At 39.9% G+C, this 252,665-nt stretch overlaps 21 protein-coding genes, 1 non-coding gene and 3 pseudogenes across 22 annotated transcripts; 3 read left to right on the top strand and 22 right to left on the bottom strand.

The window, feature by feature from the left end:
- The first annotated feature begins 17,074 nt into the window (after positions 1-17,074).
- On the top strand, positions 17,075-18,121 carry LOC150067021 (olfactory receptor 10P22-like). Its single transcript, XM_090353592.1, has one exon. The coding sequence runs from the start codon at positions 17,075-17,077 to the stop codon at positions 18,119-18,121; it is 1,047 nt and encodes a 348-aa protein (XP_090209718.1).
- An 8,163-nt stretch (positions 18,122-26,284) lies between these two features.
- On the bottom strand, positions 26,285-27,226 carry Or10p1 (olfactory receptor family 10 subfamily P member 1). The gene has a single exon (XM_090353587.1). The coding sequence runs from the start codon at positions 27,224-27,226 to the stop codon at positions 26,285-26,287; it is 942 nt and encodes a 313-aa protein (XP_090209713.1).
- Positions 27,227-39,806: 12,580 nt separating this feature from the next.
- Positions 39,807-40,838, bottom strand: LOC150067019 (olfactory receptor 10P22-like). The gene has a single exon (XM_090353580.1). The coding sequence runs from the start codon at positions 40,836-40,838 to the stop codon at positions 39,807-39,809; it is 1,032 nt and encodes a 343-aa protein (XP_090209706.1).
- A 10,520-nt stretch (positions 40,839-51,358) lies between these two features.
- On the bottom strand, positions 51,359-52,351 carry LOC150067018 (olfactory receptor 6C4-like). Its single transcript, XM_090353576.1, is given in 1 exon segment — positions 51,359-52,351. A coding segment is annotated over 1 exon segment (993 nt).
- Positions 52,352-61,068: 8,717 nt separating this feature from the next.
- On the bottom strand, positions 61,069-62,010 carry LOC150067017 (olfactory receptor 6C2-like). The gene has a single exon (XM_090356739.1). It carries the CDS (start codon positions 62,008-62,010, stop codon positions 61,069-61,071), a length of 942 nt encoding a protein of 313 aa, XP_090212865.1.
- Positions 62,011-71,946: 9,936 nt separating this feature from the next.
- On the bottom strand, positions 71,947-72,885 carry LOC150067016 (olfactory receptor 6C2-like). The gene has a single exon (XM_090356728.1). The coding sequence runs from the start codon at positions 72,883-72,885 to the stop codon at positions 71,947-71,949; it is 939 nt and encodes a 312-aa protein (XP_090212854.1).
- A 10,356-nt stretch (positions 72,886-83,241) lies between these two features.
- LOC150067015 (small nucleolar RNA U13) lies at positions 83,242-83,346 on the bottom strand. The gene has a single exon (XR_016534673.1). It is a non-coding gene; the product is annotated as a small nucleolar RNA U13 (small nucleolar RNA).
- An 860-nt stretch (positions 83,347-84,206) lies between these two features.
- LOC150067014 (olfactory receptor 6C2-like) lies at positions 84,207-85,142 on the bottom strand. The gene has a single exon (XM_090356715.1). It carries the CDS (start codon positions 85,140-85,142, stop codon positions 84,207-84,209), a length of 936 nt encoding a protein of 311 aa, XP_090212841.1.
- An 8,205-nt stretch (positions 85,143-93,347) lies between these two features.
- Positions 93,348-93,722, bottom strand: LOC150067013 (BPTF-associated chromatin complex component 1-like). Its single transcript, XM_090353568.1, has one exon. It carries the CDS (start codon positions 93,720-93,722, stop codon positions 93,348-93,350), a length of 375 nt encoding a protein of 124 aa, XP_090209694.1.
- A 430-nt stretch (positions 93,723-94,152) lies between these two features.
- On the bottom strand, positions 94,153-94,745 carry LOC150067012 (large ribosomal subunit protein uL5 pseudogene; annotated as a pseudogene).
- Positions 94,746-95,704: 959 nt separating this feature from the next.
- LOC150067011 (olfactory receptor 6C2-like) lies at positions 95,705-96,652 on the bottom strand. Its single transcript, XM_090353551.1, has one exon. It carries the CDS (start codon positions 96,650-96,652, stop codon positions 95,705-95,707), a length of 948 nt encoding a protein of 315 aa, XP_090209677.1.
- Positions 96,653-113,122: 16,470 nt separating this feature from the next.
- LOC150067010 (olfactory receptor 6C2-like) lies at positions 113,123-114,061 on the bottom strand. Its single transcript, XM_090356702.1, has one exon. It carries the CDS (start codon positions 114,059-114,061, stop codon positions 113,123-113,125), a length of 939 nt encoding a protein of 312 aa, XP_090212828.1.
- Positions 114,062-117,233: 3,172 nt separating this feature from the next.
- LOC150067009 (transcriptional enhancer factor TEF-4 pseudogene) lies at positions 117,234-119,018 on the top strand (annotated as a pseudogene).
- A 2,303-nt stretch (positions 119,019-121,321) lies between these two features.
- Positions 121,322-122,260, bottom strand: LOC150067008 (olfactory receptor 6C2-like). Its single transcript, XM_090356688.1, has one exon. The coding sequence runs from the start codon at positions 122,258-122,260 to the stop codon at positions 121,322-121,324; it is 939 nt and encodes a 312-aa protein (XP_090212814.1).
- Positions 122,261-133,476: 11,216 nt separating this feature from the next.
- Positions 133,477-134,433, bottom strand: LOC150067007 (olfactory receptor 6C2-like). Its single transcript, XM_090353540.1, has one exon. It carries the CDS (start codon positions 134,431-134,433, stop codon positions 133,477-133,479), a length of 957 nt encoding a protein of 318 aa, XP_090209666.1.
- An 8,015-nt stretch (positions 134,434-142,448) lies between these two features.
- Positions 142,449-143,384, bottom strand: LOC150067006 (olfactory receptor 6C2-like). Its single transcript, XM_090356676.1, has one exon. The coding sequence runs from the start codon at positions 143,382-143,384 to the stop codon at positions 142,449-142,451; it is 936 nt and encodes a 311-aa protein (XP_090212802.1).
- Positions 143,385-155,730: 12,346 nt separating this feature from the next.
- On the bottom strand, positions 155,731-156,669 carry LOC150067005 (olfactory receptor 6C2-like). The gene has a single exon (XM_090356662.1). It carries the CDS (start codon positions 156,667-156,669, stop codon positions 155,731-155,733), a length of 939 nt encoding a protein of 312 aa, XP_090212788.1.
- Positions 156,670-163,606: 6,937 nt separating this feature from the next.
- LOC150067004 (olfactory receptor 6C2-like) lies at positions 163,607-164,545 on the bottom strand. Its single transcript, XM_090356651.1, has one exon. The coding sequence runs from the start codon at positions 164,543-164,545 to the stop codon at positions 163,607-163,609; it is 939 nt and encodes a 312-aa protein (XP_090212777.1).
- A 7,159-nt stretch (positions 164,546-171,704) lies between these two features.
- LOC150067003 (olfactory receptor 6C2-like) lies at positions 171,705-172,640 on the bottom strand. Its single transcript, XM_090356641.1, has one exon. The coding sequence runs from the start codon at positions 172,638-172,640 to the stop codon at positions 171,705-171,707; it is 936 nt and encodes a 311-aa protein (XP_090212767.1).
- Positions 172,641-179,405: 6,765 nt separating this feature from the next.
- Positions 179,406-180,341, bottom strand: LOC150067002 (olfactory receptor 6C2-like). The gene has a single exon (XM_090356618.1). The coding sequence runs from the start codon at positions 180,339-180,341 to the stop codon at positions 179,406-179,408; it is 936 nt and encodes a 311-aa protein (XP_090212744.1).
- A 6,960-nt stretch (positions 180,342-187,301) lies between these two features.
- LOC150067001 (olfactory receptor 6C2-like) lies at positions 187,302-188,234 on the bottom strand. Its single transcript, XM_090356630.1, has one exon. The coding sequence runs from the start codon at positions 188,232-188,234 to the stop codon at positions 187,302-187,304; it is 933 nt and encodes a 310-aa protein (XP_090212756.1).
- Positions 188,235-225,714: 37,480 nt separating this feature from the next.
- Positions 225,715-226,650, top strand: LOC150067000 (olfactory receptor 2AP1-like). The gene has a single exon (XM_090356608.1). It carries the CDS (start codon positions 225,715-225,717, stop codon positions 226,648-226,650), a length of 936 nt encoding a protein of 311 aa, XP_090212734.1.
- A 9,922-nt stretch (positions 226,651-236,572) lies between these two features.
- Positions 236,573-237,511, bottom strand: LOC150066999 (olfactory receptor 6C68-like). The gene has a single exon (XM_090356602.1). The coding sequence runs from the start codon at positions 237,509-237,511 to the stop codon at positions 236,573-236,575; it is 939 nt and encodes a 312-aa protein (XP_090212728.1).
- Positions 237,512-243,030: 5,519 nt separating this feature from the next.
- On the bottom strand, positions 243,031-244,881 carry LOC150066998 (G1/S-specific cyclin-E2 pseudogene; annotated as a pseudogene).
- Positions 244,882-251,518: 6,637 nt separating this feature from the next.
- On the bottom strand, positions 251,519-252,454 carry LOC150066997 (olfactory receptor 6C76). Its single transcript, XM_090356597.1, has one exon. The coding sequence runs from the start codon at positions 252,440-252,442 to the stop codon at positions 251,519-251,521; it is 924 nt and encodes a 307-aa protein (XP_090212723.1). The 5' UTR covers positions 252,443-252,454.
- Positions 252,455-252,665: the final 211 nt, after the last annotated feature.

Below are 252,665 nucleotides of genomic sequence, written 5' to 3'. Positions count from 1 at the left end.
CCTTCTATCTGGCAAATATCATGTAACCCTTTTACTAATTACAATAAAAAAACAAAACAAAACAAAAAAACAAAACAAACAACAAAAAAAGAATGACTGGGACTGGGGCTGTGGGTTGTAGCTCAGTTTGGGTTCCATCCCCAGTGCTAGAAGTAGAATAAGACATCACACTGATGCTTTTTATTAAATTCAAGGCATCAAGCCCAGAGTTGTTGGCATGCTTGTAATTCCAGCAGTAGGATTATACATTTGAAGGCAGCCTAAGCTACAGAGTGAGACACAAATAAACAAACCATGAACCTCAGCAACAACAAAAAGTGAAAAGTGAAGTTGTGAAACAGCAACAACAAATTCTCCAACCACACAACAGTAGGCAGGTGGCTCTTGGCTATAATTCTAGTTAGTCAAAAGGTGAAATCTGAGGATTGAGGCTGGAAGCCAGCCCAAGCAGGAAAATCCATGAGACTCTTATCTACCATTCACTAGCAAAGAGTCTGAAGTGAAGATGTGGCCCAAGTGGTAGAGAGCCAGCTTTGAGCGAGAAAACCAAGGGACAGAGCATAGGCTCTGAGTTCAAGTTCCAGTACCAGCACACACAGAGAGAGAGAGAGAGAGAGAGAGAGAGAGAGAGAGAGAGAGAGAGAGAGAGAGAGAGAGAGAGAGAGAGAGAGAGAGAGAGACAGAGAGAGAGAGAGAGAGAAACAATACTCCCTGCCCAAAGATATGAAATAAAAAAGAAACTAACAAAAAAAACCCCAACACCAAACCAATTAAATAAAAATAAAAATTTTAAGGCCTCAAGACTCCAGAAACAGAAGAAAAAGTGTGTGTGTGTGTGAGGCAGAATGTAAAAACAGAGGAGGCTGAAGAGACCTGAGTTCTAGTCTTAGTTTTGCCACTTGGTTTTATTATGATTATGATTATAATTATGATGATGCTCATCATTATTAAGTAGTTGTACAAAGGAGCTACAATCTCATAAATCAGATTATGAGTACATGTATCCTGATTATTTCCCTCCATTTTCCCTATCCCATATGAGGGGAGACATATGCTGTTTGTCTCTCTTGAGCTTGGTTTACTTAATATGATTTTTCTGTAGGCCATCCATTTCCCTGCTAATGATATATTATTCTTTCCAATGAGGGAATAAAATTCCACTGTGCATGGGTACAATGTTTTCTTGATCTACTTATCTGTTGCAGGGCACCTGGGCTCTTCTGCTGAACTTTTCTACCTGTGTTGACCCTAATTTGAGATCCCATAGCTTTTACACTCCAGAGCTAAGATGATAGAGCCAATGGCACCTGGCTACCACTTAGTTCTAACTTTGCTTGGAAAAGTGATTTTACTTACTTTATTTCTTTTTTGCCAGTCCTAGGGAGCACTATCCTTGGGCTTTCTCAAGGTTAGTACTCTATCACTTGAACCATAGCTCCACTTCCAGCTTTTTCTATATATGTGGTACTGAGGAATAGAACCCAGGTAGGTCTTCTTCACTCATGCTTTCTTTTTTATTTTTTTATTTTTTTTTTTATTGTTGTTAAAGGGTGATGTATAGGACCTGGAGTGTGGCCTAGTGGTAAAGTGTTTGCCTGACATGCACAAAACCCTGGGTTCAATTCCACAGTATATACACAAAAAAAAGCCGGAAGTGGTGCTGTAGTTCAAGTGGTAGAACACTAGCTTTGAATAAAGCAAAAGGTCAGTATCAACGTCATGAGTTCAAGTGCCAGGAATGGCAAAATAAAAAAATAAAAATAGGGGCTGGGAGTTTGGCCTAGTGGTAGAGTGCTTGCCTAGCATGCACGAAGACCTGGGTTCAATTCCTCAGTACCACATACATAGAAAAAAGCCAGAAGTGGTGCTGAGGCTCAAGTGGTAGAGCTCTAGCTTTGAGAAAGTCCAAGGACAGTGCTCAGGCCCTGAGCTCAAGCCCAGGACTGGCAAAAAAATAAATAAAATGAAGATGATCTACAGAGGGATTAGAGTTGCACAAGTCAGGTAATGAGTACATTTCTTTTTTAGAAAGTGTTACTGCTGTTTCCCACTTTTTTTCCCCTTTAATCCCTACCTACAAGTTGGACAGTTCATTTTCAACACAGCATCATTATATCCAGTGAGTATCACTGTTGCATTCGTTCACCCTTGTCTCTCCATTTCTGTGTGATTTTACTTTCGGACCCTCAACTTCATGTATAAAATGGGGAGACAGGAGAGATTGGAGGGTCTCATCCAGTTTCCAGGGTACTATAAAATTAGTTTTAAAAAAGTCTACAAATGGGCTGGATAGTGGCTCATACCTGAAATCCTAGTTACTCAGGAGACTGAGATCTGAGGATCATGATTCAAAGCCAACCCTACCAGGAAGAGTTCATGAGGCTTAAAAAATGTTTTTTATTGTTATTATAAAGGTGATGTACAGAAGAATCACAGTTGTATAAGTCAGATAGTCAGATAGAGTACATTCCCTCCCCCCTCCCCCGCCCGCCAGCCCTGGGCTTGAATTCAGGGCCTGAGCACTGTTCTTGGGTTTTCTCAAGGCTAGTACCCTACCACTTGAACCACAGCAACATTTTTGGCTTTCTCTATGTATGTGGTACCGAGGAACTGAACCCTGGTCTTCAAGCACTCTACTACTAGGCCAAACTCCTGGCCCCAAGATTACATGTCTTTTTGGACAATGTTATCGCCTCCCTTGCTCTTTCCCATTTCTGCTACCCATCCATGGAGACTCTTGTCTCCAATTAACCTCCCCAAACCTCGTGATCTTTGAACCTCGAGTCTCAGAACTCAGCCTCCTGAGTAGTTAGGATCATAGGTCTAAGCCACTGGCACCTTGTTTCTGCTTATTTTATATTTTGTCACTCTATCTCTTTGAGCCACAGCTCTACTTCCAGTTGTTAGATAGTTGAAACTGAGAGTTTCATGATCTATCCTCCAAGGGCTGGCTTTGAACCAGTCCTCAGATCTCAGTTGACTAGGATAAAAGGCATGAGCTTAGAGTGGTAATCCTAGCTACTCAGGAGGCTGAGATCTGAGGATCACGTGGCCCAAAGCCAGCCTGGGCACTAAAGTCTGTGAGACTCTAGAAAATCGTAAGTGGTGGGCTCTACTAGCAGAGATTTGCAATAGAGCAATATCTTGATACATAAGGCCATATAATGTGAAGCTAATTGAAAGGACCTCCAGGATATTGAAACAAAAGCCATATAATGAATGATTGTTGTCCTTAATGTACTATGTTGTCTCTCATCTCCTTTGCTGTCCCTTGGTTATCTCATATTGGTATAGTATCTCACTTTGTTATCTGATATATTGAATTTATTTGTATTTGGATATTTGAAATTTGATAGGGAAGGGGGGAAAACCAAGACGGGTGGGGGGTTTGGGGGGGGAGGGAAATGGGTACCAAGACATGTGAAAGGGTATCAATGTATGTGAATTAATGCACCTTCTATCTGGCAAATATCATGTAACCCTTTTACTAATTACAATAAAAAATATGAATATAACAACAACAAAAAAAGAAAATCGTAAATGGCACTGTGGGTCAAGGGGTAGGGAGGTAGCCTTGAGCTGAAGAGCTCAGGGACAACATCCAGGCCCAGAGTTCAATGTCAGGCCCATGACTGACAAAAACATAAACAACCCCTCCCAAAAACAAAACAAAGCAAAACAACAGCAAAAACAAAAAACCGCGTGAGCTCATGCAAGACTTAATTAAAAAAAATTTAAACAGAGTCTCACAATTTAGCCCAGGCTTGCCTTGAACTAGAGATCTTGTGGTATCTGTCTCCCAAGTGCTGAGATTACAGGTATATAGCACCATGCCCAGACCTCAATTCTAGTTTTCAATTTTTCAATTTCATGCATTTCTTTAATCTCCACTGACATGAACTTAGAGTAGCGCATGATACTATAAGATTCGCATAGCAATAGTCTCATAATTGTTTTTCCTATTTCTACCCTACTTTTTAAAAGCTCTTTAGTGGATTCCTCTTAAATTGAGTACAAATCAACCACCGTTCATAATGCCCTATAAAAAGTTGTCTCTGCGCAGCAGTCCAGCTTCTCTTCCTCACTCCAGTCCTCTCAGAGATACAATCTTCTTTCAGTTCCTCATACTCTCACTTTTTCTAGCCTCAGGGTCCAAAGAGAGTCTTATCCTAGATCAAGCTAGCTAGGGGTGGTAGGTCAGAGAGCTAAATGGAAATGGTTGGTAAGTAGCTAGAGTTAGAGTTGGAAAGTCAGATTAGGTAATTCCTGGGGCTGAGAGGGGATTGGGAATGGGCTCTCACCTCACAGGTTTTGGGGTAGAGTGAGTGACAGGAATGGGGCAAAACTCAGAGCTGGGGTAAAGAACAGGATTAGGTAAGGGTCAAGGTGGGGATTGGGTCAGGGACAGATAAGGGCCAAGATTGGGTGGGGTCAGGATTGGGGTAAGGGTCAGGATATGCAAACCTCACTCTTGTAATCAAAAGCACGATTTCCTTATTTTGAAGGAATGGCAGTAACATTGCTTGCTTTATGGTGTCAGCTTTTAGGTCTCCTTTGGTCCTGAGGACAAGTCATATGCAATAGGGGAAAAGTAACAGGAAACTGGGCCTGCAGGGGTGCGCTTCTTGTGTGTCCTGCAAGCTGCTCTCTCGTGTTCCCATACAATCTGTTCATATTTCACAGTGAAAACAATTGAAGTCACCAGATGTGAATCACAGCCCAAACTACGGTATGTGTTAAGAGGTATGAAGACCCCTCTCCCCCCACTTGCCTCTGTCAGGAAGGGAGCTGTGGATCAGAACTTGTACCCATGGCATAGGAACCCCAGAGTGAATTACTATTGCAAATACAGGCTTAGGCAGGCTCAGGAAGATGCCAGAGATTCCTTAGTCTGATCTTGATAGGGGTATCATTTTATAAGGAATACAGGGTGCGTGTGTGTGTGTGTGTGTGTGTGTGTGTGTGTGTGTGTGTGTGTGTGTGTGTGTGTGTGGTTACTGAGGCTGGAAGTCAGGGCCTGGGCTCTGTCTCTTAGCTTTTTTACTCCAGACTGGAGCTCTATTACTTGAGTCACAACTCCACTTATGTCTTTTTGCTGGTTAATCGGAGATAAGTCTTATGGAAAAAAAAAAGAGCCTCATGTATTTCTTGCCCAGGTTGGCTTCAAATTGCACTCCTCGTATCGTAGCCTCTCGAGGACTATAGGCATGAGCTGCAGGCGTTGGATTCCACTGATTCTTGGTGGTCTGTGGTTCTTTCTACATCTTGCCTATTTGGAAACAGGAGGGCCATGAACATCATTTCATTTCCTTTAGGTATTTGCCCAGAAGTGGTATTTCTGAGTCCTATGATAGTTCTATTTTATATTTCTTTAAAAGCCACTATCCTTGTTGATTGGTTTCTCTCCCAAAGCCCCAAGGAACTATGAAGAAAATGTGATTAAAAACATCAGAGCACGAGGAAGCACTTCTGGAATGGTGGAGCAAAGACCTTGGAAAATATGCTCTTCTTTATAAGTAGCAAGAAAGAGTCCTGATAGAAAGAGTCATTATCTGTAATCCTAGATAATTGGAAGCTGAGATCTGAGGATCTGTATTCTATTCCAAGCCATTCCCGGCAGGGAAGTCTATGAGATCTTATCTTAAATTAACCACCAAAACCTGGAAGGGGAGATGAGGCTCCAAGGTCTTCCTTGAACAATAACAACAAAAGGCTAAGGGAAGGCTGGGAATGTGGCTTAATGGTACAGAGTGCTTACCTTGAATGCATGACGCCCTGGGTTCAATTCCAAAGTACCAAATAAACAGAAGAAGTGGTGCGGTGCCTCAAGAGGTAAAGTGTTATAGCCTTGAGCAAAAGAAGCTCAGGGTCAGTGCTCAGGCCTTGAGTTCAAGTCCCAGCATTGGCAAACAAAAACAAAAACAAAAACAAAAAACACGGGGCCAGGAGTTTGGCCTAGTGGTAAGAGTGCATACCTAGCATGCACAAAGACCCGGGTTTGATTCTGTGGTACCACATGCATAGAAAAAGCTGCAAGTGGTGCTGTGGCTCAACTGGTAGAGCTCTAGCCTTGAGAAAAACCCAAGGATAGTGCTCAGGCCCTCAGTTAAAGCCCCAGGATTCACACACACACACACACACACACACACACACACACACACAGTCGTGAAAATCAAATTTCTTAGGATTTAGTCAATTTCCACTCCTTGGAAACTGTCCAAGAAGTGATTTTTTTTTTTTGCCAGTCCTGGGCTTGAGCTCAGGGCCTGAGCCCTGTCCTTGGACTTTCTCAAGGTTAGAGCTCTACCACTTGAGCCTCAGCACCACTTCTGGCTTTTTTCTATGTATGTGGTACCAAGGAATCGAACCCCGGTCTTCATGCATGCTAGGCAAGCACTCTACCACTAGGCCAAACTCCCAGCCCCTGATTTTTTTTTTTTTTTTTGCCACTCCTGGGCTTGAGCTCAGGGCCTGAGCACTGTCCTTGGACTTTCTCAAGGCTAGAGCTCTACCACTTGAGCCTCAGCACCACTTCCAGCTTTTTTCTATGTATGTGGTACCGAGGAATCGAACCCCGGTCTTCATGCATGCTAGGCAAGCACTCTACCACTAGGCCAAACTCATGGCCCCCCAAGAAGTGATTTTAATTTTTCCCCCCAAAGAAAAATGATAGCTTTTTAAGAATGGTGATTGTTGTGTTATTTTAACTACCTCAACTGATCTTCCTTTTCTCAACTCCATGATAATCTTAAAACCTCATAACCACTACAATGTGAGAACCATCATTCCAGCAGCCATTGAGGGCAGAAGAATGGGCTTTGTGCTCCTTAAAGAGTTACCTATATAGAGAGAAAATGCAATATAAGAGATTCCTGAAAAAGACTCATTCACAAGGCTTGTCTTCATTCAGTCACATCCAATAACCCGTGACAAGGTTTTTATAAACATAATTTTATTATTATTGTTAAGGTGTTGTACAGAGGGTTATCATTGCATAAGTCAGGTAAATGCTTCCATTTCTATTTTTCTTTTTTTTTTCTTTCTTTCTTTTTTGTTTTGCCAGTCCTGGCCTTGATCTCAGGGCCTGGGCACTGTCTTTGGGCTTTCTCAAAGCTAGCACTCTACCACTTGAGCCACAGTACCACTTTCGGCTTTTTCTGTGTATGTGGTACCCAGGACTCAAATCCAGAGCTTTGTGCATGTTACCACTAGCATTCTACCACTAGCATTCTACTCCTGACCCTTTATATTTCCTTTTTTTTGTGGGTCTTAGGGCTTGAACTCGGCATGGGCTCTGTCCCTGAGCTCTTCAGCTAAAAGCTACCCCCCCTACCCTTGAGCCAAGCCCTACTTCCCATTTTCTAGAGGTTAATTGGAGATAAGAGGCTCAGGTCCTTCTGTGCCTGGCCTGGTTTTGAACCTTAATCCTCAGATCTCAGCCTCCTCAATAGCTAGGATCACAGGTGTGAGCCACTACGCCTGGCTCCCCGTATATTTCTTTTATAACACTCCTTCCTCTTTTTCTTAGAGACAAGTTTTAAAATTGCTGTTGCCTTAAATAGTGAATATCAATAAAACAAACAGCACAGAGCCTTTACAGCCAAGTGATGTCTGTAGGAACTTTGAATAGCTCTTACTCTCTTGCTCTCCCTGCCTAGAAAGGTCATATGCCTCTCTCTCCTCTGGCTCACTTTGAGACTCTGAGCAAGCAGAAGTGAAATACAGGTTAAAGTTGTAAACTGCTGAGGTACTGCAAGACACACACACACACACAAGCACATACACACACACTCACATACTCTCTCACACAGAGAGTCAGCAAACAGCAGGAGATTGATAACAGACATTTAAGGAAATATCTTCAATTATTAGCTGACTGCTAAGCTAGACCAAGACTTTTATAGTCACACTTGTCAAAGAATTACAAAAAGACAAAGAATTACAGAATTAGTCCAGTAAAGTCAACTAAAACAAAGAAAAGCAACAGATGTTATTAACAAACAAACAAATGAAAAACAAAACAAAACAAACCAGAAGCAGTGGAAAAGCTGCTGAGGAGTGGAAATATGATTTTTAGACCTGACACACTACATTGTTGAAAGTATTCAGTTTTCAATTAAAATTATGATAGATGCAAAGAAACAGGAGAGTATGGGTTTTGCATGGGATGGACGACACAATTAGAATCGTTTCATTTCATAAAGCCAGATGTTTGATTTATGAGATAAATAACATTTGTGTACAATCCTTTGTTATTTCTGTAAGGCCAATAGTGGTGTTCCCTCCCTCCTTTCCTTCCTCCCTCCTTCCTTTGCTCCCCCCCCCTCCCTCTCTCTCTCATCAGTCATGGGGCTTGAATTCAGGGCTTGGGCGCCGTCCTTGAGCTGAAGTGCTCAGGGATAGCCCTACTTCTGGAGCCACAGCGGGGGCGGGGGGGAGTGTCGGTCATGGGGCTTGAACTCTGGGCCTGGACGCTGTCCTTGAGTTCTTTAGCTCAAGGCTAGCGCTCTACCACTGAGCTTCAGTGCCACTTTTGGTTTTCTGGTGGTTAATTGGAGATAAGAGTCTTAGGGACTCAAAGCTGGGCTGGCTTTGAACTGTGTTTCTCAGACCTCAGCCTCCTGAGTAGCTAGAATTACAGGTGTGAACCACCGGCACAGGGCTAGTTTGTCAATTTTGTTGATCTTTTCAAAGAACCAACTTTTTAGTTTGTTCACTTTCTCTTATTTTTCTTCCATGATCTATTTCATTTATTTATATTTTACTCTTTATTTCCTTGTGATAGGTTGAACCTTTTATCGTCTAAAAATGTTTTTTATATGTAGTAGTAGTAAATTTTCTCTTACTCTTTTCTTTGCCTAGTGTTGCCTGATTTTTTTTTTTTTTTTTGCTTTTCTAGTCTAAAAAAAAAAAAGAAGAAGAATCAGTGATTTCTGTCCTTGGAGCATTCATTGTTGACAGGAGACATTTGATAATGTCTGAGGATGGTTTGCTATCAGAGGGAAGGGTGCTATTGGCATCCTATGGACAGAGATCAAATATACTGTTAAACAATTTTAACAATATGTGGAAGCAACCACAACAAAGGATGTTCCTGCTTTAAACATCAGTGGTGCTAAGGTTGGGACATTCTGTCCCTTCTCAGGCTCTGTCAGGAAGAGTGAGACAGGTGCATCCCCTTTTGCTGATGGAGTGTGTAAGATCATCCTAGCAAACTTGAAGTCAAGGCCAATGGCAAGGCTCTGTGAACCAGCCCTCTCCTCCTACGTGTCCTTGGAAGAAACTTCTGTCTGGTCTCAGTTCCAAGAATAGTTGTTCCCTATATAATCTGTCTCTGTTTTATCTCATGGACACTGTTAACGCTAGACTGGACCACACTGTCCTTTTGGGGGGTTGACTGTAAGCAGTTTTGAGCCAAATTTGCAGTCCAGTCCTAGGAAGGCATGTCTTATTATATTTAAGCTGAATTTTATCTGTCTATCTAGATTCCAGCTTTATTCCTGTTTTATATTCCTTTTTTTCAAAAATTTACTTTCTCTTTCTTTCCTTTGTTCCTACCATTAATCTTTGTCATATTGTGATATTTTTGTATTGTGTATTTTTGTATTTGTCATGTGCAACAGATTGAGTATATAAATAGCTGGGGCATCTTCAACAACTTCTTCTGCTTCTGCTTCTGCTTCTTCTTCTGTAATGGAGCTTGAACTCTGGGCCTGAGCATTGTCAGCTCAAGGCTACTGCCCTACCCCTTGAGCCACAGTGCCACTTTTGGTTATTTGGATATAAGAGTCTCAAGGACTTTAGTGCCCTGGCTGGCTTTGAACCTCGATCCTCAGATCTCAGCCTCATGAGTTAATAGGATTACAGGCGTGAGCCACTGCACCTGGCTTTTCTTATTTCCTTCCTTGTGCTAATACTGGTACTTGAACTCAGGACCTTGCACTCTTCCTTTGCTTTTTCACTTAAGGCTGGCCCTTTACCACTTGAGCCATGCCTCCACTTCTGTGTTTTTTTGCTGTTTAATTGGAGGAAACAGTCTGATGGATTTATCTGCCTGGGTGGGCTGGTTGTTTAATCTCCATTGTTAAATCTCAGCCTCCTGAGCAGCTAGAATTACAGATCTGAGCCACTGGTGCTAGGCAGTAGGAGTGTATGAGTGTGTGTGTGTGTGTGTGTGTGTGTGTGTGTGTGTGTGTGTGTGTGTGTGTGTGTGTTATTGGGATTTGAATTCAGAGCTTTATGCTTGCAAAAGACGCCACCACCTGAGCCAGCCTATCAACAGGGATCTGAGCTGTGAGATGGAGGTGGGGGTAGAATGAGGCAGATTGTGGGTGCTATGACAGAGACGTAATTCCAGAGGACTGGAATGGGGACCAGGGGCTCTCCCTCCTGCTTCAGAAGCCTGGCTAGGTGGCAGAGGCAGGGTGTGAAAAGGTGGCCCCCTGGGGTGGAGGTGGAGACACAGGTGTTGGGACACTGCAGCCTCTTGGTGTTAAAAAGACCTGGTTTTCTTTGCTTCCTGTGGTAGCAGATAGGATGGGGGTGGGGTGCATAGAGCTGGTAGGAGAGGGAGCCCCAAGATGGGAAAACTGGGTACTATGTTTAAGGGTCCTGTACTTGGATCCAGGGACTTGACATCTCCTTGGTTTCAAGTCCCAGTTCCATGCTGGTAACTCTGTGGTCACCAGCTTCTTCCTTTTCCTGTCACTACAAGAAGTCCTTAATGAAAACCTGCTAAGCCTGTCTCTAGGGCCGGTGGGAGGGTGCGAGGGGATAGTGCACGGAACTGGCTCATACCTTCTACTCATTGCTAGGCTGCAAACTTTTCTTTTTCTTTCTTTCTTTCTTTTTTTTTTTTTTTGCCAGTCCTGGGCTTGAGCTCAGGGTCTGAGCACTGTCCTTGGACTTTCTCAAGGTTAGAGCTCTACCACTTGAGCCTCAGCACCACTTTGGGCTTTTTTCTATGTATGTGGTACCAAGGAATCAAACTCGGGCCTTCATGCACTCTAGGCAAGCACTTTAACCACTAGGCCAAAACTCCTGGCCCCAGGCTGCAAACTTTTCTTTAGAACTTTACCCCCCCCCCCCTTTTTTTTAAACGTTAAGGGACAAAAATAACTGTGGAGTGATTGTGGCTGTAACTGCATGAGCTGGTCTGATTGCTGCTCTAGAGGTAGGGGAGGGGGGCGGGAGAAGGAGGGGGCAAGGAGCTGGGAGCAGGCCCTAGGGACACAGGAACACTTGGCTGACCCCAAGGAATTAATTAAAACTTTCCCAGCCGCCACAGGGAGAAGGGATTTGTTAATTATGAAGTTGAAATATCTGGACATAAGCAAGTAATGGCTCACATTTGTAGAATGTGAGGAATCACCAGGCCCCAAGTTCTTCCTCTCAGGAGATTACAGCAGCCCCATTTTCCACATAAAAAGAAAGCCAGTGGTTTATACCTATGGAGGCTGAGATCTGTGTTTTGTCATTTGGAGCCAGTCCAGCAGGAACATCTGTGAGAATTTTTTTTTTTTTTTTTTTTGTGCCAGCCCTGGGGCTTGAACTCAAGGCCTGAGCACTGTCCTTGGGCTTTCTCAAGGCTAGTGCTCTACCACTTGAGCCATAGCACCACTTCCAGCTTTTTTCTATGTGTGTGGTCTTTGTGCATACTAGGCAAGCACTCTACCACTAGGCCAAACTCCCAGCCCCATCTGTGAGAATTTTATCCCCAGTCAACCACCAAGAAGCTGGAAGTAGAGCTGTGGCTCGAGTGGTGGAGCACTTGCTTTGAGCACAAAAACTCAGGGACAGTAGCCAGGCCCAGAAAGAAAAAAAAGAAAGAAAGAAAGAAAGAGAGAAAGAAAAAAGAAAGAAAGGAAGAAAGAAAGAAAGAGAAAATAAAGTTCAAAGCTGGCTTCCTGTAGCTACTCAGGAGGCTGATAGTGGAGGATTGCTGTTCAAAGCCCACCCAGGAAGGAAAGTTCATGAGACTCTTATCTCCAATTAGCCAGCCTAAAAAACTGGAGGTGGAGCTGTGGCTCAAGTGGTAGAGCACCAGCCTGGAGTGAACAAGCTGAAAGACAGTGCCCGGGGCCCAATATTGGCACAAAAACAAAACCAACAAACAAAGCTCAGCCAAGGAGAAGCCAGAAGTTCTGGGACTCAGGGTAAAAGGCTTTCCCAAGCTTTTGTGTTGATTCATGGCCTCCAGGGAAAAGGTCTCCTGTTTCTTGAGTGTATCACAATGTGTTCAGCTGAAAATGGAAGCCAGATTTTCTCTTCTAACCTTTGTGCTTTGGGCCAAAAGTCCTGCATTCACTCTCTCAATTTTCATGTCACTCTATAGTTCATCTTTCTGTATTCTTCTAGGAAGGTGCACCCCAGATACTGCGGCACCCCAGATGCAGGCTCCCTGTGGGGACATATCCCGTGTGGGTGTGGGGAAACTCTTCACAGCATCTGCACTGGGCTAGCTCAGACCTGGCCCTTATCTCTCCGGTAGGAACTCAGTGACACTCAACCATTGGTACATAGGCCTGCGGAGACCTCAGGGGGGTTCTGCCTGTCTCTGGTCACCTTTTCCCTTCTGTCAGTTACACCTGTATCTTCTTTGCTCCTACTTCAGTATGTCTGCTCAGCTGACGTAGGAGCATGGAAGAGACCTCTGTCCTGGAAAGGAGGGGAGTTTGTGGCTTGAACTCTGCTTATTTCTGTGGCGTCTGACCCTCTGGGGCTTCCTGTGGCCCTCTGAGCCTTGCACGCTGGATGACAGGGAAATATGTTCCTGGGATTTTGTACCCATGGAAGCACCCTCGAGTCCACAAAGCTGCAGTGTGGTACCCTAGACGATCCATCATGGCCCCTTTCTTCCCATAAACTTCTCTCCCTGACTCTCACCTCAAGCTCTGTGACGGGACAGGTGCTGACTGGAGAAGATGGTGGAGATCTCTGCGGAGGTTTCCTGGCTACTCGTTCTTTGGGTAGATTTTTCCCAACACACAGGGACATACATGTTGAGTCCACACATGTATCCTGGCAGAAATATGTTGACAGGTTGCACACATAAGGCATACATGTGCTCACACATAGAGAGTTGCAGCCAAGGAGTAGGCGGTCAAGAGAGAGGCCTGCCTATAGAGAATGTTAGACCAGGAGCCTGCTGTCACAGGTTCTAACCCCAGTTTTGACCTTTGGTGCCTGTTCTAAACATTTCCCCCATCCACCCTTGTTTCCTCTTCTGCAAAGAGGTGGACTTAGAGCAGCGGACTTTCTGTTTAATAAATGCAGAAGCATTGCTGAGACATGTAGGGTGAACACTGAATTGGGGGGTAGAATTTGTGACATTCAGTAACACTGCTGTTGGGAGCAGATGGACTTGGTTTGCATTTAGCCTGGACTGCTGTGTGACCCCAGATAAGATGCTTTCCCTCTGACTGTCCAGTGGATTATTTAAACCTCACTGAACTGAGTGAGGTGATTTATGTAACATGGTGACTATACATGATCTATGTTATTATTGGTCTTAGCTCTGCCATAAATTCATTGCCTGCTATTGGGAAAGACAAGATTAGTATTTCCTTCTATTCTATTTTGTAGATTTTTTTCCTCCCTTTATTGAGAAAGTTAAGTTTTGGCATATGTCAATTAAAACCAATTTTTGGGGGGGAAAACCACAAATCTACAATAAAAAAATTAACATTGTCTGGTCTATAGTAGAGACCAAAATGTGTTTTTCTTGATTTTAGTATCCTCTGTGCAGACTGAAGAGTTTGAACAAGTGGATATTCAAGTTGGCATTCTATACATTCCAGACATAGCTCAGGGAGAGAGCAGCAATGCTTAAAGCTGCTAGTCGGAGACTTACCACCCGGGGGCAGTGTGATCCCATTTGTACAAATTCTAGAATTGTACTCCATAATGAAGATTTTTTTTCTTTTGTGTGCACGCGCATGTGTGTGTGTGTGTGTGTGTGTGTGTGTGTGTGTGTGTGTTGGTACTAGGGCTTGAACTCAGGATCTGAGTGCTGTCCTTTTCCTTTTCTGATGAAGACTGATGATGTACCACTTGAGTCACAGCTCTACTTCCAGATTTTTGGTGGAAAATTGAAGATAAAAGTTATCCAGATTCTCCTGCCTGGGCTGGCATTGAATTGCAATCCTCAGATCTCAGCCTCTAGAGTAGCTAGGATTACAAGTGTGAGCTACCCTGCTTACCTTTTTTTTTTTTTGTCAGTCCTGGGGTTCGAACTCAGGTCCTGGGCACTGTCCCTGAGCTTCTTTTGCTCAAGGTTAGCACTCTACCACTTGAGCCACAGTGCCACTCCCAGATTTTTCTGTTTATATGGTACTGAGGAATTGAATCCAGGGCTTCAAGCATAGTAGGCAAGCACTCTAACACTGAGCAACATTCCCCCCTCCCCTTTTTTTCAAAGTTTTATTTTATTGTCAGGGTAATGTATATAGAGAGGGGTTATAGTTACAGGTAGTGGGTACATTACTTCTCGCACATTGATTCTCACACACCCACCATTTTTTTTTAAAAGGAAAAATACCAACAAAACCCTCATGAAAACTAAAACACTTCCCTTTTGGGTCCATTTTCAGAATCTGTTTATATTTATAACTCATTTGAATGGGAAATTGCAGAAATGTTGAACATCATAAAGCTGGAAGCAAACATTGTTCTCTTTGTAGCCTTTCTTCCAGGCATGCATTTGGAATAGTGCAGTGACAATTACAAACACTGGCTATTTGGAATGGAGGGCACCGGCTATGAGCAAGCAGGTTGGGCAAGTGGGCCAGGCTAGTAAAACAGAACAGAACAAAACAAAACATTGGCTACTGACAAAACTGCAAAAATCCAACTATTGAGCAAGTAGTCCCATAAAGTAGGCATGATTGGGTGAAAATAAATTAGATATTCAAAAATACTAAGATATATTCCATCTTTTTTTTCCAGTGCCAGGGCTTGAACTCAGGGCCTGAGCACTATTCATAAGCTAGTTTTGCTCAAGGCTAGCACTCTATCACTTGATCCACCGTGCCACTTTTGGCCTTTTTATTTTTATGTAGTACTGAGAAATCGAACCCAGGGCTTCATGAATGCCAGGCAAGCACTCTACCACTAAGCCATATTCCCAGTCCAAATTCCATCATTTCATTTTAATGTTTTATGCTATGGTCTTTATTGTATGATTACTAGAATAAAAACACATAGAAACAAAAGAACTAATTCCAAATCCAGCTCCATCTCATTTAGAATCTATTATCATTAATACCTTGCTATCTATCTATCTATTTATCTATCTACCTATCTACTTATCTATCATCTATCAGAAAAAATTTTTATTTCCTCAGACTTTTCTTATTTTGATGACTTGGCAAGGTATTTTTCTTTTCTTTTTTCTTTTTGTTACTGGCACTTGAGCTCAGGTCCTCCTGCTTTTTTGTTCAAGGCTGGCACTCTACCATGTACTTGAGGCCCATTTCTACTTTTGGCCTTCTGGTGTCTAATTGGAGATAGGAGTCACAGGGATTGTTCTGCCTGAGCTGGCTTCCAACTGTGAGCTTCAGACCTCAGCCTCCTGAGTAGCTAGGATTAGAGGCATGCCCAACCAGCTTCTGGAAATGATTAAAATTTTTTTTTGTCAGCCCAGGGCCTTGAACTCAGGGCCTGAACACTATCCTTGGGCTTTCTCAAGGCTAGCACTGGAGCCACAGCACCATTTCCAGACTTTTTCTACATATGTGGTACAAAGGAATTGAACCTGGGTCTTCGTGCATGCTAAGCAAGCACTCTACCATTAGGCCAAACTCCAGGCCCTGATTTAGAATTTTTAAACTTTCACCCTCCAAAAGAGAAAACAACCTAAACAAAACAGCCTTGAGTTGGAATATCTCTCTAGATCACTCAACTGGACAGGAACCTATGGCAATGAAGAATATTCTTTCTTATTTTTGCATTGTGAAACACACATTACAAAAGACCTTTAGTCTCTTATTGGTGATTGTTTATTGAACATTAGAGCCTGAGAAATCTTCCTGGGTCCCCTCTGTCCCTGCAGCTGAGGGTACCATCTTTCCCAGCTAAGGGCTAAAAGAGCATTTCCTGTTTGTGAAAGGTAGAGGAAGGTTCAGCTTCGGTCTCCAGATAGGGTGGGTTAGGGTGAACTCCTGGGTTGGGTTGGAAGTTTTCAAAGTCAGACCTGTCACTATTGGAAGTTATTCACTCGGAAGTTTAGGACTGCCTCCCAAAAGGGTTTTGAAAAATGCTTCCCAGGTGTTGGCAAAAGGCTGGGAGATAATTCTCAGAGACCACCATGCAGATGGCAGCCACAGGGGGATAGTGACCCACAGTACAGTCTACAGAAGCTAACCATGGAAGTATAACAGAGTTACAACTTGGCTTTCTGCCTGGACCTCCATCCCATGCTGAGGGGCTCTGGATACATGCTGGCCCCCTCCAAGTGAAATCCCTCTGTTGTTCTGGCTGGGGATGGGACTGGGGTGGGGGAGACACTGGCAATACCCCTAACCAACGCCTGGCAAGAGAGGCTTTGGCATGGTGGTGTAGCAAGAGAAAGCCTCCTTGCTTTCTTCACCATCCCACCCAGCCCATCTCCCTCCCTACCCTCTGCCAGGAATCAGACTCCTGGGGGAATTGAGCTGCTGTGCTGTGCTGCTGGGAGGGGCTCTCTGAGGGCCCTGGGGACCCCTTTGCAGGTAAAAGCCCACAGGCCCTTCAGCTCAGGCCTTTGAGACTGCATCTTCTCCTTTCCTCCCTTCATTTTGCTCTTCCTTCTCACCCTCTGCTTCAGCCTCTTTCCATTTTTATGGATCCATGATTTTCCTACCAGCTCACCTGCTTTTCTTCATTGCTTCCTCAAGGGGAGTTGCCCGTACTGCCTGCTCTTGGCCTCTAAATGATGGCACCTGGGTGAGTGGAGCAAGCCGCCCTGGTGTCCCTCAAGTCCCCAGCCCACAGGAATGTCTGCCTCTGTCCTTCAGCTCCCTGCCTTAGTCTGCCTGCCACCCTGAGCTGCTTTCCTGGGTGGCACCCAGCCTCTTCCTCTGAGCTGAGAGCCAGGATGTGTGCCTGCTCCTGCCCACATCTTTCCTGCTGCAGCCCTGCCTTCCCCCAGCTGCCCCCTGCTGCTGCAGGATGCCCCCTCTCCCTCCTCCTTCCAGGCAGGAGGCATGGGCTGCACAATGGCACCCTGGTAACTGAATTTGTCCTGCTGGGGTTCTCCCAGTCTGGCTCCCTCCAGGGCCCTCTGTTCTGGGCTGTGCTCTGCGTGTACCTGGTGGCCCTGCTGGGGAACTCTCTGATCATCCTCCTCACCCTGGCCGACTCTGCCCTGCACACCCCCATGTACTTCTTCCTTCGCCACTTCTCCCTGGCAGAGGTCCTCTACAGCACCACCGTTGTGCCCAGGATGCTAGGGGACCTGCGGTCCTCCTGCCCCACCATCCCGCTTGCCAGCTGCTTCACCCAGCTCTATTTCTTTGCCCTCTTTGGCATTGCTGAGTGCTGCCTGCTGGCGGCCATGGCCTATGACCGCTACGCTGCCATCTGCCGGCCTCTGCACTACGCCACCCTGATGAACCGGGGTGCCTGTGCTGGGATGGTGGGGGCCTCCTACCTCATGGGGGTCATCACGGGCACCTCCCACTCCCTCCTCATCTTCACCTTGCCCTTCCATGGTGACAACGTCATCCACCACTTCCTGTGTGACATCCTGCCTGTGCTGAGGCTGGCTAGTGCCAGCACCTTCTGGGGGGAAGTGGGGAACCTTGGGATTACCATAGCTTTTATCCTGACCCCCTTCTTGCTGATCATGGCCTCCTATGTCTGTATTCTTGCCACCATCCTTGGGGTCTCAACAGCACAGGGGCGGCGGAAGATCTTCTCTACCTGCTCTTCCCACCTCTTTGTGGTCATATTGTTCTATGGGACGGGCACAGCTGCATACATGAAGCCTCAGGCAAGCTCCTCTCAGGACACCGACCAGGTTCTTGCTCTGTTCTACACAGTGGTCACCCCCATGTGCAACCCTTTTGTCTACTCCCTGAGGAACAAGGAGGTCACCGGGGCCATGCGGAGGGTCATGAAGAAGCACCTTTGGGCTTCTTGATCCCCACACTTCCTGAGGCCTTGGAGCTCAGGGCCGGCTCCCTGGGCGTTGTCAAGGAGGAAGGAGAAGCTGGACTGAGCACCGTGCTCAGGAACCTGGCCTGCTGTGCAGTGGTGTCCTGTGGAAGACACAAGACAGACATGTTTGTAGAGCTCTGCTTCTGAGGGCCGCCTGTGTGCCTTGACCAGGCTTCATCCTGAGTGCATTGCTGAGCCAACTCACAGCACAGGGCTGCTGATGGAGGAAGCAAACTCTGCCGACCTGGTGAGAGGATCTCTCCATTCCTGGTCTTTACTGAAGCTATAGTTCTGAGATCCCCCTGTTTTCCCTTCTCCCAGAGACTCCTTGCGAGCCTTTCTCTGACATCAGCCACCTCTGCCTCAACATGAGCTCTTCTTCCGGGTGTGAGGTCCAGTCTCTGCCTTTGGTGGCAGGAGGAAATATGGGCAGAGTCACTGACTGGGCTTCAGGAATTCAGGCGCCAAGTACTGTTTGGTGTTGTTTTAGGTCCAGAAGCTTCTGTCCAGATCCTTGTCTCCATGAGATGTTGGAATTCTCTCTTGGCGTCTTCCTTCTTTCCCTTGGTGGGCTGCTTTTCATTTCTTTCTCTGCTCCTAGGGTGAAAGGATTGATGTGGTCTTTAAACCTTCACAAGGGTACTTTGGTTTCTTGCAATCCACTGTTCCTTGTTTCTAGTGAGTGTCCACTTTGATTTCAGGGACGTTATGCAGCCCATTGCATAACTTCTCGGGAAGCAAGGCCTTACTTGTTCATGAACTGTCCCTCAGCTATATGCCACAGGCAGGAGCAATATGGGTGGAAAAACCACTCTCCAGGCACAATGACTTTTTTGTGGGTCATGGGGCTTGAACTTGGCCTGGGCCCTGTTCCTGAGCATTTCAGCTCAAGGCTATTGCCCTACCCTTGAGCCAAGCCCCACTTCTAGAGGTTAATTGGAGATAAGAGTCTCATGTCCTTTTGTGCCTGGGTTGGCTTTGAACCTTGATCCTCAGATATTGCCTCCTGAGCAGCTAGGATTACAGGCATGAGCCACTGTGCCTGGCTCACAAAGACTTTTTTTTTGTCAGTCCTGGGCCTTGAACTCAGGGCCTGAGCACTGTCCTTAGACTTTCTCACTTGAGCCACAGCACCACTTCTGGCTTTTTTCTATGCATGTGGTACTAAGGAATTGAACCCCAGTCTTTGTGCATGATAAGCAAACACTCTACCACTAGGCCAAACTCCCGGCCCTCACAATGGCTTTTAAAGAGCTTTTATTTTTATGCAGAACCCAGATTAAAATAGATAAGAAAAGTGATGGGAGACTATTTGGAGAGAGAAATGAGACCAGTGGGAGAGGAGAGGAGTAGGCACAAGAGGAAAGTAGAAATGCAGTGATGATTAAAACACACAAAATGCATGCTTGAAAGTGTCATAATAAAACCTATTGTTTGTGCAATTAATATATACTAATAAAAATGAATGAAGAATAGTATTGATTTTCTTTCCCAGTTTGCAAAACTAACACTGGTAATTATAGTGAGTTTTGCACCCACAAGAAAAGAAAATAGCTATTAATGTATTGGTGTTAATGTGCTAGGGAAATCACTGAAGAGTATAGTGTGTTTTCTCTCTCCCTCCCTCCTTCTCCCCCCTCTGTGTGTGTGTATCTTATGCATATATATTTTAAAATTAACAATAACATTTTATGGCTTGATTGCTTTGTAAAAATTATTTTCTACTTTGTGAACTGTATTTTAACATTGTACCATAACAGGACACTGCTAGAACATGATTTTTTTTTTTAACATCCATTGTAAGTACTTTGTTTTTACAATATAATTTACAGCAATTTTTATTCTCAAGTAATTATTTGGCCATAAGTATTATGGTGATATATGCTTTTGCAATTATATCTTTGTATATTTATTTTATGGCTTCTCTAATACAAAATTCTTGAAGTGGTTGGAACGAAATATAATGTTTTTGGACCATTTTGACACTTGCCTTCCTAAGAAATTTTATTTTCTTGTAGTCCATTTGAATGCCTTTTCACATAATATTCAGAGCAGGGCAATAGACTAAAAGCTCTTTATTGTAATAAAGTTCAATTTAATACTCAAAAAAAAAAGAAAGAAAAGAAAAAAGCTGGGTTCGGTGGCTCATGCCTGTAATTTTAGCTACTCAGGGGCTGAGATCTGAGGATCATGGTTCAAAGCCATCCCAGACACTCAAGTCCGTGAGATTCTTTTTTTTTAAATTTTTTTATTGTAATTAGTAAAAGGGTTACATGATATTTGCCAGATAGAAGGTACATTAATTCACATACATTGATACCCTTTCACATGTTCTTGGTACCCATTTCCCTCCCCCCCCACACCTCCCACCCGTCCGTGAGATTCTTATCTCCAATTAAGCACTAGAAAACTGAAAGTGACAATGTGGCTCAAGGGGCAGGATGATAGCCTTGAGCTGAAGTGCTCAGGGACAGTGCCCAGGCCCAGAGTTCAAACCACAGGACCGACAAATAAGAGGGGGGAAGGGGCTTGGAGTGTGGCTTAGTGGTAGAGTTCTCGATTAGCATGCACCAAGGTCTGGGTTCAATTTCTCAGTGCCACATACACAAAAAAGGCCAGAAGTGGTACAGTGGTAGAGCGCTTGCCTTGAGAAAGCCCAAGGACAGTGCCCAGGCTCTGAGTTCAAGCCCATGTACTAGCAAAAACAAAACAAAACAACCCTTATCTAAAGTTGCTGGTGAGTCTAAACTGTGTCGTGGTGAAAGAGGTGGAGGACTGCTGCGAGATCTAGAGGAGAAGGTCTTGGGAAGGGGAGCTCCTGGTCCAGGCATGAGGCAATGCTTCAGCAAGGATCCCACTTGCTTCTGAACCCAGAGCATCACAGGAATTGGGGAAGGTCAGAGGCCTGTGGGGCAGGGAAGGCAGGGAGGGTAGGTGTAGCCTTCTGAGGAAGTGGGCGGAGCTGGCCCCTCACAAAGCTCTTCATCACCAAACTAAAGTAGGTGCCAGGTCAGCGGAGGTAACTGGGTAACCAGGTGGAGAAAGGCCCTGCCATGATTTCTCTCTTGTTGTCCCTTTCTTCTTCCTGCTCCTGGGTTTATTCTCCCTAGCTTTTTATCTACTGGCATCTCTCTCCTTGCTCTCAGTTCAGCTTGTCAGAGGAAGATTCTAGGTTAGAGGATTAAAAATGTAGCCCTACTAGAAGTTGGAAACAAGTTCTCTTCTAGTTTTTCAGCTGTGGTAGTTGAAGAAAGCTGTACAAAGTCTCTTTATCTCTTTTGTGCCTCTGACATCTACCCTTCACCCTCAACCCAGAATGAGGTGGCAGAAAATCACAGGTGACTTCACACAGGATGAGCCCTCACTGAAAGGGGAAGGTCAATTTCATTCCCCTCCCAGGAGGAGGAAGGGAAAAAAACCCCCCATCTCCTGCTCTCTATGGGTCTCCCCACTTCCTCATGGGCCGGAGAGGGACATCACTTACTGATGATACAGTTGAGGGCATTTTTTTTTTCTTTTTGGCTCCTTCCCCCCCAAACCCCCCCCCCTGACTTGCCTTTGACTTCACACAGTGTGTTTTCTCTTTCAAATCACTCTAATTTGAAGTGATCTGTGATTTGTAGAACTGGGGGATGAGTGGTAAATGTGGGGTGGAGGAAGTTCATTTGGCCTTAAGGTTCAAGCTATATTCTCCAGTTCAGCTTTAGGAGTAATTGAAGGTGATGTTTTGCCACTTGTTAACTTCTTGGCATGTATTCTGGCAAGGTGTTTTCTCTCTGAATGCATTAAACACCAGCTTCTTCCCAAAGGTTGCAGCACAGCATGCTTGTGGGTCACATGTGCTGGAATGCTCTCTAGGAGAGTTCTCCTAGCTTCTGGTTTCTCACTATGAGCGCCTTGAAATAGACAGATCCTCCAGGTCTGTCACAAGCGGCCATGGATGGTCTGGCTTGGAGCTTCTTTAGAAAAAGCCATTAAGGGATGGAGTTTGGTATGTTCCCTGAGCCGTTCTCACAGGTGGGAAAAATTGAGCAGTACCTACAGCTTAGCCAGTGTAGACCAGTGTGCCTGCTGTGCACTTGGGGCCCACAGGCTTTCCTGCAGGCCCGAGGAGCACGGGGCAGCTGCAAGTGTGGAGAAGCTGAAGGATGGGTGCTCTCAGGGTCTCCTGAGGGCTTCTTTCTCTACAGACTCTGAACTGTGGTTCCCGCATACGTAAGGTCCTTCTGTCCACCGTCTACTGGTGTGTGCTGTCAGGGTACTCAGCAGGCTGCATGATGATAGGCCTGAAGGCATTCTGAGCTCTACAGCCCCGTCAGTAATGACATTCTGAAAAACTTGACACTGGAAACTTAGGATCGGGTATACAATTCACTTTTCAGCAATACAGCAATTTTCAGCATCAATCTGCTTTTCAGCCACAGGAGAGAAAGTAGATTGTTTATTTATAATTGCAATGACTGAGAAATGCTAAACAGATTTGAAAAAGTTTCACCATATTTTAAGTTAACTACTTCTGTGAGCGGCCATCTTCTTCCATGGTGACCTTCCTAAGGAGGTGATGAGCCATTTCAAACGCGACATGTTATAGGAAAAGATAACTGTGTTTGCTTCATAGAAGCCAGCTGGGTTAAGGAATTTTTTAATATACAAAGTCAGTATTTTAAAGATTTTCGTACGTATGTATATATGTATTTTTATGTATGTATTTTGGCACTAGGGCTTGCACTCTGGGTCTTGTGCTTTTTGCACTGGTGGCTCTTTCACTTGACCCACAGTTTCACTTTTATTTACTGGGTAATGGGAGATAAGGGTCTCTTAGATTTGCCTGTCTGGGCCAGTTTCGGACCACGATCTTCAAATCTCAGCCTTCGGAGTAGTTAGGATTTATAGGTGTGAATCACTAACAACCAGTTGTGTATTTGATTTTTCTATAATCACATAGTGAAGAGTTTGTGGTATTTCTTATTATTATTTTTTGTTGGTCATGGATTCCGCCCTACCCCTGGGCCTGGGTGCTGTCCCTGAGCTCTTCAGCTCAAGGCTACTGCCCTACCCTCAAGCCAAGATGTACCTCCCGTTTTCTAGAGGTTAATTGGAGATAAGAATCTCAATTTCTTTTGTGCCCGACTGGCTTTGAACCTTGATCCTCAGATCTCACTTCCTGAGTAGCTAGGATGACAGGCACGTGCTGGTTTGGGATAATTTTTGTTGTAACAACCTTCTTCCATAAGTCTCCAGATCCTTTCTGTTTGCTCTGGCGCTTTCCAGTGTTACCTGGGAAGTGAGGAAGGCTGGAGGAATCGCTCACAGCCACTTCTTCTAGGAAGTTTTTCTGGAATGACATTAATCATCAACCTGGCAACCCGCAGGTGTGTGTAATTACTTTATAATTGCAGGTTTCTGTGTTAGTTTGTTTCCTCTCCACTCCATGCCTCTGTTCGTGCATTAGGAGTCCTATGGGCCTAGAGACCATAGTTTAGTTTCTGAATATCAGGAATGTTGTACATGGCTGGGCTTCCTGGTCTTGTCTGGTTGTCTGAGGCCATTATCTGAGCCCAAGTTCTCTTTAGCTGCTTTCTCTAGTGGGTCAGGGCCACTTTATGCATGGTCCATCAGGGTTAAAGTTTCTCTGTGCTGCTGCCATTCCCTAAACCTTGGCAAAAAAAATTAATAAAATAGCAGTTCACAGAGACTTGGAGTGGAATGGAGACCAGGTCAGAGCCCAATTCTCTAGCAATGACTCTAGTCAACTGCTGTCACCAGCACCCAGATGCTCCTTCTAGGTCAGCACCTTGTTGAAAGAAGGCCACATGCCTAGTGGCTACCATGAGTGTCAAGTGTCTTTTCTTCTGGCTAGCATGGCTTTAGTGTCCTACTTGGTCCAGGAGCGGATGAAGGCTTCCAGGACCAAGCTATTGGCCTAGCAGGGCCTGCAGATCCTCTCATGCAGGAGAACAGGAGATTACAGTCATGGAGGAAGTCCAAGGTACAGGGTGGGGCCAGGGAAGTGGATTCCTGTGGACAACTTCTAGGAAGAACAGCTCAGTGCCTTACGTGAATCTGGTGGGGCTGACCATGTTTGGATTTCACTGGGAGCCACTTACAACACAGGGTTCAATCAGTTAATAAACAGAATTTTATCAGCAGCAGATTTGACATCCACTGGGCTGTTTGGGCACTGAGTCTTCTTTTCAGGTTGCTAATAGCTTAAAAACAGTTGTAAAAATGTGAAAGAGAATTCTAGACATTACCCAAAAGTTTACAATAATAGTGACATGAAGCCGAGAATAATGAAATATATTTTGGGCAAAAATTTCAGGGATAAATTTCTTTTTCTTTCTTTCTTTTTTCTTTTGGTACCAGCCTTGGGGCTACAGTTCAGGACCTGAGTGCTGTCTCTTAGATTTTTGGCCCCAGGCTGGTGCTCTACCACTTGCACCACAGCTCTACTTCTGGCTTTTTGCTGGTTAGGTGGAGATGAGTCTCAGAAATTTTTCTTTCCATGTTGGCTTTGGAACCTCAGTCTTTAGATCCTAGCCTCCAGAATAGTAAGGATTATGGGTATGGGACATTGGCACCAAGCTCAAGGAGAAATTTCTTAAGTTGGGTCTCAGGAGACTATTCACGTTCACCTGCCAGGTGAACACAGCAGACAAGATGTATGCTAGAAATGTGGGAGACGAGCACATGAAAAGGCTTAGAGCCATAAGAAGGCTTCCTAGTAGGGAGGACTCTGTGGAAAGGAGCTTGAAGAGGAGGCCTAGGGGAGCACAAGGACCATGTGTGGGTGCAGCCCTTGTGAGGCCTCCTGGGAAGTAACCTGGAGGATTCCCATCCCTCTCTGAGCAGTATCATTATTTGCTTTTAGTTTAGTTTTAGTTACAAAAAATATCTTTAAGCCAGGAGTGGTGGTTCACCCCTGTAATCCTAGTTACTTAGGAGGCTGAGATCAGAGGATAGAGGTTCAAAGCCAGCCTGGGCACTAAAGGCCATGAGATTCTTCCATTAATCACTAGAAAGTGGGAAGTGGTGCTGTGGCTCAAGGGGTAGGGTGGTAGCCTTGTGCTGAAGAGCTCAGGAACAGCGCCCAGGCCCAGAGAGTTCAAGCCCCATCACACACACACACACACACACACACACACACACCACACACACACACACACACACACAATATCTTTAAGTAGGTGTACAAAAAGGTTTCAATTCAGCATATCAGTTTATGACTGCAATGTATCTCGGTTAATGTCTGAGCAGTATTATTGATGAAATGCTGGGGTTCTGGCTCTTCACTGAGAGTGTGGACGATGTGGAAGTGGTAATGGTGTGTGGGGGTGAGGAGCCAGGGAGGCAAGATCTCGAGCCATCTGTCTTTTCCCTTTCCCTTCTGTGGCTGCCTCAATAAAGGACATCCCAACAAACACTGGGGTAGAGTTCTATTGCAAAGCTGGTGCACGAGCTGAGGCACTGGAGGGCATTGCTTCCACCCTTTCCTGCTTCCCGCTCCCTGAATAACGTCACATCTGGATCTTGCCTCTCAGGCCCATGGTCTCCTGGAATCCTGGACTTTCCCTCTCCTTAAAGGCATCCAAGCAGGAGATTCCGATGTGTTTCCAGTAGAAGGGTTGTAGGAGTTCTTGAGATTCTTAGAAAATGTTCTTTTTCCATTTTACTTCAGCCTATTGACTCAGGCTCCCCCAGTGAGTCTGGGGTATGGCATGGGAGATACAAAACAGATTTATCTGCATTTTAATTCCAGCACTTTCTAGTACGAGGCCCTATTTGAGACACTGTTTATTTGTTCGTTTACTTATTTTGGTTCTGGTCCTGGTACTTGAACTCAGGACCTGGGCATAGTCCTGGAACTTTTGTGTTCAAAAATAGCACTCTACAACTTGAGTTACAGCTCCACTTCTGGCTTTTTTTTTTTGGTGGGGGGGGGAGGGTGGGGAGGAATGCTTAATTGGAAATACAGGCCTTGCACACTTGCTTGCCCATGCTGGCTTTGAACTGCAGTCCTCCTATCTCAACTGCCTGTGAGCTGCTCGGATTGCAGGCGTGAGGCACTGAACTCTTTATGTTAGGCTGGGGGTTTGTGCCGCCCCTGTGGCTTGCTCAGTGCACGAGCAGCCACCCTGGAATCTCTTCACCGGGAGGGGACATGCCTCTTCACCATGTGGCCCAGGGCCCGAGTCACCTCCTTGTTGCGGAGGGTGTAAATGAGGGGGTTGAGCATGGGTGTGATGACGGTGTAGAAGAGACTGAGGATGCGGTCTGTGGTGACAGAAGAGCCTGCCCGGGGCCGAATGTAGGTGATGCTAGCTGTCCCGAAGAAGAGCGAGACCACAAGCAGGTGGGAGGAGCAGGTAGAGAAGACCTTGCGGCGGCTCTGGGGAGAAGCCATGGCCAAGATGGCCCCCAGGATGCGTGCGTACGAGGCGAGGATCAGGGAGAAGGGCACCATGAGGAAGACCACCGTAGCTGTCATCACTGAGATTTCGCTCCTGCTCTTCCCATGGCTCGCCAGCCTCAGCACCGGCAGGATGTCACAGAGGAAGTGGGGGATGACTGGGTGGCTGGGGAAGGGCAGGGAGAAGATGAGGGAGGAGTGGGTGGTGGCTGTGATGATGCCCATGAGCCAGGAAGTGCCCACCATGGCCCTGCAGGCCCGCTGGCCCAGGAGGACAGAGTAGTGCAGGGGCCGGCAGATGGCTGCATAGCGGTCGTAGGCCATGGCTGTGAGCAGGCAGCACTCCGAGATGCCCAGGACGATGAAGACATACATCTGGGTGAGACACGCCTGGAAGGAGATGGCACGGGGAAGCGGGGAGGTCAGATCTGCCAGGATCCTGGGCGCGATGTCGCTGGTATAGAGGAGCTCCACGATGGAGAGGTGGCCCAGGAAGAAGTACATGGGGGACTGTAAGGCTGGGCTGGCCCGGGTGAGCAGGATGATCAGCGAGTTTCCCAGCAAGGTGACCACATAAACCAGCAGTACCACCCAGAAGAGCGGGCCCTGCAGAGCCCTGAGGTCAGAAAACCCCAGGAGGATGAATTCAGGTACTGTAGTGTGGTTCTCCTCAGCCATCGCTGCCAGGCCAGGAGCTACAGCACAGCCAAGAAGATTATTTGTTTAGAAACAACTGGCACATCTGTCGTAAGGCATGCTACATCCTGTGCTTGTCTAAATCACTTGAGAGTATTGTCACCTTGGATAAGCTCTGGGTCTCAGAGATGAAGCAACTCTTTGGATCGGATATCCAGGGATCAGTACATCCGTGACTTGAATCCAGACCTCTTGACTCCAAAGTCTAGACAGTGTGTTTTCCCCTGTTCCCCAAATGCTGGTCCTGTGTCTGAGGCCTCACTTCCCATGTGGAGAGACTGCAGCTCTGCCCTTTGGGTAGAGTTGCTGTGCCCTGTGTGCTTTCCAGACTGAAGCTGCGCCCCCAACAAATGAGGTCACCCCCAAGACTATCCTAGGCAGAGGAAACCAGGACAAGTGAGATGCTGAAGGATCGCCTGTGAATGGGGGTGATTCAGAATGCGTCACAGTGATTGAAGTGATAACACTGCCCAGTTGCATTGTGCTTGGAGATTCTGGCACTGACTCTTGTTTTTGTTTTATTTTCTCAATCCTGGGGCTTGAACTCAGGGCCTGGGCTCTGTCCTTGAGCTTTCTCAAGGCTAGCACTCTACCGCTTGAGACACGACACCACTTCTGGTTTTTCTTGTGTATGTGGTACCAAGTAATCGAACCCAGGGCTTTGTGCATGCTAGGCAAGCACTCTACTACTAGGCCATGCTCCCAGCTCTTAAATATTATTTTTAAAAATTAAAATGTTTATTCTGGGTGGCAGTGGCTTAAGCCTGTAATCCTAGCTACTCAGGAGGTTGAGATCTGATGACTATGTTTTGAAACCAGTCCAGGCAGGAATCCCCCCGCCCTGAGCCATAGTTCCACTTCCAGTTTTTTGGTGGTTAATTGGAGATAAGAGTCTCCTGGTCTGGTCTTTAGTGCCCCGGCTTTGAACTGTGATTCTCAGATCTCAGACTCCTGAGTAGTCAGGATTACAATGGTGAGTCACTGTACCTGGCTAACTTCTCTGCTTTCTTCTACATTGCCTTCATGCCTTTGTCACCGTACAAACCTATTTTACACATTTGTAATCACAATATACTTAGTCGTCTTCTTATACTCCCAGAGTTTGTAGGCATTTTGGTATACATCCACACAATATTCTGAATGAGCTTCTTACCAAAACAGGATTAGAAGTATTGCTCAGTAGGCCCCTTCCATTTGCCTTCCTAGTAAAGGGAAGGTCATGAATTTAAACCTTAGTACTGCCCCGAATAAAAAAGATCTGGTAATCATTCAGTCTGTTGAATTATCTGTTTCACGAACACTTCTGATGCTTTTGGAAAAAAACAATGAAAGTAAGAGAGAGAGAGAAAGAGAGAGAGAAAGCGAGAGAGCCAGAGCATACCACCACTAAGGGGAATGGCTCAAGATCCCTCTTCAAATGTAAGTGTCCTATGTTGTTTTGGGCATTGTAAAGGATGGTGCAAATGATATCTTTGTGCACGTCTTGATGTGCTTCTGTTAATGTACTCTCTCAGGATAAATAACCAGGAGTGGACTTTGTCACTGTATATGGATATTCGTTGACTATGTCCTTTCATTATATATACTGGGATTTCTCTAATGGTCCACGTGAGAGGCAATTGCTATCTTTCTTCCCTAAGCCAGGCTGGGATACACTGTACCTCCCCAAGGCCTCCCCCTCCTGGCTTACCCCACCTTTGCCACACGGGAAGCATCTGGATCCTTTCAGTTATCGAATTGATTTTTGTCCTTCATGAGCATGGACAGGCAAGTTTTCCCGCCCTGCTTCCCAGAGCCTCACTTCCCCTTTCTAAGCCATTCATTTCCTTTTTTTCAAATTGGCTTATTTCCTAATGTCCTGACATTTGGGACAATCTTCACAATGACACTTAAATCTCTGTTTTTGTCCCCGCACCCCCAAGTTCTGGGGGTTGAATTCAGAACCTGGGCACTGTGCCTGAGCTTCTTTTGAGCAAGGCTAGCGCTTGAGCCACAGTGCCCTTTCTGACCTTTTCTGTGTATGTGGTACTGAGGCAAGCACTCTACCACTAAGCCACATTCCAAGCCCCACCCCCTCCAATTTGTCTTAAACATGCTGATTCTGGGGCTTGAGCTCAGGGCCTGGAACTGTCCCTGAGCTTCTGCGTGCTCAAGGCTAGTGCTCTACCACTTGAATTATAGTTCTACTTTTGGCTTTTCCAGAACTTTTTCATCTTGAAAAACTGGAAACTATACTCATTCGATAATTTCCTGTTTTCCCTTTCCCATGGCTCTTTCTCTGATTCCCCCCCCCCCCCCCCCGCCCATAGCTCTTTCTAAAGCAAAAAAACAAAAGCAAAAACAAACAACAACAACAAAAAAAACCATTGGGCACAAGAAGGCTAAACAAGACAGGAAGATAGATAAATTTCCTTCCTTCTTTTCTTTCTCCTTCCCCCATTCCTTCCTCTTTCCTTCCTTCCTTTTTCCTTTCTTCTCTCTTCTTTCCTCTTCTCTCTCTCTCTCTCTCTCTCTCTCTCTCTCTCTCTCTCTCTCTCTCTCTCTCTCTCTCTCTCTATTCCTTGTGCTGGGATTTCCTTCCTTCCCTCCCTCCCTCCTTTCCTTCCTTCCTTCCTTCCTTCCTTCCTTCCTTCCTTCCTTCCTTCTTTCCTTCCCTTCCTCCCCCCTCTTTCCCTCCCCGTTTCTTTCTTTTTTGTTGGTCCTGAGGCTTGAACTCAGGGCCCTGGCACTGTCCCTGAATCTCTTTGTGCTTAAGGCTATGGGTCCACCACTTGAGTCACAGCAACACTTCTGGCATTTTCTGAGTAGTTTACTGGAGATTAGAGTCTCACACACTTCTCTGTCTGGGCTGGCTCTGAACTGCAATGCTCATAGCACAGCCTCCTGAATACAGGGATTATAGGCACAAGCCATCAGCATCTAGGCCAGATTTTCTTTATTTTCTTGCCTACAGTATTAATGGGAACTGTGCATGAAAGGTAGTGTATATGCATGTGTGGGTGCATGTGCCCATGCACATGTGTGTGTGTGTGTGCCCTTGTGCTTGAACATAGATGTTGGGAAGGGCATGCATCAGCACAGGAGGATGCAGGCAGCTGTGCTGTGAGCACTGAGATGGCGCCCAGTGATCTAGACACTAGACAAGGCTGCAATACTACCTATTGCCTCACCCCACTCCCTCCGTTCTCCATTTTCCATCCCCTGTCACACATCACATAATCACCACATTTATCACATGATGTGGGTCTCTGCTTCCAGAATAGCTACTTGTCACCCACATTATCAAAATTTTGTATTATATACACACTGTTTACTTGGCAGAGATTGTCTAACATGCCTTATCTCCTCCCCAGCTCTTCTCTATGACCAGCAAGGCTAGTGACACCTGACCCACACCTCCACAATGGAATAGTAGAGATGTGAATTGTCTCTCCTGGATCCTCTCCTTCCATGTCTTGGGACAGATGCTGGATCCTTACACATAGAGGGCCTGAGCAAGCCTTGTTCTGCCCAATGCCTTTCTTTCTTTCCTGTGCCCAGAAGGATCCAGCCTTGTCAAAGAAAGCGCAGGCAGTGCTGTGGGAGACACTTACTCACCTAGTGGTCATGGAAATGGTCACCCAGCCAAGGAAAGAGTGATGCGGTATATGCCAGGCTCTGCAGCTCCCTCCTCCTTCTCCTCTGGAAGTCTCAGCCTCTGTGGTGCCCACAGTTATTCTCTAGCCAGTATAGAGCCTCTGCCCTCTGGAGGCCTGGAAGGCCCTGACTCTTGGGGTTTTCTTGGGAGCCATGAGCTGAGGAAGTATTATGGACCAGATAATTCTGTTTTAATCCTCAATGCCCTATGTGTTTCTTCCTCTTCATCTTAAGCTCATTTCCCATGGCCACATTGTGTCCCTTTTCCTTTCCCCTCCTGGGTAGCCATTGCCTTCCAAGAGACAAGGGAGGGTCTCTTTGGTTACAGGTGGTGTGAGGCATGAGGGTCTCTCTCCCTCTTGTGTAGACTTTCTTCTGAGAAGTTCAGCCCTGATTCTGAAATCAGGGCTGGTGACCTCTAGTTGATGGTCGATGTCTCCAGATTTTATCTTTCATTTCCTTCATTATCTCTTTCATTCCACACCTGTCTCTTACCGATTTTTCAGTACTTAGGTTTGAACTCAGATCCTTACACTTGCCAAGCACTGTTACCCTTAAGTCATGCTTGTAGCTGTATTATTTCTTATTGAGATCACCATTTGATAGAGCACGAGGGAATAATATACCTGAAATCCCTGAAGTAGGGAGGCAGAGACAGGAAGATTGTGAATTTGTGGCTAATGTGGGCCACATAGTGAGCCCTAATCTCAGAAATCAAACCAACTAAACCAACTAACCAACCAACCAACCAGTAGCTCAATAGCTCCTCATTATAGATAGCTGTAATACAGACTATTTTCTTTGATTTTTAGAGTCCTAATAATTTTTTTCTCTGTATAGTAGATACATTTTTAGGGGGGAGGGGTGCTGTTCCTGGGGCTTGAACTCAGGGTGTGGGCTCTGTCCCTAAGCTCTGACCCTTTTGTGCTCAAGGCTAGCACTCTACCACTTAAGCCACAGTTCCATTTCTGACTTTTTTGGGGGGGGGAATTAATTGGAGATAATAAGCTCATGGACTTCCCTACCTGAGCTATCTTCAAACCATGATCCTCAGATCTCAGTCTCTTGAGTTGTTTGCATCAGAAGCATGAGTCAGTGGCACAAGGCATTTATTAGAGGCATTTTATGCCTGTATAGATTGAATTATTTTAGTTTGATGTTTTGAAATCTAAGACCTCTCTGACACTAGGGAGACTGCCTGTCTCAAGCCCAGCTCATTCTCAGGTCATTACATATTGGCAAGAATGCTTTTCACAGGCAAACACACCAACTCAGAGTCCATAGCTGCCTCTATTATTGGGGCCCTAGTGCTCTGGACCAGAATTCCACTCCCCAGTCATCTGGAACCAGGTCAGGTTCCTGAAGCTCTTGGGAAGCAAGAGCAATAGGTTATTTTTTCAGTGGCAGTGGTCTTCTGATCTGTTGTCATTACCGGATATGGATGATCATAATCATACCCACACTAATAACTTTCTCATTGTCTGCTCCTGCAGTCAAACCAGCTCTTTTCTTCTCTAAGGACATTTCAAGTTCTTTTTGCATATCATCCTCTCAGTCTGTAATTGCTTATCCTGGAGGTCTCAGCTCAAATCCTTATCATTTTAGAAAGACATTCCTAGCCAGGTGCCGGTGGCTCATGCCTATAATCCTAAGTACTCAGGAGGCAGAGATCTGAAGTTCAAACCCAGCCTGGGCAAGAGAGTCTGTGAGATTCTTATCTCCAATTAACCACCAGAAAACCAGAAGTGGTGCTGTGGCTCAAGTGGTAGAGCACTAGCCTTGAGCTGAAGAGGTGAGAGACAGTGCTCAGGTCCAGAGTTCAAGCCCCAAGACCTATCTCCCCCCAAGAAAAAGCTGGGTGTAGTGGCTCATGCCTGTAATCCTAGCTACTCAGGAGGCTGAGATTTGAGGATCGCAGTTCAAAGCCAGTCCTAGCACAAAAGTCTGTGAGACTCTTATCTCCATTTATCAGCAGAAAACTGGAAGTAGTGCTGTGACTCAAGGGGTAGGGCGGTAGCCTTGAGCTGAAGGGCTCAGAGACAATGCCCAGGCCCAAAGTTCAATTCCTACAACCCACAAAAAAAAAAATAAAGCCAGGTACAGGTGGCTCACACCTGTGATTCTAGCAACTCAGGAGGCTGAAATCTGAGAATCTCAGTTTGACGTCAGCCCAGACAGGAAAATCTGTGAGACTTATCCCCAAAGCTGGAAGTGAAGCTATGGCTCAAATTCAGGACAAAAGTTTGGGGACAGCACCTAAATCTTGAGTTTGAGCCACACACACACACACACACACACACACACACACACACACACACACACTCCAACCATAGCAAGTTTAATGAAGACCAATCCCAGTCCCAAGGGTTTATCTGTGGTGCTCGTAGGTAAAAACAATTCAGAGATGTGCAGTGTCGGGCGTGGGGAAGGGAATGGTTTGAGCCTCCTCCATTAGGTAAAAAAATTCTGGCACTGGCTGAAGCCAAAGAAATACACAGCTGAGGAAAGCAAGGACACTTCAAGCTAACTACCATTTTCCGAAATAAAGATAATGAGTAGCCCTATTTTCTTCTTTGCCATGATGTGTGTAGTCACACACATGAATCGACTTTCATCTGCATTTTTAAGTAGGGTATATTAGTGGTGGTTTACTTTATAACAACACTCACAGTTCATAGAACATGAAGTGAGATTGTGTCTAAAGCAGAAGAGAAATGAATACATCTAAAATAGATCAGGTACCTGGTAAGACTTTATATTTCCCTTTTGTGAGAGGGAAGTGGATTTACACTGGGCAAAAACCTGCCAGAGTTAGTTATCCCTGCTGTTGGGTAGTTTGAGTCTAATATTAAAAGCAGAGGATTTCTAAGACAGACCTGGGATAGTTCTCTCAATGCCTTTTTAGTATCCCTTTCTTCCTACTGGAAGTGGAGCACTACACATGATGATTTTCAACTGAGCCGTAGCTTGGGCTCTGCACATTATAGTTGTTTGGACAATAGAGTACATTCACTAGGTATTTGGAAGGAAAATCCAGTTGGGAAACTGCCGCCTTGTCACACTTGCTTTTGCTGGAAGCTAGAGTGATAAGAACTTTCTATTTCTTTTTTCTCCAGCAGTGGCAGTAGAGAGCTACAGGTTTTACTTTGTAGGTACAAGCGTCATTTTTCTAGCATGGGTCATGAGTGAGATGTGTAGGCCCAAAGCCAAGAGCTGGGGTGTGACTTCTTGATACTCAAATCACCATGGGGGTGCAGTGTTCCCTAAGCTGGCAACCGGGAAAGCCTGATTCCCCAGATTTCTGATCATCACAGAGATGGCAGGGTCTTTGGTGGGGCATTTTTCAGATCAAGATGCTTCATTTATCTATTATGTTCATGCAGTCCTTCTATTAGATCTTTTCTGTTTAAAGTAGGTAGGCAGATTTCTGTATTCTGTGAGGGAATGCTGACTGCTTTAGCATTTGTGATGTAAGCCAGGCAGAGCCCTTTCCTGTGCATATATGCGAAAGAAGTTGGTTGTGGTGATTTGGCTTTCTTTAACCTCTAAGCCATTACTTTTCCCTTTTCCCTTTCCTTTTTTCCTTTTTAATTTATTCTTTTAATCAGTCGTGGGACTTGAACTGAGGGCCTGGGCACTGTGCCTGAGCTCTTCAGCTCATGGCTAGCACTCTATCCCTGGAGCGATAGCACCACTTTTGATTTTCTGGTGATTAATTGGAGATAAGTCTCATGGACTTTCATGCTCGGGTTGGCTTTGAATCGCAATCCTCAGATCTCAGCCTCTTGAGTAGCTAGGATTACAGGCTTGAGCTCAGATTTCCTTCCTTTCTTTTCAGATCTTCATTCCCCCCCTCTTTCCCTCCCTCCCTGCCTCTCGATCTCTCTTTGTGAATGCATGCATGCATGCGTGCATGCGCACTGCTACTAAGACTTGAACTTAAGGCTTTTTTTTTTTCCACTCAGAAGCTGATATTCTACCACATAGGCCATTCCTCCATTTTTTTTTGCTCATTAATAGGAAATAAAAGTCATGAGCTTTACCGCTTGCACTGCCTTTGAACTTTGATTCTCAGATCTTAGCCTCCTGAGTAGCTAGGATTACAGGAATAAACCACCAGTTTCTGGCCTTACTCTACAGACATTTCAATGGCATTCCAGAACTCAGTGGAGCTGAGTTCTAACCTCATCCTCGTAGGAAACATTTCTGCTTGCTATTGCAAAGAGGGGAAAAGAAAAGTGCCAGTTACTGTCTTCTAGCTTCAGGTTTGTTGTATTGTTTTTGCACTGTCCTTTGGACATTCCTCAAAGCTAGAGCTCTACCACTTGAGCCACAGCACCACTTCTGGCTTTTTCTGTGTATGTGGTACCAAGGAATTGAACCCAGGTCTTTGTGTATGTTAGGCAAGCACTCTACCATGAGAGGTCATGCTCTCAGCCCTTAGCTTCAGGTTTGATATGGCAAGAGCAGGTGTATAGTCAATTATGATTTTTTTTGAGTGCTGAGGATTGTACCCAAGTATGCACTTGTACTTTTGTATGATTGTACTCCTAGGTATATGCTTTTCCAATGAACTACACCCTAAGCCCAATGACTATTTTCTTTAATAGCTATAGTTTGAGTGTTAAATTTTTATTTGATGTCCTAAGTCTCCTATTAAGCAGTTGTCTCTAAACAGAGTTCCTCAATCTGTGAGTAATCTCTCAGTGCTTAGTAGATCCTTAAAAAAACAGAATAAAAAATTCTCATTGGAAGGAAATGTTTGTATGGTTCCTCAGAGAGTAATTCCATTCCAGCAGGATTTAAGATCCTAGTTTTGCATTACGTTTGTATAGTGGTTTGGGAATAAGATCTTCCACTAGAGGGAGCCATGTGCCTGTATTATCTCCAGACTAGTCTCTGTGCACAAGCGTTGTTCTAACTCTCGGCCTCCATCTCTCATTCCACAGTTCCTGTGGGGACTTCTCACAGGATCTAGGTTCAAACAATATTAGTTTTGAAGTGGATGATGATAGAGCAAACTTGCCAGCTAGTAAGGCAGTGTATGTTTTATTGAGTCTGAGGAAAGGTAAGAACAATATCCAGTGAAGATCGATTCAGGTTAGGATTAGTGTAGATCAGTACATCCACATCTTGTCCCCTTTTCATACTTTCTGAGAAATACATACCCAGACCAGGCAGTCCAGGGTACCTTTCTTGTAGAGGACTGCTTTCATCTGAGCGTTTTATTCAAGAATTTTGGATAAGGACATCTCAAGGATACTGCTGATAAATGCGTGGGAGCTTTGGAGCACAATGGCTCCTGAGCTTGCTGGGAGACAGTAGGTCTTATTCTGCATAGAAAAATACATTCAAAAATGGATAATACATACTATATATACCATCTAATATGTAACATATATATAATATACATATAATATCTAACATACAACATATGATATATAATATACAACATATGATACAATATATAATAAACACAATATAGCATATATACAGCATATATATAATAGATACATAAAATTTCCAGTCCTCAAAGATTTCCAAATAGAAATGTCAACTTATTTACAATAACAAGAATTACATATTAAAATAACAACAGAATTACACCCGGCTTTTCCCCCAGGCTGATTTGAATTTGGCTTCACATACTCTTAGTTTCTTCAAACCACTCCACTTTGAATGAGCTGTAATTTGTCCATGTCCTTAGCCTGTAACTGGGTGTGAGTTTGAAAGCTTATTTTATCTTTAGCTGCAAGGCATATCTTCCCATTCAGCCTTATTAGCAATGAATTTAAGGTTTTTCTTCCTAATTAACTCCTGGGTAGATTTCTTATTTGGAAGGAATCTCCAAAGGAAGAGAAGCACGGAGCCAGTCTGAGCTTTGTCCCCAGAGGTCAGTACAGTGAAGAGCTTTGTGAGGGACAAGCTCCGCCCACTTCCTCAGAAGGCCACACCCACCCTCCCTGCCTTCCCTGCCCCAACTCCTGTGTTGCCCCAAGTCCTGCTTTACACCTGGGTTCAGATGCAAGTGGTGCAGAGCTGAGGGAAGGGTGTTGGTGACCTTGGCCAGGGGGGAATTCCAGGCCCAGGGGCACGAGCACCTGCACAGTGCCAGGGAAGTCTCCAGGGGCCAGTGCTGGCAGCCCCCGCACTCCAGGCCTCCACCCCTGTGGTTTGACCTTGACTGAGATTGTGATTCTCCATGTCCCTCAGTTCCCAGCCACCTCGAAGCCTGGTGGTCTGAACAATCCTTTGCACTCTGTGAGCCGCCAGAGTCAGTGCCGTCCTGGCATTGCTCCTTCTCCTGGGTTCTTTGCTGAAGCATTGCCTCATGCTGGACCAGGAGCTCCCCTTCCCAAGACCTTCTCCTCTAGATCTTGCAGCAGTCCTCCACCTCTTTCACCAAGACACAGTTTAGATTCGCCAGCTACTTTAGACAAGGGTTTTGTTTTGTTTTTAAATGAGAACATCTAGAAATCTTGAAGAATATTACCACTGAGGTTTGTGGGATTACAAATGACAGTAGCTTACAATCATAGTAACAACTGAAATAAGGGTCACAGCTTTCATTCATTCATTCATTTCTGTATGGATGTCAGTTGTGGGACTTGAACTCCTGGGCCTGGGCACTGTCCCTGAGCTCTTCAGCTCAAGGCTAGCACTCTAGCCACAGCACTACTGGTTATTTTGGACATAGGAGTCTCACAGACTTTCATTTCCAGGCTGGCTTTGAATCATAATCCTCAAATCTCAGCCTCCTGAGTAGCTAGGCTTACAGGCCTGGGCCACCAGCACCAGGATGTTATTTACTTATTTATACATTAGCAAGTTTTTTAAAAAAAATATCTCCTGTATGCCAGACCTGTGCCTGGTCCCCAAAATACATGGAGAGCAACCACAGCTGCAACTCTGTTATTTGGGGACGTTTCATTCCAGTGGTGGCAGAGAAATCACAAGCGAGGAAGAAGTTCATCCCAGGAATTGCAAAGTGACTACATGGCAGGAAATGACAAGGACAGGCCACATCTAACTCTCAGTACAGCTGTGAGAAAAACAGAGATTCTTATAGTCATCATTGAGCTAAGGAGGACCAGGATTGACACAGGAACTAAAAATGGGGTTTCTGTGAGTCAAAGAACTCATGAGAAAAAACTACTCCTGGCTGGATTTCATTCATCGTTTTCTTCTTCTGTCCTCATGTCTAGCTGCAGTTCCATCATAGCTCAAACAGCACTTGAAAAAATCATGTTCTAGCACTATCCTGATAGGGTATGCCAATAAAAATAACTTGAGCAGCAGAAAATAAGTTTTATAAGGCAATCAAACCATATAATCTAATTTACAGTATATACATATACCCCTCCACACACAAACATACAAATAGGAAGGGAGAAAGGGAACAGACTAATACCAATTTCCCAATGACATTATAAACACCAAAATATTAATAGTTCTTTTCTTTTCTTCTGGATGAAAAATTCATTGCAATGACCAGTTTTACTTTTTTCAAGCTAGGAAAGCAAATCAATGCTATTTTTCATCCATCTTTTTTTTGAAAGATTTTATTAACACTGATTTTTACATCATATTTCAAATGTCATGTTTAACAAACAAGTATTCAAGAAGGGAACCTCTATATGCAATCACTGGCACATAGATTTTAGAACATAATTAAAATTAAGCTGAGAGTATGTATGTCATAGATACATATCAATCTATATAATATAATATTATATCTATAGAGTATATGTCCCCTCATAGATTTTATGTCTGTTTAATTATGTTTATATCTCCAAGACCATGTCAATAACCTTGGGCTTTTCATCATATACTAGTTATGCATACAAAATAATGGATCTTATTGTGACAATTTCATTCATGTGTATAAAGTGTTTTAATCATTTTTAAATGCCCCTTACCCTTTTGTATTGCTTCCTGTCCCTTCCCATTGGTCTCCTCCATCTTCCCGAATAGCTTCCCTTCTATTTTCTTATCTATTTTTATTTATATTCTGCATGAAAAAGCAATGCTATTTAACAGTCCTTATCTATTGTGCTTGGAGAGTAATTTCTCTACCCATATGGCTCCCTCCTGTGGTATATAGATGGACAGTTCATAAACAAGCAAATCTTGTTCCTGAAGAAAAGATAAATGGCTAGACCCCTCTAGACAGCAAATCAGAAGAGACCCTGAGGAGACATAGTGAAGAGGTAGTTGCAAGAAACCAAAGTAACCATTTTGAGGGACAAATTCTCTTCTTTGAGAAGAGTAAAGGAGGAAAGAGATGTGCATTTCTCCTCCAGGAGCAGAGAAAAAAAAAAAAGAAAAGCAGCCCACCAAGGGAAAGAGGGAAGAAGCCAAGAGAGAATACCAACATCTCATGGAGACAAGGATCTGGACAGAAGCTTCTGGACCTAAAGCAACAACATCAAGCAGGACTTGGAGCCTGAATTCCCAAAGCCCAATCCGTGACTCTGTGCCCATATTTCCTCCTGCCACCAAAGGCAGAGACTGGACCTCACACCCGGAAGAAGAGCTCATGTTGAGGCAGAGGTGGCTGATGTCAGAGAAAGGCTCGCAAGGAGTCTCTGGGAGAAGGGAAAACAGGGGGATCTCAGAACTATAGCTTCAGTAAAGACCAGGAATGGAGAGATCCTCTCACCAGGTTGGCAGAGTTTGCTTCCTCCATCAGCAGCCCTGTGCTGTGAGTTGGCTCAGCAATGCACTCAGGATGAAGCCTGGTCAAGGCACACAGGCGGCCCTCAGAAGCAGAGCTCTACAAACATGTCTGTCTTGTGTCTTCCACAGGACACCACTGCACAGCAGGCCAGGTTCCTGAGCACGGTGCTCAGTCCGGCTTCTCCTTCCTCCTTGACAACGCCCAGGGAGCCGGCCCTGAGCTCCAAGGCCTCAGGAAGTGTGGGGATCAAGAAGCCCAAAGGTGCTTCTTCAAGACCCTCTGCATGGCCCCGGTGACCTCCTTGTTCCTCAGGGAGTAGACAAAAGGGTTGCACATGGGGGTGACCACTGTGTAGAACAGAGCAAGAACCTGGTCGGTGTCCTGAGAGGAGCTTGCCTGAGGCTTCATGTATGCAGCTGTGGCTGTCCCATAAAACAATATGACCACAAAGAGGTGGGAAGAGCACGTAGAGAAGATCTTCCGCCGCCCCTGTGCTGTTGAGACCCCAAGGATGGTGGCAAGAATACAGACATAGGAGGCCATGATCAGCAAGAAGGGGGTCAGGATAAAAGCTATGGTGACCCCAAGGTTCCCCACTTCCCCCCAGAAGGTGCTGGCACTAGCCAGCCTCAGCACAGGCAGGATGTCACACAGGAAGTGGTGGATGACGTTGTCACTATGGAAGGGCAAGGTGAAGATGAGGAGGGAGTGGGAGGTGCCCGTGATGACCCCCATGAGGTAGGAGGCCCCCACCATCCCAGCACAGGCACCCCGGTTCATCAGGGTGGCGTAGTGCAGAGGCCGGCAGATGGCGGCGTAGCGGTCATAGGCCATGGCCGCCAGCAGGCAGCACTCAGCAATGCCAAAGAGGGCAAAGAAATAGAGCTGGGTGAAGCAGCTGGCAAGCGGGATGGTGGGGCAGGAGGACCGCAGGTCCCCTAGCATCCTGGGCACAACGGTGGTGGTGTAGAGGACCTCTGCCAGGGAGAAGTGGCGAAGGAAGAAGTACATGGGGGTGTGCAGGGCAGAGTCGGCCAGGGTGAGGAGGATGATCAGAGAGTTCCCCAGCAGGGCCACCAGGTACACGCAGAGCACAGCCCAGAACAGAGGGCCCTGGAGGGAGCCAGACTGGGAGAACCCCAGCAGGACAAATTCAGTTACCAGGGTGCCATTGTGCAGCCCATGCCTCCTGCCTGGAAGGAGGAGGGAGAGGGGGCGTCCTGTAGCAGCCGGGGGCAGCTGGGGGCAGGAAAGATGTGGGCAGGAGCAGGCACACATCCTGGCTCTCAGCTCAGAGGAAGAGGCTGGGTGCCACCCAGGAAAGCAGCTCAGGGTGGCAGGCAGACTAAGGCAGGGAGCTGAAGGACAGAGGCAGACATTCCTGTGGGCTGGGGACTTGAGGGACACCAGGGCGGCTTGCTCCACTCACCCAGGTGCCATCATTTAGAGGCAAAGAGCAGGCAGTGCGGCCAACTCCCCTTGAGGAAGCAATGAAGAAAAGCAGGTGAGCTGGTAGGAAGATCATGGATCCATAAAAATGGAAAGAGGCTGAAGCAGAGGGTGAGAAGGAAGAGCAAAATGAAGAGAGGAAAGGAGAAGATGCAGTCTCAAAGGCCTGAGCTGAAGGGCCTGTGGGCTTTTACCTGCAAAGGGGTCCCCAGGGCCCTCAGAGAGCCCCTCCCAGCAGCACAGCACAGCAGCTCAATTCCCCCAGGAGTCTGATTCCTGGCAGAGGGTAGGGAGGGAGATGGGTTGGGTGCGATGGTGAAGAAAGCAAGGAGGCTTTCTCTTGCTACACCACCATGCCAAGCCTCTCTTGCTAGGCCTTGGTTAGCAGTGTTCCCAGTGTCTGTCCCCAGACAGAGCAACAGAACGATTACACTTGCAGGGGGCCCAGCATGCTTTCAGGGCCACTCAGCCAGGTCCCAGGGAGCTGAGCTCAGTTATAACAAAGGTTGCAACTGTGATGTAGCTCCATGGTCAGTTTCTATAGACTGGACTGTGGGCCACTTAACCTCTCCCTATCCTCCCACCCCCACCAGCTTTCATCTGCACACCACACTCTAGGAAATCATCCCCAGCCTGCTTTACACCACCTGGAAAAGGTTTTTTTTCTGAAGTCTTTTGAAAGACCGTGCTAGCCATCAAAGTCAATACCAGTTCAAAAAGCTCTGAATTGGAAAAGAACTTCCAACTCAGTCCAAATCCACTCCACCCAGCCCAGACCTTCCTTCTACCACATCCAGCTGCACCTTCCTCTGAACTGAGCAATAGGAACTCTAAGGGAAGGTGACCACTCACAGCTGTGGATTTTAGAGGTGACCCTGATGGGTTGACAGTTTGACAGCAACTTCATGAGAGAGACTTTGATCTGCAGATACCCAGATATTTAACCTAGACCCTGTCAAACCAAGCTACGAAATAAAGTGATATATATATATATATATACATATACCTATTTTATAACTACTCAAGGTTGAACTCATGGTTATGTGCTTCTTAGGCAAAATGTCTTGGGAATAATTTAAGCAGAATAGTGATTTATTTATTTTTTAATTAAGTAATTTTTGTGCCTATATTGGGGCTTGTTAAGATTCTGATGCTCTGTCAGCCATGAAGCCAGAGGGTTAGAGTTTTAGTTAGGGCAGAAAGTTTTTTGCTTATGGCTCATGGGTTTCCCCAAGAAAATCATGAAATTTTGGGTCATGATTATAAGAGAGACATCTGCCTTATCCAAAGAAAAGGTTTAGATAGATAGATACTATTACAGACTTGTGAGACCAATTCAGAGAGAAAAAGAAATAATGTCTGGGGATTTGTGTTCAGAAATCACCAGTGTTATGGTTTCTCTCGGTACAAGTTGTCAGTAAGACAATTAAAAAAATTCTCCAGCAGAAATGATGGAATATTTCCTCAAGAACTTTCTTGTAAATGAATATTTATCTTACTTGACTGTTACTAATTAAGTAGTTGGCATTATGTGTTGGGTAAATAGTTTTGAGAACTAGTAAGTAGGTAAGAGGACATCAAAGGCAGATTTGTCACCATTTGTGGTCATATAATCACAAAGTTTATAGATGTCCAGACTGTTCACTTTTTAAAAATTTTTTTATTGCCATAATGTATAGAGGAGTTACAATTATATTCATCAGGTAGTGGGTGCATTACTTCTCACACATTGATACCCCTTCTCATGTTTTTGTGTCCCCACTTCCCTCCCACCGCCCCCTCCCTATCATCTTGTTTTCCTCCTTCCCTATTTCAAATAAACAAATGTATATACAATATACCAGGCAACAAAGTCAGATACAGTAACCACATGTATTTTGTTTTTTTAAATTTTTTTATTGTAATTAATAGAAGGGTTACATTATATTTGCCAGATAGAAGGTACATTTCTTAACAATCAATGCTACCGCTTCTCATGTTTTTGTCCCCAATTCTCTCCCCACCCCCTCCCTCATCTTGTTTTCCCCCTTTCCCTATCCTATTTCAAATAAATAAATAAATAAACATATATACAATATATCAGATAACAAGGTAAGAAGATGAGAAATCACATAGTACATTAAGAACAATAGTCACACCTTATATGGCTCTTATTTCTATATCTTGGAGGTCCTGTCATTTAGCCTCATCCTATATGGCCTTATATATTTAGGTTTTGCCCTATTGTAAACTTCTGCTAGGAGAGTCCAAGGTTTATACTAATTACGACAAAGGAGGGAAACCATTGAGCCTATGTTCCTTTGAGTCTGGCTTACTTCACTTAATATGATTTTTTCCAAGTCTTTCCATTTCTTTACAAATGGGGCAATATCGTTCTTTCTGACAGCAGCATAGAATTCCATTGTGTACAAATACCAAATCTTGTTGATCCACTCATCAACTGAGGGGCATCTGGGTTGGTTCTATATCTTTTCTAGTGCTGCAATGAACATCGTTGTGCTAGTGGATTTAGTATGTTCTTGTTTCTGGATGATTGGGTAAATGCCAATTTTTTTCCATAGTGGTTGAACGAGTTTACTCTCCCACCGACAGTGTAGTAGTGATTTATCCTGGCCACATCCCCGCCAGCATCTGTTATTAGATTTCATGCTCCTGGCCATTCTAACTGGAGTGAGGTGGAATCTCAGAGTTGTTTTGATTTGAATTTCTTCTTTTTTTCTGTGTATGTGGTACCGGGGAATCAAACCCAGGTCTTCATGCATGCTAGGCAAGCACTCTACCACTAGGCCAAACTCCTGGCCCGATTTGCATTTCTTTTATGGCCAGAGATGAGGAGCATTTCTTCATGTGTCTATAGGCCATTCTTATTTCTTTTTCAGAGAAGACTCTCTTTAATTCTTTGGCCAATCTTTTAATGGGATGGCTGTTTCTTTGGAAATTAGTTTTGGAGTGATTCAAGTTTTTGAGCTGTTGAGGCCTCATATTTTAGATATGAGGCCTTTGTCTGTTGTATGGTTAGTGAAGATCTTCTCCCACTCTGTAGGCTATTTAGTGTGCTAGCTATGTCCTTTGCCATACAGAAGCTCTTCAGTTTAATGCAGTCCCACATGTACTTTCTTTTCTTTTCTTTTTTTCCCTCAATCGTGGGACTTGAACTCTGGGTCTGGGCACTGTCCCTGAGCTCTTCAGCTCAAGACTACCATCCTATCCCTTGAGCCACAGCACCACTTCTGGTATTCTGGTGGTTAATTGAAGATAAGAGTCTCATGGATTTTAGTGTCCAGGCTGGCTTTGAACCTAGATCCTCCGATCTCAGCTTCCTGAGTAGTTAGGATTACAGGCATGCAGTACGCCCGGCTCTACTTACTTCTCCTATGTCCTTTATAATCCCACATTTTGTCATATTTCTCTGGCTAAGATTTCCAGAATTATATAAAATAAACTAGGGAGAGTTAACATCCTTATTTTGTTCCTAATTTTCAAAGAAATGACTTCAGTTTCTTATCACTATTGGGTATAATATTGGCTAAGATTTCTGTTACATATAGCTTTTTATTATATTGGGGTACAGTCATTTATTTTTTAGTTTCTCCAGTCTTAATCTGAAGAAAAGATGTTGAATTTGGTCAAAGACTTTTTCTGACTTGTGGGAATGATCTGTGATTTTTGACCTTTTTTTTCTGTGCTGCATTACATTTATGGATTTGCAAATGGTGACTCATCTTTGTATGCTGGGAATAAAACCATCTCAATTGTGAGGAATGATCTTTTCATTATCTTCCTGAATTTAGTTTCAATTATTGAGACTTTTTGCATATATTCATCAAAGAATCTAATCTAGAATTTTCCTTTTTGATTGCATGTTGTAACTTGTATCTGATTTGGGTGTCAGGGTTCTGCTGGTATGGTTATATGAGTTTAGTTGATTTTAGCTTCTTCTGTATTTTTTGGGGCAGTTTTAGGGGCACTGGAGTAAGTTCTTCATTAAAAGTCTAGGAGTTAGCATTACATCCATTGGGTCCTGGGCTTTTCTTCATTGGGAGACTATGATTGCATCCATCCTCTTTTTCATTATAGATCAGTTTAAGGGGCTGATATCTATTTTTCTAGAAAGTGATACATTTCTTTAACATTTTTTTTGCCTGTCTTGGACTTGAACTCAGGACCTGGGCACTGTCCTTGGACATTTTTTTTGCTCAAGGCTGATGCTCTGCCACTTGAGTCACTGCACCACTTTTGACTTTTTCTGTGTATGTGGTTCTGGGGAAATCAAACTCAGGTCTTCATGCATACTAGGCGAGCACTCCACCACTAGGCTATGCTTCTGGCCCCTCTTTAACATTTTCTAGTTTATTATACTACAAGGCTTTTTAAAAAATTAAAAATTTTATTATCTTTAAGTAGTTGTACAAAGGAGATACAATTCAAGAAATAAGTTTATGAACACATTCCTCTTTTCCTCTCTCCATTTTTCTACCCCTTCACCTTGACTATCCCGCCTTTCAATACCAGTTTTTCTTTCTGTTGAACTGTACATTTGTTTTCTAAGGAATTACACCACTTGAATTCTTCCCTGCAAACACCATACTTCGGTTAATACATTTGGGTCCACTTGTACATTTATGAATTAGTTATAGCTCCCACTTATGAAAGTAAATACATGAACTTCACTAACATAATGGATGAGTACACACATTTTCTTGATCCATTTGTTCATCAAAGGGAAGTCTGGTCTGTTTCCATACCTTGGCTATGGTGAATAGCGCGGGGATGATGAAGGTTGTGTTAAGTGGCTCGAGTGTATCCTGATCTGTAATGTTTTGGATAAAAGCTCAAGAGTGGTATTGCTGGATTATTGGGTAGTTCTATGTTTAGTTTTTTTGAGAAATCTCCAAATTGCTTTACAGGGTGAACAAGTTTACATTCTAACCAACAGTGTATTAGGGTTCCTTTCGCTCTACATCTGTGTCAGTATCTGTTATTATTGATATTCATGATGATGGAAATTCTAATTGGGGTGAGATGGAACCTCAGTGTTGCATTGATTTGCATTTCCTTTGTGGCCAGAGGTGTTGAGCATTTTTTTCATGTGTTTGTAGGTCATTTTAACTTCTGGGAAATTTCTCTTTAGCTCATATGCCCATTTATTAATTGGGTTGCTGATGATTGGAAGGTTTAATTTCTTGAGCTCTTTATATATTCTGTATATTAGACCACTGGGTGACATGTAGCTGGAAAAGTTCTCCAATTCTGTAGGTTGTCTTTTCAACTTCTTAATTAGGTCCCTGCTGTGCAGAAACTTCTCAGCATAATGCAATTCTGTTTTTTCTTCCTTCCTTCCTTCCTTCCTTCCTTCCTTCCTTCCTTCCTTCCTTCCTTCCTTCCTTCCTTTCTTCCTTCCTTCCTTCCTTCCTTTTTAAATCTTTTTAAAAAATCTTTCTCTTTTAATCTTGCTGAGCCCCTGTAACTTTATGCAGAAGATTCTTGTATATGGCAATATTGTGTAATATTTCTACTACTTCTTAAAGTAGTTTCATGGTTTCAGATCTTACATTGAGGCCTTTGATTCAGTGAATTGATATCAGTGCAGGGTGACACATGGGGACAGTTTCAATTTTCTGCATGTGGATAAGGAGTTTTCCCAACACTATTTGTTGAAGAAGCTGTCTCTTTCTAACCAATGTTTTTGGCTCCCTTATCAAGTATTAGATAGTTGTAGATCTGGGGATTTATTTCTGGGTCTTTATTCTGTTTCATTGGTTTTCATGACTATATTTGTGCCAGTACTAAACTATTTTTATTACTATAGCTCTGCAGTAGAGTTTGAAATCTGCTTCAGTTCTGCTTTTTTTTTTTTTTACCAGTTCTGGGATTGGGCTCAGAGCCTGAGCACTGTCCTCGGTATGTGGTACCGAGGAATCGAACCCTGGTCTTCATGCATGCTAAATAAGCACTCTACCAATAGGCAAAACTCCCAGCTCCTCTTTTATGGTTTTATGAATATTTTAATTGTTTTCTCTATCTGAATGCAGAATCACACTGGGATTTTGATGAGTTGCTACTGAAGACCTTTCTGCTCAATGCAAATAGGATTTTTGTACCACATGAACTTAACTTCTTAAGAAATAAGCTGTGACTTGATATCAAAGGAATTTTTTACTTGACTGAATCTACTCACTTCTCTATGTGCATTTTCTTAGATTCCCAAGGTTTGAAAAGTGGGAGAAAGTTTTCTCACAAGCCCTGCGGTCTCTTTCCTATGTGTTCTTTGATGTACACTGAATATGAAGCCTTTTCCACATTTTTTTGTTATATTCACAAGATATCTATCCTGTGTGAATTCCCTGATGAATAAAGAAGCTATATTTGGACTAATAGGAATTTCCATACTCATTACATGCAAAGGGATTCTTTTCTTTAAGACATCTCTCTGTATTAGCCTATGTATGCCTTTATGACATCTCTCCTGTATTACACCTATCTACTGACTGAAGGCGTTCTCATATTTGTTGCATTTATAAGGTTCTTTTCCTGTGAACTTTTAGGTGTGCAAGAAGAGTACATTTGTGTGAGGACTTTTCTGTATTCACTGTAGTATAGACTTTCTCTCCAATAGCTGGGTGCGGTGGCTCACGCCTGTAATCCTAGCTACTCAGGAGGCTGAGATCTGAGGATCAAGGTTTGAAGCCAGCCAGGGCACAAAAGGACCTGAGACTCTTATCTCCAGTTACCCTCCAGAAAATAGGAAGTGGGGCTTGGCTCAAGGGTAGGGTGGTAGCCTTGAGCTGAAGAGCTCAGTGACAGTGCTCAGGCCTAGGATATTTGCAATGAATATGGAAAAAAGCTTAACCATGAAAAGCAATCTCATAGGCCAAGAGTGTGGCCTACTGGTAGAGTACTTGCCTATCATACACAAAGCACTGAGTTAGATTCCTCAGTACCACATACACAGAAAAAGCCAGAAGTAGTGCTGTAGCTCAAGTGGTAGAGAGCTATCCTTGAACAAAAAGTGTTCAAGGACAGTGCCCAGGCCCTGAGTTCAAGCCCCACGACTGACAAAAAAAAAGTAATCTCATCATTCAGCAATGTTCTCACATAGGAAAAAAAATCCAGTATATGGAGTAAATGTAATAAAGGATTCATTCACTGGGGAGCATGCTCTCTTATCTATGTCAGCAAACTCATAGGGCTTTTCTGGTATGACACTGATGTACAAGAAAATAGTACTTCTAATCAAGCCTTTTCCACATTCACTATATATATAGGAATTTTGCCTCAGATGAGCTTATTGAGGTATGAGATTATATTTCAGTGAAACTTTTTCCATGTTCATTGCATACATAAAATCCATCTCCACTGTGAATTCTCAGTGGAGCTGTAATAAAGCCCTTTCTGCACGTGTGGCATTTACAGAACTTCTATCCTATTGAAGTGTGCTGATTTACAGTAAGACTGCTCATCACAAAGGGTCTTTTATATGTTAATTGAATATATAGGGTTGATCTCTTTCATCTCTTTTTATTTGTGCCAGCACTGGGGTATGAACTCAAGGCCTTGTGCTATTGCTTGGCTTTTTCGCTCAAGGCTGGTACTGTAGTAGCGATTGAGCCACAGCTCTACTTTTGGTTTGTTTTTGGAGGACTATCTATTTTCAGTTGTTTTTCAAGGCTCATAATGTGGAACATTCTAGATAAAAAGCTATAATGATACTTTGTATTCGTGTTCACTTTACAGAGCAGTCATCCATGCTTTATGTTGACAACAAAAGCAGCAATTTAAGGAAAAGAGAAAAGAATGGAACTGAATCACAGAGTTTTGTCTTTTCTAATATCTAGTGACTGCAAATAAAAAAGGGGAAAATAAAATCACAATAGGTTTAATAGATATATGCTATATGTGTGAATATCAAAATATCATACAGAAGTCCATTAATATGTATAAATAATACCTTTAAAAGTACCAGATGTCAGGAGCTAGTGGTTCCTACCTGCTCCACAGGAGGATGAGATCTGAGGATCCTGATTCAAAGCTAGTCCAGAGAGGAAATTCCATGAGATCCTTACCTCCAATTAATCACCAAAAAGTGGGAAGTAGAGCTGTGGGTCAAGTGGTAGAGTACCAACTTTGAGTGAAAATGCTAAGGGGCAGTGTCCAGTCCCTAGGATCAAGCCTCAGGACTGGTACACACACACACACACACACACACACACACACACACACACACACACACACACACACACAAATACCAGAGACTACAAGATAGGAAAGGGAGAAGGGAAGGGATAGAGGAAGAAAGGGAGGGAGGGGGTAAGGTGAGGGGAGGAAAGGAGGGAATGAGAGATAGAGAGATAGAAAGATAGACAGAGAACAGATCACTGGGCACTGATGGCTCACATCTGTAATCCTAGCTACTCAGTGCACTGCCCCCCCCCCCCAAAGAACAATCCAGGCATCTGTAGCTCACATCTGTCACATCTATAATCCTAACTACTGAAGGCACTCAGTATCACCGATCTGTGATTTCAAGCCACCCTGGCTTTTGAGACTTGTTTTTGGTTGGTCGTGGGGACTTGAACTCTGGGCATGGGCTCTGTCTCTGAGCAATTCAGCTCAATTCAAGTGCTCTACCACTTGAGCCACTGTGCCACTCTGGTTTTCTGGTGGTTAATTGGAGATAAGAGCCTCACAGACTTTTGTGCCTGGGCTGGCTTTGACCCATGATCCTCAGATCTCAACCTCCAGAGTAGCTAGGATTACAGGTGTGAGCCACTAGCCATGACCAGCTAGTTTGTGAGACTCTTATCTCCAATTAACCACAAAAAAGCCTGAAGTGATGCTGTGGCTAAAGTGGTAGTGTGCCAACCTTGAGTACAAAACCTCAGGGGCAAGTGCCTCTGCCTTGAGTGCCCAAGCCTTGAGATCAAGTCTGAGGACTGACTCCCCCCCCGACACACACCAGGGCAAAAAAGGGCTGGAGGCATGGTTCAAGCAGTAGCATGCTTGCCTGACAAGTGCAAGGCTTTAAGTTCTAACCTCAGTACTGCCAAAGAAAGAAAGAAAGAAAGAAAGAAAGAAAGAAAGGAAGAAAGGAAGGAAGAAAGGAAGAAAGGAAGAAAAGAAAAAGGAAAAGGAAAAGATAAAAAAGACAAAGACAAAGACAAACAGAAAGATGGAGGCTCCTGATTTCTCACATAATATTGCCCTAGGAAACTCTTCCGACCATAGTGTCTAGGAAATGGACAGACAGTGTGACAGTCTTCAGAGTTTAATTCTAATTTGAGGAAAGGTTGACATCTTTTCTTTTTTTATTTTGCTAGTCCTAGGGCTTGAACTCAGGGCCTAAGCACTATGCTTGAGCTTTCTTAATGCTAGAGCTCTATCACTTGAGCCACAGTGCCACTTCTGGCTCTTTGTGTTTGTGTAGTACTGAATAATCAAACCTAGGCCTTCATGCTAGGCAAGCACTCTTCCACTAGGCCACATTCTCAGCCCTTAACGTACATTCTTTCATTTGACTCTTAGGAAATGAAGGAAGCCATCACGGCTGCAAGTAAGACACAAGTGACAAAGGGAGGAGAAGGGAAGTGGCTGACATCTTGCTGGAGGGACAGTCTCCTGGGTTGCACGTCAGAGCATCAGCATTGTGCTTCCTCAGAATGCTGATCACAACATTTGCCTCTTATCTCAAGATTCCCTAGCAACCCCACATTTTCTAATTATATACATTCACAAGCTAAACTCCTTTATCACTTTCAATTCTCTCCTTTTTCCTTTAAATAAGCAACATGCTTTGCTTCTGAAATTTCAGATCACTCCTGGAAAGCAGAATGAATCCTCTTCAACTGCTCTTTTTGGTTGACTCTCATTCACCTTCTTCAGTAATATTGTGACCTATCATTGATTGACTGATGGATTGATGGCAGGAAATAGGACTTGAACTCAGGGGCCTTGTATTCACTTGAATTGCTTATTCACAGGTGACAGACTACACACTACCATTCGAGCCACTCCTATAGACTGGCTTTTTTTTTTCGCTAGTTAAGTGGTGACATAGCTTTTCAAAATTTTCTGCCCTGCCTGGCTTCAAATCACAATCCTCACATCTCTGCCTTTCGAGTAGCAAGGATTATAGGCATGGACTATTAGTTCTGAGCTATATCACCTTATTTTTGTTTTTTACTAAATCCATCATGTAAATTTAGTTCATACACCTGAGTTCTACTCTAGACCATATTCGTGAAGTCAGAACATGTAATATATACGCATACACACATATACATGTACACACATAGATGCACACATAGATACATATTTTACACGCACACATACAAACTTATCCTCAGGGGTTATCACTTAGAATAATACACAGCACATACTTCAGGCATTTTTTTCAGTGAAATGAATTCTTTTCTTTAGAACCTTACAATTTTCTTGACATTGTCCTTAAAGGCTTGCTTCACTTGCTGGTTCCTCAGTGTATAAATGAACGGGTTCAGCAAGGGGGCGATGGAGGTAATAAGCACAGCCATTGCTTTGTTGAAAGTACCTTGGTCTTTTGCAGAAGGATTGATGTACATGAACATGCAGCTGCTATACGAAAGGGAGATGACTGCCAGGTGGGAGGAGCAAGTAGAAAAGGCCTTGGTCCTCTGCTGGGCTGTCGGGACTCTCAGAATGGTCCTGATAATGTATGTGTACGACAGTGTCACCAGTAACAGTGTGATCACTAGAGTCACCGTAGCCAAGAGGAAGACTGACAGCTCTAAGGCGCGTGTGTCTGAGCAGGCAAGCTCTACCAGGGGCCCGTAGTCACAGAAATAGTGATTCAGAACATTGGAGGCGCAGAACTCTACCTGGCTCATCAGGATGATTGGCGGTAGGATGGCTGTCAATCCCCCCAGCCAGGAGCAGAACACGAGCTGTAGGCAGACTCTGCGGTTCATGATAATCAGGTAGTGCAGAGGCTTGCAGATGGCCACATAGCGATCATAGGACATAGAGGCCAGGAGGTAAAACTCGGTGGCTCCTAAAAATATAGCAAAAAAATACTGAGTGAAGCAGCCTGCAAAACTGATGGCTTTCTTTCCGGTTGTCATGCTGGTGAGGAGTCGGGGAATAAAAATGGACGTGAAGGAGATTTCTAAGAAAGAGAAATTCCGCAGGAAGAAATACATGGGGGTTTGGAGGTGAGAGTCTAGGAAGGTGAGGATGATGATAGTCAGATTTCCGAGCACACTGAGCAGGTAGGTGAGGAATAGAAAGATGAACAGCACCACCTGGACTTCGGGCTGACTTGTGAGGCCCAGAAGAATAAACTCAGTGACCACGGTCCCGTTTCTCATGGCTGACTTTTAGCAGATCTAGAGGGAAAAGGTTGAGAACACAGCAGCAGCAACAACAATAATAAAGCAAGACTTTCTCAGAGTAGGAGAGAAAACACTTAGTTTAACAGAATCCATTCATTCATTACTCTCCCTCCTCATAACCCACATCCATGTTCGAGGGACTATTCTTGGCTTCATGAAAGCCTGATGTCTCATCTAACTGGCCTTATTCCTGAACTTTTCTTTGTTTCCCTTGTTTCCCTTTTGCCAGTCCTGGAGCTTGAAACCAGGGCCTGGACACTATCCCTGAGTTTCTTTCGCTCAAATCTAGCACTCTAATCACTTGAGCCACAGTGCCACTTTTGGCTCTTTCTGTTTATGTGGGCCTGAGGAATGGATCCCAGGGCTTCAAGCATACCAGGCAAGCACTCTACTACTAACCCATATTCCCAGCCCTAAAGTCTTCTTCAGGAAGACTTTTGTGATGTTGACCTTACTCTTGGGAATTTCACAAAATATATTACAGAATGACAACATTTTTTTCCCCAGAAGAATATATTTTCTTTCTTTCTTTTTTTTGGTGCTGGTCCTAGAGCTTTGAATTCAGGACATTTAGTATTGTCCCTGAGCTTTTTTGTTTGTCTCTCCCAAAGAGAGTCCTCTACCATTTGAGCCACAGCTCCATTTCTGACTTTCTGGTTGTTTACTGGAGTCAAGAGTTTCATGGACTTTCCTGCCCTGGCTGACTTTGAACTATAATCCTCAAATTTCAGCCTCCTGAGTATAAGGAATAAGCCACTAGTGAATGAATAGAAGAATGCATTAAAAAATAAAAAAAATTCTTATTATCTTATTCAAAGAGATTTTAATTCAACATGCCAGTTCATGGGTACCAATGCTTCTTGATCAATGTTACCTTTTTATCATTCTCTTAATCTCCCCAACGCAGAAAAATATACTTGCAAATTCTCTCCTCTCAGTATGTCAGTGCAACTCTCCATTTATTTATTTATTTATTTATTTAGGCCAGCCTTGAGCCTTGAACTCAGGGCCTGAGCATTGTTGTTGGGCTTTCTCAAGGCTAGCACTCTACCACTTGAGCCACAGCACCATATCTGGCTTTTTTCTATGTATGCGGTATTAAGGAATCCAACCCTGGTCTTTGTGCATGCCTAGGCAAGCACTCTATCACTACGCTAAATTCCTGGCCTGCAACTCTCCATTTAAAGCTTTGTTCCTTAACTTTATTGGTGTCTCCTTTACTTCTAGGCTCTTGGTAAAAAATGTTCACCTGACTAATTTTTCTGATATTTTCTTCCCACTTTGATTTTTCAGCAGTCTTTGGATATCTTCTGTGGATTCTCATTTGCATTATTCTCGGTGTTCCAGAAAGTTTCCCCACACAATGCTGAAGGCCATCTCGTTTTATGCTGTGAGCCTTTGCCTTTGCATGAAGAAGACTCAGGCATCAGTGAATCATCCCATTTCCACATTTTTAAGTTTCCTACCTTCAGAGTCTCCAGGACACTGATTTGGGCTGTCTCTGAGAATAAGAATCCTAAGTGATCATTTACCATAGCAAAGATATGGAACCAACCCAGATGTCCCTCAGTTGATGAGTGGATCAACAAGATGTGGTATTTGTACACAATGGAATTCTATGCTGCTGTCAGAAAGAATGACATCGCCCCACTTGTTAGGAAATGGAAAGACTTAGAAAAAATCATATTAAGTGAAGTAAGCCAGACTCAAAGGAAGATAGGCTCAATGGTTTCCCTCATTTGTCATAATCAGTAGAAACCTTGGGCTCTCCTAGCATAGATTTGCAATAGAATAAAACCTAGATACATAAGGTCATATAGTATGATGCTAAATGAAAGGACCTCTAGGACATAGAAACAAAAGCCATATAATGAGTGATTATTGTCCTTAACGTACTATGTTATCTCTCATCTCTTTTGCTATCCCTTGATTATCTCATATTGTTACAGTATCTTACTTTGTTATCTGATATATTGGATATATTTGTATTTGGTTATTTGAAATTGGATAGAGAAGGGGGGAAAACAAGATGAGGGGTGGGGGTAGGGGGGAGGGAAATGGGGACCAAGACATGAGAAAGGGTATCAATGTATGTGAATGAATGTACCTTCTATCTGGTAAATATAATGTGATCCTTCTATTAATTACAATAAAAAATATACAAAAAAAGAATCCTGAGTGATCACAGGTAGCATTTCACAGTGGGTGCTGTTCAATTGCAAAGGGTCCCTGTGGCAACTGAGGATGCAAATGCATTATGCTCAACTTCTTCCATCCTCTTCTTTTTTTTTTTTTGCCAGTCCTGGGCTTGAGCTCAGGGCCTGAGCACTGTCCTTGGGCTTTCTCAAGGCTAGAGCTCTACCACTTGAGCCTCAGCACCACTTCCGGCTTTTTTCTATGTATGTGGTACCGAGGAATCGAACCTGGGTCTTCATGCATGCTAGGCAAGCACTTTAACCACTAGGCCAAACTCCCGGCCCCCATCCTCTTCTTTTTTTTCTCCAATGCAGGAACCAGAAAGAGAGACCTGTACCTCTTTTTGACAATAAAAATTTTTTTTTTTAACCAGTCCTGGGATTTGAACTTAGGGTGTGGGCACTGTCCTTGAGATTTCTCAAGGCTAGCACTCTACCACTTGAGCCTTTTTCTATGTATGTAGTACTAAGGAATTGAACCCAGGGCTTCCTAGAGGCAAGCACTCTAACTCTAGGCCACACTACTGGCCCACAATAAGTTTTTGTGGGTCATGGGGCTTGAACTCAGCCTGGGAGCTGTCCCTGAGCTCTTCAGCTCAAAGTTATCACCCTACCCCTGAGGTGCAGCCCCACTTCCTGTTTTCAAGTAATTAATTGGAGATAAGAGTCTCAGGTCCTTTTTTTTTTTTTTTTTTTTTTTGCCGGGGCTGTCTTTGAACTGAAATCCTCAGATCTCAGCCTCTTGGGGTAGCTAGGATTACAGGTGTGAGCCACTGTGCCTGATTCTACAATAAGTTTTTAAAATTGATAAGTTGGTAGTTTTGTCTTTAGATTTTTCTGATAATCAAAGACAATATAAAAGGGCCTCTCCAACTGACATGCACAAAGTGAGAAAAAATGTATCATAATTATTCTTAGCAATACACTCCTTTTTTTCCCTGTACAAATTTTAGTGCATTAGTTAACATTAAATATAGACAGTGATCTCTTAACAGCTCTCTGCTTCCTGTTTATACAAAACCTGTGGTCTTTGGCAAAGATGGCATTTTCTTCCAGAGTTTCACAGTTGATTGATTTTTATGATCCATGTCTCCAGGATGACAATATCAGGAAACTTAAAAACATATACTGCTCACAATCTAGACCATGTGGATATTTTCAGTGCCCTGCGTACCTTTCTGTTTCTAAGAGGCAAACCCAAGGTAAATGTGACTTGCAAATCTCTGAGTAGCCTAAAAGTTGACCGATTTTCCATTCATTTGCTACTTTTAGCTTCCAAACATGCACATATCACCCTTCTCTCAATAGAATCATCAAAGGTTGTTGGGTTTACTGGAAATGAAGTGCATTATCTTCCATTCTAAATATACAAGCCAGAATAAAATCTCATTTTTGGACAGGTACAGCCCTTTACACGTGTAATAAAAAAGAAAAGAAAAAAGAAAAAAAACCCAGGAATACCTCTTCCCTAAAGCCTTAGAACACTTACTTAGATGACAGAGTCCTTAATATTTCAGTCATGAGGAGATTCTGTGTACATCCTTTGCAATCTATCTGTGGGCTTCTTTGCAGTTAGCTAGAGTAACAGTAAGTTTTATCTACTCACTTTTTAGAGAAGACACATTGGGACCAATTTTCTGACGATGTCAAAGATACCCTATGGACCCAAGTGCAAAAGGTGTCATTGAAGCTAATAAATCTCAATTGCTGACAACTTTGGGAACCAATTTGTTGACATATGGTGGTGAAGAGATGCTCCAGAGAGACTATAAGATTATGCCTCCACATGGCATGGTGGAGGAGTCGAGACCCTGGGGATGGGTTTGCCTAGCCTCATCATTGTTTCTACTGTCGCTTCCTTTAACAACCAGTCAGCCAGTGTTCATCCTTATCTGAATGAATGATGCTTTATAGTGGGCTACCACAACCTCAATGCCATGGTATGCTTCATTGCAATATTTAGCCTTGAACTACTGAACTTGGAAAACAGTTGTCTGTTTTGGGTTGCAGTTTGGTTAATGTGCTCTAGTCAAGGCATTGTTTCAGCCGCTTCCCAGAAGAAATTTGCCTTGGTCTGTGAAGAAGTACTGGCCTTTCCCAGGCTTCCTCATGGATGCCCATGCACAGTTATCTATAGGCAGGATCTTTACCTCTCTTCTTTTCTTTTTGCTAGGGCTATACATGATGTTATATTTTTTGCTGTTCTTCCATGAGGAAAGGATGTACTAGCATAGGATATACAAACACTTGTCAGAGACCTTTTGTAGTCTGGTTGGATCAGTGCTTCCCACAAAATCAAATGTCCTGTTGCTTCATAAAGAAGTTTTGTGCATTGCCAGTTAGTCCAGCGATGGCACATACCTGAGACAGTGAGTGGAATCTCACTTCCAATGACACTTACTACTTTAACGCCAGACTTAACCTTCTTCTACTTGCATGTCTTTTCAAAATACAGCTGTTGCCTCATATGGAAGAAAACATGTGACTGTTGTCTAGTTCATTTCACTTAAAAACATGAAGATCTCTACTACCATCCATTTTCCTGCCAGTGAATTTTTTTTCTTTTTATGATTAAATCATGTTTATGCTTGCATCATGGTTCATCTTGTATATAAACCACCATTTCTTTACCCATTTTATCTGTTAATGGACACCCAGGCAGATCTCATATTTTCATTATTGTGAATGGTATTACAATAAACACTAGTGTACAAATATCTCCACTATAGGCTGTCTTCTTTTGCCTTCTTTGGGTATATGCCCAGAAGTGGTACAGCAGGCTCATATGACAGTTTTGCTTTTTGCTTTTTTTTTGTTCTTGTTGTGGGTCATGGGCTTGAACTTGGCCTGGGGGCTGTCCCCGAGCTATTCAGCTCAAGGCTTGAGCCAAGCCCCACTTCCCGTTTTCTAGAGGTTAATTGGAGATAAGAGTCTCAGGTCCTTTTGTGCCAGGCTGGCTTTGAACCTTGATCCTCAGATCTCAGTCTTCTGAGTTGCTAGGATTATAGGTGTGAGCCACCACGCCTGGCTCACTTTTTTTTTGAGCAATCTCCATATTGAATATTACTGTGTGGAATAATATACCTTCTTGCCAATAGAAATTCCCAGTGTCTCTTAGTTGTCATGTCATCTCTTCATTCAATCAATATGCCTATCTACTCTTCTGGTTCTTTGAATATAATCTCTCTTATTATTTGAACTCTTTCCATTCACAGAATTAGAGAAGAAGTTTCTAGTCTATCATCTTTCTCTAGGAGTCAAGTTAGTAGTAGGTTTTTTGGGGGGGAGGATGGGACCACTACTGGAGCCTCCCCCAAAGCCTCATGATGAAGGATGGTGTTCTGCCACTTGAGCCATGACTCAACTTCTGGTTTTTTGCTGATTAATTGGAGGGAAAAGTCTCATATTAGTCTGCCTGTGCCAGGCTGGCTTCAAACTATGATCTTCAGATCTCAGCCTCTTGAGTAGCTAGAGTCACAAGTGTGAGCCACCGTTGCCTTGGAAATGAGTAGCATTTGTATACAGCAATAAAAACGTAATGAAAATGAAGCTGGGAAAATAATCCTGTTTATAAAAACATAAAAAACCCAAGTCTAAGTATAAATGTTTCAAAAGATGGTAAAAATAACCCTCTACCATGAAAACTATAAAGCACCGAAGAAAAAAATTGAAAAAGACATTAGAAGGTGGAAAGTCCACCCATGTCCAAAGGCAGAAATAACATTGTAAAAATGGTTATATTACTGAAATGATCTACAGATGTCTATCTATCAAAATCCTCTTATTTTTTTTACAAAAAAGAAAAACTGTCCAAAAATTCATATAGAAACAAAAAAATATCCCAAACAACCAAAGTGATCATGAGCAAAAGGAATGCCACAACAATTATGTCATATTATACAGCTCACTGTAAAGCTCAGGGAGGCCTCAATTTCAAGATCCTCTTTGTCTTTGCCTCCTGAGGGCTGTGTTTATAGGTGTCTGTCATCACTCCTGGCTTTAGAATATACATAGAAGAGAAAAAGTTAAACTCAAAAGAGCAGATACAATAATCAATAAATGGGTAAATGAACCTGACAGATACTTTTCTTTTACATATATATATATATTTATTGTAATTAATAGAAGGGTCACATTATATTCACCAGATAGAAGGTGCATTACTTCACAAACATTGGTATCCTTTCTCATTTCTTGGTCCCCACTTCATTTCTCCCACTCCTGCTCCTCATCTTGTTTTCCCCTCTTCCCTATCCTATTTCAAATAACCAAATAAGCATATATACAACATATCAGATAACAAGGTAAAATACTGTGACAATATGAGATAACCAAGGGACAGCAAAAGAGATGAGAGATAACATAGTACATTAAGGACAACACTCACTCATTATATGGCTTTTGTTTCCATATCCTGGAGGTCCTTTCCTTTAGCATCATGCTATATGGCCTTATGTATCTAGGTTTTGTTCTATTGTAAACCTCTGCTAGGAGAGCCCAAGGTTTCTACTGATTATGACAAATTAGGGAAACCATTGAGCTTATGTTCCTTTGAGTGACAGACACTTTTCAATCGAAGAATTATAAATGGTCAATGAGAACATGAAAAAAGAATTTCATCTTAACTATCCAGGGAGCAAATTAAATACTATATTGAGCTGGGTCTGGTGATGCATGTCTATAATCTCAGTGATTTAGGATATTAAGGCAGGAGGATCTCAAGTTTGAAGCCAGCCTGTACAGAGTTAATAAGATTTTATCTCAAAACCAAAATAAAAGCAGAAGGACTTCAGAACCATCGGTAAGCGATAGAATGCTTGCCTAGCAAGCCTGAAGCCCTGGGTTCAATTTTCAGTACAGCAAAACTAAAAAATAAGCAAACAAACAAGCAAACACTGACATTCCATCTCACACTAGTGAAAAAAATTGGATTCTTTATTCATTAGTTAATGTTATAAGACCTTTTGGTTGAAATTGGATGTCTTCCCACTTACAAAAAAGTTTGACAATATTTAGAAAAAGAATTAGCAAGTCATTTTAGTGAATAACTTAGCTAAAAGAATGTAAGTTTCAACTGTCGTTTATATGTGTCCATCCCATTAATCTTTCTAAGCCTGTTAAACTACCATTCCAAAAGTACACAAATATATTTATACTTATACATAACATTCCAGAAGAGATCAGAAAAGCACATAGATACAAGGGATATGAAATCCCATTTACCCAGAGACAGAGCAGCTACAGCTGCTGCTGCTGCTGCTGCTTCTTCTTCTTCTTCTTCTTCTTCTTCTTCTTCTTCTTCTTCTTCTTCTTCTTCTTCTTCCTCTTCTTCCTCTTCTTCCTCTTCTTCTTCTTCTTCTTCTTCTTCTTCTTCTTCTTCTTCTTCTTCTTCTTCTTCTTCTTCTTCTTCTCCTCCTCCTCCTCCTCCTCCTCCTCCTCCTCCTCCTCCTCCTCTTTCTCCTCCTCCTCTTTCTCCTCCTGCTCCTCTTCCTCCTCCTCTTCCTCCTCCTGCTCCTCTTCCTCCTCCTCTTGCTCCTCTTCCTCCCCCTCCTCCTGCTTCTTTTCCTCTCCCTCCTCCTCCTCCTCTTCCTCCTCCTCTTCTCCACTCTACCGCTGGACCCACCGTGCCACTTCTGGTTTTCTGATAGTTAGAGATATGATTCTCACAGACTTTAGTTCTGTCTCCTGAATAGCCAGGATTAAGAGCCACTGGTAAGACACAGCTTTCATAAAGTGAAGCTATACGCCTTTTAAGTGGACATGGTGGACATAGAGGGAATTTTCAGTTCATAGTTACACCTCGTTGAGAAGTAGGAGAAACAAATGAGTTTTATTAAACAAGGTCCTCGCAGGGTCACTCCCACAGAGAGCCCATCATTCCTGATGTTCATGTAGGATGTGAGACTCAAGGACATGCCAGTCAGTGCAAGGACAGATTGGCACCAACACCTATCATCAGCAAAGGATGGCATCTGATTCTCTTGTTTCTGCTTACAATAACAGGTGTGTTATATGTGTGGATGATTATTGTTGGGGTTTGCTTTGGGGCTGGATCAAGACTGGGCCCTAGAGGTCACAGAACTGTGCTATGATTTTAAAAACAATGACTAAAATAGAAGTAAGAAGAAAAAACCAAAGTGGAGATGGGGCATTCATTCACATTTGTGTGTGTGTGTGTGTGTGTGTGTGTGTGTGTGTGTGTGTGCACATGCGCGTGCACATGTGTGCATGTGTGTGCATGTGCTAGATCTGGGACCTGGGTCCTGGGTCCTGTTAACCATCCTTTGCCTTTTCTTGTTTTTTTTTGCTCAAGGCTACCACTCCACCACTTGAGTCATAGCAACACTTCCAGCTTTTTGCTTGGTAACTTGGAGATAAGAGTTGCACAGACTTTCCTTCAACCTGTGTTCTCAGATCTTCACCTCCTTAGTAGCTAGGATGACAGGTGTGAGCCACTGGGGACAGTTCCCGTTTTGTCATTTTGCAGGCGGCAGCTCTTCAGCTCTTGGTGATGGAGGCAGTCCTTTTGATCATGCCTTTGAAAGCTTGAACCACTTGCTTGTTCCTCAGAGTGTAAATGAAGGGATTCATAACTGGAGCGACAGAGGTGGTGAGCACAGACACCACCTTATTCACAGCCACGCCTTCCTTGGCAGATGGTTTCACATAGATGAAGATGCAGCTTCCGTAGGTGATGGAAACCACAATGATATGGGAAGAACAAGTAGAAAAAGCCTTTCTCCTTTGCTGGGCAGAAGGGAATCTGAGAATGGTCTTGATGATGGAGGTGTAGGAGAGAGTCACACATGCTAACGTAAACAGCAGCGTCAGCACAGCCAGTGTGAAGACATAGCGCTCTATGAGCTTTGTGTCAGAGCAGGTGATCTTCAGGATGGGCGTGGCGTCACAGCCAAAGTGATCGATGACATTGGAGTTGCAGAACTCAAATTCGAGGCCCATGCCAAATGGTGGGATGACGATGAGGAGAGCTATGATGTAAGAACTCACAAGTAATCGGATGCAGACTCGACTGCTCATGATGGTGGTGTAATGCAGGGGTTTGCAGATGGCCACGTAGCGGTCATAGGACATGGCTGTCAGCAGGAAGAATTCAGTCACGCCCAGGACGATAACAAAAAACATTTGAGTGGCACACGCGTTGTAGGTAATGGTATTGTCCCCGGATGCCATTGTGTAGAGGAATCTGGGGATGCAGACGGTTGTGAAGGTGACTTCTAAGATGGAGAAATTACGGAGGAAAAAGTACATGGGTGTTTTAAGGTGAGCATCCACCAGAGTGAGAGTGATGATGACTAGATTGCCTGCCACGCTCAACAAGTAGGTTAGAAACAAAAAGATAAAGAGCAGAATCTGTAGAGTTGGATCGTTTGTTAGGCCCACCAGGACGAATGTAGTTATTGTGGTATAATTTTTCATCATTGATTCCTGACGGTGGCCTGGTCTGCAAAGTAAAAGGTAAGAGAGACATCTGTTTGGAGATTGGAATTGGCAGCAGAGTTACTACTGGATGAGGCAAGCCTGTTGGCTAAGGCAAATTTCTGTTTGTTAGCTGTTAGTAAAGAGTGCTATTAGAGTTATAGCTAACCAATAATGCTACAGATAAACTCAGCATTATACTAAAGGCCAGTCAGGTGACTCTTATTCAGTGATTTTTGTGTGTGAAGGGCAGTGCTAGGACTTGAACTCAGGGCCTTGTAGTTTTTTTTCATGACCTCCCTCTCTCTCCCCCCAGTCACAACTGGAGCTCTACTACCCAAGTCACTTTTGACTTTCCGCAGGTTAATTAGAGATGAATCTCCCAGGGTTGTCTCTCCAGGTTGGCTTCAAATTGTGATTCTCTGATCTCAGCCTCTTGAGTAGCTGGGATCACAGGTGTGACCCACCTGTGCCCAGCTTATTGATGATTCTTATTACTACGTTCACAGCACCGAATTCTATGTCTAAGGCATTCTTTTACTGACAGCCCTACAGAAACAAAGCCATTTTACACGATCTGTGTGACAGAATAGAAAGACTTTCTCCTAAACCACACATGGTTTGTGGTCTGAGGAACATAGTAGCTGTGGCTGTGTTCATCACCTTGGTTTGATGTGGGGGGCCTAGAGTTCAGGTTGTCAAGTCAAAACTATTCTGCTTTCAGCTTGGTACTGCATTGAATTTCAGACACAAACATCTCCAAGGAATGGTGGTGCTAGGAACTTCTAGAATCTGTCTGGTGTGTGTAATAAACAGTTGGAATATTTCTTCCTGAGGTATTTGTAGCACCTTTCAGGAAATGAGCACCCTGTATCAAGTGGAGGAGGTTGTCCGTTACCCTTCTTTGCCATCTGATCCAGGCTCCCTGGGCCCACATGGACTGCCTGCTTAGGTCCTCAGCCTGGTCTAAAAGCCCTGTGCAACCTGAATATTCCAACTTCTCTGTTTGTAAACACCAGGATCTATTAATGTACTACTCTTTGAACAGGTACTGGAAAGCTGTTTTGGCTGAGTAATGCTGAGTCTTTACTTGAGCTCATGGATTAATTAAAAACAAGAGAAAAGCTAGACGTTCCTGTTTTCATTTTCTGTGTCTTTTGTCCTGACCCATTCTTTCCTGTAGTCACATTACGGCAGGAAACCAGGAAGGAACTTGCAGGAGACAAGACCAGTCTGCCAAGCATCAAGGATTCTTATTGTAACAAGGTTGTCACAAGTGTCTGACCACCTCTAAACAGTCTTGTGAATCATGCTCCTCATCTCTGCATACCTTTTGCCTCTGACTTCTAATTCCTTGTCTCTTGAGCTCTGTAACCATCTCTGTATCCTGAAGATGGGCTAGAATGCTATCTTCCCATGGCTGTCTGTGCCATGTAATAATCTCGGTCCTTAGTCTTTCACCATGGCTCTTTATTTGGCATACGTGAGCAAGTGGCTGGGCCTACTAATGGAATCCCAGGTATTCACACTTAGGGTCTAAAGTTCCAGTTTTGGTCTTGTTTGAAACATAGTAGGTAAACATGCACAGGACAGCATATGCAAGCTCATTGAGTTATTGTGTTATCTTCCTAACAGAATGTTTTAAAGTATGCCTTGTGATATTGTTCATTAAAGAGAGGGAATCAAGCGGGGTGTTGGTGGCTCACACCTGAACCTTAACAACTCAGGAGGCTGAGATCTGGGGATCATGGTTCAAAGCCAGCCTGGACAGGAAAGTCCATGAGACTCTTATCTCCAATTAACCATCTGAAGGTGGGAAGTGATAGAATGGATCAAAGTGATAGACGTTGGCCTTGAGCAAAAGAGCTTGGGGACAGCTCCCAGCCCCTGAATTCAAGCTCCATGACTGATGAGAGAGAGAGAGAGAGAGAAAGAGAGAGAGAGAGAGAGAGAGAGAGAGAGAGAGAGAGAGAGAGAGAGAGAGAGAGAGAGAGAGAGAGAAATAGGAATCATCCATACTTGTAGATATTTGAAGTTAAACATTTGGTAAACATTTAGGATTGGGGAATAGGAAATTTCTCCAAGATCTTTCCCTAACAAGTAGTGCCCTATTCTTTCAGTAAATTAATTTCTATTTTATCTATTTTTTGCCAGTCCTGAGGCTTGAACTCAGGGCCTGAGCACTGTCCTTGGACTTTTCTCAAGACTAGAGCTCTACCACTTGAGCCATGGCACCACTGCCAGCCTTTTTCTATGTATATGGTACCAAGAAATCGAACCTGGGTCTTTGTGCATGCTAGGCAAGCACTCTACCACTAGGCCAAACTCCTGGCCCATTCTTGGACATTTTTGCTCAAGGTTAGTGCTCTGCCACTGAAGCCACTGCACCACTTCTGATTTTTTCTATGTGTGTGGTACCGGGGAATCAAACTCAGGGCTTTGTGAATACTAGGTGAGCACTCTACCACTAGGCCACGGTCCCAGCTTAGTAATGCCTTCTTAAAACTTCTTTTCAAATACTTTTCCCCCCGGGAATTTGGCCTAGTGGTAGAGTGCTTGCCTAGCATGCACATAGACCCAGGAAGTTTGATTCCTTGGTACCACACAAGTAGAAAAAGCCAGAAGTAGTGCTGTGGCTCAAGTGGAAGAGTGCTAGCTTTGAGGAAAAAGCCCAAGGACAGTGCTCAGGTCCTGAGTTCAAGCCCCAGGACTGGCATAAAAACCCCCAAAAAGCAAAGAACAAAAAAACCCACTCTTTTTCTAAACTCTTATTAAAACTCAAATTTCACTTGTCAGAGAAAAGAGTGCCATCCTTTGAATTCTTTTCTTTTCCCTTTGGCTGGTACTGGGCTTGAATTCAGGGCCTGGATGCTGCCCCTGAGCTTTTCTTCTCAAGGCTTGAGTTCTGTTACTTGAGTCACAGCTCCACTTCCAGCTTTTTTGGTGGTTAATTGGAGATGAGTCAAGAAACACAAACAATGCTGGGCATCAGCGGTTTATGGCACTGATAATCTTAGCTACTCAGGAGGCTGAGATCTGATGATTGTGGTTTCAAGCCAGTCCTGGCAGGAAGTCTGTGAGATTTTTCATCTTTAATTAACCACCAGAAACCCACAAGTGGTGCTGTGGCTCAAAGTGGTAGAGCACTAGTCCTGAGCAAAAGAGCTCAAGCCACATGACTAGGGGTGGGGGGAGGGGGTGACACTACTGGTAATAATATTTTAAGTTTTATAACCCTTAAGTCAAAACCTTTTGCCCTATGACTTTCAAGGAAACGAGTTCTACATGGAGAACAGCATGATGGAAGTAAATAAATCATACTCACGATTCTGATGGCTGTTCATGGCTTCCGTGGCAATTTAACTCCAAGGATCCTTAAGGGACTCTCGCTAAGCACTGTGTTAATTCTGATGTGATCACTATACTTCTCATGTAACTGGTACTTGCCATTACTGCCGAGTGTGTGATTAGGTGGAGATCTCCTACGTTTCCATTGTCCACAATTCCCAAGCCTTCCTCAAATGTCCTTTATCTCCATCAAGACTTATAAAGATCCCAAAGGATATGTTGTCACTTTGAAAGTTGTCGTGGCGCTAGTGCCAGTAAAAGTGCACAGGAGTGCTGAAAGAGTTTAAGACCAATGTGCTGAGAAACATTTTGGTTGGGGGAGTAAACAGTATCTGGGCCTCTCTACAGGAAGTAAGTTGTCCTGTAAATTTTCTACCAGCAAGAATGGTATATCTGTCTGATTCTTAACAAATATTTCGTGATCATTTGATTAAAAATAACTCCCTACAATACCCCTTGGGATTCTAGGTCCAAAAGGTGCTAATTAACCTCTGGTGTAATAAACTTTGTGAGGAAAAAGAATAACACAACTATCAATGGGTATGGTGCTAGTGGGGATAGGGCAATGAGACAAGAGAATTATGACCAGGTCAAGTGTAAAACACCCAGATGAGAAAGCACAAGAGTGGCTTTTCTTTCTACTGCCTGAAAGATTCTTCAAGGGACTTCAAGGCACCTCTTTGAAGATCCCCACATGGTGGCTTTGTGAGAAGCCACACATCTTCTGCCACAGGAGAAATAGCTTCTTCATTGAATTTTCAGCTTTCTATAAGTTGAAAGTGTGTTTTACCCATTTGTGTCATTCACTATTACCAGTGCTTAGAAAGTGAGCCTTCACTCTTCCTCTTCCAATGTTTGCTTTGAATCTGCTGTCAGATGGCTTCAGTAACAAATTAGGAAAAGAACAAATACTTACTTATTTACTTAAAAAAGTTATCCTTAGGGGGTCGGGAATTTGGCCTAGTGGAAGAGTGCTTGCCTAGCATGCACGAACACCTGGGTTGGATTCCTCGGTATCACATACAGAGAAAAAAAGCCAAAGTGGTGCTGAGGCTCAAGTGGTAGAGCTCTAGCCCTGAGAAAGTCCAAGGACAGTACTCAGGCCCTGAGCTCAAGCCTAGGACTGGCAAAAAAGTAAATGAAAAAATAAAAACATTATCCTTAGGATGACATTTTCCAAAGAGAAACAAACTAGTTACTTGACTTATGAAACAGTAACCTCTCTGTACAATAACTTACTAATAACAATACAATTATATTTAAAAGAAAACAAAACCATTATCTCCAAGTAGTTGTGCAAAAGGGTTTTTAACTCAAAGCCGGGTGCGGTGGCTCATGCTTGTAACCCTAGCTACTCAGGAAGCTGAGATTTGAGGATGATGGATCCAAGCCAGCCTGAGCAGGAAAATCCATGAGTCTCTTATTCCAATTAATCACAGAAAAGGCTGGAAAGTGATGCTCTAGTTCAAATGGTAGAGTGCTAGGCTTGAGCAAAAGGAGCTTAGGGACAGAGTGCCCAGGCCCAGAGTTCAAGGCCCAGGACTGGAAAAAAGGTTTTTTTTTTTTAATTCAACTCCAACCACCTTTTCAAATAAATGCACCTAAAGTACAGATTTCCCCTAAATAATCATATTTGGTGTATGACACATTTTAGTGTGTACTATTGGTGTCCATTTCTATGATCAATACACTATATAAACACATTTGAAATAAATTTGCATAATGTGAATTAAACATAGATATGAATAAAATATGAATATGAAATGTGGATGTGAATGACAGAAGTATATTTTACATATATGACTTTATTATATAGTGTATAAGATATATTCATATTTAATGCTGCAAACACAATCATTCATATGATCTTTTGACATTTTCAGACAGAAAGTATGGAAAGCTATAAAACAAATACTCCTCTTCACTATCTTTTTTTATTATCAGGATAATGTATAGAGGGGTTACAGTTACGTTCGTCAGGTTCCTTTTCACTATCTGATCATCTCATGCTTACTAACTCATTTGTGCATATATGCCATTCTCATAATGTTTTATGCATTTTTAGGTGCAGAAATTAGATAGGCCACATTGTCCTTTAGGTTTTTTTTTTTTTTTTTGCTAAAGGCTGGCATTCTTACCATTTGAATGCCACACCTCTGCTTCTAGCTTTTTGGTGATTAATTGGAGATAAGAATCACACTGGACAGGTACTGGTGGCTTATGCCTAATCCTAGCTACTCAGGAGGCTGACATCTGAGGACTGAGGTTTCAAGCCAGTCTGGACAGGAAAGTCTATGAGACTTTTAACCTCTAGTGAATTCTAAGAACACCAGGAGTCGTGCCGTGGTTCTAAGTGGTACAGTGCTAGCCTTGAGCAAAAAAGCCCTCAGGCCCTAAGTTCAAGCCCCAAAACTGCAGAAAGAAAGAAAGAAAGAAAGAAAGAACAAAAGAAAGAAAGAAAGAGAGAAAGACAGACTCACTGATTTTCCTGCCTGGGCTGGCTTTGAACCATTATCCTAGGATCTCAGCTTCCTGATTAGCTAGAGCCAGATCTGACCTATGGAAATCGGGAGTTTGGACGTAGGCTCTAATACGTTCTATTGCAAGATTAATGAATGACATAGAATAAATAATGTGAATTTTCCCTCCCTCCTCCCGCCCCCCGCCCTGCATACTTGAACTCATGGCCCTGGTGCTATCATTTAGTTCTTCAAGGATAGCACTCTATCCTTGTTTTTGCTAAAGGCTGGCACTCTTACCATTTAAATGCCACACCTCTACTTCTGGCATTTTGGTGGTTAGTTGGAGATAAGAGTCACATAAACTTTCCTGTACGGTCTGATTTCAAACAATGGATCCTCAGATATTATTTTGTTTTAGTACATGGATTTCCCTTCTGTACTGAAAACATTCACGATGTTTACCATTCACATTGCCTTGTGTAGTTTCTTGGGTTATTTACATTTCACAGTTGTACATTTTATATTCTGTTTTATTGCCCCAGGGCAAAATTTGCTTCTTTTGAATTTTCTAAACTATATAGCAAAATGTCACACATGTATTCAAATATTTGCCAAATTATGAATAAGAAGTATTTACAGGCCAGAGAGGTTTTAGGATCATTTCTGTTCCCAAAAGAAAAGATCATCTCAGCAAGAAACACATTAGGATTTTGGAGGTTTTAAAATAGTCACAGTACCTTTTCTCTCTTAAGAACAGCCACTTTGGGATCAATTGTGCTTAGCAAACAATGTGTTCCCTGGAGGGGGAAGGTGAGGAGAGGTGTCTTGGTCTTGGGGACTAATACAGGTTGTTTGCTGTCATTTCCAAAAGCAGAAGTAAAATAGATATTTAGGAGAAGTCATTCCAGAGAGACTGGAGAGCAAATTGCAACGGGAACACCAAACCCAGGCCATTAGAGGAGTAAAGAGGAAACCATTGGAGTAAAAGCCCTGGGCCAATGTCCTTTGTGGATAGCGTTGGTCAGCAAGAGGGATCTCTCAGGTTTCTTCCAAGTCTATCTATCCTTTAGGTAGTGACGAGTCTTTGTCAGCATAAAAGAAGCCGTTACTACTTACCCTGAGGATGGTATTTATTTTGTATATAGCCTTAGAGTTTCTTTTAAAGAATAGCCAAAGATTTCAGAGAAATTAGGAAGATGATACAGAGTTTGAGGCCCATTTCCTCCTCCTATTAATATTTTTCATTATTATGACGAATCTGGTGATGATGATCTGAACATAAAAAGCTACACACACACACACACACACACACACACACACACACACACACACACACACACACTTTTTGTTGTTGTTGTTGTTGCTGGTATTGGGACTAGAACTCAAGGGCTAGGCATAGCCCTCTGAGCCTTTTTGCTCAAGGCTAGCACTCTAATTAACTGGAGATAAGAGTCTCACAGACTTTCCTGTCTAGGCTGACTTGGGATCACAATCTTTAGCTCCTCGCCCCTGAGTAGCCACGATTACAGGCGGCGCTGGTGGTGGACATTGAGTGCTTGGGAGCTTTGTTCTTTTTTATAGTCATATCATATTTCAAGATACAGTGATCTCAGATAATATTCCCAGATAATTTTCAGAAAGTCTAGTGGAAAAGCTTTTGGGATTTTAGTTTCAAAGGAGCAGTATGATCATTCTCGTGGATTTTGAAATTTCCCCATGAGCACCTTTTATATATTTCTGGCTAAAAATGGACATTTAAAAACTACATATAAAAGTGGAACTAGAGTTGGGCACTGGTGGCTCACTCCTGTAATCCTAGCTACTCAGGAGGCTGAGATCTGAGGATGGAGGTTCAAAGCCCAGCCAGGGCACAAAAGTCCATGAGATGCTTATTTCCAATTAACCACCAGAAAACTGAAAGTGGTGCTGTGGCTCAAAGTGGTAGAGCACTAGCCTTGAGCTGAAGAGCTCAGGGACAGCGCCCAGGTCCAGAGTTCAAGCCCCACGATCAACCAAAAAAAAAAAAAGAAAAAAAAAGAACTAAGAATATTGAGGGTGTGTGTGGGGTGGGGTTGGGAGAGAACGCTGAAAGGGATGACATTGAGCAAGATACATTTTACTCATAAAGTGATATGCAAAATTGAAACCCCTTTGTACAGCTACTTAAATGAAATAAAATAAAATTGATACCCTTTCACATGTCTTGGTCCCCATTACCTTCCCCCCACCCCCATCTTGGTTTTCCCCCCTTCCCTATCCAATTTCCAATATATCCAGTATATCAGATAACAAAGTGAGATACTGTAACAATATGAGATAACCAAGGGACAGCAAAAGAGATGAGAGATACCACAGTACATTAAGGACAACAATCATTCATTATATGGCTTTTGTTTCAATATCCTGGAGGTCCTTTCAATTAGCTTCACATTATATGGCCTTATGTATCAAGATTTTGCTCTATTGCAGATCTCTGCTAGTAGAGCCCAAGGTTTCTACTGATTATGACGAATGAGGGAAACCATTGAGCCTAAGTTCCTTTCAGTCTGGCTTACTTCACTTAATATGATTTTTTTCTAAGTCTTTCCATTTCCTAACAAATGGGTTGATGTCGTTTTTTCTGACAGCAGCATAGAATTCCATTGTGTACAAATACCACATCTTGTTGATCCACTCATCAACTGAGGGACATCTAGGTTGGTTCCATATCTTTGCTATGTTGAATAATGAACATTATTGTGCTAGTAGATTTAGTATGCCCTAGTTTCTGGATGGTTGGGTAAATGCCAAGTAGTGGAATTGCTGGGTCATAGGGGAGCTCTATGTTTAGTCTTTTGAGGAACTGCCATACTTCTTTCTATAGTGGTTGAACGAGTTTGCACTCCCACCAACAGTGTAGTAGTGATCCCTCCTGGCTACATCCCCTCCAGCATCTGTTGTTATTAGTTTTCCTGATCCTGGCCATTCTAACTGGAGTGAGGTGGAATCTTAGAGTTGTTTTGATTTGCATTTCTTTTATGACCAGAGATGTTGAGCATTTCTTCATGTGTCTATAGACCATTTTTGTTTCTTCTTCAGAGAAGACTCTCTTTAAGTCTTTGGCCCATTTTTTAATGGGATGGTTGTTACTTTGGAGGTTAGTTTTGTAGTGATTCAATTTTTTGAGCTGTTGATATATTTTAGATATGAGGCCTTTGTCCGCTATATGGTTGTTACTGGCACAAGAACAGGCCTGAAGACCAAGGAATAGAACTGAGGACCCAGATATTAAACCACAGACCTATGGCCACCTAATCTTTGACAAGGGAGCCAAAAAAATAGAATGGAAGAAAGACAGCCTCTTCAACAAGTTGTGCTGGCAGAACTGGTTAAGCACCTGCAGAAAACTAAAGTTGGATCCTTCTTTGTCACCCTGCACTAGAATTAACTCCAAATGGATCAAAGACCTGGAGGTAAAAGCAGACACACTGAAAACTTTACAGGAAGGAATAGGAGATACACTAGGCCTCCTTGGCACAGGTCGAAACTTTCTTAATAAGGACCAAGAAACACAACAAATCAGAGAAAGGCTGGATAAGTGGGACTGCATTAAACTGCAGAGCTTTTGTATGGCAAAAGACATAGCTAGTAAATTAATTAGGAAGCCTACAGAGTGGGAGAAGATCTTCAGGTTCGATTCTTTGGTATCACATATGTAGAAAAAGACAGAAGTGGTGCTGTGGCTCAAGTGTAGAGTTCTTGCCTTGAGAAAGCCCAAGGACAGTGCTTAGGTACCAGGACTGGCAAAACAAACAAACAAATAAGAATCTTTAATTACTCTTAAATAATTGGGGCTCCAATATCAAAGTATTCCCCCAAAGTGAGAGACAGTTCCTGGGGACTTAGGGCTGTACATATGGCAAGAAGTACGACATTTGTTCATTGGTATGTTCTGTTTATAACATTTGGAATTTGGGAAATGTAATCTGTGGTACATACTATAATTGAAAAAAATCATTCTAAATGAAATAAACTTATAAAGGAAGTGAAATAAATTGCTTGGCTTTGTTTCAATAGAAAGAGAGCCTGTATTTGTGAAGTTTACAAACGTTGCTCCTATTTCCATCCCATTTGATCTAGCAGCAGGTTCTTATTTCTTTGTGAGGAATATAATCCGTTTTACGGTGTCTTTGAAGGCTTCTTTCACTTGTTTGTTTCGAAGCGTGTAGATGAACGGGTTGAGCAGAGGGGCAACAGAAGTTGTGAGGACAGACACTACCTTATTAATGGCCACGCCCTCCTTTGCTGAGGGTTTGATGTAGATGAAGATGCAACTGCCGTAGCTGATGGAAACCACGATCATGTGGGAAGAGCAGGTGGAAAAGGCCTTTTTCCTTTGCTGGGCAGAAGGGAGCTTGAGAATGGTCTTGACGATGTATATATAGGACAGGACCACACACACTAGAGTAACAAGGAGTGTCAGTATGGCAAAACTCAAGATGATCCTCTCGATGAATGCTGTTTCTGAACAGGTTATCTGCAGCATAGGAGAGGTATCGCAGCCAAAATGATCGATCACATTTGAGTCACAGAATTCCAGCTGGAGGCCTATGCCAAGAGGTGGCACAATGATCAGCAGGCCGGCACCCCAGCAGAAGAGCACCAGTGTAGTGCAAACGTGGTTGTTCATGATGGTTGTGTAATGCAAAGGTTTGCAAATGGCAACGTAACGGTCATAAGACATAGCAGCCAGGAGAAAGAATTCTGTTGCTCCAAAGAGGACAATAAAAAACAGCTGAGTGGCACAAGCATTGTAAGTAATAATATTATCTCCTGTGGTCATAGTGTATAGGAATCTGGGAATGCAGGTTGTGGTGAAAGAGATTTCTAAAAAAGAGAAATTCCGGAGAAAGAAATACATGGGAGTTTTAAGATGGGAATCCAAAAGTGTGAGAGCAATAATGGTGAGGTTTCCAGTCACACTCAACATGTAGGTAAGAAACAAAAATAGGCAAAGTACAACCTGGAGTTTGGGGTCATCTGTTAATCCCAGCAGGATGAAGGTTGTTATTGCTGTGTGATTTCTCATTGTTACCTTGTGCCAAATCAAAGGAGAATCTGGAGAAGAAGAAGAAGAAGAAGAAGAAGAAGAAGAAGAAGAAGAAGAAGAAGAAGAAGAAGAAGAAGAAGAAGAAGAGGAGGAGGAGGAGGAGGAGGAGGAGGAGGAGGAGGAGGAGGAAGAAGAAGAAGAGGAAGAGGAAGAAGAGGAAGAAGAGGAAGAGGAAGAAGAGGAAGAGGAAGAAGAGGAAGAAGAAGAAAAAGAGGAGGAGGAGGAGGAGGAAGAAGAGAAGAAGAAGGAGGAGGAGGAAGAAGGGAAGAAGAAGAAGAAGAAAGAAAAAAGAAGAAGAAGAAGAAGAAGAAGAAGAAGAAGAAGAAGAAGAAGAAGAAGAAGAAGAAGGCAGAATGACAGAGAGAGCCATAAAAATCTGGTAATGTGATTAGAATGAAGATATTCCAATTAGCCAGCTTATTTAATCTTTTACTTGATTAGCTTGTTAACATAGCTTTACAATCAATGTCCTACTAGGAGATTTCTAATGTAACCTCATGTACTGGAGGCTCATTCCTGTAATCCTAGCTATTCAGGAGGCTGAGATTTGAGGATGGTGGTTTGATGTCAGCCTGGGCAGAAAAGTACCTGTGAGACTCCTATCTCTGATTAACCACTGAAGAACTGGAATTGGCACTGTGGCTCAAAGTGGTAGAGTACTAGTCTTGTGCAAAAGAGCTCAAGGACAGTGTCTAGGCCCTGAGTTCAAGACTCATGCCCAAAACATACATACATATGTACATTATGTAGAACTTATGCTTATAATCAATCATCTAATTAGAGACCGTAGTTATAACAAAGGTGAAAAACAAACCCAAATTCTCTCTCTCTATATATAATCAACATGTTTTTTCTCAACAATATTGCCTCAAAATATGTATTTATATGATTTTATCCTAGAAGTTATATAACAATTTTGGAGTTGCCTTCTTCAATCTGTATCCTTCTTTGTGTCTTCCCACCCCATATGGAAATGCTCCATTTTCAAAATCAAGAAGGATCTGTTAATATTTTCTGTTAATTATTTTATGTAGTTGAGATGAATTTTAACAATGACATATTAATCATACTACTTATTAATTAGTTTTTTTTGCCAGTCCTGGGGCTTGAACTCAGGGCCTGGACACTATTCCTGAGTTTCTTTTATTCAAGTCTAGCATTCTACCATTAAGCCACATTCTCAGCCCCTTAATAATTAATTTATTTGCTGAACACAGACCCTTCCTTGTTAGGCAGGGACTCTACTGTCTGAGACAGGCCTGCACCTCTTTCTTTGGCATTAGTTTTAAAATTAAGCTGTTGGGCCTGGCTTAGGTTTGAATTCAGCTGTTTGTACTTCAAATTATCTCTAAATAAGGAGAAGAAAAGTTAAAAAAGCTAAGGTATGTGTGAGGCCGGGAGTTTGGCCTAGTGGTAGAGTGCTTGCCTAGCATGCACTTTGTACCACATACATAGAAAAAAGCTGGAAGTGGTGCTGTGGCTCAAGTGGTAGAGCTCTGGCCTTGAGAAAGCTCAAGGACAGTGCTCAGGCCCTGAGTTCAAGGCCCAGGACTGGCAAAAAAAAAAAGCTAAGGTGTAGCCCAGTGCTGATGGTCGTTTATCCCTGTAATCCTAGCTACTCAGAAGGCTGAGATCTGAGGATCGTGGTTCAGAGCCAGCCTAGGCACTAAAATCCATGAGACTCTTATTTCCAATTAACCACCAGGAAATCAGAAGTGGTGCTGTGGTGCAGGGGTAGAACGGTAACCTTGAGCTGATGAGTTCAGGGACAGTGCCCAGGCCCAGAGTTCAAGCCCCATGACCGACAGAAAGAAAAAAAAATAAAAAAACCCGGTTTTACTCAACTTATACATTTGGCATTTGAGAGTCAGAGGCTTCTTTTCTTGTTTTCAGTGTTAAGTAAATAATCCACATCTGCTATGGCAATCGTTTGATGCACACTTATTATTTACAGAGCACAGATAGCACTGTGAACAAGTTGCTCCTGCTACCATACATGGCATATAATATTTCTTTTCTATGTATTTCAGTGACATGTTAACACAGATTATAGTGGGAATATAAGCTTGTATGTAGGGTTACCATTATTCCATGTGTGTTCCTTGACAACTGCCTTTAGTTATCCTGACAGCTGTTCATAGCAATTTGTGTTTCCCTATGTCCAATCAGATTCCCTGGGCTCCTTAAAAAATTATTATCTTTAAGTAGTTGTTCAAAGGGACTTGAATTCAATATATCAGTTTATAAGCACAATGCCTCTTCTCTCTCTCTTTATTTCCTTCTTTCTTTTAATTTTTAAAAAAATTTATTTTAAATTTTATTATCAGGGTGATGTATATAGGGGTAACAGTTAATATTCTTAAGGTAGAGAGTACATTACTTCTTGAACATTGTTACCCCTTCCTATGTTTTTCTCCCACTTTCCCATGCCCTTCCAACTTGTAAAGTTCACTTCCAACATATTGTCTTGTGAATATCATTGTTATGCTGGTTCATCCTTTGTCCTTTGTCTCATCATCTTGTTTTTTTCCCTTCCCTTCCCTGTTTCAAATAAACAAATAAATGTGAATTGCCAGTCTTGGGGCTTAAACCCAGGGCCTGGGCACTGTCCTGGAGCCTCTCTGTGCTCAAGGGTTGTGCTCTACTACTTGAACAACAGCATCACTTCTGGCCTTTTCTGTTTATGTGGCACTGAGGAATGGGGCCCAGGGGTTCATATATGCTAGGCCAACACTCTACTACCATGCCACATTCCCAGCCGACGTTATCCCTTCCATCATTCTCCTCCATCACTCCCAACCCTGACTATCTTCTCAGGTTACCTAGTTCCATTTTCACACATGATCATTGAATACTAAGAGTGCATTCTCCCATTTTTCCTCTCTCCACTTATCTGCCCTGGGTTCTTTCCTTTTCTTCTGAGCTGTCAGTCTAAGCTATCACTGAATGTTAAGTTAGCAAGGCACATTGGTTAGGTTCACAGGCATTATTTTGGAGCAAGGAAAACTTTCCCTCCCCTTGGTTCATGGGAGTTACAATTTGTTGGAGAGATGTTATTTTGTCATGTCTTTGTTAAGATTCTGACAGACTGAATACAGTGGTAGATCAGGATCATTTCTTCACATTTCTTTTTGTGTAGCATTGGGGATTAATCCAGGACCTCAGGCTTCCTAGGCAAGTGCCCCCATTTCTTGCACTTCTTATTTCTCTTCCCCCCTGTTCCTTTTTTACTTTCTTCCTTACATCATAGACAGGTTCAATTCATTGTAGCGACCTATGTCTTTCCCAATTCTGCCAATGCTGAAGTTAAAAAAAATCACTCCTTCCCCATACCAAAATATGTATTCTTAGCAGCTCATGCCCACAATCCTAGCTACTTCGAAGGCTGAGATCTGAGGATCACAATTTGAGGCCAGCTTTATCTAGAAAGTCTATGAGACTCCAATAAACTACTCAGAAAAAGCCTGAAGTGGTACTGTGTAGTTCCAGTGGCAGAGCAGCATTCTAGGCCCTGAGTTCAAACCCTAGGACTGAAACAAACAACAAAGCAACATATGTATTCTTATATATTATTAGAAAAGACTGAAAAATTTAATCACTGCCTAGCATGCAGGAAGATTCCTCAGTACCACATTCACAGAAAAAGCCAGAAGTGATGCTGTGGGTCAAATGGTAGAACTCTAGCCTTGAGGAAGCCCAAGGACAGTGCTCAGACCCTGAGTTCATGCCCCAGGATTGGCAAAAAAAAAAAAGCTCAATAAGTACAGTTATTGGGTATTAATTAATGCAAGGTTCTTTATTTTATTAGCATATCTTAGCTGGGTCAAGAGGTTTCACTGAGATTTTTGCATATATGCAAACAATATACTTGGACCAAACCCAGCCTCTCTGTGGCTCCTCCTCATTCCTGGTTATATTCCCCTGGAAGGCTGAAAGCTATTTATTTTTTGTAATTTATGTCAATTAAAGTTTGGAATAATTATTAAAGAAGTAATAACCTTAGCCTCCTCCCATCTATAAGTACTGTTTGAATGATCATTAACAGATAACCCTTGGTGAGTTAACTAGTGCAGGACCACTGACTGTAATGCGTGTTGGTAATTCTTTTTTTTCCCATATATTTTTTATTGTGATTAATAATAGAAGGGTTACATTATATTCACCAAATAGAAGGTGCATTACTTCACATACATTGATACCCTTTCTATGTCTTGGTCCCCATTTGCCTTCCCCCCACACCCACCCTTCATCTTGTTTTCCCCCCTTCCCTATCCTATTTCAAATAACCAAACACACATATAAACAATATATCAGATAACAGGGTGAAATACTGTAACCATATGAGATAACCAAGGGACAGCAAAAGAGATGAGAGATAACATACTACATTAAGGACAACAATCAATATGGCTTTTGTTTCTATAGCCTGGAGGTCCTGTCATTTAGTGTCATACTATGTGACCTTATGTATCTAGGTTTTGTTCTATTGTAAATCTCTGCTAGGAGAACCCAAGGTTTTTACTGATTATGACAAATGAGGGAAACCATTGAGCCTATGTTCCTTTGAGTCTGGCTTACTTTACTTAATATGATTTTTTCTAAGTCTTTCCATTTCCTTACAGATGGGGCAATGTCGTTCTTTCTGGCAGCAGCATAGAATTCCATTGTGTAAACTACCACATCTTGTTGATCCACTCACCAGCGTGTTGGTAATTCTGAGAGTGATTACAAGGCAGTCATTTTCTTTGAGAGACTCTATTTAGCAAATTCACAAACACATTTCAGACTCCTTATTTGAAACAGATCAAATTCTGACTTCCTTTAGGACAGAGGCTGCCCTTGGACTGACTGATTTTGCTTCAAAGAGTTTGAATGCTGTACCTCCCCAAAAAGTGACCAGAAAGGTCATAAATGCGTGCTGGATAATAAGGTTAATGTTATAATAAGATGTTGATTTTGTTTTCCATGACATTAATGAGTATTACTGGGTGGAGCTCTCTTTTCCATTGTCTGTTAATATTCTGTGAAGTAGCAACAGTCCCCACAGATAGTTATGGCTAGGATAAAGGGTGAAGTAACTTTGGTAGGAGAATTCTAAGTGCCTCCAGAACAATAATTTAACAAAAAGATTCAGTAAAGCCATTATTGAAGTATAATGATAGTGAATTGAATTCAAACTGTTTACATTTAGAGACAATGGGAAAATATTCCTAACAATTACATATATATGCTTACTTTCTGTTCTTGTTGTTGATTATGGGTCTTGAACTCAGGGCTTGAGCATTGGTCCCTGAGCTCTTTTGCTCAAATCTAGTGCTCTACCATTTTGAGCCACAGCTCCACTTCTGGTTTTGGTGGTTAAACGCAGGCAAGGCTGGCTTTGAACCCCAATCCTCGTATCTCAGACTTATGGTTAGCTACAATTATAGTCATGAGCCACCAGCCTTTTTTTTTTTTTTTTTTTGTGGATCATGGGGCTTGAACTCGGCCTGGGCACTGTCTCTGAGCTCTTTAGCTCAAGGATACCACACTACCCTTGAGCCAAGCCCCACTTCCCATTTTCTAGAGGTTAATTGGAGATAAGAGTCTCAGATCCTTTTGTGCCTGGGCTGGCTTTGAACTTTGATCCTCAGATCTCGGCCTCCTGGAGTAGCTAGGTTACAGATGTGAGCCACCACACCCCGGGCCACCAGCTTTAAAAACAAACTGTATTTTGTCTTTTCTGCTTTGGTACTGGGGATTGAACCCAGGACATTGTCCTTGCTAAACAAGTAAGTGCTTTGTCACTGAGCTATACCCCAGTTCCACATGTACTTACTTTTTGGAAGTTCTTCATTAGAGGTGCTTGAAAGGACCACAATTTGAGGAGCATTGACTGGTGAGAAGGTTTGTGTGTACTCTCCAGTCTTATATTTATCTTCCAGTACAAACATATGATCTTCCTCCCTCCCTCCTTCCTTATCTTCCTCCCTCCTTCTCCTCTCCTCTCTCTCCCTCCCCCCCCCCTCTGTACACACACACACATACACACACACACACACACACACACACACACACACACACACACAAACACAGAGGCAAGTTCTAGTCTAGACCGTTATTGCCCTGCTACAGGGCACAGACACAGTTCTTTCTTCCTTCTCCATATCTGAAATGTCATCTTGTAGTCTAGACTTCCCAGTTATTTTGTGAGTTCAAAGGAGAAAAAGAGAGGTGTAGAGAAAATGGAGAATATCTTTCTAGGTTTGATCTTCTTGAGCAGGGGGCAGGCTTCCCTGCGTGCGATTTCTGTCATGGCTACACTTCTTTTATGCTACCTCTCATACACAGGGAACCTTTGAGTGAACAATTGAACAGTCCTTAGTGATTCAGTTGAGAAATTAGGAACAAATTGGAGACAGACTAATCAACAATGGAAAAACTCATGCAGCCAGGGGGACAAAGTCCTCTGAGACCTTAAGGGTGGGTCTGTGTCATCTCAATCCTGTTTTGATTCCTCTATGGAAATTTCTCCCAGGATGAAATACTCTGCTTGGTATTTTTCAAATATTTTATTGCTAGTTGCGAGGGGTTGAACTTAGGACTTCAAGATTTCTAGGCAGGTGCTCTACCACTTCAGCTGTGTCTCCAGCCTGCTTGCTACTTTATGGATACAATTTCCATTTTTCTTTAAGATACATATCACTAAAATAAACAATTTTTTTTTGCAAATTGAAAACTTTCTTCTTTTACAAAGGAGATAGCTGAAAACTTGGAACTGACCAGTGAGAATGCCCTACAGCACTGGTACAGGTTTCAAACAGGACTTTCTCTCAGTTCAAAGATTCTGTTTTTCTGGGATTCACACTGGATCTTGGCTTAGGAGATTCTCCCAGCATTTGCCTTTCAAACTCGACTCTCTGGTATGGCTGTCTGAACAGGAATTTCATCTTGTCCCATCCTACTGAAATCTTTCCCAATAGGCAGCGAAGCCACCTTTGGTATTTGAATAGCAACAAAGATTTTTTCATCCCCAGCATGAACTTAAAACCTGACTGGGACTGCAAATGTGGCTTAGTGGTAGAGTGCTTGCCTAGCATGCATGAAGCTCTGGGTTCGATTCCTCAGTACCACATACACAGAAAAGCCGGAAGTGGTGGACTGCTAGGCTTGAGCAAAAGAAGCAGAGGGGTAGTGCTCAGGCTCTGAGTTCAAGACTCAGATTTGCCAGGCGCGTGCACACACACACACACACACACACACACACACACACACACACACACACACACCCCAGATTGGTCCTAGATGTGTTTTCTGTTTTGTTCTGATCTATCACTAACCAGTGAAGGTGAATAAGATTTTCTTCCTTGATCATCACTGCCACTGTTTGGGAACTCTGACTCCTGCTGGGTACCTGACCGTGGTGTGAGGTGAGGGAGCAGCTGCCCAGAGGTGCGCCATCCCTGAAGCAGGTGCCCCCTGTCTCTCCACTCACTCAGTTGTCTTCCCCTGTCCATTCTGCTCTGCTCTACTTAGGTATCTCACACGACCAGTCTCCTGTCTGTCACCGAAGAGTGAGCAGACAGTGATTGAACATGTTCTCTTGCAAAGGCTCTAGAGAAACATATATGTTCCTATATAAAGTTTTGAAGGATATCTCAGTGGGCTTGTGGTTGTGAATGGTAATTTCCTCTCTCCTCCTGCTCCTCTTCCTCTTTCTCTTCCTTCCCTTCCATTTCCTTTTTCTTTTTCGTTTTGTTACTGAAGGCTAGCTTTTCTGAGGGTGGCAAAGGGACAAGATAAGTTACCAGCCACCTTCCAAGTATATTTCTTATGAAGTTTTCAAACCCATCAACATTTTTCCCCTTGGTTGGAAAATGGGCTTTGTATGGTTTGAATTCTTTTTTATTTTTTGCCAGTTCTGGGCTTGAGCTCAGGGTCTGAGCACTGTCCTTGGACTTTCTCAAGGCTAGAGCTCTACCACGTGAGCCACAGCACCACTTCCATCTTTTTTCTATGTATGTTGTGCTGAGGAATTGAACCCAGGTCTTTGTGCATGTTAGGCAAACACTCTGCCACTAGGCTAAACTCCTGGCCCTGGTTTGAATTCTTTTAAATCTGTCAAGACTGGTTATAGACAATTTGTATTATGTATATACTATCTGTGAGTTTTGGAATAACTTTACTCTTTTTTATTTGGGGAATACTATAGTCAGTCAGTAGGTTTGTATTGACAGACGATATCACTCCAAGTTTCTGTATAACTACATTTCAGTGTATTGGTTAAATTTGTTATTGACACAGGTGTGAATTAGAAATTATAGTAATGGATTTGTCTTTTTCTCTCTATGGTGTTATCAGATTTTTTTCTTTCTTTTTTAAATATATTTTTTATTGTAATTAATGGAAGGGTTACATGATATTTGCCAGATAAATGGTGCCTTAATTCCCACACACTGATACCCTTTCACATGTCATGATCCCCATTTCCCTTCCCCCTCCCCCACCCCTCATCTTGTTTTCCCTCGTTCCTTATCCAATTTCAGATAATCAAATACAAATATATCCAATATATCAGGTAACAAAGTGAGATAATGTAACAATATGAGATAACCAAGGGACAGTAGAAGTGATGAGAGATAACATAGTACCTTAGGAACAACAATCATTAATTATATGGCTTATGTTTACATCATATTTTAAATGACAAGTTTAACAAACAATTGTTCAAGGAGGAAATCTCTAATTACATTCTCTGGGACTTAGTCTTTAGAACTTAACCAAAATTAGGCTAACGGTTTGTATGTCATAGAAACATATCAGTTTATGAAATAAAACATTATGATTATAGATCATAGGTTTTTTTGTCTATATAGTTATGTTTGTATCTCCATTACCATGTCCATAGCTTTGGGTATTGAGTCCTCGCTCTTGTACACTTTGGATTTAATAACCGCATATTAAGGATACCATGCGCCTTTTGTTCCTTAGGTCTTGACTTGTCTCACTCAGCATGATTCGCTCTAGATTCATCCTCTTCCCTGTGAATGCCATTATTTTATCTTGTCTGTTGGCTATTTAGAATTCCATTGTGTATATATACCACATTTTCTGTATCCATTCATCTGCAGTAGGGCATCTGGGTTGTTTCCATCGCCTGGCTATTGTGAATAGTGCAGAGATGAACATAGCTGAGCAGGTGTCTTTATAATATCCTGGGTCATGCTGTTCAGGATAGATGCCCAGAAGTGGTATGGCGGGATCATAGGGAAGGTCTATTTTCAGTTCTTTAAGGAACCTCCACACTGCTTTCCAGAGTGGCTGAACTAGTTTACATTCCCACCAGCAGTGCAGTAGGGTTCCTTTTTCTCCACAACCCCGCCAGCAACTGTCATTGTCTGAGTTCAAAATCTTGGCCATTCTTGTTGGGGTAAGGTGGTATCTTAGGGTTGTTTTGATTTGCATTTCCTTTATGACCATAGATGATGAACATTTTCTCATATGCTTTTCTGCCATTTTAATCTCTTCTCCTGATAGGTCTCTCTTTTGTTCCCTTGCTCATTTAGTGAATGGTTTATTGGGTTTGGAGGGGGATTAGTTTCTTGAGTTCCCTGTAGATACTGGATATTAAGCATTTGTCAGATGTATTGTTGGTGAATATCTTTTCCCAGTTGGTTGGCTGTCTCTCTACTTTTGCAACTATGTTTTTATCTGTACAGAAACTTTTTATTTTTAGGTAGTCCCATTTATCGAGTCTCTCTCCAATCTGTTGTGACCCTGGGATTCTGTTCAGGTTCTTTCTTTCTTTTTAATGTGCCAGTCCTGGGGCTTGATCCAGCTTTATGGTTATTATGAAGGAGTTATACAAAGGGGCTACAATTCCTTAAGTTACATAATGAGCACAATGCTTTTTGAACAATGTCACCCCTTCCTTTGATTTCCCCACTTTCTTCTCCTATCTCTGTCCATAAGTTATATAGTTCTTTATTCTTTTTTTTTTTCTGGTCTCCAGACTTGAACCCTGGGCCTGGGCCATGCCCCTGGGCTTCTTTTACTCAAGGCTAGTGCTCTTCCACTGGAGCTACACCACCACTTCTGGCTTTGTTTATTGGAGATGTGAGTCTCACAGAGTTTCCTGCCTGGGTTGGCTTCGAACCATGATCCACAGATCTCAGACTCCTGTCTACTAAGGCTTACAGATGTGAGATGAGCCACTGGCGGTCAATGTTTATTCAGTGTATATCAAATACCTTTCTTCCCTCCATTCCTACTGGATTTAATTTATTTCTACATTCCAGTAATATATTTGTTCTGTCTACTGCTTGAGGGAAGGGTTATTTATTTATTTATTTTCCACATCAGACAGGTAATGTGCCCACGTGGTAACAAGGTTTAGAAGGAGGTATATGTCACATAAACCCATGAGAACCCAGTCATCGTGTTAATGAACCAGAAAAGTCTCCTTATTTATTTATTTTTTTGTGTGTCTTATTTCAAATATTGGACATGCATGAAAATAAATACATATTTAATGTGGTAAGATATAACTTGTAAAGAGTGGATCAATAAATAAAATGAAGATTATTGTTTCTTGGCTGTATAATATTTCATTAATATTCATATTTTGTTGATTAAATTTGTATAGTTTTTTTTTCTTTTTTCATATATTTTTTATTGTAATTAGTAGAAGGGTTACATTATATTCCCCAGATGGAAGGTGCATTACTTCACAAACATTGATATCCTTTCTCATGTCTTAGTCCCCATTTCCCTCCCCCCCATCTTGTTTTCCCCCTTTCCCTATCTGATTTCAAATAACCAAATTAAATTTGTATAGTTTTTAAGGATGGATGCAATATGGAGTTTCTTTTCCTTTGGAAAACTATTAACATGATATCAATAGAAAACTATGTTTGTAAGAAGTAAAAATGTATGATCTTAATTGGCAAAGTTGTACTTTGCCAAAGTTGTTCTTTTTTTTGGTTGTGGGGCTTGAACTCAGGGCCTAGGTGCTGTCCCTGAGCAATTCTGCTCAAAGCTACCATTTTGAGTCACAGCGCCACTTCTGGTTTTCTGGTGGTTAATTGGTGATAAGAGTCTCTCTGACTTTCCTGCCTGGGCTGGCTTTGAAGGAGGATCCTCAGATCTCCGCCTCCTGAGGCTAGTTGCCAGCACCCTGCCTTAACATTTTTTGGAGAAATTTTATGTGAGTGAACTTTAGATTTGCCAAAAGCAAAAATGCTTTAGGAACATAATGGTGTAAGCTTTGGGGAACCAATCTCTTATTTAAAAAGACCCAAGTAATCAACTTCGGTGTTCCTTTACGTCTTGGACAATGAGGCCATTCTTTTAACTGAGTCACGGAAGGCCTGTTTCACCTGCTTGTTCCTCAACGTGTAGATGAAGGGGTTCAGCAAGGGAGCGATGGAGGTGGTGAGCACTATCACACCCTTGTTGACTGCTACTGAATCCTTTGCGGAAGGCTTGATGTAGATAAAGATGCAGCTGCCATAGGTGATAGAAACCACGATCATGTGAGAAGAGCAGGTAGAGAAAGCTTTCTTCCTTTGCTGGGAAGAAGGAAACCTCACGATGGTCTGGATGATGAATACGTAAGAGAGAACTACACAAAGCAGTGTGGTGATAAAGGTCAACACGGCACAGCCAATGACCATCTGCTCAATGACCCAGGTGTCTGAGCATGAAATCTTCAGGAAGGGAGACACATCACAGAGAAAGCTATCGATGACATTGGAGTCACAGAATTCCAGATTTTGGCTCAGGCTGAATGGGGGGAGTATGATTAGCAAGCCAGCCACCCAGCAGCAGAGGACAAATCTTCTGCAGGTGCTGGTGTTCATGATGGTGGCATAATGCAGAGGATTGCAGATGGCCATGTAGCGGTCATAAGACATGGTGGCCAGGAGAAAAAACTCAGTCACCCCAAAAAGATCAGTGAAAAAAGCTTGTGTGGCACAAGCACTGTAGGCAATAGTTTTGTCACTGGTTGCTAGGTTATACAAGTATCGAGGAATGCAAGCAGAGGTGAACAACATTTCTAAGAAGGAAAAGTTCCGCAGGAAGAAGTACATTGGTGTTTTCAGGTGAGGATGTAGAAGTGTAAGAGAGATAATGGTCAGGTTCCCAGTGATACTCAGTAAGTAGGTAAGCAACAGAAAAATTAAAAGCAGGCTTTGCATTTGTGCATCATCTGTTAGTCCCAGGAGGATGAAAGTTGTTACTGTATGGTTTCTCATAATTGGCTCCTGAGTTTTGTGGCTTTTCTGAAAAAAAAAATCCCACATAGTAGAATATGGGATATAAAAGTTATATAGTGATATGCAATGAGACATAAACTGAACTGAACTGAGTAACTAGTTCATGTGAGATTTATTCTTTTTTATTTATTTAATTTTTAGTTTTTTTAATTGTCAGGGTAATGTATAGAGGGATTGCAGTTACATTCACCAGGTAGTAGGTGTATTACTTCTTACTGAGATTTTATTCTTTACCTGGCAGCTAATATTGCCTCCTGAGTAGCTAGGCATGAGACACCAGGGCCCAATTCTTAAACTGATTTTTATTGATGACATAGTCAGTAGTACGATCTTATTTTACTTTCATGTTCTCTATTTGGAAATCTTAGAGCACACTAACAGTTTCATGTCTTGCCAGCAGGAAAAACTATCAGGTAGTCCTACCATAACAATGACAAGAATGGGAATTGCATAGGCACTCTTTAATAATTTCTTCATCCATTCATCATTTTTAGGGCATGTTGACTAGTTCCATACCTTGGTTATTGTGATTAGTGCTGTGATAGGCATGAGTGTGCAGATGCCTTTATTATACATGAATTTGCTAAAATCCCAAGAGTGTTGCTGGATTATAGGATAGTTCTACTTTTAGGTTTTTTTTTTTTTTTTTTTAGGAATCACCATACTGACTTCCACAGCCAGTTGTACAAATTTACATTCCCATACCCAGTTTCACTAATTTGCATTCCCATTAATGTATATAATTCTATTTATTTATTTAGAGACAGAGTCTTACCCTATCTCAGTATAGGCTGGCCTGGAGCTCATCATCCTCCTGCCTCAGTCTCCTCGATACTGATATTACAGGAATATTCTACTATGCTAAGGTCAACTGTAATTTCCTGTTCTAAAACAAAATAATAGTTTAAAATTATTTTAAGCAGAAAGCATATATATATATATATATATATGTATGTATGGTGGGGGTCAAGTACCTGATTCCATACAGAATCTCTATTGTGATGATCCTTCAACCTGCATATTCACCAGTCCTGATCTCGTTTGTGGAATTATGGAATGTCAGGCACATTCATCTCATACTGGAGCGTGCAAAGCTGATTTTACAGACTCTGTATCTCTGTATATTAGTTCTCCCATGTATTCATTCTAATAAAGCTGAGTAATAATGTAAATGAAACACACATGAGTGTGTCCAGTGTTGTTAATCACTTCACAGACATCTCCTGTTGGAAGCAATATCCTCACCAATAACTTCCCATTTTCTACTACATCATTCCTTAGTGGCCAGTAGGTTCAACCTGAGGATACAAAAATATCTTTGCTATTCAGCCAAAGCACCCTTTTTGGAAATCTTTCAAACCTAGTGGGTGTACTAGATCTCCCAATCCCGTGTTACCAGCCACTGCCAAACAGTGCTTCACTCTTTTTACATGAATATATACTATCGTATTAAGTAATAGGTTTATCGTGACATTTCATATATACATAAATGAAACCCTCATTTATTTTTATTTTTTTCTTTAGCTTTGAGACAGGGTCTCAAGTAGGATCTCAAGATTTTTTTTTGATAGCATTCACCATGTCTACAGCTTGTACAGTGAATGGAAAGAAGATTCCCTGGAGGCCTCAATTAGACAGTACCTTGAACAGATTTGTTTGTTCCTTTAAAATTTTTCCCTTCCTAATGATGTGGGGCTGGGTGTCAGCTATCAGATATTTGTAGCCTAGGCAGGCATCAAAGTTGAGATCCTAATACCTCTGCCTCCCAAATCCTGACATGTAACTTGTCATATATGTGTGTACATATGCATATATATACACATCCATATACATATGCACACACACACACACACACACACACACATATATATAGACAATGACTCATTATCTATCTAGGGCAATATTTTCTTCATTACCATCCCTTATCTCTCCCCATCCCTTATCTCTCCATTACTGGGATGAAAAATTTTTCAATGGGTAAAGTAAGAGTGATAGGGAAATCTAGTATTTGAAATCCTCTGAGATATGAGAATTTACTTCACTATTAATATAACATTTAGAACCCAAGTTAAAGATACGGAAGGCTTTCAGGCTCAAATGTTAGTAATGGATTTTCTGTATGTTGAAATTTTTGTTTACTTGTGGTGCTGAGATTGAACTCAGGACCTTGTGTATGCTAGGTAAGAGCAATACCACTGCCTTACATCTTCAGCTTGTGTATTGAAATTTTCTGGGTGCTGTCCCTAAGCTCTTCAGCTCAAGACTACCACACTACCCTTTGAACCACAGCCCCACTTAGAGATTTCTAGTGGGTAATTGGAGATAAGAATCTCACAGTCTTTCCTGCCCAGTCTGGCTTTGATTTACTACCCTCAGATCTCAGCCTCCTGAGTAGCTACGATTATAGGCAAGAGCCACTGTGCCTGGCTCTATTTTTGTTTTTATTAATTGTAAGGCAGTTGGAAAATAGAAGGCCTGTTATTTTTCTTAACTTTGTTTGGATAATATACAAAGTTAAAAAAATTTGGTCTGCTATAAAAAAACGTAAGATAGTGTAAAATAGCTTAACATCTTGCAACATATACTTTATGTTGTCTTCTGCAAATATCATTACATGTATAATAGCACCAAAATATAAACCTTAAACACGGAATTTGCGCAATTGAACAGTAACTTGTCATATATGAAATACTTTAGCCGGGCGAGGTGGCTCACACCTGTAAACCTAGCTGCTCAGGAGGCTGAGATCTGAAGATTGGGATTCAAAACCAGCCTGGGCACTAAAGACCGTGAGACTCATCTCTAATTAACCACTAGAAAATCAGAAGTGGCGCTGTGCCTCAAGGGGTAGGGTGGTAACCTTGAGCTGGGACAGTGCCCAGGCCCAGAGTTCAAGTCCGACAACCTACAAAAAAAAAATACTCTAAAACAACCAATGGATTTACTTGTAAATTGTCTTAAGTAGATTTCATCTTTGCAATGGTGCTATTTATACTACTTCAACCATTCTTTAAGTGACAAATTAATGTTTTAAAAGACTCTTCTGATTTTATGCCAATAGCTCTTCCATATGTATATGTGTGTGTGCACGCGTGCGTGTGTGTACATACAGATATCAATGGGGTCAATTTGTTGCACTAAGATCTCAAGTATTTTTTTTTGATAGAAATAACCATGTCTAGAGCTTGTACAGGTGAGTGGAAAGAAGATTTCCTGGAGGCCTCAATTAGACAGTACGTTCAACAGATTTATTTCTTTGAAATCTTTCCCTTCCTTATGATGAGGGGCTGGGTGTCAGCTATCAGATATTTGTATGCCAAGCAAAAACCCTGAATAGACTGTCTTCATCGAAGAGGGAAGATATTCCCTGAGCTTTCTGGGGGAGCCCTGTGGCAGCCCCAGGATTGCACAGAAAGTTAATCAAATTGAGGGCTCTGAAGGATTTTCTCTCCAGCCCACTGGGCCTCCTGCTCCATCTTTTCTTCAGTTCTCAAGCATTTAGTTTAGTATTTAGAAGTATGTGCAATAAGGCCACTCTAATTAAAATCCCTTGTTCTAAAAGAGCTATCTTTTCTTCTACTCCCTAACATTTTCCTTTTGTACAAAATACTAGGAGACTGTCAGGCACTGGTGTCTCAGACCTATGATTGGAATTGCTTAGGAGGCTAAGAGCTGAAAATTTTGATTTAAAGCTAGACTGGGCAAGAAAGTAACCCCCCCCCCTGCCCTCTCTCTTTGCCAGTCCTGGGGCTTGAATTTAGGGCCTGAGCACTGTCCTTGAGTTTTCTCAAGCCTAGAGCTCTGCCACTGGAGCCACAGTACCACTTTCAGCTTTTGGTATCTAGGAATCGAATCCAGGTCTTTGTGCATGAAAGGCAAGCAATCTATCACTAGGCCAAACTCCTGGCCCCAGACTTTTATATCTTATTAATCACCAAAAAGCAGGAAGTGGAGCTGTGGCTTAAGTGATAGAGCACTATCTTGAGTAAAATAGCTCAGAGACAGTATCTAGGTCTTGAGTTCAACCCCCAGAACCAGCACACACACACACACACACACACACACACACACACACACACACACACACACACACAAATAAGAGACAGTCTGAGAAAAATGACTGAAACTGAACTGTGAGTGGCATGTCTATTTTCTCTATATACGCATTTGGGCAACTTAATTATTAATACTTCAGAGGCCATTCACTATATACATTTTTAGGTAAGGAGTGATTTGCAGTGGAAACATATATCACTTTCGCTTGGCAGTGGAAGGTGTGTTTATGTTAGGGAACAGTGAGGTGACTTGGTTAGCACCCACTGTATACCATCCTGGCTAAGCCGTGTTATTTGAATGTTATGTTTTGGCTGGAGTTTGGCCTAGTGGTAGAGTGCTTGACTAGCATGCGTGAAGACTCGAATTCAAAGGTTATGCTTCCTCCCCAAATTACAAACCAAATATAAGTTGAATTCTTTTCTCTTTTTTGGGGGATCATGGGGCTTGAAGTCTGGCCTAGCACCATCCCTGAACTCTTCAGCTCAAGGCTACCACCCTGCCCTTGAGCTACAGCCCCACGTCCCATTTTCTAAGGTTAATTGGAGATAAGAGTCTTAGGGCTTTGTATTGCCCAGGATGGCTTTGAACTGTGATCCTCAGATCTCAGCCTCCTGAGTAGCTAGGCTTACAGGCATGAGCCACCATGCCCAACAAGTTGAATTCTTTTTTAAAAAAGTATTTCAAATATCGACACAGGTAATCAAATCTACTTCTCTGATGGAACCAACTAAATTCTCAAGAAGAGAAGTAATTGAAATTGCATAATTGGACTTATTCTCCTGAGAGTGGATAATAGAGCTAGTGGAGGCTTGTATTTGAACTCACGTCTGTTTCTGTTCACGGACGACCACACAGTGTGCTCTGCATTGTCTTTGTTTCGGAGCTCTTCATCTCCAGCGCATCGCCAAGGCTTTTGCCTCAAGGATTTAATCTATGGTAGGATGCTCAAGTTTGAAAGCAATATGATGCTGACGGATGTTTTGGTATATTTAGAGCCCTCTTGAGTGTCTGAAAAGATACATCCTGTGTTTGAAGGATGCACTGTTCCTATGGATGGAGTGAGAAGTTCCTACATTAGCAAGACTATCCTTTGTTTTATTTGCCAAGGGTGAAGTGAAATGAATAAACAAAAGGGACCTTGGTGACCCAATTCATTAGTGAATGAATCTTTTGTGTAATGAACTTGGCAGAAATCCTGAAAAACATAGCATAGAGGGCAGTGTCCTTAGAGACAGACAGACAGACTGACACACACACACACACACACACACACACACACACACACACACACATACACACACACACGGCAACATGATACTCGGCATTGAAAACTAGGTGACTATTTGTCTGTCCACCCTTTTATTCCATATCTCCATGAGAGCTTGCTTTTTCATCCACATTATATTTGTAGAAGTAAAAATATTTCAGACCACTATAAGAAAATTTGTGAATATTTATAAATCTAGGGGTAATTACTCTTTTATAGTTAACTTTCCAAATTGTCCTATGCAATGAATGGGTCCATTCTATATGCTATAAAAACTACATCAGTCCCTAATTTGAGGTATATGCTAATAACTCTTTCCTGTAATCTTGGCTACTTGAAGGCTGAATTGAGAAGGTTACAGTTCGGGGTCAGTCTGACAGGAAAAGTTCACTTGATCCCTTCTTAATGGAGAACTCCACATGATGGTGCAGCTGTGATATAAAGGCCTGTGCCTCAGCCATATGGCCAGGCATGAAGCAAGATCTTAACTAAAACTACCTCGGTCAAAACAGGGTCTTACCCAGTGATCAGAGCACCTATCTAGCAAGCATGAGGTCCTGAGTTCGAATCCTGGTACGGCTAAAAATAAAATAATCTCACCCCACAAGATTTTGATGTGACTTTTTTCATTTTTTATAACATTTTTTGCAACAAGAGTCTGTCAGTTTTCTATCCCATTCCTACATCTTCACAGATTTTCTGCAACTACTCACTATTATCGAGTAAATGAGTATGGGTAACTGAATAGTTGTACAAACTACTTTTCAGCAGTTTTGTTCCTGAAAATGATCCCTACCTGATGCAGTCAACAGAAGTTCTCCTATATTTTCACATTGTGTGTGTGTGTTTTTATGCTTTTCAAATTCATAAGCACCCATTGAATACACTGAAGACATTTCCATTTTTCAAATTTGTTTACATATATTTAAGAGAGATTGTAGACTACAATGATTGAGTTTTGATTTTTGATTTAACTTGCAATCGTTTTTTGAACAGCAAATTGAGTCCATTGGTTTTTGATTTAACTTGCAATCGTTTTTTGAACAGCAAATTGAGTCCATTGGTTTTTGATTTAACTTGCAATCGTTTTTTGAACAGCAAATTGAGTCCATTGGTATTGGACAGGAATTTAGCTGTTCTTGTCATTAATTTTTTTCAGAGTTGTATATTGAAATCTATGTCTTTAGATATCTACATTTGAAGATCTATCCATCTATTGCTCCCCTTTTTCTTGTCTATACATTTGGTGGAATTTATTTTCCCTGTTGTTTTTTCTTCTCCAGGTTTATGTTGCTCTTCCTCTTTTGTGTGCAGCACATCTTTGTGTATCTTCCATAGTGGTGGTTTAGTAGTGATAATTATTTTATGCTTTGTTCAGCATGGAATTATTATTATTATTACTATTTACCTTCCTGGGCTTGAGCTCAGGCCCCAAGCACTGTCCTTGGACTTTCTCAAGGTTAGATCTCTACCACTTGAGCCTCAGCATCACTTCCGGCTTTTCTCTAGGTATGTGGTACCAAGGAATCGAACTCTGGTATTTGTGCATACTAGGCAAGCACTCTACCACTAGGCCAAACTCCCGGCCCAGAGGGGATTATTTTTCTGTGCTAGTCTTGGAGCTTGAACGCAGGGCCTGAGCATTGTCCCTGAGATTTGTTGCTCAAGGTTAGCGCTCCACTACTTTGAGCTCCATTTCTGGCTTTTTTTTGGGTGTTAATTGGAGATTAGAGTCTCACGGACTTTCCTGGCTAGCCTGACCTTGAACCATGATTCTCAGATCTCAGCTCAATGCGTAACTAGGCTCACAGGCATGAGTCACCAGTGTCTGGTTGCACTGCTGTCTTTTGATCAGGATTTTATTAAAATGATCTTTTCCCTATTCAAAATTGCCTTGATCAGTGATTCTTGCAGAATTTATTTATGACTGCGATCTGGGGGGTGTACTGTGGAGTTAGGCCCACTGGACAGTCCTCAGGTGAGTCTGATGGGAGGTCCTATCAGAACTTTTTGCTGTGGATATTTCAGGAGAATGCATGTGGAGAAGTAGCCACCACAGAATCAAACAAACAGACAATAAAAACCCAACCCAAGATACAAGAACAAAATGCTGTGGCGGAGGTTTTTATTTTTCCTGCTCTGGGCATGCAGGAAGCTGGTCTTCTGCTGTTGACATACATTTATTTTTTTGGTCTCAACTTTTAAATTCTATCATGTCACTTATCAAGAATGGGATTTAAACAACTTCAATTAGTGTAGTTTAGTCATGAGCTAAGTAAGGTCAGGGGTGTTGCAAATTTCTTTTATTTCTGTTTGAATGCCAAGAACTAGGCTCTCAAACATATTAATTCAATCAGTCGAACCTTTCAGCAGCATTTTGTCTGGAAGAAGTAAAGAAAGCTCTATTTATTGGAAGCACAACACAATTTAAGCTACTTGTTTCCCTCCTCCTCCTCCTCCTCCTCCTTCTCCTCCTCCTCCTCCTCCTCCTTCTCCTTTTTTGGTGTCAGTCCTGGGCCTTGAGCTCAGGACCTTGGGCAGTCTCTGACCTTTTTATTTTTTTTTGGTGGTAGAAATTTTTATTGTTTTCTGCATAAAAACGTCCACCCGATGGAGGTTGCAGGAGGTCCGAAGTGGATTGTCCCAGCAGCTCTCTGACCCTCTCTCATGGAGGCTTCGCTCCGAATTCCATGTGATCCACAGGTTCAATGTGAACTGAGAGAGAGCCAGAGGTGGAAGGCTCGCAGGAGATGGAGGAACACTGGTGGAGGTAGGCAGAGGGCCAGAACCCAGGGCCAGGCCTGGTGGTGGTTGAGTTTCTTGGCGGGAGGGGTTTCTCCTGGCCCTCAACATCCACCAGGTCACTGTTGGCGTCCAGCTGTTCCGAGCACTGGGGTCACATCAGTGGTGCAGGACCACCAGCCTAGGGACACTGGAACTGCTGAGTGCAGGGGCGGCTGCAGGAGGTGACAGGACACCAGATGCCACCTTTTTGGGTCCTTTCTTGGATGACTCAGCTGGAAGAGGGTTGCCGGAATCTCAGGTAGTTTTCTTCTCTTTATCTGAGCCACTGATGGTTTCTGGATGACACAGCTGATGTGTTCAAGGTCGTCCCTAAAAAAAATCGCTTCACAGCAGCCCTCAGCATCTCTAGCTCCCTGTCCCTCCACCACAGCGTGCAACTTCATCCTCAGCTTCTCTCCTACCTTTGTGGACACTGATGTCACGGCCCGCATGCATCTCCTAATGGAGACTCTCTGTCCCGGCCACCAAGCCAGCCAGGACCAGTCTCTGACCTTTTATGCTCAAGGCTAGTGCTCTTCCACTCCAGGGACACCTCCCTTTCTAGTGGTTAATTGGAGATCAGAGACTCACAGACTCTCCTGCCCAGGGCTGGTTTCTAATGGCAATCTCCAGATCTCAGCCTACTGAGTAGATGGGATGACAGACAAGAGCCACTGGTTCCTGGCCATTTGTTTCTTTATTGTATTGGCATGCATTATGTTACTTTGCTTTTGGTTTTTCTAAATAGGAATAAAACCATTAACTTCAAACAGTCAATGTGAATTTTAATAGAAAGCAAATCATAAGAAGTGGAAGCATTTCTTTTCTTTTCTTTTTTTTTTACTGAGAACCTTTTATTGGCCTTTGGATAGAAATGGGGATTTATTTTCCAGGCAGGATGATCCCATCATACTTCTGCTGGGACCAGCGCCTGGCCCTCCTCTTGGTTGATTCTGTTTTGGCCCAGATTGCAGCCTGTCCTGCGCTTCTTGTCTGTGATGCTGAAACCTGGCCTACCGAGCACCACACAGAAGTCCAGGCCATAGATACCAATGCTTGGATCATCCATGATGCTCAGATCCATGTGTTTCTGGATCCCCAAACCAAAGTTTCCAGTATCTGAGAAGTTATTATTTTTTTTAAATCCATACTCCGGCACCTCCAGACTCTTTTTGAGGATTTCTTCTGCCTTAGTCCCCATGGGCTGTGCAGTGGACAGCAATCTTTTCATTTCTCCTGCTGCCAAAGGATTTGACAGGGTCTCTAGCTTTAGAAAACACTGGGGTCTGCCCTGTGAGCTGCTCCAACCCCTTGGCTGCCAGGGTCAGCCTGTTTCTGCTCTCCCCGACACAGAGGTTGAGGCAGAACTTGGGGATTTGAAGCTCCTGAATGGGGTGCTCCTTTTCACCTGGATCCACTATGATAGAGACAGGAAAAGAGCAAGTTGAAGCATTTCTTGTCTGGGCTGTAGGCATTAGTGGGAGAGGGGAAAATGTGGAGGGAAAAAGGATGAGCTAGAGAACATATAGTACATGCATGAAAATATTGAACAAGGCAACTTGATGAGGCTGGCTGGGCAAAGGAAAGGAGGGAGGAGTGTTGAGGGGTGATTATGAGTAAAACAAAAAGTGCACGAGTAGACTTGCTAAAAGGAAACTTCCCTCATGTAACTAACTGAGGTCAATAAAAAAATTAAAAAAGGAGGAAACTGACCTCAGGGAAAAAGTAAAATATAACCATTAACAAAAGCTGGGTGCTGATAGCTCATTCCTGTTATCCTATCTACTCAGGAGGCTGAGATTTCAAGTTTGCAATTTGAAAGCAGACTGGAGAGCAAAGGCCATGACGCTCTAACTTCCACCCAAACACCAAAAAGTTGGAAGTGGAATTGTGACTCATGTGATAGAGTACCAGCCTTGAGCAAGAAAGCTAGAAGGCAGCACTCAGCCCCTGGACCAATACACACACCACAAAAAATCATTAGCAAGAAAATACCACTTTTTTTTTAAATTCAGAGAATATCCTGAAAGAGGATTGTTTTATTAGAGGAATGAGCTTGCATGTTAGTAAGCTCTATTTCTTGCACCCATGTGCAAAAAATAGAATGTTAGTTAAGCCTAACCGGAATAGAAATCAGATCAATAAAAAGATGAGGATTTCAATGGCTTGTGTTCTGACATTTTTTTTTTTTGGTTGGTTCTGGGGCTTGAGCTCCGGGCCTGGGCGCTGTCCCTGAGCTCTTTAGCTCAGGGCTAGCGCTCTACCCCTTGAGCCACAGCACCACTTCTGGTTATTCTGGTGGTTAATTGGAGATAAGAGTCTTATGCCAGGGCTGGCTTTGAAGCATGAATATTCAGATCTCAGCCTCCTGAGTATCTAGGATTACAGGTGTGAGCCACCGTGCCCAGCTTCTGACCATATATTGTTTGTACATTTAACCTCCCTCTTTCTTCTTTGGGACCAAGGCAAGTTTTCTAAAGGAATGGCTGAAGGCTTGTCTCACTTGCTTGTTCCTCAGAGTGTAAATGAAGGGGTTCAGCATGGGGGCGATGGAGGTCATTAGCACCGCCACCCCTTTGTTGATTGCCACTGATTCCTTGGCTGAGGGTTTGACGTAGATGAAGATGCAGCTGCCGTAGGTGATGGAAACCACGATCATGTGGGAAGAGCAGGTGGAAAAGGCTCTTTTCCTTTGCTGGGCTGAAGGGAATCGTAGAATGGTCTTGATGATGGATATGTAGGACAGAACCACGCAGACAAGGGTCAGAATGAAGGTCAGCACAGCACAGACAATCACCAACTGCTCTATGAGCCATGTGTCCGAGCAGGAAATCTTCAAGATAGGAGATGCGTCACAGAAAAAATAATCAATGACGTTGGAGTCACAGAATTTCAAATCCAGGAATAGGGTAAGTGGTGGGAGAATAATCAACAAACCCGCCACCCAACAGCAGAGCACCAGCCTCCTGCACGCTCTGCGGCTTATGATGGTCACATAATGCAAGGGCTTGCAGATGGCCACGTAGCGATCGTAGGACATAATGGCCAGGAGAAAAAACTCGACGACTCCAAAGATGTCAGTAAAAAACACTTGGATGACACAAGTAGTATAAGTAATTGACCTGTCACTCGTGGCTATGTTATACAAGTATCTGGGGATACAAGCAGATGTAAATGAAATTTCCAGTAAGGCAAAATTTTGTAGGAAAAAATACATGGGTGTTTTGAGGTGAGAGTCCAATAAAGTGAGGGATATGATGGTTAGATTTCCCGATAGACTCAACATGTATGTGAAGAGCAGGAAGACAAAAATGGGAATCTGGAGTTGAGGGTCATCAGTTAGTCCCAATAAAATGAAGGTTGTAAGGGTGTGGTTTCTCATTACCGCCTCCTGAGTTTTATTGTCTTCATATTCGAGGTAGAGATGTATTGTTACATGAGTGATATCAAAGCCAGGTAGAAAGAGACAGGAGAGCAAACTCATTCACGGTCAGCGTGTATGCTAGGCAGTAAGTGATACGATAAATACTCTGATGAGTGTGCATATTCAATAATTTGTTTTAGCTCATGGTTTAGACAGTTCATCATAGGTTAAAAAAACTGTTCTGCAATCCAATTTCTTCTCTTATTTATGTTTCTACTCTATATAGCTAGTTGGATCTTTTTCCGTGTTATTAGATTGGACTCACAATGTTTTCTGATGGAATTCCCTTTTATGTATAAGATTTCTCCTGTATTTTAGAGGTGCAGTTATTGTTCATGTCTTTCCCCAAAATTTGTTTCTTGGTAAAGTATAAAAATATGTCAACTTATTTGGACTCCATTCCTGGGCTTTGTTGACTCATCTGTAACTTGTATTTCATATTTTTTTGTCACCATGATCATCCTGCATGCATTTATGTTGTTTGCTTTGTTTTCAAGTGAAACTTCCCGGATTATGAGGAGCGTGATTCAAGTGATAGAGCATTTGCCTAGAGAGTGCTAAGCCCTGAGTTCAAACCTCCATAGGGCCAGAAGCAAAATAAAAGAAAACTGCCATGTTGCGGGCTTGACTGTCTTATGTTTCTCTCTAGTGTGTAGGTTACATTCTGTAATCCACTGAGATGGCTACACAGTTGGCTACGCAGGAAGAAATGCTTGATCCAAAGACATCTACACAGCTGGGAAAAGAGAAATGTTTTCTTTATGTGTTTTGTCTGTTGAGTATGAAAAAAATATTCTGAAACCTTGTCACCACCAGCATCAAGTTCAAAATCAGATTGAAAGTACTAGGGAGACACGCCGGGCCTGGCCTGTGTACAACTACTTCCTTAGGGTTTATCAGCTTGAAACATACTTCCACTGGATAAGTCTTTAAAACTTGATTGTGTTCATGACCCATTTCTGTTCCATTGACAAATAATAGGGACTTCCTTTTCAGAAGTTCCTCTGAGAAAGTGAATTTGTTGAAATTAGGTTTTTTTTTTTTTTTGTGGGAGAAGCAGTTCCTTGGGTTTGAACTCAGAATCTTGGACTTGCGAGGCAGGCACTCTACCATTTGACCTGCATCCTTAGCTCTTTTATTTTTCTGTATCTACTTTTCAAACAGGGTCATTCATGTCTGTGTCATGATCTTCTTATTTATATTTCCTATGTAACTTGGAGGACAGACACATAAGACCACATAGGAGACCACACACAGACTTACTGATTGAGATGTGGTCTTACTAACTTGTTTAACTTTTTGCCTGGGTTGGCCTCAAATCCCCATCTTCTCTATGTCTACCTCCCAAGTAGATGATGCATCACACATCAAAGCTAGCTTTCTTTTTTCTTTGTCTAGCCTTCTTAAAAAAATTTTTTTATTGTATTTTATTGTCAGGGTAATATATAGAGGAGTTACAGTTAAATTTGTCAGGTAGTGGGTACATAACTTCTCGAACACTGATACCCCATGTATTTGTCCTCTTCCCCACCCACCCCCTCACAATCATCTTGTTTTTTCCTTCTCCTTTTCAAATAAACAAATAAACATGTATACAATATACTAAGTACCAAAGTTAGATACAGTAACCACATGAGATTAATCATACAAAAACTTAATTCTTATAATAACCTTGAAAACAGATATTTGGATGATTATGGGACCAATTTATGAAAGATTTCTTTTAATTTTTAATTTCTTTTTTTCTGGAGGTACACAGAGACATGGGGGTTCAGGAGTTGAATAGATGTCTTTGTCTACTCTTTATCTTGAAACTACTGTGCTCTTGATTTTAATTTCTTAAAATTTCTTTGCTTCTTTATTTAACATAGAGGTTTTATGTTTACCTTTGAAATAAGAATTTTGCTAGTGAGTAATCATGCCATGAAAGTATCACCCTAAGTCTTATTTTATGAAGAAGTATCACCTTGCTTTTGCTTTTGAGCAGCTACACAGTAGTAATTTGTTAATGGCAAATTAAATCTTTTTGAGAGAAGTCTGTCAGTAAAATATGCAAACCAGAAGCCAAAGAGTTCATATAATAATTTTTGTATGATTATCATCTAAAACTACACGGGAGATACTTTTCACATTTTATAAATTCATTTAACTTAATTCTCAAGGTACTTGTATTACTAACTGATAAACCCTTTAGTTTTTTTTTTGTTGTTTTTTGCTTTTTTGCCAGTCTTGGGCTTGAGCTCAGGACCTGAGCACTGTCCTTGGACTTTCTCAAAGCTAGAGCTCTACCACTTGAGCCTCAGCACCACTTCTGGCTTTTTTCTATGTATATGGTACCAAGGAATCGAACCCGGGTCTTCATGCATGCTAGGCAAGCACTTTAACCACTAGGCCAAACTCCCGGCCCTAAACCTTTTAGTTTTAAAAATCCTGTCCTTTAAAATTTTCTTCTACAGTAGATGATTGGATCAAGAAGAGGTGATACTTATACACAATGGAATTCTATGCTGCCATCAGAAAGAACGACATCTCCCCATTTGTAAGGAAATGGAAAGACTTGGAAAAAATCCTATTAAGTAAAGTAAGCCAGACCCAAAGGAACATAGGCTCAGTGGTTTCCCTCATTTGTAATAATTAGTGCATATCTAGGACTCACCTAGCAGAGGACGGCAATAGCGGAAAAGCTAGGTACATAAGGTCAAATAGGATGAGACCAAATGAAAGGATCTCTAGGATATGGAAACAAGAGCTTTATCTTGTGTAATTGTTGTTCTTAATGTACTATGTTATTTCTCTTCTCTTTTTTTTTGTCCTTATGGTGAATCTCACATTGTTACTGTGTCTGACTTTGTTACCTGGTATATTGTATACACGTTTGTTTGAAATAGGAAAGGGAAGGGGAGGAAAACAAGATGATTGGGAGGGGTGAGGGCAGGTTAATGGAGACAAAAACATGAGAAGGGGTATCAATGTATGAGAGGTAATGCACCTACTACTTGGCAAATGTAACTTTAACCCTTCTATAGATTATACTGACAATAAAAAAAAGAAAAACATTTCTCCTACATAGAAATGGTGGGACAAAGGGTAAAGTAATGCAGCAGTGACACTGGCTATTATGATGGAAATGAACAAGTTTGTGGTGAAGTGAGGGGGGTTGGTAGCAAAAAAAAACTGGGAGAAAATGATGGAAGAGGTGACATTGTTCAAAAAGAAATGTACTCATTATCTGACTTAGGTAACTGTGACCCCTATTTATCATCTTTACAATAAAAATTAAAAAAATTAAAAAGAAAATATCTCTTCTTTTAAATAATTCTATGAACATATCATAAGCTTTAAATAATTTCTAACATTCTCTAATGTATCCATGTGTTATGTAATTGCTAGAAAGTCTGAAGAAATGATTTCATAAGCATCATTGCACACTTTAATAATTCTTAGAATAGAATTTCAGGGATAAAGGATATATTTATTTAGAACTTCTGCATATATTTAGTGTAAGCTGTTTTTGATATCAACATTTTTCCTTTAACTCAATTTGAGACTGTGTCAAAGTACTGACGCTCATACCACTGTAATGTTATCACATCTTTTTCAAGATTATTGACACTTATTGAGCAAAAGTATTAGTAATATTGGGCTCTAATTTTATAGTCTCACCATGGATTAATCATCTATTCAGTTTACATAAAAGGCCTTCATTATTGTCTTCTATAGATAAAAATCACCTCATATTTTTCCACTTACACCTCCTTACACACACATATATATGTATATACATATTTCTTTTTCTTTTTTGCCAGTCCTGGGGCTTGAACTCAGGGCCTGAGCACTGTTCTTGGGCTTTCTCAAGGCTAACGTTCCACCACTTGAGCCTCAACATCACTTCTGGCTTTTTCTATTCATGCAGTACTGAGGAATCTAACCCAGGGCTTCATGCTTGCTAGGTAAGCACTCTACCACTAAGCCACATCCCCAGCCCCTTCACTGGATAGTTTGATGATACTTTAAAGTGAGAGTTGAAGACTTTTTAGTTCTTGATTTGGATTAATATTTGCTCAGTAGTTCAGTTTTTCATTTACTGTCCCACTTAATTATTAGCAAACTGAAACACATGTTAGTTTGGAAATAGTGTTTCTAATGTTTGAGTTTCTAATATGTGGATGAATAGAAAGCAATTTCTTTTCCTGTTAGTATATTATGTTTATTTATTTATTTATTGTTATTCATTTTTTAAAAAATAGCCACTTTTTCAAGAGACCAGAGCCTTATCACTCCATAATTATGTGCATGACCAGTTACTGCGATTAAACACTCATGTTTATTGTCCTATCATTGTTTTATGATTTTTTTGTTGTTGTTGGCTTTCAGTGACATTCTTAGAACTATGTTGTCACATGAGAATGAGGTAGGAAGTTTCCACTGGAGAGGACAGGCTTCTCAGCCTTCTTACTACTCCCAATCTGTTCTTTGGAAACCAGCACTTTTGAGAACTCTTAAATGGAAGTGTGCTCATTCCTGTACTCTGCCTGATCACCCTTATCCCCACAGATTTTATTCATTGCATTCGTTAAGAATCCTAACTTGTGGTGGGAAAAGTTTTTGAAAATCTACCAAAGATTTTTTTTTTTTTTTGTTTTTGGTCCTGGTCCTGGATATTGAGCTTGAGTTGCTGTCCCTAAACTTTTGTGTTCAAAGTTAGAGATCTACTACTTAAGCCACAACTCCACTTCTGGCCTTTTGGTGCTTTATCGGAGACAGGAGTCTTATGGACTGGCTTCAAACCTTGGTCCCCAGATCTTAGTCTCTCAAGTAGTTAGGATTACAGGCATGAGCCACCAGCACCTGACTTCTACACTTTTCATATTAAAAAATTTTAGGAGAGTTAATCTTGTGAGAATCAAGCATATTGTCTCTTGAGTGATTTATATGTCGATATATTTTTTCCTTTGAAAAGGAAAATGAGGATGTGAGAGTCATAACATCGGCTCATTCATAAATTTATATTATCTATATGCAAAAAGCAGTTTTGCAAAAATACAACCTAGAAAGATCTGTGAGCAATTCAAGTGAATAATTTTAACTGATCATATTAAACCTGCTCCTCAAAAAAAAAATCACACAGCTCTACGAGGTATGAAATTAAATGCAATAACCAGTGTACTTCCTCTTCTGAGAGTGAATAATAGAACTAGTGGATTCTTTCTTGAGTTTTAAGGGCTCACCTGATGAAGAGAATCTTACCGCACAGGCTTATGTGGAACATTCTTGTTTCAGGATATGGTTCCTACTTTCTCTACTTGGCTTTGCAAAGGCCTACAGATCTTCAAGTCTTCATCTTCAACACACTGGGAAGATTTTTTTTTTATAGCCAATAATTATTGTTCTATTTTTAAAATCTAGCAAATATATATATATATATTTATATATATAAGTTCTCATTATGGATGAAAATTGTCATTTCAAATATTTCTCTTTCATGTATTCAAAGCATTAGCATAATTACTTCTCTGGATAGGATGAAGGTTTTTTTTACCCTATTAGAATTTACATTTATTTATTTGCTAAACTTTGAAAATAAATAAGTAACTGGGTCCTTGGTGACCCATGTTCAGCATCATTAATGAGTTTTATTTGTAAGGAACTTACACAAAATCATGGAAGATGTTACAGTATGGCAGTGTCCTTAGAGAGGCAAAGATGTAACCATAGCAACATCTGTAGGTCAAGACACAACACTTGACAAAAATAAGGTAGGCCAGAGTCAGTCTGCTGCTTCTACATTTTTCCGTATAATAAATGAAAGTTGAAAGATTATAAAACCAATCTACCAGCTATTTCCTCAAACTTAAAAAAAAGATTATGAAACAAATATTGGAAACTCAAAGCAAGTGATAATTATTTTTTAATATTGTAAAGTTATATATAACTGGATATTAAGAAGTGAAAATGTTATTTTCATTATTTATAGCTGCAAATTGCATCTTTACTTCATTATGTAAGCATGTATTTTAATGTTTAATAACCATACAGGTCCATCATTGATGCATAATATGTATTTGGAACATCCATTTATGTTTCTTTAGATAATATATTTACATATTTAGAAAATATGTATATATATATATGTTGCCAGTTCTGGAGCTTGAATTCAGGGCTTGAGCACTTCCTTGGACATGTTTTGCTCAAGGCTAGTGCTCTACCACTTGAGTCACAACACCACATTCAGCTTTTTCTCTGTATGTGGTACCAAGGAATTGAACCCAGGGCTTTGTGCATGCTAGGTGAGCACTCTATCACTAGGCTATATTCCTGGCCCTGTATTTATATTAATATATGTTTAAAATATATCTTGTATGTAATAGAAATATACAATAGATGAAAATTATATTATTTTAATAATGTAATATAAAATATCATCTTTTATACTTATATTTAATTTAATTATATAGTATATAAAATATCAGATAGAATTATATGCTGTACAATATAATTATACAATATATAGTTATATATTGTATAATACAACCATATAATATATAATTATAATTTATGTAACAGGATATTACATATTCTATATCATTATATAATTCTATATTACATTTCTATGTAAATATATATGTTATACAACATGTTATAGAATAAATAATATATTAAAACAATTATATAGAATATATGTAACACATAATTGCATATTATATATAATGTAATATATAATTTGTAACATATAATTATATATTATATAAATATATCATTTATAACATATAATCATATTATATCTGATATGGAATTACATAATATAATTATGAAATAATAGAAAATAGCTGATATATATAATATATAATATAATATGCAATACACATTATATTATGTACAATATGCAATATGGACTACATAATAGTTACTTAATATATAATATGTAGTATGAAATACAATACATATATATATTTATTTTTTTGGCCAGTCCTGGGCTTAAGCTCAGGGCCTGAGCACTGTCCTTGGACTTTCTCAAGTATAGAGCTCTACCACTTGAGCCTCAGCACCACTTTCAGCTTTTTTTCTATGTATGTGGTACTGAGGAATCGAACTTGGGTCTTCATGCATGCCAGGCAAGCACTCCACCACTAGGCCAAACTCCCGGCTCCATACAATACATATATTATATTATGTCATACATTAATATATATTATATTATATATACTTATATAATATATCTAAATGCAAAGCAAGTTATAATTATTTTACATATTAAATTTATATATATTAAATATTAAAATATATAAATATATATCCTCCTTAAAATAGCTTTTCTGTAGTCAACTGTATGCTGATATGATTTCGCATATCTATCTTATTAGATTCTTATTTTTCATAGGGAATAATTGCTAGAGAAAACACACAGATAAATTTATGAAGAGAAATATAATGAAAATACAGACACACATTAAGGTTTTTGAATTGTTACTACAATTGTTACTTTCAAGTGTCCTTGAAAGGATTATTACAAATAATACAATAAGATTTTTTTTTTTTTGCCAGTCCTGGGCCTTCAACTCAGGGCCTAAGTACTGTCCTTGGACTTTCTCAAGGTTAGAGCTCTACCACTTGAGTCACAGAGCACCATTTCTGGCCTTTTCTATGTAAGTGGTGCAGAGGAATTGGATCAGGGTCTTTGTGCATGCGAGGCAAGCACTCTACCACTAGACCAAACCCCCGGCCTATACTATCAGATTGGATGCATCACCTCACCTTTTATTTAAAGTTTTTTATTTGCTATACTGTAATTTGAACTCTGCCTCATGTTTGCCAGGTGAATACTCTAACCACTCAAGGCACATCTCCCATCCAGTATCTTTTTTATTTTTGGTGGTCCCAGAGCTGGGCTCTTGCTTTCAAGGCTAGCACTTTATCACTTGAGCCACAGCTCTACTTTCAGCTTTTTGTGATTAATTGGAGATAAGATCCTCACAGATTTCTTTGTCCAGGTGGTTTTGAACTATACCTTCAGATTTCAGCTAGGGTCACAGGCATGAGCCACTGACACCAAGCTTTCTACCTTTCTTTCTTTTTTAAAATTAAATTTATTATTATTATTATTATTTTGCCAGTCCTGGGGCTTGAACTCGGGGCCTGAGCACTATCCTTGGGTTTTTCTCGAAGTTAGTGCTCTACCACTTGAACCACAGTGCCACTTCTGGCTTTTTACCTCATTTTATTATTATTTTTTAAAATATACGTGGTACTGAGGAATCGAACCTGGCCAAAACTCCTGGCCCCTAAAATCAAATTAAATTTTAATTAAAATTTTTTTCTTTTTTAACTTGTGAAACTTAATTTTTTTCATTTATGTATTATTATTTTAAAGGTGATACACAGAGGGATGATAATTACCTGTGTTGGGGAATGAACACACTTCCTTTAGTCGTGTCATCTGTTCCCTCACTGTTTCCCCCTCCTGTCTCCATCCACGAGCTGTATCTGTGACAGTGACCTCCACTGCTGCTCTTGTTCATCCTTTCCCCTCAAGTTCTGTACCCTCCCTGCACCCTCTCAAGGAAATGCATAAAAGGAAAAGAATAAAAATGAAAGAAAAAGAGAGATCTCTTGCTCCTACAGCTTAGAATTTGTTTTGATACACATATAATATATATAATTTTATATAAATATGAAGAGGCATGTAGTCATTGAGCCTTTTTGTTTCTCCTAAAAGAGTATCTTCTTTTGGTCTCAATATGCATCTCTAGAATTCTGTATAATTTATCATGTCCCAGTGTCTTTTAGATCTAATTTTCACTTATCAAAGACTATCCCGTTTTGGTCTCAATGCATCTAGAATTCTATATAATTTATTATAGCCCAGTGTCTTTTAGATCTAATTTCTGTATGTCAGAGACACACACAGACAGGCAGACAGACAGACAGGATAGAGAAACAGAAACAGAGACAGAGACAGAGAGACAGAGAGAGAGACAGAGACAAAGACAGAAAGGGAACATGCAACATTTGTCTCTCTGTGCTTGGCTTACCTCATTTAATCTCACTTAACATGATTTGTTCTAGTTTCATCCATTTTCCTAAAAATGATATTATTTTATTCTTTCTAATGGCTATGCAAAATTCCATTGTATATAGATATCACATTTTTTGGGTCCACTCATCTACTGAGGGGCGTCTTGGTGTTTGCATATCTTATTTATTGTGAATAGTGTAGCATTGAACGTGGATGTGCAGATGTGTTCATTATATCTTAGCTCATGAGCTACCCTGAAAGGTAGATGCCCTGGAGTGGTAAGGCTGGGTCGAAGGGAAGGTCTATGTTAGTTCTTTCTGAGGAACCTCTAGACTGCTGTCCAGAGTGGTTGTACTAGCTTACATTCCCACCAACAGCACAATAGGGTTCCTTTTCTCCACATCAACTATTGAAAAGGCGATTATTTTCCCCACTGTATGTCTTAGGCTTCTTTATCAAATATCAGATAACTGTAAGTATGTGGCTTTACTTCTGGGTTGTCTAATCTGTTCCATTGCTCTTGGGATCCATTTTTATGCCAATACCAAGCTGCTTTTGTTACTAGAGCTCTGTAGTAGAGCTTCAGATCTGATATTATGATATCACTCCCATTATTATTATTTTGACTAGACTTGGCTTTGGGTATTCTATTATTCTAGATTGCTAGTTGTTTCAGATGACTTCTTGAATTGTTTTGTTTAGCTTAGTAAAGAACATCATTGGGATTTTGATGGGAATTGCATTAAATTTGTGTATCATTTTTGCCAGTATGGCCATTTTCACAATATTGATTCTACCTATCCATGAGTATGGAAGGTCTTTCTTTCCATTTCCTGGTGTCCTCGGATTTCTTTCTTGAGATTTTTATAGCTTTATGAGATCTTTTTGGTGTTTGGGGTACATTTATTCTTATTGTTTTATTTTATTTTATTTTGAGGCCATTGCAAAAGGAATTGTTTTCACACTATCCCTTTCTGCATATTCATTGTTGGCATACAGAAAGGCTACTGATTTTTGTATCCTGCTACTTTGCTGATCGGCTCTAGGAGATTGGGGATGGCGCACAGACAGACTTTATTATTCTTATAATCATGTACATCCTCTATCCTTTCTATTTCTAGTTTATTCAGGGCTTTTATCATAAAGGTATGAATTTTGTCAAGTCAGCTGAGTGCTGGTGGCTTATGTCTGTCATCCTAGCTATATAGTGGGTTGATATCTGAGAAACAAGATTTGAAGATAGCTTAGGCAGAAAACATTGTGAGTTTTTTGAGGGGGGTCACTTGTGGGGCTTGAACTCAGGGCTTGGGTGCTATCCCTGAACTCTTTTGCTCAAGGCTAGCAGTCTGTTACTTTGAGCCACAGCTCCACTTCTGGTTTTTGAATGGTTAACTGGAGATAAAAGATTCACAGGGATTTTTCTGCTGAGGCTGGCTTTAAACCATGATTTTCAGATCTCAACTGCCTGAGTACCTGGGATTACAGGCCTGTACCACCAAAGTCCAGTGAGCATGAGATTTTTATGGCACAAGTGGCAGAGCATAAGCCTTGAGTCCGAGAGGTAAGGGTAGTTCTAGGCACTGAGTTCAAGCCCTATTACTGGTGTGTGTGTATGTGTATATGTGTGTGCACGCACATGCACACGTGTGTGTATACATGCACAGACACAGACACAGATTCCTATCCTAATCTGGTAATCAGAAATGTTTTTTGGTCATGCCTATTTAGGGTTTTGAATGCTCCTATACTCAAGTGCCCATATATTTCCTTTTATCTGGGAATTGTTTTCCCCTATGGTTTCATAGGATAGGTTTTCTGTGTCTTTAGTTTCTATTTCTTTTTCTTCTTCTACTAAGTGGATTCTTGGGTTTGTACTCTTGATAATGTCCTAGAATTCTTTTAAATCGTGGTCATGCTTATTTGTATTTTCTTTTTTTTTTTGCCAGTCCTGGGCCATGAACTCAGGGCTGAGCACTGTCCTTGGGCTTTCTCAAGGCTAGAGCTCTACCACTTGAGCCACAGCACCACTTCCGGCTTTTTTTCTATGTTTGTGGTACCAAGGAATCGAACCCGGGTCTTCATGCATGCTAGGCAAGCACTCTACCAGTATACAAAACTCCCAGCCCCGCTTATTGGTATTTTTATTTATGCCTTTTGAGTATAATATGTTTTTGGTCTTGTCTTTGATTTCTGATATACTTTCTTCTGCTTGTTCTAGATCACAGGTGATTCAAACCCACTGTATTTTATATTTGACTTAGTAAGCTTTTCAGTGCTAATATTTTCATTTGTTTACTTTTCAGAATTTGTGTTTTCTTGCTTAATTCTTCATCCATGTTGCTGATACTTTTGTGCAAGTTTTTGATTTGCTTTACTAGTTATCTGAATGAATCCTCCCGAAGATAATCAATTTTATTTATTATTGACCACTAAAAAAAGCAAATATTTGAATTTTTAACAAGAACTTCAGTCTTTTCAGTATTTTTGGGTTTGGTTGATAGTGAAGTGCAGTTCTTTTTTTGTAACCAGCTAAAATAATAATAATAAAAACTCCATCAGTCTGTGATTTGATGGGAGGACTGAGACCATTGACATTCAGTAATTCTTGTCATGATTTTCTAGCTCTGTGTCCTTATCTACTCTAATAGTGATACTTGTTCTGTTTCACATTAACATTGTATTTCTTTTTTTTTTCCTGGGAAAAGGATTCCTTTAATTATGTTGTGCAGGAATAGCTCTCTTTGTTCACTACCTAATCACTGCCTGTCCATCTTTACCCAGCTTAAAGAGTAATTTCCAGATGCTCTCGGTCACTTCCCTGTAGCTGCCAGAGATGGGTGTCCTTAGTCTGTCATCTTATTGGAATCTCAGATAAAACTTTTATTTTTGGCAGGGGTGGGGGATAGGGGAGTGGTCATGGGATTTGAACTCTGGGCCTGGGCATTGTCCCTGAGTTCTTCAGCTCAAGGCTACCACCCCACCCCTTGAGCCACCGCACCACATCTGGTTTTCTAGTGGTTAATTGGAGATAAGAGTCTCACAGTCCTTAGTGCCCTGGTTGGTTTTGAACTGCGATCCTTAGATCTCAGCTTCTTGAGTAGGTAGGATTACAGGCGTGAGTCACTGGGCCTGGCCTCCAATAAAACTTTTTCTTTTTTAAAATATATATTTATTGTAATTAATAGAAGGGTTACATTATATTCACCAGAGAGAAGGTGCATTACTTAAAAAACATTGCTACCCCTTGTTATGTTTTTGTCCCCTCAAATAAAACTTTTATGTATTAACAGTAATGTAATGTCTTGGTTGAGTGTTGAACATTACCAACATAATGAGAACCAGAGGAGTATTTTGTGTGTGAAGTCTTGCCTCTCTTGTACATGTGGTACATGACCTAAGACCTCCAATGGATGCTACAAATTCTTTTATAGATGTACCTATAATAAAGTTCTTTTTTTCTGAGATAGGCTGTCTGAAAGTTGCTTTGTAGCACAGGCTGTCCTTGAACTCATAATATTCCTGCCTCAGTCTTCTAAGTGCACAGGCTACTTTGCTCAGCTAAAACTTACCTTTTTCACTCCAAAGAAGCTACTCAAGACTTTTCCTTGGACTTACTCTGTCTAAACCTTGGGTCTAGCACTAAGCAGAAAGAGAGTTACTTGAATAAAAGTGCTTTCAAAACAGTTGTCTCAATAACCAAGGAAGTCACTAAGTAACCTGAGAGGTGGGTATTGTATCCAGTTTGGGTACTCTGTGAAGAAAAATGTTTCATAGCTGGGGTAGGCTGGATTGGGTTGACATGAAGTTTTATGATGCTATTCAGTAAGTTGCAATTTAAAATATAAATCATTTATTTCTGAAAATTTCCATTTAATAGTTTGGACAATGGTTGATTGTGAACATCTCAAATTACAGAAAACATCTCAGACAAGGCTTCAATTACTATATTTAATTTTATATGATTATTGCATGTGAACAAATTAATCTCTGACTTTATAAGTCAGAGTAGATATCTTTCATAGGAGATTTACATTAAAGGGTATGAAAAAGATTTCCAGAGTGCTGGCTGAAAATATGTTATGTTTGAACTTGGAATAAATAGATAAATGCTGGATAAGTGATCTGGTTGCATGAATCTGAAATAAATAATAAATAAATATTTTGGTTAAATAATATGCATCTGTTTCAAACAGTAAACTGTAGGAGTTGGGAGAATGAACTGGTAGATGAAGCAAGATTAAACATAAATTGATATTTGTTGACACTGTGATGAATACTGAAGTGATATACTCTATGACATTTTATTTCTTACAGCTTAGAAATTAAAAGAGACAAATTTTGTAGGACATGGCTTGGCTAGGGAAGTGTTTCAAAAGTATTTGTTGTTAATAGGATTAAAAAAAGTTCTTGGTTATTTCAAAAGATTTAGGGGAATGGCTATTATTATCTCTGGGGATGATAAAGGAAGAGGTTCAGAACAAAGTCTGTAGTGACTTCTCAGTCCTGGGTCCCCTCCAGGCCCGTGGAGGTTATATCTTTGTGAGGCTGAAGCAGCAGCTGATTCTTCTTTCTACAAGGCACTCTTCCTCTAGGGTTTCTGTCTCAGGGGAGGTGAGGGGATTTATTGCAATCTGAACTTCTTCAAACGAAGTCTTTAATAAAAGAGTCAGCATTGAGTCTCCTGACTCCATTGGGAAACATCCACTGTCAGGGCAAGAGTTTATTATGATGATGGGGATAATAATAATCATCATCACCATAATAATAACCTGTACATTGGGACATGGACTTGGGCCAATTAAGGAAATGGAGGAGGGCTGTGCAAAAAGTGAAAAAATGATGAAGCAGAAAATTAGGTCACCACAGTCAGAGCTGGAGAAGAGAGGGAATTTAGTGCTGCAGAATAAGTGGTATGGTTGGTGGCTAGAAACTTCCTGCATTAGAAACAGCTGCCCCAGGTTCCTAAGCTCTTTTGCCCCAGGGATTTCCCAGGGTGTTTGTCTAAGCAGGAGCAGGGCTTACAAGTTCCTATCCCATCATCTCCACTGATTTACATGCATCTGTTTAAAAATGAAAAAAAAAGTGGTAATGGACTGATTTGCAGATGAAATGAGAATGAACAAAAAGCTTAACCCTCCCCTTTCCCCTACCCCAGAAAGATCAACTATATGAATGCTTAGAACATTTATATTTTTATCCAAAAATTCTTGAAGTGTTTCACTAACAGATGAATTGTTTGTATATTACTCATCTAACATTAAAAAGAAGTGATGCCAAAAATTAAAAATAAAGTTCAAGGCGTTGGAAATGCTAACCCTCCAGATTTATTACTTGCTCTGCACATGTATCTAAGGAAAATTGCAATCCATAAAATTGTACATTCAAAAGAATGATAAAAAACAATTTTACAGTTGATAATTTCTAGGTATATTAGGTACATCTTTTATTATTTGAATGTTACTTCTGATGGTTTTAATACTTGTAGCATTTATAAGGTTTTTTGAAGAATTTATTTAACTCAGGGCAGGGGTGCTATCTATGAGCCTTTCAAAGTTAGCTCCCTACCACTTGAACCATGGGTATACTTTCATCTTTCTGGTATTTAATTGTAGATCAGAATCTTTTGGAATTTGTACTCAGGCTGTCTTTGTCCTGTGATGTTCACGTCTAAGTCTCCTGAACAGCTAAGTTTTATAGGTGGGATCCTTTGGCACTTTGCTTTTCAAAAAATTTTTTATTACTGCTGGGTGCCAGTGGCTCGAGCCTGTAATCCTAGCTACTCAGGAGGCTGAGATCTGAGGGTCTAGGTTCAAAACCAGCCAGGGCACTAAAGCCCATGAGACTTTTATCTCCAATTAACCACAAGAAAACTGAAAGTGGTGCTGTGGCTCAAGTAATAGAGTGTTAGACATGAGCTTGAAGAGCACCCAGGCCCAGAGTTCAAGTCCCATGACTGACAAAAATAAATATTTTCTTACTGAAAAGTATTTCTATGGGGAGGCTTTGTTAACTCTAACAGTGATGTTTTGGTCAAATAAGCATAATATTTTAGAAATTTGTGCACTATTAATTAGCACCCCCAAAATATCTGAAGCTATCTAACAGCACATGTGTCATCGAAACAATTTAAAATATTTTATAGTTATAGAAGTTACTTTAATGTTTTGGCAAAAGAAATATCAAAATAATATTTCAAATTACAGTCAATATGAAATTACTGAGATATATACATTGAATATCAATATACATTGAAAATGTCAATTACTTGCAACGTGTCATTGGAGGCTTGTTGACACAGCTTATTTCCTAAGGCAGAAAGGAAGGGCTTAGCACAGGAGCAAAGGCATCAGCAAGCTGCCTCCTGCCCTCCACAGTAGAAAAGAGTCCTTCTTTGAAAGTTGAGAAGAGATGGAGATAACAGCTGCCATAGATTTGCTTTGAGTCATAGTCACATGTATGCCTAATTTATAAACATTCACCGTTTCAGTTTTTATAATCTCCTGGCAATTTCAATTTCTCGACTGCCCGCGAGCACTGTTACAATTACAGAAATAGATATAGGAAGGCAGATTGATGGTCATTTTCTTGTAAGTTTACTAGTGTTTTAAGAACTCACAGTACATATATATATATTAATACAAATTCTCTTTAATTCATCAGCTCCATGAGTTTTGGGGCATTCAAAATTATCTGTCAGGTTTTGATATTCCATTTGTAGTTTAAAGATAGAAACATTCACTTTTTTGGGCTTAGAATTTTAAGTTTTTGGCTGCTTGCTGTGTTTGTATCTTGCATATAACAAGCTATGTTTATTAAGTTTATTAGTGTCATATATACACTGAAGTATGAGGAAAAGAAGAAGTAGAGATTTCTGGGATTTCTGGGCTAGAAATTGGTGTCTGGTATTAAAAACATTCTCCAAGCCAGGCTTCAGTGGCTCATGCCTGTAATCCTAGCTACTTAAGAGGTTGAGAGATATAAGAAACTTGGTTTAAAGTTAGTCTGGGCAAAAAAGTCTGCAATGATGATATCCAATTAACCAGTGAAAAACTGGAAGTGACACTGTGGCGCAAAGAGATAGAGCACTAGCCTTGAGTACAAAGAACCCAGGCTCCAACTTCAGCCTCATAACCCATAAGAAAAGGCATATTTTCCAATAAGCATAAATACTCCTAACAGATGAATTTCTTGTTTTTGTTTCACTTTATTTGTGATTTTGCCAAAGATTATGGATAGAGTAGCTCATTGTGTTGTTTCTTTGTGTGTGTACTGTATTGTTCCTTTTCTGCTTCATCTTGAACTTGTTAGGAGAGTCTGGGATCAAAAGCAAAGACACATTTAGCGAAAGCAATGATGCTTCCTTTAAACCTTACCAAAACTTCTTTTTCTTTTAATTTTTGCATTGTTGAATTTCCTTACTTCCTTAACAACAGTGAAATTCTTTTGACTGTGTTGCTGAAGGCCTGTTTCACCTGCTTGTTCCTCAAGGTGTAGATGAAGGGGTTCAGCAAAGGAGCAATGGAGGTGGTGAGCACAGACACCCCCTTGTTGATGGCCATGGAATCCTTGGATGAAGGCTTCACATAGACGAAGATGCAGCTGCCATAGGTGATGGCAATCACGACCATGTGGGAAGAGCAGGTGGAAAAGGCCTTTGTCCTTTGCTGGGCAGAAGGGAACTTTAGGATGGTCCTAATGATGGATATGTAAGATAGAACTACACAAAGCAGGGTCATGACAAAGGTTAACACAGCACAAACTATAAGCATCTGTTCCAAGAGCCATGTTGGTGAGCATGAGATCTTCAGGAGGGGGTATGCATCGCAGCCAAAATGGTCAATAGCATTAGAGTCACAGAATTCCAGATTTAAGCCCAGTGTAAGTGGTGGGAATGTGATCAAGAGGCCAGCTGCCCAGCAAGACAGGACGAGTCTCCCACAGACCCTGCTGTTCATGATGGTTACATACTGCAGGGGTTTGCAGATGGCCACATAGCGGTCATATGACATGGTGGCCAGCAGAAAGAATTCGGTCACAGCAAAGAGATCAGTAAAAAAAACTTGAGTGGCACAATCGTTGTAAGTGATTGCGTTGTCGCCTGTGGAGAGGTTGTACAAGTATCTGGGCATACAAGCAGATGTGAATGCGATCTCTAAGAAGGCAAAATTTTGTAGGAAATAGTACATGGGAGTTTTCAGTTGTGGATCCAGGATGGTGAGAGAGATGATGGTGAGGTTTCCTGTTACACTCAGCATGTAGGTGAGCCCCAGAAAGAGGAAAAGCACAGCCTTGAGTTGTGGGTCATCAGTGAGGCCCAGGAGGAGGAAAGTCGTGATGGTGTGATTTCTCATCATGGACTCCTGCCTTCTGCTGGATCTGCACTGAAAATTCAGATATGTGGGTGGAAAAGTAATTAAAAGAGCAAAGAAATGTAGAAAACTAATGTTCCATACATTTTAAAATTCTATTTACACATGTTTTCAGTTAGCCTAGTAACTTAGTTTTTATAGTTCATAGTTGTCATTTTCAGGTAGAATTAACACTTCAAGTATCCATATCACATGACATAATTTAAATCTCTAATACTTTACATTATGTTGTATGTACCATGTTATATCAAAACTTGCTGCCTATGTATTATATTGTTATAGCACAGTATATAACTGCACTATATCATAAAACCATATTATGTAAACTATATTATATGCATTTATTATGTACACAGTATATATTTTATAATTATGTCTTATATTCTACAATGTACATATTATATACTATAGATTACATGATATATTATGCTATCTGTATTATATATTATGGACTATGCATACATATAGTATATGGTATGCATATATTTAATCTTGTACAATTTAATTGTGTTTTTGTATTAGCATATATTGATAATATGGAAATGTACATGGACATGGTGCATTTTTACCAAATACACTTCCTCCATAATAGTCTCATTTCTTCCCTCTCTCATACCAGTTTTTTTCAAAGTACTTTGTGGAACTCATCGTGTTGCTATTATGTTTGTTCGTAAAGCTCTTCAGGCCCTTTCACCTGTCAGAATCCCAAGTTTTCCTCTCTTCCTGCTGATCATCCCCTAGTAGTCATCTTTTACATTTATTTTCTATTTCTATGCTTCAAAATCTCATTTAATTTTTTGTTTCTGGCTATTCTTTTCTTGTGGTAGTAAAGATTTGCTCCAAATTCTTTTTTTTTCCAGTCCTGGGCCTTCAACTCAAGGCCTGAGCACTGTCCCTGGGCTTTCTCAAGGCTAGAGCTCTACCACTTGAGCCACAGCACCATTCCTGGCTTTTTCTATGTATGTGGTTCCAAGGAAATGAACCCAGGTCTTTGCGCATGCTAGGAAAGCACTCTACCACTAGACCAAACCCCTGGCCTCTGGCTCCAAATTCTTGTGCATGCTAAAAGCTATATCAGTGAAGACAGACTTAGCTCCTCAATTCATTTTTTTCCCAAATCAAATTGACTGCTAGGATTTTATTTTTGCTGGTCTTGGGACTTAAACTCAGGACCAGGCACCATTCCTAGGCATTTTTTTTTTTTTTTTGGTAAGGTTAACACTGCCCCCTACAGCCACAGCTAGACTTTCATTGTTTTGATGGTTAATTGGAGATAGGGTCTCATGGACTTTTCTGCCTGTCCTGGCTTTGAAGTGTGATCCTCAGAAGCCAGTTTTCCTAAATTACTAGATCATAGATGTGAGTCTTTGTGCCCAGCTTGACTGCCAATGTTTTTATGATATGCAGTGATCTTCACAATACTTGGTTAAATGCTTAAGCTGAGTGTTGGATTTTCTTTAGTCTATTTATGTGCTCCTTGAAGTGTTGTCATTCATAAAGTGCAAACAAATAGTTTGAGGTTCACTGTACAAACTCTTTATGTATTGGTGATGAGGCTGAAGTCCAGACTAGCTCTGGTGGCTCCTGCCTGCCTTCCTAACTCTTGAGGAAGTTGTGGTCTGAGCGATGGCACTTTGAAGCCAGCCAGGATAGGTAAGATTCTTTTTCCAGTGAATCAGAAAAACTAGAAGTAGAGTTGTAACTGAAATGGAATTTCTTCTTCCAGCTTCGAACCAAGATCCTCATATCAAAGCTTCCTGAGTAGCTGAGATTAGAGGTAAGAGCCACTGGTCCACAGAATTGGTGCTTGAGGTGATGCACTTGGTAAGCAGGCATTACCTCATGTGATTTTCTTTTTCTCTAGTGGGTCTTCTATTTTTTCCTGGCATCTTCATAACTTGGAATAGAGGCATTCACCCACATATCAATTTAGTTGTTGTGATGGGTTGTGGTTAATTTCCTGCTCTTTACCTTGGACTACAGTTCTCTTCAACTCTGATTTCTGAACAGCTGAGATTAAAGGTATGGCTCACCGTGTTTGTCTACAATGGATATTTTAAAGTATGCAATACTGATCCAATTCGGTCACTCTTTACTTTATTGCTGAATATACATTTTACCTGTCATCTTCCCAGTTTGTAATTTCTAGACACTGAAATTCTTGTCTCTTATGTTGGTCGCTGCTTGAATTCATTTATTTCTTAAAAAATGTACTTGCTTTGAGTGGTGTTCTATTGGATTGCAAATATGATTTTCAAATTCACCAAATATCCTCTGTCAATTCGAAAACTAAATGCACCTTGAGTATGTCAGAAATGAAACCTAACCTTCACACTGTATTTTGTTTCTCCCTTGCATTCTTTCCAAACTAGTATACTATAGTCAGAGAACCTGTACTTTAGGCTAAATACAGAAAGAAGCACTGTATGTCAATTTTGTGTCTGAAGAAATATTCCCTGCAATGCTTGGTGCGTCCACCTCCACTCCCATGCCTCATCTCTAATGCCAATAGAAATAGAGATACTTGGCTGTCAGATTGTAAGTTTTAATTGTTAGGAATTTCATAGTACTCAATTATGCTATTTTTAAATGACTTCTTACCCATTTTTGATTAAGCTATTGTATCAATGCCTATACACTTGACAGCATTAAGTACTTTAAAATAATGTCTGAATTAATACCATGTTAGAAATTCTTTTTCTAATTTGTAGCAGTCAGGAAAGACGAATTTATTCAAGCCCGATGTAACCCACATCTCAAAAACTGTCACAAATGATAGAATTGATTATACTTACATTTCTGGCAGTTAATTGTATCTTCCTATTAATGGTTTACAGTTATTCTTAAGAGTTATTGTTTGAAAATGAGTATTATGTTGAACTCTAACATGATATGATTTCCAGTAGCCTAGAATTAATCCCTTTGGTTCAGATCTCTCTCTCTATTTGATTGAATGAATGGTATCTCCATCCACTGAGAACCATCATGAATCAGGCGAGAAAGCAGCTTTGGTTTCCTTTCAACCATTGACAAGTGGATCCACAGAGCTCATGGTACTTTCAGAACAGTGGGTATTGCAGTTTCCTTTGCTTAGTGGGAAGATTCTCTAATTTTAGGTGCCATTTTTATATTATTTTCCAAATCTTTAAGCAAGTTAATGAACAAAGGAGTCCATGGTAACTCACCCTGAAAAAGCACTAATGAATCATCTACATAATGAAGTTGGGGAAAACCCCATTTTCCTAAGTAGCTATGGGAACATGGTCCATAGGGACATGAGAAAGCTCTAGAATCATTGCCCAGAGATTGTTTGGGAAACATTAGGAACCTAATTACAAACAGAGGCTGGCACATTTTTGTTTTTCTTTTGTTGGTCATGGGGCTTGAACTTGGGGCGTGGGCATTATCCTTGAGCTCTTTTTCTCAAGGCTCACACTTTACCACCACTTTGAGCCACAGTGCTACTCAGTTTCTTGTCATTCATTTCTTTCCTGTAAGATTGCTAAAAGATCTAGATCTTGTTGGCTTCATCAGTTTTTTTGGCAAGGAATCATTTCTGTGTTCTTATTTCCAAACTACCATACGGTTCTACTTTCATTATGTTTTGACAGAAAAGGTTTTCTGTCAAAATTCATAATTTCAGTGCACATTTCTGGGTTTAGGATTTAAGTTTACCACAGGAGAGCAGAAACATATTTTTTCCTATGCTTTCTTGTATTTGATCTTTAAAAGTTAATACCAAGAATCCTCTGACTATTGGAAATCCACAGGACTTGAAATCCATTCTTTTGCATTTCAAATTTTGACTTCATAATTTTTCCTGGGACAAAATTACAGCAGATTCTTCTTTATGAAAATACATGTTTGGCTTGTGAGGCCCTGGCTGGGAGGTTCAAATGGGGAAATTCCTGGCTGGGGGCTCCCTGCGCCATGGCTGAGCCTGGACAGGCAGCAGGGAAGACAGTGAGTAGGGCAGAGCCGCAGTGAGGTGGCTGGGGAGTAGGACCCAGATGCTGAGGGTGTCTGGGGTCCAGACATTGAGCAAAACTTCCAAGAGCCTCTGGCCATTCATGCTCCCCGTGGTCTCTGGAAAACCTTCCTGTGTGAGGAAGGCAAGCTGTATGTCAGAATGAACTGATCACCCGTACACCAAGCTGAACACAGGGAAAACTAGCCAGGTTTTGGCTGGAAGGAAATCTAGGGAGATTCAGTCCAAGCTGGAGGCTCTGAATGTGCACCAGGTTTGTAGGACAAGGCCTTCCAGAGCATGGCTATGATGTGCTGTGCACAGCTCATCTGAGCAGCTTCCCTGCAGGCCAAGCTGGGTCCCCATTGGCACTCGGGCCTCTGAGCCTTTCCAGCTTGGGTCAGGGATTTCTGGACTGCTCTGGAAAGTTCCAGTCATGAAGCCACAGTTACAGACAGTATTCTTGTCACTGATCAACCAGCCCCTTGCCCAAGTCCTCTCACCCTTGCCACCACTTGCTCCATCCTTGCCAGCCTGGCAGGCTCAGGTCTTGGGCATTGCTCGTTGCAGGTGGTGGGATTCTCTGCCTTTGTGCAAGCACTGGGTGCTGTTTACTCTTACCAGAGGCAGTTGTGAGTTCACATCAGCCGGTGGAGAGTGTGGATGGCTGGTAGATCTGTGACAAACTCCCTGGGGAGGAAGGCCAGCTGCAGGACTATATGACCAGACCCCCTCCCCTCATCTCCAGACAGTTTTTTCTGGTCAGGTTTTGGATGGACCTGACCTGGGGCCCAGTGGCGGAAGGCCGACACTGGCAGTGGTGGGAGCAGCTGCAGAAGTGAAGTGGGGATGCTGGGTCTAATCCGCACCTTTGGCCACGTGTTGGATGATAGGGAAATTGTTTTACGTGGTGCCATCTTGTCTTCATTGTGGAGGGAGGGGAAGTGCCATCTCCCAGGTGACGGATGTGCCTGAATTCCAAGATTCAGTGGCCAGGACTTGGTTGATAGGGTACTGGAACTGTCAGTCCTGTGCCTTCAACTTGAGAGACTGAAGTTTTCTGTGAGTCTAGTCCTTGACATGACCCTATTTTTAGAGTCAGACCAGCTAAGACGCCATTAGGCTAGACCTTCTATGCTGTGTGCAGTGTCCTGTCTTCTTTCTGTCCCACGTCAGATCTCCACTGGGGTGGATCTGGGTTGTTGGTATTGCTTTTCTGTCCTTTCTTTTCTCTCATGCTCTCATTCTCAGTTTTCTAATAGTATTAAGTGTATTCTTGGGGCTGCAGGTCTTTGTGACAATAGTCTACCTGCAGAGGTCAGCTCTCCAATAAAGACTCCCAATTCAACCTCTCAAAATGTGGCTTCTCTGTTTCTCACAGAGATAAGGAGTTACCCTACAACAGCAGCTTCTGTGGTGTAAGCAGCCAGTATGAGAGCCTGGAGCATAGACCCTTCCCTGTTCTTCCAAGGGTCTGCTCTTCTGGCTAGCAGGTGGTGGAGAATGTGGAGACGGAGTGGAGACAAATATACTTTAAGCTTTTTGGCATTTAATTGGAGATAAGAGTCTTAGGACTTTTGTATCCAAGCTGGCTTTGAACTATGGTGTTCATATCTCTGTCTCCTGAACAGGTAAGATTATAGGTGTGAGCCATTGGCACTTTGCTTCTTTAAAATATCCTGTTACTGAAAAGTGTTTCCCAGGTTAAGTCTAACAAAGCCCCCCCGCCTTTTTTTTTTTTTTTAGAAATTTGTCCATTATTAATCAGCACTCCATAAATACCTGAAACTATCCAATAGCATATATGTCATCAAAACAGTTTAACATTTTATAGTTATAGAAGTTACTTTAATGTTTTGGCAAAAGAAATATCAAAATAATATTTCAAATTACAGTCAATATAAAATTACTGAGATATATACATTGAATATCAATATACATTGAAAATGTCAATTACTTGCAACGTGTCATTGGAGGCTTGTTGACACAGCTTATTTCCCAAGGCAGAAAGGAGGGCTTAGCACAGGAGCAAAGGCATCAGCGAGCTGCCTCCTGCCCTCCACAGTAGAAAAGAGTCCTTCTTTGAAAGTTGAGAAGAGATGGAGATAACAGCTGCCATAGATTTGCTTTGAATCATCGCCACGTGTATGCCCAATTTATAAACATTCACTGTTTCAGTTTTTATAATCTCCTGGCAATTTCAATTTCTCGACTGCCCACGAGCACTGTTAGAATTACAGAAATAGATATAGGAAGGCAGATTGATGGTCATTTTCTTGTAAGTTTACTAGTGTTTTAAGAAGAACTCATAGCACTTAATTTATTTGTATATAAATTCTCTTTAAATTAATTCATCAGCTCCATGATTTTGGGTGTATTTAAAATTATCTGTCAGGATAATTTGCAGGTTAAAGATAATTTTTTGGTTTCTTGCTGTGGTCTATCTTGCATGTAATGAGTCATTTTTATGAAATTCATTGGTGTCATATTTATACTAAAGTGTGAGGGAAAAAAGAAGTAGAGAATTCTGGGCTTTCTGTTCATTCCTCAGTGCTGAAAGTGGTGTCTGGTATTAAAAATATTCTCCATGCCAGGCTTCAGTGGCTCATGCCTGTAATCCTAGCTACTTAGGAGGTTGAGATCTGAGGAACATGGTTTGAAGCCAGTCTAGGAGAAATGTCTTTGGGACATGGATCTCCAATAGGCCACTCAAAAACTGGAAGTGACACTGTAGGTTGAAGTGGAAGAGCACTAGCCTTGAGCACAAAGAGCTCTGGGACAGAGCTCAGGTTCCAACTTCCAATAAACATAATTACTCCTATCAGATGAGTTTCTTGTTTTTATTTCATTTTGTGGTTTTTGTGGAAGATTATGGATTTAGTAGTTCATTCTGTTTTTTCTTTGTGTGTGTATTGTGTTATTCATTTACTTTTTCTTTTTTGCCAGTCCTAAGGCTTGAACTCAGGCCCTGAGCACTGTCATTGGGCTTTCCTCAAGGCTAGTGCGTCACCACTTGAGCCACATAATCACTTCTGGCTTTTTATCCCTATGTATGTGCTACAGAGGAATTGAACCTGGGTCTTTGTGCATGCTACATAAGCACTCTACCACCAGGCCAAACACCCAGCCCTGTGTTTTTTTTTTTCTTTCTGTGTCATCTTGTAATTACTAGAAAATTTTGAGGTCAAAAGCAAAGATATATTTACGGAAAGCAATGGTGTTTTCATCAAACCTTACCAAAACTTCTTGTTCTGTTTTGTTTGCATTGGTGAATTTCCTTATTTCTTTAACAACAGTGAAATTCTTTTGACTGTGTTGCTGAAGGCCTGTTTCACCTGCTTGTTCCTCAAGGTGTAGATGAAGGGGTTCAGCATCGGAGCAATGGAGGTGGTGAGCACAGACACCCCCTTGTTGATGGCCATGGAATCCTTGGATGAAGGCTTCACATAGATGAAGATGCAGCTGCCATAGGTGATGGCAATCACGACCATGTGGGAAGAGCAGGTGGAAAAGGCCTTTGTCCTTTGCTGGGCAGAAGGGAATTGTAGAATGGTCTTAATGATGGATGTGTAAGATAGAACTACACAAAGCAGGGTCATCACAAAAGTTAACACAGCACAAACTATAAGCATCTGTTCCAAGAGCCATGTTGGTGAGCATGAGATCTTCAGGAGGGGGTATGCATCGCAGAAAAAATGGTCAATAATATTAGAGTCACAGAATTCCAGCTTTAGGACCAGGGTAAGTGGTGGGAATACAATCAAGAGGCCAGCTGCCCAGCAACAAAGGACAAGTATCCTACAGACCCTGCTGTTCATGATGGTCACATACTGCAGGGGTTTGCAGATGGCCACATAGCGGTCATACGACATGGTGGCCAGCAGAAAGAATTCGGTCACAGCAAAGAGATCAGTAAAAAACACTTCAGTGATGCAGCTGTTGTAAGTGATTGTGTTGTCGCCTGTGGAGAGGTTGTACAAGTATCTGGGCATACAAGCAGATGTGAATGTAATCTCTAAGAAGGCAAAATTTTGTAGGAAATAGTACATGGGCGTTTTCAGTTGTGGATCCAGGATGGTGAGAGAGATGATGGTGAGGTTTCCTGTTACACTCAGCATGTAGGTGAGCCCCAGAAAGAGGAAAAGCACAGCCTTGAGTTGTGGGTCATCAGTGAGGCCCAGGAGGAGGAAAGTCGTGATGGTGTGATTTCTCATCATGGACTCCTGCCTTCTGGTGGGTCTTCACTGAAAATTCAGATATTTAGGTAGAATACTAACCAATAGAACAACACAACCATGGAAATAATGTAGTATGCATTAAAATATTTAGTAAAACATGTTATCTTTTATAGTAGTAGTTTAATTTTTATAATTCATAGTTGTCATTTAGAGGCAGAATTAAAATTCAAATGTTCATATCATTTCATAAGTTATGCATATAGTACATATTCTATTGAGCATTATAATTTAACATACATTATAACAGTATAATATGCATTATATTCTTATTATTTTATTTTATTTTATTTTATTTTTCTGTTTGTCAGTCCTGGGGCTTGAACTCTGGGCATAGGTTCTGTCCCAAAGCTATTCAGCTTAATGCTACCATCCTACCCCTTGAGCCAGAGAGCCACTTCCAGGTTTCTAGAGGTTAATTCGAGATAAGAGTCTTATGGTCTTTAGTGCCCTGGCTGCCTTTGAACCGTGATCCTCAGATCTCAGCCACCTGAGTAGCTAAGATTACAGAAGTGAGCCAATGTGCCTGGCTTAAATTCTTATTTTAAAGCACACTAATACTTATTTACTATAACATACCTTGAATACATTATATTACTTATATTGTGTAATATGTAGTATATATTTATTATGTAATATGTACATATTACAATACATATACAATACATAGTATACATGTGTTTTTGTTATATAATACATAAAATTGACATATGTTACACAATGGAATTCTATGCTGCTGTCAGAAAGATAGACATTGCCTCATTTGTAAGGAAATGGAAAGAGTTAGAAAAAATCATATTAAGTGAAGTAAGCCAGACTCAAAGGAACATAGGCTCAATGGTTTCCCTCATTTGTCAGAATCAGTAGAAACTTTGGGCTCTACTAGCAGAGATTTACAATAGAACAAAACCTAGATACATAAGGCCATATAGTATGAAGCTAAATGAAAGGACCTCCAGGACATAGAAACAAAACCATATAATGAGTGACCGTTGTCCTTAATGTACTATGTTATCTCTCATCTCTTTTGCTGTCCCTTGGTTATCTCATATTGTTACAGTATTTTACCTTGTTATCTGTTATAGTGTATATGCTTATTTGAAATTGGATAGTGAAGGGGGGAAAACAAGATGAGGGGCGGGGGTGGGGGGAGGGAAATGGGGACCAAGACATGAGAAAGGTTATCAATGTTTGTGAAGTAATGCACCTTCTATCCGGTGAATATAATGTAACCCTTCCATTAATTATAATTAAAAAATATGAAAAACTAGCATATGTTAATAATATGAGACTGTATGTGTCCCCAGTGCATTTTAAACACATTTCCTCGTCCATCACGTTCCTATTTCTTCTCTTTCTCTCGCATCTTTTTTCAACATATTTGGCTCCTGACAGTATATTCACATGGAATGTCCCTCAGTGCTCTTTGTCACCCAGACTACCATTTTTCCTCTCCTCCAGGTGAATATCTCCTAGCTAGCCATTGATTTCTCATTGCTATTGCTCAAAAACTTATTCAGTTCCTTGGTTCTGGGTTTCCTTTTCTTGTGATTTTAGGAACTTGGTCCCAAGTTCTTGTGCATGCTAAATGCTGTATCACTGAAGATATATTTTGCTCCCCAATTTTTCCCAAACAAAAGAGATTTCTAATGTTTCCTTTTGTGTGGGTTTTGGGGTTTGTACTCAGGGCCAGAGTACTGAACCTGAGATTTTTTTTTTTGCATTAGGCTAGTATTTTCTACTTAAGTCACAGCTCTATTTCCAATGCTTTGGTGGTTTATTGGAGATGAAAGTATCAGTGACTTTCTGCCTGTGTTGGCTTTGAACTGTGATCATCAGAATTCAGCTTCCAGAGTTGATAGATTATAAGTGTGAACCATCTGTGCTGGCTTGATTGCTAATATTTTTGTGATATGAGGTGTTCTTTTTAAAACAAAGGCTGACATCTTTTTTCTTTTTTTGCTAATCCTGGGCTTGAGCTCAGGGCCTGAATACTGTCCTTGGATTTTCTCAAGAAAATCCAAGCTAGAGCTCTACCACTTGAGCCAAATAGCACCACTTCCGGCTTTTTTTCTATGTATGTGACACTGAGGAATCAAACCCCGGCCTTTGTGCATGCTAAGCAAGCACTCTACTACTAGGTCAAACACCGGGCGTCAATGTATGTGACGTAATGCACCTTCTATCTGGTGAATATAATGTAACCCTTCTATTAATTACAATAAAAAATAAAAAAGAAAAAAAAACAAAGGCTGAATCCTTAAGCTGGATCTTGATATTTCTTTAGCCTATTTGTGTTTCCCTTGGCATTTCAGGCAAGTATATTATAGGTAGTTTGAGTTTCATTCTACAAACTCTGTATGTATTAGTTAAGATGTTGAGGTTTAGACTAGTGCTTGTGGCTAATGCCTAAAATCCTCGAAGGCAGCCAGAGTTGGTAAGTTTGTGAGACTCCTATTTCCAACTAACCAGCAGAAAGCTGGAAGTGGAGCTTGAGGTAAAAACAACCCTGTCTTCTAGAATTTTTTGGTTCATAGGATTTAAGAGTCTCACCAACTTCCTGTTTAGTCTGATTTTGAGCCAGGATCCTCAGATCATGGATTCCTGCATAGCTAGGTTTGCGGGTGGGAATCACTGGTACTCAGTATTGGTGTTGAGGTGTTGCACTTGGCAAACAGGCACTACCTCAAGTGAAACACCACTTGTCCCATTACTGTCAGTACTATGTTTTGTGTTAGTTTATTTTTTTCTCCCTGCCCTCTTCTTCTTGCATTTTTTTCTTGGGTGCTATTTCCTACAAGCTGGAAATAGAGGCATTAACCAATACATGGCTTTATTTGTTGCTATGGGCTCTGACTTTCTGCCCTTCTTCTTAAATCATGATCCTTTCATTTCTGCTTTCTGAATACCTGAGATTATAGGTATGAGTCATTATGCCTGTGTAGAACAAGTATTTAAAATTTAATAATATTAATATAATTCTCTCATAGCTTACCTTATTGCTGCATACATGTCATCTTTTCACTTTGTATCATCTAGACACTTATTTTCCTGCTGATGTCTCTTGTGTTGATAGCTGCTTGAATTCATTTATTCCTGTACAAACTTGCTTTCAGTGTATTTTCTTGAATTCTAAATGTGATATCCAAATTCCCAAATATTCTTGTAATGTCAATCATATAACCAAATGCACCCTAAGCAGAAGTCAGGAACTTTTGCTCATCACACTGTATTGTTTCTCCTATATATTCTCTCAAGCTAGTATACTGTAGTTATAGAACCTGTAGTTTATGCTTGAAATAATCACTTTATGTCAATTATGTGTCTGTAGAAATAGTCTCTCCAGTACTCTGTGCTTCTGCTTTCCACTTCTGTGCTTCAGTTAGTAATGTCACTGGAAATACACACACTTGATAATTGGTTTCTAATTTTTAATTTCCTGAGATCTTACTGCATTCAAATTATGCTACCTTTGAACAATATCTTACTAATTTTCTTGCTTAATATAGTTGTATCAATGCCTGTATACCATGCAACATAAAACAGTATAAAACAATGTTTGAATTCATATCACTTTAGGAATTCCTTGTTTAAATTGTAACAATTTGGAAAGAACTATTTATTCAAGACTTGCTTACTTAGGTCTCAAAAACGTAACAAATGACAGAATTTATTATACTTACATGTCTGGCAGTTAATTGTATTCTTTTATTAGTGGTTTACAATTATTCTTAGAGAAAAAAACTTAAAATGAATATTAAGTTGAAGCCTAATATTATATAATGTGGTTTCCAGGAGCCTATAAAGAATATCCTTTACTTGATATGACTCTCTGTAGTTGATTACATCAAGTTTATCACCATCTGTGTAGAATCATCGTCTATCAAATGAAGAAACAGCTCTGGTTTTCTTTCTATCACCAAATAGTGGGCCCAAAGAGCTTGGAGAACCTTTGGACTAGTGAGTATTGTGATTTCTTTTGCTTACCAGGAAGATTTTCTAATTTTAGTTTACATATTTATATTATTTGCCAAATCTGGACCCAAGTTGATAAACAAAGGAGTCCATGGTAACTCACATTGAAAAACCACTAGATGAACTTGAGGAAAATCCCAATCTGTTTTAGTAGCCATGGAAACATGGCCCATAGAGACAGGAGAAAGCACTAGGAGCAGTGTAAACAGATGGTTAGGAAAACATTAGGAGCCTAATGAAGATAAAACTAGTTCACTGTCTTTTTATTCATTCCTGTCTTGAAAGGCAGCTTCTCTATCTAGATCTCCTTTCCTGCTTGACAGTTTAACAGTGAATAATTTCCATGCTAAAATTTCAGAACTCGCTCTGACTCTTAGTGATCCATATGGTTTGAGATTCACCCTTATGGATTTGAAATTTTGTCATATAATTTCTCCTGGAATAGAATTACAGAGGGTTCTACTGTATAGAAAAATCACATGTTAAAATAAAGTTATCTTACAATATAAGAAATGAAGCATTTGCAGTTTATTTAATATCATATATCCTAAAGGACATCCTTTTTATTCAATTCCCTAATTGTATGTGATTATTGTGTGCAATATAAATGTGATAAATACATGTGGTGTAAATCAACCAGCTCACCTAGTCTTTATTTTGGATTAGGGATTTGAGTTTACTGTCGTAGCTGTTTTGTAATGTGCAAGACATTGTCTCTGAGTACATCCAACATTCTGTCCAGTAGATGTCAAACTTATCTCCTGTCCAACTGAAATTCTGTATCATTTGAGCAATAACAGCAAAAAGATCAGTAGTGTTTGCTTTTGGCTGTGAAGAAACGTGGAAACAGATAAATGATGAGGTATTGCTAATGACTACAAGGTTCCTTTTGGAGGTGATAAAATGTTCTACAAATAGGTTATACTGACACATACAATTTTGTGAATACTAGTGAAAGTCATGTAATTGAACAATTATAATTTATAGTTTAACCATGTGGCTATAAGTTACATTTTAATAAAAGTATTTTTGTTACATTTTTATTGCATATTCTTATGATGCATGATATAGTAATAAAACATGTATTATTGATATAAGGTCTCATAGCTCAAAGGAACTTGAAACTGACAGTCCTGTGTCTTAGCCTCTACCAAGTTTATAGCATTGCATTTAAGATGACTTAATTGCTATTATAAAGGTGATGTACAGAGGGATTAGAGTTCCAAAGTCAGTAAAGACAGCATTTCTTTTTGGACAATGGTACCCATTCCCTTGCTCTCTCCCAGTTTTTTTTCTCATATTCCCATCCACAAGTTGTGCAGTTCACTTTTAGTGTAGTGTCTAGTGGGTACCTCTGCTGCTCTTGTTTGCTCTCTGTGCCTCCATGTATGAGCCTCTGCTTACCCTCCCAAATTCATACAAATGAACAAACAAGAGTAAAGAAAAGAAAACACAAAAACAAAAAGAAAAATCCTCTTTTATTTTCTGGGAATTCATTTTGATTATTATTTCATAGGATTTGATCCACATGGCATTGTGCTATTGAATTCCTCCCCTAACAGTGTCCTCTTTTGGTATCGATGTGTATGAATGCCCAGAGTACTATATAATTTATGATGTCCTGTTGTGTTTACGATCTAGTGTCTGCATAGGAAGGAAAACTTGTACAACTTGTCTCTCTGTGTAGTTTTCCAGTTTTGTTATAGGACCATTCGTTCCATTTATTCTTTCTAAAGTTTGTGTATAATCCCATTGTGTATAAGCAGCATATTCTTGGAACCACTCATTTATTTAGGGCATCTGGGCTCTCTTTACAACTTGACTATTGTGGATAGTGCAGCAGTGAACAAGGTGTCTTATGATATCCTGGCTTATCATTCTCTGGGTCGATACCCAGAATTGGTAAGGCTGTTCTAAGGAAGATCTTTAGTTTTTTTTCTTTTTTATTATCAAGGTAATGTATAGAGGGGTTACAGTTACTTTATTTGTTTTTTGAGGAATATCTTGACTGTAATTCAAGTAGCTATACTATTTTACTTTTCTTATCAACAGAGCAGTAGTGTTCCCTTTTCCCCACATCCCTGCTAACATTTGTTGTTGCTTGATTTTATGATATTTGCCAATCTAACTGGGGTGAGATGGAATCTCACTCAAATATGAGGGATGCTGCCGGGGCCAACCGGCAGCAAACCAGGGTTCGCAGATTGGGGTTCCTGAAATAGGGGACAAGGACTAGGAAGAAAAAGAAGAGAGACAGACACACCGGGTCCGGGATGTCCGCAGTCCAGGCAAAGACTGCCGAGACTGCCGCGTTTATTTTCCACTCCCCCTTCTCCCCTCCTCCAGACCCCGGGAACCTCCAGGTGTTACATTCATATGGTAATTCTCAGGTCATTTACATAGAATAGGGCCAGAAAGCAATAAGACAATAAAGCCATGGTCTGATGCAAGTCAAGGTACAGTTTGATTCCACTCTGGCTCCCAACAGGATGCAAGTTTCTTGCGCTGGTCGGAAAATTTCACAAAGTAGCAGGGTATAAAATTAACCCACAAAGGGCTGGGAGTGTAGCCTAGTGGTAGAGTGCTGACCTAGCATGCATGAAGATCGGGTTAAATTCCTCAGTATCACATACACAGAAAAAGCCAGAGGTGGTGCTGTGGCTCAAGAGTCAAGAGTGCTATCCTTGAGTAAACTATAGAAGGACAGTACCCAGGCCCTGAGTTCAATCCCCAGGACTGGAAAAAAAATTAACCCACAAAAGCCAGTAGCATCTCTGTATGTCAAAAATGTGAAGTGTGAGATTGAAATCAGGATAGTAACTGCCTTTGTAATAGCCTCAAAATAAAACAATAATAAACGTAACCAAAGATTGAAGAACATTTATGATGAAAACTTTAACAACGTGAAGAAGAAAATTAAATCAGACTTAAGGAAGTGCAAGAACCTCCCAAGCTCCTGGATTGGAAGGATTAACATCATGAAAAGAATAATACTGCCGAAAGCTATCTACAAATTCAATGCAATACCCATCAAAATTCCAATAATATTCCCAATGATATAGAAGAAGCAATCTAAAAATTTATATGAAATAGTAGAAGACCCTGAACAGCAAAAACAATCTTTACCAGGAAGAACAGTGCCACAGGAATATCAATGCCAAGCTTCAAGCTCTATTATGAAGCTGTAGAAATAAAATCAGCTTAGTATTGGCACAAGAACAGGCCTGAGGACTAATGGCATAGGAAAGAAGACCCAAAATGAGCCCACAAACCTATAGCCACCTACTATTTGACAAGGGAACAAAAAAACACAGGATGCAAGAAAGACAGCCTCTTCAACTAGGTGGTGCTGGCAGAATTGGCTATACAAGTGCAGAAAACACAAGTTAGATCTGTATATCTCACCTTGCACCAGAATCAGTTCCAAATGTATCAAAGACCTCAATGTAAGACCAAGATAAACAGAAAGCCCACAGAATGGGAGAAGATCTTTACTAACAATGCATCAGACAAGGGCCTCATATCTCAAATCTACTTGGACTTTAAAAAGTTTACTCTCCTCCAAGAAATCTTCAAAGAAACAGCAACCTAATTAATAAATAGGCTAAAGATTTTAACTTCTCTGAAGAAGAAATAAGAATGGCCAATAAACACATGAACAAATATTTAACCTCTCTGGCCATAAAAGAAACACAAACCAATGCACTGAGATTCTCTCTCACTGCAATTAGAATGCCGAAATCAAGAAAACTACCAGTAACAAATGCTGATGGGGATGTGGCCAAAAGGGAATGCTAATACACTATTATTGGGAATGTAAACTTGTTCAACCACGTTGGAAAGTATATGGACATTCCTCAAAAGAGTGCTTCCCTATGATTCAGCAACCCTATTCCTGGGTATCTGTCCAACTGACCACAAACCAGGTTACATTAAAGCCACCAGCACAATCATGTTCATTGCAGCATTATTTACCATAGCTAGATATGGAATCAACCCAGATACCCCTCAGCAGATGAATGGATCAAGAAAATGTTGTATATATGTACAAGGGAATTCTATGCTTCCATCAGAATGCCATTGTCCCATTCATAAGGAAATGGAAAGTCTTGGAAAACTATGCTAAGTGAAGTAACCTAGATCCAAAGAAACATAAGTTACATGCTTTCCCTCATTTGTTATAATTAGAATGTGCCTATAAGTTGATGAATAAACTTGAAGGATAGTAAAAAACAAATAATGACACTTGGTCATGATTAATTAAACATCAGTTTGAACATTTCCATAGTGATAACAAAGGGGGATATTCTTTTTTATTGTATTTTATTGTTGGGGTAGTGTATATAGGGGTTATAGTTACATTTGTCAGGTAGTGGGTATATAACTTCTTGAACATTGATATCCCTCAAAGGGGGATATTCTTAGGAGAGTTTCACAAGGGCTCAATAACTATGTGTATATGATCTTATAACATGGTATTTATTGGCATGAACTCCAAGAAACAAAAGCGAGAGATTTTATTTTTTTCATATATTTTTATTGTAATTAATAGAAGGGTTACATGATATTTGCCAGATAGAAGGTGCATTAATTCACATACATTGATACCCTTTTACATGTCTTGGTCCCCATTTCCCTCCCCCTCACCCTTACCCCTCATCTTGTTTTCCCCCCTTCCCTATCCAATTTCAAATAACCAAATACAAATATATCCGATAAATCAGGTAACAAAGTGAGATACTGTAACAATATGAGATAACCAAGGGACAGCAAAAGAGATGAGAGATAACATAGTACCTTAAGGACAACAAAGCAAGAGATTTTTATATTGTATTGTTTGCACTTCTTTATTTTTATTTTGTTTCCCTTTTTTTGGTTTATTCCTTTTTGTTACTGTTTCTGTACCCTTTGTCTTTTATATAAATTTATTTGATTTAGGGAGGGGAAGAGGAAGCACAAAAGCAGTGGGAAAAAGGTTGAAACAATTCAGGGGTAAAACCAACTAGATACAATATTGGGAATGAAATATACACTTTGGTGGGGGATTTGGGAGGGGAAAAATTGGGAAAGTGAGGGAGTGGATGACACTGTTCAAAAACAAATGCATTAATTACTGATCTATGTAATTGTACCGCACTCTAGATTACCTGAACAATATAACATTTACAATGTGAGGCATGGAAGAAGGATCAGAGTTTTCTGGGATTTCTATTCTATCGTCAGTGCCTAAAGTGTGGTCTGGTGATGAATTTATCAGTTTTGTTTCACCTTATTTGTGTTTGTGTCAAGGATTCTTTTTTTTGTGTGCTTTAAAAAGGTTTATTGCTACTGGAAACTACTTAGGGACTGAATATATAGTAAAATATTAGTAAGTGTTGAAACTACAATACACATTCAAGCCCCACAGAATTAGTAAGAAATCTCGAAGGAGGAATGAGTTAGGATGTATTCTCATATACAAACATTTTGCCGAGTGCAGTGATCAACCATTCCAAGTTACTAGGTTAAACTCATAAGATTACTTTAGTATAAAGCTTACAGTAAATAAGTTATTTGTTACAGTCCCACTTTTTTTTTTTTTGCCAGTCCTGGGCTTGAGCTCAGGGCCTGAGCACTGTCCTTGGACTTTCTCAAGGCTAGAGCTCTACCACTTGAGCCTCAGCACCACTTCCGGCTTTTTTCTATATGTGGTACCGAGGAATCGAACCCGGGTCTTCATGCATGCTAGGCAAGCACTTTAACCACTAGGCCAAACTCCCGGCCCCAGTCCCATTTTTTTCAGCACTAATACATCTGTGAAAGTACAATGAAAGTCATTAAGAAATGATAATCTGTTAGAAATATTTTATTTACTTTTAATAATACTGAAGTAAAAATTTGAAGTCTAAGTTTTTTCTATTTCTCTGGGCAATCATGTCAAAGTGTTGATTTCCACCCCAAGAAGAATTAGATACGAATCACTACAGCAACAAAGTACTGTAGTCATTAATGTGCAGATGGCTGTGTAGCCTTTTCTTACAATCAAATGGCCATCATACATTAAACGAATGCTAGAAATACAACTGCAGTATTTACAAAGAATGGCATTATTATCATACAGTACTTTATATGAAATGCCTTAAACAAACATGAATAATCCTCTCTGGTGAATATAACTATCATTTGAAAAAATTTTTGTCAGCTACAAGGTATTTTTAAAATAATTCTAGAAATGCCTACAAGTCTATTAAAATAGCTATATTTTTCTGAATCATAATTTCTTTTTCTGGTGCTAGAGCTGGGGCTTGAACTCAGGGCCTCATGCTCTCACTTGGCCTTTAGGCTCTAGGTAGCACTCTACTATCATTTGTCTCTAGTCTGGAATTTTTCTGCTAATTAGAAACGGGAACTTTGTAGACTTTTCTGCTTGGTCTGGCTTTGAACTTTGATCTACTAGGTCTCAGCCTCCTGAATAGCTAAGATTCCAGGGACAAGCAATTGGCGCCCAGTGAGACACTCCTACATGCCTATACTGTTCTGTGGCAAAAGGATAAATGGCTTTTTATGTATTTTTCCTTTCTTCTTTCTGTGTTTCTGTATCTGGGTGTCTTAAGTTTCTGTGCTATTTATTCAATGTTAGCTGTCATGCTGGCTTTGTCTTTCCTCAATGACAGTGCTATCTTCCCTAAAAAAGTAACTGTGAACCCATCAGGGGGAAAAGGTAGAAATGTAAATTAAATTATAATTATAGGAAAATTCTACAGATTTATAGAAGTCAATGGGATTAATTTTAATATAATATATTCACATGTTATTCCCAACTTGCTTTCTAATATAAAAGGGCAATAAAAAGGCAAAATTGTGGATCAAAGAGGCTCTCAGCTAGAAAAGCTCAAGGAATTTTCTGAAAAGAAGATATAAAAAATATGGAAGGAGAAAGAAGTCAATAATCAAGGAATGAGGAGACTGAGCTGCAATTTGAAGATATAGGATGTGCAAATACAGGATGGAAAGGAACTGAAAAGGAATGCCTATGAGAACAATTACAAGTATGAGGAAACAAGATTTCAAAAGCAAAGTGTGTCAAGGATTCTTGATACACTAGCTTATTCTGTTGTTTCCTTGTTTATGTGTAGTATGAGTTCTTTTTTCCTGAGTCATTTGAAATTGTTAGGAAATGATGAGGTCAGAATGCAAAGATATATTCAGAAAAACTAATGATCTTTTCTTAACAATAGTTTTTTTTACATTGGAGAATTTCCTTTCTTTCTTAACAACAGTGAAATTCTTTTGACTGTGTTATCAAAGGCCTGTTTTACCTGCTTGTTCCTCAAGGTGTAGATGAAGGGGTTCAGCATAGGAGCAATGGAGGTAGTAAGGACCACCACACCTTTATTAATTTCCATGGAATCCTTGGCTGAAGGCTTCACATAGATGAAGATGCAGCTGCCATAGGTGATGGCAATCACGACCATGTGGGAAGAGCAGGTGGAAAAGGCCTTTGTCCTTTGCTGGGCAGAAGGGAATTGTAGAATGGTCTTAATGATGGATGTGTAAGATAGAACTACACAAAGCAGGGTCATGACAAAAGTTAACACAGCACAAACTATGACTATCTGTTCGATGAGCCACGTTGGTGAGCATGAGATCTTCAGGAGGGGGTATGCATCGCAGAAAAAATGGTCAATAGCATTAGAGTCACAGAATTCCAGCTTTAGGACCAGGGTAAGTGGTGGGAATACAATCAAGAAGCCAGCTGCCCAGCACCAAAGGACAAGTATCCTACAGACCCTGCTGTTCATGATGGTCACATACTGCAGGGGTTTGCAGATGGCCACATAGCGGTCATACGACATGGTGGCCAGCAGAAAGAATTCGGTCACAGCAAAGAGATCAGTAAAAAACACTTCAGTGATGCAGCTGTTGTAAGTGATTGCGTTGTCCCCTGTGGCGAGGTTGTACAAGTATCTGGGCATACAAGCAGATGTGAATGTAATCTCTAAGAAGGCGAAATTTTGTAGGAAATAGTACATGGGAGTTTTCAGTTGTGGATCCAGGATGGTGAGAGAGATGATGGTGAGGTTTCCTGTTACACTCAGCATGTAGGTGAGCCCCAGAAAGAGGAAAAGCACAATCTTGAGTTGTGGGTCATCAGTGAGGCCCAGGAGGAGGAAAGTCGTGATGGTGTGATTTCTCATCATGGACTCCTGCCTTCTGCTGGGTCTGCACTGAAAATTCAGATATTTAGGTAGAATACTAACCAACAGAACAACACAACTATGAAAATAACTTAATATGCATTAAAATATTCTAGTTAAACACATAAATTATGATAGCAGTTTAGATTTTATAATTGATAGTTGTCAAGTCAAGGTAGAATTAAAAATTCAAGGATTCATGCCATGTTCCAAATTTCAAGTACTCATATTAAATATGTAATAATGTAGCATATTAAAATAAGTATTAGACCATTTATTGTGACAGTTTTTACCTATGTTATTGATAGCACAAAAATACATATGTACTTTATCATAATACCTTGTATTAACATTTATTATGCTATATTTATTAAGCTATCTATGTATGTAACATGTATATTTTATAATAGTCAATATATAGTATATAATTTATATTACACAGTATATATAATTATGGTTTCCAATTAGTATATGTTCATTAATTGAAAGTGTATGTATACACAGTGCATTTTGAACAAATTCACCTCTTCCATCACATTCCTATTTCTTCCCTCTCTTTCCCATCTTTTTGAATTTTTTCGGTGGGATTCATCATGCTGAATGTATGATCACATGCACTGCTCTTCAGGCCCCTTTACCCCTCAGAATTTCCATTTGTCCTCTGTTCTTGGATGACTGCCTTCTAAACGGTCATCTATTACTTTTATTTCCCATTGCTATTGCTTTAAAATCTTATTCAGACTTTTGTTTCTGGGTTTTCTTTTCTTGTGGTGCTGGTGATGGACCCCAAGTTCTTGAGCATGTTAAATGCTGTACCACTGAAGACATATTTAGCTCCCCAATTAATTTTTTCTCAAATAAAACGGAATGCTAGGTTTTCTTTTGTGCTCTCTTGGGGTCTGAACTCATGGCCCAGACACTCTCTCTCGGCTTTTTTTGGTAAGGCTAGCACTCTTTTCTGGACCCATAATTCTACTTCCCTTGTTTTGGTGGTTAATTGGAGGTAAAAGTCTGAGTGAGTTTCTTGCCTTGGCTGTCTTCGAACTGTGTTCCTCAGAACTCATCTTCTTAGTTGCTAGATTATACATGTGAGTCACCTGCACAGGGCTTAACTGCTAATGTTTTTGTAATATGAAGTGTTCTTGCATAAGATACAGGCAGAAAAGTGGAATCTAGAATTTTCTTTAGCCTATTTACACTTCCCTTGAAATTTTGTCATTCATAAAACACAAGTATGTTACAAATAATTTGAGTTTCATTCTACAAACTCTTTACCTGTTGGTGAAGATATTGAGGTCTGGACTAGTACTGGTTACTAAAGCCTACCATCTGAGCAATTGAGGTGATTGCAATATTTTCTTGCTGTTGTTGTTTGCCAGTCCTGGGCTTGAACTCAGGGTTTTGGCACTGTCCTCGATCTACTTTTTGTTCAAGACTAGCACTCTACCACTTGTACCACAGAACCATTTATTGCATCTTTTCCCCCCCTGTTTATGGGGTACTGAAGAATCAAACCCAGGGCTTCATTCATACTCTGCAAGCACTTTACCACTAAACCACATTCCCAGCCCCAGGAAATTGCAATTTTTTTGTTCATCCATTCGTTCTTCTACTCATTCATTATTCCACATGCATTGAATATTCTTTCAACAGTAGGGAGGAACTGTATTAAATGATGCACCAATTTAATTTTAGACTCCATAAAGAAACCCTAGGAATCACCTTGTCCAACACTTACTCCATTCAGAAAAGTTTTTGAAAACTACAGATTGGAATCGGACCCACGTTTTCAAGTCAGTGATCAGTCAGCAGGACTGTGGCCCAAACCATGAGGCATACACAGTATACCTTGTGGAGAAAATGGGTTTAAAACAAGGGCAAGCATTTTCAAGAAATATCTCTTTTCTTACAGCTCATGAAATAGTCCAGACATTTGATCAGCCTGTGAGATTTGAATGCAATAAAACAGGTGTCCAGTAAACCTGATTAGATTAGCCCGGAGTCCTCACTCAGCCCTTCAGTTGTGATAACCTCCTAGAATAAATGTCACATATGGGCTGTGACAAAGAGAGACACTGCGGACCTGAAATTTGAGAGACATGCAGGAGTAGGTTGGATTTCAATTTGGGAAAATTCCAGAGGATGAAATTTGGAGGGTTTATGAATAACATAATAGCAATGCAATTGGACTTAATCAAGAAACACAAACTTACATGCTAGCTCTCTCTGGGACATTTCAAATATTTTTGAGCAGAGAGAATGATGGAAACAGTAGCTAAAATGCAATTCATATGATAAAGGAAATTGCAATTTTAAGGCTTGCAGTTTGAAGCCATGCAGGGCAGGTCAGTTAAGCCTTCACTTCCAGCGTTCTGCTGTTTAATTGGAGATAAGAGCCTCATAGACGGGGAGTGTGGCCTAGTGGTAGAGTGCTCGCCTAGCATGCACGAAGCCCTGTGTTCGATTCCTGGGTACCATCTCCACAGAAAAAGCGAGAAGTGGCGCTGTGGCTTAAGTGGCAGAGTGCTAGTCTTGAGCAAAATATATCCCAGGACAGTGCTCAGGCCCTTAGTTCAAGCCCCAGAACTGGCAAAAATGAAACAAGACAAAACAAAGAAGAGTCTCATAGTCTTCTTGTTTGGTTTGGCTTTGAACTGTAATCCTCAGATACTGGCCTCCTGTGATGCTAAGAATGCAGGCAGGACTCACTGGTGCCTAGTATTGGTGTTGAGATAGTGGACTTGGATCCCCATCTCAGGGGAAACACAACTTCACCCATGACTCTCAGCACTTTTTTGTTTTATTGTTTTCTTTTCCTTCTCTCCCTGTAGGTCTTGTATTTTTTTCCTGAGTGGTATGTTTCCTACATGGTTTGAAATAGAGGAATTCACCATATATGTGTTATTTGTTGAAATGAGCTCTGGCTAGCTCTCTACCCTTCTGCTTAAATCACAATCCTCTGCCTCCTGAATACCTGAGATTACAATATTAGCCGTCATGTCTGTTTAGACTGGGCATTTTAAATTATGCAATATTAACACAATTCTCTCACGACTGACCTTATTGCTGCATACATGTTTTACCTGTCACCTTTCCAGTTATGGATAGACAGATTTTCTTGCCGATGCCTCTTGTGTTATAGCTGCTTGAATTCATTTAATTCTTAATGTATATACTTGTTTTGAATAGTGTTTTCTTGAACTCCAAACATGATTTCCAAATTTCCAAATATCCTCTTAATGACCATCATGTAATTAAATGTACCCTGAGGGTAAGTCAGAAATAAAAATACCAAGAAACAAACATTAATAAAATTCATAAAATAAAAATTTATACCGTAAGTAATAAAAATATAAAGTTGAAAGTTAAAATCAAAACCAAAATCTTCACACTGTATTCTGTTTCTCCCATGTGTTCTTTACAAACTAGTGTACTGAAGTTAGAGAACCTATAGTTTAGACTAGATACAGAAATAAGCACTTCATGTCATTTATCTGTCTGAAGGAATAGTCCCTTCAATGTTGTATTTCCACCTTCACTCCTGTCCTTCAGTCACTAATTCCATTAGAAACACACAGGCATGGTACTTGGTTTCTAACTTTTTTGGCCAGTCTGGGCTTGAGTTCAGGGTCTGAGCACTGCCCTTGGACTTTCTCAAGGCTAGAGCTCTACCACTTGAACCTCAGCACCACTTTCAGCTTTTTTGTATGTGTGTTGTACCCAGGAATCGAACCCTGGTCTGCATGCATGCTACCACTAGACCAAACTCCCAGCCCTGGTTTCTAATTTTGATTTCCTGAAGTTTCCCAGCTCTCAGATCACATGCTACTTTGGAATGACTTCTTACTCATTTTTTCCTTTCTATAGTTGTATTAATCACTCTATACCAAGCACATGAAAACACTCAAAACTAATGTTTGAATTATCTTAGGAATTCCTTTTCTAAAAAAGATCTAACAAATGGTAGAATTTATTATACTTACACTTTTGGCAGTTAATTGTATCTTTCTTTTAGTTGCTTACAATTTTTCTTGGAGCTATAATTTGAAAATGAACATTATGTTGAATGTTAACATGATTTCCAGTAGCCTAGAAATACACCTTTTGATTAAGATTCTCTCTAATATATTGCATGAACTCTTTCTCCATCCATGCAGAGACATCACGAATCAGGTGAAGAAACAGCTTTGGTTTTCTTTCTGTCATTGGAAAGAGTTTTCACAGAGCTTGTGGTACCTTTGGAATAATGGGTTTCATAATTTGCTTAATAAAGAGGAGGTTCTCAATTTTAAGGTCCATATTTATATTATTTTCCAAGTCTGTAACCAAGTTAATAAGCAAAGGAGTCCACTGTAACTGATGTTGAAAAATCTCTAATGAACTTCAGGAAATACCCAATCTGCCTCAGTAGCCATGGGGACATGGCCTGTAGAGAAAGTAAAAAGCGCCAGGAGCACTGCAAACATATTGTTGAGAAACTGTTAATAACCTAATGAAAACAAATCTAGTTCACTGTCTTTTCATTCATTCCTGTCTTTTAAGACAGCTTATTTGTCTTGATTTCCTTTCCTGCTTGTCAGTTTGTTTAACAGTGAATAAATTCCATGTTAATATTTCAAAGCTATCATTCATTTCTTCTATCCTAATGGCCTCCTCACTAGGCCAATTATAAAACCTTTCCAGTCAAGATTAATAATTAATTCTAGTATACAGTCCTAAGTTTGGAAACTAAGCATTCTCTAAGACAGCTAAAATATATTTTTCCATGTTTTTACATTTTTGCTACTTAAAGTTTAATATCTAAGAATCCCTCTGACTCTTAGAAGGCCATATGATTAGATCCTTTTGGATTTGAAATTTTGCCATATAATTTCTCCTGTAGTCGAACTACAACAGATTCTACTTTACGAAAATACTATGTTACATAAATTTGTCTGACAGTACAAGTAGTATAAGGATTTGAAGATAAATTAATGCTCACGCACACACACACACACACACACACACACACACACACACACACACACGTTTTTTCTGGTCCCGGGGCCTGAACTCAGGGCCTGGACACTGTCCTTGGACACTTTTTGGTCAAGGCTAGAGCTCTCTCACTTGAGCCACATTGACACCTCAGGCTTTTTCTATGTATGTGGTACCGAGGAATTGAAGTACTCTACCACTAGGCCACACTCCTGGACCCTAAAATACATTTGTTCTTATGGATATCATTTTTACTCAACAACCCCTAATTGTATGTGGTTATTGTGTACAATATAAATTTGATATATGCAGGTGTTGTAGAATGATTAAATTAGCCCACTCACTTCTTCTTTCTTTAGTTTGGGTTATGAATTTGAATTTACTGTCCTAGCTATTTTGTAAGGTGTGAGACATTGCTGAGCACAGTCAAATTGCTGTTCAGTAGATGTCAAAACATTTCTCTTGTCCAACTGTATAATTTGAGCAACTATAGCAGAAAGAGTAGTAGTGTTTGCCTCTGGCTGTGAAGAAATATGGAAACAGATAAATGATGAGTAATTGCTAATGTGCACAAGATTCTTACCGGGGTGACCAAAATGTTCTTCTGTTAGTTTATGGTGATAAAAACAAATTTGTGATTTTTGCTAAAGTCATTTAACTGGAAAATTATTAGTTATGTTTCAGCAGTGTGGCCTCTAAGTTACATATAAATAAATGATTTATTTGTCATTTAATTTTTTTTTTGCCATTCCTGGGGCTTGAATTCAGGGGATGGGCACTGTCCTTGAACACGTCTTGCTCAAGGCTAGCACCCTGCCACTTGAGACACAGCACCACTTCCAGCTTTTGAGTATATGGTACTGCGGAATTGGACCCAGGGCTTCATGAATGCTAGGTGAGCACTCTGCCACTAGACTTTGCTCCCAGTCCCTGTCATTTAAATTTTTTATTGCCTATTCTTTTTTTGTGTGTATGTTCTGGGGATTGAACTCAGGGTCTGGGCCCTGTCTTGAGCCTCTTTGTGTTCAACAATAGCATTCTACCCTTGAGCTACAGTGCCACATCTCACTGTTTTTGAGTGGTTAATTGTAGGTAAGAGTCTCATGGACTATTGTGTTCACCACTGTCTTCTAACCATGATCCTCAGCTCTCAGCCTCCTGAGTAGCTAGAATTACAGGTGTGGGCCCCTGGCACCTGGCTGTTTAAGATGCACAGTATGTTTATAATGTACATATTATTGAGACAGGTCTCAAGGCTCAAGGAAGCTTCAAACTGAGAATGTTCCTGCTTAGCATTAACCAGTTTATATTAATCCATTCATTTTTTTGTGTTATAAGTGTCATGTACAGAGGGGTTAGAATTCATAAGGCACATAAAGAAAACCTTTCTTTTTGGACAGGGGCACTGCTACCTTTGTTATCTTCCAGTTTTCCCCTCCCTTCCCCACCCACAAGTTACAGTTTATTTTCAACATAGTGTCTAGTGAGAATCACAGCTGCATTTGTTTGCTCTTTGTGCCTACATTTGTGTGCCTCCTTTTATACTCTAAACAAAGAAACAAGATAAAAGGAAAAGAAACAAAACAACAACAAAGAATAAAATCCTCTTGATGATTCCATTTTCTGGAGTCTACTTTGATCAATATTATTGTGTATGATCAGTGTTGTGCCTTTGTGTTTCTCTTTTAATAGTATGCTCCTTTGCCCGAGTCCTGAATGATTTATCATGTACTGATGTACTTTAGATCTAGTGTCTACATGTGGGAGAAACATTCACCATTTATCTCTGTGAGTTTGGCTTACTTCACGTAACGCAAGTTGTTCTAGGTCCATCCATTGCCTGCAAATGACATAGTATTATGCTTTCTAAAGGTTCAATTGTGCATAGATACCACATTTTTTGACACACTTATCTAGTGTAGCGCATCTGGGTTCTTTCTACAACGTGGCTATTATGTGGATAGGACAGCAATGACAGCTTGTGGTGTTCTAAGTAGAAACACAGGAGTGATATGGCTGAGCTGTAGGGAAGATCTATAGTGTTTTTGTTTTTTTGCCAGTCCTGGGTTTGAGCTCAGGGCCTGAGCACTGTCCTTGGATTTTCTCAAAGATAGAGCTCTACTACTTGAGCCTCAGTACCACTTCCGGCTTTTTTTCTATGTATGTGATACCGAGGAATCAAACCCAGGTCTTCTTACATGCTAAGCAAGTACTCTACCCCTATGCCAAACTCCTGGCCCCAAATCTATTTTTTTTTTAATTTTAATTTTGAAGGAACCTCCACACTTCCATTCAGAGTGGTGGTACTAGTTTATATTCTACAAACACTGAAACAGGGTTCTTTTTGGCATGATCATATTTGTTGTTCAATTCATGATTTTGTTCAATATATCTTGGGTAAGATGGCATCTCACTAAAATGTGAAGGATGGAAGAAGGACCAGAGATTTTTATTTTTTTTTTTAAATCTAGTTTCAGTGCCTGAAGGAGATCTGGTATTAAGAATATTTTCCAATAAGCATAATTACTGATATAAAAATAAATATTGGGCTTATTGGTTTTGCTTCACTTTATCTGTGGGTTTGCCAGAGATTAATGATACACTAGGTCATTGGGTTATTGTATTGCTTCCTTGTGTGTGTGTGTGTGTGTGTGTGTGTGTGTGTGTGTGTTATGCTCTTTTTTCTGGGTCATCTTGAAATTGTTAGGAATGGATGAAATTAAAATCCAAAGATACATACAGAGAAACCAATGCTCTTTTTTTTTTCTGGCTGGGGTCTTGAACTCTGGAGCTGGGTATTGTCCATGAACTCTATTGCTCAAGGTTACCACTCTACCAGTTGAGTATAGCACTACTTCCTCTTTTCCGGTGGTTAATTGGAGATGAGTCTCACAGACTTCAGTGCCCAGGGTGGCTTTGAACTGCAATCCTCACATCTCAGCCTCCTGAGTAGGATTACAGGCGTGAACCACCAGTGCCCGGCTACAATGCTCTTTTTACCAAAAATTATCAAAAATTCTTTATTGCATTGTTGAATTTCCTTACTTCCTTAACAACAGTGAAATTCTTTTGACTGTGTTGCTGAAGGCCTGTTTCACCTGCTTGTTCCTCAAGGTGTAGATGAAGGGGTTCAGCATAGGAGCAATGGAGGTGGTGAGCACAGACACCCCCTTGTTGATGGCCATGGAATCCTTGGATGAAGGCTTCACATAGACGAAGATGCAGCTGCCATAGGTGATGGCAATCACGACCATGTGGGAAGAGCAGGTGGAAAAGGCCTTTGTCCTTTGCTGGGCAGAAGGGAATTGTAGGATGGTCCTAATGATGGATATGTAAGATAGAACTACACAAAGCAGGGTCATCACAAAAGTTAACACAGCACAAACTATGACTATCTGTTCGATGAGCCACGTTGGTGAGCATGAGATCTTCAGGAGGGGGTATGCATCGCAGAAAAAATGGTCAATAGCATTAGAGTCACAGAATTCCAGATTTAAGCCCAGTGTAAGTGGTGGGAATATGATCAAGAGGCCAGCTGCCCAGCAAGACAGGACGAGTCTCCCACAGACCCTGCTGTTCATGATGGTCACATACTGCAGGGGTTTGCAGATGGCCACATAGCGGTCATATGACATGGTAGCCAGCAGAATAAATTCGGTTACACCAAAAAGATCAGTAAAAAAAATTTGAGTGACGCAACTGGTATATGAGATTGTGTTGTCGCCTGTGGAGAGGTTGTACAAGTATCTGGGCATACAAGCAGATGTGAATGCGATCTCTAAGAAGGCAAAATTTTGTAGGAAATAGTACATGGGAGTTTTCAGTTGTGGATCCAGGATGGTGAGAGAGATAATGGTGAGGTTTCCTGTTACACTCAGCATGTAGGTGAGCCCCAGAAAGAGGAAAAGCACAGCCTTGAGTTGTGGGTCTTCAGTGAGGCCCAGGAGGAGGAAAGTTGTGATGGTGTGATTTCTCATCAGGGACTCCTGCCTTCTGCTGGGTCTTCACTGAAAATTCAGATATTTAGATGTGATAGTGATTAGTAAAGCAAGGGAACTTTGAGAATAATATTACATAAATTAAAACATTATATTAGACATCACCTATAGTAGTAATTTAAGGTTTATAATTCATACTTATTATTGCAAAATAGATTTAAAATTCAAGTATCCATATCGTTTTCCACAATTTAAATATAATTCTACATATTAAGGTATAATAAATATTATACCAAAGCATATCTTATTGTATATTAATTGTATTATTTTATAACATACAAGCATATATGTATTATATCCTAACATAACATATTTTATTACATATTATGTAATCTGTCTTGCACATTTATTATGTAATATGTATATGTAACATGTACATATAGTATAGTATACATATATTTTGTATTGTATGATGCACAATTGTATTTTTGTTTTGTTTGTTTTTTTAATATTTTTGACTTCTGATTTTTTAAAATATATTTTTATTGTAATTAATAGAAGGGTTACATTATATTCGCCAGATAGATGGTGTATTGCTGCACACACATTGATACCCTTTCTCATGTTTTTGTCCCCATTTCCCTCCCCCCACCCCTTCCCCTCATCTTGTTTTTCCCCTTCCCTATCCTATTTCAAATAAACATATATACAATATATCAGATAACAAGGTAAGAGACTATAACAATAAATATATATAGTTATTTTTAATAGGTATATTTTTGAAGTAACATATTTATGAAATGAAAATGAACATGTATACAGTGGATTTGTAAACAATTCATCTTCTCCCTTTATTCCCATTTCTTCCCTTTCTTCCCGTCTGTTTTCAATGAAGATGGTGGGTTTCATCGAGCTGACATTATGTTCATATGCAATACCTTTGCTCCTCAGAGTCCCTGTTTTCTTCTCTTCCTGGTGATCACTTCCTAGATACTTGCCTCTTATATTTCCCATAAGTATTGCTTAAAAATCTCATTTAATTGCTTGCTTTTGAATGTTCTTTACTTGTTGTGCTAGATATCGAACCCAAGTTCTTGTGCATGGCAAGTGCTGCACTGCTAAAGACAATTCTAGCTTGTCAATTAACATTTTCCTAAACAAAACTGATTGCTTGAACTAAGGGCTTGGATACTGTCCCTTAGCATTTTTGCCTAAGGCTACACTTTCCACTTGAGCCAAAACTCTACTTTCAGTTTTTTGGTGGCTAATTAAAATGAATCTCAGTGATTATTCTTCCCTATGCTGGCTTTGCATTTGGATCCACAGAACTCAGCTTTCTGAGTTGTTAGATTGTAGGTAGGAACCATCTGTGCTGGCTTGACTGCTAATGTTTTTGTGATGTGAAGTGTTCTTTGTAAGACAGAGGTTGAAGGCTTAAGCTGAATGTTGAATTTTCATTCATCTATATATCTTTCCAATTAACTTTTCTCATTCATAAAGTACAAGTATATTTCAAATAGTTTCTGTTTTATTCTACAGACTCTTTACATATTAGTGAAGATGTTCAGGTCTAGACTTGTGGTGGCTAAAGCCTAGCGATTAAGAGGTCGCAGTCTTAAGGACTGCAGTAGAAAGACAGCCAGGGCAAGGGACTCTGTGAGACTCTTATTTCTAAATACCCAGCAAAAAGCTGTAAGTAAAGCTTTGGCTCAAACCAAATGTCCCCTTCCAATATATATATATTTTTTGGTTAATTGGATTGAAGAATATCATAGATTTTCTGTTTGGTCTGGCTTTGAACCAAGATCGTCATATTTGGGTCGCCTGAGATGGCGGGATTGCAGGTGGGAAGCACTGGTGCTCAGTGTTGATGTTTGAGATGATACCGTTGGTGAGCAGGCACCACCTCAAACGAAGCACCACTGACCCATGACTCTCAGTACTTTTTTTTTTTTTTGCCAGTCCTGGCCTTGAGCTCAGGGCCTGAGCACTGTCCTTGGACTTTCTCAAGGCTAGAGCTCTACCACTTGAGCCTCAGCACCACTTCTGGCTTTTTTCTATGTATGTGATACCGAGGAATCGAACCCGGGTCTTGGTGCATGCTAGGCAAGCACTCAACCACTAGGCCAAACTCCCGGCCCTCTCAGTACTTTTTTTATGTTATATTTTTCTCTCCCTCCCCCGAAGGTCTTATATTTTCCCTGGCTGCTGTGTTTTCTACATAGCTTGAAATAGAGGCATTCACCGACACACTAGTTTATTGTTGAGATGGACTCTGGCTAACTTTCTGCCTTTCACCTTGAACTACAATCCTCCCTCTCCTGAATATGTGAGATTAGAGATGGGAACCATCACACTTGTCTAGAATGGGCATGTTAAGCTATGCACTATCTATACAATTCTCTCACAACTTACCTTATTGCTGCATACATGTTTTGCCTGTCATCTTTCCAATTTGTAATTTCTAGTCACATATTTTCTTGCTCTCTGTGTCGATAGCTGTTCGAATTCATTTATTTCTTAACATATACAATTGCTTTGAGTAGTATTTTCTTGAACTCCAAACATGGTTCCCAAATTCCCCCAGATCCTCGCAGTGTCTGTCATATAACTAAATGCGCCCTATGTATGAGTCAGAAATAAACTTTTGATCCTCACATTGTTTTGTTTCTCCCATATGTTCTTCATAAACTAGTAACTAGATACAGAAATAAGCACTGTATGCCAGTTATGTGTCTGCAGAAATATTCCCTCCAGCACTCTGTACTTCCACCTTCTCTCCAGTGCTTCAGTCTCTAATTTCACTAGACATACACATACTTTGCCATTGTTTCTAGCTTTTAATATCTGGAAGTTTCACAGCACTCAAATTATGCCACTTTTGAAGGACTTCTTAATCATATTTTGCTTAGTATAATTACATCAATGCCTTTATACTGTCCAAAATATAAGCACTCTAAAATAATGTTTGAATTAATATCACCTTAGGAATTCCTTTTATAAATTGTATCAATATGGAAAGATCTATTTACTCAAGGCACAAGTCCCAAAAGATGTAACAAATGATGAACTTCATTATACTTACAATTCTGGCAGTTACTTGTATCTTTCTATTAATGGTTTACAATTATTCTTAGAGCTATACTTTAAAAATGAATATTATGTTGAGCACAAGATAGGATTTCTAGTAGCCTAGGAATATGCCCTTTGCCTGAGAGTTCTCTGTCTCCTTAATTGATTGCCACAACTTTCTCTCTATCCATGTAGAGCTATCATCAGTCAGGCAAGGAAACAGCTTTGGTTTTCTTTCCATCATTGAAAGAGCTCTGAGGAGAGCTCTTGGTACCTTTGGAATAGTGGGGGTTGTGATTTCTTTTGCTGAGTGGGAAGATTCTTAAAATATTAGTTCCATATTTATATCATTTGCCAAATCTTTAACCAAGTTAATAAACAAAGGAATCCATGGTAACTCTGGTGAAAAAGCACTAAATGAACTTGGGGAAAACTCAATCTGCCTTAGAAGCTGTGGGAACACGGCCTGTAGAGACAGGAGAAGGCACTAAGTGCATTGCAAACCAATTGTTAGGAAAACATTAAGAACCTAATTACAAACACATCTACCCCACTTTCTTTTTTTTTTAATAATTTTTTTATTGTGATTAATAGAAGGGTTACATTATATTCACCAGATAGAAGGTGCATAACTTCACAAACACTGATACCCTTTCTCATGACATGGTCCCCATTTCCCTCCCACCCTCTTCCCGCTTATCTTGATTTCCCTCCTACCCCATTCAATTTCAAATAACCAATTAAGCACATATAAAATATATCAGATAACAAGGTGAAAAATTGTAACAATATGAGATAACCCAGGGATGGCAAAAGAGATGAGAGGTAACATAGTACATTAAGGACCACAGTGACTCATTATATGGCTTTTGTTTCCTTATCCTGGAGGTCCTTACATTTGGTGTTGTACGATTTGGCCTAATGTCTCTAGATTTTGTTCTATTGTAAATCTCTGCTAGGAGAGCCCAAGGTTTCTACTGATTATGACAAATGAGGGAGACTATTGGGCCTATGTTCTTTTGAGTCTGGCTTACTTCACTTAATATGATTTTTTCTAAGTCTTTCCATTTCCTTACAAATGGGGCGATATCGTTCTTTCTGACAGCAACATAGAATTCCATTGTGTATAAATACCACATCTTGTTGATCCACTCATCAACTGAGGGACATCTGGGTTGGTTCCATATTGTTGCTATGGTAAATAGTGCTGCAATGAACATCATTGTGCTAGTGGATTTAGTATGCCCTTGTTTCTGGATGATTGGGTAAATGTCAAGTAGTGGAATTGCTGGGTCATAGAGGAGCTCTATGTTTAGTCTTTTGAGGAACTGCCATACTGCTTTCCATAGTGGTTGAATGAGTTTGCACTCCCACCAACAGTGTAGTAGTGATCCCTCCTGGCAACATCCCCTCCAGCATCTGTTGTTATTAGTTTTCTTGATCCTGGCCATTCTAACTGGAGTGAGGTGGAATCTTAGAGTTGTTTTGATTTGCATTTCTTTTATAAGAGATGTCGAGCATTTCTTCATGTGTTTATAGGCCATTTTTGTTTCTTCTTCAGAGAAGACTCTCTTTAAGTCTTTGGCCCATCTTTTAATGGGATGGTTGTTACTTTGGAGATTAGTTTTGGAGTGATTCAATTTTTTGAGCTGTTGATATTTTTAGATATGAGGCCTTTGTCCGTTGTATGGTTAGTGAAGATCTTCTCCCATTCTGTAGGCTTCCTAATTAATTTACTAGCTATGTCCTTGCCTACCCCACTTTCTTTTTGTTCATTCCTGTGTTCAAAGACAGCTAAATTCCCTTTATTAATTTAGTTTATTAGTTTGTTTTTTAAGTGTAATTTTATTTTAATGTATAGAGGGGTTAGAGTTATATTCACCAGATAGAAGGTGCATTATTTCTCACACATTGATACCCCTTCTCATGCTTTTGTCCCTACTACTCTCCTCCACCCCCTCCCCTAATCTTTTTGCCCCTCCTATTTCAAATAAACATATATATATATATATAATATACCAGGTAACAAAGTCAGATACTGTAACAATATGAGATTAACTAAAGGTCAATGCAAGAGAAGAGAAAAAAACCTAGTACATTAAGAACAACAGTCACTCATAATTAAGCTCTTGTTTCCATGTCCTCGAGGTCCATTAATTTGGCTGCATTCTATATGGCCTTATGTATCCAAGGTTTGAACTATTGTAATTCTCTGCTAGGAGAGTCCTAGGTTTGTACTAGGTTTAACAGTGAATAAATTTCATGTTAATATTTCAAAACTACCATTTGGTCTTGCTTTCATTATGTTCTCTTCATCAAGTCAACTATAAAACCTTTCCAGACAAAATTAATAATGAGTTACCACATACATTCTTAAGTTTAGAAATTAAGCCTTCTCTAAGAGAGCTCAAACACATATTGTCATGCATTTACATAGTTGATATTTAAAGTTTAAAGCCCACAAATCCCTTAGACTGTTAGAAGTCCATATAATTTGAAATACACACTTTTGGATTTCAGATTTAGGCCTATCCTTTTTCCTGGAGCAGAATTATAGCAGATTCTATTTTATGAAAATGTCATGTGTTAAATAAATTAATAAATTAATCTTATAATACAAGTAATATAAAGTGTGAAGTTCGTTTAACATGCATATATGTATATATATATATATATATATATATTTTTTTTTTTTTTGCCAGTCCTGGGGCTTGAACTTGGGGTCTGGATACTGTCTCTGAACTTCTGTTTTTCAAGGCAACAGCTGTACTTCTGGCTTTTTCTGTGTGTGTGGTACTGAGGAATGGGACCCAGGGCTTCATGCATGCTAGGGAAGCATTCTATCACCAAGTCACATTTTTAGCCCTTAACAAGTATATATTCTTTTTTTTTGCTGTTGTTGGTTGAGGTATTTGAACTCTGGGCCTGGGCATTATCCCTGAGCTTTTCAGTTCAAGTCTATTGCCCCACTCCTTGAGCCACAGTGTCACTTCTGGTTTTCTGATTAATTGGAGATAAGAGCCTCACAGACTTTAGCCCCTGGGCTGCCTTTGAACTGTGATGTGATCCTCATATCACAGCTACCCGAGTAGCTATGATTATAGGCATGAGCCACTGTGCCAGGTTAACATGCATGTATTCTTATTGACATCGTTTTTAGTCAACAACTCCTAATTTTATGTGGTTATTGTATATAATATAAATTTTGATGTATATATGTGGTATGGGATGGTTAAATCAACTAGCTCATTTTTCTTTCTTCACTTTGGATTAGGGATTTGAGTTTATTGTCATAGCTGTTTTGTAATGTATGAGACATTCAACCTTCTGTTCAGTAGATGTCAAAGCTTATTTCTCTTGTCCAGTGGAAACTTTTTATCCTCTGACAAATGACAACAGAAAGAATATTAGTGTTTGCTTCTGACTGTGAAGAAAGGTGGAAAGAGATAATGCTCAGTAATTGCTAATGGGTGCAAGGTTCCTTTTGGGGTGATAAAAATGCTCTAAAATTAGTTTATGGTGGTTCTTGAACTTTGTGACCTGTAAGATACATATAATAAAGATGTTTTTGTTAACTTTTTATTGCTTGTTCTTAAAATGTACCACATGTTAATAGTATACACAACGTTGAAACTATGTCTCAAAGCTCAAAGGAGACTGAAACTCAGAATCTTCATACCTTAGCCTCTAGCCAGTTTATAATATTGCATTCCAAAAAGCATTTAATTGTTATTATGAAGGTGATATAGAGAGGGGATAGAGTTATGTAAGTCAGATAATGAGAGCATTTTTTTGATTTTTTAAATTGTAAAGTATAGAGGGGTTTCAGTTATATTTGGCAGATAGAGGGTACATTTCTTATCACACATTGATACGCCTTGTAATTTTTTGTCCCCATTTCCTTCCCTCCACCCACTCCCAATCATCATGTTTGCCCTGCTTCCCTTTCCTGTTTCAAATAAACAAATAAATATGTATACAATATACTAGATAACAAAGTCATATACAGTAACAATATGAGATTAACCAAAGGGCAACAAAAGAGAAGAGAAATAACATAGTACATTACGAACAACAATCACATAATATAAAGGAAAGCATTTCTTTTTTTCATATATTTTAAATTGTAATTAATAGAAGGGTTACATTATATTCACCAGATAGAAGGTGCATTACTTCACAAACATTGATACCCTTTCTCATGTTTTGGTCCCCATCTCCCTCCCCCCCCACTCATGTTGTTTTCCCCCCTTCCCTATCCAATTTCAAATTAACCAATCAAGCATATATACAATATATCAGATAACAAGGTGAAATACTGTAAAAATATGAGATAACCAAGGGACAGCAAAAGAGATGAGAGATAACATAGTACGTTAAGGACAACAGTCACTCATTATATGGCTTTTGTTTCTATATCCTGACAACAGTCACTCATTATATGGCTTTTGTTTCTATATCCTGGCGGTCCTTTCATTTAGCGCCATACTATATGGCCTTATGTACCTAGGTTTTGCTCTATTGTAAACCTCAGCTAGGAGAGCCCAAGGTTCCTACTGATTATGACAAATGAGGGAAACCATTGAGCCTATGTAAGGAGAGAATTTCTTTTTGGTAATGTTACCCCTTCCCTTGCTCTCTCCCAGTTTTTCCCTCCCATCCCCACCCACTTGTTGTGTAGTTCATGTTGTGTAGTGTGTAGTGAATACCACTGCTACATTTGTTTGCTCTTTGTCCATCCATTTCTGTGCCTCCCCTTATATACAAATAAACAAACAGGTAAAAGGAAAAGAAAACACACCAAAAAAACCCCAACCACAAATAAAGGAAGAAAAAACACTATTGTCTCCTTTTCCTCGAGTTCATTTTAATAAAAACTATTTCGTATAGTTTGGTGTACATAGGTATTGTTTCTTTGTATTCTTCTCTTAAGGATATCCTCTTTTGGTATCACAGTGTGTGAATATCTACAGTCCTGTGTCGCTTATCATGTCCTGCTATGCTTTATATGAAAGAAGCATGTGAGAGCCTGCAAAGCCAAGCTGTGAGCCCTGAAAGGATTGGGAGTTTGAAAGGTCTTCTCCCAAGAGAAACTGTCAGAAGTTGAGGGTTTCCTGTAAAGGTCAACCAGTTCAGGCTTAATGGGACTTCAGATAGCTATCTTCACTAAACTCAATAAAAACCTTTGGTAATGGAGTGCTGGCATCTGACCTCAGGAGCCATCTTCTGGTCCCCAGGTCTCCCTAGACCTCAGTTCTTGGGCTGATCTTCCATTATGTACTCACACTGTTTGCAGCAGTTCTAGCTCCTTCCATTTCCCTGAAAGCCACATAATGGTATTCTTTCTAAACGCTGTGTCCAATTCCGTTGTGTATAAGTGTAGCACCATCCCAGAAAACCACACGGACACAAGTCACATAGAAGAAAGCAAGATTTCATGTCCACCAAAGCGGACTGGCTGATCTCCCACAGGACAGAGAAGAGCGACTTGCTCTCAGGAAGGGGGAGCAGTTATAAGAGGTTGAAGTCAAGAGAAGGGGGTGGGAGCAGGAAATCTTTGTAATTGCAGACTGACATTGCAGATATCAACGGGCCAAAGCCAAATATCCGATAGCTGGCCTATCACCAGGAAAACATCCTATATCTAGCACATAGCCAAGACAATACATTCTACAGCTAGCCCGAAGTCAGGGAAAAATTCTATGTTGGGGCACATACTCACGTCCAGACACTAGAAATAGTGTGTGACCGAGGATGGGCACATGGTCTATGACAACAGCATGTTGCTGACACAGCTGGGGCTGTGGATATGTGCAGTTATGGGTGAAAATGGGCTGGGGGCACATGCAGTTTGGGTGGGAATGGGCGACTGTGGCCAGGCCAGGCCTGTGGATGTCCCAAGATGAAGGTTGTCCCCTAAAATAGGGCAAATATGTCTACATTCCCCTCTTTGTTGTTTAATAAGGGCAATACCAAGTCAGAGCATAAGTTGGGAGAAGGGAAGGTGGTCGTTTCTTCTGGAGCTACTTCCTGCTGAGCGGAGGAGTGGTACTCAATAGGATCCCTAAACAGTTCCTCCACCGGGTATCAGCTGAGAAGCATCTGGTCGACCGTCTGATTAGTTATGGCTCGCATCCTCTCTGTGAGAATACTCTATAGATATCTATAAAAGGCAAAAAAAATTGCTGCTAGTGGACCCAAGAGAGATCTATGCCAGGGAATAATTGACCCCCAAAAGGGGTCATCAAAGAACTGAGATTCCTGATTGTTTTTCAGGCTCACAGCTATCTTTCTTATGGCCTTTATACTCTGTGCTGTTTTTCCAGTCATGTTAATATAATAACAACATTTTTTGCAAGTTCCCCCTTTTCAGCAGTTAACAAGTCTAGTGCGCTTCGGTTTTGGACAGGTCTGCCAGGCAGTTCAGCTGAGTCTGGAGCAGACTGAGGGTCACTGTGGTCTCCTCAGCATGAACCTGTAATCCTACATTTATCTGGTTGTTCTACACTTATCTGGTGTTGAGTGATACAGCCCTTCTGAGGCTGTGCCTACAGAGGCTACTGTAGTTACCAGGCTTATTCCTACCAAAAGAAAAATGAGGATTGCTCATTTTTGTTGACTCAGGACCATCTCTTAGTCCAGACCTGAAATTCAGCAAAGGTATACAGCGCAATAAACGGGGGGGGGGGGGTGCTGTGAGATCCTACCTAGAATGATAAGGAGGACGTGCATCAAAACAGTGTTCCATTGGGGGCTGTGATAACTGATTCAACCAAAATTCTGGTTGAGCACCGGAAAAGAGAAGGAAGGTATCTTTTCTGCCTTGGAAACATAGCAGGGTACTTGGTTTCCAGTCTCCTGAAGGGGGAAGTAAGATTTTTCCAGCGTCCTTTTTGGATTATGGGAGCCTGAAGTGGGTGTAACAGAAATATTTAAAGGTACTATAGTCAATGGGCAGTGCTGTAGTTTGGCACTTAGGAAACCATTATGGGTGGAAATATTAATAGAGACTGATTAGGTGAACTGGTCCAGGTCAAAGGCTGGTAAGATGATATAGTCTTGGAGTTGGTTTGTGGACTCCTTCAGGGAAGAGATAACCTCCTGCGGTATATCAGGGGCTTCTCTGCTCTGGTAAATTTCAATGACTGCTCCGTCACCATTATTTTCTTAGATATCTATATTTCTCCACTTTCCTTCCCCCACTTATAATCTGCAGGATCAGTGATGGTGAAGATTTGGTCACAGTGGTAATAGCGAGAAAGGAGCCACTTGATGGGATGTTACTAGGAAACAAGGATCCACAGCAGCTTTGTCATTTTGTATATACTGGATGTACCGGTTATTAAAGGTTTTGAAGTTCCCATTACCAAGGATATGGACTGCTGTAGGCTTTTGTGGATCATGGCAGAAATAATTGCAGTCCCCGGAGGGACAGCCATAGTACACATTATCATGGCAGAATATTTCTGTCTGCTTGTGTAGTAAGCACATGGAAGCAGATGATATGCACTGCCATCCGTGTGTGTTGCTATAGTCGTTGATGCATGCTAGAAACTGATTAGATGGAATAGAAACCACGTAAAAATGGTAGGCATATGGAGGGGATTCTGGCGAGGAAGTCTATAAAAGGTTTAGTAGCAAGAGGAGGTGTTGGGGGTTTTAGCACTCTTTGCCTCCTGAGAGGGCGGCGGGGCCAATCCATGGGTTCGAGGTAGCCTTATTTTACATCACAAACCACAGCCAAACCTCCCAACCAGGAGACAGGCAGGTTGGATCTCCAAAACCAGGAAGTGAGCACTGGGCCACGAGGTAGGCCTTTTACCCTTGATGTGACATGCCCCACAAGAAGGAAGAGGAGTTTTATGGCTCTTAGAGAAAGACCAGGAGGAACTAAAACAGAGAGCAGATGACAATTGTAGCCTGGGCTTAGCAGAATCTGATGATTTAGGGGCAATCCTGCTGGGGTTTTAACTCCTCGCCAGGAGAAGGCAAAGGGTTCTATTAACCACATGAAGAATTATGATCAAAATGGTAGCTGCCATTAGGGTGTTAATTATCAAGCACAGGGCTTTCTGGCTCTTCAGTGATTTGAGAAAGGCTGGGTTGGAGCTTTTATATTTGTGAATACAGGGGTCCAGTCGGCTCAGGGTGTAGGAAGGCTGACCAGGCATTTGACATGACATTTGAGGTGAAACCAGTGAGGGCAGCCTTGAACCTGTACAATCAGGGGAGTAGAAAGAGTACTAGGTCCCTTGCTAATGTGAGTTGGATGAGGTAATAAATTCTCCAGTCTCCACATATGACGTTGTGTGAGAGGCTTCTACATCTGGAACAGGTAATAGGGTGGAGGGGTTTAGGTAGGATCTTCCACCAGTGACCCCTGAAGGGACAGGATACGCGAGGGAGGCATTGTGTGTAGCCCTTTTTGGTTAGCAGCTCAGAAAGATGATGGTGAGAGAGAATGGTGAGGGCTGAATGAAAAGTAAAGAGGCGAGGGACCCCTCCGCTCATGGGAGGATCTAGGGGCTTTGACAAATAAGACACTGGCACAAACAAGGGTCGGAACTGTTGATCCAGGACTCCTGATGCAAACCCCTGATTTTCAGTGACATACAGGGAGAACAGACCCAAAAAATCTGCAGCATGTTCCTGTTTAAAAACTAAGCATTCTCTCTTTTTTTTTGTCAGTCCTAGGCTTGAGCTCTACCATTTGGGCCTCGCACCACTTTTGGCTTTTTTCTATGTATGTGGTACCGAGGAATTGAACCTGGGCTTTCACGCATGTTAGGCAAGCACTGTACCACTAGGTCAAACTTATGGCACTAGAAACTAAGATTTCTCTAACAGAGATGAAACACGTTTTTCCATGATTTCACATTTTTAATAGTTAAACTTTAATACCCAAGAATCTCTCTAACTCTTAGAAGTCCTTTGACCCTGGGCCTCTATCCCTTGACCTCTGACCTTTGATCCAATTTGACCTTTGACTCCACTCATTGACTCTTGACCCCTGAACTGGGGAGCCCATTGGCTTTGCCAGGGATTAGTGATTAGTGATAGTGATTCTGTTATTTCCTTGATCATATGCATTTTTTTTTTCCTGAGTGATCTTTAAGTTGCTAGGAAAGGATGAGGTCAAAACTGAAAAATACATACAGATACATACATACAATGCCTTTTTTTTTTTTTGCCAGTCATAGGGCATGAACTCTGGGCCTGGGTGCTGTCCCTGAGCTCTTCAGCTCAAGGCTTGCACTCTACTCAATGTTCTTTTTAACAACTTATCAAAAATTTTTTATACTGGTGAATTTCCTTACTTTCTTAACAACAGTGAAATTCTTTTGACTGTGTTGCTGAAGGCCTGTTTCACCTGCTTGTTCCTCAAGGTGTAGATGAAGGGGTTCAGCATAGGAGCAATGGAGGTGGTGAGCACAGACACCCCCTTGTTGATGGCCATGGAATCCTTGGATGAAGGCTTCACATAGACGAAGATGCAGCTGCCATAGGTGATGGCAATCACGACCATGTGGGAAGAGCAGGTGGAAAAGGCCTTTGTCCTTTGCTGGGCAGAAGGGAATTGTAGGATGGTCCTAATGATGGATATGTAAGATAGAACTACACAAAGCAGGGTCATCACAAAAGTTAACACAGCACAAACTATAAGCATCTGTTCTATGAGCCACGTTGGTGAGCATGAGATCTTCAGGAGGGGGTATGCATCGCAGCCAAAATGGTCAATAGCATTAGAGTCACAGAATTCCAGCTTTAGGACCAGGGTAAGTGGTGGGAATACAATCAAGAAGCCAGCTGCCCAGCAACAAAGGACAAGTATCCTACAGACCCTGCTGTTCATGATGGTCACATACTGCAGGGGTTTGCAGATGGCCACATAGCGGTCATACGACATGGTGGCCAGCAGAAAGAATTCGGTCACAGCAAAGAGATCAATAAAAAAAACTTCAGTGATGCAGCTGTTGTAAGTGATTGCGTTGTCCCCTGTGGCGAGGTTGTACAAGTATCTGGGCATACAAGCAGATGTGAATGCGATCTCTAAGAAGGCAAAATTTTGTAGGAAATAGTACATGGGAGTTTTCAGTTGTGGATCCAGGATGGTGAGAGAGATGATGGTGAGGTTTCCTGTTACACTCAGCATGTAGGTGAGCCCCAGAAAGAGGAAAAGCACAGCCTTGAGTTGTGGGTCATCAGTGAGGCCCAGGAGGAGGAAAGTTGTGATGGTGTGATTTCTCATCATGGACTCTTGACTTCAGCTTAGTCTGCACTGACTAAAAGATGTGTGGGTGGAGTGGTAATTAGCAGAGCAAGTAAAGTTATCAAAGTAATGTCACACGCAGTTAAATATTCCATTTATTTATATAATAAATTAGAACAGTAGATTAGGTTGAGTAATTCATAGTTATTTCAAGATAGAATTAAAAAGACAAATATTTATATAATATTTCCAAATTTAAATATAATAGTGTATTATGTTCACATAAGTATTATTGCTGGGTGCAGAGGCTCACACTTGTAATCCTAGCTGCTCAGGAGGCTGAGATTTGAGCATCAGAGCTGAAAGCCAGCCTGGGCACAAAGTTCTGTGAGACTCTTATCTTCAGTTAACTACCAGAAAACCAGAAGTGGCACTGTAGCTCAAGGGGTAAGCCAGTAGCCTTGAGCTGAAGACAAGTCCCATGACTGATAAAAAAACCCAAAGAAACAACAAAAAAAAACTAAAATAGAAAAATATTATAACACATACTATAACATTTTATAGATGCATTATTATATCTTGTGACTCAATAACACATATATAGTATATCATAACATAAAATATCATACATAGGGAAGGGGGGAAAACCAAGATGGGTGGGGGGGTGGGGGGGAGGGTAATGGGTACCAAGACATGTGAAGGGGTATCAATGTATGTGAATTAATGCACCTTCTATCTGGCAAATATCATGTAACCCTTTTACTAATTACAATAAAAAATAAATTAAAAAAATAAAATATCATATATATGATACATGTTATATGTGTTATATACTATTTAATATGCACATGTAATACTATGGACATATAAGATATGCAGAATAGATATGTATTTCATCTTGTGTAATGTATAAAATTTTGTTTTTGAATTAGCAAGTGTTGATAATAGGGAAATGTATGAGTATACAATCTGTTTTCAACATATCATGTCCTCCCCCATATTCCCATCTTGTCCCTCTCTTCCCATCTGTTTTGTAGGTGTGAGTTGGGCTTCATCGGGCTGATGTTCTGTTCGCATGCAATGCTCTTCAGTCCCAGTTTTTCCTCTTTTCCTAGTTATCACCTTCCAGATTGTAACCTCTTCTTGGTATTTCCCATTACTATTACTCCAAACTCTTATTTAATTTCTTGTTTCTGCGTTTTCTTTCCTTGTGGTAGAGTCCACCCCAGGGTGTTCCGCATGCTAAATCCTCTACCACTCAAGACATATTTAGCTCTTTAGTTTATTTTTTCACACACAAAGCTGACTGCTAGGTTGTGTATGTGTGTGTGTGTGTGTGTGTGTGTGTGTGTGTGTGTGTGAGAGAGAGAGAGAGAGAGAGAGAGAGAGAGAGAGAGAGAGAGAGAGAAATTCCATTGAAATTTTGTCATTCATAAAATACAAGTATATTACAAGTTGTTTGAGTTTCATTTTTATCAAGTCTTTGCATATTGGTTAAGATGTTGAGTTGTAGACTGCGGCTGCGGTCTAAAGCCTACAATTCTAGCAGTTCAGGAGCTGGCAATATTTTAAGGATGGAAGTTCTAAGGCAGTCAGTGTAGGGCAGTCTGTAAGACTCGTATTCATAATTAACCAGCAAAAAGTTGTGAGGGGAGCTTTGGTTCAAACGAAACATCTACTTTCAGTATATTTTTGGTTAATTGGATTGAAGACACTTATGGATTCCTGTTTGTTTTGGCTTTGAACCAAAATTTTAACCTCCTGAGTATGGGATTGCAGGTGAGAGCTACTTGGGCTCAGTCTTGATGTCTGCTATGTAGTCTTGGTGAGAAGACACCAAGACAGCCCCTCAAGTGAAACACCACTAGAACTATGACTCTCAGCACTTTCTTGTTTTAGTTTTTCTTCTCATTGTGGCTCTTGCATTTTTCCTGGTGACTGCATTTCCTACACAGCTTGAATAGAGGCATTTATCAATACATCAGCTTATTTGTTGAAATGGACTCTGGCTAACTTTCTGCCCATCACCTTACATAAAATCCTCTCCATCTCAGCCTTCTAAATTCATGAGATTACAGGTGTGGCCCATTATGCCTCACTCCAATTGGTATTTTAAGCTATGTATCATTCATATGATTCTCTCACAACTTACCTTATTGCTGCCTGCATGTTTTCTTCTCTTTTTTGATTTTACTGACCCTGATATTTACATCATATTTCAAATGTCATGTTTAACAAACAAGAATTCAAGAAGGGAATCTCTATATGCAATCACTGGCACATGGATTATAGAACATAATTAAAATTAAGCTGAGAGTTTATATGTCATAGATATGTATCAATCTATATAATATTATGTCTATAGAGTATATAGCCCATCATAGATTTGTATGTTTATGTAGCTATGTTTATATCTCCAAGACTGTGTGAATAACCTTGGGATTTTTTTCTCTTTTTAATTTATGTTTTCTAGACACTTAAGTTCTTGTTGATGTCTCTAGTGTTGATAGCTATTTGAATTCATTTGTTTCTAATTTTGAAATCTAATAGTATACATTTCTTAATAGTACATACATGGCTTGCCTTTTTATTTAAAGCAAATAAATCATATCAAATTTATACCAACTGAGAGACAGTGATTGGATTTGGAAGGAGCTAAGTGTTTCAGTTTTCTTGTGAATTCATTTATCTCTTAACATTCGCACTTGTTTTCAGTAGTATTTCCTTTTTTTTTTTTTTTTTTTTTTTGCCATTCCTGGGTTTGAGCTCAGAGCCTGAGCACTGTCCTTGGACTTTCTCAAGGCTAGAACTCTACCACTTGAGCCTCAGCACCACTTCCGGCTTTTTTTCTATATATGTGGTACCAAGGAATCAAACCCGGGTCTCCATGCAACTAGGCAAGCACTTTAAGCACTAGGCCAAACTCCTGGCCTTAGTATTTTCTTGAACTTCAATTATGATTTCTAAATTCCCAGCTATCCTCATAATGTCAATCATATAACCAAATGTAATATAAGCATAAGTCAGAAATGAAATTTTTGATCTTCACACAGTGTTTTGTTTCTCCCATGTATTCTTTACAAATTAGTTACAGAACCTGTAGTTTATGCTAGATACAAAAATAAGCACTGTAGGTCAGATTAGGTCTGTAGAAAAATTATCTCCATTGCTCCATGCTTCAGCCTTCTACACCAGCACCTCAGTCTCTAGTTCCAGTAGAAATACACATGTGTGGCCATTGATTTCTAATTTTTAACTTCACAAAGTTTCATAGCACTTTTGAATGACTTCTTTCTAATTTTTTTGCTTAATGTAATTGCACCAATGTCTGCATACTATCCAACATAAAAACACTCTAAACTAATATTTGAATTAATATCATCTTAATAATTCATTTTCTAAATTATAATCATCTGATAATATATATTTAAAGGTTATTAATTCAGATCTCAAGCAATTAACAAATGATGGAAGCTATTATACTCACACTTCTGGCAGTTAAATGTATTTTTCTATTAGTGGTTTATAGTTGTTCTTAGAGAAAAAAATTTAAAATGAATATTATGTTGAGCACTAACATGATAGGAATATACCTTTGTTTGAGATTTCTTTCTCTAATTATTGTGTCACCTTTCTCTCTATCCATGGAGCCCCATCATCAATCAGGCGAGGAAACTGCTTTGGTTTTCTTTCCATCATTGAAAAGCAGGTTGATAGGGCTCATGGTACCTTTGGAATAGTGGCTGTTGGGATTTCTTGTGATTGGCGAGAAGATTCTTGATTTCATTTCCATATATATATATATATATTTTCCAAATCTATAACCAGGTTAATAAACAAAGGAGTTCATGGTAACTCATGTTGAAAAATCTCTCCTGAGCTTGGAGAAAAATACCCATCTGCCTTAGCCCTGGGAACATGGCCCTCAGAGACAGGAGAAAGCACTAGGAGCCAAACAGTTGTGAGGAAAACATTAGCAATCCAATTACAAACAAATGCAGTCCAGTTTCTTTTCATTCACTCCTGTCTTGTAAGGCAGCTCAATTCTCTAGGCCTCCTTTTCTGCTTCATCAGTTTGTTCAATAGGGAACAAATTCTATGTTAATATGTCAAAACCACCATTTGGTTCTACTCTCATTAGATTCTCTTTCTAAGACCAACTACAAAACATTTCCAGTCAAAATGAGTAATTAAGTCCAGTGTATGTTCCTAAGTTAAAAAAACAAAATACCTAAGCATTCTCCCATGCAAGTACTAACTAGGCCTGACTCTGCTTTGCTTCTGAGATCAGATGAGATCTGGAGCGTTCAGGGTGGTTATGGCCATAGACCTCAGCATTCTCTGAGAGAGCTGCCACACATTTTTCATGCATTCACATTTGATATTTAATGTTTAATAACCAAGAATCCCTCTGACTGTTAGAAGTCCATATGATTTGAAATCAATCCATTTGGATTTAAATTTTTGACATCGTTTTTCCTGGAACAGAATTACAGTGGACTGTACTTGATGAAAATATCATGTGTTAAGTAAACTTATCTGACAATGTAGGTAGTATAAGTGTTTGAAGTTCATTTAATACACCTATGTTCTTATTGCCATCATGTTTACAAAGCAACCTTAATTTGATGTGGTTAGTGTGAACAATATAAATGTTGATATAGGCATGTGGTGTAGAATGATTGCATCAATCATTTACTATTTCTCTTTTTTGGATTAGGGGTTTGGCTTTTCTCTCCTGTCAGCTATTATCTTCTTGTACAGTCAGCCTGCTGTGAAAGTAGGTGTCAAAACTCATCATTGTACAACTGAATCTCTGTATCCTTTGACTAACAACAGGAAAAGAATATTAGTGTTTGCCTCCAGCTGTGGAGAAATGTGGAAAGAGATAAATGATGAGTAATTGCTAATGTGTACAAGGCTCCTTTTGAGGGCGATAAAAATGTTCTAAAGTTAGATTATGGTGGTACACATAACTTTGTGAATATTACCCCAAATCATTTTTCTGAGCAATAGTTATTTATATTACAACGTTGTGACGTATAATTTCCATATGAACAAGTGTTTTCATTATTTAAATTTTTATTGCCTTTTTTTTGGCCAGTCTGTAGGCTTAAGCTGAAATCCTGGGCACTGTTCCCAAGCCTCTTTGTCTTGAAGGGTAGTGCTTTGCCACTTGAGCCACAGTGGTGCCACTTTCTGCTTTTTCTGAGTAATTTATTGGAGATAACGATCTTTTGGACTTTTCTGCCTGGTCTGGCTTCAAAGTATGATCCTCAGATCTCAGCCTTCTGAGTAGGTAGGGTTCCCGGTGCGAGCTACTGGCACCAGTCTGCCTATTCTTAAGACAGATAACACATAAATAATATACATATTATCGATACACTCTCTCAAAGTGCAAGAGAGCTTGAAATCACAATCTTCCTATCTTAGCTCCATGCTCCTATCCAGTTTATAACATTGCACTCTAATTTATTTTCATTGCTATTATCAGGGTGATGTACAGAGGGGTTACAATGTTACTGTTTGCCTCCTTCTCTCCCAGTTTTTCCCTCCATTGTCCACTCACAAGTTGTATAGTTTATTCTCAACATAGTGTCTAGTGAGGCCCCTGCTGTGTTTATTCATTTTTGTGCCTTCATTTCTGCACCTTCCTCTTCCAAAAGACATTTAAAGGAAGAAACAAGGCAAAAGAAAAAGACAGCAACAAAGAAAATAAATCTCTCTGGTTTCCCTTGTTGGAGTTCAATTTGATAAATATGATTGAATGTGAACAAGTGCACGTACGTGTTCTGCTTTTGTGTTCCTCCCCTACGAGTACTCTCCATTGTTCTCACTGTGTGTGAATGCCCAGAATCCTGTGTGATTTATCATGTCCTGATGTACTTATATCTCGTGTCCACATATGAGAGAGACGCACATTCACCATTTGTCTCTCTGAGCTTGGCTTACCTCAGTATGATATGTTATTCTAGGTTTATCAGTTTCCCTGCAAATTACATAATGTAATTCTTCCTAAGGCCATACAATTTCATTGGGTTTGGGTAACATATGTTTTTGGATCTGCTCATCTCTTGCAGGGCAGGTGGGTTGTTTCTGCAACTTGGCTATTGTGGATAGAGCAGCGGTGAACATAAATGTGCAGGTGCCTTTACAGTATCCTGGCATGTGAGGCTCTATGTAGATGCTCAGGGGTGGTGTCAGGGGGCTGTAGGGGAGATCTGTTTACTTTTTTGAGGAACGTCGAGACTGCTATTTAGAGTGTTTGCACTAGTTCACATTCCTACACACAGTGCAATAGGGTTCCTTTTTCTCCACAGCCGTGCCAACATTTGATGTTTGAATTCACTGTTTGGCTAATCTATCTTGGGTGAGATGGAATCTCACTGAAATATGAGGCATGGAAGAACCACCAGAGTTTTTGGGTTTCCAATTGTGTCCTCAGTACCTGGCACGGAGTCTGGTATTAAGAATATTCTCCAATAAGCACAATTATTCAAATCAAAATACATGATGAAATCATTGATTTTGTTTTGGTTTATTTGTGATTTTGTCAAGGCTTGATAGGTGCAGCCATTCTGTTGTTTCCTTGGGTTTTCTTTTGCAGTCCCCTTAAAGTTACAAGGAAAGGACCTGTGGTACAAATTCAGAGATATATGCATGGAAAGCAATGATTTTTTTTTTTTGGCAGTCATGAGGCTTGTACTTTGGGGCCTGGGCTCTGTCCCTGAGCTCTGCAGATCAAAGTTACTGCCTACCCCTTGAGCCACAGCACCACTTCCATTTTTTTAATGATTAATTGGAGATAAGAATCTCACAGATTTTAGTACCCATGGTGGTTTTGAATGGGCAATCCTCACAACTCAGCCTCCTGAGCAGCTAGGATTACAGGCGTGAACCACCACACCGGGTTCAATGTTCTTTTAAATAAAGCTTATCAAAACATTGTTGTTGCTGTTTATTGCATTGTTGAATTTCCTTATTTCTTTAATAACAGTGAAATTCTTTTGACTGTGTTGCTGAAAGCCTGTTTCACCTGCTTGTTCCTCAAGGTGTAGATGAAGGGGTTCAGCATAGGAGCAATGGAGGTGGTGAGCACAGACACCCCCTTGTTGATGGCCATGGAATCCTTGGATGAAGGCTTCACATAGACGAAGATGCAGCTGCTATAGGCGAGGGCAATCACGACCATGTGGGAAGAGCAGGTGGAAAAGGCCTTTGTCCTTTGCTGGGCAGAAGGGAATTGTAGAATGGTCTTAATGATGGATGTGTAAGATAGAACTACACAAAGCAGGGTCATGACAAAGGTTAACACAGCACAAACTATGACTATCTGTTCGATAAGCCATGTTGGTGAGCATGAGATCTTCAGGAGGGGGTATGCATAGCAGCCAAAATGGTCAATAGCATTAGAGTCACAGAATTCCAACTTTAGGACCAGGGTAAGTGGTGGGAATGCAATCAAGAAGCCAGCTGCCCAGCAACAAAGGACAAGTATCCTACAAACCCTGCTGTTCATGATGGTCACATACTGCAGGGGTTTGCAGATGGCCACATAGCGGTCATATGACATGGTAGCCAACAGAAAGAATTCGGTTACCCCAAAAAGATCAATAAAAAAAACTTGAGTGACACAATTGTTGTAAATGATTGTGTTGTCGCCTGTGGAGAGGTTGTACAAGTATCTGGGCATACAAGCAGATGTGAATGCGATCTCTAAGAAGGCAAAATTTTGTAGGAAATAGTACATGGGAGTTTTCAGTTGTGGATCCAGGATGGTGAGAGAGATGATGGTGAGGTTTCCTGTTACACTTAGCATGTAGGTGAGCCCCAGAAAGAGGAAAAGCACAGCCTTGAGTTGTGGGTCATCAGTGAGGCCCAGGAGGAGGAAAGTTGTGATGGTGTGATTTCTCATCATGGACTCTTGACTTCAGCTTAGTCTGCACTGACTAAAAGATGTGTGGGTGGAGTGGTAATTAGCAGAGCAAGTAAAGTTATCAAAGTAATGTCACACGCAGTTAAATATTCCATTTACTTATATAATAAATTAGAACAGCAGATTAGGTTGAGTAATTTGTAGTTGATATTTCAAGATAGAATTAAAAAGACAAATATTTATATAATATTTCCAAATTTAAATATAATAGTGTATTATGTTCACATAAGTATTATTGCTGGGTGCAGAGGCTCACACTTGTAATCCTAGCTGCTCAGGAGGCTGAGATTTGAGGATGACAGCTGAAAGCCAGCCTGGACACTAAGTTCTGTGAGACTCTTATCTTCAGTTAACCACCAGAAAACCAGAAGTGGTACTATAGCTCAAGGGGTAAGGTAGTAGCCTTGAGCTGAAGACAAGTCCCAAAACTGACAAAAAAACAAAGAAAGAAAAAAAACATAAAAGAGAAAACGAAGTATAACACATATTATAACTTTGTATATATGCATTATTTTATCTTATGACTCAATAATGAATGTATTGTTTATCATATCAAAGAATATCATATATTATGATACATGTTATATGTGTTATATACCATTTAATATGCACATGTAATACTATGGACATATAAAATATATAGAATAGATATATATTTCATCTTATATAATGTATAAAATTTTGTTTTTGAATTAGCAAGTGTTGATAATAGGGAAATGTATGAGTACACAATCTTTTTTCAACATATCATGTCCTCCACCATATTCCCTTTTTGTCCCTCTCTTCCCATCTGTTTTGTAGCTGTGAGTTGGGCTTCATCAGGTTGATGTTCTGTTCTCATTCAGTGTTCTTCAGTCCCCTTTACTGCTCAGAACTCCCAGTTTTTCCTCTTTTCCTAATTAATACCTTCTAGATTGTAACCTCTTCTTGTTATTTCCAATTACTCTTACTCCAAACTCTTATTTAATTTCTTGTTTCTGCGTTTTCTTTCCTTGTGGTAGAGTCCACCCCAGGGTGTTCCGCATGCTAAATCCTCTAGCACTCAAGACATATTTAGCTCTTTAGTTTATTTTTATTTTACTTTATTTTTTAAATATTTTTTATTGTGTCTTCAGTTTATTTTTTCACAAATAAAGCTGACTGCTAGGTTGTGTGTGTGTGTGTGTGTCTGTGTGTGTGTGTATGTGTGTGTGTGTGTGTGTGTGTGTGTGAGAGAGAGAGAGAGAGAGAGAGAGAGAGAGAGAGAGAGAGAGAGAGATAATCGATTGAATTGAGAGAGAGAAATTCCACTGAAATTTTGTCATTCATAAAATACTAGTATATTACAAGTTGTTTGAGTTTCATTCTATCAAGTCTTTATATATTGGTAAAGATGTTGAGTTGTAGACTACGCTGGCCTCTGAAGCCTACAATCCTAGCAGTTCAGAAGCTGGCAATATTAAGGATGGAAGTTCAAAGACAGTCGGTGTAGGGCAGTCTGTGAGACTCGTATTCATAATTAACCAGCAAAAAGTTGTGAGGGAAGCTTTGGTTCAAACCAAACATCCACTTCCAGTATATTTTTGGTTAATTGGCTTTGAACCAAAATTTTGACCTCCTGCGTATGGGATTGCAGGTGAGAGCTACTTGGGCTCAGTCTTGATGTCTGCTATGTAGTCTCGGTGAGCAGACACCAAGACAGCCCCTCAAGTGAAACACCACTAGAACTATGACTCTCAGCACTTTCTTGTTTTAGTTTTTTTCTTCTCATTGTGGCTCTTGCATTTTTCCTGGTGACTGCATTTCGTACACAGCTTGAATAGAGGCATTTATCAATACATCAGTTTATTTGTTGAAATGGACTCTGGCTAACTTTCTGCCAATAAAATCCTCTCCATCTCAGCCTTCTAAATTCCTGAGATTACAGGTGTGGCCCATTATGCCTCACTCCAATTGGTATTTTAAGCTATGTATCATTCATATGATTCTCTTACAACTTACCTTATTGCTGCCTGCATGTTTTCTTCTCTTTTTTGATTTTACTGACCCTGATTTTTACATCATATTTCAAATGTCATGTTTAACAAACAAGAATTCAAGAAGGGAATCGCTATATGCAATCACTGGCGCATAGATTATAGAACATAATTAAAATTAAGCTGAGAATTTATATGTCATAGATATGTATCGATCTGTATAATATTATGTCTATAGAGTATATAGCCCATCATAGATTTGTATGTTTATGTAGTTATGTTTATATCTCCAAGACCATGTCAATAATCTTGGGTTTTTTTCTCTTTTTAATTTATGTTTTCTAGACTTTTAAGTTCTTGTTGATGTCTCTAGTGTTGATAGCTATTTGAATTCATTTGTTTCTAATTTTGAAATCTGATAGTATACATTTTTTGAATAGTAAATACATGGCTTGCTTTTTTATTTTAAGCAAATAAATCATATCAAATTTATACCAACTGAGAGACAGTGATTGGATTTGGAAGGAGCTAAGTTTTCTTGTGAATTCATTTATCTCTTAACATTTGCATTTGTTTTCAGTAGTATTTTCTTGAACTTCAATTATGATTTCTAAATTCCCAACTATCCTCATAATGTCAATCATATAACCAAATGTAATATACGCGTAGGTCAGAAATGAAACTTTTGATCTTCACACTGTGTTTTGTTTCTCCCATGTATTCTTTACAAATTAGTTACAGAACCTGTAGTTTATGCTAGATACAAAAATAAGCACTGTAGGTCAGATTATGTCTGTAGAAAAATTATCTCCATTGCTCCATGCTTCAACCTTCCACGCCAGCACCTCAGTCTCTAATTCCAGTAGAAATACACATGTGTGGCCATTGATTTCTAATTTTTAACTTCACAAAGTTTCATAGCACTTTTGAATGACTTCTTTCTAATTTTTTTGCTTAATGTAATTGCACCAATGTCTGCATACTATCCAACATAAAAACATTCTAAACTAATGTTTGAATTAATATCATCTTAGTAATTCATTTTCTAAATTATAATCATCTGATAATATATATTTAAAGGTTATTAATTCAGATCTCAAGCAATTAACAAATGATGGAAGCTATTATACTCACACTTCTGGCAGTTAAATGTATTTTTCTATTAGTGGTTTATAGTTGTTCTTAGAGAAAAAAATTTAAAATGAATATTATGTTGAGCACTAACATGATAGGAATATACCTTTGTTTGAGATTTCTTTCTCTAATTATTGTGTCACCTTTCTCTCTATCCATGGAGCCCCATCATCAATCAGGCGAGGAAACTGCTTTGGTTTTCTTTCCATCATTGAAAAGCAGGTTGATAGGGCTCATGGTACCTTTGGAATAGTGGCTGTTGGGATTTCTTGTGATTGGCGAGAAGATTCTTGATTTCATTTCCATATATATATATATATATATTTTCCAAATCTATAACCAGGTTAATAAACAAAGGAGTCCATGGTAACTCATGTTGAAAAATCTCTCCTGAGCTTGGAGAAAAATACCCATCTGCCTTAGCCCTGGGAACATGGCCCTCAGAGACAGGAGAAAGCACTAGGAGCCAAACAGTTGTGAGGAAAACATTAGCAATCCAATTACAAACAAATGCAGTCCAGTTTCTTTTCATTCACTCCTGTCTTGTAAGGCAGCTCAATTCTCTAGGCCTCCTTTTCTGCTTCATCAGTTTGTTCAATAGGGAACAAATTCTATGTTAATATGTCAAAACCACCATTTGGTTCTACTTTCATTAGATTCTCTTTATAAGACCAACTGTAAAACATTTCCAGTCAAAATGAGTAGTTAAGTCCAGTGTATGTTCCTAAGTTAAAAAAACAAAACACCTAAGCATTCTCCCATGCAAGTACTAACTAGGCCTGACTCTGCTTTGCTTCTGAGATCAGATGAGATCTGGAGCGTTCAGGGTGGTTATGGCCATAGACCTCAGCATTCTCTGAGAGAGCTGCCACACATTTTTCATGCATTCACATTTGATATTTAATGTTTAATAACCAAGAATCCCTCTGACTGTTAGAAGTCCATATGATTTGAAATCAATCCATTTGGATTTAAATTTTTGACATCGTTTTTCCTGGAACAGAATTACAGTGGACTGTACTTGATGAAAATATCATGTGTTAAGTAAACTTATCTGACAATGTAGGTAGTATAAGTGTTTGAAGTTCATTTAATATACATATGTTCTTATTGCCATCATGTTTACAAAGCAACCTTAATTTGATGTGGTTAGTGTGAACAATATAAATGTTGATATAGGCATGTGGTGTAGAATGATTGCATCAATCATTTACTATTTCTCATTTTTGGATTAGGGGTTTGGCTTTTCTCTCCTGTCAGCTATTATCTTCTTGTACAGTCAGCCTGCTGTGAAAGTAGGTGTCAAAACTCATCATTGTACAACTGAATCTCTGTATCCTTTGACTAACAACAGGAAAAGAATATTAGTGTTTGCCTCCAGCTGTGGAGAAATGTGGAAAGAGATAAATGATGAGTAATTGCTAATGTGTACAAGGCTCCTTTTGAGGGCGATAAAAATGTTCTAAAGTTAGATTATGGCGGTACACATAACTTCGTGAATATTACCCCAAATCATTTTTCTGAGCAATAGTTATTTATATTACAACGTTGTGACGTATAAATAATTTCCATATGAACAAGTGTTTTCATTATTTAAATTTTTATTGCCTTTTTTTTTGGCCAGTCTGTAGGCTTAAGCTGAAATCCTGGGCACTGTTCCCAAGCCTCTTTGTCTTGAAGGGTAGTGCTTTGCCACTTGAGCCACAGTGGTGCCACTTTCTGCTTTTTCTGAGTAATTTATTGGAGATAACGATCTCTTGGACTTTTCTGCCTGGTCTGGCTTCAAAGTATGATCCTCAGATCTCAGCCTTCTGAGTAGGTAGGGTTCCCGGTGCGAGCTACTGGCACCAAGTCTGCCTATTTTTAAGACAGATAACACATTAATAATATACATATTATCGATACAATCTCTCAAAGTGCAAGAGAGCTTGAAACTCACAATCCTCCTATCTTAGCCCCATGCTCCTATCCAGTTTATAACATTGCACTCTAATTTATTTTTATTGCTATTATCAGGGTGATGTACAGAGGGGTTACAATGTTACTGTTTGCCTCCTTCTCTCCCAGTTTTTCCCTCCCATGTCCACTCACAAGTTGTATAGTTTATTCCCAACATAGTGTCTAGTGAGGCCCCTGCTATGTTTATTCATTTTTGTGCCTTCATTTCTGCACCTTCCTCTTCCAAAAGACATTTAAAGGAAGAAACAAGGCAAAAGAAAAAGACAGCAATTCAGAAAGAACGACATCGCCCCATTTGTTAGGAAATGGAAAGACTTAGAAAAAATCATATTAAGGGAAGTAAGCCAGACTCAAAGGAACTTAGGCTCAATGGTTTCCCTCATTTGTCATAATCAGTAGAAACCTTGGGCTCTACTAGCAGCGATCTGCAATAGAGCAAAATCTTGATACATAAGGCCATATAGTATGAAGCTAATTGAAAGGACCTCCAGGACATTGAAACAAAAGCCATATAACGAATGATTGTTGTCCTTAATGTACTATGTTATCTCTCATCTCCTTTGCTATCCCTTGGGTATCTCATATTGTTACAGAATCTCACTTTGTTATCTGATATATTGAATTTATTTGTATTTGGTTATGTGAAATTTGAAATTTGATAGGGAAGGGAAGGAAAACGAAGCCGGTTGGGGGGGAGGGTAATGGGTACCAAGACATGTGAAAGGGTATCAATGTATGTGAATTAATTCACTTTCTATTTGGCAAATATCATGTAACCCTTTTACTAATTACAATAAAAAAGAAAAAGACAGCAAAAACAGCAACAAAGGAAAAAAATCTCTCTGGTTTCCCTTGTTGGAGTTCAATTTGAGAAATATGATTGTATGTGAACAAGTGCACGTACGTGTTCTGCTTTTGTGTTCCTCCCCACGAGTACTCTCCATTGTTCTCACTGTGTGTGAATGCCCAGAATCCTGTGTGATTTATCATGTCCTGATGTACTCATATCTAGTGTCCACATATGAGAGAGACGCACATTCACCATTTGTCTCTCTGAGCTTGGCTTACCTCAGTATGATATGTTATTCTAGGTTTATCAGTTTCCCTGCAAATTACATAATGTAATTCTTCCTAAGGCCATACAATTTCATTGGGTTTGGGTAACATATGTTTTTGGATCTGCTCATCTCTTGCAGGGCAGGTGGGTTGTTTCTGCAACTTGGCTATTGTGGATAGAGCAGCAGTGAACATAAATGTGCAGGTGCCTTTACAGTATCCTGGCATGTGAGGCTCTAGGTAGATGCTCAGGGGTGGTGTCAGGGGGCTGTAGGGGAGATCAGTCTACTTTTTTGAGGAACGTCGAGACTGCTATTTAGAGTGTTTGCATTACTTCACATTCCTACACACAGTGCAATAGGGTTCCTTTTTCTCCACATCCCTGCCAGCAGCTGATGTTTGAATTCACTGTTTGGCTAATCTATCTTGGGTGAGATGGAATCTCACTGAAATATGAGGCATGGAAGAACCACCAGAGTTTTTGGGTTTCCAATTGTGTCCTCAGTACCTGGCACGGAGTCTGGTATTAAGATTGTTCTCCAATAAGCACAATTATTCAAATCAAAATACATGATGAAATCATTGATTTTGTTTTGGTTTATTTGTGATTTTGTCAAGGCTTGATAGGTGCAGCCATTCTGTTGTTTCCTTGGGTTTTCTTTTGCAGTCCCCTTAAAGTTACAAGGAAAGGACCTGTGGTACAAATTCAGAGATATATGCATGGAAACCAATGATTTCATTTTTGGCAGTCATGAGGCTTGTACTTTGGGGCCTGGGCTCTGTCCCTGAGCTCTGCAGATCAAAGTTACTGCCTACCCCTTGAGCCACAGCGCCACTTCCATTTTTTTAATGATTAATTGGAGATAAGAGTCTCACAGATTTTAGTACCCAGGGTGGTTTTGAATGGGCGATCCTCACATCTCAGTCTCCTGAGCCGCTAGGATTACAGGCGTGAACCACCACACCGGGTTCAATGTTCTTTTAAGTAAAGGTTATCAAAACATTGTTGTTGCTGTTTATTGCATTGTTGAATTTCCTTATTTCTTTAATAACAGTGAAATTCTTTTGACTGTGTTGCTGAAGGCCTGTTTCACCTGCTTGTTCCTCAAGGTGTAGATGAAGGGGTTCAGCATAGGAGCAATGGAGGTGGTGAGCACAGACACCCCCTTGTTGATGGCCATGGAATCTTTGGATGAAGGCTTCACGTAGACGAAGATGCAGCTGCCATAGGTGATGGCAATCACGACCATGTGGGAAGAGCAGGTGGAAAAGGCCTTTGTCCTTTGCTGGGCAGAAGGGAATTGTAGGATGGTCCTAATGATGGATATGTAAGATAGAACTACACAAAGCAGGGTCATGACAAAGGTTAACACAGCACAAACTATTAGCATCTGTTCTATGAGCCATGTTGGTGAGCATGAGATCTTCAGGAGGGGGTATGCATCGCAGCCAAAATGGTCAATAGCATTAGAGTCACAGAATTCCAGATTTAAGCCCAGTGTAAGTGGTGGGAATATGATCAAGAGGCCAGCTGCCCAGCAAGACAGGACGAGTCTCCCACAGACTCTGCTGTTCATGATGGTCACATACTGCAGGGGTTTGCAGATGGCCACATAGCGGTCATACGACATGGTGGCCAGCAGAAAGAATTCGGTCACAGCAAAGAGATCAATAAAAAAAACTTGAGTGACACAATTATTGTAAGTGATTGTGTTGTCGCCTGTGGAGAGGTTGTACAAGTATCTGGGCATACAAGCAGATGTGAATGCGATCTCTAAGAAGGCAAAATTTTGTAGGAAATAGTACATGGGAGTTTTCAGTTGTGGATCCAGGATGGTGAGAGAGATGATGGTGAGGTTTCCTGTTACACTCAGCATGTAGGTGAGCCCCAGAAAGAGGAAAAGTATAGCCTGGAGTTGTGGGTCATCAGTGAGGCCCAGGAGGAGGAAAGTCGTGATGGTGTGATTTTTCATCAGGGACTCCTGCCTTCTGCTCAATCTGCACTGAAAATTCAGGTATGTGGGTGGAATGGTAATTCACAGAGTAAGAAAACTATGAAAATAACAACACATTCATTTAATTATTCTATTCATCCATATTATCAATTGCATTAGTAGGTTAGGTATTATAATTCACCGACATTTCAAGGTAAAAGAAAAATTGAAGTATACATGTTACACTGTATAATTTTCATATAGAATACTACATATTATGTTGTATTATATTCTAGTACCTAATATCATAGCATGTTACGTATGTGTTATATTATGTTACAGTATTACTATATAATATTATGTTATATTTTGCTCTATGTGCTATATAGTATATAATGTGTACATGTTGTAATATGGACATATATAATATATAGCATACATACATATGTTTCATAGTATATATTATTTTGGTTTTTAGGTAGCATATGTTGATAATTGGGTCATGCATATGTGCACAGTGCATTTCCAACAAATTCGTCTCCTCTCTTGTCATTCCATCTTTTTCCCCATCTTTTTCAAGTATTTAGTGGGATTCATTATGCTGAAATTATGTTTAGTGTCAGGTCCTGAGTTTAAGTTCCAAGACTTGCACAGGTATACACAACCCCCCCCCACCACAAGTTGTTGTGGTCTATTTATTGAACAAATTAAAAAAATTTCTGTTTTCTTCATAAAGTTTTTTTTCCTTTTGTTCAGTTGTGGGGCTTGAACTCTGGGCCTGGGCAGTGTCCCTGAGCTCTTCAGCTCAAGGCTACTGCCCTACCCTTTGAGCTACAGCACCACTTCTGGTTTTCTCGTGGTTAACTGGAGAAAGGAGTCTCTCAGACTTTAGTTCCCGGACTGGTTTTGAACTGTGATCCTCAGTTCTCAGCTTACTGAGTAGCTAGCATTACAGAATGAGCCATTGCTCTTGGCTTCATAAAATTTATGTTTGGTATCCCTCTATTTCTCCCTCACAATTTTATTCTTAAAATTACTATTCTATTCTTTTCTGTTTTGGTATTGAAGGAATAAAATATTGTGAGGATAATATAATTTGTTGTATATAATCATAATGTGTGTTTAGGCATAAATCATATACCTGGGAAATGTTTCTACAATTGTTTTTATTTTTCTGCTTGTTTAAGTTTGGCACCTACTTTCAAGTGCTGTTATTCATTTCCCTAAGCCCCCAATACTATATTTAACCTCTGTTTAATGGGTCAAGTTTAAACATGTTTCAACAAATGTTGAATAACATTTCCTCAAGTACAGATTGATTTCACTTTCTGTCTCATAATCTCTTTTCATTTACTTTGTTTTACTATTTTGTAATGGAAGTAATATTGTCCTTCCAATCAATATCTCTCTAAAATTTAAATAATTGTGCATATAAGATACTTATAGTACTATCTGTTTGAAAAGGGGTGAGAAACATAAACTATTTCTGTGTCCTGGTCCACAATGCTTTCCTTTAGTTAGTTAATATATATTTAATCTTCACTGAGCTCATGTATTTTCCCTGTGATTTTGGTATGAAAACAATGAAAATTCCTCTATTTATTTTTTTATTTCTGTTGAAGTTACAGAATTTCTGAGCAGAATTTTGTTTTCATGCCTGTATTGAGGCTTGAACTGAGGTCTTGGGAACTGTCCCGTAACAGTTTTGCTCAAGGCTGGTTACTCTGGCACTTGAAACAAACCTGCACTCCTAGTGTTTTGCTGGTTAAAGGAGTTAGGAGCATCATGGACTTCCTGTTTGGTCTGGCTTTGAACCCAGATCATCAGGTCCTGGTTTCCTGAGTAGCTAGGATTACAGGTATGAGCCATTGATGCGCAGTCTTGTTTTGTGTTGGTGGTAGAGTTGCTGTATCTGGTAAGCAGAAACGACCTCAAGTGATAGACCCTTTAATTCATGACCCTCAGCAATTTTATTTTTTATTAGACCTGGGGGTTGAATTCAGGGCCTGAACACTGTCCCTAAGCTCTTTGTGCTCAAGGCTGGAGATCCACTTGCAGTTTTATGGTGGCTAATTAGAGATAATAGTCTCATGCACTTCCCTGCCCAGGCTGGCTTTGAACTGTGATCCTCAGATTTTAGTCTCCTGAGTAGCTAGGATGATAGGTGTGAGTCACAAGTACCTGGCTCCTTTGCAACTTTTTTGTTTAGTTTTTTTTTTCCTCCCCTAATCCCATGTTTTATTTTTTTTTTTCTTTTTCACGGTGTTTTCTACATAGCTTGGAATAAAGGCATTCACCAACACACCAGTGTATTTGTTCAGATGGGCTCTGACTAACTTTCTCCTTTCACCTTAAGCTACAATACTATTCGTCTCTGTCTCTTGAATACCTGAGATTACAGGTATAGACCACTGTGTCTGTCTACAATGTTTTTTTTTGAATAAATGTTATTTTATTGAAACAGAATTATAAATAGTTTACCTTATTAATACATAGTACTCAAAAATATGATTTTCAGTTTTAGTTAGATCATTGGTCTTCTGTTTTTTAACTTTTTTATTGTAACTAATAGAGTGGGGTTACAGGTATATTCTCCAGGTAGAAGGTACATTACTTCTCACACATTGATATCCCTTCTCATGTTTTTGTCCCCATTTCCCTCCTCTCACCTCCTCCCTACATCTTGTTTTCCCACTTCCTTTTCCTATTTCAAATAAACAAACAAACGTATATGTAATATAGTAGATAACAAGGTCAGATTCTGTAACAATATGAGATTAACCAAGGGACAACAAAAGAGATAAGAAATAACATAATACATTAAGAACAACAAATAAAATTAAAAACCAGTGTCACTGAGATCTTCATTGGTGATACGCTCACAAATTCTCACATGAGAAAGTCTAAAGAATACCACATTAAGAAACATAAAATTACTGTGAATGCAATGCCAATAAACTGTCATACAATGGGTATTTTTAACTACAAAATATTGATAGAATTCTCTCATAACTTACCTTGTTGCTGCATACATGTTTTACCTGTCATCTTTCCAATTTGTAAGTTCTAGACACTTATTTTCTTGCTGATGTCTCTTGCGTTGATAGCTGTTTAAATTCATTTCTTTCTTAACATAGGTGCTTGCTTTGAGCAGTATTTTCTTCAACTCCGAATATGATTTCCAAATTCTCAAATATGCTCTTAATGCCAATCATACTACCAAATGCATCGTAAGCATAAGTAGAAATGAAACTTTTGCAAACCACATTGTATTTTGTTTCTTTCATGTATTCTTTACAAACTAGTATACTATAGTTAGAAAACCTGTGCTTTATGCTGGATACAGAAATAAACACTTTATTTCCACTATGTGTCTGCAGAAATATTCCCTCTAATACTGTATGTTTCCATCTTCCACTCCTGAGCCTCAGTCTCTAATTCCACTAGAAATACACATGTATAACATCAGTTTCTAGTTTGTAATTTCCCAAAGTTTCTCAGCACTCAAATTATGTTACTTACTCATTTTGTTTAAAGTAGTTGTATCAATATCAATATGCTATGCAACATAAAAAAGTTGAAAATAACATTTGGATTATCATCTTACTAATTTCTTTTGTAAATTGTAACAATCTAGATAAATCTATTTATTCAAGGCTTATAAAGCCCCAGTCTCAAGAAACATAATAAATGGTAGAATTTATTATTCTTATACTTCTGGCAATTAATTGTATATGATTTATGGTTTGCAATTATTCTTAGAGATATAATTTGAAAATGAGCATTATGTTGAAAACTAACTTATATGATCTTTAGTAGCCTAGGAACATACACTTTGCTTGAGATTTTCCTCTCTCATTGACTGCATCAACTTTCTCTCTGACCTTATAGATCCATCACCAATCAGGTGAGGAAACAGCTTTGGTTTTCTTTCTGTCATAGGAAAGTAGGTCTACAGCGTTTAAGGTACCTTTGAAATAGTGTTGTGAGTTCTTTTGCTTAATGACAAGATTCTCCAATTTTAAACTCCATATTTATATTATTTTCCAAATCCATAAGCAAGTTAATAAATGAAGGAGTCCATGGTTGAAAAAGCACTAATGAACCCTCTACATAATGAACTTGGGGAAAAGCCCTATCTGCTTTAGTAGCCATGGGAACGTAGCCTGTAGAGACCAAAGAAAGCACTAGCAGCATTGCATAGAGATTGTTGGGAACCTAATTGGAAACAAATGTAGCTCAGTTTTTTTCCATTCAGTCTTGTAAGACAGCTAAAAGATCCAGGTCTCCTTTTGGCTTTATTAGCTTACCAGTGAATAAATTCTATGTTAATATTTCAAACTCCCTTTCAGTTCTACTTTCATAATGTTCCCCTCATCGGGACAACTATGAAAGTTTTTCAGTAAAAATTAACAATTAATTTCAGCATATATTCCTAGGTTTTGAAACTATGCATTCTATAAGAGAGCTGGAACACATTTTAAAATGCATCCACATGTTTGTTATTTAATAGCCAAGAATCCCTCAGACTCTTGGAAGTCCATTCGATTTGAAATCCATTCTTTCTTTCAGATTTCAAACTTTGACTTATGATTTCTCCTGCAACAGAATTGCAGTCTATTCTACCTAATGAAAATATCATGTGTTACACATTTGTCTTACGATACAAGTAATACAGGAATATTTGAAGCTTATTTATTATATATACATTCTCTTGCTTTTTCTTTTCTTGTGTGCTTGTCCTTCCGTTTGAATTCTGAGCTTGAGGCTGTCCCCGAGTGCTCGTGCTCTATCACTTTGAGCTACAGATCGAGCCTCATGGGCCAAACAAATGTAGCAGTGATAGTCAGTAGACATTATGTGGAGGGTGAATGATACAACTTGTGGGTGAGGACAGGTTGAAAAAACCTGACTGATGTAACTGTAGCTCTCTGTATATCATCTCTCCAATAAAAATAAAATCTATTTTTTTAAAAAGGGTCTCGTGGTTTTTCTACTTGAGCTAGTTTTGAATCATGATCCTCAGGTCTTGGCCTCTAGTAGGTAATATTACAGGTATGAGCCATCAGTGCCAAGATATATACATATGTTCATGTTGACATAATTTTAATGACCTATAATTATTGCATATGGTTATGTTGATATATGTGTGTGATGTTGAATGATTAAATACAGGTAATTAGTGTATTAACCAGTTCATTTATTCTTTTTTGGGGGAGAGGATTCTAGAATATAGCTATTTTGTAATGTACAAGGCATTATGTTTGAGTATAGTCAATCTGCTGTTCAGTAGATACAAAAACTCATTTCTCTTGTCCAACTGAAACTTTGTATTCTTTGAACAACAACAGCAAAAGGAATATTAGAGTTTGCCCCTGGCTGAGAAGAAATGTGGAAAGAGATAAATGATGAGTAATACCTGACAGGTACAAGGTTCCTTTTGTGGGTCATTAAAAATGTTACAAAGTTAGATAATAGAGATAGACACAATTTTGTGAATACTACTCAACATCATGTACTTGAACAGTGATAATTTACATTTCAACTTTGCAGCACAAAAGTTACGTATAGTAAAAATGTTTTGTTGTTTATATTTTTTATTGCCTATTTTTAAGATGCACAATATGTTAGCAATATACATATTTTTGAGACACTCAGAATCTTCTTACCTTTGTCTGCACTCAGCTTATATTACATTTTATACTGAAAATGGATGAGAAATATGTTCTTTTATTTCATACAAAGAAGAAAACCTTTGAGATGACAAATATGTTAAAAATGTGCTTGACTTTAATATTTTAGATCGGAAGAGACAATCGTATTATTTCTGTGGCTAAAAATGTAAAAGTCCACTGGCAGTTCACGTCTGTCTTATTTTGCTAGATTCTCTTTATTTGGCTCTTTATATTCAAGTGAAGCTAGGTCTTATATTTTTGAAAGATATTAACATACCTACTATGTGATTTAAAAACATACTTCAGCCAGGAGTTTGGTCTAGTGGTAGAGTGCTTGCCTAACATGTATGAAGACTTGGACTCAATACCTCGATATCACATACATAGAAAAAGCTGGAAGTGGGGCTATAGCTCAAGTGGTAGAGCTCTAGCCTTGAGAAAGCCCAAGGACAGTGCTCAGGCCCTGAGTTCAAGCCCAGGATCGGCAAAAAACATTATTTCACTTTATTTTTTGGTAGTTGTGGTAGCAGGTACTTTGAATCAGGGCCTCTCACTGGTTAGGCAAGCACAATGGCACACCTTCAGTTCTCTTGGCTTTAAGTTTAGCTTTTATTTTTATTCATTTCTAAAATATTTTTATTAACATGGATCATATTTCAAATGTCATGTTTAACCCTCAGCTTAATTCTAATTATGTTCTAAAATCTATGTGCTGGCGATTGTATATAGAGAATCCCTTCTTGAATACTTGCTTGTTGAAGTTTAGTTTTTAGGTAGGCTCTTTTTGCATTTTTGTCTAAGGTTCATTGGATTGTGATTTTTCTACCTAAGGTCTCTTGCATACCTAGGGTATTAGCCATCTGTCGAGGTGCCTGATTTATTTGCAGAGATGGGGTTCTCACTAACTTTCGTGCCTCTCCAGTGGTAATCCTTCTGATCTGCTCTTCTTGAGTATCTAGAATACAAGGCATGAGCGAGTCACCATAGCCAACTTGAAAGGAAGTCATCTTCAGAGGGGCCTGTGGGGGAGATGTCCCCAGACACAGGTGGGTAAGAGTGTTTGGAAAAAGTTGACCTGCCTTGGGAACTTGGGGCATTTATTTCATGTTGGTTGAACTTCAACATTCTGCTAGTTCTTGGAAAATATGACGATCCTTTTGATGGAGTCACTACAGGCTTGTTTGACTTGTTTGTTCCTAAGTGTGTAAATGAAGGGGTTCAGCATGGGGGCGATGGACGTCATGAGAACTGTCACACCTTTGTTAATGGCCACTTCGTCTTTTGCTGAAGGTTTGATGTAGATGAAGATGCAGCTGCCGTAGGTGATGGAAACCACGATCATGTGGGATGAGCAGGTTGAGAAAGCCTTTTTCCTTTGCTGGGCAGAAGGGAACTTTAGGACTGTCTTGATGATATGACTGTAGGACAGAACTACACACATGAGTGTCATCATGAGAGTCAATACAGCACAGACCACCACCGTCTGTTCCATGAACCAAGTATCTGAGCAAGAGATTTTAAGAAGGGGAGATGCATCACACAGAAAATGATCAATGATATTAGAAGCACAAAACTCCAGGTTTAAGCCTAGGCTAAGTGGAGGGATTATGATCAACAAACCAGCCACCCAACAACAGCAGACAAGTCTTCTGCAGGCCATGCTGTTCATGATGGTCACATAATGCAGGGGCCTGCAGATGGCCACGTAACGGTCATAGGACATGGCTGCCAGAAGAAAAAATTCCGTTACACCAAAGAGGTCGGTAAAAAATACTTGAGTGACACAGGCATTGTAAGTAATCATCCTGTCACCTGTGGCTATGTTGTATAAGTATCGTGGGATGCTAGCCGATGTGAACGAGATCTCTAAGAAGGCAAAGTTCTGTAGGAAATAGTACATGGCTGTTCTCAGGTGAGAATGGACTAAGGTAAGGGAGATGATAGTCAGATTCCCAGTTACACTCAGCGTGTAGGCAAGGACAAGAAATATGAACAGCAGCACCTGAAGTCCTTGGTCATCTGTCAGTCCCAGCAGGATGAAAGTTGTTACTGTATTGTTCCTCATGGCTGATTTTAACATCCGATAGATCTGTATGTAATATTCAGAAATGGTTTGTTAGAGATGAGCTAGTTTTGATAGAGCACTCGGTTTTTCTTTTCTTTTTTTAAAATTTAAATGCATCCTCTAAGGATTACTTCTACTGTCTGTGGGTCTGTAAAGATGCTGTGTGAACACAGACTTTTTTTTAAACTCCAGAATTCTCAGATGAGGAAGAGTAGGTGAATGCAGTCATAATATTCAAGGTATATATGTGAAAACAGAACTAGGTAACTTGAGGGTCTGGGTGGAGTTACAGAAATGGAGAGAATGATGAAGGGGTGACACTGATCAACATATATTGTCCTCATAAACTAACATGTTAAATTGAAACACCTGTGAGCAGTTACTTTGGAGTAATAATAATAATTGTAATAATAACTTCACTCCAAACCTACACGTGCAATCACATACCTACAGGTTCCCTGATCTCCTCTGTATTTTTCCTACTTTTTCTGTTCCCCCCCAAAAATTTACTTCTAATTTATGATGTTGCAGAATACAGAATACTTTAATGCACAATATATGACACATACTATACATTCATAGTATTAGGAAATATTCTGATAAATAACTTCAGGCTATTTTGCCTGTTTTTAATAGTCTTCTTCCTTTCTTCCCCCAGCAGATCCTACTTTAATAATTTTTGCTGTGTGAAACCATCTTAACATAACACTAGAATATGGAAAATGACAAATGTGATTTCAAACAGAATAGGAATTATGGTCATATTCAAAGATGTTGACACCAGAAAACATAATTAATCAAATTTGGGGGGGGGGCTGAGTGCTGGTGAGTCACACATGTAGTCCTAGCTACTTAGGAGGCTACAGTCTGAAGGTCTTGGTATGAAGCTAGCTGGGAAAGAAATTCTTTGAGAACCCCCTTTTTTCCCTTGTTAGTCGTGGCACTTGAACTCAGGGCCTGGTAGCTGTCCCTGGGCTTTTTTGCTCACAGCTAGCACTCTACCACTTTGAGCCACAGCTTCACTTCTGGTTCTGGTGGTTAACTGGAGATAAGAGTCTTTCAGCTTTTTCTGCCTTGGCTGGCTCTAAACCACAATCTTCAGATCTCAGCCTCCTGAATGGCTAGGATTATAGGTGTGATCACCGGCACCTGCTTGATGAAATTCATGTCGAGATAACCAACAAAAAAGCTGAAATTAGAGCTTGCTCAAGTGGTGGAGCATTTGCCTTGAGTAAAAATGCTCAGAGAAAGTGCCCAGGACTTGAACTGAAACCCCAGGATGGACATTCCACACATAAAAGTTTTGATATCAACTTTACTTAAATTTTCTGTGAGCTGGAACTTATCATTAAATGTCATTTTTACTTTTGCTTTTAGAGATATTACCTTCCTTCCTTCCTTCCTTCCTTTCTCTCTCTCTCTCTCTCTCTCTCTCTTTCTTCCTTGCTCTCTCTCTTTCTCTCTCTCTCCTTCCTTCCTTCCTTCCTTCCTTCCTTTCTCTCTCTCTCTCTCTCTCTCTCTCTCTCTCTCTCTCTCTCTCTCTCTCTCTCTCTCCCCTCCTTCCTTCCTTCCTTCTTTTCTTTCTTTCTTTCTTTCTTTCTTTCTTTCTTTCTTTCTTTCTTTCTTTCTTTCTTTCTTTTTTCCTTCCTTCTTTCTTTCTTTCTTTCTTTCTTTCTTTCTTTCTTTCTTTCTTTCTTTCTTTCTTTCCTTTCTTTCTCTCTTTCTGTAGTGGGGCTTGGACTCTGTGCTTGGGCACTGTCCCTGAGCTCTTCAGCTCAAGGCTACCGCCCGACCCCTTGAGCCACACACTACTTCTGGTTTTCTGGTGGTTAACTGGTGATAAGAGCCTCATGTTCTTTAGTGGCTGGGCTGACCTTGAACCTTGATCTTCAGATCTCAGCCTCCTGAGAAGCTAGGATTACGGATGTGAGCCACCACCGAGCCCAGCTGTTTTCTTTCTTTTTTTCCCCTTGTTAATCTCATAGCAAAAAATAGAGAAGATACCTTATTTTGTCTGATATTTTGGCATAATGTTTTCTACAAACCTGTCTTCTAATCTCTCAGGTAACAGAGATTACATCATGGAATCCATTTATTCAGCTCTATTACCATTGGGGGGGGGGGGGGGGGGGGGGGGGGGGGGGGGGGGCATTAGTCAATGCTCAAAATATGATAAAAATTCTGCTTTCAAAATATATGTTTGACATTTGAAATGTGATGTAAAAAGCAATGTTAAACAATTCTTTAATAAAAAAAGAATATAAGTAATGTGGCTAGAGGGATGGCTCAGTGGTAAAACACCTACCTAGTGAGTGCAAGCCCCCAAGTCCACCAAAATGAAAGAGAAAAAAATATATGTTTGAGATGAGGACAGACATGGCTAATGAGGGATGTCACTTCTGTCAACTTGTCAGCCTTTTGGGGAACATATGGAATGTTAATTTTATGCATATATAATGCGAGACTGACAATATAGGTAACATACTTTTGGATAATAATCACATCTTAACATTTAAATGCCACCATTTTCTTGTGTATAAACATATTTCTACATGACCTGTATGTACCCAAAGAAACAATGTTCTATAAGTGTGAAAAAATAGTTTCCCGAATACAGAAATGATCACTTCCATTTCCTATTTTAAGGTATACCAGTTTTTATCTTCCAGAGCATAACTGAAACTTATGTTACATGAAAGTAAGCATAAGAATGAGGAATGACTTTATTGCACTTACTCTTAGGACTGCCAGTCATATTTTCTACTGGATGTTGAAGCTTGAAATATTAAAATTCTTAAGTAGGGAATGGCCATGGAGAATGTGGATTTTCTGGTGAACTTTTGGCCACATTGGCTGTGAGTCCACTGTTTAATCCATGACAACTCTTAAGATACACAGACATCTTAGAAATATCCACCTTCTACCGGTTTTGTGGGCGCCTTGGCTGCACTACCTTTACTGTCATCACTATCCCCCCCAATCTGGAAAATAAAAATACAAAAGAAAAAGAAAGGGTATTATAATATGAAGGATGTAAAGTGCCAAGAATCTTCTCCAGTTCAGGATAGCTGCTTCTCTGACTTCTCAGGACAATGAGCACATTACAGTATCTTGCCCAACATTTGCTTCATTTGATAACTGAATATAAACATCATCCCTCGTGACCTATACACAGTCATTAACGAGTCTTCCTCATAATCGAATCTGAGGTTAAATACATGTATAAGCAAGCTACCTTTAGCTTCTTTAGAGACAGTGTCCTTGGAGACTAGAATATACAGCAGCAGGGACTACAGAAATAAAACCTCAGCTCTCATCCACCTGAGTAGCTTGGTGATTAGACTATCTAAACTGAGGTTAAGCCTCTAAGACAATCTTAAGAAATCACCCCATTGCCTGACTTACTCATTATGACTAGGAAATTTTAATTAGACAAGAAGAAAAGGACAAATGTAAAATATATATAACCCATGATACTTAACTTACATATACTCTACATAATTCCAGACTTGTTCTACAGACATACCAATATCTTAATAACTACTATGTTTAGTTTATCCTAAAGGCATTTTTCACAATATGCTCTTACATTTTATCAAATCTTTTATTTTTTGTATCAGTTGAAATGGTCATATGAGTTTTATTCTTATTCTGTTGATTCAGTGTATTATATTTTAATCAGGATATATTGAATCATTTTTGCATTTTGTTGGACATTCAGACATATGGCTCCATGTAGAATTACTTTTGTTGACTTTTAGGTTTATTTCATTGTGGTCAGAGTAGATGAATGGCATTCATTTTTTTCCAAAACATGTTGAGGCTATTTTGAGATGTAACATATGGTTTATTCACAATGTTGTTTCATGTGCTGATGAGAATATGTATTCCATTGCTGGACAAAATGTCAAGAAAAAGAAAGCCAGGCATTAGCGGCTCTACCACTTGAACAACAGCACCACTTGTTTTTTAATTGGTGATAAGAGTCTCACAGGGGCTTTTTTAAGTTATATTTTATTGTCGGGATAATGTATAGAGGATTTATGGTAGTGGCTGCATTACTTCTCGAACATTGATATCCCTTTTCATGTTTTCATCCCTCTTCCCTCCCAATCATCCTGTTTTCCCTCCTTTCCTTCTCTATTTCAAACAAATAAATGGACATACAATATATCAGGTAACAAAGTCAGATACATTAACCACATGAGAATAACCATAAGGGGAAAAGAGAGAAAAGAAATAACTGTATATAGTACATTAAGAACAATCACAAAGATAAACCTCATTTCTATATCCTAGAGTTCATTTTGTTCAGTCTCATCCTATATGACCATACATAAATAGTTTTTGAGCTATTGTGATCCTCTGCTAGGAGAATCCTAGATGTAGCAGGGGCTTTGCCCAGGCTGGCTACAAATTGTGGTCCTCATATCTCAGCCATCTGAGTAGTTAGGATTATAGGCATGCACCACTGGTGCCTGGCTTTCTTTTTTCTTTTTAGTATTTAAAATACTGTATTTCAAATGATCTTTGAGTAGTTGTACAAAGGACGTTGAATACAACATTAGTTTGCTAGTACACTGCATCTTAATCATCTCCTCCATCTCTCCCAACCCCACCCATCTCAAGTTTCCTGGCTTCATTTTCACTCATGTACATTAAATACTATGAGTGCCTCCTTTCCTTTCTTTTCTCTGTTCATCTGATGTCTTTCCCTTGACCTCCTCCCAGCCCGACAACTCATGTTTCATCTTTGTGGCATTTCTCTTCTTAGTCTATAAGTTAGTTGTTTGAAAGAGTTACACAATTTTCATTGGTTATTTTTAAGATAGGGCTTTGTTTCCTAGCTGGACACATACCTGAGTCACTTTCCACCTGTTTTAGGTTTCACAGTATAGGTAGGATAGAGGTACATGCCTCGGGGCCCAGCTCTCAGTTGAGCTGGGGATCTTGTGAACTTTTCTCTGCCCGAGCTGACTACGAACCATGATCTTCCTAATCTAAGCTTCCCAAGTACCTATGATCACAGGCTGAACTACTAGTAGCCAACATAGCACAGTTATTTATTTTTTATTTTTACCCTCCTTGGTGAAAAAGACAAATGTTAGGCACTTTTAGTCAGCTATTTTGATAATATCCCTTGAATTAAAAAAATATCCTTCATATTCCATCAGATTTAAAAATTGATTTTCTAAAAATGTCTTTATTCCTAACTTTCCCATCAGTATTAAAAGTTGCTCACGGGGCTGGGAGCTGGTGGCTCATACCTGTAATCTTAGCTACTTAGGAGGCAGAGATCTGAGGATTGTGATTCCAAGCCAGCCTGGGCAGAAAAATCCGTAAGACACTTTATCTTCAATAAACTACTCAGAAAACCCGGAAGTGGCATATATTAATGCTTTAATATTGTCCAAAAAGATATAATAATAAAAGAAATAAAAATATCTTAATGCTTTAATGTCTATTAGCAGGGCATCATATACTGTATCATGTGCTGTAGTAAATGAAAGGTCAGAGCCAGATAAAAATAAATCTACTTGTGAGTGTGGTGGCTCACACCTGTAATCCTAGTTACTCAGGAGGCTGAGATCTGAGGATCATGGTTCAAAGCCAGCCTGGCACTAAAGTCTGTGAGAGTCTTATTTCCAATTAATCACTAGAAAACCAGAAATAGTGGCGCTGTGGCTTAAGGGGCAGGGTGGTAGCCTTGAGCTCAAGAGCTTAGGGACAGAGCCTAGGCCCAGAGTTCAAGCCCCACTACCAAACAAAAAAATATTATTTGATAATCTTTTACTCTGACTGGCATTACTTAACCCTTTTGTATTTCAATGTACTATGTGTAAAATAAAGCTAAGATAAAACATGCTTTTGAGAAGGGGTATCAATGTGTGAGAAATAATACAACTACTTTATGGAAAATGTAACTAACTTCTCTATATACTACCTTATACTATTTTATAAAAAATAAAATAAAATAAATAAAATGTAAAATGACAATGAATGTGTTATTAGTAGATATAAAACCAGAAAAAGATTTTATAGTAGAATTAGAAATTTGATAACTTAATAAAGTTATCTAAAAACATGTTTTATATATTATGTACTTATATATATTATATATATATATTTGCTACTTCATATAATGAAAAATCATAGGACTTTAGCTCTGTTCAGTGGTATTGGTGGTATTTTGGTAATTACTGTGGTAACCATTGCCATTTTACTAGAAAGGTAAACCTATTAGCAACATGATCACTTTAATCTATTCTCTAACATTAATATTAATATTAATGTTAATTCCATGTCCTGGAACTCTTCATCCCTATGGGATTATTGCTCATATTAAAAATGAAGTAGAGTCAGACTTCAGAGAACCTCCCCCCTCCCCCAGATGCTCCCTCACCCCCCCACCCTTCGTGCCCTGCCCCAAACTGGAGTTAGAAGAGGAAATTCCTAAGAATTAAGATGGCCTTTTTTGCCAGGGGGTGGGGGGGCACTAAAGTTTTATTAAAATTTGGTAAGGTCTGAGCCATTCTTTTGTTTCATGGGAGTGTATAATATGTAATTATTGAGAAATATAAACTTGCTAAAGATCTCTTGGTAGGAAGCAAAGGAATAAAATTTTGAAGACACATGAATAGCTTAGAATAAGTTAACTGATACCTTTGTCATAAAATTTTGGTTCCAATACTGAACCCACTTTTTTTCTTTTTGCTGCTCCTGGAGCTTGAACTCAGGGCCTAGGTACTTTGCATGAGCCTCTTTGTGCTCAAGGCTAGTGCTTTACCACTTGAGCCACACTGCTATTTTTAGTTTTTGAGCAGTTAGTTAGAGATAAGAGTCTCATGGAGACATTCCTGCCCAGACTGTATGAGGATTTGAGTAATCCTTGGATCTCTGCCTCCTGAGTACCTAGGATTCTAGGCCTGAAGCACTGGTGCCTGGCTTGAACCACTTTCTTTACTCCTTAAAGCCTAACACCATTCTTTTGACTGTGTTGCTGAAGGCCTGTTTCACCTGCTTGTTCCTCAAGGTGTAGATGAAGGGGTTCAGCATAGGAGCAATGGAGGTGATGAGGATGGTCACACACTTGTTGATGGCCATGGAATCCTTGGATGAAGGCTTCACATAGACGAAAATGCAGCTGCCATAGGTGATGGAAACCACAATCATGTGGGAAGAGCAGGTGGAAAAGGCCTTTGTCCTTTGCTGGGCAGAAGGGAACTTTAGGATGGTCTGAATGATGCATATATAGGAGAGTACCACACATATGAGGGTCAAGATAAAAGTTAACACAGCACTGGCTATGATCATCTGCTCTATGAGCCATGTTTCTGTGCATGAGAGCTTCAGGAGGGGGTAGGCATCACAGAGAAAATGGTTGATAACAGAGTCACAGAAATCCAGATGTAGGACAAGGTTGAATGGTGGAAATATGATCAGCAAGCCAGCTGCCCAGCAAGACAGGACGAGTCTCCCACAGATCCTGCTGTTCATGATGGTCACATACTGCAGGGGTTTGCAGATGGCCACATAGCGGTCATATGACATGGTGGCCAGCAGAAAGAATTCAGTTACACCAAAAAGATCTGTAAAGAAAATTTCAGTGATGCAGCTGTTGTAAGTGATTGCATTGTCGCCTGTGGCGAGGTTGTACAAGTATCTGGGCATACAAGCAGATGTGAATGCGATCTCTAAGAAGGCAAAATTTTGTAGGAAATAGTACATGGGCGTTTTCAGTTGTGGGTCCAGGATGGTGAGAGAGATGATGGTGAGGTTTCCTGTTACACTCAGCATGTAGGTGAGCCCCAGAAAGAGGAAAAGCACAGCCTTGAGTTGTGGGTCATCAGTGAGGCCCAGGAGGAGGAAAGTCGTGATGGTGTGATTTCTCATTATGGACTCCTGCCTTCTATTCCATCTGAACTGAAAATTCAGAGATATTTGAAATTACAGAATTCTGTTAACATCGCAGGACAATTAATTATGCAAAAGATTTTGACATAAAATTTTCTTTAATATGTTTATCAATTGTATCATTACGTGTGATATAGGTTCTGCACTGGTATATTCTCCTTTTCACTACTAATGAAGTGTTTAAAAAATGAATATCAGCTGAAACCTGTAGATTTGTGGTTTAATGCCAGAGTGGGCATGAAAAGCTGTGAGACTCTTATCTCCAATTAATCCTCCCCTACCCTCTGAGGAAAAGCTCTCAAAATGGGACTGTGGCTCAAGTGCTAAAGAACTACTACTGTTGAGCAAAAGCTCAGAGACAGTAATAGTTCCCAGGCTCTGAGTTCAAGACCCAAGATGGGTACACACACAAAAATGAATACCATGAAGAAACAACATGAGGGGTCAAGAGCGTGCGGGGGTGCACAGTAAAGGAAAGAGAAAGGGCGAGAAAATGCAGATATTTATCTAATAAATGAATTACATAACTGGAGGGTAAAGAATGAGGGAGAAAAATATGGTGGGAGAACCATGGGAGTGGTGGTATCGATCAAATTGCATCGTACTCAAACTTGACCTGGGATTGTCTTTGTATAACTACTTAATAAGTAAGTATTCAGGTTATTTTTTTAACCGAAATCATACTTCAACATGAGAATTTTTACTTTTGGTTCCCAGCTTGTCTGTATCTGTACATAGTATTAGAAGTAGCCATATAGTTCGGTTTTTCTAACTGAAGTCACATTCTAAAGTCTTGTCTTAGAGTTCTTGAACACTTCACTGCGTAAGTTTGTTATTGACAAAATATAATAGTAACCTTGGGTTCTCCTAGCAGAGGTTTACAATAGAGTAAAACCTAGATACATAAGGCCATATAGGATGATGCTAAATAAAAGGACCTCCAGTATATAGAAACAAAAGCCATATAATGTGTGATTGTTGTCCTTAATGTACTATGTTATTTCTCATCTCTTTTGCTGTCCCTTGGTTATCTCATATTGTTACAGTATTTCACCTTGTTATCTGATAAATTGTATATATGCTTATTTGAAATTGGATAGTGAAGGGGGGAAAACAAGATGAGGGATGGGGGTGTGGGAGAGAAATGGGGACCATGACATGAGAAAGGGTATCAATATTTGTGAAGTAATGCACCTTCTATCTGGTGAATATAATGTAACCCTTCTATTAATTACAATAAAAACATAATAAAAAAGAAAAGACAAGAGTGAAAATTGATAAATGCTGGAAAGGATATGGAGAGAGATAAAGGAACCCCCTGCAGTCAATGGTAATATGAATTATTTTAGCTAGAACACCAGCTATTATGGGACTCCTCCAAAAACTTAAATATAGGAATACCATATTCTCTAGTTATACCACATTTTGGGTACATATTAAAAAGACGGGTTTGGCGTACCAGGGGTATCTGTGCTCACATGCTTATTCTGATCCTCTTTTAGGTAGATATGGAATCAGCCAAATAGTTAAAGAACATATAACATATATACACATATATATGTATCACATACATACATACATACATACATACATACATACATTCATACATACATACATTCATACACAGACATGAATGATATTCGACCATAAAGAAGAATGACAATGGGGCTGGGAGTGAAAAAAAGAATGAGAATGAACTTCTGCTCCTTGGAAAAAATGGATAGAACTGATCAAAAGTTGAATTTGTTCAGTATTCATTATATGCACTACAGTTGAACTATTATACTAAACCTATTATAGCTCATCCTTGTTAATCTAAAAATAAAATAAAAATGGGACCAAGATTTTTCAGTTGTAATATTATTGCTATTTGGAAGCTCTGTGTTTTCTCCTTTAAACTGCTTTCTCTTCATTCTTTGTCCCCCATGAATAGAGTACATTTTCTAGTCATTGCTTACTGCTCTGTACCCCATAGTGTTTTTTGATTTTTTTTTTGCCAGTCCTGGGCTTGAGCTCAGGGCCTGAGCACTGTCCTTGGACTTTCTCAAGGCTACAGCTCTACCACTTGAGCCTCAGCACCACTTCTGGCTTTTTTCTATGTATGTGGTACGAAGGAATCGAACCCTGGTCTTCATGCATGCTAGGCAAGCACTTTAACCGCTAGGCCAAACTCCAGGCCCCCCCATAGTGTTTTGATGGCAACTTTGTTGTTTAGAATATTAAGAAGCTATGTTGGGGCATCACGTGTGAGGTTATACCACATTTTTTACAATTATTTTTAAGAGTTCCACTTGTTTAGCTGAGATTGGAGCACTTTGCACATTGTGGTAGCATTGTCATGAAGGTCAATAGTATAGGGGCTGGGAATGTGGCCTAGTGGTAGAGTGCTTGCCTAGCATGCATGAAGACCTGGGTTTGATTCTTCAGTACCATATAAACAGAAAAACCTGGAAGTGGCGCTGTGGCTCAAGTGGTAGAGTGGTTGAGCAAAAGAAGCTTAGGGAGAGTGCTCAGGCCCTCAATTCAAGCCCTAGCACTGAAAATTAACAAAACAATCAAGTTTAATATATTAATACATTCCCAAGCACTGCTTGCCTTTGTTGGATTAAAATGGAAATAGAAATATTACTCTTTTTTTTTTTTGCCGGTTATGGGACTTGAACTCTGGGCCTGGCACTGTCCTTAAGTTCTTCAGCTCAGGGCTACAACCCTACCCCTTGAACCACAGTCCTACTTCTGGTTTTCTAGTGGTTAATTGGAGATAAGAGTCTCACAGACTTTAGTGACCAGGTTGGCTTTGAACCTCCATCCTCAGCTCTAAGCCTCCTAAGTAACTAGATTACAGGCATGAGCCACTGTGTCTGGTGTAGAAATACTACTTGTTTTATGCTTTTTTTTTGAAAAACAGAACCATTTATACATGTATATCTATTTCCTTTAGAAACTTACCTCTCATAATGATAGTTAACAATAATAATAATAATAATGATAATCATATAGTTAATATTTCAATGTTTTGGTTCACACCATTTCCTTTTGATAATCACCTTGTCTTCATTCTTTATTGTGTTGCAATGACGCTTTTGCTTCAATTATTTCAGTGTTATTCTTTTTTCTTTTTTGCCTATGCTGGGGCTTGAATTCAGGGCACAGTTCCTGAGCTTCTTTTATTCCAGGTTAGTGCTCTACCATTTGAACCAGAGCCCCACTTCCACCTCTTCTTTGTAACTCATTGGAGATAAGAGCCTCAGAGCTTTCCTGCCTGGGCTGGCTTTGAATTCAGACCTCAGCTCTCAGCCTATTGAGAAGCTAGGATTAAAGACATGAGATCTTGGCACCCAGATGAAACAGGATTTAAAAAAAATATTTTAAGTGAACAAAGAATGTATTAGATCTCTTCCCTTTTTAGGTGGAGCCTAATAGATGAACTTTAAATAGAATGTATACTTTTGGCCACATGATTCATAACTTAACACCATGCTCTTGTTTTTCTTCTTACCTTTTTAGTTCTGATTTTTGGTCTTTCTTTCCAGTCTGCTCTCTGTTATGTGGATGTATCTCAGTCTCCATTCATACTTCCTTCCAACTCAGCAAATGAACTCTTGTGGACATTTTCTCAAGTTCCTAACTGCTGATTTAAAAAATTCTTTTTGAATATCAGTGGTACAGTCAAATATGTCTAAATATCAAATTGTACATGCTTGACTCCTAGGAAATCATTTTACTGGGATTATCTATGTATTGTAACCCCCTTTCCCCATCCTGTGCTCTTTCTTCACACATTTCTGGTCTACCCAAATCCACGTGGCAGGCACTAAGTTATTGGTTTTATAGTGCAGGCATTTAGTCTTCTGGGAACCAAACGGATCTCTGTGTAGTTGAGACGCCATTCAGACCAGCCAGTTCTTGCTCCTGCCTTGGCACTACCCTGAGAATGTACATTGTTTTCTGATTACAGTGAAACTACGTGAGTACAGTAAATGACATGATTCCATGTATACAAGCACTGCTTAAACAACTTACTGGCAAGAATTTTATTTGGGATGGTTCTAAAGGTTTATGAGGTTTTAAACTTTAATTTGAAGACATACTGTGAGCCTAATGTTTTGTCTGATTCATTTTTGAAGTTTGTTTTTACTAGTGAGGTAAGTTAAGACACAGAGGAAGCTGGGAGTTCAAGCCCAAGAATCAGCACACACACACACACACACACACACACAAAACACACACACACACACACACACACACACACACACTCTTACTAATAAATCACCTGTTAATAAACTTGGGAGGCAAAAGCTCACCTTACACTGAACATATTAACTGTAGAGATAAAGGCTTCAGAATCATGTAAAAGATATCCACGGAAAGAGAATAGAAATGTTGACATTGATCAAGGCACACTGTATTTGTAAACTGCTTTGTTGAATGGCAACTTCTTTGTGTGTGTGTGTGTGTGTGTGTGTGTGTGTGTGTGTGTGTGTGTGTGTGTGTGTGTGTTTACTTTCCTGTCTTGGGCTTGGGCTCAAGATCTGAGCACTGTCCTTGGGTTTTCTCAACGCTAGAGCTCTACCACTTGAGCCACAGCACCACTTCTGGCTTTTTTCTACGTATGCAGTACAGAGGACTAGCGAACCTGGGTCTTTGTGCATGCTAGGCACGCACTCTACCACTAGGCCAAACTCCCAGCCCCCAATGGCAACATTTTTGTACAACTACTTAACAATAATAAAAATATTTTAAAAATCCAAATGAGCATTGGAATGAAGTGGGGAAGGGTGGGGGAGAATGATGAAAAGGATGACATTAATCAACTTCCATTAGATTCGTATCTGACTTGTAGAATTGAAACCATTCTGTCCAACTACTTAAAAACAGAATCTAATTTAAAGCAAAACTCATTCCCATTTCCTTTAGCTAACTCCTATCAGGTAAAGTAGTTTAACGATTATGTACATTGGTTACATGTTGCTAACACCGTTAATAAAATAAAGAAAATAAACATAGGGCAAAAGAACAAGGGAACTAACTTTAAAAAGGAAGCAAATGTAAATATTTTAGAGCAAATTATCCCATGCTTTTGCTCTTATAAATGTACTCACTCATATACATATAAAATTATAGCTGGGCACCGGTGGCTCACTCCTGTAATCCTAGCTACTCAAGAGGCTGAGAATTGAGGATTGCAGTTTGAAGCTAGCCAGGGCAGCAAAAAGCCAGAAGTAGATCTGTGATTCCACTGGTGGAATGTAGCTTAGTAAAGTCCCAGAATTGGTCTATGCACGTGTGTGAGCACACACACATGTACAAGGCTAAATTTTTTTCCATATATTTTTAATTGTGCTAGTCGATTTAATATGTCCTTGTTTCTGGATGATTGGGTAAATGTCAAGTAGTAGAATTGCTGGGTCATAGGGGAGCTCTATGTTTAGTCTTTTAAGGAACTCAAAGGCTAAATTTTTTTTATTAAAGAATTTATTAACATTGATTTTTATATCATATTTCAAATGATGTGTTTAATAAACAGGTATTCAAGAAGGGAATCTCTATGTACAATCACTGGCACTTAGATTTTAGAACATAATCAAAATTAGGCTGAGGGTTTGTATGTCATAGATACATAATAATCTATGTAAAAAACATTATGTCTATAGAGTCATAAGTTTTTATGATTATGTAGTTGTGTTTATATTTCCAATACCATGTCCATAGCATTGGGTATACAACTTTTGAGTCCTTGTTCTTGAACTGTTTGGATCTAATAGCCACATATTAAAGATATCATGTGCCTCAAAGGCTAAATTTTTGAAAGCACAAATTTTGAAGTATTAACCTTACCACATAGTATTTTTTTCATATATTTTTTATTGTAGTAGTGTATGTATCTAGATTTTGTTCTATTGTGAATCTCTGCTAAGAGAACCCAAGGTTTCTACTGATTATGACAAATGAGGGAAACCATTGAGCCTATGTTCCTTTGAGTCTGGCTTACTTCACTTAATATGATTTTTTCTAAGTCTTTCCATTTCCTTACATATGGGGCAATGTCGTTCTTTCTGACAGCAGCATAGAATTCCATTGTGTATAAATACCACATCTCGTTGATCCACTCATCAGCTGAGGGACATCTGGGTTGGTTCCATATCGTTGCTATGGTAAATAGTGCTGCAGTGAACATTGTTGTGCTAGTGGATTTAGTTATGTCCTTGTTTCTGGACGATTGGGTAAATGCCAAGTAGTGGAGTTGCTGGGTCATAGGGGGTTCTATATTTTGTCTTTTGAGGAACTGCCATACAGCTTTCCATAGTATCATGTAGTATTTTAAACTAATATTCATCAATCTGTTTTATCTTAATTATTAGGATTTTTTTTCTGGACTTGGAGTTTGAACTCTGGGCCTGGGCTCTGTCCCCAAGCTTCTTTTGCTCAATGTTAGTACTATACTAGTTAACTTAATTATTTTATGTCATGTAAATTTCATACAACTTCATCCCAATGTAGCAATCACAGTTTTGCTATTAAGTTAGAATTTCTCATGGTTGCACCATTTTAAAATTCAGTGCTATAGCTCTCCACGTACAGTTGCTGTTTTAGATTCTTCTATACATTTTGCCATTATAACCAATTCCACCAGGAGAAATTTTGTTTAGATCAGGTTTCATGTACAGAACTAGTTACTAGTTATGTGGTACGGAATCACTAAGATTCACCTTACAGTTAGGAACCTGAGGGCTTACTGACCTGCATTCCTATTGTGAATGTCTCTCTGTTCCTTTGTGGAAATAAAATCCACTTTACAGAAAGTGTGAAGACTCTTACCTTAAGTTAGTGAAGGAGTAATCTGGATCAAGGCTGGGTTACAGAAGTTTTAGTAATAATTTACATATGGTACCCATTTAAAAATGGTACCCATTATTTTTTGGTTGGTTGTGGGGCTTGAACTCTGGCTCCAGGTGCTGTCCCTGAGCTCTTCAGCTCAAGGCTACCACCCTACCTGTGGAGCCACAGCTCCACTTCCCCTTTTCTCGAGATTAATTGGAGATAAGAGTCTCAAGGTCTTTAGTGACCTGGCTGGCTTTGAACCTTGATCCTCAGATCTCAGCCTCCTGAGTAGCTAGGATTACAGGTGTGAGCTACCTCGCACAACTATACATATATTCTTAAAAATTTATTTTTATTTTTATTATAAAGGTGATGTTCAGAGGGTTACAGTTAAGTCATCTTTTCCCTCATTTTCTCCAACTCTTTTCCCCTCCCTTTATCTCTCCCCCACAAGTGGTGTAGTTCACACACATATACATGTATATATATGTATATGTATATATTTATTTATTGTCAGTTATGGGCCTTGAACTTAGGGCCTGGGTGCTGTCCTTGAGCCCTGTTGTGCTCAAGGTGAGCGCTATACCACTTGAGCCACAGGGCCACTTCCAGTTTTTGAGTGCTTAGTTGGAAATTATAGTCTCGTGGGGACTTTTCTACCTGGGCCAGCTTTGAACTGCAATCCTTAGATCTCAGTCTCTTGCATTAGCTAGGCTTATGGGCATGAGCCATGGGCATCTGGGTCATATATTCTTAATATTCTTTGGCAAGTATCAGGGATTAGAATTATTGAGTCAGTTAATTTATGTTTAATTTTTTAGGAAGTGCTATGTTTTGAAGTTGCTATGCTATATCAATTCATGAATACTCTACCAGTGATTATGAACGATTCATACATATTTGATCATACATATTTGATGATATTTGCTTTGTTGTATTTAGTTATTTTTTAGTTATTTCACTGTGTTCTTTAATTTAGTGACTTAATTACATTGGTATTTTCAGACACACACACATATATTTTGATCATATTTGTCTTCGTTACCCTCTTGTCCTCTTTCTTTTCTCACTGCCTTGTTATAGTCCTCTTTTACAGTTGTTTCTTCTTGTTTATTTTCAGATATAGATTTCATATATGAGAAAGAATACCTCATATCTGTCCTCCGGAGTGTGGTTTATTTCACTTAATATGCTGATGTCTAGTTCTATCCATTCTTCTGATGTAATTTCATTTTTTTTTCTTTTTGCCAGTTTTGGGGCTTGAACTCAGGGCTGGGGCACTGTCCTTGAGTTTTCTCATGGCTAGCACTCTGCCACAGTACCACTTCTGGCTTTTTCTGTGTAGAGGGATTGAACCCAGGACGTCGTGCATGCTAGGCAAGCACTCTACCATTAGGCCTCACTCCTGGCCCTCAGTTTTCTTTATGACTGCATAAAACTTCCTAGGTTACAGTGTATAAATACTGTAAGTTTTGTACCCATTCACCCATGGATGGGAATCTAGGTTGTATGTATCATGTATTTTAGTCATGCTCGAAGTGCAAGGAAGCATCTCAATGTGGTTTGATTTGTTCTTTCTGATGACTAATGATAATGAATATCTTTTCATATATGTCTTCTCTGTAGAAGGATCTATTTGAATAATTTCTACTCTAGATGTGTGGCTCCAATATTGTGGTAATACCCCAGTACTGTTACAAATTCATATTTGCATATTTATTTCATATTCTGAGTTTTTAGAAGATATTTAGTGAATTTTTGTATATGTCATAAATACAATGTGTGTATACATAGATATATGTCAACTACAGATTAAGACAATTTCACTTCCTCCTATAATCTTTTTTTGGAGGGGGAGGGGAAACTGGGTGCTATCCTTGAACTTCTAAGTTCAAAATGAACAAAATGTTAAAAATGAACTCTCCTACTTGAGCCACAGCTTCACTTTGACTTCTTGATGGTTAAGTGGAGGTAAGAGTCTCATGGACCTTCCTGCTCAGGCTGGCTTTGAACCGTGATCTTCAGATCTTGACCTCCTAAGTAGCTAGATTACAGGCATGAGCTGCAGCACTTGGCTATAGGTCCTAGGTTTTTGAGGATTTCTGTCGTGAAAGAGCCTTTTCTTTTGGCAGCTATTGGATTTAAACTAACGGCCTTGAACTTGCTAGCCAGGCATTCTATAGAAACCATTTCTTTTTCTGCTTTCCATATATTTATTTTTATTGTAATTAGTAGAAGAGTTATAGTTATATTCGCCAGATAGAAGGTACCTTACTTCACATACATTGATACCCCTTCTCATGTTTTGTCCCCATTTCCCTTCCCCATCCCCTCCCCTCATCTTGTTTTCTGTGTTTCCTTTCCTATTTCAAACAAACAAATAAATGTATATATAATATATCAGATAACAGGGTAAGATATTGTAAGAATATGAGGACAACTAAGGGACAACAAAAGAGATGAGAAATACCATAGTACATTAAGAACATTATATCACACATTATATGGTTCTTGCTTCCATATCCTAGAGATCCTTTCATTTAGCCTCATCCTATATGGCCTTATGTATCTAGGTTTTGAGCTATTGTAATCCTCTGCTAGGAGATTCTAAGGTTTGTACTAGTTATTACAAATGAGGGAAACCATTTGCCAGTCCTGAGCTTAGACTCAGGGCCTGAGTACTGTCCTTGGGTTTTTGTCCTGGCTAGAACTCTACCACTTGAGCCACAGCACCACTTCTGGATTTTTTCTATATATGGTACCTAGGAATTGAACCCGGATCTTTGTGCATGCTATGCAAATACTCTACCACTATGCCAAACTCCCGGCCCCACATGTATTCCATTTTTATATGCCATTTTTAGTCATTCTTCAGAGTAAACCATTTCTTTATCTTTATTTTGTATTATTGTTTTTGAAATAGGGAGTTTTTCTGTTTTCTTTTTCTTTTTCTTTCTTTCTTTTTTTTTTTGCCAGTCCTGGGCCTTGAACTCTGGGCCTGGGCTCTGTCCTTGGGCTTCCTCAAGGCTAGAGCTCTACTACTTGAGCCACAGTACATTTATGGCTTTTTTCTATGTATGTGGTACTGAGGAATCAAACCTGGGTCTACCACTAGGCTAAACTCCCAGCTTGAGACAGGGAGTTTTTTTTTAAAATACCATGGTCAGACTAGACTGTGATCCTTCTGTGTGTACTTTTCTATGTTGCTCGATGACAGGTAAGTGCTACCACATACAGACATTGTACATTCCTTGTGGCTGAAACGATAAGCATGTATCATCTTGTACAATTGTGGTTAAAATAGGATTCTGAAAACATCTCTCTTTTGCTTTGGCTGGCTATGAACCATTATCCCTTAATTTTTTCTTCTCAAGTAGTTAGAACAACAAGCTTGACTGTCTGGTTGGACGTTGAACTTGAAAATAATACCCTAGGGGCCAGGAGTTTGGCCTAGTGGTTAAAGTGCTTGCCTAGCATGCACAAAGACCTGGGTTCGATTCCTCAGTACCACATACATACAAAAAAAAAAGCCAGAAGTGGTGCTGAGGCTCAAGTGGTAGAGCTCTAGCCTTGAGAAAGTCCAAGGACAGTGCTCAGGCTCTGAGCTCAAGCCCAGGACTGGCAAAAAAAAAAAAAAGAAAAGAATACCCTAGCGCTGGTGGGTCATGCCTGTAATCCTAGCTACTGAGGAGGCTGAGATCTGTGGTTAATGGTTCAAAGACATCCCAGGCAAGAAATTCTATGAGATTTTTATCTTTACTTAGCCACTGGAGAGCCAGAAGTGGAACTGTGGTTCAAATGAACACTAGCCTTGAGTAAAAAAAACCTCAGAAACAGCTCATATGCCTTGAGTTCAAGCCCCTTGACTGACACCAGAGAGATAGAAAGAAAGAAAGAAGAAAGAAAGAGAACTGACAAATATTTAAAAAGAAAATTGACTAGTCTATTTGATTTGGTGAGCAGACCTCCTTTGAGGGTTTACTCTCTAGTGTAGAAAACAAATTGTAACAGCCACAGCTGTGTCAAGCTGGTGCTGCCTTTGGGCTGGTAGACAGGTCAGTGCAGAGCCCGTTGTCAGCATTATGGATATAGTCACGTGAGAAGCTTCTTTTCTTGGCCTACCTAGAGCTCCTATTGGCTGAGGTGAGCTTTGCAGCCTATGGGCCAGGCAGGTTTCTTTCTTGTTCTGGTTATCCTGGTTCATGCCTCTGCCTTTCCTGGTAATACTCTACCAAATACAGGGAATGGTACCTCCAGACTCCCTGAGTTAAGAGATTGTCTTGTTTCCTGGTCTCTAAGTAGCTTAGTCTTAGATAATAGGCTTTCTTCCAAGATGCTGTCAAGTTTTATATCTCTCTGAGATATGAGGAGTGACAAATGAGCCTCTGCTCAAAGGCTGTTCTGCTTTGTAGAGGGGTTAATGTTATACCAAATTTCTGCACCAGATTTGAGATTTAGAACTGTCATCCTGCCCTTTGGCTAAGATGGCTGGTCTGTCAGTAGGCCACCTGGGTTTCCTTGTGTTTATGGCTTTGTAACCTTTTTACCTATGGGGAGCTGGGTTGGTGTTTTGAGCTGTTTCTTTTTCTCCTTCTCCTCTTGGGCTGTCTTTCTGATTCTCTGCCACTTTTCAGCTGTTATGTCAGTTATTTTTTTGGTGTTTGGATCGAAGCTTGAACCTCCAGAGCCTGAGCATTGTCCTTTAGTTTTTTATCCATTAAGGATAGCACTCTGTCACTCGAACCACAGCTCTACTTCCAGCTTTTTGGTGGTTAATCAGCAATAAGAGTCTCATGGACTTTTATATATGGGTTGGTAGATCTCAACTCCTCATATCTCAGCCTCTTGAGTAACTAGGATTGCAGACATGAGCTGCTGGTATCTAGTCTTCATTTTTCATTATTTTTATTATTTATCTAATATGCATCTACATGATGTCATTTGTGTCTGATTAGCAAATGAGTATCATTTTTCTATCTTCCAACTTTTAGTACTGACAAGTATTTAGATCTTACATGTCATAAAGCTCTTTTATACAGAATTATATATATGCCAGTTTTTTTAATAGAATAGAGATGTGTCATCTAATAGCATTTCTTCCAGAAAACATTTGTATCATTTAGAAGATGAGACATCATCACCCCTGGTGTCTCAGAGAAAGTGAGATGTCATCACCTATGTCTGTCCTTCTGTTCCCTTCCACCGCAAACTAAGGACATCTTTCAGAATGCCACCATCCTGTCCACACTGGAAAGTCTGCAGAGCATTAAGTCCACAGATGTGTGCTGCTGTGTGACCAAGAGCCTTGAAGCATTCTACATGGACACAGTGTTCAAGGGTCATCAGGACCCAGGCTCCCACATCGGGAGACAAGTCGGTAACATTGCCTACTCTTTCCTCCACATGCGCAGAATACTCTCCAGCAAAGTCAGGTGCAGAAATGGTGTCACTGTAGTCACAAAGCCACCCATGCAGCCAGCATCATCCATGACAAGCTTAGTCAGCTGGAGGTCTGTGCTGCTGCCATTCAGTCCCTGGGTGAGCTGATCACATCTTTGTGGCCTGGATTGACAAGAATCACCAGGAAACTTTTGATGCTTGTTGATACAGAAGTTTTCTGTCATTACATCAGATTTTTGAAGGGGAGAGATGGTCCCTCCTTGTTCCAGAAACCCCCCGATGGCTTGGGAGTCTCCCGTTTGGGACTAGGGTCTTTCAAGGGGAAAATATTGAGTCTGGGCAGATCTCACCATGCAAATGGAAATCCAGTTGGCCAATCTTGGGCTGTCTGATCCCACTTAAAAATAATCCAAGTAGTCTTTTTATTTTTAATGAAATATACGTCTTCTGGGTTCTGGGAACTAGCCTGGAAGGGAAGGGTCAGCTTTCCATTAACTTATTGTAAAGTCATGCATCCCAGGTTTATGATATGATCTAGGTCTTCTGTAGTTTATGTTGAACTAAGTTATCTGAATAAACACAGTAGTTTATGTTGAACTAAGTTATCTGAATAAACACAGTGCTTTAGAGAAAAGATGAGAAATGGGGCCAGGAGTTTGGCCTAGTGGTAGAGTGCTTCTCTAGCATGCACAAAGACCTGGGTTTGATTCCTCGGCACCACATACATGGAAAAAAGCCAGAAGTGGTGCTGAGGCTCAAGTGGTAGAGCTCTAGCCGTCAGAAAGTCCAAAGGCAGTGCTCAGGCCCTGAGTTCAAGGCCCAGGACTGGCAAAAAAAGAAGATGAGAAATATGAGGCCACCAGAAATTTACAGATAAAAACATAGACTCTCTGTGTCAATCTATGGGAAACGCGAGTTTGCCTGTCAGGATCATGGAAACACAGCTAGTGGAGTCATGCCCACCTCCATGTGTCTCCTCCTTCCTGTTCCACTTTGGAGAAGTGTCGGATGGCCACCTCCTGAAGTCAAACGGGAAAGCCTGCACAGCCAAGGCAATGTTTCGTTCTTGAGGCTTTCTTAATGCTTATGGGGGACTGATTTATCTTAAAGGTTCCTTCCTCAAACACATTAACCTAGTTATAAATGGGCAATGAGCCAGGTACCAGAGTTTTATGCCTGTAATCCTAGCTGCTCAGGAGGCTGAGACCTGAGGATTGTGGTTCAAAGCCAGCCTGAGCAGGAAAGTTTGTGAGACTCTTCTCTCCAATTAACCATGAAAAAGTCAGAAGGAGCACTGTGGCTCAAGTGGTAGAGAACTAGTCTTAGGCAAAAGGAGCTTGGAGACCATACCCAGGCCCTGAGTTCAAGCTCCAGTATTGGCAAAACATGGAATCGAGGGGAAAGGAGTAGATCAATAGCTTTGTGCATATGACCATATAAAATGATGCTTATCAAAATGAACTCCAAGAAATGAAATCAAGAGGGTTTTTTGGGGGGGAAGGTTGGCAGTTTTTTCTTTTTTCTTTCTTTGGTTTATTCCCTGTTGTCACTGTTTTGGATTTCTTTATGCTTTCCCTTGTCTGTAAGTGTATCTGATTGAGGGACGGGAAATGCTACCACAGAAACAGTGGAAGAAAGAGTGAACCAACAAGGATACTCATTAGATACTGTGTTGGAAATGGGCTTTACAGCTTAAGGGGAGGGGAGGCAGGGGGCAGGGAGCAGGAGAAAATGGAAGAAGGGGTAACACTGTTCAAAAAGAAATTACTCATTACCTTATTTCTGTAACTGTAATCCCTATGCACATCACCTTTACAATAAAATGTAAAAAAAGTAAGGAAAAGAAAAGTGAGGGGAGGGATGAGTTGGGAGGGATAGGTGGGAATGTTGAAAAGGGTAAGAGTGGGCAAGATGAATTGTATCCATAAACTGCTTTGTTAAATGATAGCTCTTTTGTACAACTTCTTATTTCTATTGTCTAGGTAATGTATATATAACTTCTTAAAAGCAATAAAAAAGTGAAGTCACACACATTATCTATAATTGAATATTGGAAATCATAAGGTATTTCTCAACTTTGGAAGACAATGACAAACTACGTATTCATTTATTATGAAGTCATTAAAATTAATTATGTGTCCATCATCAGCATCTTCCCATAGCAAGAACTTATTGTACTTTATTATTATTATTATTATTATTATTATTATTATTATTATTGTTTTGTTGCCATTGGGCTTGAACTCTGGGCCTGAGCACTGTCCCTGGGCTCTTTTGCTCACGCTAGTGCTCTGACTTTGAACTACACCATTACTTTTGTTTTTTTTTTCCAGTCCTGGGCTTGAGCTCAGGGCTTGAGCACTGTCCTTGGACTTTCTCAAGGCTAGAGCTCTACCACTTGAGCCTCAGCACCACTTCCGGCTTTTTTTTTTATGTATGTGGTTCCAAGGAATCGAACCCGGGTCTTTGTGCATGCTAGGCAAGCACTTTAACCACTAGGCCAAACTCCCAGCCCCGTCCCTGGGCTCTTTTGCTCACACTAGTGCTCTGACTTTGAACTACACCATTACTTTTGGTTTCTGGTTTTTATTTTTTGCCAATCCTGGGGCCTGAACTCAGGGCCTGAGCACTGGCCTTAGGCTTTCTCAAGGCCAGAGTTCTACTACTTGAGCCACAGCACCACTTCCGGCTTTTTAAAAATATATGGGGTAACAAGGAACCCAACCTGGGCCTTTGTGCATGCTAGGCAAGCACTCTACCACTAGGCCCAACTCCCAGCTCCCACTTTTGGTTTCTGAATGCTTTGTTGGAGAAAAAAAGAGTCTCAGAGGAATGTTTTTTTTCCCCCTGGATTGGCTTCAAACCATGATCCTCAGATCTCAGCCTCCTGGATAGCTAAGGCATGAGCCACTGGTGCCAGGCATCTCTCTCTATATATATATACATATAGATATATACATGTTTATATGTATATTTACATAATCATGGTAATGATAATGGGGTTGGAAGGTTTATTAGTGGGATTAAGTTGCTATTTCCCTGATTATATTTAGTGCATTTTCTGTTTTCTGCTGAGATGGTACAGTAAATTTTCTTCTCTATAAGTTCATTCATCATATTAATAGTTTGATTAAAATTTTGTTATAATGTCTGTCTCTTTTTTGTCTTATTGGGGTTGGAGCCAGGACTTTGCACTTTCTTTTTTTTTTTTTTTTGGTGGGTCATGGGGACTTGGACTGGGTGCTGTCCTGGAGCTCTTCAGTTCAAGGCTATCACCCTACCCTTGAGCCAAGCCCCACTTCCCATTTTCTAGAGGTTAATTGGAGATAAGAGTCTCAGGTCATTTTGTGCCTGGGCTGGCTTTGGAGCTTGATACTCAGATCTCAGCCTCCTGAGTAGCTAGGATTACAGGCATGAGCCACTATGCCTGGTGGGACCTTGCACTTTCTAGGAAGGCACTTAAACCACATCCTCAGCCTTCTGTCTTTTATATACCAATAAATCCTAACATTCTAAATGTCTGATTCAACATGATAAAAAGGTTTTCAGAATATTCATTGCTTTAAGTGAGAATATTAAGATAGTGCAAATTTAGGCAAGAAAGGATGTATTAATATCTAATTTTGGGTGGGAGGTGTTTCAGCAAACCCTAGCTTGACCTGCAGTTTGCTGCCCTCTGGTGGCCATTATCAACAGGAACTATAGCTAAGACGAAGATGGCTCTCTAACAGTGATATGAGCGTTCAAAATACTCAACACTTAAAAAAATGAACCATGCAACTTGTGTGTGTGGGGTGTCAGGAGGGAAAAAAACTTGGAGGAAGCAAGAGAAGGAGTGACACTGTTTAAAAAGAAATGTACTCATTACTGGACTTACACAATTGTAACACTTTTGTACATCACTTTTACAATAACAACAACAGCAAAAAGAATGCAAACTATGTCATTCCAGGAAAAGGAGTTTTGTTGGAGAAAACTACAATTGTTGTTGGTTGCCGACTCATACCTGTATTCCTAGCTGCTCAGTAGGCTGAGATCTGAGAATTGAGGTTTGGAGCCAGACTGGCCAGGAAAAGTTTGTGAGCCTTGCCTCCAGTTAACCACTAAAAAGCCAGAAGTAGAGTTGTGTCTCAAGTGCCAAAAAACTAAGGAACAAGCACCCATGCTATGAATTTAATCCCCAGTTCTAATACACACACACACACACACACACACACACACACACACACACAGAAGATTCCTTAATTTAAAAAATTCTGTGATGGAATCCTGCAACTTCTTAAATGAGAACTTCACAAAGTGTGGAGCAGTCAGCTCACATTTAAACTTCTTGTCTATACAAATTCACAAGTACACAGTGTTCTTTTCCCCCCCAAATACTATGCTTTTGTTTTCATAATGCCTTCATGTATTTAGATTAGATAAGAAAATGCTTAAATAAAAAACATTTTTATCATCTTCAAGTAGTTTTACAGAGGGGTCACCATTCAACATGCCAATTTATAAGTATAGGAGTCTTGACTGATATCACTCTTCATCATTCTCCCTCTACCTCTCCCACCCACACCACTGCCCTCAATTTTCCTGCTTTCATAGCATATGCATTGACTATTATGATTGCATTTCTCTACTTCCTCTTTGCCTAACCCTTCCCCTGGTAAATAAAAAATAGAAGTATTTTTCTTGACTACTTAATCCCCTCTTGAAACCTAAACATTTGTGAAATTGATGAGGATATTTTTTGATTAACATTTCCTCCCTCCCTCCCTCCCTCCCTCCCTCCCTCCCTCCCTCCCTCCCTCCCTTCCTTCCTTCCTTCCTTCCTTCCTTCCTTCCTTCCTTCCTTCCTTCCTTCCTTCCGTTCTTCTTTTCTTAGAAGAGTATCATCTCAATAATGCAAGAGGAGAAAATCAATGTCCTTTCAACTAAAGAGTGTTTAAGGTGCTTTCTGGAGTCTCTAGTCAATAGAGTTTTGCATCTTTCAACAGCAAACTCTGGAGACAAAACCAGAAGCTCACACAGAACTCCCTGTTGTTGCCATTCATTATGCTTAACCCACAGAGAATATTGATATCCAGGTTTGAATGATGAAGTCATTCTCAAAATAGTGGGTTTGGAGCTAGTTCTGATTTTACAAATAGTGTGATCCCCACAGGAGGTTTCAGTGCATACTCCATTTCTACAGTAAACCTTCAGAGATACCTACAAGATAAGTTAATGTCTTGAGGTTAATGTGAGATGGGACACCATTGGTCTCAAGGTACAACTATAGTATTGTGAAGCTAACTTCTCCACGTTTACTTCTGTGATCTCACTGTGCCATAATTAGTTATAGGTCACATTAAGGCAATCGCAGGTTTCCCAAAGGGTGGTGTGAAACTTTTGTATCCTGCAGTGAATTACTGTAAATAAAGCCATAGTAAAATCGCTCACAATTTTAATCAGTCTCCTTGGGCCTTATTAAAAAGTGAAGTGCTTCTCAAGCTTGAAATACTTTTAAGTGGCACATTAAATGTGAGGAACTGTAGAGTCAGAAACAAGCATTTAAGTTTCCATACCTGTATCACACACATACACATGCAGGTACAGGAGAGTGTTGAGTCAACGGAAGTCAGCATTGTTAGCTTAATCCCCAGGGTTCAGACAGTAAAAGCAGTTTTGATCTATGGGCAAGCACAATTTGATTCCTTTCATAGAGAATTACGTCTGCCTTTACCCTTGCCGTTCACCTCTTTCTCCCCATCTATTTCTAAGGGTAGTTTATAACTTCTAGGTGACATTGCTTAATATTCTTTAATCATTGGAAGTTATAATTAATTTGCAATCAACTAAAGATAATTAAAAATATTGATTTACATTTATTTTTTACTTTTTTATATTTTTTATTGTATTTAATAAAAGGGTTACATGATATTTGCCAGATAGAAGGTGCATTAATTCACATACATTGATACCCTTCCACATGTCTTGGTCCCCATTACCCTCCCCCCCCACCCCCCCTCTTGGTTTTCCCCCCTTCCCTGTCTTGACTTACATTTAGTTTTTTTTTCAGTGGAAATATTCCTATTAGGTTTAGCAAACATAATCTAGCATGAAAGGGGAAAACATAAAAGGACTTTTCCTATCTCTATAAATAAACTATTCTTTCTCTGGTTTCCAGGACAATCCTGTAAAGTAGTAGTTTACCTGTATTCCTTGTTATCTTTAATATTCTTTCCTTTTAAAACATTTAGTTTTAAAAGCAAAATGCCATTTGAACAATTTGTTTTGAGAAACTACTAACATTTATTGGAAGAGATAGAAGATTATTCCATTAGTTAGCAGACAGACACTCTAACAATATACTCTTATGATTTGTCATTCCTTCAGCTCATATCCGATGTACTGATTCTTTACATGCATGAAGACTCACAGATCTAGTTTGTGGATGCAGCCCTTCTGTTCTGAATTCTGTTAAGCACCACATGGTATAATGTATTATTCGGGGATACTACTTTAACCAGAGCAACACAATATTACTTTGATTTGATATGAATTAAACATCAAGTGTACATCATAAAAAAACCTACAATAACAGCTGACTAGACACAAAGTGGCTACCATAATATATTCCTGATTAAGTCTTCTTGAAGACAAATGCTATTCTTGATCATCACTAAGAAATTTTCTTCCTTCCACACTAGGGATAACTGGAACAAGGATGAGAGGATTAATGTCCTGACTAGAATGACAAAAATTGGTAAAATATAAGGAAGAGAATAAAAAGTAATAACTGCTTGTACAATATTTTAAAACATGGTTTCACTCAGCACATTGTCATAAATCTTAATCTCATAAAATGCCAGATTTGTAATACACAAAGATGTTTGGAGATGATGACTTATATTCACATGCAAGCACCAATGGCTCTGCTGGGAGATTTTCACAGGCATGTCAATTCTCTGATCAGTAAAGCAAATTACCTGACATTTTTTGCCAGTCATGGGGCTTGAACTCAGGGCTCTGTCCTTGGACTTTCTCAAGGTTAGAACTCTACCACTTGAGCCACAGCACCACTTCGAACATTTTGCTATTATGTGGTACCGAGGAATTGAACCTGGGCCTTTGTGCATTCTAGGCAAGCACTCTACCACTAGGCCAAACTCCTGGCCCCTTATTTGACATTTTATAACCAACCTCCAGTAAGTTAGGTAGTAATTTTTTTCTTTTTGTAATGCATTTATTTGGCAATTAGAAAGTTCATTTGATTAGCTTAATATTGAAAATATTTAATTTGGTGAAAGTTGAAAGTGGACCAAATCTTATCTGGGTTACTAGTGTTACCTAATCAAGCAATGTTGCCAGGTTAATCAAGAATTATTAACAGTTATTTGTTACTTTCTCTTAAGTAGTGACAACTGTATGTAGAAACTGAGAAGACGGTAGGTGTGTGTGTGTGTGTGTGTGTGTGTGTGTGTGTGTGTGTGTGTGTGTGTGTGTATTGGTTGCAGGACTTGAACTCATAGACTAGGTGCTGTCCCTGAGCTATTTTGAACAAAGTAAGTGCTCTACCACTTGAGCCACTTTTGGCATTTTGCTAGTAATTGGAGGTAAGAGTCTCTCAGATTTGTCTGTGTGGGCTGGCTTTGAGCCGCGATCGTTAGATCTCAGCCTCCTGAGTAGCTAGGATTCCATATGTGAGACACTCTGCTAGACATTATTAGCTTTTGAGCCTTGCATTATATAAAATCTTTAACAATTAAGACATAGTAACTGCATTTATTTCCATCTTAATGAGAGTCCAAGCAATGGGAAATACTTGTGATGTTTCACATGTCTATTATGATGGAAGGTCTCGGTTCAGTCCCCAGAACTTCAAACAAAAAAAAATGGGAAAAACAAGGACCCAAACACTAATTATCATTTAAATTTGGGCCTTTGGGAACTTTTTCTTCAGTGCCGACAATCTGTAGAGAAAGATTATCTTTGTAATACATCATTTGTCTTTGTCAGGAAAGTAGAAGGAATCCTGCCAGATCAGCCATGGAAAATACATCTTGAATTGCTCTTGATGTGTATTATCTTTGTTTGGTTCACCAATAAAGTTATTAGTATTAATTTTACCTCATAAAATTTGAAAATTATCCCTGAACTTTTAAAGCATATATAAACATTCCCAAAAGAAAGTAAATTGATAATAAAAAAACCAACAAACTTTTCTAGAATATGGAATAAAAACATTAAGTGCCTGAGTCTTCAGAACTTCAGTTAAGATGACTTTTGAATTCATTTGTAGGGATTTTCAGTGATGTATAGAAAAAAATACTGTGCTTTGGATGTGTGTTCTCCATAAGTCCTCATGGTCCCTGGGGTGGCACTAATGAGGAATGGGGACTTAGGGGACATCCTTAGGTCACTGAAGGTGTGATGTCAAAAAGGACTGTAATATTCTCTCTCTCTCCCTTCCTCTCTTCTTCTCTCTCTCTCCCTCCATCTAATTCTCTCTCCTGTCTCTCTGTGTCTCCTTCCAGACTCAAGATATGAGCACTTGCCTGACTTTCAGGGGGTTTTGTATTCACAGGCCCACACCACTAGGGCTGCCCAATCTTAGACTTGAAATTCTGGAAGTGTGAAATGATTTCATAAGTAGTAAATCTCATGTGTTTTTCTTTACTAATGTCAAGCTGACTATCAAGGAAAACCTCCACTTAGAAGGTTGTAAAAAGAAAATAAAATGGAGACTTACTATCTCATGCAACAGAAAAATTCCAAGATATTACTAGAGCTAGATTTCTTAATCTCTTAGGTCATCATGATTTAAGATTTATACAGCTCTGTTCATTGCTTCTCTCTCACTGACGTTACTCCTGTGCTTGCTATTGCCCATAGAAGGTGAAGACTTACATCTTTCCAAATTCGAGTTTAATGGAAGAAAACATATATTCACTATAGTGAATGTGATGGTGACATAAGGGAATTTGCATTTTCAATCTGTCACCATAACAGATGCTAGAAAAGTCTGTGTCATACCCACCCTGTGTCCAAAGCCAGTGGGCCCGGAGTTCTCATGTACAAGGAAGAAGAGAAGAGTGTGTTCTTACTCCAGGAGTAGACACATGGGAAGATTTCCCATCTGTGTTTCAGTGGTTCCTGAATCCCAGCAGATGGAGTGATTCTTGCCGACTTTGAGGCTATGGATCTTCCCCACCTGCTCACCCAGACCCGGACACTCATTACCTCTGGAAATACCACCGCGTGAACACCCCAAAATAATGCTGTGCCATGTGTTCCTTAATCCAGTCAAATTGACACCTAAAATTACCTGTCACAAGCCACCACATGGCATCATCAGCATGTCCTTAAACTGTAATGTTAAAGATACTAATAAGGGTTAGGGTGATTTCAGTTGGTACCCTAAATGAGCAAAAAATGCACTAGAAGAGCAGACAAATTCCTTGAGAGACGTTAACTGTCCTCCTGATATTCAATAACTTCAACAGGGTGATGTGAAGCTAATAATATTTAAATGCTGATGTAGGCTCTGTGACAGCAGAAGCATTGTGGGCAAATCCCTGTCTAAAGCAGGTGCCATTCCAGTGATGATAAAATACTCCCTTTCCCATGATGGAAGCAGTGTACCTTAATCATCCTGCCACTGTGCAGCCAACTGCTCAACCTGCGGAATCCTGGCACGTGGAACTCCTCTCCTGTCCATGTTTGCTGGCTGCCTGGGCTCTCATTCAGTAACTGCGTCAGCCTTGGTGAGTGGAAATCCATTGAAATAGAGCCCAAGACATGTCCAGGCCACCCCTTACCTGCATGGTCACCTTGTTTATGGACCAACTGGGTAATGACAGAAATGGCGAGGGAAAGAACCTGATAATATCCATGAGATAAGCTACACCAGGCGCTTGTTATTCCTCTTCTACTGAACTCATTCTTTGGGGATGTCCTTAAACTCATTCAGAGGTCCATTTATTTACCCATTCCCATGTTTATATGTTACCAGGTTTCCAACCATTTTTCTTCCAACTACCTGACGATTAAGTCCAATTATTGGTGAGAGGAATGGATCCATGTGTAACTGCACGTCTATCCATTTCTGCTTCCAGCTGAAATGGTCCACCACAAGCCCTGCAAGCTCTGTTCAAGCAGAGACCTCCTTTCTATTGCTGTTCTTTAAGGATGACTCAGAAAGGGGCTGGCACGCCGCAGCTGTCCACTTTCAGATGGAACCTGCTTATATTCCTTAGATTTACTCTGGAATCTTAAGCTGAAATTATTACGACTGAGAAGCACAGGCACAGAGACACGATGAGATATTTGCCTTTCCTTTTTATTTTGTGAAGTAATGATGGCATTACTTTATTAATCAAATTCAAATGACAATTGCACAATGAAAGCTCAAAGGAAAATGTGTCAAGAGAAATGAGATTTTCATGTCTCTTTTCAGTTTTTCTTTGGTAGCTAGTTGTACTAAGAGTCTCATGGACTTTCCTGCCTGGGCAGGCTTCAAGTGATGATGCTCAGATCTCAGCCTCCCAAATACCTAGGATTACAGATATGAGCCAACAATACTCAACTTTCCAAAGTCCATTTGAACACGCGAGCCTTTAAGGATATTTCAGGTTCAAACCATAACGAGCTGACTCCAGGGCTAGGGGTACGGCCTAGTGGTAGAGTGCTTGCCTAGCATGCAAGAAGGCCTGGGTTCAATTCCTAGGTACCACATACATAGAAAAAGCCAGAAGTGGTGTTGTGGCTTAAGTGGTAGAGTGCTAGCCTTGAGAAAGTTCAAGGACAGTGCCCAGGCCCTGAGTTCAAGCCCCAGGACTGGAAAAAAAAATAAGTTGACTACATTATGCAACACAGCCATTCCACTTTTAGGTATTTGCCAAGATGCTCCATGCCAAAAGAGTTAAAAATATGTGTGATGGTTTCATTTGTGATTTTTCAGTGTTAATAAGGGATGGCTTCTAAAAATGACTATCTGTAATATTTGTATGTTTATACACATGAATTAATAAAAAACAATTTTTCAGGCATTTAAAAATTTCCATTAATGTTTACTACAAAATAAGGAATTTTTAGTGAAATCGATTTCCTTAATGTGTAAGAATTATATTTAAGGGCCAGGATTTGGGCCTAGTGGTAGAATGCCTGCCTAGCATGAATGAAGACCCGGGTTTGAATCCTTGTTTCCACATACATAGAAAAAAACCAGAAGTGATGTTGTGGTTCAAGTAGTAGAGCTCTGGCCTTAGGAAAAAAAAGCCCAAGGACAGTACTCAAACCTGACTTCAAGCCCCAGAACTAGCAAAAAAAAGAATTATATTTAAAGATATACATTTAATGTGTAAGGTTAGTACATTTGAAAAACTTGATATGAACCAAATTTTACTTAATATCTATGCAAACTAAATGAAGGTTTGTTTTGAGAAATAAAGCTACTCAACAGCTGTGTGTGTGTGTGTGTGTGTGTGTGTGTGCGCGCATGCTAGTTTAGGGGCTTGATCTGAGGACCTAGGTACCTTCTGCTGAAGGCTAATGCCCTACCACTTGAGCCACAACTCCAATTCTGGCTTTTTGGGAGTTAACTAGGGAAAAAGTCTCACAGACTTTTCTACCTGTGCTGACTTTGAACTGCAATTCTCAGATGTCTGTCTCAGGATTACAAGTGTGAGTGACTGGCACCCAGCCCTTCAATGACTTTTCATTCCTTCAAGAAGATTAAAGCAATATAACATGCTGGATAGCTTAAGCATAGGGGAATATATGTATGTACATATATCTACATATATACACACATATATGCACATATATTTTATCTGAATGCATTCCTAGAATTCCATATATGTACAAGTCATATTTCTATTTTGAGATACTAGGATTTGAACTCAGGATCTTAGACTCTTTTTTTTTATTGTAATTAGTAAAAGGGTTACATGATATTTGCCAGATAGAAGGTGCATTAATTCACATACACTGATACCCTTTCACATGTCTTGGTACCCATTACCCTCCCCCCCACACCCCCCACCCGTCTTGGTTTTCCCCCCTTCCCTATCAAATTTCAAATAACCAAATACAAATAAATTCAATATATCAGATAACAAAGTGAGATACTGTAACAATATGAGATAACCAAGGGACAGCAAAGGAGATGAGAGACAACATAGTACATTAAGGACAACAATCATTCATTATATGGCTTTTGTTTCAATATCCTGGAGGTCCTTTCAATTAGCTTCATATTATATGGCCTTATGCATCAAGATTTTGCTCTATTGCAGATCTCTGCTAGTAGAGCCCAAGGTTTCTACTGATTATGACGAATGAGGGAAACCATTGAGCCTAAGTTCCTTTGAGTCTGGCTTACTTCACTTAATAGGATTTTTTCTAAGTCTTTCCATTTCCTAACAAATGGGGCAATGTCATTCTTTCTGACAGCAGTATAGAATTCCATTGTGTACAAATACCACAACTTGTTGATCCACTCATCAACTGAGGGACATCTAGGTAGGTTCCATATCTTTGCTATGGTGAATAGTGCTGCAATGAACATTGTTGTGCTAGTGGATTTAGTATGCCCTTGTTTCTGGATGGTTGGGTAAATGCCAAGTAGTGGAATTGCTGGGTCATAGGGGAGTTCTATGTTTAGCCTTTTGAGGCACTGCCACACTGCTTTCCATAGTGGTTGAACGAGTTTGCACTCCCACCAACAGTGTAGTAGTGATCCCTCCTGGCCACATCCCCTCCAGCATCTGTTGTTATTAGGTTTCTTGATTATGGCCATTCTAACTGGAGTGAGGTGGAATCTTAGAGTTGTTTTGATTTGCATTTCTTTTATGACCAGAGATGTTGAGCATTTCTTCATGTGTCTATAGGCCATTTTTGTTTCTTCTTCAGAGAAGACTCTCTTTAAGTCTTTGGCCCATTTTTTAATGGGATGGTTGTTACTTTGGAGATTAGTTTTGGAGTGATTCAATTTTTTGAGTTGTTGATATATTTTAGATATGAGGCCTTTGTCCATTGTTTGGTTGGTGAAGATCTTCTCCCACTCTGTAGGCTTCCTAATTAACTTACTAGCTATGTCCTTTGCCATACAAAAGCTCTGCAGTTTAATGCAGTCCCACTTATCCAGCCTTTCTCTGATTTGTTGTGATTCTTGGTCCCTATTAAGAAAGTTTTGACCTGTGCCAAGGAGGCCTAGTGTATCTTCTATTCCTTCCTGTAAAGTTTTCAGTGTGTCAGCTTTTACCTCCAGGTCTTTGATCCATTTGGAGTTAATTCTAGTGCAAGGTGACAAAGAAGGATCCAACTTTAGTTTTCTGCAGGTGCTTAACCAGTTCTGCCAGCACAACTTGTTGAAGAGGCTGTCTTTCTTCCATTCTATTTTTTTGGCTCCCTTGTCAAAGATTAGGTGGCCATAGGTCTGTGGTTTAGTATCTGGGTCCTCAGTTCTATTCCATTGGTCTTCAGGCCTGTTCCTGTGCCAGTACCAAGCTGTTTTGAGAATTATAGCTCTGTAATAGAGTCTAAAGTTTGGAATTGAAATTCCTCCTGCACTGTTCTTTCTGCTAAGAAGTGTTTTTGCTATACAGGGTCTTTTATTATTCCATATGAAATTTTGAATTGCCTTTTCTATTTCTTTAAAGAATGCCATTGGGATATTGATGGGTATTGCATTGAATTTGTAGATAGCCCTTGGCAAGATCGTCATTTTCACAATGTTGATTCTTCCAATCCAGGAGCATGGGAGGTTTTTCCATTTCCTTAGTTCTGCTTTAATTTCCTTTTTTAGGGTTTTAAAGTTTTCATCAAAAAGGTCCTTTGCATTCTTAGTTAAGCTAATTCCTAGGTACTTTATTTTCTTTGAGGCTATTGTAAAAGGAGTTACTTTCCTGATTATTGCCTCGTTCCTCTCACTGTTGGCGTAAAGGAAGGCAGTTGATTTTTGAGGGTGGATTTTATAGCCTGCTACTCTTCCAAAGTTTTGAATCAGCTCAAGGAGCTTGGGAGTAGAGTCTATAGGATTCTTTAAATACAGAATCATGTCATCTGCAAAGAGGGAAAGTTTTATTTCCTCTTTCCCTACTTGGATCCCCTTTATGCTTGCTTCTTGCCTTATTGCACTGGCTAGGAATTCTAGTACTATGTTAAAGAGTAGTGGAGAGTGGGCATCCTTGTCTCGTTCCTGATTTTAGAGGGAATGGCTTTAGATTTTCACCATTAAGTGTAATACTAGCAGTGGGTTTCTCATACACAGTCTTTATTACATTGAGGAATGTTCCATGGATTCCTAGTTTCTCCAGAGCTTTTAACATAAAGGGGTGTTGGATCTTGTCAAATGCCTTTTCCGCATCTATTGAGACAATCATGTGATTTTTGTCCTTGCTCCTGTTGATGTGTTGAATTATATTAATTGATTTGTGTATGTTGAACCAGCTTTGCCTCCCTGTGATGAATCCAGTTTGATAATAGTGTATAATTTTTTTGATGAGTTGTTGTAGATGGTTGTCCAGTATTTTGTTGAGAAGTTTTGCATCTATGTTCATCAAAGAACTAGGTCTATAGTTCTCTTTCTTTGATGAATCTCTCTCTGGTTTGGGGATGAGGGATATACTGGCTTCGTAGAATGAGTTTGGTAAAGAACCTTCATTTTCAATTTCGTTGAAGAGCTTGAGGAGTATTGTATGAGCTCTGCTTTGAAGACCTTATAGAATTCAGCTGTGAATCCATCTGGCCCTGGGCTTTTCTTAGGTGGAAGTTCTCTAATTGCCATTTCTATTTCAGAGCTTGAAATAGGCCTGTTAAGTTGGCTTAGTTCTTCTTGGTTCAGTGTGGGTATGTTAATATTGGCTAGGAATTCATCCATTTCTTCTCGATTCTCAAATTTGTTGGCGTAAAGGTTTGAGAAGTATTCCCTCATGATATTCTGGATCTTGGTAATTTCTGTCATGATATTACCATTTTCATCTGCGATTTTGTTTATTTCAATATGCTCTCTTCTTTTTTTGGTAAGATTTGCTAAGGGCTTGTCAATTTTGTTAATTATTTCGAAGAACCAACTCCTTGTTTTGTTGATTCTTTCTATAGTTTTTTGGATTCCAAATCATTTAATTCTGCTTTGATTTTAATAATTTGCTTTCTTCTACTGGGATTAGGGTTGGTTTGTTGCTCTTTTTCCAGGAGCTTAAGGTGAGACATTAACTTGGTTTGCAATTTTTCCAACTTGTTGTAGGCACTCAGCGCTATAAATTTTCCTCTGAGTACAGCCTTTGCTGTGTCTCAAAGGAGTTGGTATTTTGTGTGCTTCTTTTTGTTAAATTTCATAAACTGTTGGATTTCTGTTCTGATCTCTTCGATGACCCATTCGTGATTCAACAATGTGTTGTTCAGTCTCCATGAGTTACAGGGTTTTCCTTGGTGGAGATGTGTGTTCAGTTCCAATTTGATGCCTTTGTGGTCTGAGAGTGTGCATGGATGTGACCACGTTTGTTTTATGGCCTAAGATGTGATCTATTTTGGAAAATGTTCCATGTGCTGCTGAGTAAAACGTATATTGTGTTGTTGCCGGGTGGAATATTCTGCAGATGTCTGTTAGATCTAGTTGGTCTATATAGTTGTTCAGTTCTAAGGTTTCTCTGTTGAGTTTTTGCCTTGTTGATTGGTCCATAGGTGAGAGTGGTGTGTTAAAGTCACCGACAATCACTGTGTTTCGATCTATGTATGATTTCAGTGTAAGTAAAGTTTCCTTGATGAAGTTCGGAGCTCTGGGATTGGGTGTGTAAATATTTAGGATCGTTATTTCTTCCTGGAGGAAAGATCCCTTTAGTAGTATGTAGTAACCCTCTTTGTCTTTTCTTACTAATTTTAGTTTGAAGTCTATTTTATCTGATATGAGGATGGCAACTGCAGCCTGTTTATGGGGGCCGTTAGCTTGAGAGAGTTTATTCCAACCTCTCACTTTCAAAAGATGATTGTTTTTTTGGGTAAGATGTGTCTCTTGAAGACAGCAGAACGATGGCTCTTGCTTTTTGATCCAACTAGACAGCCTATGCCGTTTAATTGGAGAGTTAAGTCCATTGATATTGAGAGTTAGGATTGAGAGATATTTATTAGTTCCTACCATTTTTAAAAGCTTTTATTAGGGCCAGTATCTTGACAGTTCTTGTGGTCCTTAGATGGTATGCTGTTGAGGTGCCATTTCTTTCCCTATATTGCATTTATTTTGGTTTTCTATGTATAGAACATCTTTGAGAATTCTCTGTAGTGTTGGTTTTGTTGTGACATATTGTTGCAGCTTTTCCCTGGAATGGAATGTTTTTATTGTTCCCTCAGTTATGAATGAGAGCTTAGCTGGGTATAGTATTCTTGGTTGGTAGTTATTTGACTTAAGGACATGACATATATGCTTCCAGTCACTTTTTCGTTGCATGGTCTCTGCTGAGAAATCGGGTTATTCTGATTGGTTTTCCTTTATAGGTTACTGATCCCTTTTCCCTGGCTGCCTTTAGGATCCTTTCTTTGGTTTCTATTGATCCAGTTCGGATTACGATGTGGCGGTGGGATGTTCTTTTCTGGTCAGGTCTGTTTGAGGTTCTAAAAGCTTGTATCTGGATGGATCTGCCCTTCTGGATATTTGGGAAATTCTCCGAGATGATTGCCTGAAGTATATTTCCAATACCATTGACCTCTTTCTCCAGGCCCTCCTCAATACCAATTAGCCTTAAGTTAGGCTTCCTAATTGTATCTTGGACCTCCTGAAGCACTCTCTCATTTTCCTAGATTTGGATTGACTCATTTTCTGTTCTTTCTCTATAATAACTAAATTATCTTCAGCCCCGGAAATTCTCTCCTCTGCATTGTCTAATCTGCTACCAAAGTTATCTACTTTATTTTTCATCTCCCTTGCTTCTAATTGCTCATTTTTGATGCCTTGCATCTCTTCTTTTAGATCATGTATGGATTTCTTTAGCTCCTTGATTTCCATTTGAGTGGTTAGCTCAGTAGCTTTATTTTCTTTGAACATTTGCTGGAGCTCGGTCACCTTTTTATTTGTGGATTCTATGAATTCATCCATCTTTCTTTGAAAAACCTTTATTCTGGCCTCCTTTATGGCTTCTTCTTTTTCACTTATCACCTTGGTCATGGTTTCCTCTTGTTCAGCTATGGCTTCCTCCCTTATCTCTTTCTTTATATTCTCACATTTTTCATTAATGATGTTTATCAGTTGCATTTGTATAGCACTTGGAAGACTCTCCTCTAGGTTTGCCAGTGACTGTTACATTGTCTGTTTACACTGGGTGGGGGATGTTGTTTCTTGATTTGACATTTTTCTTGAGTTTCTTGTTCTGCCCATTTGAAAATGGGAGCAAGATTAATACTAAACACGATTATAGTTTTTCAAATATAACCAACCTAGACCTCTGTAGCTGGCAGACACTAGATGTTCACAAGTTTTGATTGGTGTTATCACTCTTTCTTTTCGTGCAGTTACAGACCAGTCTAATACATCCACTGATAAGCGATTTATACCCAAAACAATAAGCCTCTCAATCCAATCTCTATTGTCTTTATGTCCCTCTGAGCCTAGAGAATAATTAAACACCTAGATATACAGTATTGCTCAACAGCCATCAAGTGTAGATCCATGCAGTATAAGGGTTGAAAGATGAACAGAGGTCCAGAGATAGAAAAATAGAATGAGAGAAGTCAGGGGAGGTACAAGAGGATTAACGTAGGAGTGTAAGAATATTGTAGTAATGAAGAAAAGGTATAGCATAAGGATTACTGACCTAAGTTGGTAAGTAGGTAGCGTATTTGAGTACAAAGTTTGGGAAGTATTAGAATAAAACTTATGTGTTGCTGCGTGACTAGCTCTTAGCCCAACCAGTGGCCTCACAGTGGACCATGGGATGGATCTGCGAGCTTCCGTCTGAGCGCGGTTGGCGGACGTTTTCCTGTGCTGCTTCCAGGGGCAGCCCCAAGCCAAGGGTCTGGGGATTGAGAGTTTCAGGAGCTCTCAGCAGGACCAGCAGGAGACCACTCTGTTCCCAGGGGCGGGGCCCCACTGAGGAAGTGGGCTCCAAGGGCGGAGCCGCACCTTTTTGATTCTCAGAAGGGGAGCTTGGCTGCTGGTTGGCCCTTCAAATCCCTGCTGTGTTTCCACTGCTTTGTAAGAGTCTGTGACTGTGGGGGACCCCTGGGTGCTGTCTTGCTCAGGATTCCCAGCTGGAGGATGCCCCGCTGAAGAATTGAGGGGGGGCAGATGCTGGCTCCTATTTTCCCGCACCCCCTACCCGCTGTTGTAAGGCAGGGTTCCAGTGCCCTCCACTCTCCAGATCCAGTGGCCTGGGAGAGGAGCCTGGTGGGCGGGTGGGAGCTGGGACAGCTCCGCCTCCCGTGGTGGGGTGCTGAGTCTTAGGGTCCGCCCGCTTGTCAGTCTCCAGTCAGAGGGCTGGGGGTTGAGCCCGTTGGGCGGGTGGGAGTTGGGACAGCCCCGCCTCCCTTGGTGGGGTGCTGGGACTTATGGGTAGCCCGCCTGTCAATCTCCAGTCAATGGCCTGAGGGAGGGGGCTGTTGAGGGGAGGGACAGGATTCTAAATTCCTTGCCCCCCTGCTCCCGCCAGTCTTTCTCGGGCGGGGTGTTGGGGTCTGAGTTAAGTTCTATTGCTTGGCACCTGCTCCGCTTTCCCGATGTGTTTGGGGATGCACTGTATTACTCACGCCTCTGCGTCCATCTGCGGGTGCTCCACGGTGGTGGGGAGCCTTTCACTCCCCTTGGGTCTCCGCCGTCGCCTGTGTTCTGCGTCTGGGTCCCACTGCTTGCTCTTCTGGTTCCGCTTCTGGGTTCCGCTGCTTCCGCTGTTCGCTGGCCTGGTTCTGTGCTGGTTTCTGCAGCAGTTGGGCTCCCGGCCTGGCGCCCTCCACTGTGCCACTTTTCGTGGCTTGGAGCTGGTGCCAGCCGCCTCTTTTCACGGCTTTCCGTGACCTTCGTGGCTTGGAGCCGGCGGAGAGTGGTGGGGAGGGGTCCTGGCGTTCCAAATTCTTTGAGAAAGTTGGATGTGAGCTTTATCTGGATTTCTTTTCTGGTTTGAGTCCTTCTCCGTTGCTTTTTGAGTTTGTTGTTGTGGATTTCTTAAGGTAGTTGGTTCTCTCTTTTTGTGAGAGAGAGCTAGGCAGCGTCCCTATTGTGTCGGCGCCATCTTCCTTCTTCAGGATCTTAGACTCTTGAGTGGCTTTTTCATCCAAGGCTGGTGTTCTGCCACTTGTAGGTCTATGTTTAGCTTTTTAAGAATCCCATGGATTACAAGCCTGAGCCACTGGAGTTTGAGATCTGAGGATTGTGGTTCAAAGGTAGCCTGGGCACAAAAGTCCATTAGACTCATCTGCAATTAACCACCAGAAAAACAGAAGTGGCCTTGTGGCTCACAGTGGTAGGGTGCTAGCCTTGAGCTGAAGAACTCAGAGAAAGCATCCAGGCCCACGACAGAGGAGCCAGGATTTTAGGCATGAGCCACCAGTGTCTGTTTTAGCTTCTTTTTCAAATAAGAGTTTCTTGTTTTCACCTGTGCCAATCTAGGACCACAATCCTCCTACCCCTTCCTATTGAGTAGCTGGGATTACCGGCATATGTTACCATGCCTGGCTCACCTTCCAGGGCCTAGAGATAATATATACAATAAAGTTTTTCACTTAGTGGTACTTTTAATCCGAGGAAGGTGATAGATAATACATAAACAAATAATCTAGAAAATGTAAATAAAACATTACTATGTACAAAATTTCAAGTACATTAACGTGTTAGTGCCTGAGTAGTAGCTATCTTGGATAGAATGGTCAGAGAAGGGTCTCATGGGGACTGCACAAGCTACTGTGGCTAATCATTTATCACTGCTAAGATTTCCTTGTAAATTAGGTTACAGTTCACTGGTTAACTTATTTAACAGCAGAAAGGACTGAGGCGTTAGCCTGAGAGTATGTCTGGATGACCAAGGAAGAATAAAATATGAAGTTATACACAGTAAAGCGAAGAAGCCATTGCCAAATATTTGGGAAAGATACTTTGAGGTAATGGAAATTATGTTCCTCCTCAAATTTCTGCTCACAATTTTAGATTTTACCCATAAAAATTTAATATGCTATTGGCCTCGTACTTGTTCGCTGTTCCCCATTTCTCTTTCAATACATGAATCAGAATTTCACCATATAAGTTTCACCATAAGAACCAGCATAGAGACATTAGTTTTATTCTGTGGTGCTGTGTGTTTTGTTGCTCAGATTTGGTCTCACTTTGGATATTATGAACTCCTGAAAGTTAATGTCTGTATTTTTCAGTGGTTATTGTGAGAAACTATCTTTTTAAGTCATTTCCCTTCCTTCTGGGACAGCAAGGTATTCTAAAATAATTTATCATTATCTTTAACTAGCCATTCATACAACTACTTTTCCATAAAATTATGTAAGGGCATAAAAGGAAGTAAAGTTTATTAATTTAGGGAACTGAAGAATGATTAAATGGATAAAAATATCACCACTAGGATGAAGCCTGCAAGCTGCCATGGACTGGCTTGTTTTTCCCAGATGGTTTTGAAATGTCCCTTCAGAAGAGGAGAGGGGGAGAATGCAGACAAGATTCCAGGGTATATTCTACATAATTAAGAAAGGCAAGGGAGGGCTGGGAATTTGGCCTATTGATAGAGTGCTTGCCTAGTATGAAGACTTGGGTTCCATTCCTTAGTATCACATACATAGAAAAAGCCAGAAGTGGTGCTGTGGCTCAAGTGGCAAAGCTCTAGCCTTGAGAAAACCCAAGGACAGTGCTCAGGTTCTGAGTTCAAGCCTCAGGACTGGCCAAAAAAAAAAAAAAAGAAAAAAGAAAAAAGAGAGAAAAGCAAGGGAAAAGGAAGGTAATGGAGGAATGGGTGAGAATGTTGAAAGAGGTGACATTGATCAAAATATATTTTATTTATAAACTGCTTTGTTAAATAGAAACTCCTTTGTGTAACTACTTAAAGATAATAATAAAAAATTAAAAAAACACTAGACAATTCCTTGTATTATCATTAGCATAGTATTCAGTTAAACTTGTATTTTTTTTACAGTGTGCATATATTGAATTGATATGAAAATTAATAAACAGGACAGATGGGAAAGAATATGTAGTTTCTGGGTGAGAGGTATCACCTATAGAGATGAAGTAAGTTGGGATGAACGTATTTATATAATTTTTATGTTTGTTTTCATATTGCTATAAGTAGCTTGCTTCAAGTTTTACTGTCCAGGGATCATTTCCCAATGGGTTCCATACTTTTATATCCTCCAGCTCATCACAGAGGGATCTACAGTAGGACTGACTCCCTCCGAAAGGTAGGGGAGCACTGGTGATGCATGTGTGTAACTAGAGGAGTGCTATGTATTCTTTGCTTTATCACTCCAACCTAATTTAATCTTTATTGATATAGCTATACTCACCTTCTTTTTGTGGTGGAATGAAATTGTCACTGATTTACACAAAAATAGATATGATCCAACACATAACATTTTATTCTAGAAATGTAATTTCTAGGACAAAAATGCTATATTGTTCTCATATAGTTAGAGCTTAGAGGGTCAAAATAAATCCAATGCCATTTTCATCCTATATTTTTTCATTTTCCATGGATACTGTTTTATTATTTTCTTCCTCGAGGTAATCTGGAGTAATTCCTATGCAAGGAGTACTTAAAGCTGATAGATCATCCCCAGAAGGAGGTAGGCCAAACAGAAGAGTCGTAGAATTCATTCTGGGCATGATTTTACTTTGGGAAAAATGATCTACAGCTGAATGAATCTGGAAAAGTTTGGAAAATGTCTTTCCTTTTGGAAATTAATTTTAAATAAAACAAATACAACTTGCCTTTTTAAAATTATTTTTTTTCATATATTTTTATTGTAATTAATAGAAGGGTTACATTATATTCGCCAGATAGAAGGTGCATTACTTCTCATACATTGATACCCTTTCTCATGTCTTGGTCCCCATTTCCCTCCCCCCACCCCCACCTCTCATCTTGTTTTCCCCTCTTCTCTATCCAATTTCAAATAATTAAAACTATCTTTTTTGGAATGTAATTTTTTTTCAAATAAACTTGAGTAAGGTTTTTATTTATTATTTCATATAATCTTACACATATATCATCATATACACTAGTCATTATTATAAAGGGTTATTATACTTTAAAACACTTAAAGAAATGTTTTATATGAATTTTTATCATGAAAAGATTACCTTTTTGTGTATCTTTTATTTAATAGATAATTTTTGTTGTTGCTGTTGTTATTACTGGTCCTGGGGCTTGAACTCAGGGTCTGGCACTGTCCCTGGGCTTTAGAGCTCAAGGCTTGCATTCTACCACTTGAGACACAGCTCCACCTCTGTTTTAAATTTGGTGGTTAATTGTAGATAAGAGTCTCATGGACTTTCCTGCCCAGAGCTGACTTTGAACCTTGACCTTCAGATTCTAGCTTCCTAAGTGGCTAAGATTACAGGCATGAGGCACTAGTGCCCAGCTAAATAAGATTTTTTTAGTGAATGTAATTTCTTGATAAATTACTTTTAAAGCTAAAGTTTTAAATTCCATCTAATCTTTGACCCAGAGACCACAAGATTTAGATTTGTATCTTGAAATTACTTGAGACATTCTAGCTATTTTCATGTGGAAAAATAAAAAAAATCATTTCTAACTAACCAAATCACAAGATTCAAAACTTTAAGACTGCTTTAACTTAATAAATTATTATAACTTAATAAAATATTTTGAATATAAAATCTTTCTGGCAAAATTTGTTATACATTTCTTTAATTTTCCATTTTCTTTTTGTAAGATATTTTATTGATATTATAATGGTAATATACAGAGGGGTTACAGTTGCATAAGTCAGATAATGAGTACATTTCTTTTTGGACAGTGTTCCTTCTTTTCTTTCTCACTCTATTTCCTGGGCCCCATCCCTACCCACAATTGTTCATTTTTCACATAATGTCTAGTTATTACCACTGCTGTATTTCTTCATCCTTTGTCCCTCCATTTCTATGTTCCCCCTTACTTTCTCAAAGACAAATAAGCTAATGAACAAGACAAAATGAAAAGACATCAAAAACAGCAGCAGCAACAACAAAATCTCCTGTTTTCATTCATTTTATTTTTTATACTAATTATACATTCTATTAGATAATACATTCAGATGTAGGTATGTTTAATTTCAAGTGGCAGTTAAATTTGCATATTTGACACAGTGATTCAAATTATTTATTAATACAATAGAAATTTTAAGCTAATGCTGTGTAACTGCATAGCATTTAATATCTTCAATGACATTAATTTTTTTGCACGTGTGCCTGTCTTGGGGCTTGAACTCAGGGCCTGAGTGCAGTCCCTTAGCCTTTTTGCTCAAGGCTAGCACACTAGCACTTGAGCCACAGCTCCACTTCCAGCTTTTTCAGTGAACAACTGGAGATTAGCGTCTCACAGACTTCCCTGCCTGGCCCGGCTTCAAATAGTGATCCTTAGATCTCAGCCTCCTGAGTAGCTATGATTAAAGACAATAAACCACTGATAGCCAGCAATGCTGTTTTTGATTCTTACCATTAGCTTATGAAGGTTTTAGCAAATGGCTATATCTTCTCCAAAAGTAGAAATTGTTCATGTTTTAATAATTTCTATTATAAGTTTTCTATTTAATACGGCTTCCTAACTTGGGAAAAGCTGCCCTTTTGTCTATGTTAAATATCTTTGGATGTTTAGGTTGAAAAATATAAAATACTTGTAAGTATTGCAAGCAAATCACATATTAGAATATGAAAAGATACCAATATATGTAGTAAAACACTTGCTAAAATGAAAAGGAACCTCTATTTTGGGTAAGATGAAGCATTATCTTATTAATATTTCTTTACATCTGCATTAAATGAGTCCTTGTGGCATTCAATGAGTCACTGCCATCAACTAGCAGCAGAACTGACATGACTATTGTACATTATTAAGAATTCAGAACTGGGTGCTGATGGCTCTTGCCTATAATCTTAGTAACTCAGGAGACCGAGATCTGAGGATTGCACTTTGAAGCCATCTCACAAGGGAAAGTCTATGAGACTCTAATCTCCAAAGAACCACCAGAAAACTGGAAGTAATGCTGTGACTCAAAATGACAGAGTGCTAGCCTTGGGCAAAGAGCTCAGGGACAGGGCCCTACAAGAAGGGTACTCATTATGAAATAGCAACCCATCTGTATAACACCTTACTAGTAACAATAAAATTATATATTTTTTAAAAAGGAATCTAGCTGGATGCTGGTGATAGTTCCTCAGGAAGCTGAGATACAGAGGTTCAAGATCTGCTTGGGTAGAAAAGTCTGTGAGACTCCATTTCCAAAATAAAGAGCAAGAAGCCAGGCTAGAAGTGTGGCTGAAGTGTTAGAGAAAGCTATTCAGGTCTTGAGCTGTAGTGGTACACAGAGTTATCATAATCCAAAATGACCAAGAAATAAAGAGTACAAAATAACACCAGCAAAAACAAAAGAAAAGAAACAAGTCACCAATTGTTCTTTTCTTAAATTTGAATTACTCATGCCCTGGATTACTTTACTGACTTACAGAAAATTGAAAGGGTGGTTTGAAAATACCTGTCAAAAATTCCTTTAAAGGGGCCAGGAGTTTGGCCTAGTGGTAGAGTGCCTGCCTAGCATGCACAAAAACCCAGGTTCGATTCCTTGGTACCACATACATAGAAAAAGCCAGAAGTGGTGCGGTGGCTCAGGGTAGAACACTAGCCTTGAGGAAAGCCCAAGGACAGTGCTCAGGCCCTGAGCTCAAGCCCAGGACTGGCAAAAAAAAAATTCCTTTAAAATTGGTTTTGGTCTTATCTTTGCAAATGTGGCAGCTTCCAGTAACTTGAGAGAGAAAATCAGAATAGAAAGAATAAGAAGGGAAAATATAAACAAGTGTGAAGCTAAATACTGATATAATTTAAAATAATTCAATTTCTTCCAAAGAAGTAAGACTTTTGCTATTTAAACAATAGATGAAAGTAACTTTTTTGGGGTAGGTAGCATTTGTTTCCCACAGCAAGTATAGGAAACAATTCAGAGTTTAAAAGCTTGCTTTTGATTGCTCCTTTGCCCTAGTTCTATATTTCAGTAAGAATCTGAAACCTTCAGTCTTGTCACAAGGTCACTGTTGTTACTTTCTACCTCATCTTGCTGGACATTAAGAATGGGAAACCAAACCTCAGTGAGAGAGTTCATTCTTCTTGGACTGACAAATGATGTCAAGCTTCAAGCCCCACTTTTCTTTTTTCTGCTCCTAACTTACGTCTTAAGTATCATGGGCAACTTGACCATTATCATTTTGACCCTGCTGGATGATCACCTCCAGACTCCTATGTATTTCTTCCTTTGTAATTTTGCATTTCTAGAAGTATCTTTTACCTCTGTCTTTGTTCCCAAAATGCTCATCAGCATTGGAACAGGAGACAAGACTATCTCCTTTGCTGGTTGTTTCACCCAGTATTTTTTTGCAATCCTTCTGGGAGCGACGGAATTTTACCTCCTAGCTGCCATGTCCTATGACCGCTTTGTGGCCATTTGCAGACCCTTGCATTACACAGCGATTATGAGAAAGAGGCTTTGCCAAATCCTTGTGCTAAGTTCCTGGTTCTCTGGTTTTGTGGTTGTCATTGTGCCTCACACGATGACCCTTCAGCTGCCATTCTGTGCCTCGAATATCATCAATCACTATTGCTGTGACTATACCATTCTGTTGCATCTATCCTGTTCAGACACACATACCATTGAAGTGCTACAGTTTGTCCTGGCTGCCATGACCTTGATTTTCACCTTGGTGCTGGTGATTCTTTCCTACGCCTACATTGTCAGGACCATCCTGAAATTCCCTTCTGTGCAGCAGAGAAAGAAAGCTTTTTCTACCTGTTCCTCTCACATGATTGTGGTCTCACTTTCTTATGGAAGCTGCATCTTCATGTATATAAATCCTTCTGTGAAGGAGGCAGCAAATTTTAATAAGAGAGTGGCAGTTTTAAACACCTCTCTCGCCCCGTTGTTGAACCCCTTCATCTACACACTGCGAAACAAGCAAGTGAAGACAGCCTTCAGAGATATGATTAGTAAGATCGCCTTTGCAAAAAAGTGAAAACCATGTGAAGCTCATCATTAGAATAATAAATGTCTGGAAGACTATAGTTGCCTACTTCTATATTAAATTTAACTTTAAATGTTTTCTGCATTTTTTACACTGACATGGTGAAACTACTGTCCACATTTGTTCCCATTTTACTTTTCAAAAATATTCAAATGTGGGTTGGAAGTTTGGCCTAGTGGTAGAGTGCTTGCCTAGCATGCAGGAGGACCGGGGATCAATTCATCGGTACCACATACATAGAAAAAAGCCAGAAATGGTGCTGTGGCTCAAATGATAGAACTCTGGCCTTGAGAAAGATCAAGGACAGTGCCCAGGCCCTGAGTTCAAGGCCCAGGACTGGCAAAAAATATTCAAATGTGTGTGTGTACATGTGTGTGTGCTAACACTTGGTTGCTATTTTTATCTATTTACATCTCACATCTGTTGTGTGTGTGCTGGTCCTGGAGCTGGAGTTCAGTGCCTGGCCTGTCCCTTAGTTGATTTTCTTAGATCTAGTACTCTACCACTGGAGCCGCAGCTCCAGTTTTGGGTTTTCTGGTGGTTATTTGGAGATAGGATTCTCTTGGCCTTCCTGCCAGGCTGACTTGGAATTATGATCCTCAGATTTCAGCCTCCTGAGTAGCTAGGATTACAGGTAAGAGGCACCGGTGCCCAAGTAGAGATTATTTCTTTTTTAAGACACATAGGTGCGTGAATACATATAAGTACACCATAAAAAATGGACAGTAGCCTGTTCAATGCATGTTGTATGTAAGAACTGAAATATTACCAACAACCCCCCCCCCTTTTTTTTGCTCTCCTGGGCTTGAGTTCAGGGCCTGAGCACTGTCCTTGGGCTTTCTCAAGGCTAGAGCACTACCATTTGAGCCTCAGCACCAATTCTGGCTTTTTTATCTGTATGTGGTACCAAGGAATTAAACCCTGGTCTTGGTACATGTAGGCAAGCACTCTACCACTAGGCCAAACTCCTGGCCCCAACAAACCCTTTTAATATATACAGCTAATATATTAATAACAAAATAAAAGCAAACAGACCTTGGATTGCACTTGAAGCAAAACTAGTATGTAAGAACAAGATACAGGAAAGTTGAGTTCGCATAGTACTCTATGAACCTAAAAATCTCCATTAGTTAGGTTCTTTTAGTGTATATGGTAGTAATAAGTGAATATGAAACACATATAGTATTTCACTATGAAATTTCACACATGAATATATTGTACTTTAATCCTATTTGGCCCCCTCACCCAATCTCAGGTAGGGGATACTAGTGGAAGGGGGGAGGGTGAATAGAGTAGGTAAAAGATAATGAAGATGGTCAACAAACTTTCTGTACAAGTGTGAAATGGAACAATGAAGCCTACTGCATTAGACTTGAGAAGGGTGGGAGACAAGGTCACATAGAGCCATGGAGAGGGTGTGTTTGGTCAAGATACATTTTAGGCACATATGGACATGTCAAAAGGAAACCACTTTGTACAATGAATTGATGACAATAAATGTGGGAAAAAACCCAAAATAGTAACAAGTTTATATTCAAAGTTACATGCATGTTACATTTGAGCTTCCAAACTGGAAAAGATAATAAAAACATTTAAGAGTAACTATTTTGTCTTTGAGTATGTAATATGTGTGGATATTTTTGGACAGAATGAATGTTTCACCAAGTTAGCGTGTGACTCAGTTGCCTAATTTTAACTAGATGTTTAGTTCCGTGCAGTTAGGTGTACATATCAAAATTTCATTGTCAGTTAGAAATGATATTCTGCTTCTGGTGGAATTCACTAAAACATGAAATTTCTAGGTGCTAGAGGCTCATGCCTATAATCCTAGCAACTCAGGAAGCTGAGATCTGTGGGTCACAGTCCAAAACTAACTGGAACAGGAAAGTCCATGAGACTATTATCAATAATTAATCAGCAAAAAGCCAGAAGTGGAGCTGTGGTTCAAGTGGTAGAGCACTACCCTTGAGTGAAAAAAGCCAGGTGGGAGCAGACTTCAAGCCTCAGTACTGGCACAAAAATAGATGAAGATTGTAAATGCATTTAGGCATCAGCAAAAGTCAGAGGACACATTAAGCTCAGTGGACAGGTGAGCCAGGTCCACATGTTAACTGCTACTGTTGGATTGACATTTACTTTCAATTTGCATCTAATATAGCTTCAAATTTTAGCAAATTGTTCCATAAAGAATTTCATCATGGCCAGTAGTTTGGTCTAGTGGTAGAGTGCTTGCCTAGCATGCACGAAGACCAAGGTTCGATTCCTCAGTACCACATACATAGAAAAAGCTGGAAATGATGCCATGGCTCAAGTGGTAGAGCTCTACCCTTGAGAAAGTCCAAGGACAGTGCACAGGCCCTGAGTTCCAGCCCCAGGACTGGCAAGAAACAAAAAAGAATTTCATCATGATGACATGATCATAGTGCTGCAAGGTATGTTTGGCTCCCTATTCAAAGTCTGCACTTTCTACTGTGCCTATTGAAAGGCAAATGAGGAGCTCCAACACTGAGCACAGAACATGGTGCAATTTGTTAAGGAAACCACTCATTTACTCCAGTCACTTGGTAACAAGTTGATTACATAGGATGCTTTCCTCCTTATGCGTGCCAGATACTGATTCTAATTGGCATTAATAAATATTCTTTGTATGGAGTTACTGTCACAGATAAGGATCTGAATTATTTGTTCTACATCCACTGATGTAGAACCCATTACAGCGTTGCATTGAACAAGCGCTCCACTTTCATGGAGGCCGTTTGATGTTAGATCTATGACCATCACAGTCATGGTCTTGTTATATAGTCACCTACAAGCCACTAATAAACAATGGGATGGTCAATGAAAGCACAACAACAAGACTAGAGAGGATGGTGGACATGAGTGGGGTACCATCCTTCAGAATAGAGCATTCATCTGAATGATTGTTATGGGTGCCCCAGAGATCACATGGTTCCTGAAGCCAGGGTGGGGGAGGAGCCTCCGTGAGGTTTAACATTATCACTCCTGCTCATCTGGTTGGGAAATCAGCACTTTTCACATATGCAAATCTGGGCTGTGTGAATTTGAAGGTTTTAGGAAAAAAAGTTCCACTAGGGCAACGTGGAAGAGGCTGATTGAACTTTTCATTATTGCTGTCATCCAGTAAATCCAGTGTCCTTAACAGTAAGTGGCCAGGTAGGAAGGAAAAGAGTTATCACCTTGGAAGGACTTCAGTAGATTATTTAAGGGAGCTGGACTTCCGTTCAGAAAGACAGGGAAGAAAATACTTAGGCTTCCTTCCCTTCCCTTGCTCAAGTTTGAGAATAGAGAAGTATAGTAGCTGTGTCCAGAGGGAAACTGAGATTGCTCTCAAATAAGTCACCTAGAACAGGTGATGTGAGAAATCTGGGAAGCTGGGAAAGGTACTATGTGTCTGGGCTGGAGCTGCATCATGCATCAGACTGTCAGACTAGATGACTCAGATGCGAAACACTTATATCTCAAAGTTCCAGATGCTGGGAAGATCAACAAAAATCGACTACCTGGTTTCAGGTGAGCATTTGCCTGTCTCTCTCTTTCTCACACATGCACATATATGTGCACACACAACTCCTTATAGATAGAAAAACATTTGCAAACTATTATATTCATATAAAGCTAGCTTATAATAGTATGCATCATTTTTTTTTTTTGCCAGTCCTGGCCTTGAGCTCAGGGCCTAAGCACTGTCCTTGGGCTTTATCAAGGCTGGAATTCTACCACTTGAGCCACAGCACCACTTCTGGCTTTTTTTTCTATGTATGTGATACCAAGGAATTGAACCTGGGTCTTCATGCATGCTACGCAAACACTGTACCACTAGGCCAAAGTCCCAGCCCCATCATTTATTATTTTTGTCAGCTTTGTAAGGTAAATGCAAACATACACTCTAAATGTACATTTGATGTACTTTAACAAAGCTGTATACCTTAATAGCTCCATTCCAGTCAAGACATAGATTGTTTCTCGATCATGTTTATTGTCTCCTGTGTTTTCTTGTAATCAGTTCTCCAACCTCTGCTTCACAGAAGTTTGATCTGGCAAAGCATAGATGAATTATTGTAGGTAGGGAAAAACTTTGAAACTTTAATCAGGTGGTATATATGCATATGAGATCATCAGAATGATTCTCTGTCATGATAACTTTAAGTATTTTCCTACTTATTTTATTCAAGATTTTAATAACCTTCCCTTTTGTGAATTTTTTTGTTGAAGAGACACGAAATATGACTCTATTCAAGGAGATGTTTTTGGAAATGACCAATGAAATTAAAGCAGAATTCCAAAAACAAAAGCAGGAAATTACCAAGGAGCTCTTCGAATTCAAAAGAGAAGTCAAAGAGAAGTTCAATACCCTCTCAGCAGACATGATCAGCTCAGTGTCCACAAATCAAGCAAAAATGGAGGCATTAAGCAGCAGATTGACTGAGATGGAGAACAGGACATCAGGAACGGAAGATAAAACACAAGAGCTGAGGCCGGGAGTTTGGCCTAGTGGTAGAATGCTTGCCTAGCATGCATGAAGACCCGGGTTCGATTCCTCGGGACCACATACATAGTAAAAAGCTGGAAGTGGTGCTGAGGCTCAAGTGGTAGAGCTCTAGCCTTAAGAAAGTCCAAGGCTCAAGCCCAGGACTGGGAAAAAAAAAACAAAAACCAAACACAAGAGCTGGAATAGAGAATCGCCACCTTGGAAAAATTAGTCAGAATCCAGAACTCCAGGACCTGGCAGATGCAGCCAAGAAATCTAATGTTCGTATAATAGAGATTGATGAGGGCGCCGCATTTCAGAACAAAGAAATGCAACCCTTATTCACCAAAATCATAGCAGAGAACTTCCCCAACCTCAAAAGGGGAAGCTTGCAGGACTCCAAACAGGCAAGATCCTAGAAGGATCTCGCCTAGACACATTGTAGTAAAGACACTAGACCCGAATACCAAGGAATTGATCTTAAATGCTGCAAAAACAAAGAAAGAACTGTACTACCATGGGCAAAAATTAGAATTACAGCAGATCTCTCCATGCAAACCCTAAACACAAGAAAAGCTTGGAAAAACATCATTGATGTCCTGAAGACCAACAACTGCCAACCCAGACTGATATATCCAGCAAAACTGGCATTTACATTTGAGGGAGAAACAAGAATATTTCACTCCAAAGAGAAGCTATATGAATACGTGCACACTAAACCAGCATTACAAAAATATTAATTAATCGAGAACAAATTTTAGAACATCAAGAACCCCCATCAAGAAGCAATTACCTATAATTCACTAAATACAAAAGGGGAAAAAAGAGAGAGAAAGAAACATAGAAGTAAAAATAAATAATGACAATGGACACTGACCCCTTATCCATAATTTCCCTAAATGTGAACGGGCTGAACAATCCAATCAAAAGACACAGAGCAGCAGACTGGATTAAGAAACACCACCCATCCATATGTTGCCTTTTGTGAATTTTTTCTGAAAACCAGGGTCTCATCTTTCTTGAAGAAGCCAAGAGAAGGAAAACACCTCTCTGTGTAATCTAGAGTGTGTATGAGTCTCAGACCATTTACTTGGATCATTAAAACGAATGCCTCATATTTCCAGTGAATGGTGAAAGTATGATTGGATATACATCAGCACTGTCCATCTAACCACACTGAAAAGTGACCAGTGTTAGCTGAAAAGAATGCAGACAGCACTTGTACCAAATCTTTCTTCCCTTCTGTGTTCTAGGTCTTCTCATCAAGTTTGTCAGAGTATTCACGTATTTCAGTAAAGTTCTTTTCGGCTAAGTTTATTTAGGGTGTGTTTCACTATCAGTTAGGTTTTGTATAGCAAAATCCCCTGAAGCTAGGAGCCACTTATTTGCCTATCATGATGTGAATTAGCAATTTGGCAGGGTGTAGCAGCAGCAGCAGCAGCTAGTGTTCATGGCACAGGATGTTGACTGAGTTAACTCATGTATTAAACTACTCTGCAAGTCATTTGGGGTAGCTATGACAACAGCTGATGGTAGATAACCCATATCTACAGTGAGCTACTTTGAGCTATCTTCACAAGTCTGTTATAACTCAAAAGCAGTGAGGAGAGGAGAGAGCTTGAATTTGCAAGCATTTCCTGCACTTTCCTCACATCATTTTTTAAAATTGTTCTACTCTCAAAGCCCTTCCCATAGCTCAGATCTGGGTCAGAATGAGGGGGAGCCACAAAGGCAAGGGTATAGAAGAACATACCTGAAATAATCTATCATGATTTCAATTACCTATTGCCCTGCCAAGCCCAGAGAGCCGTGGAAGTGAGTGAAGATTGACAGAGCTTTTGCTCTATTTTGCAAATGTTGATTGCAATTGTGAGACAAAGTGTTTCTAACTGAAATAGAAACAGCAGTCTGTTGACTGGTAAGAGACAGAACTTAGCAGCAGGTCCTGTGGTTGTTACTGTGTAATTCAGAAATTCATATGCCATTTTTGAGGTTTATGCTTACGTAAGAATTCCTAGACCTGGTTCTAGGTAGAGTGCTTGCCTAGCGTTCATGAAGTCTTGGGTTCGATTCCTTGGTGCCACATACATAGAAAAAGCCAGAAGTGGTGCTGTGATTCAAGTGGTAGAGCACTAGCCTTGAGAAAGCCCAAGGGAGGCTCAAGCCTTGTCCTTTATATTTGGTAAAACCATGTACAAAAATAAGAGATTATTGGAGCTGGGAGTTTGGCCTAGTGGGAGAGTGCTCTACGTTCCCAGCCCTGGGGAAGATTTTTTTATGTTTCTCCTACTTGCAGAGATATATATTAGTGAGTCGCAGGAATTCTGAGAAATAGTTGTTTATCTGTTTGTTTCTTTTTTGAGCGAGTTGTTGTACAGTGCTTTGTTTTCCTTGAATGGAAGAAAATCTATTTTCAAAATATAGAAAGCTACTTAAAAAAGTTGACAACCCAACTTGTGGGCCTGTGCTGGGAGGGAAAAACTTTGGGAGAGTGAAGAAAGGGTTGACATTGTCTAAAATAAACCACTAGTTATTATCTGACTTCTGAAATAGTAACTCCTCTGTACATCACCTTTATAATAACAATAAAAATATTGACTTAAAAAGAAAATGACTCTATACATTTTTCCCCTATGTTCCTTAATCCCACAGCATGGTTAGGTACAAATCTTGAATTCTCAACACAAGCTCGGTAGCAGACTTAATTACTTCATTACCATTTTATAAGAATTTATTTTTCCTTTCTTACCTTAGGTTGTATAATGTTTAGGCCCATTACTTGTTGCTGCTACCTTTGGTGGCAATTATTCACGAGTAAGCATCTTTTACTTGCCAGAAAACACAGTTGGTCAATAAATCCATAAATATACAAACACATCTCAGGTAAATTGTTGGTGGAATAACTTTTCTCATAGCTTGCTCCTGAGGTTCACAGTGGAATGGGGCCAGGCTTCATCTCTGAATGTCACTTATCTGTCCTCTAACCTTGTCCAATGCTGGCTTAGTACTCAGGGTCATTGCTCAGCTAGCTGGAACAGTTTATTGGTGTTGTTTAAGACGTAAATTTTCCCCACTGTATCACAGTAAGCATTTACAGTGTGTCAGACTTCCAGAAAAAGTCTTGTATAACTCTGAATGGGATTCTGAGCACAACCCTGAATTAGCATTGTGGATTGAACAAAAGAACACATACACAAATGTACTTAGTTTGTTGGGAATAGAGACAATTTTCCTGAAAAAAAAAACAAAAATAAAAACATTTCAACAAAGTTGAAGTATAAAAGGAAGCTGGACCCAGAGCCTAGATAAATATTCTGGACTTCCATCCACATTGCTCAATCTTTTTCCAACGTGACTCTAGGGAAGTGTTGAACACTGACTCTTAGCCCATCCCTAAGGGACAGACAAATTGCCAAGTGATATCTGTGCTGTCATTTCTAACCTTTGGCTGTGACGAGATAATTGAAATGAATAATCTTGCTGGCAGTAGGAATTTTGGTACAAGTTCCTAGATGCAGATTTCTGGGTGATAAATATTAATGGTGACTCTTTTGTGTTAAATGTTTTAGTTTAGCTGTTAGCATCCTTATTAGCATTTGATAGAATAAAAATAGCTTATAAAAAGAAGTAGTGGGAAGTCACAAAATAATGGTTTTGATTTAAGATCATTTTAAAATAAAAAAAACAAAAACTATTGACTAACAGTGCAATTGGGAATTCCCTTTACATTTTTTTTTTGCCAGTCCTGGGCTTTAGCTCAGGGCCTGAGCCCTGTCCTTGGATTTTCTCAAGGCTAGAGCTCTACCACTTGAGCCTCAGCACCACTCCCAGCTTTTGTCTATGCATGTGGTACCAAGGAATTGAACCCGGGTCTTCGTGCATGCTAAGCAAGCACTCTACTACTAGGCCAAACTCCTGGCCCCCTTTACTTTTAATAAATTAAAGATGTGATGTTTTCCCCTGGCAACTATTTATATTTTTATTGCTTCACAGAATCTTCATATATAGGTATAAAATGAACTGCTTTTAAGGGTAATGGTGCCACAAAACTATTCTTTCACTTGTATTTCCTTTAAAATGTTTTTCTTTAAAATGTCTCATTTTCCCTCCGACATTTAAAAGTTTTGTTAGATTTGTTCATTTTTGTTGTTGAAGTTCTGGATTGTGAGCTCCAGTCCTCTGGTCTACACCTTCAGCTTTTTTTATCCTGGCAGTTTTGGTGTTTAGGGACTCACTTCTGGCCTGAACACATGTGTCTGGGTGTGATCCACCTATGTTAGGATTCCAGCAGCTAGGATGAAAAAAAAATGCATCACAGCATACATCTCTTCACTGAGAAGGGAATCTCTTGAACGTTTCCTCCAAAACTGGACTTGGGCCATAATCCCACCAATCTCAGCCTTCCAAGCAGGTAGGATTACACCAGAAGCCAGCTTTATTTTGGGGTGCAGAAATTTGTGTCTTGCCTATGAACCACTTTTCAAAAGACTTAAAAAAAATCTCTAATGATTTCACACCATTATTCTGTCTGGGAAAACAATCTGGAAAGAAGGAAATTTAGTGATTTTTTTTCTGATAAATTCTAGTTAAAAGGTAGAGAGTCGTAAATTTTGCTTATTTGTATTGTTAAAATAGCTAAGTTATTGAGCAATTGAATGAATAGATAATTGATGTTTAAAAGACTAGAGAGTTCAACTGACTACCTTGCAGGCCATGATATTATAAAGGTGGTTATTGCCAACCCAGATGTCCCTCAGTTGATGAGTGGATCAACAAGTTGTGGTATTTGTACACAATGGAATTCTATGCTGCTGTCAGAAAGAACAACATCGCCTCATTTGTAAGGAAATGGAAAGACTTAGAAAAAATCATATTAAGTGAAGTAAGCCAGACTCAAAGGAAGATAGGCTCGATGGTTTCCCTCATTTGTCATAATCAGTAGAAACCTTGGTCTCTCCTAGCAGAGATTTGCAATAGAGCAAAACCTAGATACATAAGGCCATATAGTAGGATGCTAAATGAAAGGACCTCTAGGATATAGAAACAAAAGCCATTATAATGAGTGATTGTTGTCCTTAATGTACTATGTTATCTCTTATCTCTTTTGCCATCCCTTGATTATCTCATATTGTTACAGTATCTTACTTTGTTATCTTATATATTGGATATATTTGTATTTGGTTATTTGAAATTGGATAGGGAAGGGGGGAAAACAAGATGAGGGATGGGGGTGGGGGGAGGGAAATGGGGACCAAGACATGAGAAAGGGTATCAATGTACGTGAATTAATGTACCTTCTATCTGGCTAATATAATGTAACCCTTCTATTAATTACAATAAAAATATATGAAAGAAATAAAGGTGGTTATTGGTTTTATGAGAAATATGCAAAAGTTTGGGCTCTTTTGTCAATGTGGATGTACTTCACTTCTTTAAGAGAAGGGTAACTTTCCTGAGGAAGTCAGTAGCAGCATGCTTAACTTGTTTGTTCCTCAGAGAATATATGAAAGGATTCAGCATAGGTGATACGGAAGTAATAAGCACAGATACAGCTTTATTAATGGTTACCTCCTCTTTGGCTGAGGGTTTGACGTAGATGAAGATGCAGCTGCCATAGGTGATGGAAACCACGATCATGTGGGAAGAGCAGGTGGAAAAGGCCTTTGTCCTTTGCTGGGCAGAAGGGAACTTCAGAATTGTCCTTGCGATGTAGGTGTAGGGGAGGACAACGCATGTAAGAGTGATGATGAAGGTCAGTATGGCACAGACAAGGGCCATTTGCTCAATTAGCCATGTGTCTGAGCATGAGATTTTAAGGATAGGGTTTGCGTCACAGACAAAATGATCAATGACATTGGAGTCGCAGAATTCCAGGTCCAAACTCAAGCTGAGAGGTGGAAGGATAATCACAAATGCTACTGCCCAGCAAGCCAAAACCATAGTTTTGCAAACTCTGTTGTTCATGATGGTCATATAATGCAAAGGTTTGCAGATGGCCACATAGCGGTCATAGGACATGGTAGCCAAGAGAAAAAACTCAGTTATGCCAAAGAGATAGGTGAAAAACAGCTGAATGGCACATGCACTATAGGCGATTGTTTTGTCTCCAGTTAAAATGCTATATAGGAATCTTGGAACACAGGCCGTTGTAAAAGAGATTTCCAAGAAAGAGAAATTTTGGAGGAAAAAATACATGGGTGTTTTAAGGTGGGGATCCACTATGGTGAGAGTAATAATGGTCAGGTTGCCAGTAACACTCAGCATGTATGTGATAAATAGAAAAAGAAAAAGCAAGACCTGCAGCTGAGGATCTTCTGTTAGTCCCAGAAGGATGAATGTTGTTATTAAGGTGTGGTTTCTCATGATTGACTTTTGGGTTTTGCCATACCTAAAGGAAAATGGCAGAGACTTGAACTGTAATCGATACTTAAAGGCAAACTCAGTTAAAGATGATTAAGCATCTCATTAGTATTCATTTATCTCACAAAGATTCAATTCACTCAATATCCTCATATTAAGACTTACTAAATCTGCTGGATTTTATAATGAGAACACACATGTGTGTATATGTATGTAAGTATGTGTGTATACAGGTATTCAGGCTGGAATATATTTATGCAATATATTGTGGAGAAACTCAAGACAAAAGTTGCTGAATTCCATAACTCTGGAACTATATTCCCTCTTTTCTCATTTCCTTCATATTTCCTTCATGTCTATAACTTTTCCTTCGGTTTTTATATCAGGCATTCATTTCTTAATTTGTTACTATCAGGCTTTTAAGCACATTAACTTTTTTTGGGTGCCAGTCCTGGGGCTTGTACTCAGGGTCTGGGCACTGTCCTTGAGCCACATTACCACTTCTGGTGCTTGCTGTTTATGTGGTACTGAGGAATTGAACCCAGGGCTTCCTGCATGCCAGGCAAGCATTTTACCACTAGGCCAAATTCTAGGCCTCTCATTAACTTTTAAAATATATTCTCTCAAGACTTAAGTCAGCAAACCATCATACTAACAAGCAGATCTCTTGCCATGTTCCATGTAGCATTATAAGTATGTCACACATACAGGCTGAGAGCTGGAGAGTTAAAATATGTGTTCACTGTTCATGTCTCCACTATGTTTTAGATAAGTGGCCAGAGAGTCTCTAGTGACCCAGGCCTTGGTCACTGTTGTTGTACAGCTTACCTGCATGTTTTAGATTTATGAAGACTTTGTTTTAACTGGTATTGGAAACAAAGAGTTTGTTGACTGAGCCAGAAAAGGAGAGAACTGTTGGAAACTGTATTGATTCAACTGGGTAACAGAATCTATTTTATTTTTTGTACCATTATTAAGGCTTGAACTCAGGGCCTGCGTGCTATCTGGGCTATCCCTCAGATTTTTTACCCAAGGCTGACACTCTACCACTTGAGCCATAGATCCATGTTTGGCATTTTGCTGGTTAATTCGAAATGAGAATGTCATGGACTTTTCTTGCCCTGGCTGACTTTAAATCATCATTTTTAGATCTCGGACTCTTGAGTCACTAGGATTACAGATGTGACTCCATCTACTCTTATTTTACATATGTGCACTTGAAATTTATTTATTTTTTTGCATGGATGTGTGCTTGTCAACTATTTTATTTTATTTTATTTTTTAGCTGGGCCCCCTTGGTTCATGCTGTAATTCTAGCTACTTAGAAGGCTGAGATATGAGGATCATCGTTTGAGGCCAGCCTGGGCAGAAAAGTCCCTGTGAGACAACTCTAATCAATCACTCAAAGACTGGAAGAGGAGCAGCAGTGACTCAAAGTGGTAGAGGGATTAGTCTTGAGCAAAAGAACTCAAGGACAGGACCAGTGTCTGAGTTCAACCCTCGCAACTGGAAAAAAAAAAGCCCAGGTAGAAGTGGTCATTTCTGAGGGTCATCTTTCTAGGAATTTTTAAAAATAAATATTTGTATGTTTTCTGATGTTAGCATTCAGCAAATTATTTCATTCTAAAGCTTTCCTTAAAGAGGGAGATGTATTCCTTAGATATCTCTCTTTCTGCAAAAAGTACACACGTATTTAACAGAGTAACAAATGTGCAACATGCTTACCCTTTAAGCAGAGGGGTCTTCCATGCTCTCTGCTGGCAGTTTGTAGATATTCATAATGAGACACCAGCTGAACAGTGAGTATTGGTTTTCTCAGGGAAATGCGTTCAACTAGAAAAGTCCCTGAAATACCCAGAGCCCTCCTTCTCAGAGCTCTTTACAGGACAGAGCTCCAGCCATTGTAAATGAAGACAAATATTTGCTTTCTAGCTGGATAAAATACAGGAGCATCTAGTGTAAGTGGGAGGAGGTTCCCAAACTGTACATACTGTAGTTAAGGTTTGCTGATCTGTCATACCTAATACTAATTATAACTAGTTGTTTTATATGTTCCAACTATAGTAGAAGACAGTAGAAAAAAAAAGGTCCTTGGAGTCCCAGGTTTAAAAGTCACTAAGGACGCAGTGTAATCCGTTTTGGCACTCAGCCTCTCACAGGTAGCAGGAGGCAGGGAACACCTGGGGACAAGGAAGCCTAAAGGAGAAGGAAACAAAACAGCACATGCACATGTGCTGGTGATGCTGGATCACTCAACTCGTAAGGCTTTTGTTCAGTACTGTGCAAGGGAGGGGAATGAACAAAAGCACCCTCTATACCTTTAAGAAGTACTATGATGGGCTGGGAATGTAGCCTAGTGGTAGCGTGTTTGCTTTGCATGCATAAAGCCTTGCGTTGATTCCTTGGTACCACATACCTAGAAAATGCCAGAAGTGGTGGTATGGTTCAAGTGGTAGAGTGCTAACCTTGAGAAAGCTCAAGGACAGGGCTCAGGCCCCGAGTTCAAGCCCCAGAATTGGCCAAAAAAAAAAAAAAAAAAGGAATATGAAGAAAAGTAAAAGCAAAAAGAAATCCAGCACAAAAATAATGAACACTCAAACAATCCTACCAGAAAACTTAGAAAAATAATGTTGGAATTTATCATTTTCATCAAAGCTCTTTTGATGTTTTAAATTATATTTTAATCTCATGTTTGTCATAAGCACGACTCATTTGGAAAGCTTAGTTGTTTGCATTTCTCTCTCTCTTTTTTCAAAATAAGAAACACATGAAACATACTGCCTTAACTTTCTTCTTTTTCTTTAAAAAAACATATATATATATATATATTATATATACTTTCCAACCATGTGACCAGCCTAGTCTGGAACTTGCTTTGTAGCCCAGACTTGCTTCAGAGTCATGATCCTCTGTATCAACTTTCAGGGTACTGGGATTACAGATAGGTATTGCCCCATCTAGCTTCAGAATAAACTCTTTAGTAGTAGCTTGTGTCACTAGGAAGAGCTCAAAATGTTCATTCATCAGCAGATGATTTACATATGATATACATGAGAAAGAAAGTTAATGTATCCAAATGGTTGAGGAATGGCATTCTTTTTTAAAATATATTTTTATTGTAATTAATAGAAGGGTTACATTATATTCACCAGATAGAAGGTGCATTACTTCACAAACATTGCTACCCTTTCTCAGATTTTTGTCCCCATTTCCCTCCTCTTTCCCCTCCCCTCATCTTGTTTTCCCCCTTCCCTATCCTATTTCAAATACATAAATAAACATATATACAGTATATCAGATAACATGGTAAAATACTATAACAATATGAGATAACCAAGGGACAAACAAAAGAGATGAGAAATAACATAGTACAGTAAGAACAATAATCACATATTATATGGCTCTTGTTTCCAGATCCTGGAGGTCCTTTCATTTAGCTTCATCCTATATGGTCTTATGTATCTAGGTTTTGCCTTATTGTAAACCTCTGTTGGGAGAAAAACATACGAAACACACTGCCTTAACTTCTTTCTTTAAATTTTTTTTTCCTTCACATGGCTTGAACTCGGGGTTTAGCACTGTCTCTGAACTCTTCAGCTCAAGATTAGTGCTCTATCACTTTGAGCCACAATGCCACTTCTAGTTTTCTGGTGGATATTGGAGATAAGAGTTGTATACACATTTGTGCTTTAAACTGTGATTCTCGGATCTTAGCCTCTTGAGTGGCTAGGATTACAGGTGTGAGCCACCTGTGCTCAGCTTTTTCTTTCTTTCTTTTTTTCTTTTTTTTTCCTCCTTCCTTCATTTCTTTCTTTCTTTCTTTCCTTTCTTTCTTTCTTTCCTTTCTTTCTTTCTTTCTTTCTTTCTTTCTTTCTTTCTTTCTTTCTTTCTTTCTTTCCTTCCTTCTCTTTCTTTCCTTTCTTTCTTGTTAACTTGTTTTTCACAGCCGGGCATGGTGGCTCTTGCCTGTAATCCTAGCTACTCGGGAGGCTGAGATCTGAGGATCAAGGTTCAAAGCCAGCCTAGGCACAGAAGAACCTGAGACTCTTATCTCTAATTAACCTCTAGAAAATGGGAAGTGAGGCTTGGCTCAAGGGGTAGCTGAAGAGCTCAGGGACAACGCCCAGGCCCAGGGATAGGGTGGTAGCCTTGAGCTGAAGAGTTCAGGGACAGTGCCCAGGCTGAGTTCAAGCCCCATGACCCCCCCAAAAAATTCACATTTATTTTTTAAACAATGGGTTAAAAATAAGCAGTATTATAAGATTTAGTTTATATACTACATATGTACACAGTGGTTTTTTTTTCCAGACAAAATACTGAAATATATTTAGTTTAAAAACAAAAACTATACAGAAGGCTTCATACCATAGCAATAGCTTCAATGTACACTTTCTTCAAAAGGAGGACAGTCACACGTCTAGTAATGAACTAGCAATCTGGTATAATGTACTATATTGTTTCTAATCATATCTAGTTCATGTGGCTAAAATTTCTTTAAAAATCGTTAGTCTAAAACATGTATAGAGAAGCTAATGTATATATAACAGCAAGTTTAAATAAATACATTTTGGTGGGATACTTTACTGCCTTAAGAAAAGTAACTTTAGGTTAAGTGTTAAAGTTCTATCATTTTTTATATTATTTTTGTCTCATAATGAAGGAATTTAAATTTAGGATCTAATGATTTTGCAAACTTAAATCAAACCTTAGCCAAATAACAATTCTTAGGGATGTCTTAAGAGTGATAAAGTGACATTCTCATACAAAGAGTTTGAAATTTTAAGTTTTACCCAAATTATGATATTCAAAAGTATATATTATAAGACAGTTCATCTGCCAAAGCCCCAAAGGAGCCAAAGCACTTATTTTTATTTTCTTTGGTTCTCCCGCTATTTAGAGGTTCATCCAAAACTGTACTGATTAAAAAATATATTGCAAGGCAAACAAATTAGCTTACATATTAAATTTCACCATTTGTGAAAATTCAAGTTTTATCATAGCTTGTTATAGCACTTCTGATAAATTAGTCATCTTATTACAAAATAATCTTGTAAACAAGTTTAAATTTTATTTTCAGTAAGCAGATTGCACTAGTCAACAGGATAGGAATTCTGAAAGTCTTAAAAGCTAGGTTCAGAGTATTGTAACACTTACCTATTCTTGTAAGGTAGCAGATGTCTAGTCCAATACTCCAAAGATAAAATTCCTAATTTATCAAGATAAATATAGTAACACTGGACTCCCAAACAAAAACCCCATAATTTCCATGGCATTAATAGTGGCAGGCTATTCTGTAACCTTGTGAATGAAGTCAGGTTTTGTAAACAAGTCCTGCTGTTTAACAGCTAATTCAGAAAGTAAGTTAATTTCTTTCATGCTAATTTGAAGTGGCTCTAAAAGTAACAGACGTGTAACTTTTTAATTGGAATCACAGCACTATTTTCTTATAATTTTTTAGTTCAGATGTATGACATTCTTCCCAGTACTTGGTCAATTCCAATTTGTTGGCTTTGTCAGCAACTTTAGTGTTTTCCTGGTGGTTTTTCAGTGCTCTTTGGTGGTATCATAATACCTCCATCGCACACTGATGACAACTGTCCTCTTTTTCTGAAGGTATTTACATAATTTTCTTCTTCAAGCACAACCAAATAGTTTTTATGCATTTGAATATTATGTCTGTCTTCCATAAGTATCTTCTTAAAAGTCTTCAGTTTCACCGGACTTTTACTTTTTACTACACTGACAAAAGGTTCCATCCAGTATACACATTCTGACATGTTGTCCTATTCCAAACCTGAGGCTTTCTTAAGCACTTTAGTGGAGATAAAATGGCATAAGGCAGTGGCAGCCAATATACTGTTCTGGAACTCTAAAGAGTCAATGGATAGAATACACAGATCTAAAAGCTGTGCTATTTGAATAAATGTTTCCTGAGAATACTGAGGTAGAACTTTAGGAGCATCTTTAATAGCAAATCTCTTTGTAGAAAGAGATTTAATTAGGAGATGACTGTTACAGGACAAAGTTGCCACTTTAAAGCCTTTAAAATAGTGAGTTCCATCCTTAAGATATCCTCTTCACTGCAAGCACCATCACTGACATAAGCAAACTCATGGAGTTTTGGAGCATACATTTCCTCAAGTTTGGAAGCAATGAATAATGAGGTAATTCTACTGAGGTGAAGTGTATTCTTATTAATGTCCTTCTGTGTCAACATAAATCTATCAGAAAAATCTTGTGCAATATAAATATTTCTTATGAAGCATGTGTACTTTCTGTACCTGTAAAAGCCAGTCTAAATGTATTGATCTCATCTGAAGTTCCAAGTCAGAATGTGAAACTTCAAAATGTTTATTACTTATATCTCTGCTTTCCTTTTGTAACATGGTTAGCCAGACCTTTGAACATCCCCAGTTTAATTCTGGCAAAGGTGAAAAAGATTTTTAAATCTGTAACTTGTGAATCTGGGTAAGTCGCTTGTTTCTATTTCTTTATGAGGTGTTTCAGTGATAACAAAAGGGCTGATTTCCTCCAGTTAATACAGGTGGCCAGCATTTCCTAATCTCATACTGATGTTTCTTGGTGACCTGCTCCTCCTTTTCCTTTTTGCCAACCCTGGACCTGGAAGATCTGGGTTTCTTGTGGGGAGGCAGAATCCATTAGGATCTGCCCAATGCTAGGCTTTACTTTCCTAATGATGAATTCTAAATCAAAACCCTGTTCTAATTTCCTGTTCTACCTGCAGTGAATGGAGTCTCGTACCATGTAGTTCTGCTCAAGTTTGAGGGCACTGCCATTAACACCAAAGCCACTGCTAAATTTGATAACACAGATAGCTGCTAAATTTGATAACACAGATATCTCATTGTCACAAAGCCTTGCACAATCTTAAGGGTGTGCCCAGGCCTAAGCCACCCCTGGTGGTGATGTAGGCTCAAGATGTGAATACATCCTGGTACAGATTTCGGGGTTCTGTGTGTGCCTACTGGCCTGCAGATACCTGTGAGGCCTGAGGTAGGGGGAAGGACTGTGGCACAGACAGACAGTTAGCTATCAAAGCTGATGCTAAGTGGGGCTGTACCTAAGGTTTATGGTGACAGAGACTTGCAGCATGTCAGGGAAGGAATTGTTTGCCAGAGGATGACTCCAGCAGTGGCAATAATGCAGGAAAATGTGTCTGTCCTAATGGAGGCAGAATTCTGTTTGCTGGTCTACTGTCTCAAATGGCAAGCTATAGGCTGGGGACAAAGCCCCTTGGCATCTGTTTAGTGCCAGATGTCACTTTTGGGAGCTTGGCTCTGAGTTCCAGGTCCCAAGTCTAGGTGGAGGCAGTGGGGTGAAGGTAGTGAATCACAAAGCAATTCTGAGGGCATCTCGACTGCATCTTATTATTATACAAAACCACAGTGCTGTGTTCCTTTTCTGGCTTCCTGATCAGTAACACAGGTCACTAGCTGGTCCTGGGACAGGTCTAGAAGACAGTTTGGTGTGTCAATAGTTATTCAAAGTGGGAAACAAGAGAACAAGAGATGGATGACTCCGTCTCTTGGTCCACTCTTCTGTTTGTTTGGGATTTCAGCTATTCATCATTATGATAAATGAGCTTCTGTCATCAGGTTGAATTCCTTCCTTACTGCCTGCCTTCCTCTCCCCCCACTTTTTTTTTTTTGCTAATCCTGGGACTTGAAATCTGGGCCTGAATGCTGTCTCTGAACTCCTTCTGCTCAAGGCTAGCACTCCACCACTTGAGCCACAGTGCCACTTCTGGTCTTTTCTGCAATATGATTGGAGATAAGAATCTGAAAGACTTTCTGGCCTGGGCTGCCTTTGAACTTTGATTCTCCTCAGATCTTAATCTCCTGAATAGCTGGGATTACAGGCATGAGCCAGCAGAGCCCATCTTAGGTTGAGTTTCTACATAAAAAGCTTGAAAACAAATTTACTCTGTTTAAGAGTGCTTTTGAAGGTTAGCCTCACCTCATGAAAAATGCTCACAGGACTTAGAATGGGAAAACAAGGAGAAATTTGTGTATTTTGGCAGTAAATGAGGGCAGTAGAGAGGAGCCAGCAGGCAGCCCAGATGTTTCCAGGAATCGAACTTCATTGCCAAAGCCTTCCGAGATCATGGACAGTTATTTTGTTTCTATTCAAGCACTTTATGCAACTCTATTCTTTCCTTCTTTCAAGGATTTTATGCAATGCTGTTTCCTTTATTGCTGTTTGTCTTCAAAGACCAAGATTATCATTTACACAGTGATCACATTTTGGTCACAAACAATGAGAAAGATGGGAGAATATTTGGGATAACAGCCAACCATTTTGCTAATTAATGTAATGAAAACGTGAACAAGTAGAAAAGACAAGTTCCAGGTTTTTGATCAGACAAGGTAGAAACAATGGTGATTACTCAGCAAATAAGATACTAGAGAGAAACTTTATTTTAGTGGATGATCCCATTAGATTTAGAATCCTGACACTGCTGAACAGTTGGCTATTTATGAAGAAGTGTAATTTATGTAGCAGTATCACAGCAATTAATAAGTCCTAAGCACCTGAACCACCCTTTCTAGCTTCTACCCTAAGCAGAAATTTGCATTTTGCAGGTCTTCCTAACAATGTCAGTCTGTTAATTTTGTTTTTAACTTGTTTTGATTTTAGTGTTTATTTTTTCCATATATTTTTATTGTAATTAATAGAAGGGTTACATTGCATTAACTAGATAGAAGGTGCATTACTTCACATACATTGATACCCTGCCTCATGTCTTGGTCCCCATTTCCCTCCCCCCACCCCAGTCCTTCATCTTGTTTTCCACCCTTCCCTATTTGATTTCAAATAACCAGATAAGCATATATACAATGTATCAGATAACAAGGTGAAATATAGTAACAATATGAGATAACCAAGGGACATCAAAAGAGATGAGAAATAACATAGTACATTAAGGACAACAATCACTCATTACATGGCTTTTGTTTCTACATCCTGGAGGTCCTTTCATTTAGCATCATGCTATATGGCCTTATGTATCTGGGTTTTGTTCTATTGTAAATCTCTGCTAGGAGAGCCCAAGGTTTCTACTGATTATGACAAATGAGGGAAACCATTGAGCCTATGTTCCTTTGAGTCTGGCTTATTTCACTTAATAGGATTTTTTTGAAGTCTTTCCATTTCCTTACAAATGGGGCAATGTCATTCTTTCTGACAGCAGCACAGAATTCCATTGTGTACAAATACCACATCTTGTTGATCCACTCATCAACTGAGGGGCATCTGGGTTGTTCCATATCTTTGCTATGGTAAACAGTGCTGCAATGAACATTGTTATGCTAGTGGATTCAGTGTGTCCTTGTTTCTGGATGATGGGGCAAATGCCAAGTAGTGGAATTGCTGGGTCATAGGGAGTTCTATGTTTAGTCTTTTGAGGAACTGCCATCCTGCTTTCCCTAGTGGTTGAATGAGTTTGCGCTCCCACCAATAGTGTAGTGATCCCTCCTGGCCACATCCCCACCAGCATCTATTGTTATTAGATTTCTTGATCCTGGCCATTCTAACTGGAGTGAAGTGGAATCTTAGAGTTGTTTTGATTTGCATTTCTTTTATGGCCTCAGATGTCGAGCAATTTTTCATGTGTCTATAGGCCATTCTTATTTCTTTTTCAGAGAAGACTCTAAGTCTTTGGTCCATCTTTTAATGGGATGGTTGTTTCTTTGGAGATTAGTTTTGGATTGATTCAATTTTTTGAGTTGTTGATATATTTTAGATATGAGGCCTTTGTCTGTTGTATGGTTAATGAAGATCTTCTCCCACTCTGTAGTCTTTGTAGTTAATTTGCTAGATATGTCTTTTGCCATACAGAAGCTCTGCAGGCTAATTTAATCCCACTTATCCAGACTTTCTCTGATTTGTTGTGTTTCTTGGTCCTTATTGAGAAAGTTTTGACCTGTGCCAAGGAGGCCTAGTGTATCTCCTATTCCTTCTTGTAAAGTTTTCAGTGTATCTGCTTTTACCTCTAGGTCTTTGTTTGATCCATTTGGAGTTAATCCTGGTGCAGGGTGACAAAGAAGGATCCAACTTGAGTTTTCTGCAGGTGCTTAACCAGTGCTGCCAGCACCACTTGTTGAACAGGCTGTCTTTCTTCCATTCTATATTTTTGGCTCCCTTATCAAAGATTAGGTGGCCATAGGTTTGTGGCTTAATATCTGGGTCCTCAGTTCTATTCCATTGGTCTTCAGGCCTGTTCTTGTGCCAGTACCAAGCTGTTTTGATAATTATAGCTCTGTAATAGAGTCTAAAGTTTGGTATTGAAATTCCTCCTGCACTGTTCTTTCTGCTAAGAAGTGTTTTTGCTATACGGGAGTCTTCTATTATTCCATGTGAAATTTTGGATTGCCTCTTCTATTTCTTTAAAGAATGACATTGGGATATTAATGGGTATTGTGTTGAATTTGTAGATAGCCCTTGGCAAGATTGTCATTTTCATGATGTTGATTCTTCCAATCCAGGAGCATGGGAGGTTTTTCCATTTCCTCAGTTCTGCTTTAATTTCCTTTTTCAGGGTTTTAAAGTTTTCATCAAAAAGGTGCTTTACATTCTCAGTTAAGAAAATTCCTAGGTACTTGATTTTCTTTGAGGCTATTGCAAAAGGAGTTGCTTTCCTGAGTTGCCTCGTTCCTCTCACTGTTGGCCTAGAGGAAGGCAGTTGATTTTTGAGGATTAATTTTATACCCTGCTACCTTGCCAAAGTTTTGAATCAGCTCAAGGAGCTTGGGAATGGAGTCTATAGGATTCTTTAAATACAGAATCATGTCATCTGCAAGGAGGGAGAGTTTCACTTCCTCTTTCCCTATTTGGATCCCCTTTATGCTTGCTTCTTGCCTTATTGCTTTGTCTAGGAATTCTAATACTGTGTTATAGAGGAGTGGAGAGAGTGGGCATCCTTGTCTCTTTCCTGATTTTAGAGGAAATGGCTTTAGCTTTTCGCTATTAAGTATAATGCTATCTGTGGGTTTGTCATGCACAGCCTTTATCATATTGAGGAATGTTCCATGGATTCCTAGATTCTCCAGAGCTTTTAGCATAAAGGGGTGTTGGATCTTGTCAAATGCCTTTTCTGCATCTATTGACACAATCATGTGCTTCTTGTCCTTGCTCCTGTTGAATTATATTAATTTACTTGCATATGTTGAACCAGCTTTGCATTCCTGTGATTAATCCTGTGTGATCATAGTGTATAATTTTTGATGAGTTGCTGAAGACGGTTGGCCAGTATTTTATTGAGAACTTTTGCATCAATATTCATCAAAGAAATGAGTCTATAGTTCTGTTTCTTTGATGAATCTCTGTCTGGTTTTGGGATGAGGGTTATAGTGGCTTTGTAGAATGAGTTGGGTAAAGAGCCTTCGTTTTCTGTTTTGTTGAAGAGCTTGAGGAGTATTGGTGTGAGCTCTGCTTTGAAGACCTTATAGAATTCAGGTGTGAATCCACTTGGCCCTAGGCTTTTCTTGGATGGAAGGTCTCTTATTGCCATTTCTATTTCAGTGCTTGAAATAGGTCTGTTTATTTGGATTGGGTCTTCTTGGTTCAGTGTTAGCATGTTAATGTTGGCTATAAATTCATCCATTTCTTCTAGATTCTCAAATTTGTTGGCATAAAGGTTTGAAGAGTATTCCCTCATGATGCTCTGGATCTTGGTAATTTCTGTCATGATATTACCATTCTCATCTGTGATTTTGTTTATTTCTGTATGCTCCCTTCTTTTTTTTTGGTAAGATTTGCTAAGGGTTTGTCAATTTTGTTAATTCTTTCAAAGAAACAACTCCATGTTTTGTTGATTCTTTCTATTGTTTTTTTTTGGATTTCAATGCATTTAATTCTGCTTTGATTTTAATAATTTGCTTCCTTCTACTGGGATCAGGGTTGGTTTGTTGCTCTTTTTACAGAAGCTTAAGGTGCTATATTTAAATTGTTGGTTTGTGATTTTTCCAATTTGTTAATGTAAGCACTAAGAGCTATATATTTTCCTTGAGTACTACCTTGGCTGTGTCCCAAAGGAGCTGGTATTTTGTGTGCTCCTTTTTGTTAAATTTCATAAACTGTTGAATTTTTTTTCTGTTAATGTTTATTTTTGACAACTAACATTATCTCCCATAATAAAATGGAAGCATCTCATCAAAATTAGAGTGAGACTGCTGATAAAAAACACAAAACATCGTGTTTTCTCTGTGTGTGCCAGTTTTGGAGATTGCTCTTTTGCTCAAGGCTGACACGATATCATTTGAGCCACATATCTATTTTCTGCCTTTCTGTTGTTAACTGGAGATAAGAATTTCTTGGACTTTTTTGCCCCAGATGGCTTTAAACCATGAATCTTAGACCTTAGCGTCCTAGGATTACAGGAGTGAGCCACTGGCAATGGGGTGACACAAAACATTATTATTAGGAAGAACACTTTATAGATAATGCAGATTTCTGCATTATGACCCAAGGAAAGGTAAGGTTCTCTACAGTGTTATTTCCAAGTCAATAAAAATGGGCTACTTGACTCGGCACTGGTGACTCACACCTGTAATCCAGCTACTCGGGAGGCTCAGATCTGGGGATCCTGGTTCAAAGCTAGCAAAGTCCATGAAACTCTTATCTCCAATTAACCATCAGAAAACTGGAAGTGGAGCTGAGGCTCTAAGTGGTAGAGTGAAGAGGGATAGCATTTAGACAAATTCCTCAGGGACAGGGCCCAGGCCCTGTGTTCAATCCCAATAACTGACAAGACAAAAAAAAGGATTGCTTGGAGGCTGGGAGTTTGGCCTAGAGGTGGAGTGCTTGCTTAGCATGCACCAATTCCTTGGTACCACAAACATAGAAAAAAGCCGAAAGTGGTGCTGAGGCTCAAGTGGTAGAGCTCTAGCTTTGAGAAAGTCCAAGGACAGTGCTCAGGCCCTGAGTTCAAGCCCAGGACTGCCAAAACAACAAAAAAGGGATTACTTGCCATTGCCATTTCCTTTTGCTATTAAAATCATAGGTACATTATAATTCTTTTTTTTTTTTTGTGGGTCATGGGTCGTGAACTCAGACTGGGCACTTTCTCTGAGCTGAAGAGCCTCCCTGAGGTAGGCTAACTCCCTACCCTTGAGCCAAGCCCCCTTTCCCATTTTCTAGAGGTTAACTGGAGATAAGAATCTTAGGCCTTTTTGTGCACGGGCTGGTTTTGAATCTTGATCCTCACATCTCAGCCTCTTGAGTAGCTAGGATTACAGGCATGAGTTACCATACCTGGCTATAATTCTTTTTAAGACCTCATAAAAAAGCAATAATTAGTATGATTAAAATAATACTGCATAGAATAAATTGTTCTATTGAGAGTACCAAAATAATTCTATTTCTTACTCATATAATTCAAATTTTAAAATGTTATGTGAGTTAAAAATCAGCTAAAATTAAAGTTCTTGTTCAGCAGAGAAATTAACATTTCTTTCTATCTCTTTTTAAACTTTCAATTTACTGTTTGTGAATTAGTGATTCCTGTACCACTCATGTCTGTATGTATCATTAACATAGCAATAATAACAAATATTTACAAATAGAGTAGAAACCTTAAGCACCGCTAAAAGAAAACAGGGACAACTTATGCATAAAAACAGATGCATATACACATATATATGAAAGTAAATATTTGTTTGCTTAAACACAAGCATGGATTATAGATAAGCAAATGTTCTGTTCTGTTCAGAAGTACATATATTAAAATACAAAATGACCTTAGTTCTATCTTCAATTGTATGAGATAAACTGAATAAAATCACTCCATAACACTATTGTACATGAACTCATAAAAGGGCTATCATGTAAGGAAGGTAAATAAATTCAAAATAGTCTCTTGTATTTCTAAAGGAGAGAAAAGTCTGAAGAGAGGAAAGTATTAGAAGAGGAGAGAGAAAAGTAGGAAGGAAGATGTTTATTAGATTCTGGTTGAAATTGCCTGCCAGTGTCAGATATCAAGTCACATTCACATCAAGTTTTTGAGGCAAGTACCTTCCTCACAATGCCCTTGAGTGCTTGTTTCACCTGCTGGTTTCTCAAAGTGTAAATAAATGGGTTCAACATTGGTGCCACGGAGGTATTGAGTACAGCCACCCCTTTTGTTAAAGCAACTCCATCTTTGGGGGATGTTTTCACGTACATGAAGATGCAACTTCCATAGGAGATGGAGACCACAATCATGTGTGAGGAGCAGGTTGAGAAAGCTTTTCTCCTTTGTTGAGCTGAGGGGATTTTCAGGATTGTTCTGAGGATGTAAGTGTAGGATAGAAGGATGAGCGTCAGTGTGGTCATCAGAGTGAACAGAGCTAAAACAAAGCTCATGAGCTCTAATGTGCTTGTGTCTGTGCAAGAGATTTGCAGCAAAGGAGCAGAGTCACAGGTGAAATGGTCAATGACATTGGAATCACAGAAGTCTAGCTTCAGGCCCATGGCGAGAGGTGGAAAAATTACCAAGAAACCAGCTAGCCACGAGCTGATGATGAGCTGGTAACAAATCTTGTTTCTCATGATGGTGGTATAGTGCAGGGGCTTGCAGATAGCCACGTAACGATTGTAAGACATACAGGCCAGGAGGAAAAACTCCGTTGAGCCAAGGAAGATAAAGAAAAACAACTGAGCGACGCAAGCATTATAGGAAATAGACTTGTCCCCAGTTAAAATGCTGATCAGAAACCTAGGGTTACAAACGGAAGTGAATGAAATTTCCAGGAAGGAGAAATTCCTGAGAAAGAAATACATGGGAGTCTTCAGATGGGAATCCAGCAGGGTAAGGGCAATGATGGTTAGATTTCCAGTGATGCTCAGAATGTAGGTGAGGAACAGAAAGAAGAAAATCACCACCTGTAGCTCTGGATCATCAGTCAGACCCAGGAGGATAAAGTCAGTCACTGACATGTTTCTCTTTGCTAATAGTTTGTTCATGGTTGATCTTGCTGATAAAGTAGTGCCAGAAGAGAGTAAAATATGAGTCAGAAGAGAAGAGTAAATACTTCCCTATTTTTCCGAGTACGATGGTATTTTGGCATCTATATTTGGAGTTTTTTTTTTTTTTTTGGTGTGTGCATATACTTTGATCTGTACTTTTTTGTTTTCGCCAGTCCTGGGTCTTGAACTCAGG

This window comes from Megascapheus bottae, chromosome 2 (genome assembly GCF_031878675.1).
Source record: "Megascapheus bottae isolate mThoBot1 chromosome 2, mThoBot2.hap1, whole genome shotgun sequence".
Classification (NCBI taxonomy): Eukaryota; Metazoa; Chordata; class Mammalia; order Rodentia; family Geomyidae; genus Megascapheus; species Megascapheus bottae.
This window is presented reverse-complemented; position numbering and strand designations above follow the sequence as displayed.

What these genes read in the sequence shown, in the direction of transcription:
- LOC150067011 (XM_090353551.1), bottom strand. Translation starts at nt 96,652, where the DNA reads ATGAGAAACCACACCCTTACAACCTTCATTTTATTGGGACTAACTGAT.
- LOC150067019 (XM_090353580.1), bottom strand. Translation starts at nt 40,838, where the DNA reads ATGTGTGCCTGCTCCTGCCCACATCTTTCCTGCCCCCAGCTGCCCCCG.
- LOC150067021 (XM_090353592.1), top strand. Translation starts at nt 17,075, where the DNA reads ATGTGTGCCTGCTCCTGCCCACATCTTTCCTGCTGCAGCCCTGCCTTC.
- LOC150067010 (XM_090356702.1), bottom strand. Translation starts at nt 114,061, where the DNA reads ATGATGAGAAATCACACCATCACGACTTTCCTCCTCCTGGGCCTCACT.
- LOC150067003 (XM_090356641.1), bottom strand. Translation starts at nt 172,640, where the DNA reads ATGAAAAATCACACCATCACGACTTTCCTCCTCCTGGGCCTCACTGAT.
- LOC150067002 (XM_090356618.1), bottom strand. Translation starts at nt 180,341, where the DNA reads ATGAGGAACAATACAGTAACAACTTTCATCCTGCTGGGACTGACAGAT.
- LOC150067007 (XM_090353540.1), bottom strand. Translation starts at nt 134,433, where the DNA reads ATGATGAGAAATCACACCATCACGACTTTCCTCCTCCTGGGCCTCACT.
- LOC150067008 (XM_090356688.1), bottom strand. Translation starts at nt 122,260, where the DNA reads ATGATGAGAAATCACACCATCACGACTTTCCTCCTCCTGGGCCTCACT.
- LOC150067005 (XM_090356662.1), bottom strand. Translation starts at nt 156,669, where the DNA reads ATGATGAGAAATCACACCATCACAACTTTCCTCCTCCTGGGCCTCACT.
- LOC150066997 (XM_090356597.1), bottom strand. Translation starts at nt 252,442, where the DNA reads ATGTCAGTGACTGACTTTATCCTCCTGGGTCTGACTGATGATCCAGAG.
- LOC150067000 (XM_090356608.1), top strand. Translation starts at nt 225,715, where the DNA reads ATGGGAAACCAAACCTCAGTGAGAGAGTTCATTCTTCTTGGACTGACA.
- LOC150067016 (XM_090356728.1), bottom strand. Translation starts at nt 72,885, where the DNA reads ATGAGAAATCACACAGCAATAACAACCTTCATCCTGCTGGGATTAACA.
- LOC150067006 (XM_090356676.1), bottom strand. Translation starts at nt 143,384, where the DNA reads ATGAGAAATCACACCATCACAACTTTCCTCCTCCTGGGCCTCACTGAA.
- LOC150067013 (XM_090353568.1), bottom strand. Translation starts at nt 93,722, where the DNA reads ATGCGGGCCGTGACATCAGTGTCCACAAAGGTAGGAGAGAAGCTGAGG.
- Or10p1 (XM_090353587.1), bottom strand. Translation starts at nt 27,226, where the DNA reads ATGGCTGAGGAGAACCACACTACAGTACCTGAATTCATCCTCCTGGGG.
- LOC150067014 (XM_090356715.1), bottom strand. Translation starts at nt 85,142, where the DNA reads ATGAGAAACCATACAGTAACAACTTTCATCCTCCTGGGACTAACAGAT.
- LOC150067001 (XM_090356630.1), bottom strand. Translation starts at nt 188,234, where the DNA reads ATGAGAAATCACACCATCACGACTTTCCTCCTCCTGGGCCTCACTGAT.
- LOC150067017 (XM_090356739.1), bottom strand. Translation starts at nt 62,010, where the DNA reads ATGATGAAAAATTATACCACAATAACTACATTCGTCCTGGTGGGCCTA.
- LOC150066999 (XM_090356602.1), bottom strand. Translation starts at nt 237,511, where the DNA reads ATGAGAAACCACACCTTAATAACAACATTCATCCTTCTGGGACTAACA.
- LOC150067004 (XM_090356651.1), bottom strand. Translation starts at nt 164,545, where the DNA reads ATGATGAGAAATCACACCATCACAACTTTCCTCCTCCTGGGCCTCACT.